The sequence below is a fragment of the Sus scrofa genome, chromosome 5 (assembly GCF_000003025.6).
Source record: "Sus scrofa isolate TJ Tabasco breed Duroc chromosome 5, Sscrofa11.1, whole genome shotgun sequence".
Taxonomy (NCBI): Eukaryota; Metazoa; Chordata; class Mammalia; order Artiodactyla; family Suidae; genus Sus; species Sus scrofa.
The window spans coordinates 1-204,715 of NC_010447.5; the positions used below are offsets into that span (position 1 = coordinate 1).

The window sequence follows — 204,715 nt, forward strand, 5'->3', positions numbered from 1 at the left end:
ACACGGCTCGGGGATGGGTGCGGCGGCTCCGCGTCTGGCTGCTTTGCCTGCCTGATGGTTGGTGGCTCGTTTTTGGGCTCTGGGTCGCAGTTCTATGTCCGAAGAGCGAGGCTTACCAAGGCCACACAGCCCACCAGCCAAACTCCAGGGGACTCCTCTTCCGACTTTTTTTTAACCCCTCCAGTTGTCCCTGTCCAAGAGCACTGTCCACTTATTGCGACCCTCCATCGCAAGAAGCGGTGCAACTCCGCGTAATTGGTGTGGTTTGCAGCCGTGCTAGGCCCCTAAAAAGACGACAAAAGATCCCACCACACCCCTTTAAAAAAAAAAATAAAAATCCACAGCTTTTCTCAAACCCCACATTCTGCCTAGTGGCGAGCCAAGGATGCCTAGGGGATCAAGTTCATTTATACCAGCTAATTCGCACTCAACCGTATGGATCTAGAACAGTACAAATTACAGTAGATCTTGTGTGGGTTGGAGGATAGCTTAAACTCCCACGGAGGCACAGACATGGACCGCTGGTGTAATCGGCCAGCACAAGAGGAAACTGCATTGATCCACTCCCTACTTCCCCATAACAGTTTCTTAAATCACACTGCGAAATTTCTCGTAAAAAAGACGCCTGTCTGTGTGATGGACTGGCCATGATGGAGGATGAATGTGAGAAAAAGAATGTCTTTGATATGGTCCCGTAATGATGTTCTTGCTGCCCAGAGTAAGCTGTGCCCTATCACTCTGGACCAGCTCTAAGTGGTGTCTGTCCATCTTGTTTCAGCCAGAGCTTTGTTGGTTTTTTGCTTTAAGCGGGAAAAGACAAGTTTCTGTACTAGGCTAGGTCTCTTTGCTGTTAAAGCAGGAGTGATTGACCCACAGAGAAACGTGGTTCTCCAACTCCACAGAAAGGATAATATATTTGGTTTATGTCTTTAACCAGCCTATAACACTTATCCGAATAGAAACAGCTGGTCACAGGCTATAGCCAGAAAGAGAAGGATAGAGTGTGAAGTAACAGCGATGTACGCGCTATGTATTGACAAAGCAGACAGATGGAGCCTCCAGAACAGAGATATGGGCCAACTAAAAGTGTCGCGCAAAGTTCGGGCCAATAGAAGTCACCGGTTAACCCTGATGCGGCTGGAACTCTGGCTTCACTTTTTGCCTGCACCACTAATAATCATTTTATTGAGCCATGCCCCAGCCTGCAAAACTCTCCCATTCAGCCACTAGACAGGAGTTAACCATGAGGCAGGTTAACTTTGAGGCCACCCTGGGCCTAATTCCCCACTCTCGTCACTCTAGGGCACCAAATGAGGCAGAAAGGATGGCACAATTGTCAGCTGCTCTGGACATGGGTTTTCAAGTATTTTCCCTCTAATAATCTCCAAGTCATTTCTTTCTTTTCTTTTTTTTTTTTTTAGGGCCACACCTGTGGCACAGCTGTGAGCTGTGTTGTAGTTTTCAGACGTGGCTTCGATCTGGCATTGCTGTGGCTGGGGTGTAGGCCGGCAGCTATAGCTCCGATGTGACCCCTAGCCTGGGAACCTCCATATGCTGCAGGTGTATGGAAAAGGAAAAACAAAAAAATTTGCTATTTCAACTACCTTACAAATTTAGGTAAGAAGTGAATTATTGTTATTATTATTTTTTGTCTTTTCTATGGCTGCACTCACGGCATATGGAGGTTCCCAGGCTAGGGGTCTAATTGGAGCTGTAGACACTGGCCTATGCCACAGCCACAGCAACGCAGGATCCGAGCTGTGTATGCGACCTACACCACAGCTCACGGCAACACTAGATCCTTAATCCACTGAGCAAGGCCAGGGAGCGAACCCGCAACCTTATGGTTCCTAGTCGGATTTGTTAACCACTAGAGAACTCCAGAAGTGAATTATTTTTAAATCAAGTTTTCTATGGGAAAATGTTTCTAAATCTAAATATTTGATTACCTTATTGCCCTAGTCAATTTGAGTAGTTAAAATTCCATAGACTAGATGGCTTAAGCAACAGACATTTATTTTTCATGGTTCTAGAGGCTGGGAAGGTCACAATCAAGGTACTGGCATATTGGGTATCTGGACAGGTCTCTCTTCCTGATTTTCAGATGGTTGCCTGCTTGCTGTATTCTCATAGGGGGAGGCTAGGAGCTCTCTGGTCTCTTCTTGTTGGGGCACCAATCCCACTCTGAGAACCCCACGTCATGACCTCATCTGAACCTGGTTACCTCCCAAAGGCCCTATCTCCAACACCATCACACCGGGGATTAACGCCTCAACATGCATTTTGGAGGGAACACAAACATTCAATCAATAGCATTTATAACTTTTTTTAGGGCCACACCCACGGCATATGGACATTCCCAGGCAAAGGGTCATATTGGAGCTACAGATGCCAACCTAAACCACAGCCACATCAACACCAGATCCAAGCCACATCTGTGACCTACCCCGAAGCTCACAGCAACGCTGGATCCTTAACCCACTGAGCAAGGCCAGGGATCCAAGCCAAGTACTAGTCAGGCTCATTAACACTGAGCCACAATGGGAACTCCAACAGCACTTGGAAATAGCAATGTAACACCTTGTAAAGATTTAAAAACACTAGTTGAATACTGTAAAGTCCTTGAGTGGAAAAGTGGAAACAAAGCAATTCCAGGCCTTCTCTGGAGGGATAGTACATGCACAACAGGTGAGGAGGGTCAGGTGACCAGGTAGGCTGGAAGAAAATCCCTCCACCATCAGCCCCCAGTTTTAGGTCAGTGTTCAGAGTCATAGTCTCAGTCACTCAAATTACTTATCTCCTTAATATACTCTTTTAATTATGCTCTCCTTATTCCTGCTTTACTATAGTACCTACCTTCTGTCAGGAGTGGCATTTAAGTTACAAATAAACTATTGTCAGATGATTTAAGAGCATTAACTTATATGAATGCTAAGCAATAATGATAAGAACAAATGTTCGCAACCTGGGAAACATTCCCCCATGATCTGCTGCGGAGGTGGGGGGCTTCCATGCAGCTAATAAACTGAACAGCTACCAGTGACTGAGCACTTCCTCTGTGGCGGCCTCTGCCTTGAGACTACCTGAAGAGGGAAGAGGGGGCGCCTCCAGCCCCAGCGGATTCATACACCTGCTCTCTGCTGAATCTGCTGTTACAGCTGCAGTCACTGTCTGATGTCACTGGCAGGAGAGTCCCTGAGCCTGACTCACAGAAACCGTAAGAAATAATAAGATGGTTGTTGTTTGGCTCCTCTGAGCTGGAGGTGGTCTGCTACAGAGCAACTGTTTCTGAAACGGGTACGTAAGTATTACTGGAGGAAACAAGCAAGAACTGGTAAAACCGGTGGAGTTCCCGTCGTGGCGCAGTGGTTAAGAAATCCGACTAGGAACCATGAGGTTACGGGTTCGGTGCCTGCCCTTGCTCAGTGGGTTAACGATCCGGCGTTGCCGTGAGCTGCGGTGTAGGTTGCAGATGCGGCTCGGATCCCGAGTTGCTGTGGCTCTGGTGTAGGCCGGCAGCTACAGCTCCGATTCAACCCCTAGCCTGGGAACTTCCATATGCCGCTGGAGCGGCCCAAGAAATAGCAAAAAGAAAAAAAAAGAACTGGGAAAACCGGTGAGGGAAGGAAAGAGCTGACAATGAGAGGTGTCTGTCCTTTGGAAGTTTGTAAAGAGCTAATTACAGCATCTACCACATAGAGAATAGATGTGTGTGTGCGAATGCACATACTCACGGGTGTGTGCGCCAGGCTGGGGAGTGCTGCCACTCTGCATGCCCTACTTTGGGATCTTTGGGAAAATGGGTTTCCTACAAGATCTGTTGTCATGAGGACGCAAAGTGTACACGAAGGAAGTGTGAAGATGTGGAACTGCTGTGACCTGGTTCCCCAGCCGCTCCACGGGGAGGCTCGGACTGGTGTTTGGACCAAGGGGACGGAACCGCTCTCCCATCCTCAGTTCTATGCCTCATGCCCATGCATGTCAATCTGTTAGTAAATACACCACACCGACTCAGATTCCAGGCTCAAGAAAGAAACCGCCCTTTCCGTGTCGACAGCGCTCGCGCCAATACGGTGCATGTTTCTAATACCTGCCAGACTTTCTCTAAGAAGCGGGGCAAGCACCAACCCCGCAAAGTGACACAGTACCAGAGGGCAGGGATTCTCTGTACGCCCCGGGAAAGCGGCGTGATGACAGGAAGCAGAATGGCTGTGGTGGGCAGACTAAGCCGATTTTCCGGAAAAAGGCTAAAACGACAAAGAAGTTTGCGCTGAGGCTTGAATGCCCTAAGCCCAGCTTCAGATCTAAGAGAATGCTGTCTATTAAGAGATGCAAGCATTTTGAGCTGGGAGGAGCTAAAAAGATAAAGGGTTAAGTGATCTAGCTCTGAGTTTCAACCTTTTATTACGAATTTAATAAAATTTTAAGATTAAAAAAAAAAAAGTAAAGAAAGAGACTACCTGGTTTTGAATTCCAGCTTTCTCATCTACTAGCAATGTGGCTCTGAGAATCCAACAACTGGAAATTTATTTTTTTAAAAAAGGAATTGTCCAGAGCCTCCAGGCCCAGGGAAATGAGGGACTGGTTAAGAAAAGCTTAAGTTCTAGAGAGGGAGAAAGGGAGCAGGGGTTATGAGTGAGGAAGACAAAGGGGGAAGGAAGACCTTGAAAGACAGAAATAAGTTCCACAATTTCCCTCAGTACTCGAATCAAGATTCCTTAACTGCCCAGGGTTGTACAAAATGCACGGCTTGCTCAGAGTTCTCTCGTTCAGAAAGGCCTCGCCTGTGGAAAATAGTTCACAGGAATGCGATGTATGCACAAGAAGAGGTGTTTTCAAAGTTCTCCAGAAATAACCAATAATGGAAAAAAATCCAAAAAAAGGAAAGAAGCAAATAAACCCACAGGTATATATAGATATTTGTTGTGCTGAAGCCAGGGGAAGAGACAATTCGACAGCCGTTCCTATTCTAAATCCCAAGTTGTGTCAACTGAAATCATGAAAACAATTTAAGTAGGACAGAAAGGTTGGCCAGCAAAAACAGGTCGTATATTCTCTGAGAAATCCTGTTAGGACTTCTGGTCAGGTGACTCGATACGTGCCTGGCAACCCTTGGACGAGACAACATCAATTTCCAGCCCAGAGAAGCAATACTGGGGTCAAGGGGAGAGAGTGTTACTGAGGCGAGTCTCTTTCTTCAGGCAGAATGACGGCTGGCAAAAGGCCGAGCCAATCTCAGAACATGCCATCTTGAAGGGCATTTCTTTGTCTGTCCAGGCTGCACACACATGGAGACATCCAGGCATTTGGGTGATGCAACCCCCAGCCCAGAGGCGGAGGTCAACATACCGCTGGATGTGCTGGAGAAATCCGTGGTGGGAGAAGCATCCGAATGGCAGGGAGACTGCTGGCCTACTGTGCGCTCCCTGGAGACAGGGGTCTTGCAAATGCTGAGGAGGCTCCACCCCGATTTATGGAAATCAGAGGGGCTGCTGGATCTTCCACAGCCCCAGAAACACAGGGCTCTCATCCACAAGGTGGAGAGCCCGCCCACATGTTTTTCAAAGAGCTGCACAGCTGTGCGGTCACTGGAAACCAAAGGCTTATCAAGACCAAGGACACCATGACAAGACTTTGAGCAAAAGCTGAGAACTCATGGTCATTTAAAATTCCCTTCAAATTTGAGGCCCTGGAAGCAATGCGAGGACCATAAAAGCCCTTTAAAATGACAGGCCAGCTCTGAGTTTCCCAGGCCTTTTGAATGCAGCCACTATGGTCTTCACGGTGAGACAAGTAGACTGACTCTCTAGTTCCGCCCTTGCCATATTCCAGACCTACTGTGCTCTGCTCTGCAGGATTCACACATTTCCACATTCCAAACAGGTGTTCTCACATCGTTCCACACGTTTCCCCTTTCCAAACCTTCCCATGCTCTGCTAGAACTTTCTTTTAGGACTGTGGGTTTTTCAAGTTCTTTTGGCCCCTGATTTTTTTTTTTTTTTTTTTTTTTGGAAACCGTCATAGTCAGCTTTCCTTTCTTGGACCCTAACATTCCTCAGGCCCTCCAGGTCCACTGTGCAAGCCTGTCAAAATATTTTTCCATAGTGCAAATAAAATTATTTTGACATCAGTGGGGGCAGCTCTGTTGGACGGAACAGCCTCAATTTCCAGCCCAGAGGGGAAATACTATGGTTATGGAGAAACAGTGTTATTATGAATCGACTCTCTTTCATATGGGCAAAATAACTGATGGCAAATGCCAAGCCAATCTCTGCACATGTCTCTAGAAGGGTATTTCTATGTCTATCCAGGCTGCACACTCAGGGAGGCACAGGCATTTGTGCGATGCAGATGCAGATGTCAGCGCTGCGCTGGATGTGCAGGGCGTGCTGGAGAAATCATGGTGCGAGCACCAGCTGGACAGCAGGGAGACATCTGACCACCTCTGCTCTCCCCGGAGGCAGGGGTCTTGTAAATACTGCGGACAATCTGCCCCGATTTGTGGAAAACATCTGGGCTGTGGCTCTTCCCCTTCACTGGAAACACAGGTTCTCATCAGGAAAGCCGAGAGCCTGCCCACATGTTTGTAAAACAGCTGCCCAGCAGCACGTGTCGCTGGATTCAGAGGACTTATCTAAGTCAAGGACACCACCGACACCACTTCCTGTGTAATTCAGCGACCGAACCATACTCATTAAACATCCCTTCCGATGTGTAGACCTGGAAACAAATAGAGGAAACCAGGGGCCTCTGCAATGAAAGGCCAGCTCAGCGGCCCCCAGGCCCTTTGGATGGTGCCACAGCGGTCTTCCCGACGGCCAAGGAATGCCGACTCTCTGGTTCACACCCTGCCATATGCCAGACATACCCTGCTGGGCTCTGTCGATTCCACACCTTTCCACATTCCACACATACGTACCCTTTTGCACCTTTCCCCACTGCACACATACTTCAGCTCTGCTCTCCTTTCCTTGCAAGAATGTGGGTTTTCCAAAATCTTTGAGGCCCTTGTTTATTTTCTGAAACGGACAAAATCCCCGCTCTCCCCTCTTTGGCTTGCCAATTCCCCCAGCATCTCTTGGTCCACTGGGCATTCCATGCCTCAAGAATTTTCCTCCTTGTAAATAAGTACCTTTCAATTCAGATAGGAAATGGGAAGACGGATCTATCACTCCACCTGTTGTATAAAATCCTTCTGCTCTTTCCATAGACACCAGTGTAAATTCAATCTCCAACAACAAACACCTCCACAGTCCAGTGTTTTACTGGCTGTCCACAAGCAGAGTTGATTTTTCCCACCGGGCCACCGACATCAAATAAATTAATAGAGAGAAAATGGTAGACAGATTGATAGATTGGACGATCAATAAATAGATAGAGACATAGGATGGGAGGAGGCAAGATGGTGGAAGAATAAGAGGAAGCACTCACCCTCTCCCACAAACACATCAAAAAACCCATCTACATGTAAAGTGACTTGCACAGGACATCAACTGGAATGCTGGCAGAAGAAGTTCTGCTTCCAAAAAGGGCAAGAAACTCTTGACATAACTGGACAGAACAAAGGAAAAGAGAGAGAGAGAAAAGGGACCATGACAGGACTAGCATTCCCGAGAGGGAGCTCTCAAGGAGAAAGGGAACCCACACCTTGGGAAGTCACCAAACCAACGGAAAGATCAGCAGAATCGGAGGGACCTCCGAGACAGAGGAAATCGCAGCAGCAGGCCTGAGAACCGAAAGGCCGAGTGAGAGAAGCACAGATCATCTGAACCACTGGCCCAGACGCCACAGCTTGAGACGCTTGGGTGGGGGCTGGGTGCTGAGACTCAGGCTCCGGAGGTCCGACCCTGGGAGCGGGCTGGGGCTGGGGGTGTGGAGACAGCCTAAGGGGGTGGGGAGCGGCGCACCAAGGGCCGGGGAGTGGAAAGCCCGGGGAGTGGAAAGCCCAGCGGCAGAGGGAAACCAGGAGAAGGCCTGGACCCGCAGGAGAGATAAGGCGTCATTGTTGGGGACGGGAGAGGAGAAGGGGCGGGCCGCCGCCACAGCCGACTCCTTGGGCCCCAGAGTGCCAGCTTGCCTGCCAGCTCGTAGGGGGCGAAGTGTCCCCGGTGCAGCAACCCCCCACGCCGAATGGCCAGAAGCCACATGCCCGCCCCCCGCACTCTGGGCCGTCCCGCCCGCAGGAAGCCACAAACGCACCGCTCTAGACTGTGCATCTTAGGCGCAGCCTCCTCTTGCGACCAGAAGTCGCTTAGTGGCCCACCGCAGACCTGGTGTCTCCAGCAGCGGGAAGCCGCTTGCTGGCCCGCGGTGGACCGGACCCGCAGGTGGCGGGAGCAAACCACCACAATTATTCCGGACTCCAGAGGTGGGCGTGGGCTGCCGCAGCTGGGACTATCTCGACAAAAATCCCTTGCAGCCCCGGCCACTCCGGAGGGCCTCACAGAGAAGGACACACAATGAAACACCACCTGACGTTGCTCTTGCTCCCTGGGAGCACACACGCCCTGCAGCTGCCACTCCCAAACGTTCTGGGAGGGGCCCAGAGGCTTGGTCACTGTCCCTTCCTAGGAACCTGCAACGAAGAGCACCTTGCTCAGCTCATCCTGCGGGGGCTAAGCAGGACCAGGTGGCAGGGGTAAACCACCACAGTTACCTCTGGCTCTAGAGGTGGCAGTGGCCGGACACCACCAGGGGTCAGTGAACAGGCACCAACTGCAGCCCCATTCACCTCAAGGGCACCACAGAGGACAGCATTGTGACCGAACCAACTATTGGTGGTCCCGTACCCTTGGGAACACACCGGCCCTAGCACTGCCACTGCTGAATGTTCAGGGCAGTGCCCACATGCCAGATCTCTGTCATGTCTCAGGATCCTGCAGCTGGGAAGCGCCCGTGCAGCACCTCCTATGTGGGCTAAGCAAGACGGATCACCTCATGCACGGTCTGCAGGTGGCGGAGGCAAACCACCTCAGCTATCACTGAAGCTAGAGACGGTCACGGCCCACTCCCACTAGAGGTTCCTGAACAGGCACCAGCTGCGGTTCCAATCACCTCAGAGGAGGGCACTTGCAATCAAACACAAGCCGTTTTCGCTCTCACTCCCCGGGGAACTCACGCACCCTGTTGCAGCTACAGCCAAATGCTCTGGTCAACTTGCAGATCCATCTAGAGCTCATTACCTCTTCCCAGGGCCCTGTAAATAAAAGTCAACTGTGCCACCTTCCTGTAGGTCTTTGCTCCTGCTGAGAGCCCAACAACCAGGCACTGAATGCTGGCCCTACCCATTGCCCCCTTCCCCCTGAAAACACACTGAGCATCCTGGGGCTAACAGACTGCTCACACCAAAGAAAGACACAGCAAAGATTCAAACTCCCACACCAAAAATAAATAGTAACTCCCCCCAAAAATTCAAAGAGATACTCTTGCTAGAAATAGACTTACAAGACTACGGTTTGGCTTCCCCAAACTCACAGAGAAAGAAAAACACAAGCAAGATGAGGAAGCTCAGAAACCATTCCCAGTTAAAACAGGAGACTTCACCTAAAGCAGTCAACAATGAAACAGACCCCTGCAGTCTGACAGACATTGAGTTCAAAAGGGAGACAGTGAAAATACTGACGGAATTAAGAGAGGATATGAACGGTAATGCAGATTCCCTCAGAAAGGAACTAGAAAATATAAGGAGGAGCCAAGAAAAACTAGAAAATTCATTTGCAGAGATACAAACTGAGATAAAGGCAATAAAGACCATAATTGTGTTTAGTTTATTGTTTGTACTGTGCTATTTTGAGTCCCTTCCTTCTTTGTATAATTTTTTGTTTTTTATTAATGGTTGCCTTGGAAATTATAATTCATGTCTAATACTTATAACATCCTGTTTGAATACCAACCTAGTTATAATAGCACACAAACACTCAGCTCCTGCAGAACTCTATCCCTCTCCTCTGTGTTGCTTAGTCACAAATTACATCTTTATACATTAAGTGCTCATTAACATAGATTTGAAATTATAGTTTTATGTATTTGTCTTTTACATCATGTAGGAAAAAAGACAAGTTACAAACCAAAAGTACAAGAATACTGGTTTTGAGATCTACCTATGTAGCTACCATTACTGAGGTCTTTATGTCTTCATGCAGCTCCAGGCTACTTTCTAGCATCCTTTCATTTCAACCTAGGCGATTCTCTTTACCGTTTCTTATAAGACAGATCTACTGGTAATGAGCCACATAAGCTTATGTTTATCTGGGAATGTCTTAGTTTCTCCAAAATTCTTTTTTTTTTTTTTTTTTTGTCTTGTTGCCATTTCTTGGGCCACTCCCGCGGCATATGGAGGTTCCCAGGCTAGGGTCCAATCGGAGCTGTACCCACCGGCCTACACCAGAGCCACAGCAACTCGGGATCCGAGCCACGTCTGCAACCTACGCCACAGCTCATGGCAATGCCGGATCATTAACCCACTGAGCAAGGCAGGGACCGAACCCGCAACCTCATGGTTCCTAGTCGGATTCGTTAACCACTGTGCCACGACGGGAACTCCCGTCTCCAAGATTCTTGAAGGATAGTTTGCTGAACATAGAATTCTTCATTGACAAGTTCGTTTGGGTTTTTTCAGGACTTTAAATATGTCATTCAACTGCCTTTTGACCTGAGTTGTGAATGATGAGAAATTGTCTGTTTATCTGATTGAGAATTTTGTCTTTGGGTTTGGACAGTTTGCTTATAATGTCGATCTCCGAGTTTGTCCTGCTTGGAGTTTGTTGAGCTTCCTGGTTGTGTATATTCATGTCTTGCATAGAGTTTGGAAAGTTTTTAGACACTATTTCTTCGCATATTTTGTCAGCCCCCACCCCCTTCAGTTTATGAAACACATGTAGTATGACTTATGCTGTCTCACAGGCTCCTTAGGCACTGGTCACTTTTACTTATGTTTCTCTCTGCTTCTCAGACTGGATCACTTCAGTTACCTCATCTTTAAGTTTGCTGATCCTTTCTTCTGCCTGCTTAAGTATGCTGTTGAAACCCTCTACTGAGTTTCTCATTTAAATTATTGTGCTTTTCAACTCCAGAGTATCTGTTTGGTTCTTATCATAATTTCTATCTCTTTATTAATATTCTCATTCTGTTTACACATTACTTGCTGGTTTCCTTTAGCTTTTTGAGTATATTTAAGATCATTGGTTTAACATCTTCGACTAGTAATTCCAGGGTCTGGATTTCCTCATTGGTTGTTTCTGTGGAATTCTTTTTATCATATGAATGGGCTATACCTTCCTATTTCTTTGTATGCTTTCTGCTTTTCTGATTGAGAATGAGACATTCAGAGTATTTTTTTCTTTTTAAGGCCACACCTATAGCATATGGAAGTTCCCAGGGGTCGAATCAGAGCTGCAGCTGTGGTCTACACCACAGCCACAGTAACACCAGATCTGAGCTGCACCTGTGACCTGTGCTGCAGCTCGCAACTAATGCCGAATCCTTAACCGACTGAGCAAGGCCAGGGATCGAATACACATACTCACGGACGCTATGTCAGGTTCTTAATCCACTGAGCCACAGTGGGAACTCCCATCCTGAGTACTTTAATGTGGTGACTTTGGACTCAGATACTCCCACTCATCAAGGATGGCTCATTTCTGCTTAATTAGGTCTAGAGCATCCATTTTTAACTTTTCTGTACTATTTTTGCTATGTGTATGTTCCTTGTGTGTGGTCACTGATATTTCTGTTCCATTATCTGTGGTCAGATAGTGACCTGACAAAGCTTTTCTCAAATGTTCAGCTCCAAAAAGGGAAAGAAAACCCAAGGTATTCCTATCCTTTTCATTTCTGGTAGGTGCTAGCAGAGGAAGCTTGAACCCTGAGAGAGCTGAGGTCTGATTCCTCAGGGATCTACCAACTTACCAAAACACTCAAGCCCAACTTTTTGAGGACAGAATTTCTACTGCCAGCCAGACCCTTGGAGCACAGGTCACTGCAGAGCCGCAGCAGCCTGAGGGGTGGGTGGTGGTTGCTGGCTTGTGCGTGTCATTCTGTGCCAGACCGCACTCTCCTGACTGTGGTGTCCGGTCAGGTTCCAGAGTTCAGAACTACCTGTTTCTGATCTTTTTTTTTCTAGTTTACTGGTTATTTTAGTCGAGGGAGCGACCCCTAGAACTTCCAGTTCCACCATTTTGTGTAATGTCTCAAGATTCAGTTTTTTATACATGGATAATATCTAATTGTTCCCACACCACTAACTGATAGAACAATCGTTTGCCCCACCGAATTCCAGTAATGCTTTTGTTCCAAATCCAGTAACCATACATGTATATATTTTAAGAGCCTGTCTGTTGTCTGTCTTCACCCACCAGAATGAAAGCTTCATAAAGAAGGGATTTTCATCTGTTTTGTTCAGTGTTACATCATGGCACCTAGAATAGTATCTGGCAAATGGCAAGCACTCAGTTAAAAAAAAAAAAAAAATGGCAGGAATTAAATGTATTTGTCATGTTTATGATATTAGACACAATACTGCAGTGAATTTTATGCCTAACATCTTGGGCACACATCCTATTAGACTTGGGGTAAAATTGCCAAGTTTGAGGATTAGCTCAAACTTTAAGACAATCCAGTTACTCCAAAATAGTGACGTTACATTTGCAGTCCTCCCAGCACAGTGCAAGAGTTTCTGGTGCCCCACGAAAGCTCCAACATTTAGTGTCACACGACTTTTCCAGTTTTGCTAATCTGAAGGGTGTGGGTGCTACTTCATTTTATTTTACTTTGCATTAAAATCAGTAAATTAAAAGATTGATCATCTTTTCATATTTGTTAGCCATTTATCTGTGACTTGCCTGTTCATATTCTTAGGACCCAGGTTGTGCGCGTGTTCTCTCATTCACATATCAGAACCATTTGCTGTTTCTGTACATTAATTCTTTGTCAGTGATTGGCATGGAACCCCGAGGCGGGTTTTTTCCTTTCATTTTGAAATAAGATTTACAGGATGTTGCAGAGTCCAGAGGAGGCCTGTGTGCCCTTCACTCATGTCTTAGCCATAGTATGATACCAAATTCAGGAGATTGGTACTAGTTCAGTGCGTGTGTATAGTTCTGTGTCATTTTGTCCTGTGTGTAGATTCGCAGGAGCATCACTGGAATCAGGATACAAAGGCTCTTCCGTCGCGGCAGAGGCCTTGGTCCCGCTGCTCATTTAGAGCCACACCCACCCCACTTCACCCTGTACCACCCCAGCCCCTGTGCTCACTACTCCACTCCCTCTCTATAATTACGTCATCTTGTGTAAAAGGCATTATACAGCATGTGACCTTTTTCACTCAGCGTAATACCCTTAATAGCCACCCAAATTGTTTTGTGTCTCTGTAGTTTGTTCCGTTTTACTGCTGAGTAGTAGCCCATGGTATAGATGCACCACGGTTTGTTTACTCCCTGAAAGGAGTAAGCCGGGGCCCCTGCCCGCGGGAGAAGCCTATGTGGGTGCTCGTGGGTTGCTGTTATAGCCAAGGGACAGCAGGAACTTCAGAAGAGACAGGAAGAGGATAGATGCTTCTCGGCCATTGTCCTTGAAGGAAAACTGTGTAGCTGTGGAAGGAATGGGAGGGGAAGCTGTCTTCCAGGTTTTCAACCCCTTGGGCAGCACGACAGAATCAGGAGGAGGAGTGTGGAGGGAAGCCCCTGACCTCCTTGCACGTTCTCCTTACAGACTCATGGAGAGATTTCTCATGGACGGATTGTATCCTTCACGGTTGAAATGTTCCCATTCCTGTGGCCCTTCCTACCCTCATGCCAGCTCAGCCCCACTGCCCACCCTGGACTCTCACGGGCTGACCCACATGGCGTCACATGTAATTAATGCTGCGTGTTTTAAGGCCTACTCGCATTTGGATTTGCTTTCTATTAGGAAGGTAGTAGAATGGCTATCAGCACCTAGTCAGATGCCTGGATGCAAACCCCACTCCCTCCTTCTCAGTAGCCCTGTTGCTCTTAGTAACCCTGGTGTTCTTAGTTAGAACTTAGCACTGAGGTCACTTAGCATCTCTGACCTAAGTGCTTGGGCTCTCAGATCTTTTTTTTTTTTTCTTTTGGCCGTGCTCTCTTCGTATAGAAGTTCCCAGGCCAGAGATCGAACCTGTGCCATAGCAGCGACCAAACCCACTGTAGTGACAATGCGAAAATGCCGGACCCTTAACCTGCTTGTGTCACAAGAAAACTCCATGGCTCTCTAATATTTAAAAATTCTCTGGTATGAATCAACTTTCTAAAATAGGAACTGCCAGCCCCAGCCTCCTAACATGAGTTGTTGCTTTGTGCAGGTATGGAATGAGACTGTCCCTGGCAACTAGGATGGTTTCTTTCTTTTCTTTTTCTTTAATGCTTTGGCTGCCCCATGGCATATGGAGCTCCTGGGCCAGGGATCAGATCTAAGCCAAAGTTGTGACCTAGGCTGCAGCTGCAGCAATGCCAGATCCTTAACCCACTGTGCTGGACTAGGATCCAGCTTGTGTCCCAGTGCTCCCAAGACACCACCAATCCCATTACGCCGCAGCGGGAGCTCCTAAGATGGCTTCTTGAAGCTTCCCAAGTGATCCGTTGAGAACTGTGCATGAAAAGAGCCCTGGAGCCTCCTGCTCCCTGCCCTGGGCCCCACCCCCAAGGTAGAGTCTGAGTTTCTCTCTCTTCACATTCTGCCAAGTTCTCTTTGCACCCACCCACTTGCATCATCCTAGCTCTGGTGGTTAAACCACATTGCATCTTGCAGCTTCAGGAAGTATTGTTTTCCCATGGATTAAGATGCTCGGGACCTAATCCCAGCCTCTCCCACGCCTCACCTTTCCTTTGTTTCCTTGGATACTCGAGGCTGATCCTCTGTCTGTAACATTCATTCAATTTAAAATCTAAATAACTTTTTTTTTTTTCTAAGGAGAGAGAAGGCCCATTCCAACAACTACCTCCCCCCGCACCTTTCTTACCTCTCTTTTTATTCATCTTTGCTCCTTGACCTAAGTGCAGTCAGCCGCAGCAGCTGTCCACGTATGCCCTCACCCTGTACAAGCACAGGGCCACAGTCGACGGCAAGACCGTCCTCGTGGGTGAGCTGCACAGGGCCAAGCCACACCGCCTGCAGAGGGAAGAGCAGGGGTGGGAGGGAGGGAGACCCCAGGCACAAATAAGGAGTGGGAGGTGCCCCCAGAGAGCCAGGGAGGCAGGGAGGCTGGGAGGAGGCCCACGGGTTCCGTTCCAGCACACTAGCCTGTGTGAAGAGATGACAGATGTGGTCTGAGTATTGTCTTCTGCACAGGGTTTGGCCTTAAGTGGAGTCACAGCCTTTCCCTTGGCCAGGCCACACATCCAGCCTGACTGTGTCACCCTCTGTGACGAGCGCACATGGGAATTGGCCTAGTTTTGATGACCTTGGAGGGTCCCACATCTTGTGGGTAGGGGAAGGAGGGCTCTGACCCTCTCCCTCTTAGCGCTTCCTGTCTACGTTCCCCTTCCTCCTGGCCCCATGGCTCCCTCTCACCCACCCCATGCATACCCAGTGCCTTATGTCCTAACGACACACCTGGCAGCTGTGTGGTCTCTGTTCCTCCTTGTTCCCCGCGACGCGTGCCTGTGTTTCTGAACAGGGAGACCACACAAAGATGCTTCGAGTATCCAGGGCTCCCTGCCCGCAAGCCCCTATCGGGCCGTCAATGCTGTGTTCGTATTGCAGACTTTTGGGACACAGCAGGCCAGGAGCGGTTCCAAAGCATGCACGCCTCCTACTACCACAAGGCCCACGCCTGCATCATGGTATGAGACCAGCTGGGAGGAAGAGCCTCTGGCCAAGTCTGGCCTGAGAGGCAAAGGGATAAGGGGCCCAGCAAGACTGAGCCCTCCCCACCAGGGCTGGATGCCAGGAGATTGGGAGTGGGAGGGATCTGGGCAGGTTTCAGACTGCACATGCTCCCCAGAGGTTCTGAGTGAGAACATGCCGGGGGGGGCGGGTATGGAGGCAGCTTTCGAGCAGGAGAAGCGAGTTCAGGGCTTTATCATCAAGCAGAGTATCAGTGAGGCCAACACAGCTCCTTCCTCATGAGGCCTCCCTCAACCTCTGCTCTCTAGGGGTGGGCGCTGGGCTGAGTGGGCCCTGTGGTTCCCAGGGAACTTTCCCTTCAAAACTGGCCCCTTCCTCCCTCTCACGTAGCCGCTCGCATTGCTGTCTGGAACACAGTCCCCAGGTGTCCACCCCAGTAGCCAGGGGTGAACCTGACACTCGGCTATAGTCAAGGACAGAGAGAAGGGCCTCCTGCCCTTGACCTCCACTCTCAGGCCCTCCTGTCCCTTAGGTTCAAAATCCTGTGAAATTTTCCAAAATGTGATGCTAGTACCTAGAAGGGGACAAAACCAAAGAGGGTGACAGGGTTAGATGAGAGGCGACAGAGCAGTGCCAGAAGTGACACTGCCCCGACACATCTCTGTTAGCTCCTTTTGGACCCTCTTCTGAGGCTCAGGGGTGTCTGTCCTGCCAGCACCCTGCCTTCCTATATCTGCAGGTGCCCACCACCAGCCCCTGTGTGGCCTTGCAGGTAGAAAGTGCTCGACTTCTTGTGACCACGTGGGGATCTGACGGTCCCAGAGAGAGCTAGGAATTCACCTTCCACTCGAAACCCCGAAGGGTATGCTCCTCAGTTTAACCAGCTACCTCTTAGTTCTCAAAACAAGGAAAGGAAGCTCAGGAAGCCAGACCTGGACAATAGGTGCCTGATGGTGATCATGGGAGATGTGAAGCAGCTTCCAGAAATTTTGTTATAAGAGTATTTTAAAAGAAGTCTTTATTGGGGAAAGCAGTGTGGTCATTTGTTGAAATTGGGCCTGTGGACTCTGCCATAGAAGAGCCTCCCAGGGGGACCTCCTGCTGCCTCAGGTGTGACAGCTGCTGACTGGAGCCCAGCGCCATGCAAGGCAAGCCTCTGGCCCTGGGAATGCTGCCTCCATGAAGGGCTGGCTTGTTTAGCTCTACCATCCAAACAGGTTACAGGTTCTCCTTCTCAGTCCATTGCTGTGCTATGTTTGAGCCTGTGAATCTGTTCGCAGGATGGCTCAGAAACAGGAAGCTGGCCTTTGAGGAGCTCCTATAAGGGGCTAGAAGGATCTCTCTAGTGGCACCTTGAAGCATCTTGGGACTCCTGGCCTCCTTGTCCTTAGAGCTAGTTGCAGTGCTCATGCTTCTTGCTGCTATTTTTAAATAGGTAAAAACTGTAAATTATAAAAAGCTAATAAAATTATGATAAGCTCCAAAATAATAAAAGACAAATTATATTTTAAAAGTTTAAAATACAAAATTAAAAGCTGAAAATTAAAAGCAACTAAAATAATTAAAAGGAAATTCTAGAAACATTTAAAATTATTATAAAGGAGTTTTTAAACAGAGTTTAAGCAGTAGTAAGTTTAGACTAAGAGGGGTTCCCGTCGTGGCGCAGTGGTTAACGAATCCGACTGGGAACCATGAGGTTGCGGTTCAATCCCTGGCCTTGCTCAGTGGGTTAATGATCCGGCGTTGCCGTGAGCTGTGGCGTAGGTTGCAGACGTGGCTCGGATCCCGAGTTGCTGTGGCTCTGGTGTAGGCCGGTGGCTACAGCTCCGATTAGACCCCTAGCCTGGGAAACTCCGTATGCCGCGGGAACAGCCCAGGAAATAGCAAAAAGACCAAAAAAAAGATTAGACTGAGAAAAAAAAGCTTACAATTTGTAATAGACTTATTGATGAGTAAAAGGATACAATTTGGTTAAAGTAGGCAAATAAGATTAGGTGACAAGAGGCAGGGTCTAGAGGGATTCACCGAGAAGGGTGGGCCAGGCACAGCCTTTGTTGTTGGAGAGGCTGCCGCTCAGAGTTGGTGTGTGGTCAGAGTTGCCAAGCATGTGGCCCAGCCCGTGATCACCTGTGTGTGTGTCATCTGGGGGCGTCTTGCAGAGACACTGACACACCTGGGCTGTCTTCCTTCCTCTGGTCATTGCAGGTGTTTGATGTGCAGAGGAAAATCACCTACAAGAACCTGGGCACCTGGTATACAGAGCTTCGGACGTTCAGGCCAGAGATTCCGTGCATCGTGGTGGCTAATAAAATCGATGGTAAGGCCACCCCTGCATCTGGGTGCCAGCAATCGTTGGGGGGGCCACCGTGACACATTTCCTTTCCTCTCCTGGGGCAGCGAACCGTCAGCGATCCATTCTCCTTCCCAACACACGGTCTTTGGTTCTCAGTAAATACCCACCCGAGCCAACCTGCCCTCTGCTCGAGACACAGTTCCCAGTTAAATGAACTCTTTCTAGGACACGTCCCCTGACTGTCCCTGCTCGTCCCACTTCCTACAGTGGGGACCTCCAGTGACCCACCCCGCAAAACTCTCCCTTTCCCTTGGTAGACAGGCCAGTGTCCTGCCTTCTCTCTACAGCAGACATAAAGATGACCCAAAAAAGCTTCAATTTTGCCAGAAAGTTCTCCCTGCCCCTGTACTTTGTCTCAGCTGCTGATGGTACGAACGTCGTGAAGGTAAGGAAACTACAGAGCCAGTCTAGTAAAGCCAAGAAGGGCTGGCTGTGGGGAGGATGGAGAGGATGGGCGTTTTGGGGGGCCATGGTGAGCATGTGATGACAGGAAGGGGGCATTGTGAGGATTAAGGGAAGTGATGGGTTGGACTTGGTGAAGAAAAGGTACATCGACCATGCGTGGGGGCAGGGTAATAGAGCAAAGGTCAACTGAGGAGTGGCCCTGCTGATTTAGGGTGGGGTGTTGGTGGATTTAGGACGGGGATGGGGCCAGTGAGTACTGGGCAGGCAGAGTCCAGGCCGCTGGCACTCAGGGCCCTATTTTCCTTCCCACCACCTCCACCTTACCTGCAGCTCTTCAATGATGCGATTCGATTAGCTGTGTCTTACAAACAGAACTCCCGGGACTTCATGGATGAAGTTTTGCAGGAGCTTGAGGTAGGTCAGGTCCAAATGTCAGGTGGCATAGAGAGAATGGCCTCTCTTCGATGGGGCGCAGAACGTAACCCAGTAGGCTGGCTTTGCAGGCAACTCACACTTGTCATGGGCACTGCCCCCAAGAGGTGTCAGAGCTACAGTTGGGCAAATGCAAGGCCAAGCCTCACCTACAGCCTTGTTCACAGAACTTCGACTTGGAGCAGAAGGAGGAGGATGCACTGGACCAGAAGGAGGAGGATGCGCTGGACCAAGAGCAGCGTGGCACAACCAAGAGCCCGTCTCCCTCCTGAGTCACAGAAGGAGCGCTCTCCATGGCTGACCAGGGGGAGGGAGGGTGTGCAGAACTCCTCTGCCGTCAGCAGTCCTTCACCTCTCAGTCGAGAAAACTCCCAGGCCCTGCTCTGCTTCCTCTAAACCCACCCATCCTGTTCGCCTCCCCACTTCCATGACCCGTCCGCAGTACTTCCCTCCCCTGCAGGCAGAGGCAGGGATGGGGTCAGCACCAGCAGCCCCATCCGCAGGTACAGGAGTCCACACCAGCCCCTGAGCCAGAATTAGGGGTAGAGTAGCATCATAACCCTCCCCCGCGTTCTGTGGGACAGTGAAGAGAATCAGGGAACATTCTGTGTGTGTGGCTCTAAAATAAAGGGAAATTTATGTTGGTTTTTTTTTTTTTTTTACTTTATTTTTTTTTATTTTTATTTTTTTTTTAATTTTCCCACTGTACAGCAAGGGGGTCAGGTTATCCTTAGATGTATACATTGCAGTTACAGTTTTTTCCCCCACCCTTTCTTCTGTTGTGACATGAGTATCTAGACATAGTTCTCAATGCTATTCAGCAGGATCTCCTTGTAAATCTATTCTAGGTTGTGTCTGATAAGCCCAAGCTCCTGATCCCTCCCACTCCCTCCCCCTCCCATCAGGCAACCACAAGTCTCTTCTCCAAGTCCATGATTTTCTTTTCTGAGGAGATGTTCATTTGTTGGGTTTTTTTTTTTTTTACCTTCCCAGAACTGACCTCAGGGCCTCTTCATTGCTTTTCTTTTCCTCTTTAGTCTCTCAACTAAATCAGCCATTTGAAGAAGGGCTCTTGGGGAGCTCTTCTAGGTGTGGCCAGTACCTTGGTGAACAGCAGGGCCAAGATCACAGTCCCAAGTTTGCTGTTAAAATCAAGTGAACACTGGTGACAGGTCTGGCTGTTCTTGGTGATAAACAAACATTGCTGTAGACATCGAGGGTTAGTCCACAAGCCACATCCATTTGCGTTATAAGAAACTGACTTTAAGAAAGCTTCCTTTAAAACCCTTATTTCACTGTATGAGACTTTCCTTTTTTTTTTTTTTTTGAGGACTTAGTGTGGACGTTGTACCTCCTTGGGAGGCAAGGGCAGCCAAGAACTCCTGCTGCCTTTTCCACTTATCTCCAAGACTGGTGGTTCACCAGGATGTTTTATGATCATCTTGTGCATCATTTCCATTGTTTTTATTTATTTTTCTATTTATAGTAAAGCTTGAATTACATCAACATTGAGTAGTTGGCCTGCTTTGTGGGCGGGTATGTCTCTGAGCAAAAGTCACCAAAGACCTTGCAGATCATCAGCCATGTCAACAAAGGAAGCAGGTTCGTGCTTGATGTATTGTGGCAGAGACCGCTTCAGCGGAATTTGGTGCTTTTAAAACACGGCTATTTATTTAGGAGTCCAGAACAAACATTTCTACCCTTTAAATTCCTGATGCCTACAGTGTCAACTGAAGAGATTTAATCTTAGCGGGAAATTTCAGGAATGCGTTGCCCTGGTGAGGTGGGCTTTTTGTTGTTGTTGTTGTTGTTGCCTTTTTTAGGGCTGCACACATGGCACATGGAGGTTCCCAGGCTAGGGGTCGAATCGGAGCTGTAGCCACCAGCCTACACCAGAGCCACAGCAACTCGGGATCCGAGCTGCATCTGCAATCTACACCACAGCTCACGGCAACGCCAGATCCTCAACCCACTGAGCAAGGGCAGGGATCGAACCCGCAACCTCATGGTTCCTAGTTGGATTCGTTAACCACTGAGCCATGACAGGAACTCCCGAGATGGGCTTTTAAAAACAACAACAAGGAGTTCCCATTGTGGTTTAGCGGTAACAAACCCAACTAGTGTCCATGAGGATGCGGGTTTGATCCCTGGTCCCACTCAGTGGGTTAAGGATCCGGCATTGCCATGAGCTGTGGTGTAGGTGGTGGACACGGCTCGGATCCCGTGTTGCTGAGGCTGTGGTGTAGGCCAACACCTACAGCTCCAATTAGACTCCTAGCCTGGGAACTTCCATATGCCGTGGGTGCGGCCCTAAAAAGACAAAACAAAAATAATAAAAACGACAACAAAACCCTTTCATTATTATAAATGATTAATGTGTGTTTTCAAAAACATAATGGCTTTATTGAAATATAATTCAAGAACCATAAATTCACCATCAGTACTGGTTTTACATAGCCATTTTGGATGAGGTCCCCAAGAAGCAGAGCCTGAAAAGGCAGTTCTTATTCAAAGAACTTACTGGGGCAGTTCTCTCTCTCCGCTGGAGACCAGCTTCAGTCTCCCCACCCCTCCCCAGGGAAGCTCTGGGGGGACACACTGCTCCACAGTATTGGCCCCACTGTGAGATCAGGGGGCTTTTTGTGCCATTACCCAAGTATGTGAGGAGGAGGAGGAGGAGAAAGGGATGGCTCATAATATCCAGGGCTGAGTGGCTCCTGTTTTAGCAAAGGCAGTTCTCTGGGGAAAGCGGCAGCAATGAGTTAATCCATCAACACTCAAAGCTGGGGGAGCGGGCTGAGGCAGAGTACAGGCAACATCCGTGGTCACACACCCTTAGCCTGCTCAGACCCACCTTCTTCTTAAATTTCATTGCATCCTGACATACAGGAAAGCAACCCTGGTCTTTTTTTAATAGTTTATTGAGTGAAATGTACATAACAAAATTATTTTTAAAAAAAAACCATTTTAAAGTGCAGGATGGACAATTATCACCTCTCTCTACTTCTAAAACATTTCCATCACTCCAAGGTAAAATCCCTGACTCATTAAGTGGTTTCTCTCTAGTACCCTGTCCCCTAGCCTCCTGTAAATACTAATCTACGTTCTATCTCTGTGGATTTATCTGTTCTGGATATTTCATATAAACAGAATACAACAATATGTGATCTTTTGTGTCTGCCTTCTGTAGGCATGTTCTCAAGATTCATCCATTTATCATGTATTTCCTTCCTTTTATGGCTGAATAATGTTCCATGATGCTATTTCCCACAATTGTTTGTCATTCATCCATTGATGGACATTCGGGGTGTCCACCTTTTAGCTATTGAGAACAGCGCTACGATGAGCATGCTTATACATGTGCTTATATGAGTAATTTTCTTTCCCTTTTTTTGGGGGGGTGCGCTGTACCTGCAGCGTATGGAAGTTCCCAGGCTAGGGGTCAAATCAGAGCTGCAGCTACTGGTCTATACCACAGCCACCGTAACACCAGATCTGAGCCATGTCTGCAAAGTACACCATAGCTTATGGCAACACTGGATCCTTAACCCACTGAGAAAGGTCAGGGATCGAAGTCACATCCTCACGAAGACTATATCAGGTTCATTTCCTCTGAGCCACAATGGGAACTCCCTATATGAGCAGTTTTCAATTCAAGTGCCATGGTCTACACAGCCTGCTGTAACGAAATACCATTGATTGGATGACTTACGACAGGTGTTTATTTCTCACCATTCTGGAAGCTGGGGCGTCTAAGATCACGGTGCTGGCAAGGTAGATTGCATTCTGAAGCCTCTTGGCTTTAGATCGCTGCCATCTTGCCATGTGTTCACTTGACCTCTTTATTGCCTAAGGATGCAGGCAGTACAACACACACTAAAAGGGAAGGAAGAGGCCCAAGTGGGGAGAGAAAATTTTTAAGTTTAAATTTTTCTTATCTTGCCACAAAGTATGAATTTTACTTGATTAGTCTGATGTAAAGTTTTCTTGAGCCCAGTGAGAACGGAAGGACCTGGAGTTCCATTTAGGGGTATACCCCTCACTGGCATATGGAACAGAGCAGCCAAGAAACCTGTGCCTCGACCTCCTGCTGGCATACTTTCTCTAGCTCATCTGGAGGAGTTTCTTTTTTCCTTTCCTCCTTTTCTTTTCTTTAGTTTTGGCCAGCTGACTAAACAAACTATAAATTTGAAGTGAAATGGTCTGGAGGGAAATTATTCAAATGTTTCATAATCCTGGACAGAAAACAGTACGTTAGAAGAATTATAGTAACATGCTGTAATTCCTTTAAGAAAAATATATTACAGGAGTTCCCATCGTGACGCAGTGGTTAACGAATCCGACAAGGAACCATGAGGTTGCGGGTTCGGTCCCTGCCCTTGCTCAGTGGGTTAAGGATCCTGTGTTGCCATGAGCTGTGGTGTAGTTCGCAGACGCGGCTCGGATCCCGCGTTGCTGTGGCTCTGGCGTAGGCTGGCAGCTACAGCTCTGATTAGACCCCTAACCTGGGAACCTCCATATGCCTCAGGAGCACCCTAGAAAGGGCAAAAAGACAAAAAAAAAAGAAAAAAAGAAAAATATATTACAAAAGTGAGTTTTCTATTAAAGTATGATTAAGCTTAGTTCCAGAGGCCTATTATTGTGTATAGCACATTTTTTTTAAAAGGCATGTGTTGAATTGTAGAGTTAGTTAAGGAAATTAATCCATTAAATTTGGGAAGAAATCCATCAAGATGGCAAGAAAATTTTACTCTTCCAAGATCACTGGGGAAATGTATTATTGTTACATCGCAGGTATTTATTTACAAATTAAAATACCTGAAATAGGGCATTTAGCATATCTATCTGTGGTATCAGCATCTCTGTTAAGGTGCTCTCAATGCAGCATACATTCATCACAAGTAGTAAAAACCTGATGTTTACCGGACATAAAACAACAGGCAACACTGCCAGGGACCTTGTTCTTGTCAAATTCCTCAGTACCTTCTCAGGGATGGTGCCAGGTGCTCCCGCATCAAATATGATCTGATCAGTTAATGTTTGGACAGCTAGAGAAAATCTTTCAAACTATATAGATGCTTCCCACCTATATCAAGGATGTGCTGATTTAAGCAAAGAAAAATATCTGAACTGAGAGAGGAACTCTGAGTTAATTTAGAAGTCTAACCTTTGAATTATATTTTTGTAAGTATTTAAGTTAATGTTAGTAAGAAATAAAATGGATTTTAGGTATTATAAACTCTAAAACTCCGGTTGATTCTAACATTTTGCTCACTTCTACAGAATTTCTGATCCCATAAGAACCATTTATCATTTTGTTGTGGAAAAAACTTGGAAGGTCTTTTTTGGTTGATTCTGGGATCTGAAAAAAAGACTTAATAGAGCAGTGTTGTTTAATCTTCTTAAAGCATATTGTCCTAGATAGCTCACTTGTAGAACATTTGAACCCATGTGATACAGTTAGGCATTAACCTTCGCAAGGCTTGGATGTGATCACACTAAACAAATGACCTATAGGAGATGGCAGCAGCATAAGAGAATTTATCCAAAATAGTAACAACAATAACCATGATATAAAATCTGGAATGATTAGAATGCTCATTAAATCATGGCTTGGTTGGTTTCAGCAATCAATCAGCTAACATTTAGTTGAACACATGTAATCCAAATAGAATTTTCAAGTTATTGAATTGCTACTATTAATTTGCTCCTTCCTTACTTTCTGATAGCTGTATCTTGTATGACTTGGATAGCTAGCTTTTAAGAATGTAGATTGTCATTTAGGAAATGACCTACATTTTACAAAATGATGTGGATAATACTCTATATATGAAAAATAGGTTTATTTGTCTTGAGTACCTGTGCTTCAGTGACTGAAAGACAAAGTGGAGCCAAGATGGTGTGACTGCAGTTCATAGTCACTAAGCCATGTCTCGATGGTCATTCTCTATGATGGGAGCAGTTTTGAGTACTTTAATATAATACAACACTTAAGTCATCTTAATTAAGGTGTTAAGGTAGTGAAGTATGGATTCTTGCCACAAAGATTTAAAAATCCAAAATGAAAACTAATAGAATCCAGTAGTTCCCTGGTGGGCCTAGCCGTTGAGGACTCAGCATTGTCACTGCTATGGCTCGGGTTTGATCCCTCGCCCAGGAACTTCCACATGCCACAAGTGTGGCCAAAAAGATTTTTTAAGTTAAATTAACAGCATTTACAAATGTTCCTGAAGGATATAGAGGAGTCATTTGATTCCAGACAAGCTGTGCAGTCTATCTAAGCACATTTGGCATGAGCTTGACTGGGATCATAACTAATAGGACAAATTCAGCCACTGGCCCAGCCAGCCAGGGGAGGCACAAGACACAAGTCCCAGCCTTGGGCTCTATGTTGTTTTCCTCTGGGAGTAACTTCATGGGAAGGAGTGCATTCTCCTTGAGCAGGCAGGTCAAAATTCCACGATGTTCTAGAGCTTGGGGAAAGGAAAAAATAAGTGGGGCAAGATCAAGGCCTCCTTTGGAAAATTAACTGTAAAAACCAACAAAAAGACCAGTAAGTGACGAGCAAACCCACCCACCACCCAAAAGCAGGCAAGATGTTGGCTTGTGCCTATTTGTCATTAAAGGAGCAGAGAGTGAGTCCATCGTTTTCCTTTACTGGCAATCACAAAAAAGAGACCTCGTTACAGGAGGTGAGGAAACGTATGCCTTTTACTACTTCAGTTCCTGCTAGTGTGTTGGATTATGGGAACTCAGGTCAAGCAGAAATAAAAAGGAATTAAAATAAGACGCCTGAGAAAAAGTGCAAAAACTTAAGACCATTTTACTCTGAAAAGGAAAAAGCTGTTGATGTGGTTTAATAAGTCTTATTATTATTTGAGACTTCTAGTAAAGGATTCCAAGTAAGAAGTTATATGAGAAGCTTTTCTCTATCTCCAGTGAGGACAGAACAGGAGAGAATAGGATCTTTCTCATTTAAAAAAAAAGTGTAGGAGTTCCCGTCGTGGCGCAGTGGTTAACGAATCCGACTAGGAACCATGAGGTTGCGGGTTCGGTCCCTGCCCTTGCTTAGTGGGTAACGATCTGGCGTTGCCGTGAGCTGTGGTGTAGGTTGCAGACGCAGCTCGGATCCCGAGTTGCTGAGGCTCTGGTGTAGGCTGGTGGCTACAGCTCCGATTCGACCCCTAGCCTGGGAACCTCCATATGCCGCGGGATCGGCCCAAGAAATAGCAAAAAGACAAAAAATAAAAAAATATAAATAAATAAATAAAGAAAAAGCGTAAAAAGTTTGAGATTTAAGAACTTTTTAGGCAGGGATTGTCATGAAGTCTTCCGTTTGAAATATTTATTTTATTTATTTATTTGTTTATTTATTTGTATTTAGGGCATATAGGAGGTCCCAGGCTAGGAGCTGAATCAGAGCTAGAGCTGCCAGCCTACACCACAGCTATAGCAATGCCAGATCTGAGCCACACATGTGACCTACACCACAGTTTACGGCAACACTAGATCCTTAACCCACTCAGTGAGGCCAGGGATAGAACCCTCATGGATGCTAGTCAGGTTCATTACCACTGAGCCACAATGGGAACTCCCTGAAATACTTTTATTCTTAAAAAAATAAAAAATTTAAAATATAAGGAATATACTAAGGTTCCTTCCAACACCTGTTTTTAAAAATTCAGTTGGGGAGTTCCTGTTGTAGCACAGTGGTTAACGAATCCGACTAGGAACCATGAGGTTGCGGGTTCGATCCCTGCCCTTGCTCAGTGGGTTAACAATCCAGTGTTGCTGTGAGCTGTGGTGTAGGTTGCAGACGCGGCTCGGATCCTGCGTTGCTGTGGCTCTGGCGTAGGCCGGCGGCTACAGCTCCGATTCAACCCCTAGCCTGGGAACCTCCATATGCCACTGGAGCGGCCTAAGAAATGGCAAAAAGACAGAAAAAATAAAAAATAAAAAAATAAAAATTCAGTTGGGGAGTTCCTGTTGTAGCTCAGTGGATTAGAGAACCCGACTAGTGTCCATGGGAGTGTGGGTTTGATCCCTGGTCTGGCTCAGTGGGTTCAGGATCCAGCAAGTCCCCATGATGTGACCTAGGTCGCAGATGCAGCTCAGATCCCGCATTGCTGTGGTTGTGAGGCTGACTGGCAGCTGCAGCTCCAATTTGACCCCTAGCCCAGGAACTTCCATATGCTGCAGGTGCGAGCCTATAAAAAAATAAAAGCAAAAATAAAAACTCATACCGAGACAACGATGATGTCATAAAGAGCACGGAGAGAATTCCCGGGTGACTCAGCAGGCTAAGGATCCAGCATTGTCTCGCTGCTGCGGTGCACGTTCAACCCCTGGCCCTGAACTTCGGCATGCCCGAGGTGCAGCCAAAAAAAAAGCACTGAATGTAAGATTTGCATTTCACTCTGTATCTAGAAGAATTTAGCTCACAAAATACTTTTGGTATATTATGTGTAGTAGATACATGAATGCAGTGAATTAAGACCTGCTTGAATGTTATTTTTAATTTAACCTGGCAAATTGAGACTTGAACACAATTTGGTTCACCTTGAAGAATGTATAGCATTATAGGACATCTGAGGATTTTGTTGTAAATACAGAGTATTATTATTTGGATTTAGTAACATCAGCAGCAGAGAGATTCTGAGAGATTGGACACTTTGGAATATCTTCATATAGGAAATAGACTTCCAGTTTCTTAGGCAGGTTTTTTCTGGAATTGTGCAAAAGGGATATTAGCTGGAATTTAACAGAGAAGCCCTCCTATGAACTGCTGCTGTCGGTATTTCAGTTTTCCACTGATGTTTGAGATGCTTGAAAAATCCAAATTCTGCTTGGACAAGTTTATTTTATGCCTCTTTCCCTCTACCTACTTGTTTCCCTAGGTGTCCTTCCATATTTTATAACTATCAAAAGTTAATTGCCTTGTTACATTACTGACAAGAGACCTTAGCTGTATTCATTCAGAATGCTTTGAACTTATTCCAAAACTACTCTTGTCTGCGGAAAAAGCTCCACAAGTGAAACATGACCATGCACCTGTCAGAATGGCTAAAATTATACTGACCACACCAGGTGCTGGCAAGGAGCTCGAGAACTGGGCTCTCTTACACTGCTGGTGGCATGTGAAATGTTCTATTTTGAAAAACCACTTTGGCAGTTATTTAAAATGCCAAACATACACCTACCATGTGATCCAGCCATTCCACATGTAGCTACTCAGCCAAGAGACAGGAAAGTGTATGTGCGCGCACAGGCTTGTATGTGCCGCCCGAGGCTGCTTTATTTAGCATAACCAAACATTCACCTACAGTGAACAGAGAAACAAATTGCAGTACAGCTATATGATGAAATCCTCGGCAATAAAAAAGAATAAACATGAATCTCAAAATGATTCTGCTGAGTGAAGGAAGCTAAACCAAAAAAAAGTACTTGAGGAGTTTCCACCATGGCGCAGCAGAAACGAATCCGACTAGGAACCATGACGTTGTGGGTTCGGTCAGTGGGTTAAAGATCCAGCGTTGCTGTGAGCTGTGGTGTAGGTCACAGATGAGGCTTGGATCTGGCATTGCTGTGGCTGTGGCGTAGGTCGGCCGCTGTAGCTCCAATAGGACCCCTAGCAGGGAAACCTCCAGGTGGCATGGGTGCGTCCTTAAGAGCAAAAGCAAAAAACAGCTTAATTCCATTTATATAAAATGCAAACCTAATATATAGTCATAGAAAGCAGATCAGTGGTTGCCTGGGGCCCAGGCGGAAAGGTGCTGGGAAATGACAAAGCACTTTGAGGAGTGGTGGGTGTGTTCACTGCTCTGGTTGTGCTGGTGGGTTTGGGAGGTGTATTCATAGGACAGAACTACACCTCCTGTGGGACCCAGCCATTCTGTTTCTGAAAGCCCGTGTCCGTACAAAGACACATCTGTTTTGACCAGAGCAAGTCATTGATGATCCTGTACTAAGAATGTAGTTTCTGCAGAAAATTCCAATAATGTACATCTCTTATTCTTGACATGTCCGGTTTTCTAGTGTCCGAGTTTTCACGTGCCAGTTCAGCTGCTGTTAAATCATTTCGTTATTATTCGGAGCAATAAAATTCGTCATTATGACCTCTGCTTTTTGGAAAACGTCATTTGCCCAGTGACCCCACAAGGAAACAGTGACATATGGCCTGGATGCCCTTCGACGCTGGTTCGGCACATAGCTTTATCCCTGCTCCTCCTGCCCCTCTGGGCGGGAGATCCTGCTCCTGCCTCTGTGAGCCATTTTTAGGGTTCGAGTATCCACAGGGGCACGAAGGCACTTCCCAGAGTCTTACTAACAGTTTCACTCATAATTTCTGAAATGAAGCTTTGAATATCTATCAGAGTGGCAAGGATGGGTGACTTTGTTAGGAACCAGTGTTGGCTTAGATGTGAGGAAATGGGCAGGTGGAAGCCGAGAGAGGACACCTCAGTGGCTCACATCCCTAGTGTGGCGCATAGAGAAGTTGAGGCCATGTGTGCTACCAGGGAAACATCTACATTTGCTGAATGAGCAGGAAAAGACAGAGTAATAAGAACAGTGACAGATAAGGGTTCGATTATGTATAAACATATGACGTGCATGGGAAGTTGGCAGAAGTTGTGCAAGAACCCGCCGCCTGGACCCCGCAGGCTCTACAAGTCTGTGACCTCCCACCAGAGCGTCTCCTGAGCTCAGGCCCCTGTCTCTCCAGGAAGGAAAGCCCAGTGTCAGCTACAGATCATGGGCCCAGGATGAAATGTCCCACATCATGGAGGATAGAAAAAACTAAGGACCGACCCTTCTGGTGAGTCTGTCTCCTCCTGCCACCAGGAGGGCCGTGGGCTCCAGTAGACATCAACGCACACTCATTTGCAGTGGGTTCCTCTCTCAGGAGCTGAGCCCCATTGGCATAACATGCAGAGACACCAAGTATGCCATAAGCACCTGGACCATGGCCCCAGGCCACCTCGCCATAGTATTTCAGGTCAAGATTGAAAAACAATTGACGTCCTTAACACAAGCAATTCCAGTCGTTGGAGGGTGAATGGAGGGAAGGCAGATTTGACGGGGAGAGTTTGGGTTGAGTTGGAGAGGGCAGACAGGAAGAAGTCCAGAAAGCATCTCTTTATGTATATATATTTATATTTGTATTTATAGTCATTTATTTCATCCTTTTTTTCCTCAGGGATGAGGTGTGCAATGGGTCCAAATCAGGTGAAAATGGGGTCAAATCAGGAGGCGGGCAGTTCTTGGAGGTCTGTGGTCTCCGTTTCATAATAGCTCCTTCCACTAGAGAATGCCGTCCCCTTCAGGGCCTCTATGAGCTGCTGCAGTCGCTTGGCAAAGGAAAGTGCTTGGGGAGGTTTAGCGGAAACTTGCTGTGGGGGTGGGGTGGGGGTGGTGGAGGCGGTGGGGGTGGGGGGGCGGGGGGGGCGGGGGAGGGGGGGAGCTGGGGGGCGGGGGCGGGACCCAGGTTGCTGGGAGGGTCCAGGAGGGCGTTGGAAGTACCAAGGTGGGCGAACAGGAGTCTGAACAGAGGGGGGTCTGACAGGGGGTGCTGGAGTAGAAGGACGGGGAGGGGTGCCCAGTTGAACCATCTGCAAGGCATTAGAACCAATCTTGGAAGCAATCCAGTTCAGATAGGGCCAGGTAGACGTGTAGACTCCAGGGCGCTTAGCTCGGGCGCAGCCTACCCCCCAGCTTGTGATGCCCACGACCACAAAGGTGTTTTCCGCTCTGTCTCTGCACATGAGAGGCCCGCCGCTGTCCCCCTGCCCAGAAGGACACAGAAGTCACTCTCTGCCTGAGCACTTCCCCCTGCCCTAGAAAGGCCAGAGACGCTGAGAGGGCGACTTCTGCTGCCATAAACACGGGCGATTGCAGTAAAGTTTGAAGTGGTCCCAACAGCTCCACTTGGGATGCGGGCGAGCATGTGGATGGTAATGGGTTTGCAGCAAGGAGGGCACGAGGAGCAACGCACGCGGTGTCACATGCGTACCTGAGCAGGTGTGTACAAGACTGGTTTGTATTCGCTCAGGAGAGGTAAACACTATCTTCAGGGCAGTGTTTGGCTGAGATGATCTCTGTGTTCGGGTGAGTAAAGTTCTAAATACGGTGATGGATTCTGTGTAGGGGCAGCGGGTGGGTATCGCCTCCCCAGCTCATCGTGGCGATGGATGCAGAAGAGAGACCAGGGAACTTTGCTCAGGGATGCAAAAAAAAGAGGTGTCTGCAAGGGCCTGGGCACCCAAAAGGAAGTTACCTGGCAGGTGTCAATCTTGCCTCTAGGATACCCTGCGCACACATTAGTTGAACGAATTCGCCCATTGTACCAGCGGGTCGAGTTACATAATTCGAGGTCGATGAGGGCCACACGTGCCTCCTGCAGTGTAGGTGACGTCCTGGGGCCTACAGCCAGGCAACTCAGTGGTCAGTGATCACATTAGACATGTCCTGGGAAAGCCCTGCCTTCCTCCCTCCACTGAGCCCTCCTCATCCTACAAGGCCCTGTTTTAAGCCAGCTCTCCTTATCCACTCCTGCAGGGAAGAAAGCACGCAGCTGGAAGAGCTGACGAGAGACAGGAGATGGAGGAGAGAGGAAGAGAGGAAAGACATGGACGGTGGACAGGTGGCAGGGGCAGGATGGATGGATGCAGCTGAAGAGTCCTATTCATCAATGGCAGTGGCTTATGGAGGTTGGCTGTGCGGTTAGCGACTGTACCGAGGACGTGCCAAGCAGTTGCCATGAGCCACACAGGTGTCATCGCCTGTATTCCTCACAGCCACCTCGTGAGGTAGGAACTGCTACTCCCCTTTCCTCTGGTCAGGCCAGAGCACCCCTTGCCCAAGGTCACAGCAGGGACATGCTGTGGCTTGGATTCAGACCCAGGTTTTCCTCTCCAGACTTGAGTCCAGGACACACCGTCCATTCCCCATAGTCCAGCTATAGGTCTCCCTCCCCGCTTTTTATCCTCCACCCAGCTGTGGGCAGGATGCTCTGGACTCGGCTCATGTGCCTGGTGTCTGTTTCGAGAGGAAGTGGAAAGAGCAGTTCTCTCGCAGCTCCTCCACACACAGGCAGACCTGCCAGGGGCACGGGGGTGGGGGTGGGGGTTTGAAATGACCTCACAGGCAAGTCAGAACTTTCTTTCGGCCTCAGATGCTCGGCCGTGACCAGGGGTTAAGAAAGGCCCAGCCTGTGCTGTGGCTGGGGCAGCCAACACGCATCTGGTTTGAAGCCCAGGAGCTGACGCCACCATCCCCTGCATCACACGGTCCCACAGACAGGAGGGTCCCAGCAGCCCCACCATAGCCCAGTGAGTCTGAACATCATCTGCAGTACAAACGGGGAGTTGAGGAATCAGACCTGACAGGGTGAGGGGCAGACCTGGAACGAGGCTCTGGAGGCCCCTCGGAAAGACGGGACCCCCGTGGGGAAGGGAGGCTGGGGCGGGCACAGCCCGTGGTTATTAAGCAGCTGCCAGATGCACGTTTGAATGGCTTTGACTGTGTTTGCAGTCTCCTCAGCCCCTGCCTTTGCTTCCCATCTAAGCGACAGTGAGGGTGTGTACATGCCCTGCCCTCAGGTAAACGTAACTAACACGGAAAGAACAGCCAGCCTCGCGTGTTGGCCACTGAGGTGGGCTTTTCAATCTGTGGCAGAGCCATGGGCTTCATTGTTAAGAACCAGGTGTCCTGAAACGGAAGAGGGTTTTCTCAGTCCCTGCACCATGGCTTTAAATAACCCACGCCTTAAACGCCTGCAGGAACTCAGAATTCAATGGAAAAGGAGGCAGACTACCCTAGAAATGCCCTTAGGTCCCCAAAGTGTATGCGTTCAAGGGAGAAGAAGGAAGAGGAAGGTCAGAAGGAAAGTTCCAGGAGCCTGGGTGTCTCTAAGACTTGGGCTTAGGGGCAGGGGATGTGTTTGCAAACAAACAAACAAAAAATGATAGAAACCCCAACAAATTTAGGGTGACTCGAGAACAAAACAGACTTTGCGTGACGTCCAGAGTATAGGTGGGAGTCTTCCCGAGCAGGAGGATGGTAGAGGGTTAGGGTTCAGCTGGCTGAGAACCCTGAGATCAGTCCCCAGGGTCTGCACCAACTCCCAGAACGTGGGGATAAGGTAGGACTTGTGGGCAGAGCAGGGCAGGCGACGAGTGGGACAAGGAGCACATGTGTGCTTGCTCTACATGCCATGGCAGAGCCGCAGAACCCCAACAGCCAGACCGGGGTTGGAACCCCAGGCCTGGGAGGAGAGGTTGCTGGTCAGCACAGGCCAGTGACAGCAAGGACGGCTGGGAGGACCTGCCTTTCCTGAGATGCGGTACAGATGGCAATCCTGTCGGAAACTCATTTCACACTTTGAGGGGGGAAGACGAGTTAAGGGAAGAATCCTGAAATTACTGGGTTTTGTTGCCAAAAAAAATACTGAGTTTTAAACCCCAAATGACTGAACTGCCTTGAATTAGGAAGCCCAGATTTTCCATTATCAATGAACAAAAGAGATTGAGAACTGAGTTAATCATATCTTCACATTCCTAGTGTGACTGGATAAAAATGCCCGCCTGTAGGGAGCTGAAAGGGTAGCTCACCCGCAGAGGCCTATCCACCTGGGTCTTGCCCTGCAGGCAAAACCCTGCTGCCTAGTGCTGCCCGCAGAAAACCACACCCCCACCCGTTCCTCCCGGGTCTGCAAGGAAACCTCAAAGTTATGAGTCGGGGTGTGGGGGGTGGGATGGATTTTGCTGCCAGAACTGCCAAGGGTGGGGAGCAGGCAGGGCACTGGGAGCAGGACGGCCAGGCTCCGGACCCTCCGAGCCTGGTGACTACATGGTCTTGCCTTCATTTACAGCTGAGGGAACTGAGGCACAGAGAGGGAAACCCCATCTAGGACTCTGCTAGCACTGCTTCAGCCCCGCGCTCCCGGGAACGCAGCGCCGGGGGCCCCATCTAAAGAGGCCCAGGTTCTCCCCGTGCCTGCCGTTCAGCCCTCACACACGTCAGTGTGAGGCCGTGGACAAGGAACTCCACCCAGTTGTTCTGGCTGCAGGGACAGTGACAGGACCCACTCACAGCCCCATGCTGGGGACTGGGAGGGCTCAGCCGGGCATCAGCACACGTTCCCCTTCCCATCAAAGACCGCCAGGGAGGGACCAGCAGGTCCACCCCGGAGCCCCTGCAGTACTCACCTTTCTCTTTTAAGTAGCCCCAGCCAGTCACCCAGCATGTCTGGGGCGCTCTGGGCGGGCCTGCCTTAAACTGGGGCAGGCAGCCTGGTCCGATGAAGGGCCCGCATGGAACAGGAGGGGTGATCTTTATGAGAGCAATGTCATTTATCTCTAACCCTGAAACGTATTTTTCATGAATGATGATCTCCTCAACAAATCTCTCCTGCAGGGGTGGCTTCACCGGCTTATTGCTTCCCCACACAACTTCGTTTGCTCCGAAAATCAGTCTCCAGTCAGTAACTTTTCTGCGGGCACAGAGGTGAGCCAGGTCACTGTCCCTGCGGGCTGGCTGGACAGACGCCTCTGGCAACATGACCCTCAGAGCACCCTCATCCCCAGCAAGGGTCCAGGTCAACCAGAGCCTCAGGGACCTTCCTCACAGAGACTCGGGGAGAACACCCCTTGCGGAAGCCCCCCTCCGTGGGATCCCACACTTACTTTTTGTTCTTGAAGCAGTGAGCAGCAGTGAGCACCCAGTGCGAGTTCAGCAAGATGCCCCCGCACGTGTGGTACCTCCGGTTGTTGTGGTACATAAAGATCTGGAGGCTGACCATCCAGGGCCAGGCGCCCGGTTCTGCACTCATGCCGCCAACCACACGCATGCCTGACTCTAATTTCTGCCTGAACCGTAACCCGCAGGGGCCACTGGGGAGAGAGCACAGGCACAGGTCAAACCAGGAGCAGGCCGTGCGCCCTTGAACCTCCACACCTGGGGAGCAGGGCTGTGGGGTGGGTAAAAGTGGAAGCGCTCTGGGGCCCTGGGGCAACCAGGGCAGCCTGGAGCGTGTGGAATCTTAGAGGGCGGCTGAGCAGTGGTGCCACGGGGGCCATGACGAGGCAGGGGGCCACAGGCGCTGCAAAACAGTTCTCGAGTGGGACATCTTGGGTCTTTGAGTGTGAGCACAAGGTGAGGAGGAGGGGGCATCAGCAGGACAGACAGACCGGAAGGGCCCTTGAAGCTGGGGAGACCCTGGGCCAAGGGCAGGGCTAAAGGTGGGAGACTCGGGGAAGAGCCAAGGGTTCTTGGGGCCACAGGTCTGGGTTGAACAGTAGTAAGAGGAGACAGCAGCTGCAAGCAGATGAAGGGAGTCCTGTGGAGCAGAAGCACTGACCAGGCGGAGGGTGGAGCTGGGGCCGTCCAGAGGCCTGTGTTCTGGGCCTTTTTTTGGTGAGAGTTTGGGAGTCGTTGGCACTGTAGGTTGCCTTGGGGGCTGTGGGAGGCTACACATGGTGTGGAGGTACTAGAGGTACCGCGTACATTCGCTGGGGTCCCTGGGGTCAACCACAGGGTGGGGCACGGGGGTATCTGCAGGGGGACAGGACCTCCTGAGAACCCAGGCTCAATGTTCAAGAGGCAGGGAAGGCGGGCACTGGGCGGGGATGGGGCACAGGTCTATGTGCTGTCGGAGCCCCAGGAGTTTTCTTAGGAGGAAACCACGGACATCCGGGGCGCTGGGGGCCCTGGGCTGAGGATGTTGGCAGCAGGGGAGTCTGAACTGGGGATGTAGTCACGGGCACTGGGACCCTGTGGGGAAGGCGAAGGCCCTGGCTTGGCTTCCTTGTGAACCCTGGGCAGATGGAGTCTGGGTGGGTTCTGTTATTCAGAAGACGCCCTCCCCCCCGCCACCCCACTAAGGAGTCCCTGACACTTACTCACACGTGGCGTTATCTCTGGCCGCCACAGACACTGCCAGGACCAGCAGAACGGCAGTTGGCAGCATCTCTCTACCACGCTCCTGCCCGGCCTGGCCTGGAAGCCCAGTGACCTCACAAAGCTCCCCGGCTTTCTAACCAATCAGCAGGAGAAGCCCCCACCCCCACCCCCCCGTCCACAGTCAGGCCAGGCAGGAGCCCTTCAGCTTAACCACTGCATGAGAAAGTGACTTCCCAACTCCCGGCACAGGTTCCCCCCCCGGGGGGGGGGCGACGGGGGCTCTTAGGCAGCCCCCTCCCTCCGTCCCAAGGCCAAGCGCTTCACTCCCAGTTATCTTTCAAGACCCCCCCCCCCGTCATCCAAGGTTCCCGCAGTCCCACTCCAACTCACAGACTGAGGGGCCATGCAGCCCCTGCGACACGACGGTGCAATATTGGCAGTTTCAGCAAGGCAGGCTCTGCAGAGGGACAGACCCTTAATGCCAAGTGCAGCGAAATGCCTTTCCCTCTCCCAAGTGTGTGCTGTCAGCACACCTTCTGAAGCCCATTCTGTGTCTCCCTGCTCACGACTAGGAAGCCCACCTGCGTGTCCTCTGCTGCGTATCACAGGGTCTCAGACCTTCCCCTAAGTGTCTCCAGGTCTCCTCTCAGGGACCAGCGTGCAGCGGGTCTCCTATATCTGAGTGTCAGGAATACTCGGTACAGCTTCCTGAGTGTCATGGAGTCATGTTCCTTTTGATTGTCAGGAAACAGCAGCCCACGTCCCAGAGCAGACATTGCTCACCTCACCTACCTGGACGTACAAAAGTTATACCTCCCTTGTGAGAGTGTCAAAGGTCACATCTCTACCTATCCTGTTAAAAGGGGCAGAATTAGCTCCTTATACTTGAGTACAAGGTCGCAACGAGCTTCTCGGAGTGCTAAGGAGTTGCACCCCATCTGTGAGTGTCACGAGGTCCCACCTCCCCTACCTGAGTGTCAGGACACCTCGCATCCTCCTCTTGGGTGTTAAGAGTTTTCGGATGGTCAGGCGATCTTGATTCCTCTACCTGAGCATCTTCCTAACTGAATGTCATACTTTCCCATCGTTCGGAACTTTCGGAGGGTCATACCCCCCTCAACTGAGCATCCAGCTGGTCTTGTCTCCTCTACCTGAGAGTCCTGAAATCTCACATTTCCCACCCAAGTGCCAGGACGTCTTGCGTGCCCCGAGGGTCTCAACGCTTTCTCTCCTCCACCTGAGTGACCACTCGGCAGGCCTCATCTCTCTGCTCTGTGTCTGAAGGGTCCACCTTTTCTAAGGGACCGAGGGGTCTCCACGCTCCCACCTCAGTATAAGCAGGTCTCCTCTCCCCTCTGTGCGTGTCAGAAGGGCTCATCGCCCCTCAGTGTCAGGCCTTACGTCTCCTCTTCCTCATTGTCAGGACATCCATTTCCTGTCCGTGTCCAGAGACACCCTCTCACACACCTGATTGTCAGGAAGCCATCATCTTCTCTACATGGCTGTCCCCAAATCCACTTTCCCTGCAGGCCGGGAGGCCCTGCCTTTCGAATTACCAAGCCAGAACATCTCCTTATTTACCAGGGAGCACCTGGCTGACTTCACTTCCTTACTCGAATTTTCCTTCTTGCCAAGCAAGAGGTTTTATGTCTTTATATAAATGCAATCAGGTCTCAAGAATCTCAACTACTGGAGTGTCATGAGATTGTTATCTTCTTTGCTGTTGTTGTTGTTGTTGTTTTAGGGCCGCACCCGCAGCATACGGAGGTTCCCAGGCTAGGGGTCACATTGGAACTATAGCTGCCGACCTAACCACAGCCACAGCAACACCAGATCCAAGCCGAGTCTGTGACCTACACCACAGCGCAAGGCAACGCCAGATCCTTAACCCAATGAGCGAGGCCAGGGATCGAACCTACATCCTCATGGATACTAGTTGGGTTCCTTAACCGCTGAGCCACGACAGGAACACTGAGATTTTTATCTCTGATGAAAGTATCCAGAGGGCTCCCTCCCTTTCTACCTGACGGTAAGGAGGCTTCATCGCCCCTGTGTCCATTTCGAGGGCACTGAGGTACCCTATCTGTCAGGGTCTCTTACTACTTATACCTGAGCGCCGCAGAACGCATTTCTTCTGCTGGAGTTTCAGAGCAGCTTCTCCTGTGCCTGAGTGCCCAAGGCAAGTCTGTCTCTGTCTTTCTCTCTCCCCTTTTCCTTTATCTCAGGTGGTCTCACCTCTTCTATCTGAAGGTCACAAGGTCCTATTTCACCAACCTGAGGCCTTGCCTTATTTTTAACTCAGTGTTTTATCAGTGTTATGCCTGATAAAGTAACCAAAAAAGACTTCAGAAATATAGTTCAAGGAATGGTAACAATTCAATAAGTGATGTAGAGTTTTGACTGCTTTTTTTTTTTTTCTGTTTATGGCCACAATCGCAGCATATGGAAGTTCCTGGACCAAGGGTCAAATCAGAGACACAGGTGCAGCCTATGCCACAGCCATGGCAACACCTGATCCAAGCCACACCTGTGGATGATCTGAGCCTCATGAGACCTACACTGAAGTTTACAGCAGTGCCAGACCCTTAACCCACTGAGGGAGGCCAGGGATCAAAACCGCATCCTCACAGAGACAACGTCAGGTCCTTAACCCACTGAGCCACAATGGGAACTCCAAGTTTCGACGGTTTAAAAAAAGATTATTCAGGTGTTTTTACAGGATTTTGATGGGCATAAAATGGATATGGTATTTAGACCCATGAGAATCATTTAACAGAATGATGTAACCACTTATTTTTTTTTTTTTTTTATTTATTTATTTATTTATTTATTTTAGTCTTTTTGCCTTTTCTGGGGCCGCTCCCAAGGCATATGGAGGTTCCCAGGCTGGGGGTCTAATCGGAGCCATAGCCACCAGCCTACACCAGAGCCACAGCAACACGGGATCCGAGCCGCGTCTGCGACCCACACCACAACTCACGGCAACGACAGATCCTTAACCCACTGAGCAAGGCCAGGGATCGAAACCACAACCTCATGGTTCTGTAACCACTTATTTTAAATGTTAGTATGTACAATTTTCTGGAAATCACAACCTTTGCAAGTTTTTTTAAAACATAGGAAGAAAATGTTAGATTTAAACTTCAGAATGAAAAGTGGTACCCGGTTTTTCAAAGCATGTAGAGGTTATGCAATGACAAAGACTGGAGACCCAATGTCTAGATTCTAGAGGAGAGTTGTTGTCTGACTCTGCAGCGTAGCACCCACCTCTGATTCTAGAAGGGGTTACAGTACCTGCTCCCAGCCAGTCATGGGCTGAGGGGTGATTCGACTTCATTTGCCTTCTCTGTGCTGCTCCCAAACACAAAAGAGGGAGGCAGGAAGGTCCCAGACCTTCAGGCTTCAGGGGCCAGAGGATGGGTTCTCGATGGCTCCTGGTGGTTTTGCTCAGGCCACGGTGGAGCTCCCGGCACAGGGATCCGGATAAGGGGTCTCCATCCCCCTTCACCCGAGTCCTCCACATTCTCTAGTCCCACTCCTTCCCCACCCCACACGCTCCTCTTGCTCACCCCAACCCTCCTCCCAGTCCTGCTCACTCTGCATCCCCAATCTCATTCACCTAAGCACCCCTGCTTTCACCCCACTTTTTCTCACCCTGATCCCTAACCCCTGCCAGCTGCCACCTGTCCCTATCTCACTTCTCTGGCTCCTGCTCATCCCCACCCACCCCCTCTTAGGATCCAGCGGGGCCCTCTGCAGAGCAGAAACCTCATCATCCATCCAGCCCTGGTGTCCAGGCCCCACCCAGAGTTGCCCACAGGGCCTTGAAGGCAGGTGGTGGTGAGGGAGAGTTGGAGCCACAGACTCCACTCTGGGTTCTGGAGAGAGTGTTGGTAACTTGCTTCAGGCCCCCAGAGGTAAAGCTGGAACATTCTGAGGTCATGGGGAAGGCAGTAGAGGGCAGGGAGTCCTTAGCCCAGAGTGAGAAAGCACCCTCTGGTGTTGAGAAGTTTCGAGCTTTCTCTGCCCCACGCCCCTCTGCCACCTTTCCACCTGCTCTTGCAGGAGTCCCTGGGGTCCAGATGTTGAGGGTTCTGACTCATCTTTGGAGGCACGAGGGTGGCTGCTGACCAGTGGGGATATTGGTCTTCTGGCCCAGACCCACAGGGGCAGGGTGGCAATTCCGTTTCCATGGGAGGCAGTTCCCATGGCCCATGCGCTTCCTTTCCTCCTCTGAAAAGCTGGGCGTGCCCCAAGCTCCCGGCCCAGTGCCAGGGAGACCCAGGGTTCCATGTGCAGCTCAGAGGAGACCAACCCCCTGGCTGCCGCAGTGCTTCGGGAGCAGAGGGGGTCAGGGTTCCACCTCTGTCCCCACACTCAGACCCTTCCAGGTTCCCATGCCTTGACTTCCTTCTTGGCCCCTTCTGTGTGATGACCACAGTTTCAAACTTGAAAATGAAGCAAAATATTTAAAAACTTGAAACCCCACTACTTTCTAGACAGATGGCTAGCCTCTCAAGGTCCCAGTGCCAAGTGCTCACCATCCCTGCCTCCCCAGGGCCTCCAGCGCCCCCAGCGGGCCCTCCAGACCTTCTCTGGCCACTCAGAGATTCTCCGCCTCCCCACCCACTCTGGGTAGAGACACCCGAGCCCGCCTCTCTTCTGTCCTCAAGGCTTCACACCACCCACCATTCGGACCCACCCAGGATCTTCACAGTTTCCTAGAGGCATCTCCCAGGCCCCACCCTGGAAAACCTGAACCCAAGTCTGCATTTGTCATGTGTCACACTCACACTCCACCTTGAGCCGGCATGGCCAGGCTCAGGCACCCACTGCCCCTTCTAAAACCCCACCGGGTGACTGGTACCCAACCGGTCTCATGTCACATCTCTGCAGGCCCCTGGTCCTCTCTCAGACATGGGCCCTGCAGTCTCCACCCACTTGCGGCCCCCTCGGTGTTTCCTTTGCCCGCTCACCTCACTGTTCCCTCTCCTTTCACTCCTTGAGCTGCCTCTGCCCTTCCTGTGAGCCAGCACTTGCCACCAGGTGCCACACAGGACCTGCTTCGTCTTGGCTGGTGGCGGCTGGCTCAGAGAGAAGGGCCAAAGCTGCGGGGGAAGGACAGCAGGGATAGACACGAGAGGGTTCAGACAGGAGCAGCAGAATTTAGGACACTCAGGGGAAGGGGAGGGGGACGGGAGCCATGGAGGGCAACTGGACTTCTAGCTCAGGATGGGTGAGCAGAGGGAAGTCTGCAGCTCGAGAGGCATGGGCTCAAGTCCAGCAACCCCAAGAAAGATGCCGGGAGAAGCCAGGCACGTGGGCAGGGAGGTCACCCAAGAGCCCGACTCAGAGACAGGGATCTGAGAGTCCTTGGCGCATGTGGCTGAACACGATCTCAAGGCTGGAGAGGGTTACAGGACCCGCCCAGGTGCGGCAGGGTTCATGCTCCCAATATCCCCTCAAGCAGGCAACTGAGAAATGGTTCCATTTCTTATAAATTTATTACATAATAATATTATAATAATTATTATCAATAATAATATAAGAAACATAGATCTCTGTGGGGTGTATCACAACGTCAGGGTCAGGAGGCCTCAGGACTGGAGCAGGGGTGAAATCCCCCAGATGGAACTCCATACAAAAGGAGGGGTGAAGCAGAACTGACCCTGTAAAGTTAAAAACCCAAATTGAACGGAACCAAAAACCCACAGGTGAGTGTGAGACGAGTGTGTATGTGGCAGTCTGTTACAGTGACTGCTGCTGTGTGTGTGACCTGGTCTGTTGCTGAAAGGGTTACTGGGTGTGACTCTGCCCAGGGAATGGGGCCGGTGGGCCGGGGCGGGGCGGATGGGCACAGACCGGCGTGCCAGGCCCCTGGGCTGTGAAAACTTCTGTTTTCTGGGTTTTTTTAATTTTTATTAAAAAAAGCTAGAAATATAAACAGAAACTTGTGAGTGACGTGGATGGAGCTTTAGTCCAGACTCCAAACCCTAGGTTTAAAAACGTCCCAGGGCCCCCCCGCCCCACAGGTCATTGCTGAGTGTGAGGAGTCACAGTAAGGGGGGCTGGGGTGCCCTCTGGGGTCTTTGCCTCTCCCCAGAGCTCGTAGTGGCCTGACTCTAGGGGTCCCCTGTGATCCCCCCCTAGAAGCCCGATGGGGGGTGCGGGCACTGCCTCCAGGGGCCCTTGGGGGCCTCTCCAAGCAGTGGGGCTTCACCAAGAGGGCCCGCTTGCTCAGGCTCGGCAAAGCTCTGGAAGGACAGGCTGGGCAAGCAGCAAGTCCCAGGTCGACCTCTGACTTTCTTTGGACGTGGAGACGGGGTGCTTCCACAGGCACACACCCATGCACGCACCCTGTGCACGCTTCCGAAGCCCCTACACTAGTCCAGAGTGGCCCCTCGAGACCACTCTCCAGTCAGGCACACGTGGGGCTCCGATGCACTCAGTCACACCCCGAGTTTCACACACTCGCACATGTGCGCACACACACACACAGGGCGGAACGGGAGACTTCGGGTCTGAGGCAGGGAGGCTTCTCTGCTGTAGTTGCCCAACAGCGCGAAGAGGAGGCTAGACCCCTTCTGGGGAGGGACCCTGTGAGGGAGAGAGCTAGGGGCAGGTGCCAGGGCCCTGCCGCCCCACCCCAGGGCACTGGTCTCCCAGGCCATCTGACCTTGCTAGTGCCCAGCAGGACTCGCTGCCTGCCGCCCCTCCTCCACGCAGCACCTGAAGGGTCGGTGGGGCACACTATAGCTCAGCGGGGGGGAGGGGGCCCAGTCGGGGCCCCAGGGCGGGTTCCTAGGACCCTGGCCAACCCCAGACCAGCTGGAGCGTCCCCCGCCCCATGTCGGGTGGCAGTGGCAGTTGAGGGGCCAGAGATGGAAGACTGGGCAGCTGCAGCGGAACCAGTGGGGGGCTGGAGGGGACGGGAAGGGAAGCTATTAAGGACAGAGATATTTGTTCCTTTTCTCGTTCCAAATATAGAGTGGATTAAAATATGCAAAACAGGGGGGGCTCCTTGGCCCCCCCAACCGAGAACCCCAATGTCTCCCCCCTCCCCCCGAGTCACCAAGGTGTGTCCTGACCTCGCATGCTGGACTAAGTTCCCCCCTCCGGGAAAGTAGCCACCAGGAGCTGAGCGGGAGATGGTCAGGCCGGAGCGCCCCGCCCCCAACCCCCTCCCGCTCCAGCCTCCATGGCCCGCGCCCTTCCTGACCGTGTGCTGGGTGGGGCTCGCCGGCCTGGGAGGGCACTAAGCAATGTACAGGGCAAGTCTCCGAGCAACAGCAAACAGGACGATTCATGCAACATTCCTGGCCCGGGTGCCGTTGGCGGGGTGGGGGCGGGCCGAGCCCGCGGCCCGGGGGAGGAGAGGGGGGCCCTGCCCGCAGGGCGCGGCCGGGGCATGGCTGGGGGGAGGGGGGGCGTCAGCTGCCGTCCAGCTGCCTGAGCGCGCGCTCGATGTTCATGCGGTGGCCCACGCGCGTGACGCCCAACTCCACGAAGTCGTCCTTGGTGAGCGCCGGCAGGTGCGCGCCCTCAATCTCATGGTCCTCGAAGCGGTCGCGGTGCTCGCCCAAGTGGATGCTCTCCAGCCAGTCGCCCACGTCGAACTTGCTCCAGAGTTGCAGGGGCTTCTGCTGGAAGGGCCGGCGCGGGCCGGGGGCCCCCGGGCCGGGGCCGGGGCCGGGGCCGGGCGCGGGCGAGGGCAGCGGGGACGGCGAGGGCGAGCGGCTGCGCGCGCTCACGCTGCGCACCACGAAGCGCACCTCCTTCGGCTCATGCGGGATGGAGAGGCTGGACGACTTGAGGATGGTGGGAGGCGTGAGGCCGAAGGGCCGCCCCGCGCCCCCCGCGCCCGCCCCCAGCCCCTCCACCCGCTCCAGCGACGCGGGCTTCACTGGGCTCGGGGCGCGCCGCGCCACGGGGTAGCGGCCGCCGGGCCGGACCGGGTAGGAGGCCCCGCCGCCCGGGCCCCCAGGGCTGCGCTGCGCTGAGATGGAGCTCAGCTCACCGAGGCTGCTGAAGAGCCTGCGGAGGGAGAGGGGGTCAAGGCCAGGTGAGGGGCACCAGGCGAGGCGGGGGGCGGGCGGAGGGGAGTGGGGCCAGCGGCCAGGAGGACGCTGGGGGCTGGGTGGGGTCGTCTTTAGGGCCAGAGGAAGAGAGAAGGGTAGGAGCTTCTGGTTACTCCGGCCTGGCCCCCAGGGTCAGAGCCAAGACGCTGCTGGGGGCGCGCGGGGTGGGAGGGGGGGAGGCTAGACTGAACGGAATAGGAGTAAAACCCGTGGCCCCCTCCACCCCGTGGGGGCTCCGGGAGCAGCGCACCAGAGGAAAGACAGCCTCCGGGGCAGAAGACTTACCGCCCAATTCTGAGAGCCCAGGACACCGGCTCTGGCAGTGCCCCAGCCACCCGCACCCTGGGTTTGGCTGGCAATACCCCTCACCACTCCCCACACACAGCTCTGTTCTCAGGAGACCCAGAGAGACCTGGGCTGGCTGCAGGGCTGCTGAGTGCTGATAAAGGCTGGCGGTAGCACAAGACGGAACAAGTCCATGAGGCCTGAGACAGACATGGGTGGTGCTCACACCCACACAGAGAAGCAGCACGTGCAGGACAGGTGTGAGACAGCCACACACCCGTGAAACTCGGCCTCCCTGCACAGGACAGCACACAGCAGCAGTAGCAACCACACGTGTTACATACATGCAGCAACAGTGGTAGGAGTGGCAGTGGCCTGCTCAAGACAGTGACACAGCAGCATATGTCCCCGCCGCGCGTGCACTCGCGTGTGCGCACGCACACTCACACACACACACACACACACACACACAGATGGTTCCTCGCTTCCCAGCTGATAGGAAGCCAGGCCTTCAGCCCCCGACCCGCCCCCAGCATGGCCATGGTGAGAGGCCCAGCTGGGGGGAGCTCCCCCGGAGAAAGCCTACTCCCCTATCCGGCACGCCCCCACCCCGTTTCCTTCCCCATCCCTCACTGTGGCCAAGGGAAGCCTCGGGGGGCTGTCCGTGGCACCAAAGCCCCATGAAGCCACGCAGAGCAGAGATCCAGGTGGGCAGGTGCAGCGTGTGGACAGTGAGAGGCATGGGATGGGCATGCTCACTTACACAGCCGGTGCTCGGGGCCACCGCGCAGCTAGACAGAGCAGCCACATGCAGATGGGCAGGAGAGAGCAATGAGAGAGAGTGTTAGCGGCCCAGGCCCTCAAGGCAGGCACGTGGCCCACAGTCATGACCACAGGAAGGGCAGCCAGGTGCAGGGACACCCCCCACCCCCGCCACCGCCCCTGGCCAGCTACCCAGTGAGGGAGGAACTCAAGGCACGGGCCCGGGTGCAATGGAACGGAACGAATCTGGGGCTGCTGGGGGAGGGAAGTGCAGGCCAGACTCTGCAGGTCTGAGTGGGCTCCTGGTTTGCCTGCGACCTGTTCTCTGGCTTGTGAAGTGCAGACCACAGCCATGCCCATCCCCAGGCTTTACCTGGAACCCTGTGTGGCAAGTGCTGGGCAGACACCTGGCACTTGGGGATGCTCTGTGCCCCCTTATACTGCGCTGTCTGACAGGCCTCCCTCCGGCTGCCATCTCACCCCCCTCTCCCTGCCCCTGCAGGGACAGGGCTCAAGGACCTCTGCTCTGCTTTCCCACCAACCTCTGCACTGCGCACAGTGCATGGGGCACCTGAGCAGCTTTCCTCCCCTGGAAGCAGGTTTCGTCCTTTCTTCTCTCACCTGTGCAGCCTCTGCACAGGTGCAAGGTCAACCTCCCCCTGGAGGTCCAGCTCTGTCCCTTCTACTTGACCTGGTTTCTGTCGCCTTCCACTGGCTCCCTCCCCTCAGCCTCTGTCCCTACTGCTCCTCCCAAGTGCTCAGATCCAGAGTGGAGCCTCTGGAAGAGGACAGACCGTGTCTCCTCCACGCAGACAGAAAAGAGCTGCAAGGACACCTGGGGTGGTGGGCTCGAGGAACACCAAACACCAGAAGAAGCCCTCCTTGCTCCCACCACTTGGGGCCTCTATGGTACCATCTGGGTTTCAGGACAAAGTAGAGGGTGGCAGTGGAAGGCAGGTGGGGGGAGATGCGGGGGGGGGTGCCCAGGTGGTAATGACTGCTCAGGAGAGGGAGAGGGGCTAGTGCTGGGGGAGATGCTGAGGGAACAGGGCCTGTGGAATTGAGCTCAGTAGGATGCCACCCCACCCCTACCCCCGCCACAGCTGGGGTCCTCATGCAAAGACCCTGGCCTGGGGTCATGCATCTCAGGATGGAGTCCTGCATGGCCCCACCCCCAAAGGGCTCCTGAAGCAGGGTCTGGAGCCCTCCTGCCCAGCAGAGGGTGAGCTGAAGGCCTAGGATGACGGCAGGCTGGCACCCAGGGAGACCTTCCCAGGAGAAGATACTGGGTGTGGGAAGGGGGGCACCTGCCAGAGCTTAGAGATGGTGTCAGGGGTGAGTGCAGGGAGGAGGGCCAGTCACACTCCCAGGGCTGCCCAAAGCCCAGTAGAAATGGTCGGAGACCTGGAAGAACCTTGGGAAGGCTCCAGAGCATGCAGGGCATGGCCAGGGAGCCCATGGGCCAGGTGTCTGTTCCTCCCCTTCCTCTTGGGGAGCAGGGATGTGCCCGCATTGTCCCAGGCCAGGTACCCGGACAGCGTACACGGCCGAGGTCCACACGTTTCCACACCACCTCTGCACACCCATCACTGTCCATAACGGCTCACAGCTGTCTGACCAGTGCCAGGCCCTGACCACAGACGGCATGGTCACATCACAACCGCTGCCATGGGGCTTCTGAGCCACCCACCCTCTGACACACAGTACCTCACGAGGCACCATCACCCCTGAGTGCCTTCAGCAGTTTCTCCAGACAGAGCAACGAGCCTCCACAGTCCGCAACCCCTTTCCCACCAGGGTCTGAATCTTGCCCTCTCTTGCTCCTCGGCTGGTGAGGTCGGGCCTCGACCCTGCCCCTGCAGCTGCCAAGGCTGTCAGCAGACTCTTCTTGCTGACCTGTCCACTTGTTTCCTTCTGAGGCGGCCTTTCCTCTCTCCCCTTCCTTCCTAGATGGGCTCCCCTCTTAGTTCAAACCTTCTCCCAGGCAGGGTCACCCACTCCCACCCTTTGCTGCGACTGATGTGCCCACAAATGCCACATGTGAGGCCCAGCCAGTCTCACCTGAGACCCAGACCTCTACTGGGGTCTCCAAACATGCTCCCTTCCCCCCAGTCCTTCCCACACCAGGGTCCTGGGAGCCACATCGGCTGTTCCAGCTCCCCCTTGCCCCATCCCCCAGGTTGGTCCCAACCCCCAGCATTAACCCAGGCCACTCCCCTCATCGCCCGGCCTCCTCTGGCTCCAGACTTGTTAGGGTCTTACTCAGGACCTGTCCCCTCATTTCCTACTTGTTCTCCTTGACTCTTGGCACCCAGCTCGAAGCCAGGAACACCATTTGTACTGAAAAAAATGTCATAAAATAAAAAGTAATATAACGTGTCATCCTCAGGCCTGACTGCCTATTAGCCCAGGGGTACCAACAGGCCAGAAAAGCCCACTCTGGCCCCGGTCCCTGCCTGGAGGCTTCTGCCGCTGCACTCACACAGGGCAGGTCCAGGCCTGTGGCCCTTTGCAGTCTGAGCGCCTCATGACGGGGAATAATGCTCAAGGGGAGCACAAACTAGCTTTGGGCTCGGAAGCACCCACCCTCTTTGGTCCTGGTGTGTCACTCCAGCCCTTGAACTTCTCACTGCACACACCAGCTCATGGTTCTAACCTTGAAGCACTCCAAATACCCCTATGTCCCCTTCCTGGTGACCCCTTCCTGCTCCCCCAGCAGAGGTCAGGGCTCCTGAAGCCCTGATCTCGCCTCCTGTGAACACACTTCACATCCGCAACGCTGTCTGACCCGCCAGGACACAGCACACCCTGGCCCCATGCCCTGCAGTGGCCGGCACACAGTGTCAGTCCGTTTCAGAAGACCAAACCCTGCTGGCTTGAGGCACCTGCAGGCACGTGGAGCTTCACCCACGTCGCAGTCAGACACGCTGGCAGGACAGGGCTCACAGTAGGTCATGGCAGGGTTTCTCCACCATCACAGGATCATGCATCTTTGGTGGGAAACTAATTAGTGATCTACTAAAGAAGCTGTCTGATACCACACACAAGGATATAGAAGGTTCTGAAAAGTACTGCAAGAAAGAGACCTCTTTGACTTTGTGTCAAAGCTTTCGTTCATTTCATCATGAACCTTTTCCTGTAAAATCCGATATGAGGGTCAAACAAATGTAAAACTGAGAGCCACAGCAAGACTGAGTGGCTCAGACCACGTGTAAGATTCAGAACCGGCCATGGGGTTGTCCAGAACAGACGTGGGGCTCTGAGCAGACAGATGTTCTGTCTACCAGGCAGCTGGACCCAAAGCCAGAAGCATAGAGCAGGTGGATGGTCTGAGATCAAAGTTCCAAAAAGCCAAAGGCCAAGGGCTTTCCAGTTGGCCCTGGTGCATTTCCACAAGTTATCAAGCTTCAAGTTCATGACATAAGTGGCAACGTCCCCTTCCCCTTCTGAGACCTCACTAGAGCTCAGGCTACAGAGTGTGGCTAAAGGACACCAGAACCTAGACCTAGCAGTCAGTGAGCAAGGTGGGCAGAGAGAGGACCTCCTTTCTCGTGGTGTCCGCTGGGTGAGGAGAAGGGCAGGCCTGGGAGGGAACACCTGCAGGGGGGGCAGGGACAAGGCTTGGGGTGTGACCTATCTAGTGGCTGTGGCAGGTACTCTAGCGCTTCTGCTAGGACCAGGCCTGGGAAGGAAACAGCCCTACCTGGACATCAGAACTTCCTATACTTCGTACATTTATCTAAGAGACAGTATCATTAGCAGTTTTATCACCACCCGAAAAATGGGTGCCAGACTCTAGCCAGCGCTGGCTGCAAAACAAGAGCTGTCCAGCAGCCCTGCTGGCCACATGGAAGGCTGACAGGACGTGCCCACAGCATCTCCTGCTCAGCCAGGAGCCACAAGAAAAGGGCCTGGGGTAGTCAATGGGGTCCACTGCAGAGGGTAGGGTTTCACCCAGGCCTGAGGACGTGGAGAGAAGGGAATGCAGAGGGGAGCGGGGAAGGAGAGGCAGCGCGGATGGTGGGTTTAATGTAGCAGAGCCCACCATGCTCACTGACTGCCAGGTCTAGGCTCTGGTGTCCTTTAGCCACAGACCCTCTGCACCCTGAGTCTGGTGGCACTGGCTGGACTCAAGTGCCAGTGATTGCAGGATCCGTGTGCTCGTTGTTACACACCTGACTGATAAATCAGGGTGTTGGTCTACAGGTGAACACATGCGCATCTCCGTGTGGGGAATCACTGCACATAAAGCCACTGTCTGTCAGCAGAAGAGGATTAGCAACAGGGGCTCCGGACTACAGCGGACAGAAAACGGGGCTTGGGGTCAGATGGCACCATTTACTGGCCAGAATGGATCTCTTTAGAATCTTAATTTTATTGTCTGGAAAATGGAGATTATATCACTGTCCATCTAACAGAACGGCTGTGAAGATGAAATAACATGACTTGATGTTCTCTAGTGCACACGGCCCTCTTACTTTCCCACGAGGACGCGACGAGTCAACCCAGGGGCCTGGCCGGGTGCCTGGTGCTCACAGGTGCTGTAGGTCACCCTCACCGTTCAACGGGGGAGGCCCTGAAGTTCACAGAGGTCAAGTGGTTTGTCCAAGACCACAAAGTCAGACGCCATCTGCTGAGGGCTGGCCCCAAGCCAATGTCTAGGAACAAAGTGAGCTGCGAAAGCTGGTGCTCTTGTTTTAGGCTTCCCGGCACCTGGTACCTCTGGTAACAGTACCTGAGCTTTCCTTGGGAAAGGCGCCCTCCCTCTCAGCCCGTGTCCAGTCACTGGGCTGACCCCGGGCCCTGGCTCCTAGGACAGCATATGGCTCAGGCCTGGCCAGTGGCAACCCTACGGCTCCCTGACCCCAGTGACCACTTCAGGGGAAGCAGGGGATCCACATGAAGCCAATCGGAGGCTGGAATGTTGCAGGAACTCCCGAGGGAAAGAGGCTCACTCTTGGGCCTGCAGAACAGATGGAACGTGAAGGCTGGAAATGCTGGCCCTGCCCCTCCTCCACACCGCGTCCAAGAAAAGGAACAAGTACAGGTCCTGGCACAACCCAGAGCCCCTGGACACGGGAGCCTTACCGTGACAACGGGGAAATGCCAGAGACGATTGTGGGGGGCCGTGGTGGAGGTTCTGACGGAAAGACCACCTCCCCCTGCCCCACCACTGCCCGGCTGCCTCGCCTCGCGGGAGCCAGCAGGGCGAGGGTGAGACCTGGGATCCCCTGGGCTCGACAGCCAGCACACCTCAACCTTCCTTCTGTGGCATTCGTCCGAAGCCACCTCCCTAAACTTCAAGTCACAAAAGACAGCACTTGCACTTAGCCTTGTTCTTTCACGCACTTGGCAAATGCTTTATTGAGGGCCTGCATTGTGCCCCTGAGGGGCAGGCTCTGTGCTACCCACTTTAAATGGCTTAAATTTTCATCGGGACCAAGGGGAGCAGGAGAATGGAGGGGCTGGCAGAGGGAGGAGAAGCAGAGAGTGAAGATGGGGGCTGGCCCAGGCTGTCAGGGAGTCCCCACCCTCAGGGGTCCATTCCCCAGAGGCCTAGGACCCAGGCTGCTCGTTGCAACTGGCCATCCCTGGCCACACCCCAGCACCCGCTCTAAGGGCACTTTAAACACAGCCCTGCTGGGAAGAGGGCTTTCACGTTCAACGGGGGGTTCAAAAGGCAAAAGGGGGGGTGGCCCCAGGGCAGGCATGGGCTGACAGGAGCTGGAGAGCAGCCATCCCATGCCACTTAGCAGAGGCGTCACCAGCTTCCAAGCCCCCACTGATATTTCAAGTCCTTAGCTTGAAGAACGTAGATCAGCCAAGCCCTTACAAAACCTGAATCCTCACTGTTTGGGGAACTCTGCCTTCTGAGGCTGACAGGAAAGACTCTCTAGGCTGGTCGTCAGCGTGGCAAGAGCAAGAGTCAGGAGGTGGCAGCCACAAAGCCAGAGGCTAAGAAGGGCCCATGGGGCGCAGAAGCCACAGGCAGACACGAGCCGGCCAGGGCACGGCCAGCTCTGCCTCAGACCAGCACGCGAGGAGCTAGCTCTCCCCGCAGCATCCCCGCAGGCCCAAAGGGGCCCCCCTCTGGAATGAGGTCCTCGAGGAAAGCTCCGAGGGATGCGCGCAGCAGAGCAGAGCCCCAGCCCCTGCTCAGCCCCCCTCCCCGAGACAGTGCGGCCCCCGTTTCCAAGGCACGAGGTGGCCTCTTCAAGTCCCCACCTTGCGTAGGAGGTGGGAGAGGAGGACAGAGGAATGGGCAAGACGTGGAGGAAAGGGAACAGATGGAGGCGCAGAGAAACGGTATGACTTCCGTCTAAGAATGGCTTCTTAATGCACTTTGAAAATCACGCACAGGAGTCTGTTTGAGGGACTTAGGCGGTGCTGAGAGTCAGAAATGTTTCTGGGACAGAAAATAGGAAATTGGTGGTGGGTCCTAAAAGGAAAAGGATCCAGTGCACTCAAAAGGAAGTGAGGCAGCTACAGGAAAGGTGGCACCAGCCGCATGTGACAGCCATGTGACCACAGGGAGGAAGAGGGGGCGGTGTGCAAAGGGCCACAGAGAAGCCAGACAGCTGGAGTTAGGGTTAGGGTCAGAGTGGACCACAGAACCTTTGGTGGTTGAGGCAGCTACGGTCAGGAGTGAGAGCAAGAGTCCGCAGGAACCCCTGGGGCGGGAGCCGCCAGGAGGCTGTTCCGTGGAGGTGCTCAGACTCAGCCTGGGCCTCTGGCGGGAGCCCAGCTCCCACTCTCAGCACCAACAGGAATGGAGAGAACAGCACCCCTGATAGTTCAGATCCCTGAAAGAGCCTTTGGCCTCAGACAAAGCAAGGCCAGGTGAAAGACAGAGGAGTGAACGGGAGGAGCATGGGGGCGGGGGGCACAGACAGGTGACAGGATGGGCTGTGGAGGGGGAACAGAGGGAACCGTGGGTGGACGTGAGGAAGAAGGAGGGGAGCGGGGAGGGCAGGCATGGACACGGGACAGGACCCTCCCCACACTGCCCTGCTCACCGAGCTGCCGCGATGGGCGACTTCTTGGCAGGGTCCAGCAGGCCGCCCAGGCCACCAACCGGCTCCTCCCCCAGGGAGCGGGTGTCTTTGTTCAGCTGCTGCAGGCGGGAGCTGAGCTCACTGATCACAGTTGGTTTGTCGTCTTCAGGCCCGGGGAGCCCCCGGCTCTCCACGGGGTCCCCCCACAGCTTGGACCTTCTCTGGAAGAGGTAGCGAGGGCGAGCAGGCCCGGCAGCAGAGGCCAGCCCGGCGGAGGCGGCATGGTGCTGCTGGGCCATGAGCTCGCTGTCAGAGGACTGCTTCAGCAGCGGGTCCCTGAAGGTCACCGGCCCCTTCCCCAGCGGGGACTTGAGCTTGGGCTTGGGAGGCACTGGTGGCTTCTCGAGTAGAAAAGTATGTCCGTCGGCGAAGGAGGTGTGGGTGTCGGTGAGTTCCCCGCTCTCCGAGCTCAGGGTGGACATGCTGGACACCGTGGAGATGGTGCTCGTTGTCTCCAGGTGGGGGTCGCTGGAGCTGCGCGTGTCGGCCTCCTCCACCCCCGAATCCGCTGCAGACTCGGGGGCAGGGGGCGGCTCGCTGCTCGGCTTCCCTGAGGCCGGGCCTGGCACCGTGGTGGGCGAGGGACCTGGGCCAGGGAGGGGGGTGGCCAGCAGGACCCCGTTGGCAAATTCTTCGGGAGGCGGCACCAGTCCGATGCGGGCCAGCTCCTCTCTGGTCTCCTCGTCGCTGGAGGAAAGCTGGGCGGGCGGCAGGTTCACAGCGAATACCAGCTCTGGCTCCTCCTCTGAGCTGCCCTGGCCTGGCCCGGGGTCTGCTGGGGTACTGCCAGGGGGCTGAACGCGCGGGCTGGGCAGGGGCTCTGCCACCACTGCTGACTGTGTGGGGGCTGGGGTCAGCTCTGGGGTGCCCGGGTGCTCCTCTTCGGCCCCCAGCCCGCTGGGCTCCTGCCCATTGCTGGTAGCGTGCACGACGATGAGGCCGGCCGGCCGCTGCAGGGACGTGTCCAAGACGCTGAGGATCATGGACTTCTTGTCCTCCGGCGACTTCCGCTCTTCCCGGGGAGCTTTCTCAGGCTCCCTGCGAGCAGGCACAGGAACCCAGGCTGGGCTCCTGGGGGAGAAGGCTGGGGAGGCCAGGGGCCCTCGCTCAGAGTCACGGGCCTGCACATCCACAAATAATGGCCCAGGGCGGTCGGCGTCAGGGCTGTGCACAGGAGTGGGGGAGCGGGAGGGTGCCTGGGAGGCCAGAGCCCGCTCGCGGGCAGCCAGGGCAAGGGCCAAGGGTGAGCTGGGGTCCAGGGGTTTGCCGGTGAGCGGGTGGATGAAGGTGGAGCCCGAAGGCCCAAGGCTCGGGCCGCTGACCAATGGCTTGAGAGCAGAGACAGGGGAGGGCAGCAGCAGGTCGCGGCCGGTGGTGGTAGTGCCGGGCCCCAGAAGGCGCTCGTCGATGGAGCGGGAAGGCTGCAGGGAGGGCAGGTCTGCGCTCGGAGAGCTGCCCTCGATGGCTCCCACGGACAGGAACACGGTGGAGCGCCGCCGCTCCTCCAGCCGCCGGTCCTTGGCCGGGGCTGGGCCGCCGAACGCGAGCCCAGGGCTGTCCCCGGGGCCGTAGTCGAGGCCGCTCGGCCGAGGCCCGCGGTGCGTCGGGGAGGGCTCACGGGCGAAGCTGCCGCCGCCCGGGCCAGGGCTGCCCACGGCCAGGGCCGCGCGCTCCTGCGCATCTTCCACCTGCAGCTGCTTCACCAACGGGCTTTTACGGCGCTGAGGTTTGGACGGCGCGAAGAGGCTGGCGCTGAAGGCGCCAAGGTTGGCGTAGGGGCTGTCGGGGCCCGGTGGCCGCGGCCGGCGCTTGGGGCGCTCTGGCGGGGTGGCGGCTGGCGGGGGCCGAGGGACGTCGCCCACCTCGGGCGCCGAGTCCTGAAGGATGATCATGGAGCGCGCGCGCTTCTGCCGTTCTGGGTAGGGCAGCGGACCCAGGGGCGCGCCGGAATCATACAGGCCTGGGGCTCCCGCGCCCAGGCGCGCCTCCAGGCCGGGCTTGAAGCTGGAGCGCACGGTGTCGTAGGCGCGACCCGGCGGCGGAGGCGGCGAGAAGGCGGGGGGCGGCCCGGAGTCGAAGTAGTAGGGAGCGGGCGGCGGTGGCGGCGCGGTCTGCGGCGGCGGGGGGATGCCACGGCCCTCGCGCACGGAATCCTGCATGGACGTACTCCTCGGGAAGCGCCCCTCCAGCAGGGACGCCAGCTTCTCATCCTCTCCTGCGGACAGAGGGGCGCCGGTGAGCCTGGCCCGGGCGCTAGGAGCCAGGGTCTTCGAGGAGGCCCCTCCGGACCCGGCGCCCCCACCCCTCCCCGCAGGGGCCGGCCCTGCTCCCAAGGGCACTCGAGGCTCCCTAGAAATCCGCGGGAGGTGCTGGCTCGCCCGCAAGAGGGCAGGGTCAGGGGGCCGTGGGCGCTGGCGTTGGAGAGCAAGGGGCGACACCAGGAACCAAGAGCAGGGAACTGACCAAGGCCCCCAGTCTGGCTTGTCCCCGAAAGGCTACAGGCTGCACCCCAAGCCCAGTGCTGGGTTTGGAGGGCTCCTGCGGAGACCAAGAGAGGTATCAGTTCAGATGGAGGGCCTGGGTGGGCCCCACCAACAGAGGCTCTGACAAAAGGGCTGAATTCTGACTACTCGGGTTGGGGAAATGAAGAGGGCCCCCAAACATCTGAGCAGAGAAGGGGCGGCCCTCCTCCTGCCAGCTGCAGAGAAGAGCTAGGGGTGGCTGGAGCAGGTCTTCCACACCCAGGACTGCGCAAGGCCTCAATTCAGAACCAGCAGCAGTGGAACAAGCAGGTGTCACTGGGAGGCCCTGGCGGCAGTCAGAGGTGGGAGGTAGGGAGGAGATCCGCAATGAGGGGGAGCTCTCCTGAGCAGCAGTGATACACAGCAGCAGGGCAGCAGGGCTGCGGCAGTGAGGGCTGATGCCCAGGTGAGGGGTGCTTTGTGACAGAAACCCCGAGAGGCTCAACCCCAGAGACGGACAGGCTCTGGACCGGCAGAGGCTGCCAAGAGGTCACCGCCATAATCCTAGGGGCTGGAATTCAGTAAGGATGGGCAGAAGGAGGGAGGGAGGGTTCCCACAGAATTGCAGGCAGAGCACCTGTCACCTGTTTCAGTTTTACTCCTTCTCGGCTGTGTGATCTCAGGCCGGGCCCTGAGCTTCAGGTCCCTTGCGGACAACACAGACTTAAAATGAATGCTACCTGCCTGCCTCACTTAGATATCGTAGGATCCGTGCAAGAGCAGTCCTGTTGCCTAACCTCAGAGCGTCCTTGTTTGTGTACACAGTGCGGACACCTGTGCTGCAGGTGTGCCCAGCTAGGCTGCCAGTGTAAGATGGCCAGATCCAAGGAGAGGATGAGAGGCTCCTCCATGCTGACACCCAGGGCCCTGGCAGAGGACCTTGGGAACCCGCTCCTGGCCCCACTCTGGGCTTGGCCACAGTTCTAGGAACTCCCGACGCTGCAGGCTGCCTCTTCCCAACCACCTCCTCCTTTAGCCGCCACGGCGCTCTCACCAGGCCTCCCACACCGCACTGCCTGCATGTGTCCAGCGTAACAGCTCTTTTATCCGCAGGCACAGCCCTCATTGGGAGGGGCGGCGGGGGTGGGTGTGTGTAAGATCAGGTTTGAATTCTAGCTCTGCCAGCTGCTATCTGATGTTTCTTAACCTCTCGGCTCTTCCGTTTCCTCATCGCTGGAGCCGTGCCCCTCCCCCTGTGGGGCAGTGTGTACTGGTGCCCTTTAGAGCTTACAGCACAGGCCTGAGTACCTAGACGCACCCGCCCCAGGAAGACGGCTGAGGTCTTCCTCCTCCACGTCACTTTTAGGTCTGCCTTCCACCCTGACTGCTGGACACAGAATTTGTGCCAGGTTCATCCCGGGTCTCCTCCCCACTGCATTTCTTTTCGTTTGGTTTTTGTTTTGCTTTTTAGGGCTGCAGCTGCAACACATGGAGGTTCCCGGGCTAGGGGTTGAATTGGAACTACAGCTGCTGGCCTACACCACAGCCACAGCCACACAAGATCTGAGCCACGTCTGTGACCTATGCCACAGCTCACGGCAATGCAGGATCCTTAACCCACTGAGCAAGGCCAGGGATCGCACCTGAGTCCTCATTGCTAGTCAGGTTCGTTACTGATGAGCCACAATGGGAACTCCCCTGCTGCATTTCTTCCTCGGCATATAAACGCAGCTCAGTACCCACAAGCCTGTGCATGAGACGGAGACACACAGGGAAAGCTAGTGCTCCTGCGGGACTGACCTAAGGTGAAGACACGTCACTTGCCTTGGGATGAAAGAGGAATCTGTTCTGCCAGAGTGGGTGGGCATTTCTCCAGCACTGACTGTGCACCAGTCACAATACGCAGGACCTACATCTACTGTCAACATTTGCAGCTGCTCAGGACTCAGCCTGTGAGCACAGCCCCCCTGGATGGGCCTCAGCGTGGCCTGGGAGATGGGTACTAGACGGTTCCCATGTTTATGGATCAGGACCCTGAGGTCCCAAGGACTGAGATGTGTGCCCAGAGCCACAGAGCTGGGACAAGGGGTAGGAGCCCTAGAGTCTGACAGCTCCGCCACCGTTCATGCGGGCAACGGGCAGCAGGCGAGGGCAAAGGTGATTAAAGATGAGCCACTCGTGGACAGAGCATGGGAGGGTCCAGGAGGGACAAGTAGGGAAGGGCTGGCAAACACCACTGAGAAGCTCAGAGCCTACAGTTCGTGCACTTCCGATCCAGACCTGTGGCGGTCAGTACTGGGGCGGAGTGGGCTGAGGGCAGGCAACCCAGGAAGAGTGAGGGCAGGTGGAGAGCAGTGAGTCCTGGGAGAAGAGGGAGGCAGAGACAGATGTGTCGTGATGAAGCAGACGAGGGCTGCGTGAGGTCCTAGGGCCTCAGGGCAACGAGGAGCCCACTGAGTGGCAACTTCAGGGATGTGATGTGCCATCTGCTCTGCAGAAAGCCATCTTTGGCCTGAGGGATGGACTACAGGGTGAAGCTGGGGCAGGAGGTCAAGAGGAGATCAAAGCTGTGGTCCAGCCATGAGGTAATAAGGCCTGGGACAGCAGGGCTGCAGGCATGGTGAGAAGCTGGCTGCCAGGTGTGTAAGGAAGCAGACGGTCCCTAATTTGTCAGGGGAGGCTGAGAATGAGGTGGAAACCAAGGAGGGAACTAGAGTGGATACCCAGGGATTAGGCCAGGGAGGTCAGGCAGGGAAGTGCCTCTCTGCTCCAAAGTAGGTGCAGTCACACCTGCCCTCTTCCCCACTCTCCCAAATACAGAAAAGGCCCACTGCTGTCTCTGAAGGATGACGCTGTATACAATGGCCTGGCAGCAATTCACCCCATTACCTACCAGAAACCCATGCTCCCCTGCATGTCTAAACCCAAACGCACCTCCCCTCAGCCTTCCTTGACCCTCAAGTGCAGCTGGTACTCCCTAGTCAGCTCCACCTATAAATGCCCCTTCGCATCCACCACGTAACTGCCGAGCTGAGCTGTCTGCAGATGTGTCACCTCCCCCAAAGGAGCTCTCAGACCCTGCCCAGCATCGCAGGGGTTACGTGGTGAATGAGGGATTGAATTTTAGGCAGCTGGTTAGCTAGGTGGGTGAAAAGAAGACAGGTGAGGCAGCTGTGTGACCTTGGGCAAGTCATTTTACCTCTTCGCTTATTTCCTCATCTGTAATAGAGAAGGGCCAACAGTGTCACCTCAGCAGGGTTACTCTGAGTGTTACACGAACAGTGTGCATGAAACACAGTGTTACAGGAAGTACTGACTAGGCTCTCACGCTGCTGCTTAACAGATGATGGGTGTGGTGGCGTATGCGGACCAACGGACGGACAAGCGGAAAGGCCAATGGGTGAACTGACAGACGGAAAACTGGAAAAGTGCGTAACTGGATGGATGGACAGGTGGGCAGGCGAGAGGTACCGGGTGCCCAGAGGGATGAGCAGTGGGCAGGGCTTATCAGAAGAGCCAGTCTGGGGTCGAGGGAGGAGAGGGCCAAGTGTGAGGTGTGCAGAAGACCAAGGGGCTAAGGACGTAGCCTTGAGAAGGCCCCGCAACTTGTGAGGGAGGGCTGGGGACCGAACAACTCCCGCCTGAAAACTTAGGGGAACACCAGGGAGTGCTGTCTGAGAGGCCCTGGGGAGGGAAGTAGCACAGAGGAGGCGGCAGGAAAAGCAAATGTGTCCACTGGGAGGAGCGCCCTGGAGACCCCTGGTGACCCTGGTGGGAACAACTTCAGTTTTAGGTATGGACAAAGTCTGCCTGCCCCAGGCCAAGAGGCAGGTGGGGAACGGGAGAGCTCTGGAGAACACTGGCTGTGACGAAGAAGAGAGATGCAGAGCAAAACCTGGGTGCCGGGGTTGCAGGTGCAAGGTGGGGTGGGGAGGGTTAGCATCAGAAACCTGACATGTACTCGGGCTTCTGGGAGCACAGCGGGAAGGACATGGAAAAGCCAGGATGGGGACGCTGGCGTTGGCAGGAGGGACAGAACAGGGGCGCCCAGTGGACAGGGAGGGATGCATGGGGAGAAGGCCCAAGGGTATTTCAGCAAAGTCTCTCTGGGTTGGGGAAGGGTGACCCTATCCATGCCTTCGAACAAAAAGATTTCTGGCCTGGGCCGGGAGAGGCAGGGCTCAGAGAGAAGCTAAGGGTGGCGAGAGACAGAGTCCTCCAGCCCCACACCCACCCCAGCCCCAGCCCTCCAGCCCCATGCAGCCCCCAGCCCAGCCGTACCTACAGACTTGGTCCGTGGAATCCCCTTCCGCAGGGAGCCTGGCAGCTTCTCTGGGCCCGGGAGGCCCTGGCGCTCAAACAATGACTATGAGAGTGGGGGGGGGAGGGTACATGGAGGTGCTAGAGCACTGGGGTCCCCAGTTCCCCACCCATCCTCCTCCTAAGCCTGAGATCAGACACCCCAATGCTAATTCCAACAGTGCTGGTGCCTGTGACACATGACCCAGACCCGGGCCAGGTCCTGTCCCCGGGGAGCAGGGGCACAGCCAGCAGGGGCCCGGGCATAGGCGGCACTGGGCAGAGTGGATGCAGACGGCCAGGGCAGTCCGTGGACCTGGGTCTGGCTCGGGGGGAGCTGAAGGAGCAGCCGAGACGGTGCCAAGTGAGAGGCGCGGGCTGGGCGGCAGGGAACAGAAACACACCATATGGTGGCCTCAGCTTGGCTGGAATGCTTGCTCTGGGTGGTCCTGAGCTGGCACAGAACCTGCCTCAGGCAGGAGGCACCGAGAGCCACAGCCAGAAGCATGAGAACTCTGTGCATGTTGAATCGTGGCCATCCTGGGGGCTGAGATAGCCCCTCATGTCTCTGAGAGAGGCTGTGAGGTCCTTCACCTCCACCCCAAACGAGGGGCCCTCACCCCCCAAATGCATAAACACCCCGTGGGGGACATGGCCCTCTGACCCATGCCCCGCCCACCCCCCAGTGCCCCCGCTGCCAGGCTGGCTTACACTGATCTCAGCAGGGGTGATCCTCCGACTCGTGGGCCGCTGTTTGACGGTGGCAGCTCTTGAGTCAGCATCGGCGATGTCCGGCCTCAGCGTCGGCTCTGTGGCAGCTGCCAGGATCTCATCCAGCTTCTCTGCACAGCCGAGGACGTGGCGGCTGAGCCGCAGGGACCTCTAACCTGCTACAGCCCCTCTGCAGCCCCACTGCCACAGCCTCCCCAGGGCTAGTCGTCCTGATGCTGCCGACAGAGGCCAAGGGCCCTGCCCACCTCAGGCCCCTCGCTCCCCCAGGCATGCGTTCAAGACCCAAGCAGGACAAGAACCTGCATCCCATCCAAGGCCCTCACACACCAGAACCCAGACTCCACTCCAGCCTGGGCTCCCCGCCCTCGGGGAGGCTCCAGGTGACCCCACGAACCCCACTCCAGGAAAATCGCGACTGACCCTTAGGGAGGGGACCAAGGCGGGGGCAGAGCGGTTCAGAGCCCAGAGTTCTGAACGTCCCCGACTCCCTTTCACTCCCCTCCTCAGCGCGTGGCATCACTCGTCTGCTGTGCCCCCCACCCCCGCACCAAACGGTAAGCCTGGGGATGAAGAGAAGTGCCCGCTCACAAAGGAGGTGTCTAAACCGAGAACCACAGGTGGGGACAGGGACCTAAAGAGCGCTCTGCAGGTCAGGAGGCCACAGCACCTGTAGCCCTCGAGTAGCCCCCCAGGCTGGGAGGCGTCGAGAAGAGGGTGTCGGGAGGGGCAGTGTCAGAGGGGCTTCCCCAGCCTCTCAGAAAGCAGCCCCCGAAGCTAGGAGCGGGAGAACAAGGCCGGGCGGAGGCCTGCGCAGGCCCAGGACTGAAGAAAGGCGCCGGGGGCCCTTGGGCAGCATTCTTTTCAAATCCGCTTGTTTGTATTAAAGTCATTCAATGTTTTTGTTTGTTTTGTCTTTTGAGGGCTGCACCCATGGCCTATGGAGGTTCCCAGGCTAGGGGTCCAATCAGAGCTGTAGCTGCTGCCGGCCTACACCACAGCCACAGCCACATCAGACCTGAGCCGCATCTGCAAGCGACACCACAGCTCATGGCAACGCCGAATCCTTAACCCACTGAGTGGGGCCAGGGCTGGAACCTGCGTCCTCAAGGATACTAGTCAGATTCGTTTCCACTGAGCCACGATGGGAACTCCCAGAGCTATCTAATGTTTTTGAAAGCAGTGTTTCTGATTACCAACATGGCTTGGAAATTCTGTTGAACACACACATGTGTCAGAGAACTATTAGCTATGCTGGGAGGACTGGGGTGGACAGAGCAGGAAAGCGGTGGAGGGGGGGAATTGCTCTCCCACCACAGCCCACCCATACTCAGGCCCCTCCAGGCTTCCAGGGGCTGTGCCAACCCTAGAGGACCACGCATCTGTTACACTTCTCCTCATGCGCCCCGAGTGCCCCACACCAGAGAACCGCAGCCTGCATGCCTCATCTCCCCAAACAGCCCGTGGGCTCCTAGAACAAGAGCAAATACCCTTGCCTGCACACCCTGAGTGTCTTAGCCTGCGCCCCAAGTGCCCAAGGGTTCAACAAATGCGACCAGTCACCAGCAAAACACGCTCCACCTGCAGACCAGCTCGCTGGGCCTGTGCGTAGCTCCAGGCACCACCAGGTGCAGCCTGGGGAGGCCCTTCCTGTCTGCTCTTGCAGTGAAGTAACTTCCCTTTGGAAGCCGGAGTCACCATCGCTGCCATTACGTCCTTGGTCATCTCCAGGGTTCGAGGAGATTTACGGGAATCCCACAACCACACGCAGGAGGAGTTCTTACTGCCCCATTTCACCCAAGAAGAATCTGAAACTCTGAGAGATAAAGGGCCCCAGATCGTAGATCTGCTACGTAAGAGATAAGACTTCACAGATTAGCCAGAAACCACAGCCCTAAAGCCGTGAGCAGAGATAAGATGTCCGGGTGGGACTTGGGGGCACCTGCTCGCCCGAGCTGCGGATGTAGAGGCTGCGTCTCCAGGCCCAGAGACCCAAAGCGGTGCACGCAGAAGTCAACAAAGCAGACGGTGGCCATGGGACCACAGTGTGAGGCCAGGCGAGAATTATTTTCCAAGGGAGAGAATCAAGAATTCTGCAAACTACTGCTGGTGAGACTGACACTAATCCCCCCAAATTAGAGAATACATTCTTAAATAAATTAGCTGCTTAAAAAAAGCCCATTAAGAACCAGATCTTGGGCACTGGAAACTGCTGCCTCCCATCAGCCCCATACACGCTGCCGGCTGTTGGGAGGGTCACAGCTGGGTATACAGCTGTTTGAACCAGGACCCAAGCAGGGATGAGGGGCCTGCGGGAGCAATGGATCGCCGTCACTTCCCTACAACGGGAAGAAGCACACAGGCCACAGCAGAGCACCCTAGGAGCCCCGCTAATGAGCTCAGGACAGAACCAAAACATTCCAGAAATAGCTTGTGTGTCTGCCTCAAAGGTGTGAAGAAAAGTGTCCCCAGAGGAGACCTCTTCAACTGGTTTATACCTGAAAAGACCCTGGGGAAAGCATTTCACCTGGGACTGAGGCACAGGCCACAGCAAAGTTGGGAGGGCAAGGCCACAGGTCACACAGCAGAGCCTGGCTGAGACAGACGGGCCAGGTGTCCTTGGCACAGGTAAGGCCCAGCGGATCCTGGAGTGAGGGGCAGTGGGCACGTAGCATGTGTACAAACGCGTGAACACACACGCCCGGGCCACAAAGCCACCTTAGACTCTGTCTGGCACTAACTCCCGTGCACCTGCAGCGGCCAGGCCCTAGATCTTACCAGAAGCTGGACTCAGTGCCCCGCCCAGACTGTGCCCAAGTGGCTGCTGCGGCCCTTGCAGCCTGGCTGGACACGCAGAAAGGAGCCATCGAGGAAACGGGAAGGGGGCGGGGCTGAAGGGTGGAGCAGGGCTGGGGGTGGTGAAGTCAAACCACATGGGTGACTCCGGGCAGGGGAACCCCGAGCTCCCTCCTCAGAGCTGTGGGCCCTGATCGCTGCCCTGAAAGGACATCAGCACTGGGCCTGACCCTATAACAGGTCAGCACAGGAACGGGGCCCACACACCAGGCACAGAAGCCCCCAGAAAACAGGCAGAAAGAAGCCATGAGGTCCGAGGCTGAGCACCTGATACCCCGCCCCCACCGGTCACTTGGTTCCCCAAACAAGCTCCTCCAGGCTGCAGCAGGGGCTCTGAGCCCACCCCTCCCCCACAGGCTGTGGCCTCCACAGGGGGAGGCCCTTCCTGCTCCGCGGCCTTGGGGCTCCCTCCCTGGCTCTCGCACGCCCACCCTCCACTCACCTGAGACCCCCAAGGCCTGCGGCCGACCTCCCCTTCCCACGTCCTTCTACTGCGCCCGCCCCCAGCTCCCCAGGGAGGCCAAAGGGAGGGGACAGCCCAGGCTTCGGGACCCTGACTTGCACAGCAGCATGTCCCCGCCAGGGCTCAGGCAAAACTGGGCCTGGGGCACCGCAGGTGACTCACCCCCTTTCCTTCTCCGAATGGAGGCTTGGAATCAAGAAACAGAGTAAACGGGGTAAGAGGTAGGCTTGTCCCTCGGCCCCTGGGCCCCACTCCCGCACCCTCCTCGCCCATCCTCACCCTCCCGACAAGCAGGACCCCCCAGCCCCCCACCATGTGGCCTGTACTCCCATCAGATCTGCCCAACTGTCCAGTCAGTACACAGAGTTCAGGGCGGGAACCACCACAAGTAGGGACAGTGCTTGTGTGCATGCAAACACACACACTTGTGCGTCCACACACACACACATGCACATGGACGTGCACACACATGTGGACGCACAACAAAATCATAACTTTGTTCAATCTCATGTTTGTTCAGAAAAAAGGCAAAACCCCAGAAAACCCAATTTCAGAGGCCATCCATGGTTGCAGCAGTTGCTCATGAGCGTTCTTGCAGTGTTTCTAGCCAAGGGCAAGCCAGCGTTTGCCAGACCAAGGCCCGTCAAGGACCCTACGCTGGTGTGGCACCTGCCCTGACAGTCTCGTGACCAAAAAAAAAGGACCCAGAAGTTCCAGATGTCTTATGTGAAAGAGGATGGACAGGAGGCCTCGCTGGCCTGGGTCTTCACTGACCTCTACGGCCCCAGCAAATCCTGGGTGCAAGCTCTCGGATGCATATCTCGCAACTAGGAGGAGCCCAGTGCTCAAGGGGCTGGAGGAGTCCCAGCTTCCCTCCTCCCCTCCCTCCTGCCTCAGGAGGAAGGGCCCCTGCTAACTTCTTCCTCTTAATCCTGTTTCTGCCAGCCACCTCAACCCTTCATTTCCTGGGACTCCCCCCCCCTCAGGATACACTTTCCTTCCTCTTCCTCCTGCAGGACCCTACCCACGCCCCAGCAGCAAGCAGCCTGCGGGCATCCCCACCATCCTCACCACAGGCCTTTCCTGTCACCTCCCGTTTTCCTTTCTTTCCAGGTATTCAGGTCATCTTCTCAACAAGCTACAGGATGCTAAATGGCTTTATCAGCCTCAACCATGTGACACAAAACTGACATGTCTGTGCTGGCAGTGAACAAACACGTCTTACTTCTACCTTTTAAAAGCACAAACACTGGGTTGTGGGGATGATCACTTAGGTATCTGGGAAAACCCTGATGCCAGCCTGGCTTCCTCAAACCGGGTGTTTCTAGAGAAGGCGGCAGGTGGGCTCCCCTGTCTTCCAAGGGCAGGAGTGACCTTCCTGTGCCCCTGGCTGCCCAGACTCTCCTCCAAACAGAGCAACATGAAGAGCTGAGATCCAGTTGCACATACCCTGTGACCCCTCACTCAGTAGGGTGGATGGGGGTTCTGTGCTAAGTTACCCCTAAACCCTCCCCCAGACTCTGCTCAGGAAAAGCTGGTGAAAAGGATGCTGGCCTGATGCCGCAAGAGCGAGCCCCTCCGGAAAACAGGGTCTGTGGAGCACGCCTGTCCCAAGGCAGTAGAGAGGAAGGAGGCTCTGCTTCCGTCCATTGGTCTCTGCAGACAGAAGCGGCCCAGGGAGTAGAAGGCAGTCTTCTGTTTCCACAGGGCAAAGTTCCTGGGTCCCACTTCTTGGTGCAGAGCAGGGAGGGCCCCTTTGGAACGTGCAGCTGAACACAGCTACGTGATGGCCTCTGGTAGGGGACTCCGGGGAACTAGCCACCAGAACCTGGAGCGGTGTCTAGCCAGATCCAGCTGCCCACTGGTATTGGTTTACTGATTCGTTTGGATCCTCAACAGTGTGATGGGTGACTCCCCATGACCAGCCTTGGACCCTTGCGACCCTGGGGCCCAAAGTCTGCCAGCTTCTCTGTCTTATTCTTGAATGAATGAGTTTACTAGGTATAGAATTTCAGGTAGAAAGGCGTTTTGACTCAAACAGTAACTTGAAGTTACTGCTCCACTGTCTTCTAGGATCCGCTGTTGCTGATGAGCAGTCTGCTGTCAGTCTGACCCTGTTCCTTTCTAAGTCATTTCTCTCTCTGGTAGTTAAGATTCCTTTTTTTCAAATATGGTACTGTTTAATTTTACTATGACAGGTCGAAGGGTAGATTTGTTTTAACTTCCTTGCTTCAGACTTATATGCTTGCAATCTAGAGTCTCATGTTCTTGTTCAATTTGAGAAAATTCTTAGCCATTTACTCTTCAAATATTTCCTCTTCTTCAACGTGTGTGTGTGTGTGTGTGTGTGTGTGTGTGTGTGTGTGTGTGTGTGTGTTTTGGAAGTACCTGCAACATGTAGAAGTTCCCAGGCTAGGGATTGAACCCATGCCAGAGCAGCAACCTGAGCTGCTGCAGTGACAATGCCAGGTCCTTAATCCACTGAGCCCCTGGGGAACTCTTCTCCAATCTTATCATTCTTTCCCTCTGGGATTCTACTTAGGCTGGGATTTTCCCACTTGTCTCTCATCTGCTCTTTGACATCTTGCATCTCCTTATCTTTCTGTCCTGGATTTTGGGTAATTTCCTCAGATTTATCTTTTAATTCACATCTTCTTCCTTCAGGTGGATCTACTACACTGTTTCCTAGGCATAAATTCTTAAAATCTCAGTCTCTATGCTTTCTGTTTCAATAACATTTCTTTAGGGATCCTTTTTAAATATGCTTACCCTTTATTGGGGCGGGGGGGGGAATAACTGTCCTGTTCTTTTACTCTGAGTTCTGTTAGTTCTCTCAAACTTTATATTTAAACACCTTGTTTTATCTTTCATATAATTCTCTGATTTCCCATTCTTCTGATACCCATTCCAGTTCTTGGGCTTGGTTCTAGGTTTCCCACTTCTCATGGCTCCACAGCCATATTTCCTGGCTTTATGGGGCATGAGAACCCCAACCCTCTGCCCTTAGAATCTCTATCCCATCCCATGCCCTCCTGGACTATGAAAGCATCCTCCTCCTCTGATTCTCCTCGCTGATTCCTCTTGTCACTTCTGACAACCGAGAAATTCCTCTTCCTTTGTTTTGAGTTGGCTGTGTATTTTTAAAGTTTTATTTTACTCAGAATATTTATGGGGAAGAAGAGTCTGACCACGTCAGCCCAATCGATCTTGGCAGCTGTCCTCCACACTAAACTAACTGCAGTCAAGAGTACCTGCATGGAAGGTGATGGCTCAGCAGAGGCCCAGGGTCGAGGTCCATGAAGAAGGTCAGGAATAATTTTAAGGGATCGGTAAGGGTTCTTTCTATGTCTGGGGCAGAGCCAAGCCTGAAGCCAGGGCTGGGGCTCAGTCTAGAACCAGGATCAAGGTCCTTCCTATGGCCTGGACTGGGTCAGAGCTCAGCCTAGGACCAGAGTCAGGGGCCCTTCTATGCCTGGAACCACAGCAAAGTCTGGGACTAGAATTGGGTTCAGAAGAAAGACAGAACATGTTAACAGGCATGTATTTGAGGACACTCACGGTCATACAAGTCAGGGCATTACCATTATCAACTGTCACGTACGTCAGGACACAGTCTTGTATATATGAACATGCCAATGATGAGACTATTAAAAGTCACATATATCGAGACATGCCCACGATGAGGCCGTCACTGGCCATCCTGGGATCGTGCCTGCCACATACCCATCAAAGCCCCAACACACTCTTGTTTGCGTCCTGCAACTCACGAGAGCCTGTCCCATCATCGCACCAGTAAAGTTCACATGGTCCTGTGAGGTCAGCAGCTCACTGCAATACCCCTGCTTAACCCGTGCGTGACCGGGTGCTGAGAGAGTGAAATAAATGCAAGCACCACACAGCGAGTGCCTGGGCAGAGCCGGGAGCAAAGCTTGAGTCCCCCTTCCTCACTTGGATGAAGAGAAGGAGGAAAGCCACACTGGAGATGCGGAGCGCCAGAGGGAGCACGTGCACACGCATGCAAGCACACTGGTGGGCCAGGCTCTGCTCCCCACCGTCAGTCCTGGCTGTCCCACTGCCCATCTCCAGCCCTGTCACCCTGCCCCTCGGCCCTCGATCCATCCACGTGTCATCTACCTCTTCAGCACACAGACACCCGATCCCCGCACCACTCCGGCACCCGCCCATTTACCTTTGACCTGTTTCACGTCCATCTGTCTATCCTTTTTCCCTGCTCTCTGCCTGGCTTTGGCCCAGCTCCCCCTGTCTGGCCCCCTGCCCTGGGCTATCTGTCCACTGCCCCACTGCTCACCAAGCTCCTCGAGCTCCGCCGTCATGGACTTGGAGCGCAGGGTCAGCGTGGTGCTGGGGGCCCTCTTGGGGGGCGGCGGGGCTGCAAAGAAGAGGGAGGCCTTGGACCTCCTGTCCAGCAGCAGGCAGCGCGGTGTGGCCAGGTGCAGGTGCCACCTGCGCTCCACCGCCTGGATCTCCTCGTACTCCCGGGAGGACGAGTCACACTGCGCCAGGATCTTGTTCAGGCTACGGCTGGACGCAAACTTCTTCATGGCGCTGGGAGCTCAGGGGGTGCTGAAGGCTGGGCTGGGCCAGGGCAGTGGGGGCCTCAGGAGACGGCCAAGGGCCCCAGGGGGGTCACGATGCTGGCCAGCCCCAGCCCAAGTGCCCACGTGTAGGCTTCCAAGACGGAGCAAGGCGGCACCAGAGCCATGGGGTGGGGGCTGGGAGGGGTCTCCTGGCAGGCCGGGCTCCTGCTGCTCCAGGGCCCCGCCAGGCCCCAGAGGCCTCTGCCCCTCAGGGACCAGGGTGTGGTCAGCCAAGCCAGGGCCTGGGCCAGGCTAGGCCGGGCCGGCAAAGCCTCCTGGGCCCAGGCTGTGCCGCGACGTCGGCGCGGGGAGAAGACGCTTTTCCTCTTCCCTCAGGTGCCGCCTCCCCCTTCCCTCCGACAATAAGCGGCAGCGGCAGCGTCAACCTCACAGTTGCTATGGCAACCCCGGCCTCCAGGCAGCTGCTGGCAGCCTGGGAAGGAGGGCTCTTCCAGGCCAGAGGCTGGGGGATGCCGGGAAGAAGGGGGCGGGATCTTAGGAGGGGCAGCCTCGGGTCAGGGGTCAGAGGCTGGGACCAGGGTTCGCAGTCTAGTATCAGGGACAGGCACCCAGGCCAAGAGTGGCAGCGTTCGCCTAGGTTCAGGCAGCAGCAGTCGGGGGACATGGGCCTGGGATCAGAGGTCTAAAGTCAGGGGACAGAGGGGGACATCTGGGCACAGAGGCCTGAAGCCTGAGCCCTCACCTCTGCGCCGAGCCCCATCTTCTTCTGGCTTCCTTGTCACCGACACCACCTTCATGACGAGGCGGTTCCCGCCCTGGCGGATCAGAGCCACCACCTGCTTGTGCCCGACCTTCACCACGTTCACCCCGTTCACCTGGGACAGACAGGAGTGGGGGAGGGGGTGCAGTCCAGGTGGGTGTCCTCCTCGGGGCTCTGAGATCAGCACCCCACAGGGCTGCCAGGCCAGGACGAGCCTCACCTCGATGAGGAAGTCTCCCGTCCGCAGCCCAGCCCTCCAGGCCACACCCTCCACATCCACGGACTCGAGATACTGGAGCGCGGGGAAGGCCGGCGTGGGCGTGAACTCCTCGATGGGCGTCTCTGCTGTGGGAGTTGGGGAGAGGGCGATTAGGAAGACACGGCACCTGCACGGATCGGGGGAGGCCGCTGCCACCCAGCAATGTCCTCCGAGTGACCTGGGGCTGGGAGGCAGCAGGCAAGGGCTGCCCAGGCGAGAAGAGCCAGCCTAGGAATCCAGGACACACCTCTCTGAGAAATCCCCACTCACCCCAGCAGAAAGGGCCCCCCACTCCATCAGACACACACGCCAGAGTCCAACAAGGAACAGGCATCACTGCCTCCTATCAACGCTCCCAACTAAGAGTACAGCGTCACAGCAGGGAGGGGGAAGGGTGCGGGGAGAAGCCAAGGGGGATGGGGTGAAGCTGGGGGGCAGGCGCAGGGCAGGAGGAAAGAGGGGGAGGAGCAAAGGCAAGACACAGAAAGAAAACGCCTGGAGTTGTGCGCAGCCCTGCCAGCGGGACACATCCCCTTTCGTTACCTTTGGCCCCCCGGAGCACAAAACCAAAGCCCTCGTGGTCCCGTTTCTGCAGGATAGCCACCTTGTCGTCAATGACATAATCGCTGACGGAGGAAAACAGGGGACGATGAGGAGAACCCTGCCGGCCAGCAGGCACAGCTGGCCAGGTGGACCCCCACACACGACCCCAAGCACAGCACACCCCTGGGAGTGATCCCCGGACTGACCTGGGGGCTGGAAGAGAGGTGGGCCGGGCAGCACCTCTCCCCACCGACCCCTCCACCCCAGGCCTCTACTCCTGAAGTCCCAGCGCATGCGTGCCCACCCTCGTCCACCTGCCCCCCTGTACCTGTGTGCGGAGAGGCTGTCATAGGAGCCCACTGTGTAGTGGCGGAAAAGTCGTTTCGTCCGGTCCTCCCGGGTTTCTGATGGGGGGAGGTCCAGGAATTGACGGAAAGTCTCATCCTCCAACGGGCCCGACCCGCCCCTCAAACACACTGGTCAAGCCTCCGGGGCCCCCCACCCAGCCTGGTTGTGCCCACGTGGAAGCGGGGGTCCAAATCCTAGGCCCTAAGGTAAGAAGGCCGAGGGACCATGCAGGACATTTGAGACTCGGGTCCAGAACAGGGCCAGAGCCGTGGCGCATCCTTCTCCTGGGTGACCGCACACAGCAGAGCACCGAGGCCAGGGCAACCACAGAGACCCAGCAGGCCCCAAAACGAAGGGCAGAGGAGGTGTACACATGGGTGCACACAGGCATGCGTGGCCTGTAGTCACGTGTTTAAGTGCTGTGTTCATACATGTGCTCATACACGTGCGTGTCTGTGTGCATAACCAACAGCTGTGCACAGTGTCAGGCGACACAGCCCATGCGCCGGCATGGAAGCAGCCTTGTGCTTCAGTGAATCCCTTGGCACCACCCACTGATGCCCAGCCTTCCTGTCCTTCACTCCAGACCCTCCCTCTGAGTGGGCAGGGAGGGTCCAGGTGTGGGGCCAGGTCCCTTTCCCCAATGTCAGTCACTGTGTCCCACACAGCTCTGCCCCATCTGCACTCTCGATCTCAAAGCCCCTCGCAGCCACAGCAGAGCTGGCAGCCATCTGCCCACAGCCCCACCATCAGCCTCGCTGACTTCCTGCAAGCCTGCAAGTCCCAATCCACACCTCCAGCCACAACCCTCCCTGCTTCAGGCTCACTGCTCCAGCTGCCTGTACATCAGATCCCGGAGCCTCGCACCCGCTCCGGCCCAGCTTCCCAGCGCCTCAGTCTCCGGCTCCACCACGACCTCAGCCCCTCCCTCATTCCCTACGGCTCAGCATCTCTCGAGACTTATGTATTCAGTCAACACATAGTCATTTGAGCGCCTACTATGTACCAGGCTCTGAGAATACAGCAGAGAACAGAACAAAGCCTACCCTATGGAGTTTACAACCTATTAGAAGAGAGAGAGAAGAGACATGAGAAACAGGTACAAACAGAACGTGTCAAATGCTGGTGAATGTTAAGAAAAGAGCAAGCAGGCAGGGGTACAGGGAAAGCCCACAGCTCTAGGTGGTCACGCGAAAGCCTCACCGGGCAGGACGAGCTGAGCGAAGGCACAAGGGCATGAGGGCGCAGATCACGTGGGTAAAGGGCTTTCTGGGAGTTGGGGCACTCAGGGCAAGTCACATGGCAGGTGCCAGCTTGCGGTATTCAGGGGACAGGGAGCAGCCTGTGCAACCGAAGCAGGGGAGTGGAAGAGAGGGGTAGGAAACGAGATCAGAGAAGGATTTTGATGACCTGTCTCCTCCACGAACTGGGAGCTTCTTGTGGGAACGGACTACATCGTATTTATTTCTGTGATCCCAGCACCAAGCACAGCGTCTAGCACGTAAGAGGCAGGCCAAGTGCTAACGGGCAGGGTGGGCGGAACAAGCGATGGGTAGAGGGATGGATACCAGGGTAAATGGATGTACAACCAGATGAGAGAAAGAGAGTGGGCTGGAGGTCGGGGCTGGATGGTAGATGATGAAAAGGAGCTGCTGGGCGGCCTGGTCGTCCAGGCGCGTTGATGGATGAAGAGATGGATGGCAGGATGGGTGGGTGAGTCCAAGAACAGATGGATCGAAGAGCAGGTCGAGCAGGGGCTGGATGGAAAAAAGAGCACCTGTTAATACCAGGAGACAGAGATGACAGGAGACAGAGATGACCTGGCTCTCAGGGCCACTGACTTGTGTGCCTCTCAGCACGTGGAGAGTTTCTTTGGCCCTTTCCTTGTAGAGCAGGACGATTCACCTTGGAGGGTCCCCCAGGTTCTCACGGCCTGTAATTTCATCTCACTGGCACCCTCCCAAGCACTCACAGGCATCTCTTCCCTCTGCAGCACACCTGTACCCACCACCTGCTGTGCCCAAAGCCAGGGCAGGCTGGGCCTCCTCACTGCTCAGGGAGGGCACAGGCCTCTCCCAGCCTCCACCACACCCTTCTCCACACGGATCCAACTCCAGAAACGTCCACAGTGCCTGCCTGCAGAAGGACCCCTCCCCTGAGAAAAATCCACGGATCACTGGCCTCCTATTTTTATATCTGTCAACCAAACAAAATATATTTATTATGTAACACAAATTCGTTTTCCGGTTTTATTAATCCCACATAGCAGCCAGCTAAGAAGAAAACACAGAGTACGACCCTCCCCCTGCCCCACCCAAGTACTGGAGAAAAGGGAGGAGGAGGAGGGAGGGTGCCAGCCAGAGCCAGAGCCAGAGCTCTGGGGGCCTGACAGCTGCCTCGGGCACACTCGGCACCGGCACCACGCCCTCCCCCGCGGCTCAACTGCCCCCACCCCACCTGCAACTGCTCCTTTCACCCCAGACAGGAACTGCGGGAGCTGGGGCATCAGCCTGGTCCACACGTGTTGGCAGCGTCCCCTCCCTGGCCTCTGAGTCCCTCTGTCCCAGCTCCAGTCTCGCAAACAGATCTCTTTGGATCTGGGCCTATTGGAAGCAGGTTCCTGCTCCTGGGCTGCCCTCTCGCTTCTGGCAGAACTCAGCCCCTGGGTCGCAAACTAGAGACTCTGCCCATAGCGGCTGGCAGCTGGACCTGCAGGTGAGGACAGAGGTCACTCCCACCCCCTCCCGGCAGGTAGCCACCACAGGCCTGTCTCCCTCTGCCCAACCCTGAAATGCTCCCATCCACCCAGGTACCTACTGACACTTTCAGATGACAAATCCCAGAGGACCCCACCGCATCCAGCCCCGCAATTGCCTGGAGGTCTTCAGCTCTTTCCCCAGGAGCCTCGGCATCCTCTCTCTTCTCCGTGACTGCAGCCCAGCCTTGCCCGCCCCTCTCCATCTCCTTGCTCGGTCCTGCCTCAGCAGGAAGCCCAGTCCGAAATGACCAGCACAATCAGGACAACGCCCCCTGGACTCCTCCTGCGACACTGCCACCAACTTTAGCCCCACCATCCTTCCCCTGGTTCACGGGCCTCATGCTTCCTGCTCCAGCCCTGCAGTACCCTCCCCAACAGGCTTACCCAGCCAGAGCCGGGGGACTACGGCGGCTATAGCACAGACCCTGCAGCCCACTGCCTACACCACAAACAAGACTCTGCCCCCTGGGCTATAGGACCCACCCTTCTCAAATGGACTGATAACAACTGTCCCCATCTCCCAGGCCTGCTGGGACAAGCCAGTGAATTCTTAGCTATAACACAGGTCAAACCCAAGCCAGGCATCCTGACATGACACGGAGCTAGCTGGCTGCCAGCATGTGTGGACCTAGAAGGCCATGCCATGCTCTGGCAAGCAGGCTCTGCCTCGCCCCCATCCGCGGACCACCGAGACGACCCTCGCTGTCCTTCAAGGCTCAGCTCAACGACGCCTCTGCTTGAAAGCCCTGACTCCTTCAGACCAACCCAGGAAGCTCCGCTGAGCTCAGCCCCGTCACGGCAATGCAATAACATTTCTACCGTGGCCGTTGTGCACGCCTGCTCCTCGCAAGGCAAAGAGCCAGCCTCCGTGATCCCAGCTTCCAAGCCCGGGTCCAGCACACATCAAACACCTAATAAACATTTGCTGTTCTCACATTCCGACTCCAGCCCAGACCTCGCTTCTTCCTCCCCAGCTTCAGGCTCAGATCCAGCTGCCCCTGGACCCACCCAGTTCTCAAACTGGAACCTTCACTGCCTGCCCTGTTGGGAAGTAAGGGATCCACTCTCTACTCAGGTCCGGGGACCCCCTTCTTTCCCTCCCTTCCCTTGTCCAGTTGGCACCAGGGTCCAAACTTCTGAAACCGTTCCCCACCTGAACACACCACCCCACCTCCCCACCATGGGCAGAGAGCAGAGGGTCTGTCCCAGCCACGCTCCCAGACACAAGGAGAGCTGTTAGGGCCAGGCGGAGACAGCCAGGTCAAAGTGTAAAGGCTCCTGCTCAAGACTGGACCCTCCCTGGGCCTCTGCCATGCCCCACAAGGAGCAGGAGTCCAGGCCACAGAGAGTGGGCCCCCCTGGGGAAACTCTCAACCCATGATAAGGGAGTACAGCAACTCTGGGCCTGAGCCCTTCAGGTGCAGAAGGACAGAGGTGTGCACTCTGGGTCCAGACACACTGCCGGTGACATCCACTAGCCTCCGCTCACTCAGCCAACCAGCTCTCGGGGCCAGAAAAACAACCTGTGGGTCCAGGGGCCTTCTGAGACCCCCCAAGTGCTTGTTGCGAGGGCACACACGCAGTCAGCCCTGGCCTGGGCTCCTGAAAGGACCAGCCTCTCCTTTCCACTGGCAGGAAGGACCACCTCAGATCCCAGCACCCAGAGGGGTCCTTCCTGGAGGCCCAGGTGGTCAGCAGGGAGGGTCGGGCTTAGGCTGGCTCACCAGCCCCAGGAGCTCGGCCTTTGCCCTCACATCCTCGATGCAGGCTAAGGATGCGGCCCCACCCCCCTGCTGCCCTCAGACCACTCGGGCCCCAGGGCACCCGTGACGGCCCCTCCGGGCCCAACTGGCCTCATTTCCTCTTGGCTGGTCCAGGCCTCCCTGCACTGCCCACTTGGACAATCTGTCCACTTTGGAAAGTCGCCTCTTTTTCAAACTGACCTCTTTCCTTGTCTGCCAGCCACGCAGGAATCACGTACTCCAAGCACCCAGCATCTCCGTGAGAACCGTGTTTGGGGGGGTTATGGTCGATGAGAGCCATGTGTGGGATCCGACTGGTGCACATTCACACATGTGCATCCTGTGGGTACACTCATGTGCCTCCACAGCTGTCAAGGGCCCAGACACACACACGTGTGTTGGTAAGTAAGTACAGGGGGTGTGTGTGTCACGGAAATGAGTTTGCATCGACTTTGAACGTGTGTTTGCCTTTGCTCTGGTCTTTCCTCTGTGAACATCAACATGGATTTGCCTCTAAGCAAGACCAATGGGAAGCTGGAAAGGGCAGCATCCTCAGGAGCCGCCCAGGGGACGCAGGGGTCACTCACCATGCCGCGTGTCATACTGTCTCATCTGCACCTCCTCCACGCAGTCGGCCGGGAACCAGCCCGTGCGGCCTTTCACGGTCCCCTCCCAAAAACCGCCCTCCCCAATGCTGAGCACTGGAGGGACAGAAGCCAGACAGGCCATCAGGGCAGAGTAGGGCAGCCACAGCCCACCTCCCCTGCGCACCGCTCCCCCTACCACCACCGCCGCCGCCAGCCCAGGTTTGCTCACCCACCCTTCACCCTTTCTCCTTTGCCTCCCTTCCCTTCCTCATCCTCCTGGCTTTTTCCCTGGGAAAAATTTTGGGATCCACACAGAAGAGAGAAAAGAACAGATGGGCTCAGCACAGGATGGGCATGTGGGGGACAGAAAGACGCACAGATGGACACACTCGAGGGGGGACAGGAGGCAGAGGCAGGGGCCACAATCCTGTTCCTGCCCTCCCAGCTGATCCCTCTCCTCCCACCTCTTGAACCAACCCCCCTACCCTTGCTCTGTCGCCAACCCCAGGGGTCACTGCCAAGAGCTCAGGGTCATTGTGCTGTGGCCAGGGGATCAGGCCACATGATGGACTATAGACGACTGACACTTGCAACTGTTTCTTCCTCAGGCTCCCCTGGACAGAGATCACTCATGATGAGGTCAGAGCCCCATTGATGACAGACCCCCATAAAGGGAGGAGCTGGCCATGGCACAGGATCCCCTCCTTACAGACACCCACATAATCGTCACAAATAACCCCCACGATGGCAGAAAATGCCCACATATCACAAGGGTTTCCAATGAAGAAAGTCCCCGAAGTGACAGAGAAAGCTCATAATTCAAGCAAGCTCTGCCACAGGACAGGGTCCTACAGAGAACCCCAATGACACCAGCCCCCATCGCGACATCAAAACACCCCCATGACAAGAGGAGCCTCTACCGTGACACAGGGAACCCAAAATGACAGAGAATGAGGAGGGACCCACATGACAGGAACCCCATAAAGACAACCCCTCCCTGACGGAGCCCTTCACGGTGACACAAGGAATCCCCAGTGGTAGATGCATCTGATAATGACCACAGCGGCTCAGAGTTCCCAGAGACACCCCTAATGACAGACACCCCAAAATGGCATCAGCCCCTCCACCGATCGCCGAGAGGCCCGCCCTGCACCCCAGAGTGGCGCCCGCGAACCCGGGGAGGCCCGGCGCCCCACGCCGCGCCCCCTCCCCGCGACCCCGCCCCCCGCGCCCCCTCACCCTTCACGGCCTCGCCGCGGTGCAGCGGGATCTCGCCTTCGCCCTGCGGGCTGTGCGCCTTCACGGCGATGAACTTGCGGCCGGGGACGGCGCTGTAAAGTTTCCGCTTCGGGCCCCGTGGCGGCGGCGCGGGGGGCGCGGGGGGCGCCGGGCCGGGGCCGGGCGCGGGGCCCGGGCCGCCGGGGCCGCCGGGCCCGCTCGGGCTGTAGACGAACACGTAGGTGACGGACGCGATGCCGGGGGGCAGCGGGCACGCGAAGCCGGCGCCCGGGGCCTCCATGGCGCGCGGCCCGGCCCCGCCGCCGGCCTCACCGCAGCCGCCGCCGCAGCGCCCGCCGCCCGCCGCCCGCCGCCGCCCGCCCGCCCGCCGGGGGCCCGGCCCGGGGCCGCTCCATGGGCCGCGCCGCCGCGCCCGGCCCGCTCCCGCCAGCGCACGAGCCGCGCCCGCTCAGGGCTCCGGGGCCGCGGGGCTGCGCTCCCGGGCGCGCCGGGCTCGCTCCATGCCGCGGCCGCTCCGCGCGCCCCGCCTCCTCCGCGGCCCGGCTCCTCCCTCTGCGGGCGGCGGGCCGGGCTCCCCCTGCTCCCCCTGCGGCCCGGTCGCCGCGGCCCCGACGCGGAAGAGGCCACGGGGGCGCGGGGGACTCCGGAGCGCGGAGGGCGGAGGAAAGGGGAGGCGGGAACGGCGGTCTGAGCGGCCAGGTGGGAGCCGGGGAAGGAGTGGGGGCTTCAGACACCAGGAAGGCCCCCTCGGGGAGGGCTCCCCTCCCCGCCGCCGCCCGAAGGGGCTCCCCCAGCAGGTCCGCGCCCCCGCCTTGCGGCTCAGGCCTGGGCCTCCCCACGCCCAGAGCGCGGCACGTGTGGGGCGCCCAAATGCCACCCCCGCCCCCTAGACCTGTGTCCCCTCCTCCTGGACAGATGCTCACGGCCTCTCCACGCTGACCTCCTTCCCCGGACCACTCCCCTCCAGACCCAGGCGCTGAGCCTGAGGCCTCCGCCCTCCACCTGTGCCCGGCTCGACAGCCGCCCCGGTTTCCTAGCGCCTGGGCCGACCCGGTCCACATTCTCAGCCAACAGCTAGGCTCTCTGATTTGAGAATTCGCTAGACTTAAGTAAGAGAGCTGCGCACCTTCCTTTCCCTCCCCTGGCCGTTCATGATGCTGTTCCCAACACCTCAACTACTCTAATCCTGCCCACCGGGGCCAACTGACTCTCAGCTGCAGACACCACCCCCCCCCACCCCCCCACCCCCGTCTCTGCCCTGCTCAGGGAAGCAGGTGGGGACCCAGGGAGCACACTAGGTGCCTGGCTCTGCCATCAGAGGGCGCTGGGGAAAACTGCCACCTCCCCACCTCTACCTCCCAACCCCCAACAGCAGCTCAAAAGCCTCCCTCTCTCCTTCCACCAAAGGTGATCGCTCCCTCCAGGGCCACTCCCTGGGAGGCTCCCTTACCTGGATCACTCTCCGCACAACTGCTTCTTAGCCCTGCGCCCCAGCTGTCAACGTCTTTCTGAGACCTTTTAGGGCCCCCTACTATTTGCTCCCACCACATCTGGTACCCTAGGCACCTCCTAAATGTTTGTTGAAAAAATGCAATAATTCTGCTGTCCCCACAGAGCAGTGAGCTGGAGCCCTGCACAGAACAAGTCTTAGTATTTGCTAAAAGGATGAATAAATAGACACAAAACAAATGAAAGCAGGGCTTCCACACAGTTCCAACTCAGGAGCAGTTCAACTGCAAGACTGAAAAACATCCCAAAGTTTGTTCTTTTAGCCACTGGGCCAAGTACAAGTTTGGGGGGAGAACCGAGGTGCTCTGAGGCAGGGCAGACAGCCTTGTAGGCCCGGTAGGGACACAGAGAGACAGAAGACATCACAGCTCAAGGCTGCATGAGCAGGGACAACGGCAGAGGCAAAAATGGCTTTTATAAGCTCTTGCTGTGCCCGAAGCCCTCTGCTGAACCCTCAAGCTTAGAAAGTTTGGGAATCAGGTCTACCCGGGCTTGACTTAAGCCGCTTCCTAGCTCTGTGATGCCAGACAAGTCATTTACCCCACCTGAGTGTTGGGACCGTCATCTGTGAAATAAGGCACAGCCTCATAAATGGTCAAGGTTAAGTGAGAGGATACACACTATGCTGCTCAGCTCAGTCCTCACTGTGAAAACAAAGTGCTATTTATGTAATTCGTTCATTCAACATATCCCTGCACCTTCTACAGGACTGACTCTCAGGAAGCTACAGGAAACATGGCAAACGGCTCCTGCCCTCAAGGTGCAGGGAGGAGAGGTGCCTTAGTCAGCAGCAGCTGGCCTGAGCTGTGGTCCGGGGGTGGGGCGGTAGGGAGCCTTCACTGCCCAGGTCCCAGAAGGCTTGCTGGAGGAAATGTCTTGGGTAGGGTTAGTCTTGCCTCACTGAGGCGAAACGCAGGCACAGAGTGGTTAGCTGATCTGCCCTGGCCACACAGGCAGCAGACGCTGGACTGCACTGGACCCCCTCCCCTCCCCACTGCTCAGGTCAGTGGAGCGCCAGCCCAGGCTTTTGCTCTAAGTTCTAGGAATGCCAAGTCCTCCACAGGTCCTTGGATCTCAGTGTCCCAGGACTCATGGTGAGCAGGAAAGAGGAGAACCATGGAGCCCTGTGGTTATACGGGGCTGGAGCGCTGAGGGAAAAGACCGAGGCTCCCCTGTGGGGACAGGGCTAAGGGTCACCTACAGATTTAGAGCCCTCATGGAGAGGGAGTTCCATTCCCTAACCTCTTACCACATGTCGCACAGCCCTGCCTCGTCCCAGCCCTCCTCCTCCGCCCTGGCACTAAAGCACAGGTCTGACCAGACTCTCTCCTCCCAACATGCTCCCTCAGCTGCCCACCGTCCCAGGGACAAGCCCAGCTCCAAGCAGAGGTCAGCATGGGGAGACTGCCCCGGCTCCAGCACCACTGTCTTCCCTTTCCCACCCAGGGAGGCCCTTCTGGGGGCCGGGAAGTTCCCCCACCCAGAGCCTCAGCTCATCACTGCAGAGGTGCCAAGCACCAAGAGGCCTCTACCTGCCTCCCCATGCTGGCTCCTCCCGGCCCAGGTCCTGGCACTGCCCCCCCGCCCCCGGCCCAACCCAGCCACCTCCTACCTGATCTTGCTCTGGCTGCCCCTGCCTGCTGCGGGGCCGCTGCCGTCATTCTCTTGGTCACCGTCTCGGTCCCGTTCTTTCTCCTCCTGCAGCCGCTGGAGCAGCAGCTGGTGGGGGAGGCTTCGCAGCGAAGGTCCAGGAGAAGCTGCTGGCTGCACCTCACCCTTCAGGTTGATGTCACTGGCTGAGCGCTGCAGGGGCCGAGGAGAGGCCAGGCCGCTGGGGCCAGCCAGCCGCCGCCGCTTCGCATAGCTGGGGGTTTCCCTGAATGGTACTGGGGGGGGAGGGACAGGTGAGACTCTGGGCAGCCAGATAGGGTGACCAACATGTCCTGGTTTGTCCAGTATTTCTAGATTTTAAAAGTAAGATCTTATGTGCCAGGAACTGCCTCAATCCCAGGCAGCCAGGACAGTTGGCCACTCTATGACTGAAGCTATGCTGGGGGGTCACGTGCCAAACTGCCTCTAACTCTAACGTCAGGGGTAAAAATCTGTCCTTCCTTTCAGCCAAATGAGGTCTTGGGAATACTCAGATCTGCTCCTGGAGCTGCCCATTCACACGCTTCCAGAAAGACAGACTAGGCCACATGTGACAAATCTCACCCGACTACTAAGGCATGGGGTCATTTGCAGTTGACCCCTAATCAGAGAAACCGTAAGTGATGCTCTGGAGCGGGGTTGGCAAACACCTGTAAAGAATCGGACAGGAACCATTCCAGGCTTTGCAAACCATACGGTCTCTGTCGTGAGGACTGAGCATTGCCACTGCAGCATGAAAACAGCCTCAAACAATGTACAAGCAAATGGGTGTGCCTGAGTTCCAATAAAGCTTTATTTAAATAGCAGTTGGTGATTTAAAAAAACATGATCCAACTATATGCTATTTACAAAAGAATCGCTTGAGATCCAAAGACACAAATAGGCTTAAAATAAAAGGATAAAGGAATATATTTCATGTAAATAGTAACCAAAAGAGAGCTACGCAGCTACGATAACATCAGACAAAACAGACTTTAAAAAGTGTTACAAGAGACAGAGAAGGACATTATATATCAATAAAAGTGTCAATTTATCAAACAGATTAACAATTATTAACATACATGCATGAAACAACAGAGCATCAAAATACATGAAACAAACATATTTGGAGAAACAGACAGTTCTATAGCAATATTTAAGACTTCAACACCCTCCTTTCGATAATGGATAGAACATCTAAAGAGACGATCAATTAGACACAGGAGACTTGACTGATGAGACCTAGTGGGTATACAGAGAACACTCCACAAAACAAGAACAAAGTGCACATTCTTCCCAAGGCACGTGGAACATCCTCTGGGAGAGACCATTTGTGAGGCCACCAGAAAGTCTCAAGAAGTTTTAAAGACTGGAATCATACAAAGTACCTTCTTCAATCACAATGGAAGAAGCTAGAAATTAAGAACATAAAAAAGCTGGGAAATTCACAAATATGTGAAAAATTAAACACACATTCTTAAACAATGCATTGTGAAGACAGAAATCATAAGGAAAACTGAAGACACTTTGCGAAAATAAAAACAAAAATACAACATACCAAAACAGCAAAAGGGTACTAAGAGGAAAATCTGTAGTGTAAACACCTACATTAAAAAGTGATAAGTTCTCAAATCAATAAGCTAATTGCACATCTTAAGGAACTAGAAAAAGAGAAGTAAACCAATCCCAAAGCTAGCACAGCAAAGAAATAATAAAGATTATATGCGATAAATGAAACAGAGAATAGAAATACAGAGAGAATCAGTAACACCAAAAGTTTGTTTGTTTTTTTTTTAAATATCGACAAAATTGGCAGACCTTTAGCTAGATCAAGGGAAAAAAAGAGAAGAGAGAAACAACTAAAATCAGAAATGGAAACTGGGGTAATACTACTGATCTTATACAATTAAAAAGAAGTATAAATAAATACTATAAATAACTGGATGCCAATAAATTAGATAAGCTAGATGAGAAGGGCAAATTTCTAGCAAAACACAAATGACCAAAACTGACTCAAGAAGAAATAGAAAATCTAAACAGGCCTATAAAAAAGCAAAGAAATTGAATCAGTAATCACAAAACTCCCAACAAAGTCCAGCATCAGATTGCCTCACTAATGAATTCTACCAAACATTTAAAAGAATTAACACCAATCCTTCTCAAGTTCTTCTAGAAAAACAGAAGAGGAAGAAACACTTCCTAACTTATTCTATGAGCAATGTAAAAATGAGCAAAGAAGTGGACATTTCTCCAAAGATACACAAAAGGCCAATAAGCACATAAAAAGATGCATCATTATCCATTACGGAAATGCAAATCAAAACCCCAATGAGATACCACTTCACTTGGACTAGGAAGACTATAATCCAAAAAACAAAAACAAAACCAAAAACACAAAAGTTGCGCAAGTGCTGGTGGGGATTTGAAGATTTTGGAACCCTCGTACACTGCTGGTGGGAAGGTAAAATAGTGAAAAACAACTTGGGAGTTCCTCAAAGAATGAAATATAGAATTATCATAGGACCCAGCATTGCTCCTCCTAAATATACACCCAAATTAATTGAAAACAGGTATTCAAACAAATACAATTCATACATGTTCACAGCAGCAATACTCAAAACAGCCAAAGGATGGAAGCAATCCAAGCGTCCATCAAAGGATGAATGGATAAACAAAATGTCACATATACAACGGACTATTAATTCAGCCATAAGAAGGAATGAAACAGTATGGATGAAGCGTGAAAACATGCTTTGGCTTGTTGAAAGAAGCCAAACACCAAGGTCATTCCACTTACACGCAATAGGTAACTCCATATACATTCGCAATAGGTAACTCCATATAGACAGAGAGTATGTTAATGGCAGACAGCGGTTCAGGGAGAGGAGAACGAGGGGAACAATTGCTTAACACGCAGAGTCTCCATTTGCTGTGATAACAAATGTTTCCGAATTCAATAGGGCTGGTTGTGAAAGGAGTAAATACCACTGAATTATTCAATTTAAAATTATTAATTTTATGTTATATGAATTTAATTTTAACTGAAATTTAAATCCTCAAGCTTAAAGCCTCAATTAAGACAAAAACAAAAATAGACCGGACTAGATTTGGCCTGAGGGCGTTGTTTGCCAGACCCTATTCTAGACTCCAGTTACGCAAAGCACGGACTAGCAGCCTCACCTGCAGCTCTTTAGAAATGCACAGTCTCAGGCTCCACCTAGACCCTCCTAGTCAGAATCTACCTTTAACCAGATCCCCAGGAGACTCAAAATATACATGACAAAGGGAGAAGCACTTCCCTGGGCACTCTTCAAAAGCACTCAGAGACAGCAAGTCAATGAGAGATAGCAGTATAGCGTGCACAGGAGAAGGTGGGAGAGCCTGTGGACCCAGAGGTAACTCAAGGCAACAGGTGAGGAAGCAGAGGTGGCTGCTCCCAGGTAGGGTTCCTGCTTCCAGCTGGCCAGTCTAGAGGGAGCAGGTGGGGCTGCCAAGAGGCTTTGGGGGAACTGCCCCCTGAAGACCGACAGGTCTCAGCCGACCAGATCCCTCCAGGGGGACTTCCTCCTTGCAGAAAATGAAGGCTGGTGGGGCAGTGCCTCCCTGCTGTTCCTCCTGGGGTGCAGGTCCCACCTGGGGTCCCAAGCTTGGGTAGGATGTAACAGACGACTCACGGAAGGTGTGTGCAGAGGGAGTAGGGGAACAAGGGGGGACCCCTGGATTGCCCAGGTCTGAAGACAGGCTCTGCCATTAACCTCTGTGCCTCAGTTTTCCCCTCTGTAAAAATGGACTGATAATAATCATTCACTGAGGGGGTTGCTGAGAGGGTGAATTAAGAGAACAGAGTTTATCATGAATATGAATACAGTAGCCTGTAGCTCAGGGACAGCTGGCTGTGCCATCTGAGTATACGGGTGACACCTGAGCAGGTAGGGATGCACGGCCAGCAGAGCTGATGTCCACAATGGCACTAACTGATATGGACCCTCAGCTCAACAACAAAATGCCTAACCCCAGCCAAGTGAGTGCACTCGGGATAAGCCCCGACCGAAAGCTGCAATAATGCCGACCCGGGAGCCCTAGCATCTCTGTCCAAAGACGAGGGGCAGCTAAGGCCTTCCTTAGTCTCAGCCTGGATCATGGACAGGCCCCCACCCTCCAACCAGCTGGATTGAGACCACTTGCCAGAGTCCAGACCCACAGAACAGAATCCCACATGAGGTCAGAGGGGGAAGGGTTGCAAATAACCGTAAAACACCATATTTTACTTAAAGAAACTGAGGCACAGAGGTCCCAAGCAGCTTTCCAAGGTGACATCATAAGCAAAAGAGAGGACCCCACATATCCACAAAGCAGCCTTCTCCCAGGCCAGCAACCACCGCCAAGACACTTACCAGCCCTCACCAGACCATAACTGGAGCCTTGCTCCATCTCTCACCCCAAATTCAAACCTCAAACTTCATCACAGTTCTGAACAAAGCAGAACCTGGACCCCAAGCCTATACCACTTCATCAGCTGAGTACTTATTTTTTTCCTTTTTTTTTTTTCTTCTTCTTTTTGCTGTCTTTTTAGGGCTGCACCTGAGGCACATGGAAATTCCGAGGCTAAGGAAGGAATCAGAGCAAAGCTGCCAGCCTAGACCACAGCCATGCAGGATCCACGCCACATCTGCGACCTATACCACAGCTCACAGCAACACCGGATCCTTAACTCACTGAGGGAGGTCAGGGATTGAACCCAAGTCCTCATGGATACTAGTCGGTTCTTAATCCGCTGAGCCGCAACGGGAACCCCTTTCAGCTCAGTTCTTTATTCAGCATGCACCTGCTGGTGCTGCCGTCTGAGGGTCTGCCCGCACCCTTGGATGGTCTCTCCACTATCCTGGCTCCCTGACCCTGCCTGGGGAACAGAGGGCTCATAGCCAAGCCCCACTGCAGGGAGGTTTGTTCAGGAGAAACTCTCTACAGGAAGACTCCTCAAACTCCTTAAACATGAACTTGACCTTAGTCTTAACCCGACCGTAACCTCACATCAGAACCAACAAGGACTGGAACCCTGAGAGCAGCCCTAGCCCTTTGCTGTTCATGATCACTTGAAGTTTTTTAAAAACGGGGTTACCGCACCTCATGAAAGAAAGGGGAGCCTGGGAGTCTGTGCTCCAGAGAAAGCCACGTGCAGAAAAGCCTGGTCCACCCAGGACAGAGGGAGCTGAGGGGCAAGCCCTTCTGTGGCCAGGTGACTGGAAGGAGTGGCCTCTGGCCGGAAAATATTCTTCCCAGGAGAAGAGACCCACCCCCAGCCACCCCAAACCAGGAGGAAGGGCAGGATTCCAGGCCCGAGCACAGGTTCCAGACCAACCACACACTCACGGGTGACATGGGAGTGGGTGAGGCCCTCCTTGAGGCCTGAGGCAAGCCCTCTGGACCTGAGGTTCAGACCGGATGGCACCCCCTGCTTTCTTTCTGGGGCACATACACACTAGACTTCTCTTGGGCACTGGCTGCCAAGAGCTGAGAGCCCCTCAACCTGAGGCAGCTGCCACCCTCTCTCAGCTGCACTGTGTTCCACCTTTTCCATGCGTGCGTACACATGATCTTGTCACACTGAGGCTTGCTAAGGGCCACTTTAACTGTTCACATTACAGGCTGAAACGGAACACCGAGGGCCAGTGGTTGCGATCCACTGCCACATGGTCCCTGCTGGCCCTTCACATGACCTAGCAGAAAATAAGCCCTGACCCCAGCTTCAACCCTACTCTCAACCCAAGTTGATCCCTAAATCCAGCACTGGCCCCAACCCACAGCCCTAACCATTATAACCATACCCTTGACACTGACCTGACCCTAAACCCCACCCACAGCCCTAAACTGACCATGCCCTTGACCCTGAACCCTCTGTCCATGCCACACAGGCCCTTCCCTCAGCATAGTCCCCATACCTGCAGGGGCCACGAATGGACCCCTGGGACTACTCCCAGCTGTACTGGGAGAGCTGGAGGAAGAGGCTCAGGGGAAGGGGGCTCCCTTGTAACATCCCCACAGACCCCTGCACTGTTGGGCCCCAACAACCCCCACAAATCCACATTCAATGGGACCTGGGTGGGCAGAACTCACCAACATCCGAATCTTTGTGGGTCTTGATGACCTCCGCAAGCTCAAAGTTCCCTGCTATGATGGCCACCTGAGGGAGGGGAGGGGCAGGAGGGAGGCTCAGCAGCACCACACTCGCCACGCCTCGGCCCTGGGGGTGCCTTCCTAGACTCCGTGCAGGGTCTTCCTCAGTGGAGCACCCCAGGCTCAGTCCCTGGCCCCTGTCAAACTCACCGTCCCAGTCTGCGCGACTTGCAGAGCTGAAGCTGGGGCCCAACGGTGGTCCTGCCTGCGCTCCTAATGGCCATTCCACATGCCATCTTTCCTGCCCCAGACACAGCCCACCCCTGCCTCACTCCTGTCACCCCCTTCTTTCCCTCACCCTGCATCTCATCGCCCGGCAGGCCCTTCCCTGCTGCCTCTGCCCTCCTGACTGGACCCCGCGGCAGCCAGACCCGATCTTCCCACACCTCCTCAGAGAACTAGGAAGACCCTGTGCCCACTGAGAGCAGAGTGCCAGCTCCTTCCATGGTCCAACGTCCCCAAGACAGGGTCCCCACTCCCCCACAAACTCCAGACCACACGCAGACCCATCCATCTGGTCATCCCGGTGCCAAGAACCAAACCTGCCAGAGAAAGGACTCAGAAACATCACATGAGTCCAGAGTCTAGGACCCTCCTTCTCGCCCCTGGCATAGCTCTGCCATGTGTCTCTGGCATGTCAAGCCCACACCTGTGCTCTCCTGGCCCCAGAGCCCCTAACCTGTCTCTCTTCTCCCTGGAAGGGGAACCAAGGGAACCATCCACGGTGAACAAGCCCCATGAGCCAGGCACTGCACTGGCCCACCCTCTTCCTCTGCTTGACCTAGGGGCGATCCTGGGGTCAGAGGCCCCCCACATTGCCTTCCAGGTCCAGAGAGGCCACGCCACACAGAGATGGACAGACATGCCCTGGGGCAGCCTCGCACTCCTGTAAACACTCACGTACCTGGAAGGCTGTCTGGCTGTTGTAGTTGCGGACATCCTTGTTGGCTCCACGGAAAAGCAGGACACGGGCACAGCTCTCCTGTGGGAGGGTCAGAGGAGGGGTCAAAACTGGGCAATAGCGGGTGCACACACAGGGGTGCAGGGCACACACACCCACACCCGAGTGTTCAATGCACACGTGAGTAGTGTAGAGACCATCAGGTCAGGTGGACACGTGCAGGTCCCGCCTGGCCCAGCAGCCCAGATGCACACGATCCACAACTGGTTGTTGGGAACACACACGTATGACATGCATGTTCGGGGGACAGATATACACACACAGGCCTGTGAGGTCACAGCTCATGGCAGGACACAGAACACGCACTTGTGGAGTGACACACAGGATCAGACGTGCACACACCTAGTCAATGTACAACGTCACCTGTGTGTACACACGCGTGGGCACACGCGCAGGCACACCTGGTTGTAGAGGGCGCAGATGTGCAGGGCTGTGTTCCCCGAGGCGTTCTGGGCCCCCATGTCGGCTCCATAGAACAGCAGGTGCTCCAGGTGCTGCACGTGCCCAAAGCGGCAGGCCTGGGGGAGGACAGAGGTGCCTCTGGGTCTCCAGACAGAGCCCAGACCCCAAACCCCACAGACAGAGCATGGGACCCCGCCTTCGCGCTCCCCACCCACCTGGTGGACCTCCTGCCAGCCGTTCTCATCCGTGGTCCCCAGCTGAGCATGGTCGTGCAGAAGCAGCTCACAGCAGAGGGCGTCCCCCCCACCCAGGGCGCTGTGGTACAGGGGCGTCAGGCCGCGGCTGTCCTTGTAGTCAGGTGAGGCACCCAGGTCCAGCAGGGTCTGCGGGCGAGCAGCCTCAGGATCCACGCCAGGCCTGCCTCCGCCCCCCCTCCCCGCTACAGGGCCACGTGCCCCTCCAGGCTGCGGCCCCGCCTGCACTGACCGTCAAAGCCGCCGCATTCCGCTGGCGGGTGGCGCAGTGCACCGCGGTGAGGCCGTCGCGAGTGCGGAAGTCCAGGTGAGCACCACCGTTCCGCAGCACCTTCAGCAGGTCCGCGGCATCGTCCAGCTGGGCCGCGAGACTCAGGGGACACTCTGGGTTCAAGGGACACACGAAGGTTACTATCCTGGCCACACCAAGGCCATGCCCCTTCCTGTGCTGCTTCTCACCTCCTGAGTCAGGATCGTGGAAATTGGGGTCCAGCCCCTTGTCCAGCAGGCGGGCCACCTTGTCCGTGCTGTGCAGCTGCACATATTCCATGAACTTCTTCAGGTTCGCCTGGAACACCCAGCCATCCCGATCAGCCCTCACCACAGCCACCAGCATCGGACCGTTACCCACCTTCCACCAGGGAGCCTCAGGCCACCTGTGGGGCACCCACTGCTCTACCATCTCACGTGGGGACCTTGTCACTCCGCTCATGTCACCCTAAGCCCAGCACTCTCACTGTGGCCCCAATCCTAGCTCAGCTGGACCCCTGTGCTGCTTGAAATGCTTCCTTGCATCCCAAGCCCAACACAGTGGTCAGCCTGAGCCCAGCCAGCCCCTCGACAAGGCCCAGGTTGTCCTGGTCACGGCCCCGGAGTGACTTCCCTACCCCAGCCTCAGCCACTGCCCTGGCTTCTCTCCCTGGCCCTGGTGCCCCAACCTGTCCAGCCTGGAAGAGCCCAAGGCCACCTGGGCAGGAGCCAGCCCAGGGCAGCCCACATCCCCATCACTCCTGAGGTGGCCTGTCCCTTCTCTAGCCCTTCTTCCGCAAGAGCTCACCCTATGGCCGACTCCCACCTCGGGGTCCCTACTTGACCACCAGGTGTCCCCTCCTCTGACACGACTGTGCCTGCATTTCATTCATTCACCCAGTCAGGCAGTGGCATCCATTCACTCAGCAAAGCCTCAATGAGCTCCTGCTGGTGCTACCCTGCTGTGTGCACAAGGCAAGGTGCCCTGGCCAGAGGTCCCAAGCCCCCTAGAAACAAAGTGCGTCAGAAACAAGAAAGCGTGCCATGGAGACTGTTCCAGCTCCCTCAGGTCGGGATGATGAAACAGGAGGAAGGGAGCTCACAGCCGAAACAGAAGACCTTGGCTGTACCCAGGAGGCGCACGGTGACGGTGGGGACCAGCTGGAGCCCAGGCGGGCAGAAACACAGCACTGAGGTTAAGAGTTGAAACTCGGAGTTCCCGTCGTGGCGCAGTGGTTAACGAATCCGACTAGGAACCATGAGGTTGAGGGTTCAGTCCCTGCCCTTGCTCAGTGGGTTAACGATCCGGCGTTGCCGTGAGCTGTGGTGTAGGCTGCAGACACGGCTCGGATCCCATGTTGCTGTGGCTCTGGTGTAGGCCGGTGGCTACAGCTCCGATTCGACCCCTAGCCTGGGAACCTCCATATGCCATGGGAGCGGCCCAAGAAATAGCAAAAAGACAAAAAAAAAAAAAAGAGTTGAAACTCATCCTAAAAGCAAGTGGGACTCACTGAAAGGCAAGAGTCACTGGTGTCCTGTGGATCACTGGAGACGACTTCGGAAGAGTGGTGACTACGGGAGGAGCCCAGGATGACAGGGTCACGCCAGGGCCAGTAAAGGAGGCTCTGCCCAGCCAGAGTCATAGCTATTGACCACCACATGCCCCAGGGCAGCAGAGAAGTCTGGCGTGGAGGCTGCGAACTCACAGCAGGGTCACTGGGGTCACTGGGTGAGTGCTCAGATCCCTTTCTTAGGCTCCAGAGATTGTCAGTGAAGTTTCCAGCAAACACATGTCCGCTGGCCCTTGGGAGCTTCAGGTGGGAGTTTAGAGTCTGCCTGTGGGAAGGGCCGTAGCACCTGCCGTACCCCTCCTGAGGGGCAGGGAGATACCCCTCAAAGAGTATTTGGGGTCAGGCCCTCCTAGCAACGGTGCCCAGAAGTAAAGACCCCACAGGTATGTTTAGATACGGGACCCCAGAGTCAGAGAGATCATCTGGCTCTAACCCCACTACCACTGGATGAAGAGCTGTGAACGAGTCACCTAACTTCCCAGGAATTCACCATCTTCATCTGTGAAATGGACCAGTAATAGTCCCTCCCCGGAGAAAACGAACGAGATGCCTAATTACAAGTGCTCACCACTGGATGACCACTGAGCGCTGGCCTCTGTTTTCCCCACCCCTGCTCAGCTCCCCTCAACAACCACGCCAGCTGCTTGCCCACTTCTCCCCCACCAGGTGTTCACCAAGACACTGTACCCCATCGCACTCCAGCCCTTGGCCAGAGTCCCACCAGAGGGGCCAGCAAGATCTGATGGGAAACCATCCCCAGACCTACCACCCCAAAGACACAGAGCTCCCAGTCTGCACCCAGCCCTCTTGCCGCCCCCCACACCCACTCTGGGCCTCTGATGACAGGAGAAAGCAGGCTGAGCCAAAGCTGGAGGGATGGACCGGTCAGCCCCAACCAAGCTGGGGTGGGGGTTCTGGGAGCAGGGAAGGGACCCAAGAAGGGAATTCTGAAAGGATGATTTTGACTTCACAAAACCCAGTTAAGGCTGGGGTGGGGGAACACGGGCCAGGGCGGGAGGTTGGGGGGAGATGAGAAGGTAAGCTGAGTCCCTTCTCTACGGCTGCCCCCTTACCTTTGTGTGAAGCTTTGCAAACTGCTTATCATCAATGAGGTTCTGGGCATAAACTCTCCTCTTGTATCGAAACTGCTCAGGTAAAAACAAGGTGGAGAAAAGCGCCCACCTGGGCTGAGTGAGTGAAAGCACGCACGGAACCCAGGCCTGCCCACTGGTGTGCAGCTAAGGCCCCACACTGCTCACCCTCTCCCGCAACAGAGCCCCTGCCTGCCAGCCACACAAACCCATACACACTGCCACGGACGCCACGGACACGCAGGTCAGCTGTGCTGCATGCCCAGCTCTGCCTCCGCCTCATCCCCGAGATTCCCTGGAAACCTCCGTCCTCTTCCAAGGCCAGGTTCCAGGCTTACCTTCCTAGACTCCACCTGTCTGGGTAAATCTGTCCCTACTCGCCTGTGCCACCACGGAGGCCAAGCCAGCTTTGAGCTCAGCCACCGTGGTGCTGGTTCGTTCCAGGGCTCTTTGGGCTTGACACCACCCACCTCCCAAACTCTGGGTCTGGGGCCCCTGCTCGCAGGGCAGTGAACAACCTTTACATCATGAATCGGGGAGCAAATGAGGACGACTTAGGTTGCCTTTCAGACAACTTCACGCGGGGCGGGGAGGGGGCAGACAAGGGCGACACGGATGTGCACACAGACGACCGCTGGCTTACTCCAGACAGCGCTCCGGCACTCACGCCTGCTCACACCCGACCGCACGCGCCGCTGGCCGCGCGCACCGCACGCGGCTCACACCTCGCACACGACACACCGCACCGGGCGCTCGGCACCCCCCGCCCCGCTCGCACACTAACTCCCCTGCCCCCACCCTCCGCGCCCCTCGCTGCCGCGCCCTCCACCGCTCCGGTCCCCGGGCTCGGCGGGGCGTCCCGCGCGCGCTCCGCCGCCCCCGGCCGCCGCTCACCTCCAGGTAGGGCAGGGGCGTGTCCAGGTTGGGCGGGTATTCCTGCAGGAGCCGCTCCTCGTCCAGGAACTTGCCGGCGCGGCCCCGGGAGGGCGGTTGAAAGAGCCCGTAGTTGAGCGCGTCCTGGAGGCTGTGGTTGAGGGCGCAGAGCACGCGCTGCTTGGCGGCCCACACCGGCGCGGCCGGGTCCAGGCGCAGGCACTTCTGCGGCGGAGCGGACTCGTGAGCAGGGGCCGGTCCCCCCGCCCCGCGCGGAGCTCCGAACCCCCCGGCCCCGCCCGACTCTCGGGCCCGGCGGCGGGGGCCGCGGCCCCTGCGCCTCCGAGTCCAGCCGGCGAGGCCTCGCCCCAAGGGCGGTGCTTCCCCGGCCCCGCCCCCGCCCGGGGGGAGGGGGAGGGTCCCGGCGGAGGCGGCGGGGGAGGGGTGAGTAGCCGCAGGCCTGGGGTCTCCCGCGCCGGGCTCCCAGCGCGCGGGTGGGGGGCTGGCAGAGGAGGGCAGGGGTGCTGCCGGGACCCGGGCGGCAAAGCTCACCGTCTGCTGCAGGTCCGGGATGCCGACGCGCACAACCACGGCGCTGGCCCCGGGGCCATCCATCCCCGCGCCCGGGCTGGGGCCGCTCGCGGCCGCGAGCTGGGCGCACTGGGGCTCCTCGCGGCGACCCGGCCCCCCCTGACCCCCCGCCGGAGCCCCGTCGGCCGCGCTGTGCGGGAGGGGGCCGGGGGGGGCCGGGGCCGGGGCCGGCGCGGGGGACAGCGGCGCCGAGGGCTCCGCAGGGGCGACAGCGGCGGCGGTGGCGGCGCGGCTCAGCTGCATCGGCCCCGGCTCCGCTCGGCGCCTGCCTTCCCCGGGGGCGGGGGCGGCGGGGGGAGGGGGCCTGAGCCGGGAGGGAAGCGGGGGTGGCAAGGGGGCTGCGCCGGAGGCGAGGGCCGGGAGGGCTCAGGGCCAGCCGAGGGTGAGGGGGACTGTGCGGGGTCGCGGGTTGAGGAGTGGGGTTCGTGCGAGGGGCTAGGGCCGCGCAGCAGGGCGGGGGCCCTAGGGGCTGCGCTGGGGGTGTGGGGAGTCCTAGGCCTCAGTGTGGGGGGAGTGGCCGAGCAGCAAGGGCCGCGCCGCCCTTCGGCTGCGGAAGAGCATCCGTGGACCACTCGGGAAGATGCGGCGAGGAGGGGTCCTGGAGCTGGGGTGGGGGCCGCGTTGGGCACAGGGACCAGAGGTAGAGCAGGAAGGGGAGAGAAAAACAGGAGAATTAATTTCCGGGGGTGGCAGCTTCTCCCCACTCTACCGACATCCCCTCCCCACCCGACTCAAGGCCCCAGAGAGATGACAGGGACCAACCCTGCCCCAGTCCTGGGGCCAGGAAGTTGGGGAGCTCGGAGCCTGGGAGGGGCCAGGAGGTCTCCCACAGCCAGAACCAATTAACCCTCCGACTTAACCCTTAGGACAATGGCCGAACAGTATTCAGCGCGGCTCCCCCACCGTAACCGAGTTTGGGGAGTTCGCTCCGGACTCTGAGGCTGGCCTCTCCTCCTCCCCCCTCCTCAGGTCCCGGGTCTGCCTAGATCCAAAGCCTGTCACCCCCCTCCAGTCACCTTAGCGACGACAGGATGGGGGCGCAACCTACAAGGAAGGGCTTAGGGGAGGGGGCGCTACTAGTCTCCACCTGTGACGGGGAAGTGAATTTTAGTTTTACGCGTTGTCGTGGCAACGCGGGAGGGGGTGATGAGTGGGCGGAAAAGAGGGGAGCGCGCAGTAAAGAAACTAGCTCTGGCACCACCGCCCCATTGGAGCATGCCATCCTCTCCCCCCCACCCCACCCCCCGCCGCCACCCTAAAGCACATCAGCCTCACAGAACTACCCCCAGAGCTGGGAAACCCTGTGCCCCCAAGGTGCCTGAAAGCAAAGAACAGTCCCTAAACGTTGAAATATCCCTGATTTTCCGAGAAATAGCTTCTGACTCCCACAGAACTCCCCCAGTATGCCTGACTCCTCGCCAAAGAACAGGCCCTGACCCCCACAGCCGCTCACCCTCTCACATGACACACAGTAACCTTCACAGAACAACCCAGCCTGCGGACCCCTGGACCCTGGTAGAAAACAGCCCAGCCGCACCTACCTCCTCCAAGAGCAGCCCTGGATCCCCTGAGCCTCCCAGAAATAAACTTGAATGAGCCCCCCCTCCCCACACACACACACACTGAAAACCACCCTACTCCTCCCGGTAAGGAAGGAAGCACCCTGACCCGCATGGAACAGTGCCTGACACCTCTCCAAGAACAGCCCCCACCCCGCAGAACCGCCTTGACTACCACAAACCCCCAATGCCCACCCCTCTGCCCCCAGAACAGCCTCTGATCACCCCAGAGCAAGGAGGAGGAGAGGGGTAGGACCAGCCCAGACCCCTGAGGGAACCCAGGCTCTCTCCTCCACATCCACCACCCCTTCAGGAAGCATCTCTGCCTCCCAGGATTCCACTGACCCTGCAGAGCCGAATCTCCAGCGCTGTCTGTGATCTGGTCCCGCTTTCTCCCCAAGCCTGAGCGGACCCTCCCTGCCTAGAAGTGTGGCCCCAGGATGTCCAGGCTCTTCCTAAGGCCACTGGTGTGGCCTGAGTGGGGGAGCTGAGGGTCCCCAGGGGCTGGAGCAGGATGGGAGGGGTAGGGGAAGGGGGGGAGCAGGAAGGGGCCATCGGAAGCCCACTTATCTGCAGGAAACACCTTGGGAAGCATGTGGCCCAGCCCTGGAGAGAGGAAACCAGTGCTTCCCGGCCCCCATCCTGTCTCCACCATCTTCCTGCCCCTGTTCTCCCCTCCCTGAGTCACCCAGGGCTTCCCCTCCCTGCCCTGCCTCATCCCTCCCACTGGCGGCTGCAAGGCCGTGGACCAGCTCAACAGAGTCCTCCATTAGCAAAAGGACCGAAAAAGGAGGCTGCACTTCTCACCACATCAGACTCAGAGCAGCCCCAGGCCCCCGAGTTCTCCCTGCAAACCTGCCTTTGGCCTGGATGGCCAGGTGCCCACCTGTCCACCCACCCTGGACCTCAGGAGGGCCCCTTCAGCCTTCCCAGGCCTCCCACCACCCCCCTGTCTTTGGTGAGTCCAGCACTGTGATTGCCAAGCTTTCGGGAATTCACATCTTTGCTGATCAGCAACCAACACACCCCTGGTCTCCGGCTCAGCTGAGCCTGCACTGCCCGTGCTGGTTCCACAGAGTGCCTGGCACAAAGCATGGGTTCATCACGAACACATTCCAAGCGTGCACCACTCCCTTGAACCCACCACCACCCTGGCAAAGGGCAAAAATTCCAATACCCAGAAGCATCTTACCCGCACGAGGGCCCCCTGTCCCTGCAACATGGGTTTACCGTGGAGAAGCCCAGGGACATACTTTTGGTGAGATTAAAAGACCCCCTGCTCCTCACCACCTCCCAGCCTAGCCCCGCCGCTCTGCTCCCCTGTCTCTGTCCTTGAAGGTGAGGCTCCTCCGAACCCCACGGCCTTTCTGTGTCCCCACTGCTTCCATCAGGGCTAAGATTCCAGAAAGACCCACAGTTCTCTCATCCCCGGTTCTCCCCACTGCAGACCTTCAGACCCATGATGTCTGTGGGAGCTCATGTGGGCAAAGCATCCAGAACCATGCCTGGCACAGGGTCAAACCTGACTGTGGATGGACCCCGCGGCTGCCCCCAGGCCCATCAGCTACAAAAAAGGCCATCTGACATCCCTGGTGCCCAAACCCTCGAGGTCTGCGGCACCAAGAGCATGGGCGCCCTGCCCACGCATCCTGGCCCTTCTTCTGGCTCTTTCTGGTGAGGATGTCTGTGTCCCCCTCCCACGCCAGCTTTGCCTCTCCTGGGGCCCACTCCTCACCCAGATCCCAACCCTTCTCTCCCTCTCATACTTTAGCCTACGTGGCCTGGCCCCACAGTCCCTCTCTTGCTGAAAACCCCACAGGCTTGCTTTCTCCCATGTCCAACTGCACTCTCCCTGAACTCTCACCCCCTTGGGTTCCATGGGGACAGAGTGGGTGTCCTGCTGTCAGGCCCTCCCCTGGCTGCCCCTGGTTTTCTTTCCCAGTAAATGCTCTTCCCCAAGTGGACCCACCTTCCCCATGCTCCCCTCCCCACTCCGATCTTTCTTCCACAGCACCCTATTGTCTACACAGCCTGTAATTCACTTACTGTGGCTTATTGTTTAGGCTCCCCCCACACCCCGCCCCCGCCAGAATGAAGGCTCCTGTGAAGAGAGAGCTTCGCGTGTCTGGTTCACAGACGTGCCCTAGTGTGGTGGTGCCTGGTAGTGGATGCTCAGCAGGCATTTGCTGCCCTTCCTCTGCAAGGTAGTCACGCCCCAGTGTCCCTCCTCAGACCAGGCCCTCTGCAAACTCCAGAGCAGCGCACGGGGCAGAGTGCTGGATGTCCAGGTGGCTGTCTGGACCTGGTGTAAATTTTGTGGGTAGTTTTTTTTTCCTTTTTTAAAATGATTTTTATTTTTTCCATTATAGTTGGTTTACAGTGTTCTTTGTGGATAGTTTTTAATTGCTTCTAGCTATTTAACGTCAATCACATATTTAGATTTTATTCATCCCGAGTCCGAACTGTTAAGTTCTATATTTCTCGTAATACAAATCTGTTTCTAAAGAATCCATTTTTCATTTGGTTAATCATCTCTATTTCTGTTTTTGTTTTCTTCTGTTTATTTCTTTTACTGTTCCAATTATTGTTAAGATTCTTTTTCAAATTTCATTAGCTAGGTGCTTAACTCAATTTTTAGTCTTTCTCTTTTTTGATAATGAGCATTTAAGGTTGCACATTTCCAAGTGCCACTTTAGTTGTGCTTATTAAGTCCTAATAAGTACTATTTTTAATTTCATCTTGTTGATTTTCTAATATCAGTTATATTGTTTGCTTCAGGAACTGCTGAAAAGTATACTTTTTTTTTTTTTTTTTTGGTTTTTAGGGTTGCACCTGTGGCATATAGAGGTTCCCAGGCTAGGAGTCGGATCAGAGCTGCAGCTGTCGCCCTATGCCACAGCCACAGCCATGCCAGATCTGAGCCACGTCTGTGACCTAAGCCACAGCTTGCGGCAGTGCAGGATCCTTAACCCACTGAACAAGGCCAGGGATTGAACCCGTATCCTCATGGATACTGGTCAGATTCTTAAGCAGCTGAGCTACAACAGGAATTCCAAAAGTATGCTTATTTAAATTTTCAGGAGTTCCCGTCATTGCTCAGTGGTTGATGAATCCGACTAGGAACCATGAGGTTTCGGGTTCGATCCCTGGCCTTGCTCAGTGGGTTAAGGATCCGGCGTTGCTGTGGGCTGTGGTGTAGGTCGCAGACATGGCTCTGATCTTACATTGCTGTGGCTGTGGTGTAGGCTGGCAGCTGTAACTCCAATTAGGCCCCTAGCCTGGGAACCTCCATATGCTGCGGGTACAGCCCTAAAAAGACAAAAAAAAAAAAAAAAAAAAAAAAAAGACCAAAATAAATAAGTAAATAAATTTTCAAAGGGATACTAGCTTTTTTGGAGAGAGGACTAACCCTTAGCTACCGATTTCTTATTTTATTGCATTATAGTCAGAGAAGGCGAGCAGCATGATTTTGATTTTTGAGATTTTGTGAGAACTTTCTTTGTAGCCAATTCAACAGGAATTGTTGGATGTTGTATAGATTATTCACGTATATTATTCGTAACATGAATTATCTCCATTATATCAAACTTGTGAATTGTATTATTCAAATCTTCTATGCCCTTTCTAACGTTCCATTTGCTCGATTTAAAAGTGACTAAGGTGGGAGTTCCTGTCATGGCGCAGTGGTTAACGAATCTGACTAGGAACCATAAGGTTGCGGGTTCCATCCCTGGCCTCGCTCAGTGGGTTAAGGATCCAGCGTTGCTGAGAGCTGTGGTGTAGGTCGCAGACACAGCTCAGATCTGGCATTGCTGTGGCTGCAGTGTAGGCCGGTGGCTACGGCTCTGATTGGACCCCTAGCCTGGGAGCCTCCATATGCCGTGGGTGCAGCCCTAAAAAGACAAAAATAAAAAATAAAAAAAATGAAAGTTACTAAGAGAAGTGGGATGAAATCCCGCATTAGCAGTCTCTCCATGAAATTTTGCCAACTTAGGATTTATATGTCTTTTCAGACTTTATTTTTAATGCTAACAGGTTTAGGATTCCTGGTAAATTATTCCTTTTTATCATTACATTGTGCCCTTCGTCATCCCTAATGGTGCTTTTTGCCTCAATTTTATTTTTTCAGTGATTAACATAGCCACAGCAGTTTTTTTGTGAGTATTGACCTCAGCTATCTTTTCCCTCCTTTTTCTTTTGTCCTTTCTATGCCTTATATTCTTAGATATGCTTCTGGTAAGCAGTGTGTGTCGCCAGATGTTTATAAAAACCAATCTTACAGTCCTTAACCTTTAATGGTGTTTCATTGTGATTATTGATATGTTTTCATTGATTTTTACCACCTCATCTGTGTTGCTGATTGGTTTGGTTTTTCTCTGGTGCTTTTTTTTCCCTTTGGGCCTCTGTTTGATCACATCTTCATTCCTCTTTCCCTCAATCCCCTTTACTTTGGAAGTTAAACATTCTCTATCATTTTCATACATATGCTTACATTTTCAACATGCATGAGTAACAAAGTCCAAAGCTAATTAACAGCGCTGCCTTCCTTCCCTGCACTAGTAAGAATTCAAGATGCTTAAGCTGCAGGTCTCTTGTTGAGGCTCCTCGTGGAGTCACGTGTCAACCCAGCTGTTCATTCACTTTCCTTCTGTCTTGAATTTTCTTTTCTGAGAGTAGTGACAAATTCTTTCAGTCTTTTTCTTTAAAATATCTTATTTCTTTTCTTTTTTTTTTTTTTTTTTTTTTGCTTTTTAGGGCCACACCCATGACATATGGAAGTTCCCAGGCTAGGGGTCGGATCGGAGCTACAGCTGCTGGCCTATACCACAGCCACAGCAATGCCGGATCAGAGCCACGACTGCAACTACACCACAGCTCATGGCGATGCCACATCCTTAACCCACTGATTGAGGCCAGGGATCAAACCCACAACCTCATGGTTCCTAATCAGATTTGCTTCCACTGAGCCATGACAGGAACGCCATCCTGAGTATAATACTGTAGTGTTAAAAAGAACAATGTGTATTTTAAAATAACAAATCCAGTCGTTCCTGTTGTGGCTCAGTAGAAACAAACCCAGCTAGTATCCATGAGGATGCAGGTTCAATCCCTTGCCTCTCTCAGTGCGTTAATGATCCGGCGTTGCCATGAGCTACAGCATAGGTCGAAGACAAGGTTCGGATCCAGCATTGCTGTGGATATGGCGCCGGCCGTCAGCTGTAGCTCTGATTGGACCTGCAGCCTGGGAACTTCCATATACCACACTTGCAGCCCTAAAAACCAAAATAATAATACTGCTACTAATAAAAAACCCATCCTTGTGTTAGAAGACAAGACACACTCACACATGTGAGTGGAATCTCCGAAGACATGATGCAGATTGGATCAGAAAATGGAAAAGCCAACAAAAACTGAAGAGTTGGCCACACAGCCTGAGTCTCATGAAGACTTCTGGGGAAGGGGGCCAGCTGGGCACAGTGGGGCCCTGCGGGAGTGGGGTGGGGTCAGCTGACTTCAACTGCAGGGCGCAGAGCTGCTCCCTAAGCATGGGGTGGGGGGTGGGGGGACTGGAGAGACCCCCGAGCCAAAGAAGAAGTGGGACTATCACTGCAGGGAGGAGCTTAGTTTTTTGTTTTATTTTGTTCAGGTAATTCCTAGCCCCTCCTTCTGAGCTGTGTCAATAGCAGGAGCTCCTCGGACCCCCTGGACTGCCAGAGTCCCCTTGCACCCTTACTACTCTGCCCATCGTCCTGAAAGGATGGATGCCCACTTGGTCCATTCTTTTGGTTCTGAGTAGTGTTCCATTTCATGAAACTATGATGTTTTGCTTATCAATTCTTCTGTTGATATGCATGTTTGGTTGTTTCTAGTTGGGGACAATTATGAATAAAACCGCTGTGAATATTTTTGCTAACTTTTGCATTCTATTTTTTTTTTCATTCTATTTTTTTTTTTTTTTTTTTTTGTCTTTTTGCCATTTCTTGGGCCGTTCCTGCGGCGGCATATGGAGGTTCCCAGGCTAGGGGTCCAATCTGAGCTGTAGCTGCCAGCCTACGCCAGAGCCACGGAAACGCAGGATCCGAGTCGCATCTTCGACCTACACCACAGTTCATGGCAACAGCAACGCCAGATCCTTAGAGGCCAGGGATCGAACTCTCAACCTCATGTTTCCTAGTCGGATTCATTAACCACTGCACCACGACGGGAACTCTTTTTTTAGCCATTTTAATGGATGTATAGTGGTATCTCCTTGTGTGTTTGTTTTTTGTTTGTTTGGTTTTGGATTTTTTCGTCTTTTTAGGGCCAAACCTGTGGCATATGGAGGTTCCCTGGCTAGGGGTCCATTCAGAGCGGTTGCTGCCGGCCTACACCAGAGCCACGGCAACACCAGATCCTCAACCCACTGAGCAAGGCCAGGAATCAAACCTGCAACTTCCTGGTTCCTAGCCGGATTCCTTTACACTGCGCCACGACGGGAACTCCTCCTTGTGTGTTTAAATATGCATTTCTCTACTGACTAATGATACTGAGCCTCTTTTCAGATGCTTATCAGCCATTCATATGTCTTTTGTGAGGTGTCTGTTGCCTTTTTTTTTTTAAATCAGTAGTTTCCTAATGGAAATCTAGGGCTCTGTATATTCCAGGAACAATTTTTTTAAAGATATCTGCATTGCAAAAATTCTCTAATTTTGTAGCTTGCTTTTCACTTTTGTAGTAGTTTCTTTCAAAGAGCAAAAGGTTTTCATTATTATAGAGTCAGTTTATCTTTTTTCTTTTATCAGTTTATCATTTACATCCTGTGTCCTATCTAAGAAATCTCTGCCTTTTACAAGATCATATAAACGTTCTCCCGTGTTTTTCAATAAGGCTATGTGAACTTTCCTTCCTTTTCCTTTGATCTGTATTTATATACTGTCTCTAATACCGCACTGTCTTAATTTCTGTACCCCTATATTAAGTCTTGAAATCAGAAAGTATAAGTCCTATAAAGTTTTTCTTTTTCTTTTTCTTTTTTTCTTTTTTTTTTTTTTTTTTTTTTTTTGTCTTTTTGCCATTTCTTGGGCCGCTCCCGCGGCATATGGAGGTTCCCAGGGTAGGAGTCTAATCGGAGCTGTAGCTGCCAGCCTACGCCAAAGCCACAGCAACTCAGGATCCGAGCTGTGTCTGCGATCCACAGCTCACAGCAACGTCGGATCCTTAACCCCCTGAGCAAGGCCAGGGATCGAACCCGCAGCCTCATGATTCCTAGTCCGATTCATTAACCACTGTGCCATGACGGGAACTCCCTACAACGTTTTTCTTTTAAAAATTTTGTGAGCTATTCTAGGTTATTTTCATTTCTATAGAAGTTTTTTGTGCACATGGTTTTTTTTGTTTGTTTGTTTGTTTGTTTTGCCACACCTTTGGCATATGGAAGTTCCCAGGCTAGGGGTAGAATAGGAGCTGTAGCCATTGGCCTACACCACAGCCACAGCAACATGGGATCCAAGCCACGTCTGTAACCTACACCACAATTCACAGTGATGCCAGATCCCTGACCCACTGAGCAAGGCTACGGATCAAAATCACATCCTCAGGGATTCTAGTCGGATTCATTTCCCGCCGCGCCACGAAGGGAACTGCCCTGTAGAAGTTTTAGAATCAGTTTTTCAATTTCTACAAAAGTTAGAAACCCACTGGGAGTTCGATTGGAATTGCATTGAGTCTAGAAATGCACTTGGAGAGAAGGGACCTTGTAAGACTTTTCTAAGGTTTGGACGTGATGTGCCCTCACTTATCTTCCCGTTATCTCAGCAAGACTGAGTGACTTTCAGTGTTGCATTCTTCCACATTATCGTTAAATTTGCTCCTAAGAATTTTGCTATTTCACATTATTACAAATGAAATGTTTAAATTTCATGTTACTGGGAGTTCCCGTCGTGGCGCAGTGGTTAACGAATCCGACTAGGAACCATGAGGTTGCGGGTTCGGTCCCTGACCTTGCTCAGTGGGTTAACGATCCGGCGTTGCCGTGAGCTGTGGTGTAGGTCGCAGACGCGGCTCGGATCCCGCGTTGCTGTGGCTCTAGCGTAGGCCGGTGGCTACAGCTCCGATTCGACCCTTAGCCTGGGAACCTCCATATGCCGCAGGAGCGGCCCAAAGAAATAGCAAAAAGACAAAATAAATAAATAAATAAATAAATTTCATGTTACAATTGTTGCTAGTATATAAAAACACAATTGATTTTTGCATATAAACTTTGAAGCCTATGACCTTGTTCAATTCACTTAGTTTTATAGTATTTTTGTGGGTCGCTGCGTATTTTCTACACAAATAATCATCAAATAACAAAATATTTCCTTGATTTGAATTTTTATGCCTTTTATTTCTCTTTCTGGCCTTGTTGTAATGGCTGGGACCACAGCACAGAGTCATAGAGCTCTGCCCTATACGCTTCGCTTTGCTGTCAGTCATGCGCAGAAAATGTTTGGTGTTTCACCGGTAAGTATGATGCTGTCTGAAGGTCTTTTGTAGACACTTTTTATCCGATTTAGACAATTACCTTCTAGTCCTTCTCTGTAGAGAGGTTTTCATTGTGAACAGATGCCTGACCCTCTTAAGGAATATTTATTTATTTATTTATTTTTGCTTCTTAGGGCCACACCTGTGGCATATGGAAGTTCCCAGGCTAGGAGTCGAGTCAGAGATACAGCTGCCGGCCTACACCACAGCCACAGCCACACAGGATCCGAGCCACATCTTCAACCTGCACCACAGCTCATGGCACTGCTGGATCGTTAACCCACTGAGCCAGGGTGGGGATTGAACCCACATCCTCATAGTTACTAGTCAGATTCATTTCCGCTGTGCCACAACAGGGACTCCCTTAAACATTTAGATACCTTACACAAGAGTTGCTTACATCCCATTGGCCAGAACTGGGTCTGGCTGCAATTGAGGCTAGAAAATGTTCTTTCTTACATGAGCACATTACTGCCCCCCCCCCCCGCCCCGGAAAATCAGGACTCTGTTAATAAGGAAGAAGACATGGTGAATATCACAATCAACACCGTGCAAACACGCGTATACAATTCCAGACTGACAGTTATTGACACTTCCCCTTTTTTTTTCTTTCCTAGGGCCGCCCCCAGGGCATATGGAGATTCCCAGGGTAGGGGTCTAATCAGAGCTGTAGCCACCAGCCTACGCTAGAGCCACAGCAACGCGGGATCCGAGCCACATCGGGGAACTGCACCACAGCTCATGGTAACGCCGGATCCTTAACCCACTGAGCAAAGGCAGGGATCGAACCCGCAACCTCATGGTTCCTAGTCGGATTCGTTAACCACTGAGCCACAGTGGGAACGCCGACACTTCACCTTTTAAACTTGCTACTCTACTGTCTTCTGAGTTCTATAGCTGCCATTTTAATAAATGTTGTTATTCTTTCTGTAGGTAATTTGTTCTTTCTGGCTACTTTTAAGACTCTGTTATCTTCAATATTGTTAAATTTCAATATGATGTGCCTAGGTGTTCTATTAGTTTTAGTTATCTTGTCAGGATTTGTTGTGATTCCTGAATCTGAGGAGTTGTCTTTCAACAAATCTGAAATTTCTCTGCTATTATCTTTTTTAACACTGTATTTCTTCAGTATCTTCTATTACAACTATGCCAGACCTCATGGATAAATGTTGAAAACATTAGATGAGAAGTAAGCCATTCACCAAAGGACAAACATAAGACTCTAACTCGTGTGCTGTACCTAGAACTGGCAAATTCACAGAGACAGACACAGAATCGAGGTTACCAGGGTCTGGGGGACAGAGAGGCTCGGCAGTTAGTGTTCACGGGTACAGAGTTCTTATTTGGGAGAATGAAAAAAATTTCTGAAGTTATATTTTGTTCCTTTTAAAATATATCAGATTCTTTTTTTTTTCTTTTCTTTTTTTCTGATGCTTCCTAGTCATCTCTCATTCCTTGTTCAGGTTTTCAATTGCACCTTTTATCTCTGTGGCCATTTTTAACATACTTTCGTGTTTCGTGATTTTTAGATTGTGATCACGGGTTTTGTGAATCCAATCTGTGGGAACCTGGAGAGACTGAATGGCAGTTGGTTTCCTCCAGAGGTGATCTGCATTTGCTCCTGCGAGGCTCCAGTGCTGCCAACCTATAAGCACTTCAACTCAATTCTAAACCCCCCGGGTAGTATATATTTAAAACCTACACCCATTTGAAAATAAGTCTGTACTTATGAATTCTGAAGGGATACTTGATTTCTGTCTTGTGGTTAGGCTGTTACAAAATCTCTCATTTCTCTTTCCTGGAAAGCAGACTTTTTTTCCTAATCTTTATAGACTTACGAGTCTTTAAACATCCTGACTTTATTTAGGAATCTACATTCCAAATTCTTACATGGCATGGGCCCGTGTCCCTTTCTCTTGCCCTCTATGCGCCATTAAAACCCAAAGCTTTAATTAAGCTCCTGGTATTGAGACTGTCCCCGATATCACACTTGCTTACCCTGGTGCTTTTAGTTTCCACTTATTAGTCAGCATTTCCAAGTGTTTTGCAATAGAAGCGTTTTAGATTATATTGTTGGAAATCTGTTTTTCTTATTCAGCCACAGCAGTCAGCACATAGAGGAATTTAATGATTCTTTTCTAGGCAGATATTAAATGAAGGAATAAATGAACAGAAGGACGTCCTGCATTTTTAAATGCTATTACACACACACACACACACACAGGAGCATGACGGCAGGACACGAGGAATATAGCAGTGCTCAAATGTGCCCACCTGGTCAACCATACCCTCTCCTTCAGCAACCTGATCACAGGCTGTCTGCTCACCCCAAGTTCTGACCTCATGCGTGTATCTCCACGTGATCTCTCACACCATGGCCTCCCATTTCCTTGACCTCTCAACTCACTGACTGTAAAACCTAAGTTTTGCGTGTATAGAGTAGAGACCAGGTATGGCTAGTTTGGGCAGAAAGGAATTTAGCACATGGAATTAGTAGCTACAACGTCATTGGGAGTAGTAAAAGAAGCATCAAGCCTGAACTCCTAGAAACACACTCTCCCCCAGCAACACCTTAGAACTGGGACCCTGGGGATTTACTCTTTTTGCTGCACTCAGCAAACTGAGGTTTCAGAAAGCTGATACCTCAACTGCTGGCTCCAAGAGACCACACCTCTCGGTCAAGGCCTGTATTTCACAGCCCCTTTTGCATTTAGGTAAGCCATGTCACGGAGTTCTGGAATTGGTTTGGGTAGAAATGATGTGTGCCACTCCTAGACTTAACTCAAATACTTCCTCTTAATTCTGCATGCTCTCTCTGCACCCATCTGCGGCTGGATGTAGGCATGTAGGATGACATGAAAACCACATGTCAAAAGTGGCAGCACTTCCTTTGGCATGGGTCCCTAATATGGAGCAGAGACCACCCCCAACCCCGCCCCAGCCCGGTCCTGCCTATGTGGCCAACTGGACTTTCTAGGAGCGAAAAATGAATGTCTGTTGTATTAAGTCACTGAGATTTGGGGGTTTATCCATTCAAGTAGCTGGTACTTCCTCAGCTGATATAGGAGAGGAACTCCAAGAGCCTTCATTGGGCTTCCCACCTTCAGAGTCCTTGTCTAGATCAACAGGTAGTGTTGCATTGGCCAGCTGCTCAATATATCTACTCAAATAATTTTCTTGAAAACCAGGAAAATTAATACAAAATAATTTACGTAACCACTGTGTCCGTCGTGAGATGGACTGTGGCTCAAAACACATCTCCTCTGACTTCCAACACCCCCTCTGATCAGTGGACTCTGGGGGCATCCGAATGTCTGGGTTTTGGCTCATAGCCAGTGCCCAGAAACCCCCGAGGGCATGAGGTGTCCCCTCCCCTAGTGCATGCCCATCCTGGCCAAAGGCCATATCTCCTGCCGAGGGCGGGGAGGTGGGTACAGAGAGAAGATGTGCTACACCCCTGGCTGTTTCCTCCAGGTCCTTCTCTCTGGCAGAAGACTCTGGGTCTCTGAGTGACTCATGTCCAGGAATTGGAAGAGAAGCTGCATAGTGAGTCAAGTCTGGGCACGTTCCTGAGACCCAGGGTCTTTCTACCACGGCCCCCACCTCCACTACTGCTGCCCTCTGGGTCTGTCATGGAGGGGGCTTCACGGCCGATGAGCCAAAATTCTTTGAGGCCACCCCGTTCTGCTTGACTGTGATGGTGACAACAGCTGTCTGGCCATGTGGCCTCCGCCACCCAGTATCTTTTCATCCTGTTTCATTTCCACCCCACAAAGTCAGGTCCCCAGAGCCTTTCAAGGCTGTCGCAGCTTCCGGGCCCACTCCAGAGCACACCTTTTCAGGTCTTAGCGAGGGTGTCCTCCAGGCCTCACAGAGGTCAGTTAGAGGACAGCGGAGCAGATGGAGCACAGAACTCTCCTGTCGCTCCCTGTCTTTAGATGCCTTTTCCTCCATTAAGCCAAAGAGCTTCCAGCGTCTTGGCTTCCTTCAAGTGGGCTGTCATGAGCCCTGGTTTTCATTACCAGAGCAAAAACAGTCAACACCATCCTGGCCCCTCAGATCCAGAACCTATGCTCATTGTCAGTTTTGCCTGATTTAGGATCATTTTCCTCAAATATCCAGGGGACAGGAATGACGGTTGCTGAGGGCAAGGAGGATGGAGCAGACCCGAGGCGGGTGGTGGAGGCATGCACAGATGGCCTCCGGTGTTCTGGGTCCCCCACATCGGCCAGTCGCAGGAGCCACTGCAGAATCCCTTCAAGTGGGCCGAGTGTTCTCCATGAAGCAGCTGGCCCAGCCCACCCACCCCAGGCAGGCCCAGGAAACCAGGAAACGGAGGCCACTCCCTTGTCCTGGGTGCAGAAACACAAGACCCACAGGCTCACTTGCAAGGCCCTTCTCCTGACTGTGGGTCTTAGTTCCAAATTAGTAACATCCAGAGTCACTTCCCGCACCCTGGCAGGCTGCCTCCTGCCGGGGCTCTGTCCCAAGCTGACCCTCCTGTCGGCTCCAGCAGCAAAGCCAAGAAAGACTCACATCTCTGAAAGACTCAGCCGCCTGCTTTGAACAAACATAGCTGGCAGCACATGGCCCTCCCCCACCCGGAGGTCAGGGCTGGGCTGGCTCTGGGGTCCCAAGCACACACACCTGAGCAGCCTCCAGAGACAGCGGGGGAAAGCGCCAGCCATTTGCATGACATTACAACGCTGGCAGGCTCTTCCAGAGAATAAGGGCAGGTCCTCTGCTGCCTGGGGTAATTCCCAGCTTGCAGTATAAAGGGAAGAAAGTGCTTTTGGACGATTCCTTTTAAACTCCAGTTCACAGCGCCGACCAGCTGTGATAGTTCCAATTACAGGTTCAAAGATTTCTGGGCCATGGAAAAGCTCTGCCCTGGCCGCCCCATGCACAGACCCAGAAACCACACTGGAATGTGATACTATCTGGATGCAGCTTACAGAGCCCCTTCCACTGCCTACCAAGTCAGCAGCAGCCTGGAGCCCAGCCCTGTCTCCGGGAGTCCCTCCCCTTCAAATTTTGCTCCTCAACACTGCTTCTCATCCTGAGCTTTCCTCTTTCATCAGGAAAATGCCAGCTCCACAGCCAGGGCTGGGCCTCAGTGGACACTCTCTTGGCCCCCACCCAATAACCAGAGGCCTTTCAAGGGCCCTACCCACTCTCTCGCTGGCCCAGGGTCAGTAACCGTGGAATACCCTCCCCGACCAGTGCCCAAAGCCTGCTCTTCCTGAGGTCAGAACTTGTGGGGGAGCATGAGACCAGAAAGCTGTCTTGGGAGGGTTATGGGGGTGTGACCTTGGGGAGCTGCTGGGAACAGATGCTCTGGGGGAGTTACTGCATGGATCTTGGGGCATTCAGCTGACCTCCCTCTTACTCTGACACAGTTAAACTGTAGACCACGAAGGTGAAGAAATTCATCGAAGCCTGTCTACCGGTGGAGCCAGGACCAAACATCTCCTCTTTCTATGCGTTTTTCTCATTGCTGTAACCTGGAGGCAGACCAGACCCCAGATGCCCCCTCCAATACCCTAACACACAGACACACATGTACACGGAGGGGAAAGTGCTGGAAATAACTCTCTTTTCCTTTATGGCCTCGCCCATGGCGTGTAGAAGTTTCTGGGCCAGGGATTGAACCCGTGCCACAGCTGTGACCCAAGCCGCTACAGTGACAACACCAGGTCCTTAACACGCTCCGCCACAAGAGAACTCCAAGAATGTTCGATCTTGTATTTCAAGAAATACACCAAAGGTAGTGTGGAAGGAAACGCCAGCAGTCGGCGGACTCCAAGCTTTTCGTTTCGATTTGCTCATTCCGCACTCTGCCGGCTCACGCCCCTTAAGAAACAGTCCACACGCCGAGCGCGAACACGAGGAGCTCGCCCCCGAGCCGGGCGCCAACAGCCTCGGGACGCAGAGCGTGGCGGAGCTCGCGCACAACCGTGCCGGCGCCCTCGCCAGCCCCGCGCCACACCCACTCCGCCCTTCGCTGCCCAGGCGCGACCCGGCTCCGCCCCCTCCGCCCCGCCCCCCGGCCAGCTCCGCCCCGCGTCCCGCCCCACCCCTGGGCGGGCCGCGTCGGGTCACGGGTTAGGGGGCGGGCCGCGGGGCGGGGCTGAGGCGGAAGTGCCGGTGAGGGGCTGTGCCTGTCGCTGTTCCGCCGCACCAGCCTTCCTCGGACCCGAACTGCCCTCGTCCCGCCTCTCGGGCCCCCGCGGGTCAGTGTGCGGGGACTTCTGCCCCTGCCCACGAGCCTGGGCCGGGACCAGTAGGTGAAGAGGGTCAGATCTCCGCCGGAGAATGTGAAAGTGTCCTGGTCCTTGGGAGTCTCCAGAGAGTTGGATCCAAGGCTCCGGGCTCCTGGGTTCTGTTGGAGTCGAGGGTCTCGGTGCCGAGTTCCCTGGGACTTCAGGAAAGGAGTTGTCTCAGTCGGGGGAGGATTCGGGTCTGGGGTCTCAGGGGAGGGTAGTGGCTGAGCCTGGGTTGCTGGGGGAGGTTAGGGTCTAGGTCTGGGTCTGGGGCGTCAGAGCTAGAGCTGGCTGGAACCCTGTGTGCCTTCCCTCTCAAGGGTCTCCTGCTGCAGGCCGGTCTGTGCTGTGGGCCATGGTGGCTCTGTGGGCCCTCACTCTGGCCTTGGCCTCAGGCCTGGCTGCTACCAGCCCACCTAACATCGTGCTGATCTTTGCTGATGACCTGGGCTACGGAGACCTGGGCTCCTACGGGCACCCCAGTTCCACCACCCCCAATCTGGACCAGCTGGCCGCAGGGGGTCTGCGGTTCACCGACTTCTATGTGCCGGTGTCTCTGTGCACACCCTCCCGGTGAGCAAGGAGACGGAATGTGCACCCCAGGCGCCCACCCCTGCCCACCGGTTCCTCTGGCTTCACTCTGGATTGCAGCGGGGAGACATTCACCTCCCTCGTCTTCCGCCGCTCTCACCTCATCTCCTCTGTTCATCTCAGTCAGTTTTGCTCTGTTTCACGGACCCTGTGACTTGTCCTGCAGGGCTGCCCTCCTGACCGGCCGACTCCCAGTTCGGATGGGCCTGTACCCTGGCGTTCTGGAACCCAGCTCCCGAGGGGGTCTTCCCCTGGAGGAGGTGACCCTGGCTGAGGTCCTTGCTGCCCGAGGCTACCTCACAGGGATGGCTGGCAAGTGGCACCTTGGGGTGGGGCCTGAGGGGGCCTTTCTGCCCCCCCACCAGGGCTTCCATCGATTCCTGGGCATCCCATACTCCCATGACCAGGTAGGAACTACCAGCGTCCTTCCCTTGACCCGACAGCCCCACCCTATAGCCCAGACCTCTGAAGGAGCTGCTCCCCCAGGGCCCCTGCCAGAACCTGACCTGCTTCCCGCCGTCCACCCCCTGCGACGGCAGCTGTGACCAGGGCCTAGTCCCTGTCCCGCTATTGGCCAACCTGTCGGTGGAGGCGCAGCCCCCTTGGCTGCCTGGACTTGAGGCCCGCTACGTGGCCTTCGCCCGTGACCTCATGGCTGATGCCCAGCGCCAGGGCCGCCCATTCTTCCTGTACTACGCCTCCCACGTAAGTGCCCCTGCCCCTGCCCTGAGCTGCCTGTGACCCAACCCCACGCTAACTCGAGTCTCTACCCCCAGCACACCCACTACCCCCAGTTCAGTGGGCAGAGCTTTTCGGGGCACTCAGGCCGAGGGCCATTTGGGGACTCCCTGATGGAGCTGGATGCAGCTGTGGGGGCCCTGATGACAGCTGTGGGGGACCTGGGGCTGCTCGGAGAGACACTGGTCATCTTCACTGCAGATAACGGGTACTGTGGCTGCGGCACAGGAGGGCGCTGGGGTCTTCCCACCTTGACCGCTGGCCAAGGACATAGTGCGATAAGGGTCTCAGGAGATGCTGGCCACATACAGTGATGTCCACATGCATGTGTGTGGGAGGCCAGGGGCCACAGGTACATAGATGTGCTGGCCTTGGTAGGACAGGGAGGGGACAGACACGTGCTGGCCATTGCTGGGCAAAGTGGGTAACTCAGGAGTCTGGGGATGGGGTCACCAGGTGGACCCCTCATCACTGATGACCGCCTTGTATGTCCCAGACCCGAGACGATGCGGATGTCCCATGGCGGCTGCTCCGGCCTCCTACGATGCGGAAAGGGAACCACTTTTGAGGGAGGTGTCCGAGAGCCTGCCTTGGCTTTCTGGCCAGGCCACATTGCTCCTGGTCAGTCTTCAGGCCTCCTCCTCCTGGACTCTTGGTCCCATCTCCCCACCCCTGATCCGCACATGGAGTGACTCCAGCTGTCTACCCCCAGGTGTGACCCACGAGCTGGCCAGCTCCCTAGACCTACTGCCCACCCTGGCGGCCCTGGCCGGGGCCCCGCTCCCCAATGTCACCCTGGATGGCGTTGACCTCAGCCCCTTGCTGTTGGGTACAGGCAAGGTAGGGCCAGTGACCACAATCCCCGCCCACTTACCCTCCCGGAAATGAGTTTGGGCAGCACTTGAAGTCCCTGGGGCCAGGTGGATGCTCTGTTGCTTAACATCCACTGGTGCCACCCCTGGGGTTCCTTGGTGGGCAGGAAGCCACTGTACATCCAGGGCCCAGCGCAGAGCTCATGGCTCTGGGGATGCGGAGACCCCTGACTTTGCCTGCAGAGTCCCCGGCGGACGCTCTTCTTCTACCCGGCCTACCCAGATGAGGTCCGAGGGGTCTTTGCTGTGCGCAGCGGGAAGTACAAGGCGCATTTCTTCACCCAGGGTAACCTCCTCTGCCCCAGCCATGCCAACCCCTTGGAGCCTCAGAACCCAGCACTCCCCTCCCTCTTGCCCTGTGCACAGACATGTCCCCCTCCCCAGGCTCTATCCACAGCGACACCACTGCGGACCCTGCATGCCACGCCTCTAGTCCTCTGACTGCCCATGAGCCCCCGCTGCTCTTTGACCTGTCTGAGGACCCGGGTGAGAACTACAACCTTCTGGGGGGTGTGGCTGAGGTTGCCCCAGAGGTGCTGCAGGTGCTGAAGCAACTTCAGCTGCTCAAGGCTCAGTTTGATGCTGCCGTGACCTTCAGCCCCAGCCAGATAGCCCGGGGTGAGGACCCTGCCCTGCAGATCTGCTGTCAACCCAGCTGCACCCCGAGGCCATCCTGCTGCCACTGTCCTGAGCTCCAGCCCTGAGAGCACAGGCAGAGGCCAGCCCAGGGCCCTTTGTCCTCCCCCTCTCCCCAGCATGTGATGGTTTATCGCTGTGCTGTGAGTGGATGAAGGTGGCTCGAGAATGCCAATAACACCAGCTGACACCTGTAGGTGTGATCATTCGTGTGATCCTTGTGATAGCCCTGGGATAGGTGCTCTTCTGCTGGTACAAATTAGGGACGAGAGGCATGGAGAGGTCCAGCCAGCCTGCGGTCACTCAGCCAGTGAGAAGTTGGGCTGGGATCTGAACCCAGGCCTCTTGGCTCGGGAAGCTGTCCCCCTCCCCCAGGTGATTGCTTGTGTCAGGCAGACAAGTGTGGTGACAGGGCAGTACCAGGCGCTTTTAGGTGCCAGGACGGGCGGGGGCAGGGCATGACAAGCTGCAGACCCCAAAGACACAGAATGCCCGCAAGAGCCAGGTCTTCCCCAGGAGGAAGCACAAGGACCGCAGCACCCTGGCTCTTACCAGAAACCTGTCTGAAGGTGGGTGAGAAGTTGCACATTCTACAAGGTGAAGTGGGCTGAGGGCCCTGCCAGCTCCAAGGATGGCACATCCGCAGCTCCTGAGGCTACCCTTCAGTCTCACACACCCCTTCCAGAGCTCTGCATTTCCCACCTGCTCCTGTGTTCCCAGTTTCCTGGCTTTGCCTCCACCCCCATAGGAACCATTCTCCACCCAGCGTAGTGATCTTCTTAAAACATATCAGGTCTGGCTCCATCCCTGCACAAAACTGCAGGCTTCCGACCGTCTCACTCAGAATTGAACCCAGACTCCTTGGAATGGCCCCACACCCCACACCCTTGGCAGCTGGCCTCTCTGTAGAGAGGGTGTCCAGACTGCCCCCGCCCCGCACCTGCATGGTGGCAATGTCACCCTCATGGGGTCACCGTGTGTGGCGCTGCCAGGTCCACATGCTCCCCCAGCATTGATTGGATGCAGGGTGCTGTCAGGTGGGGGTCCTGTCCTCGTGGTAGAGACACAACAGCCACCCCTTCCTATCAGTGGACCCCCTTGACCTCTGAGGTACAAGCTCTCCTGGTCCCAGGAAGGTAGTCTGAGCCAGTCACATCCAGAGATTGGTCCAGGAGAGGCATGTGACCAACAGTCCTGGTCAGTGAAAAGTCGGGGGCAGTCAGCTGGAATCCCTGGGTCCTCTTCAGCTTTCATCTCCCCGAAGTGGTGATTTGTGGCATCACTGGCCCTGACCAGACATCGTGCGGCTGCTAAACCAGTGTCCCCAGCCACATGCCTCCAGAGCTCACAGTGTAAGACAATAAACCAGCCTGTTGAAGCCACGACTGTTGGGTCATCTATTGCTTGCAGCTATAAGCAGTCTTGCTGGAATGATGTGTGTGCAGGGTGTGTGTGCATGTGCAGGGGGTTTCCTAAGGGAGCTTGAGGTGTCAGATACCATGTGCTGAGCCCTCTTCTGTGTCCATGTGACTGTCCCATCTTTTCTGGTCTGTTTTGGGGGCTGCGCTAACCATGCCCCAAATCCTGCTATGTCTTGGAGCTGACTGCATAGGGCAGTGGTTTCCTTGGGGGCCGCCTGAGACACTGATGCTGGCTCGCGGGCCCATGTGCACTGTGGTCTGGGCGTACCTACCCACTGCAGCCTGCAGCCTCTCTTCCGGTGAGATCTGCAGTCACCTCAAGGTGCCTTGGTTTCACAATGAGGACAGAGGGGAGTGGAAGTGATCTCCGTATCACATCCAAAGCTCAAACGCTCCAGCAAGAATGAAATGAATGCAGGCACCTTGTCCAGGTCTGTTGTCCACCTGAGTGAGAGCATCACGTATTAGTTCCACAAATGTTTACATACCATGAGAGGCTGGTGTATAGTGCTGGGTCACAGATCAGCAGAGGGGACCACCCCTGCACCTGTGGTGCTTAATGTCTAGCAAAGGAAATGAGCATCAACCCTGAGTGCTCAGGCCACCTGGAGTTCAGTTATATGGAGGTTCCCAGGCTAGGAGTCGAATCGGAGCTGTAGCTGCCGACCTACACCACAACCACAGCAATGTGGGATCCAAGCCTCATTTGCAACCTACACCACAGCTCACAGCAGCAGCAGATCCTTAACCCACTGAGCGAGGCCAGGGATGGAACCTGTGTCCTCATGGATGCTGGTCAGATTTGTTTCCACTGAGCCACGACAGGAACTCCAGATTGTACCTTTCTAAGAATTTGTCCATTTCTTCTAGGTTGTCCATTTTATTGGCATATCGTTGCTTGTAGTGGTCTCTTAGGATCCCTTGTATTTCTATGATGGCCATTGTTAATTTCTTTTTTACTTCTAATTTTGTTGATTTGAGCCCTCTCTTTTTTCTTTTTTTTTTCTCTCTCTCTTTTTTTTTTTTTTTTTTTTTTTTTTTGGTCTTTTTTGTCTTTTTTGTTGTTGTTGATATTGTTGCTATTTCTTGGGCCACTCCCGTGGCATATGGAGGTTCCCAGGCTAGGGGTCCAATCGGAGCTGTAGCCACCGGCCTACGCCAGAGCCACAGCAACGCGGGATCCGAGCCGCGTCTGCGACCTACACCACAGCTCACGGCAACGCCGGATCGTTAACCCACTGAGCAAGGTCAGGGACCGAACCCGCAACCTCATGGTTCCTAGTCGGATTCGTTAACCACTGCGCCACGACGGGAACTCCTCTCTTTTTTCTTAATGAGGCTGGTGAAGGGTATATCAATTTCGTTGACTTTTTAAAGAACCAGCTTTTAGTTTCATTGATCTTTTCTATTGTTTTCCTCACTTCTCTTTCATTTATTTCTGCTCTGTTCTTTATGATTTCTTTCCTTCTACTAACTTTGGATTTTGTTTGTTCTTCTTTCTCTAGTTGCTTTAGTGTAAGGTTAGGTCGTTTGAGATTTTCCTTGTTTCCTGTTTGTATTGCTATTATAAACTTCCCTCTTAGAACTGCTTTTGCTGCATCACATAGGTTTTTGGATCATTGTGCTTTCACTTTCATTTGTCTCTAGATATTCTTTGATTTCCTCTTTGATTTCTTTGGTGATCCATTGGTTGTTTAATAGCAATTGTTTAGTATCCCCGTGTTTGTGTTTTTTGCAGTTGTTTTTACTTGTAGTTGATTTCTAGGCTTATCACATTGTTATTTCAATTTAAAAAGATTTCAGTTTTCTTAAATTTACCAAGGCTTGATTTGTGGCCCAGAATGTGATCCATCCTAGAAAACGTTTCATGTACACTTGAGAAGAATGTGTATTCTGCTCCTTTTGGATGGAATGTTCTATAAATATCTGTTAAGTCCATCTGGTCTAATGCATCCTTTAAGGCCTGTGTTTCCCTGTTCATTTTCTGTCCGGATGACCTGTCCATTGCTGTTAAGTGGAATGTCAAAGTCCCCCAGTATTGCTGGGTTATTGTTGGTTTCTCCTTTTATGGCCATTAGCAGTTGCCTTATACACTGAGGTGCTCCTACGTTGGGTGCAGATATATTCACAATTGTTTTATCTGCTTCTTGGATTGATCGCATGATCATTATGTACTGTCTTTTGTCTCTTATAACAGTCTTTATTTTATTTTTATTTATTTATGTATTTATTTATTTTTGTCTTTTTGTCTTTTCCAGGGCCTCACCCATGGCATATGGAGGTTCCCAGGCTAGGGGTCTAATCAGAGCTGCAGCCACCAGCCTACACCAGAGCCACAACAACACAGGATCCGAGCCGCATCTGCAACCTACACCACAGCTCACAGCAACGCCAGATCCTTAACCCACTGAGCGAGGCCAGGGATCAAACCTGCAGCCTCGTGGGTCCTAGTCGGATTTGTTAACCACTGAGCCATGACAGGAACTCCTCCGTAACAGTCTTTATTTTAAAGTCTGTTTTGTCTAATATGAATATTGCTACTCCAGCTTTCTTCCGATTTCTCTTTGCATGGAATATCTTCTTCCATCCTCTCGCTTTCAGTTTCTGTGTGTCTCTAGAACTGAAGTGGGTCTCTTTAGATGTCATATATGTGGGTCTTGTTCTTGTATCACTTCAGCCAGTCTATGGCTTTTTGTTGGAGTATTTAGTCCATTTACATTTAAGGTAATTATTGATATGTGTATTCTTATTGCCATTTTGTTGTTTTAGATTTGTTTTATTGGTCTTTTTTCTTCCCTTCTTCTCTTGTTCTCCTATCTTATGGTTTGATAACTATCTTTAGTGTTGTATTTGGATCGCATTTTCTTATTTGTGTGTGTGTCTATTGTAGATTTTTGGTTTGTGGTTAAAATGAGGTTTTGATACAGAAGTCTAAATATACTCATGATTGTTTTTAGTTTCTAGTCTCTTAATTGCAAAGGCATCTTCGGTATTCTGCATTTGTGCCCTCCTCTTCTCACGGTTGCTGGTTTCATTATCATGTTCATGTGGATGATTTTCTACCTTTACTATGTGATAGTTGCCTTTACCAGTGAGCCTTCTCATTTGCAATTTCTTTGTTTCTAGTTGTAGCCTTTTCTTTTTCACCTAGAGAAGTTCTTTTAGTGTATGTTGTAAAGTTTGGTGATACGGAATTCTCTTAGGCTTTGCTTGTCTGTAAATCTTTTGATTTTCTCCTTCAAATCTGAAGGAAATTTGCTGGGTAGAGTATTCTTGATTGTAGGTTTTTTCCTTTCATCACTTAAAAAATATCATGCCAATACCTTCTGGCCTGCAGAGTTTCTGCTGAAAAATCAGCTGATAGCCTTATCATGGTTCCCTTATATATTATTTGTTGCTTTTCCCTAGCTGCTTTCAACATTTTCTCTTTTTCTTTAATTTTGGTCAATTTGATTAATTTATTTCTTGGGGTGTTCCTCCTTGGGACTATTCTATGTGGTATTGTGCTTCCTGGATTTGAGCAAATGTTTCCTTTCCCAAGGTAGGGAAGTTTTCAGCTATTATCTCTTCAAACATTTTCTTTGGCCTTTTCTCTCTTCTCCTTCTGGCACCCCTATAATGTGACTGTTGGTACACTTAATGTTGTCCTAGAGTTCTCTTAGACTGACCTTGTTTCTTTTCAATCTTTTTTCTATATTCTGTTCTGCATCACTGATTTCCACCAGTCTGTCTTCCAGCTCACTTATTCATTCCTCTGCCTCCTGTGTTCTGCTGTTTGTTCCATCTAGTGAATTTTCCATTTTGGTTATTGTGTTGTTCACCTTGCTTGTTTATTCTCTAAATAGTCTATATCTTTAGTAAATGTTTCTGTAATTTAGCAATCTCTGCCTCCAGTTTTCTTCCAAGGTTTTGGATCATCCTTACTATCATTATGCTAAAGTTTTTTTCATGTAGCTTGCTTATCTCCACTTCACATAACTGTTCTTTTATGGGCCAGATGAAGGATTTTGTCTTTTTCCTTCATCTGGCCCATATTTCTCTGCCTTTTCATTTTATATAGATTTTTGTGTGGTTTCCTTTTTGCAGTCTACAGTGTTATAGCCTCTCTTGCTCTGGTGTCTTCCCCCTTGTGGGAAAAGTTGACACAGAGGCTTATTATAGGCTTCCTGATGGGAGGGGCTTGTGCCTGCCCGCTGGCAGATGAAGTGGAGTCTTGTCCCTCTGGTGGGTGGGGCTTTGTCTCTGAGTGTGATTAGAGGCAGCTGTGTGCCTGGGAGGACTTCATGCAGCCTGTTTGCTGATGGGTGGCATTGTGTACCCACCCTGTTTGTTGTTTGCCCTGTAGCTTCTCAGCCCTGGTGGATGGGGCTAGATTTTTTCAAAATGGCAGCCTCCAGGTTTCCAGCCTCCAGCCTCTAGCCTCCTCACACTGATGATTATTCCCTGGGAACTTGACCTCCAATGTTCTGCCCCCACAGTGAGCCACAGCTGCCTCCTGCTTTCCCAGGAGACCCTCCCCACAGGTAGGTCTGACCCAGATTCTTATGGAGTCCCTGCTTTGCCCTGGAACCCAGAGCACATGAAAACCTATGTGAGCCTTCCAAGAGTAGGGTCTCTGTTTCCCCCAGTTCATGGAGCTCCTGTGCACAAGCCCCACTGGCCTTCAACGCCAAATGATCTGGAAGCTCCTCCTCCCAATGCCAGACCCCTGGGCTGGGGAACCTGACGTAGGACTTGGAACACTCGCTCCTGTGGGAGAGCCTCTGCAATATAGTTACTTTCCAGTCTGTGGGTTGCCACCAGGCAGGTGTGGGATTGCTTATATCACAAAAGTGCCCCTCCTACAATCTCAAGGTGGCTCCTTCTTTGTCTTTGGTTCTTCTTTGTCTTTGGGTATAGCATATCTTTTTTTTTTTTTTTTTTTTTTTTTTTTTTTTGTAGCTTCCAGTCTATTTTGTTGCTGGTTGTTCAGCAGTTTGTTGTAATTTTGGTGTTTTTGTGAGAGGAGATGTTGAATTCTTCTCCACCATTTTGTCTCTGAATCCAAGACCACCATTCTTTTTTTTTTGCTTTTTTTTTTTTTTTTTTTTTTTTTAGGGCTGCACCCATGGCATATGGAGGTTCCCAGGCTAGGGGTCAAATCAGAGTTGTAGTTGCCAGCCTACACCACAGCCACAGCAATGTAGGATCTGAGCCAAGTCTGCCACCTATACCACAGCTCACGGCAACACCAGATCTTTGACCCACTGAACAAGGCCAGGGAATTGAATTCCCAACGTCATGGTTCCTAGTCAGATTTGTTTCCACTGCGCCGCTACAGGAACTCCGTGAGACCACCATTCTTTATAATGATCTTGCCTAATTTGCCGTAATTCCTTCCTTGATTCTTCCAAACTCTTTCTGGCTCCAAGCAATGGTATTTATAAAAGTAATGAGTGCTAGGAATTCCTGTTGTGGCTCAGCAGGTATCTATGAGGATTCAGGTTCGATCTCTGGCCTCGCTCATTGGGTTAAGGATCCAGTGTTGACGCAAAGCCACGGTGTAGGTCGCAGACACGGCTCAGATCTGGTGTTGCCGTGGCTCTGGTGTAGGCTGGTGGCTGCAGCTCTGATTCAACCCCCAGCCTGGGAACTTCCATATGCCGTGGGTGCAGCCCTAAAAAAAAGAAAAAAAAATTGTAAAAAGGTAACGAGTGCTAACTCCCAGGAGTGCTGTTCTTGGCCTGACAGGTGAGCTCACTCGAGTCTCATAATGACCCGATTAGATGGGTACTTTCGTTGTGGCCAAAATAACTTTTTATGTTTGAGTTTAATTAACATATCTTTACATTTTAATTTTTAGTGGTTTTTTTTTTGTGAGTGTTTCTATTTTCATTTGAGGGTGCCTAAGAGCAACCTATAATGCTTAAAACAGTTGACATGCTTGTTGCAGAGAAAAAAGGAAGTGAAACTGTCAGTCCTACCTTCACTGAATGACTGTTGCCTTAATGTTTCCTTTCAGCCTTTTTCTTATGCCACACCCACAGTGTGCAGACGTTTCCAGGCCAGGGGTCGAACCCAAGCCACAGCAGGGAAAACGCTGGATCCTTAACTTTCTAGGCCACCAGGGAACACGCCCTTTCAGACTTTTTCAATGTAGCATAGATTTTGCGTATTTATTTTTCCTTAATAACATAACAAATATTTTCTGTGTTATTACTGAATGTTTGTAAGCACACTTTTTTCATAATCTGCCTAATGTTGCAGTTAGGTAAATGTACTTTAATTCAGTTAACCCTACTGGTTAATATTTAGATGATTTTGTGCTTTCAACATTGTATTTTACTTTTTACTTTTTGGTCATTCCCAAGGCACTTATAAGTTCCCAGGCCAAGGACTGAACCCACACCACAGCAGTGACAACACTGGGTCCTTAACCTGCTGAGGCACCAGGGAACTCCCAAAGCTTTTCATTTAGGATGCTATCCTTGGCTGCACTACGAGAAGTCAGAGTCCTGGCATGGGAGGCCTCCTCACTTACCACTCTGGCCCTGCAGGCCCAGCAGGTATGTCAGGTGCTGCACCAAGTTCTGGGTGGACATTAGCCACGTCCTACTCTCAGACTCACAGTTGGCAGCCTCTGCCAGGGGAGCAGGTAGGACCCAGCACACTCCAACATGCAGAAGGAGCATCGCCCAGCAACATGCAGAGAGGGACAGTGAATACTCTCGGGACGCTCAGTTTCCGGGGCAGAAATGGGGTGAAGAGAAGAGAAGGCAGGAGAGGGGTGGGGATGAGGTAGGAGAGGTTCAACAGGGAGCCCACAGTAGCGTTTAAGATGGTGAATGGCCTGCTCAAGTTTCTGTTTAAAAACTCTTGTCTGGTTGCAGGTCCTGGTGGATTTGTAGATGCAGGTGGAGGAAGGGAGCCTGGAGGAGGCTGCCTGATGCACAGAGATCTAGGCAGAGGAGTTCCCACTGTGATGCAGTGGGCTGAGGATCCCGTGTTGCCCCAGCTGTGGTGTTGGTCGTAGCTGCAGCTTAGATTTGACCCCTGGCCCAGGAATTTCCATATGCTACAGATGTGGCCCCCCAAAAAATCCAGGCAGAAACTCAGGCTGGTTTCTTTTTTAGGGCTGCACATAAGACATATGGAGGTTCCCAGGCTAGGGGTCAAATCAGAGCTGTAGCCACTGGCCTATGCCCCAGCCACAGCAGTGCCAGATCCGAGCCGTGTCTGCAACCTACACCACACTTCACGGCAATGCCGGATCCTTGACCCATTAAGTGAGGCCGGGGATCGAACCTGCGTCCTCATGTATACTAGTCAGATTTGTTTCCGCTGAGCCACAATGGAAACTCCCTCAAGGTGGTCTGATCCAGGCAGAGGTGGGGAGGCGGAGGGGCAGACCTAGGGGTGATGTGCTGGAGGTGAGGTGATAACAGGGGAGCAGTCTAGAGTGACTCCAGGACTCCAGCACAGGCAACTGGAAAAAAATAGAAAGCACAGAACATAGAACAGAGGCCCATGAGGAAAAGGTGTAATTTGGACGTGTCCCTGGCCCCACCAGGAACTTCCTTCTTCTGCACCTCGGTGCCCTTGTTAGGGTTGCTGTGTATACAGAATTCCACAAGGCCCCTGGCCAGTGGCTGGCAGAGAGAGTGCTCCCAGGTGTCAGCTGCGGTTGGTGAGTTAATGGGCAGCACAGAACTGAACCAAGCCATCTGTTCAGAGGCAGGACGCTGGGGCCCTCAGCACAGGGAAGGCATCAAATCTGAGGGAAGAAGGAACCGGGTTGGGGTCTGGGGTGCAGCCGAGCTGAAGGAGACCATGAGAGCTGAGAAGGAGCAGCTGGGGAGGTGAGGGAAAGTGCCTGGGCAGGTGCGGGAAAGGAAGCCAGAGAGGGTGGACAGGCGGGGAAAGGGCCCCACTGACAGCTGGTGCGGGATGCCCGAGATGTCTGGCAACTGACCTGAAGGGCCAGCAGGAAGAGAAAGGCTAAAGATCCCGAGAAGCAGAGAAGTGGGCTGGAAGGAGACCGAGCCCAACAGGGCCAGGGGTCGCTGGGCAAAATGGAGTCTTCCCTGAGATGTGCGAGGGCGAGAATGCCCACCTGACTGAGCGAAGGGGAGCAGAAGCTGGTGCAGCCACAGCGGTCTGAGAGCCATGCCCCTGCCCAGGTGCAGAGGTGTGCATTTCAAACACGCCCATGGGCTCTCTGCCTCTTTCCACGGAGTGTTCCAGTGTGCGGGCATGCCACTGGTCAGGGGCCCTTGCCTGTGCTGGGGCTGCCCGAATGCTGAAGGCTGGGTTATTTACTAACTCCTGACTATATTCTCTTTTGGTGGGTTGCCTTTAATTTGAATAGGAGTGTGTGATTTTATTTATTCATTTATTTAGCCGCACACTCAGCATGTGGAAGTTCCAGGACCAAGGACCAAACCTACGCCACAGCTGCAACCTGAACCACGGTAGTGACACCGGATCTTTAACCTGCTGTGCCACCGCAGAAACCCAGGGGCATATGATTTCTCTCTCTCAGATCTGAGCTGTAGTAGAGACCTAAGCCACAACTGTGGCAACGCTGGATCCTTAACCCGCTCTGCCAGGCCAGGGATCGAACCTGCGTCCCAAAGCTCCCAAGATGCTGCCGCTGATCCTGTTGGGTCACAGCAGGAACTCCCAGAAGGGCGTGATTTTTATAGACAGTACTTTTCAGTCTTCATGTGTGAATTTGTCTGTGCTGCCTTTGCTCGCTCTCTGCCTTTGCACACACTCTCGAGCACGCACGGCATGTGCACTCCCCAGCCAGCACTCCAGGGCATGAGAAAGAACACACGTCGAGGGACTCTCCCTTTGGCCTCAGATTCCTCGCTGGCCAATCACATGTTTTTGGGGAGATGGAATCCCCGGCATGAGCTCGGAGAGCACCGAAAAGGTAAGCGTCTCACGACTCCATTACCTTGGGGTCTTCGCGCACACTGCCACAGGCAGCACCTGTATCTGCACCCCCACCACCCCAGAAACACACGAGGTCACACCAAGCAGAGAGTTTATTGAGGTGCTGGACTGTGGGAAGTGTTTGCAGCGGCAAAGCAGATGCTGGTGTGGCCGGGGCCCCGGCAGGGCACCCTCCTCCTAGCAGTCTGGGGGCTTGGGGTGAGCATCAACTACTCCTCGTCTCCCCCAGGCCCTTCTGGGGAGCCCCTCCCTGCATCCCGAGCTCCAAGTGAGGCAGTATGGGGGGCTCTCTTTGTCCCTAAGCTCGAAGATGGGATGATCCCTTGATAGTCACTATAAAAATTAAAATTCCTTTATAAATCCCAGGGGGAAGAGCAAGTGGGGGTCACGTGGGAGCTTCCCAATTCTGACCCCAAAGTAAAGAGCAGAGGACGAGAGTTTGCAGGCACAGAGGAGCAGAGACAGACAGGAGGAGAGAGGAGGGCGGCCGGGGTGACACAGAGAGAGAATGGATCGGGGGAAGCGGAGGTGCAGGCTCCACTCTTCAGCAGCCTCTGGGGAGCAAGGAGGAGGCTTCCCAGCACAGCCCGGAGACCCCCTGGATGTCAGGTCCCATGTGCCCCCGGTCCAGTCCTTGCCAAAGCTGAGGGGGCCTCCTGAGACACTCCCAGCCCAGCTGCTCCTGGAGCAGGGGAGTGGCGGGCAGCTACTCCAGGTAGATGTCCTCTGTGGGGCAGGCGTACTCCAGGTGCTCCTGGTAGTACTCCAGGAAGGCGCGGCTGCAGAGGAGAGGGGTCCTCAGCCCCGCCCCCCCCCCAACATCCTGCCTCAGTCCTCCTGGCCTGGCAACCGTGTCCACAGCACAGACCTTTTTCCTTACTGTCTGGCCTCAGTACCCACAAGGGCACCCTGCCTGTGCCATTTCCATGCCCAGGACCACCCCACCCCCCGCCAGAGCTCCTGACCCAAGTGTCCCACCCATTATCTCCCCAACCCTCCACCCCCACCACTCTCATCTGACCTTCCCTCTCGCCCTCCTCCCCGTTCCTGTCTCCCCAGACCTCATCCCCATCCAACTCCAGCCCACTCCCCCCAGAGGCACCCGGCCCTAGTTCTGCATCCCCACTGCAGTCCCAGCCATCACTGCCCACCAGTCCACCCCTCATCCTGCACCTCCCTCCAGACCCACTCACCCCACGCTCTGGGCCACAGGCCTCATGGACTCCTGGGAGACAAAGACGTGGCAGGCAAAGCGGCTCAGCAGAGGGTGTTTGGTGATGAAGCCAAAATAACTGGGGGGGGGTCAGCACACAGAAACGTCAAGGGATGTGGCCCCACGCCTCAGCCCCCAGGGACTGGAGAGAAGAGGCAGGAACGAAGGGCTTGGGGCGGGGTGCTGGTCATTTGATTTCAAGATGTGAGGCCCCTTTGTGGGTCCCTGTCCAAGAACAGTGCTGGGGTCTGTGAGGAGTTACTGCTCTAAGTTCATTTCTTCACCGCAGAGTGTCCACCTGCCTCTGTGCCCCCCACCCCCAGCCCCGACCACAGAGGAAGGCCTCTCCCCTGTCTTCTGGACGCCACATCTCCACCAACTTCCTCATCATTATCACCTGGCACCCTGAGCCTGCCCAGCACCACCTCTGGTCCTGCAAACCCACAGCTACTTTCCAGGCTCTGCTGTGGGGCTCGACGTGGGCACCAATGTGTACAGCTGTCTCCCCGGAGAAGAGGCAGCACCCTGGCTCTGCCACTCATGCAGCAGCTGCCCCAGCTCTGTTCCATGTATGCCTTTCCTGAATCTGCCCTTCTTTTTCTCATCAAGACATTAATAAAAATTATTGTCCAGAGGGAAGAAACGTCCGAATCCTACAGGAGCACAGTGCAGATCCTCCAACTTCGGCTAATCCAGTACACACAGGGTGGGATTAGGGGTTGCGGGTCCACCAGATGGGAACCCATGTGACAGCATCGTTGCCGGGACAGCGTGCTCACGTTGACCGTGAACCTGTCAAATGCCGTGTTTGGATGAGTGCATTCATGGCCACTGCACTTAGATGCTGCCTACCACGTGCCAGGTACCATCCTAAGCAAGGTCTTTGTATGATTAATGCCAAAAACCTCACAACAGCCCTGGAAGAAAGCCTCTAAAGGAGGCCACTAAGGCACAGAGGAGGTTGGAAACCTGCCCACAGACACACAGCCAGTCTGTGGTGCACGGGGAGTGTTCGAGGCTGCCGTGATCTCAGACACCACACATGCCCAACTTGTCCAGACACAGTGCACCTGGCCCACTCCTGATCACCTCGGCACCTGCTTTGCAGTGAGACACCTGACACTGTCCCGCTGTGCCTCCTCACTGTGGGGACTACTGGGCTGGCTCTAGAGCAACAAATACCAGGAAGGTCTGCGCCAGGTCAGCAGCTTTCAGTACGTTCCTAGCCTTTGAGCCACTCATCTTTCTCTCATGGAACCACATCTGGGTCAGTGTCCAGCCTGGAGGCTTGAGCCTGGGGCATCTACAGTTTCCCTCTGTTGTCCTTCCTTCCTTAGCCATGCCCCCCCTCGGCCCACCATCCCTGTGGGCTGTGGGCTGCTGTGCAGCTCGGTCCTTATGGTGCCAGCTCCGCCCACCGCCTGGTCTGAGCCCTGCCCTCTACCCCAGCTCTCCAGGCCTCAAAGCAGCATCTAAACCATCTCCCTCCTCAGTGGAGAAGCAGCCACACAGCTCTGCCCCTGTGGCGTGTCAGCCAGCCAGCAGACAGTGGCTCACTCTTACTGCAAATGTCCAACAACACACGTGCCAGCCTCAGCATCTGTCACAAGCCTCAGGCCCAGGGCAGTGTGGCCTTCCCGCATCCTGCCTCCCTTAAGGACCTGCTTCCTCACAACCAGGGGGTCCGTTTGAGACTCTGCTTGGCTCTGTCTGCCTCAGTGGTGAGCGCCTCCCCTCTCCTTCATCTAGGGCCCTGGCATCCTGGGCAGGAGCCTGGCGGGCAGGGGGCTGTGGCCCACCCCACACTCATGCTCATGCCTCCCCGCTCACTCCCGCCTCGTCTCACTCCACCTGGCTATCCTGCCTGCCTCATGACCAAAGCTGTCTACCTGCTCGCAAACAGACCTCCTCCCCCCGCCCCCATCTCCTTTCCACATTCTAGTAGCCGCTGGGGTCTCACTGCATCTGGTCAGGGCCCAAATACTGCATCGCCAGCCTGCAGCCCCATTCACGCTGTGCCTCTTCTCTTGGTGTGTGGGTTTCCAACCGCCCAACACCCAGGTGTTATGCCCTCCAGGTCAGCCTCTACGTCCAATCTACTCAGGTCCTGCCTGCCCCACCTCCTAAACGCCTTAGGACATAAGGGACACGGCAGGTGGATAACCTCAGCAGCCGTCTGGCCTTCAGCCAGCAGCACTCAGGTCCCTCTACTCTGCCCAGCAGCCAGAGCCGGCTGGTCAACCTGTGTCACACCATGACCCCCAAACCAGTGAGGTTTAAGTACAAGCCCCTAGGCATCGTCAGAAGGTACCCCTCCAGCCTCATCCGAGCCACCCCCAAAGTGCCCCTCACCCACAGCCTCAGCTCAGCTGGCTGCCACCCTGTCACCTACCTGTCTTTCAAGCTCTGCAGCGTGCTCTTCAGTCGACCCCTAAGTCCCTTGCCTCTCTGCAGGTCTGCTCGGGGAGCCCCAAACAGACGTCCACCAGAACCCCCACAGATATTTCTAGCATATGCTTGTCTGTATGTCTGTCTGCCCACCGAGACCAGATGGGAGCCTGCCTAAAACGTGGCTCCTCAGCCCAAATGTGTCTCTGTGGGCACCTTACGGGGGCTCAATGCTGGAGCCAAACGGCTGTTCGTGGTGGAGGGTGGGATTGCGTAGGGCCGCCCTCAGGGTTTGCGGAGCCCGTGCGGTGGGTCGGGGTCTTACCAGCTGTTGCGGGGGTGGCAGCCACAGAACGAGATGTTCTTCATCTGGAAGAAGTGGCTGCAGTGCTGGAACTGGAACAGAGGTGGAAGAAGTCAGCAGAGTTAGACGCAGCGGCTCGGGGCCCCTGCCACCCCTGCCGTACACGCCTTGGTCGCACCCTCTGGCCTTACCCCACCCCCAGCCTCCCCTGTGCCTCAGGCCCCCACGCCCCCACCTCGGGTCCTCCACTTAGACTCAGCTTGACCCCCCGAAGAGAAATCTCAAGGTCACAGGAGGCAGGAGGACGCAGGTGGACAGTCAGTTTTCGGGCAGTGGCAATCTGGAGAAGAAGTCAGAGGAGAGGGGTCTCAAGGGCCGACAAGGGTGTCTATCCCTCCTGGTAGAACATTCTAGATTTGGCCTGAAGTCTCCTGGCACTGATTCTGGAAGATGTGAGCGTGGTCTTGGCCACTCTTCAGTCTCAGGACATCCTGCCTCTTCTTCTCTCCATTCCTCCCCAGGACCGTGGCCCTACTGATCCCGGCCTCCTCATGCCTGGCCCATGAGCTGGATGCGTGCAGGACTGTCTTGCTCCCCCACTGCTCTCCTATCCAGTCACAGGACAGCAGATGGCCAGGCACTCAGTCAACATCCACTGCGGAATGAATGAGTGAGTACGTGACACCTAGGGAAGAGTCTGAGAGTCAATCAAGACTCTCAGACAAGGATAGGATGGGCTAGAGTTCCCGTTGTGGCTCAGTGGTAATGAATCCAACTAGGACCCATGAGGTTGCGGGTTCAATCCCTGGCCTTGCTCAGTGGGTTAAGGACCTGGCATTGCAGTGAGCTGTGGTGTAGGTCACAGATGCAGCTTGGATCCTGCGTTGCCATGGCTGTGGCGTAGGCTGGTGGCTACAGCTCCCTACTTGACCCCTAGCCTGGGAACCTCCATATGCTGCGGGTGCGGCCCTAAGAAAAGAAAAAGAATAGGACAGGCTGAAGAGGAAGAGGGGTGAGCACGAAAGTGATGGCGGACAGCTGCTGAGCGCTGCCTTAGGCCTGTCTACCCAGGCCTCTGAATCAGGGGTGGGGGCCCAGGCCCCTGAGCATCCTCTAGAACCCTCTGTGGAAGCAGGCAGAGGCCTGGGGCCTCCAAGGGCTGTGCTGGCCTGTGGGGCTGGGGGCGCCCACCTCCAGACTGACCTTCTGCATGGCTGCACAGAGGATACCGTTGCCCTGGTGACAGGGTACCTCCACGGAGCCCAGGAACTGGACGTCGAAGCGCTCCACCCAGCAGGGACCCCGCTTGCTCCCTGGGGGGATGACAAGGGGCGTAGGTCAGGCAAGCAAGAGGGGTCTGGGATGACAAGACACCCCTTGGGAATGGGGCCTCACCCAGCAGGTCCTTGGCCGGGCCGGGCACCGCGTGGGCGTAGAAGGCAGGGAAGACACCCCGCTCCCCTGTGCGCATGTTGAAGCCTCGGAACCAGAAGTCATCCTCCTCAGCCTCCACCAGCACCGGGTCATCCACATCCAGCTCCAGCTCGTCCGGATGGCGGGGAATGAACCTGAATCAGGTCGGGGGCGGGGGGTCACTGCGGCCGGGGCTGGACTGGCTGAGTTGTGTCTACTAGTGTCCTGGGGTGGCTAGAGACTCTGGTGAAGGGTCCCCAGCGGCAGGAGGAGAGGCTGTACCTGAAGACGGCCCGATGGGTTTGCTCTCTCTCCTCGCCGTTGACCAGGCAGGAAAAAAGGCCGAAAGACTCGGTGCCTGAGAGACAGAAACAGGGAGACACAGACTCAGGGGCGGGGGAGGGGCGTCCTCGAAGGCCCCGCCCAGCGCCCCGCCCCTCAACCGCCCCTCAACCCTCAACAGGGGCTGGGGGCAGAGCAGCCCCTCCAGATTGCCCACCGCATGAGGATCTGCGGACAGGCCCAGTCCCACCACCCTCTGGGGACCTGCATAGGCTCGGGAGGAGCCAGCCGGGGGCGCCCCCCTGCCCCTCCCACTCACTGGAAGATCGAGAGGTGCTGTTGACAAAGACATTGAGGAACTTCTTGGAGAAGGTGAGGTCCGGGCTGTCTGGGGAGGTGTCCTCGGCTCTCTGTCCACCACCCAGGAGTGCCGCGCCCGCCTCCTCCTCGCTGGCCTCGCCGCCGCTGTCTTCCTCGCTGTCGTCGCCCAGGCCGGCGCAGCGCCGCAGGCTCACCAGCTCCAGCTGCGTGTGCTCGTCCACCACGAGCGTGTACTTGACCGCGTCGTACACCAGCGAGGCGTCCAGCGCCGCAGGGCCTGTGCCCCTGCCCCCGGGAGGCCCGGCCTTGTCCTCAGCTTCCTCCTCCTCGTCGTCCTCCTCGTCGTCGTCCTCCTCCTCCGAGCAGGCCGCCGAGCAGGGGCGGCCGGGGCGGGCCGCGCGGCCCGGAGCAGCCCACAGCGGGGTGATGGTGTCCCGCGTCGGGTTGCTGAGGAAGAGGCAGGGCCCCGGCTGCGCAGCGCCGGGCCGAGGCGCCGGGGGCGCGGGGGCGGCGGCCCACACAGCGTCTCCATGTCCACCAGCTCCACGTCGCCGCCGCCGCTGCCGCCGCCGCCGCCGCCGGGCCCGGGGGCCAGCTCGGGCGCGCCGGGGGCTCCGCTGGCCGTTGCCTCGGGCTCCCCCGCAGGGCGCGCGGCGGGAGATAGGCACTGGCCGGGGCAGAGGATGGGCGAGGAGCCCTCGGAGATCATGCGGCTCACGAGGTTGCTGAGCAGCCAGGGCGAGTCAGCGTCCTCGCTGAGGTCTGGCTCCGATTCGGACCCGGACTCGTACTCGCTGTTGGTGTCGTCGGGCCCCACGGGCAGGAAGGCGGGGCGGCGCGGGGGCTCGCACGGAGGCTCCGGCTCCGGCTCGGAAGCCGGCGACGAGGCCTCCTCGATGGAGTTGGTGAGGTGTGAGGAGCGGCCGCTGCTGCTGCTGCCGTCGTCGCTACTCCGCTCCAGCTCCGTCTCGGAGATGGACGAGATCATGCGGCCCAGGCGCGCGCCCGCCACGTCCTCGGAGTCGGAGCCGGGCGAGGACAGCTCCTGGCTGCTTCGCCGGCCCCCACGGCCTGTGCTGGAGCCGCTCCCCAGGTCGGCCTCAATGCCTGGATCCGAGGAGGGCGAGGCCCCGCCTTGGGCCGGGGAGCCCGCGGGCCGGTTTCCTTCCAGGTCGCAATCTGGGCGCACAGGAGGCTGTGCCCCACAGGGGCTCATGTCCGTGGGCGGGATGGGGACGGGCGGGTCTGCGGAGCCATGGGAGGCATCAGCCAGCCCACCCCGCTTCCTCCTCCCGCACCTCCCGGGCCCCTCCCACCTGCTGCCTGGCTCACCTCTGAGGGGCTCCTGGGGGGGTGGGCACAGCACTGTCTCCTGCCAGGAGTCTGGAGGCGCTGGGGCGAACCCTCCGTTGTTGTTCAGGGAGTCCTGGAGGGGGGGGAGAGAGAGCAGCGCTGAGGAGAGGCCCCAGCTCTCGGGGGTGGTGGCACAGGCTGCCCTGGGGACCAGAGTCCCAGATGCTGGCAATTGGGATTTAGCTGAGTCTGGGTGCTCACCTGGGCTCCCAGGGTTGTCAGGTGGAGCGTGGTGGGCCGGTGCTTGTGGGGCTCCTCCAGGGAGGGAGAGGGGATCAGGGGCTCCAGAGCAGCGGTCTCTGAGCCGGGCCCTCCTCCCTCCATGCCCTCCCCTTCTCCTTCCTCCTCTTCCTCCTCCTCCTCCTCCTCTTCCTCCTCCTCTTCATTGTCATCAATCATCTCAAACTCCTGAAAGTCATCCTGGAAGGAGCAGATGGGGTGCGGCTGCTCCGAACGCCCCAGGGAAAGGCTGTCCTGGAGGAAAGAAGGACAGGGCAGAGCTAGGCCAGAGGGGGACAGTGACCCAGGTCCCAGGTCCCAGGTCCCAGGACAGGGGGAGGCAGGAAGCTGTCAGTCAAGGGAGGGAAGCCTCCCTCCAGTTCATTCTGAGCTCCAAGAGCACAGCTTTGTAAAAACTCTGCTTGCGACACATAAGGATCACTCCAGTTCTTGGTAAGTAAGAGTCCAAACTCTTAAGCCTGGGTGACAGGGATTCTCAGAGTGGCCCCAACCCACATGCCAGCCTCATTTCGCCCCTAAATTGTCACACCAGCACTTTTTCCTCCATAGCATTTTAACACAACTCATTCCCTGTAGGGTTTGGAGACTGTGTTCCCCAGCAAGCTGCAACCCCACCAGAACAGGCCCCATCAGGGCCATTGTACACTGATGGACCCTGCCCCCCACCGAAAACAGGGCCTGGCCCACAGTGGAAGCTCCGTAAATATCAAGTGAATGCATGAAGCCAAGACAGCCAGCACCCAGGGTTCACCAAGTTTGCACCAATCTCGGGGGCTTTGACCCACTAATCCCTTCCAGCAATACCTCTCCTCATCCCCTCCTATCTCCCTCATCTACCAGCTCCTGCTAGTCTTCCCTAAGGGCATGGCTGTGCACCCTTTCCACCAGAAAATCTCTCCCGTGGCCTCAGTCTCGAGTGGGTTCCCCTCATTGCACCCCATGACACCCCTCCCGTTGGAATCCAGTAGTGGAGATTCAGGTGGCTATTGCCTCTCGCATGTCTTTCTCCTTCACCAGGTTACAAGCTCCTAAAGGCAAGAGCCACACCTGTCCTGCTCTCCTCCCAGGCACCTGGAAGCCCCTATCACTTGCCACACAGGAGATTCTCAGAAATGTTCTTGAATGAAATAAACACCATGGAGAGATAGGAGCGCTCTTGTGATGTAGTGGGTTAGGGATCCGGTGTTGTCACTGCAGCAGTTTGGGTCACTGCTGTGGCACAGGTTCGATCCCTGGCCTGGGAACTTCCATATGCCACAATTGCGAGGGGGGGGGCGACGGGGGAGGGGGATGTGGAGAGATAGGGAGGAGGAAGAGAAGCAAAAGATGGAGAGAAAAAAGATTCAGGGATGTTGGCATGAGGCAGATAGAAGGTGGCTTGAGAGGTGGGGAAAGGGCTGAGGAGGAGATGAAGTGAGACAGCAGCTGGAAGGGGACAGATCTTTCTGGGACGTGCTCTGAGAGACAGAGGGCCGCACAGGGGAGGCACATCTCCCCTCTCCCAACCTAGCCCAGTGGTGCGGGCCAGGTGAAGACTGCCGGGGAAGGTCCCGAGTGGAGGGCCTACGGTCTGTTAGGAAAAGAGAGGTTTGAGATCAAGGAAGACCCTGGTCGAGAGGCCAGCGGGGAGCGGGAGGTCAGAGGACCCCTTGTTTCAAGGCTGAGCTTGGACCCACCCTCAAACCCCAGGGGAACGCTAAGCAGAGCTGAAGCAAGACTCTGCCTTGAGTCTGCCCCCAGCCCCTGGCCCACCTTCTCGCAGTGGTCCGAGTCATAGCTGAGGCCCAGACCACAGTCATCGGTGATCTCGGACAGATCCTCATCGTCAAATTCTTCCAGGCTTATGTCCTGAGGAGGCCTGGAGAGGGGACCGGGGTGAGAGAGCAAGCACAGGGCTCCTGAGAGAGCCACCCGCCCTGGACCCTTGTCTGGGAGCCGGTCCTAAGCAGGGGCCAAGGGAGACCCTCCCAGCTCCTAGGCTCCATAGTCTCCAGAGCCCCCAACTCCCAGACCCACATCCTGCCATGAACCTCAGGCTCTGCTCTGCAATGGATTTCCCCCACAATCTGAGCCATGACCAGCTCAGAGGAGCCACCAGCCCTCCAGCCCTCCTCCCTCACAGAGCCAGCAGCCTCTCCTCCCTCTGCACTCCGCTCAGGCCCCTCTGGGTCGCAGCCTCAGCCTCAGGGGAGTCAGGCTGAGCAGAGGAGGGGGAGGGGGAGCTGAAGCTGCAGCAGCAGGAGGGGGAGGGGGTCGAGCCTGTTCTAGGCGCACAGTCTGGCCACTTTGTCCCTCAATCCTTCTCAAGGCAGGCCTACACCCAGAGGTCCAGGCTAGCCCCTCTTCCCACCCTAGCCCCTTCCCCCAGGCTCCAGGCTTGATTTCAACTCTCTTCCTCCCTGAGCCCTGCAGACCTGGCCAGGCTTCCACCGAAGAGGCCCAGCAAGGCCAAAAGGACACTGCCAAGCACAGAGGGTGTACCCAGCATCCTGCGGCCTCTCGGAGGCTCAGCCACCACCTCCACCCTTAAGGGGTCGGCGGCTCGGGCTGGGTGCGGCCCTGGAACCCCACAGGAATTGGGGGTGGGAGGGTCATTGGGGCTGGAGGAGGGGCTAAGGGGAGGACACACAGGGGGAGAGCCAGAACCCGTGGGTGGGGGATGGGGAGCAGGAGTCACGAGCCTCAGGACCAACGAGGGGTCCGGGGCTTGGGTCCCCAAAGGCGATGGGGGTGGGGTGGCAGGGTCGGGTCGGAGGAGTCTGGAGACTGGGTCGGAGAAAGGGCTGTAGGAAGGGAGGGACCTGCCGAGGCCCGGGGCGCCCAAGTGCGTACCTGCAGCCTGGCGGCGACAGCGAGTGAAAGGTGGAAAGAGAAAACATCTCCGCCCGATCCGCCATCTTCTCCCGGGAAAGGCCTGCCGACCGCGGCGGGGGAGGGGTGCCTGGAGCCACAGCCCCGCACGCCCTTCGTCGCGCCCTCCCGCCCGCCCTCGGCCCGCCCCGAGTCACCTCGTGACACGCCCTGCGACACCCCGCTGCCGGCACACCTCGCCACCGGGACACCGCGGCAGCGCGAGCCGGCGGGGGGGGCGGGGGGAGGAGGGAGGATCCGGGGGGAGGGGAGGAGGGCGGACCCGGGGGAGGGCGAAGGGGCCGGCGGGGAAGCTGGTTGGTGGAGACGAGATGGTTTGACTGAGAGACTCGGTTGGGGAAGGATCGGGTGTGCGGTTTGGTCTCCTCGGGGCGGGGGAAGGTGAGAAGCGGATTGGTGGGGATGAGGGATCCGTTCGTGCGCTAAGAGCTTAAACGAGGAAACTGCGATGGAGACGTCGGCCCGCAGACCTCTGGTTAACTGGTCTGGGGAGGTGGGACAAGGAGACAGGGGCTCGTGGAGGGGTGGCTACGGCCCCAGGAGCAGCACTGGCGTCCCGGGTAATCAGAAGCGTTGAGGTCTCCAGCCGAGGGCTGCGGGATTCCTACGGAAGCTGGGCTGGAGGAGCTGTCCACATCGGGGTGCTGATCAGGACTGGTCGGAGCTGTCCCACAAAGGGTGCTGATTGGGCCCACGGAGATTTCTCCCTAAAACTTGCTGACTCGGGCTGGAGGAACTGTTTCCCCGACGGGTCCTGATCAGAGCTGGAGGAAGTGTTGCCCAACTGCTGAGCAGCGTTGAGCAGAAGCCGGAGCCCAAGGGAGGCTGATCCAGGCTGGACCCAGATGTGACTGTATAGAGGATGCTGATTGGGCTAAAACTGAACTTGCAGTACACAGTACAGATTGCACAGGCTGGAGGGAGGTGTTGATGGATATTGCGTGAAGTGATAACCCTGAAGCTCTGTCCATTAATTGGAAACACTGTTTCTTGAGTGCCAGCTATGTAATTGACTCTTTAGGGTACCAACATTTTCTGGCCTTTGTGGAGCTGTGTGGGAAGAGAAATGGCTGAAATCAGCTCAAGGAATCACATGAGGTGAGGGTTGGCTGGTGTTGGCAGTTGGGGAAGGACAGATCGGAGTTGTGGCATGGGTATTACAGACAGGTTGGAAGGACAGCTTAGGGAGACTTTGTGGAGAAGACTTGGCTAAAGAAGGAGGCTGGCATTTCAACGAGGCTGCAATGAAATGACCCTTTTCCCCCTTGATGGAAATTACGTGCCATAACATTTCTTTTCTTTCTTTCTTTCTTTTTTTTTTTTTTTTTTTTTTTTTTTTGTCTTTTTAGGCCTGCACCTGAGGCACATGGAGGAGTTCCCAGGCTAGGGGTCGAATCAGAGCTGCAGCTGCCAGCCTACACCAGAGCCACAGCAACACCAGATCCGAGCCGTGCCTGCCACCTACACCTCAGCTCACCACAAGACGGGATCCTTAACCCACTGAGCGAGGCCAGGGATCGAACTTTCAACCTCATGGTTCCTAGTCAGATTCGTTTCCCCTGCGCCACAACAGGAACTCCCCAGCATTTCTTTGTCTAAGTTATTTTTGTGGAAAATTATCTCTGAGGAAAGGATTAGGCACTTGAGTGACTGATGCCTGGAAGCCACAGGGCAGAAGGAGCTCATGAAAGTTGGGAAAGGTGACATCATTCTTTGGGTGGCAATGATTCCGGCCCAGAGAGAAGGCCTATGCTCAGAGACAGATGGTGCCCTCATTTGTGGCCCGACTACAGTTTATATTTTATCTCCAATTACAGTGTTTTTTCTAAGAATGGCATTTATAAGGGCATGTTTCCCTCCGCAGTGGCTGAGAGTTACAGGAAAGCAGAGACACTGATTTATATCTCTTTGAACCTCCAAGCTCCAAGCACAGTGCCTGGCACATGGTAGGGGCTAAGCAAATATATGTATGAATAAATACATGAATGAGTCAGGGCTTACAGGCCCTACCGGGTCTGGGGCATTAAATCCTTGTCATCATGTTGTCTTTTCAATTTTTTTTTTTTTTTTTGGTCTTTTTGTCTTTTGTCTTTTGTTGTTGTTTGTTGTTGTTGTTGTTGCTATCTCTTGGGCCGCTTCCGCGGCATATGGAGGTTCCCAGGCTAGGGGTTGAATCGGAGCTGTAGCCACTGGCCTACGCCAGAGCCACAGCAATGCGGGATCCGAGCCGCGTCTGCAACCTACACCACAGCTCACGGCAACGCCAGATCGTTAACCCACTGAGCAAGGGCAGGGACCGAACCCGCGACCTCATGGTTCCTAGTCGGATTCGTTAACCACTGCGCCACGATGGGAACTCCGTCTTTTCAATTTTTGAAGAATTAAGAACATTCCTTATTTATGAGGTTCAAGGAGTCTGGATGTAATAACCTCTTTGACTTTCCCCCAAAATCTCTGGATCTCATTCTAGAATTCACAGAGGGTTTTGACCCAAACTTCCCAGATTTCCTTTTGATCCTGAGTCTTGTCACCAAACTGGTTAACTTAGACATCCACATAAGTGACCCATCAAACACTCTTGACTTCTGATGGTCTATGGTGCACGAATGGTGCAGCCAGTACAAGACACAAACTCGACTGGACCTATGTGGTATAATTGCAATAACAACGCAGTCTCAGCGAGCCTGACCACCCACCATCCTAAAAGGCCAGAGGACACCGACAATTCTCTCATAGATTAGAAAATAAGTAAATGCAAACCAGAGTCCCTGCTGTGGCACAACGGGATTGACAGATCTCTGGGGCACTGGGACGCAGATTCAATCCCCAGCCCGGCACAGTGGGGTAAGGATCCAGCACTGCCACAGCTGCAGTGTATGTTGCGAGTGTGGCTGGGATCTGATCCCTGGCCCAGGAACTCTGTACGCCGTGGGATGGCCAAAAAAAACAAAAGCAAAATGAATGCAAACTGTGAGTCTTTTTTTTTTTCTTTTTTCTTTTTACAGCCACATTCACTGCATATGGAATTTCCTGGGCCAGGGATTGAATACGAGCTGCAGCCGCAGCCCATGCCAGATCGTTTGGCCCACTTCACCACACCAGGGATCAAACCCACACCACTGCAGTTGGGTTCTTAACCCACGGCGACACTATGGGAAATTCAAACCATCTCTCTTTTATTCTACTCTTACAGCATAGAAGTCACAAGCATAAAATTAAAATGTCAATAGCTAAAACAAAAAAGTAAAAAGCTTAAGAGCCATACATTGTTGAGAATACTGTCATAAGCAGTAACATCTCCACCTCTTACATCTTGATTTTAAGTCCTCAAGTCTCTGACCGTTGTCTCCTGTTTTTCTTGCTTTCTTAGTATATTACCACGGCACCCACAATTCTTTAATTGCATAAGAAACTTCTTCCATATACTATTGCTGTGTTGCAAATTACCACCACATTTAGAGGACTAAAACAACCACTTTACTCTGCTTACAATTTGGGGGTCATCAGTCCAGGAACGGCTCCAATCTCATGCAGTTTGAATACAGTCAGAGTTAAGGGTGGCAGTTGGCACTGTTGACTGGGAGCTCAGCTCAGGCTGTCAACCAGCACCTACACCCGGCCTCACCAGCAGGGTAGTCTCAGGGTAGTTGGACTTCTTATATAAGTGCTGACTTCCCCCAGAGTGACTGTCCAGGGAGGTCCAGAGGGCAGCTGCATGGCCTTTTCTGATCTAGCCAAAGAAGTCATATAACTTTCAATCGGCTAAAGCAGTCACAATCCCACCCAGATTCAAAAGAGCAGTCACAGATCCCACTTCTCAATGGGAGGCGTGTCAGAGAATTCGGGAGTCATGTTATAAAACCACCACAGGTCTCCAGTCCTTTGATCTCTCACTTTTCCCATTGTCAACTCAAGTGCCTTGCTTGAAATTAGCCCCCTCTCTGGTATCATCAATTTTTTTTTCCTTTGGATCATTTCCATAGGCAAACAAGCATATTCTACTCTTAAAATAAATAGTATATTCTCATTTCTATTTGTATAGTTGATCTAAAGCCATGGGGTTTTCAGTACTGCTATGTTTTAAAGGAAAGGACAGTAGAAGTTGTCCTTCTTTTGGTTTAAGAAAGACTTCTCACAAATAGTTACACCTTTCAAAAATAGATTTCTACCAATGGGGAAAACTCTCATGGCAATAAATACAAGTCAAAGCTTTTTTTTTTTTTTTAGAAGATCGTTTTTATAAATAAGAATAATCTCTGTAATCTAAATGTCTTAAAAGATTCCTTTTGTCTGAAGGACAGTCTCCAAAATGTTCTTTATTGAGAGCTTTGGGAGATAAACTCACAGTTTGTCTCAAAATGTCTTTATTTTGCCCAGACTGCTGAAAGATATTTTTATACCGGCTATAGAATTCTAGGTCAGGTAGTTTATTTCCTTCATCATCCACCGTCTTCCTCCAAATTCCCTTGTTGCTATGAGAAGCCACCTCTCAGTTTGCCACTCCCTTGAAGGTAATTTCCCTTTCCTTTCCAGCTGCACTTAAGACTTCTCTATCTGGGAGTTCCTGTCATGGCTCGGCTGTTAACGAACCCGGCTAATATCCATGAGGACGCAGCTTTGATCCCTGGCCCTGCTCAGTGAGTTAAGATCCAACGTTGCCCTGAGCTGCGGTGTAGTTCGCAGATGCTCCTTGGATCCTGAGTTGCTGTGGCTGTGGTGTTGGCTGGCAGCTACAGCTCCAATTTGACCCCTAGCCTGGGAACTTTTATATGCCACGGGTGCAGCCCTAAAAAGACAAAAAAAGGGAGGGGGAGACTTCTTTATCCTACTTTCATGTTCTGAAGCTTCAAGATGGGTATCAAAGTGTGGTGTGTTTGCTTTTTCCCCCTGAGTTTCACTGAGGTTTTTTTTTGTCTCTCTCTCTCTTCCTTTCTTTCTTCCTTCCTTCCTTCCTTTTTTGATGGCAGCCCCCATGGTGTATGGAAGTTCCCAGGCCAGGAATTGAACCTGAGCCGCAGCATGTGCAATGCCAGATTCTCTAACCCACTTTACTGGGTCAGGATTGAATGCACACCTCCACACCGACCCGAGTGGCTGCAGTTGGGTTCTTAACCCACTGTGCCATGGAGGCAAGTCCTCACCGAGTTTCTTAACGACAGGATTTCTCTTCCCTTCACTTAGAAATGGCACAGCTGCTACCTCTTCAAGTATTGCCTCTGCCCCTTTCCACCTCTCCTCCTTCTGGGCCTCTAGTAAAATCCAGGCTGGACCTCCTCATCCTAGCCTCCCATAGCCTAACCTTTCTTTCACGTTTTCCATCTCTGTATCTTTCCAAGCAATATTCAGGATAATTTATTGACCTTTATCTTTATTTCATTCGTTCCATCTTTAACTGCTTATACTTTTCTCTTACAGCTATGTACTGGTTTTAAATTTAGTTGAAATTAAATTTGACTAAAATTTTTACTAAATTAAAACTTTCGTTTTAGTACTTGCGTTTGGAACTTCTTTTTGAACTGCTTGATAGTTCATTACACTTTTAAGTTTCTGCATGTATTTTCAACCTTGACTTTTAATACTTTAATTATATTGAAAATAGGCATTTTATAATCCATTCGATAATTTCATTATCTTAAAGAAGATGTCTGTGGTTACTGCTGGCTTGTTCCCATGATTCCCCATTGTTTTTCTGTTTAATTACCTTTTGTAACTTACAGGTGTTTATTAGCCTTCAGATTGTATTTACGAGAAAGCCTGAGGCCTAGGAAGAAGGCGAGTACCTGTGTTTGCTTCTACCAGGCATCTATAGAATTTCCAACCTGAGATCACTCAATATGTAGTTTCTTGGAATGTGAGCTGCCAATCCATGTGAGGGCCAGCTTCTTTTAAATTTTCAGAATCTCTGTCTCTGTTTCTCCTTCTCTCTCTCTCTCTCTCTCTCTCACACACACACACACACACACACACAACTTGACTTTGCCCCCAAGTTTGAAACTGTCACTTTTGTTTGCAGTCCACGAAAGACAGAGTATGTTTCTATTTTGCCCTTACCCATGGGCTTTAATCCTTTGATGCCTAGGCTTTGTAGACAGCTGGTCTCTTATTAGGAGTCTCCTCCTGAGCAGGCTTTATCTCTGTCCTCTATATCTCAAAGGTTACACATTAGTTTCCCAGGGCTGTCATAAAAAGTGCCATAAAAAGTGGCAGCCTAAAACAACATACGTTTATTCTCTCACAGTTCTGGAGGTTAGAAGCTCAAAATCAAGCAGGCTGTTCTCTGCAAAGTCAGTAGGCTGCGCTGTCTCCAAAATTTTGAGGAAAGTGTCTTTTTTTTTTTTTTTTTTTTTTTGCCTCTTCCTAGCGGCTGGTGGTTGCTGGCATTCCTTGGCTTGTGGATACATCACTTTAATCTCTGACTCCGTTGTTGCATGACCGTCCCTCCCAGTGTCTGTGTCGGTGCCCAAATTCCCCTCTTTTTACAAGGACACCAGTAATTGGATTAGGACACAACCTAATCCATTATGACCTTATCTTAACTAATCGGATCTGCAAAGATCTTATTTATAAGTAAGATCACATCCTGAGGTTCTGAGTGTCTATGAATTGGCCTTGGGGTGGGGGGGGGACATTATTCAACAAGGCATAGGCCATAAAATCCCAAATACAGCCTTCTTGGTTCATCAGACACCTATTATCAAAATCAGTGTGCAGTGATCCACTTGTCCCTCTGGGCTCCTGTATTATTTAGCACCTATTTTCTTACTAGATCATCAATGATCTTAGAAAACACTTTTTTAGAAAATAGTTTATCCTGGATTTTTAACCATTTTCAGCAGAAAGTTCTATTTAGGAATCTAGCTTATATTACATCTCCGTTCATTTTATGAAGCCACAACATGATAAGAATAACTCAAGAATATTAATGAATCATATGTCTATTTCACTTACGAGCCTATCAAAAGTCACTACAAAATATTAGCTAATGAAATTTGAGAGTTTATTTTTGTAAATGCATTTCTGATCACATGGGTTAACCCAGAAATCCAAGGATGGCTCAACATCCCATTTCATTTTCAATAATCCAACACAGTCATGGACAAAGAGAGAAAAATTGCATGATCATCTCAATAGATGTGAATTTTATTATACTCAACCATTAATTATGATTTTTTTTAATGGTTTAGGAGTTCTTGCTGTGGCACAGCAGATTAAGGATCCAGGGTTGTGGCAGCTGTGGGGTATGTTGCAGCTGTGACTCAGATTCAGTCCCTGGTCTGGGAACTTCCATATGCCATGGGTGTGGCAGGAAAAAAAAAAGGCTTATAGCCATTATGGAATAATAGTGAATAATAGCTATTGGACTTGACCACTTTCCAAAGGGGAAAAATCTAGAAAAGTGAACAAAATACTTCACACATTGGATAAAAGACAGCACAGGACTGGGCTTCCTGAGAGAAAGGAAGCAAGGGACATAGAGCCTATGATGGCCCTAGTTTTCCATCTGGAGGCATTTCCAGACTGCAGTGCAGGGAAGAGGATCCCACTGGAAGGTGGTGGTCTTGATGAGTTTTTTTTTTTTTTTTTTTTTTTTTTTGGTTTTTTTTTTTTTTGTCTTTTTGCTATTTCTTGGGCCGCTCCCGCGGCATATGGAGTTTCCCAGGCTAGGGGTCTAATCAGAGCTGTAGCTGCCAGCCTATGCCAGAGCCAACTCGGGATCCGAGCCGCGTCTGCAACCTACACCACAGCTCACGGTAACGCCGGATCGTTAACCCACTGAGCAAGGGCAGGGATCGAACCCGCAACCTCATGGTTCCTAGTCGGATTCGTTAACCACTGCGCCACGACGGGAACTCCGGTCTTGATGAGTTTAGAAAACAGAAGCCAGAGTTTGGGGAAGCCAAGGTATTTGGCATTTTCAGATAAGAGTACTAAAGAAAAGGGGTCAACTCAAAGAAAGTTCCAGAAATCTACAATAGGGTCCCCTAAGTTTTAGTAAACACTCATGTTTGCGTAGAATAAAGTTCTACAAGTCTGGGGGAAGAAAAACTATTGGGAAATCGTACGCTGGTAATTCCCGCAGCTCGTGTAGGACAGGAAGAGAGTGAGGATCCAAGAGCTGAGTGGTGAGACGTGTGGAACACGACTTCAGTAGAGCTGACTAGCCTCAGAGCAAAGGCCGCTTTAGAATGATGCCAACAAAGCTTTCAGACAAACCTGGCAAGAATCAAGCTGATCCACAGGCAACTTAAACGACTGCCAAAACCAAATTCAATACTCTTTAGAGGAGGTTAATGAAAACCAGGCACTTGGAGTTCCCGTCGTGGCACAGTGGAAATGAATCCAACTAGGAACCATGAGGTTTCGGGTTCGATCCCTGGCCTTGCTCAGTGGGTTAAGGATCCGGCATTGCTGTGGCTCTGGCGTAGGCCGGCAGCAACAGCTCCGATTTGACCCCTAGCCTGGGAACCTCCATATGGCGTGGGTGTGGCCCTAAAAAGACAAAAAAAGAGAAAAAAGAAAAGAAAAGAAAACCAGGCATTCATGATCTGCATCAAACAAGAAAAAAAGACAAAAAAAGAAATTCCTAGATGATGTGCTGTGAAGCAGCAGAAATCTGGAGGGAAAAAAATCAGTCAAAACAGACTCAGAAAGGACATAAATGATTGAATTAACAGACATGGACTTTAGGGTTTGTTATATTACAAATATATTCACAGACATAAAGAAAACATGAACATGCTGAACAGAAAAATGGAAGACATAAAAAAGAGCCAAATGGAACTTCGAGAGATGAAAGTGCATATATAAAACGAAAATTTTATTGGGTGAGATTAAGAGTGGGTTAGACACTGAGGAAGAAAAGGCAAATGAACATGACTACAGAGTAATAGAAACTATTCAAATTCAAAGAGAGAAAAGAATGACCAGAAAATTAAGAAAGCCTCATTGACCTCTGGGAAAATATCAGTCAGTCTAACATCTGTAGTAACTGGAGACATGAAGGGTTGGCACACACACAAAATTATTCGAAGAAATAATGGCTAAAATTTTTCAAATGTTTTGAAAACTATAAACCCACAGGCCCAAATACTCAACAAATCCCAGGCAGGATAAACACAAAATATACCACTTCAAAGCATATAATAATCTAGTTGTTGGAATTAGGGATAACACGAAAATATCCAAAACAGCTGGAAAAAATACATATGCATATCAGAAAACAAGTATAAGAATTTTGCTGATTTCTCATCAGAAACAATGTAAACCACTACAAATGGAATGGCATCCTTACTTGCCGAAAGAAAAGCTTTTTTTCAAACTAGTATTCTACATGCAGTGAAAACATCCTCCAAAAGGCGAAGGTGGAATAAAGGCAACTACAGACAAACAAATTTTGAGATAATTTTTCACTAGCATATCTACAATATATTAAATATTAAAATATCAAAATAAGTTCCTTAGGAGTTCCCCTTGTGGCTCAGTGGGTTAAGAGCCCAGTATAGTGTCCATAAGGATTCGGGTTCGATCTCTGACCTCGCTCAGAGGGTTAAGGATCTGGCATTGCCATAAGCTGCAGCATAGGTCACAGATGTGGCTCAAATCTGGTGTGGCCATGGCTGTGGTGTAGGCTGGCAGGTACAGATCCAACTTGACCCCTCGCCCAGGAACTTCCATATGCCTCAGGTGTGGCAATAAAAAGAAAAAAAAATAATAAAATAAAATAAGTGCTTTAGAATGAATTAAACATACCTGAGGAAAACGTGCATCTGTACAAAAGAATAAGGAGAACCGAGCATGACCCTAAAAGACTTTTTCATGCTTGAATTTCCTTAAAATATAATTGACCAGGGAGTTCCTGTCGTGGTGCAGCAGAAACGAATACAACAAGGAACCATGAGGTTGTAGATTTGATCCCTGGCCTTGCTCAGTGGGTTAAGGATCCAGTGTTGCCGTGAGTTGTGGTGTAGGTCACAGACATGGCTCGGATCTGATGTTGCTGTGACTGTGGTGTCGGCCAGCAGCTATAGCTCCAATTTGACCCCAAGCCTGGGAACATCCATATGCTGTGGGTGCGGGCCTAAAAAGCAATAAATATAAAATAAAATAAAATAAAATAAAATAAAATAAAATAAAATAAAATAAAATAAAATAAATAAAATAAAGTAAAATTGACTGTATACATTTTTGGAGTTCCTGCTGTGGCTCAGTGGTAATGAACCTGACTAGTATTTATGAGGACTTGGATTTGATCCCTGGCCTCGCTCACTGGGTTGCAGACCCAGCATTGCTGTAAGCTGTGGTATAGGTCACAGACCAGCTTGGATCTGGCATTGCTGTGGCTGTGGTGTAGGCTGACAGCTGCAGCTCTGATCCCACCCCTAGCCTGGGAACTTCCATGTGCCGCCGGTGTAGCCCTAAAAAGACAAAAGGAAAAAAAATGACTGTATACATTTTTTAAATCGACAATGTATTATAGAGTTCCCACTGTGGTGCAGTGAGTTAATAATCCAGTTTGTCTCTGTGGAGGTGCCGGTTTGATCCCCTGCCCAGCCCAGTGGGTTAAGGATCCAGCATTGCCGCAGTTGTGGCACAGGTCACAGCTCTGGATCAGATTCAATCCCTGACCCAGGAATTTCCACATGCCATGGGTGTGGCTGAAAAAGAAAAAAATATATATGTGTAAGTAAAATAGGAGTTCCCTAGTGTCCTAGCAGTTAAGGATCAAGCATTGTCACTGCTGTGGCTTTGATCACCCGCTGTGGCTCAGGTTCAGTCCTAGCCCAGGAACTTCCTTGTGCCATGGGAACTGCCGAAAGAAAGGAAAAAAAAAAGAATCAGAGAAAGAAAGAAAGGAAGAAAGGGAGGGAGGGAGGAAGGAGGGAAAGAAAGAATATGAGACCCAAATATAGGCTGTCTCAAGAAATAAACTTTAATATAAATCAAAAATACACTAAAGGTAAAAGCCTGGAAGGGTGGATAAGAACCACTGAATTAGAAAGAAATAACAGAAATCAGTGAAGTAGAAAACATACAAACAATTAAGGGTAATCAAAAAAACCCCAAAACTCAAAATGGCTTAAAGACTTAAGACAAGACACCATCAAGCTCCTAGAAGAAAACACAGGCAAAACATTCTCTGACGTCAACCATAAAAATGTTTTCCTAGGTCAGACTTCCAAGGGAACATAAATAAAAGCAAAAATAAACCAACGGGACCTAATAAAACTGACAAGCTTTTGCACGGCAAAGGAAACCATAAACAAAACCAAACCAAAGGCAACGTACGAAATGCGAGAAAGTAGTTTCAAACGGTGCAGCTGACAAGGGCTGCATCTCTAAAATATACAGACGGCTTACACAATAGCCAAAACACCCAAAAACCGAAAACCCGATTGAAAAATGGGCAAAAACCCGAATAGACATTTCTCCAAAGAAGATATGCCGATGGCCAACAAGCACATGGAAAAATGCTCAACATCACGCATTATTAGGGAAATGCAAATCAAAACTGCACTGAGGTGCCACCTCACGCCGGTCAGAATGGCCGTCATTAACAAGTCAACAAACAACAAATGCTGGAGAGGGTGTGGAGAAAAGGGAACCCTCCTACATGCTTGGTGGGAATGTAAATTGGTACAACCACTATGGAGAACAGCATGGAGGTTCCTCAGAAAACTAAATACAGAACTACCATATGATCCAGCAATTCCACTGCTGGGCATATATCCGGACAAAACTTTCCTTGAAAAAATACTTACATTATTCACAATAGCCAAGACATGGGAACAGCCTAAATGTTCATCGACAGATGACAAGCATCCATGAGAGCGCAGGTTTGATCCCTGGCATCGCTCAGTGGGTGAAGGATCCAGCATGGCCGTGAGCTGTGGTGTAGTTTGCAAACACAGCTCAGATCTGGTGTGGCTGTGGCTGTGGTGTAGGCCAGTGGCTACAGCTCCGATGCAACCCCTAGCCTGGGAAACTCCGTATGCAGCAAGTACGGACCTACATCTGGATTTTGGAACAAACTGCCTAACTCAGAGAACCAGATCCTTGAGTTAATTGAAACTTTTGTAAATGGTCTCCCATAGGAATAAATCGAGGGGGGACCATACACCGAAAACAGACTGCGTGGATGTATGAACGACCGAAGGCGTGGATTGCAGCAGAAACTGCCAACTGGTCTCTTCTCTCATCTCCCCAGAATTTCAGGATTCCTGATTTTCAATCAGCCGTTTAACCCTCTAAAATACATTCTCCGTCTCTCTTGCAGCTAGTGGCATGTGGCTGCTTCCAGGCACTCCCTTCGAGAGCCCGCAGGCAAGAAGTATTTGGTCTTCCCTTTGAGCTTGTCCTCACCCTTGCTGGCTAAAAGTCGGAACAGTCACCTTGAGTCATAAAGGGATCTCGCAGACAGAGGGCATAAAGGCAGAACAAGATACAAGAAACCTTGGAGTTCCCGTCGCGGCGCAGTGGTTACAAATCCGACAAGGAACCATGAGGTTGCGGGTTCCATCCCTGGCCTCGCTCAGCCGGTTAAGGATCTGGCGTTGCTGTGAGCTGTGGTGTAGGCTGCAGACACGTCTCAGATCTCGCGTTGCTGTGGCTCTGGCATAGGCCGGTCTAGCTCTGATTTGACCCCCTAGCCTGGGAACCTCCATATGCTGCGGGAGCAGCTCAAGAAAAGGCAAAAAGACAAAAACAAAAAAAGACAAAAAAAAAAAAAAAAAAAAAGAAAAGAAAAGAAAAGAAACCTGGAGCCCTAAGGACTTCAAGGAATAGAGCCACTATTCAAGCCCAAGCCTGGTTTCCTCTAAACTTCCTTCCTTTGCTCTTTAGGGCCATACCCATGGCATACGGAAGTTCCCAGGCTAGGGGTCGAATCAGAGCTACAGCTGCCGGCCTACACCACAGCCACAACAAAGCGGAATCTGAGCTGCGTCTGCGACCCACGCTGCAGCTCACAGCAACACCAGATCCTTAACCCACTGAGCGAGGCCAGGGATTGAACCCACATTCTCATGGATACTGGTTGGGCTTGCTACCACTGAGCCACAGTGGGAATTCACCTCTACACCTTCATATGTGAACTGTGTAGGGTTGTACAGTTTGTGCCTGTGTGATCCCAGGGACCCCACTTAGTGTATTCTATGTGTTCAACCACACACAACATCACTAAAAGTTCCCTTTTACTTAACACTGTTATTCTGGGACTTCATGACTCATGGTCAAATATTATCCTAGTTGTTACAGTGCATAAGTTGAGGTAACTAGGTTGGAGAGAAATTTAGCAATATTTAGTAAAACTGAAAATATCTTATTTATTTATTTATTTATTTTTTGTCTTTTGTCTTTTTTGTTGTTGTTGTTGTTGCTATTTCTTGGGCCGCTCCTGCAGCATATGGAGGTTCCCAGGCTAGGGGTCGAATCGGAGCTGTAGCCACCGGCCTACGCCAGAGCCACAGCAACGCGGGATCCGAGCCGCGTCTGCAACCTACACCACAGCTCACGGCAACGCCGGACCCTCAACCCACTGAGCAAGGGCAGGGACCGAACCCGCAACCTCATGGTTCCTAGTCGGATTCGTTAACCACTGCGCCACGACGGGAACTCCCTGAAAATATCTTATATTCCATATGATATACTACAGCAATGTTTCTCAAAATGTGGTTTGTGGATTTCTGGGAGTCTCCAAAAGTTAACAAGATCAAAATTATTTGTCTAATACTAAGATGTTGTTCGCTTTTCCACAGGGTTGACATTTGCATCAGTGATGCAGAAGAATAGTTGGTAAAAATGCTGGTTCCTTAGCACAAATAAAGGCAGTGGTACCAAACTGTAATCAAAATCACTGCTACATGCTCCAGGCAGGGTGCAATGGAGGGGCAGTTTCACTTAAGAATTTCCAAGAGGAAGCAATAAAAAATGATTAAAATTCATTGTCTTGACACTTAGCAATTCTAATATTCAGGGTGATGACATAAAGCATTGAAGTCCAGTAGTTGTTACAAGTACTTATATAATTGCCTAAGCTGGCAGCTGAACTAGCTCCCCCCCCTTTTTTTTGTCTTTTTTTTGCCTTTTCTAGGGCCTCTTCTCATGGCATATGGAGGTTCTCAGGCTAGGGGTCTAATCGGAGCTGCAGCCACCGGCCTACGCCAGAGCCACAGCAACGTGGGATCCGAGCCACGTCTGCAACCTACACCACAGCTCATGGCAAAGCCGGATCGTTAACCCACTGAGCAAGGGCAGGGATCGAACCCGCAACCTCATGGTTCCTGGTCGGATTCGTTAACCACTGTGTCACGATGGGAACTCCCAGGTATTTTTTTTTTTATTTCTCCTTTTTTTCATTGACCCAATTGTTGTTCAGTAGCATATTGTTCAGTTATCTACATACTTGTGGTTTTTCCAGCTTTTTTCTCATAGTTGATTTCTAGTTTCATATCATTGGATTGGTAAATTGCTTGATTTGATTTCAATCTTCTTAAATTTATTGAGACTGTTTTCTGTCTCAACATAAGGTCTATCTTTGAGAAGGTCCGTGTGCACTTGAGAGGAATGCGTGTCCTGCTGCATTTTGATGGAATGTCCTGTGCAAATCTATCCAGTCCATCTGGTCGGTTTCATTTACGGCCACTGTCTCCTTGTTGACCCCCTATATGGTGATCTAGGCATTGATGTAAGTGGGTATTAAAATCTCCTGTAACTCCTACCACAATTGCGTCACTGTCAATTTCTCCCTTTAAAAGGCTGTTAATATTATTGTCTATATTTTGGTGTTCCTGTGTTAGCTGCATATATATTAATAATCCTATGTCTTCTGGGTGATGATGAGTTGTCTTATCATTATATACTATTTAGTTTTGTCTCATTATCTTTTTTGGCTCAAAGACTTTTTTCTGATAAGAATATGGCTACACCCACTTTATTTTGGCTGCGAACTGCTTAGAGTACCTTCTTTCAGCTGTTCACTTTGAGCCTCTATTTGTATTTAGAGCTGAGGTGAGCCTCCTGAAGGCAACATATAATTAGGTCTTTTTTTTTTTTTTTTTTTTTTTTGTCTTTGTGTCTTTTTTAGGACTGCACCCGAGGTATATGGAGATTCCCAGGCTAGAGGTCAAATCAGAGCTGCTGCCGCTGGCCTACACCTGAGCCACGATGGGAACTCTGAAAGTTATTTTTATATTATTTTGGTTAACATGTGAGGGCTTTTTATCATTTTAAATTAATAAATAAATCATTCCCTCATGCATATATCATGCTTCTTCAAATATTGTCAGAAAAATCAACTCCTGTCCAAGGGAGAAAAATTAGGCTGGATTCAGAACTTTTCAACTGCAATACTCAAAGCCTAGGACACAACAGAGTGATGAGCCAAAAGCTGTTAGGGAAAGAATTGGTGACTATGGCAGAATAAAAAAGAGTTCCTTAAGAGGTATCCACGTACTAATGCTTGGAACCTATAAATGTTACCTTATTTGGAAAAAAATCATCTTTGCAGATTTGATTAAGGATTTTGAGATGAGATTATCCTGGATTATCCAGCTTGGCCCTAAATATGGTCAGAGTGTCTTTACAAGAGAGGTAGGGGGAGTTTCCGTCGTGGCGTGGCACAGTGGTTAATGAATCCAACTAGGAACCATGAGGTTGCGGGTTTGATCCCTGCCCTTGCTCAGTGGGTTAAGGATCCGGCGTTGCCGTGAGCTGTGGTGTGGGTCGCTCAGATCCCACGTTGCTGTGGCTCTGGTGTAGGCCGGCAGCTGCAGCTCCGATTAGACCCCTAGCCTGGGACCTCCATACGCCGCGAGAAGAGGCCCTAGAAAAGTCAAAAAGAAAAATAAATAAGTAAATAAATAAATAAATAAAAAATAAGAGAGGTGAGGGGTGATTACACAGACAGAAGAGGTGGGAGTGAAGCTGGCCGTGGTGGCAGAGACTGGAGCGATGCAGCTACATGCTCAGGAATGCTTGCAGCCACCAGAAGAGCAAGGAATGGATTCTCCCATAGAGGCTCCACAGGGAGTCCAGCCCTGCTGGCACCATTGCTTCGGCCCAGTGACAGTGATTTCAAACCCAAAGACTTGACTATAAGTGGTTGGTTGGGGAAGTGATTCTATGAAACAGAAATGAAGGAGGGAGGAGAGTGAGACAGAAAAGGAGGAATCAAACCATAGGAGTGTGTCCCTGAGGTCACTGCTCTGGGAAACGGCGCCTTCACTGCTTCACCAGGACCACCTGGAGAAGTACAGAAGGCCTCCTAGGATTGTCCAACTCTTCCTCCACTGACTCCTGCCTCCAGTCCCTGAGGCTGCCCCCAGAGACCTAGACTTGCACTGGTGAGCAGGCCAAGGGGGCTCCTGCGATGTCAGAAAAGGCCTGGGGCGGAAAGCGCAAGGATGCCCAGGAGGTGCCAGAGACGGGTCTCTAGCCCACTGCAGTTAAAGGTGTGCTGAGAGGATCTGCCAAGACTCTAGCTCTTACACCCACAGACCTACTCGGGCACAGCGTTAAGTCTACGCTGTCATGATTCCTGCTTTTTTTTTTTTCGGCCGCACCCACGGCATGTGGAAGTTCCCAAGCCAGGGATCACACCTGCACCATAGCAGTGACCCAAGCCGCTGCAGTGACAATGCCAGATCCTTAACCTGCTGTGCCACAGAGGAGTCCCTTGCCATGATTCTTTGAGGTGAAGTCTAGAAGGTCACAACCTTTACAAGGGCTTTAATGTAAGAGGGTTAGTAGAGCAAACACAGGCCCCACTGCTGCACCTGCTGCCAAGGCTGCAGTTGACATCAGTCACCTCCCTTCTCCTCTGTCTATTCTAGGTTCCCCTCACCATGAGCCAGCACTTCAGCCAGCCTGCGTGGCACTCCTGTCAGGGTTACCCAGACCTTCATCCTTGAGGGGTCTGAAGGTTGGCTTGCCCTTGGCAGGCCATGGCTGCTGTTATTACTTGCATGGAAGCAACCATACAGAACCAGGCAAATCCTCCATGCCAGACCAATGCATAATTGCCCCATTAAGTGGCAGCAACCATATCTGCTCATAATAATCACGATCAATCATCCCCTCTTTCTTGGCCTTCTGGTTGACCAGCACGAGGAGCTCTGGCAGAATCTGCAGCGTCTGGTTCACTGAAGGCGTTCTTCCCTGGAATCAGTAGGTGTTCCCTTGAGGAATTGTTCCCTACCTGGGAACCAGGGGCCTAATTTAGCAGAGCTTAAAGGTGTAGAGAAAGAACATGAAAATTCTGCAAGTGGGTCCCTAGGGAAGATGGTGAGAGACAGCATGTCTCAACCCCTGGGTTCTGGGACCTTGTCTTTGTTCCTGGATCCACATAGTATATCTACTGGGGCACCATATACTAGGCTTTGACTCAGCGTATAGACCCCCATTCCTCAGAATACTGCCCTAGAGCTTCCTTCTCTCCATCAAATTGGCTGCTTGTAGATAATACAGGATATTACAGAAGCGGTGGATCCCAAGGCAATCCACACATTGTTGAAACTCTTTCACTGTAAAATGAGTTTCTTAGCCCAAGGCAATGTTATACATGGTCGTGGGCTGGAAAATCAAGCATTCTCCAAGCTGCTAGACAGCGGTGCTACTCTGAGGCCTTGTGGACAGGGAAGGCAAACCCATATCCCGAACAAGTGCCAATTCCAGGAAGGACGAATCATTCCCTCTCCCAAGCGGAAAGGATCTGCTGTAGCCACCCTGTTACGGATCTAGGGATGGTGCTTTATCAGGAGCTCAGCACTACTCTTGGCAGTGAGAATTAGATAAGCCTTGATGGGAGAGGGCCTTTGTTGGTGGGCACAGCTTGCCATCATGGCAACTCCATGGCGATGGGCTTACCTTACAAGCACAAAGGTAGACAAGGACAGAAGCGGGCTGACATCTACGCATGCGATTTGTTTCTCAGTGACCCCTTTGCCGTGGGTGTTACCACGAGGCAGGAAGATATACACACTTGTGACCACTCCTCTGGGGCCGTCTTCTCTTACAGTCCTCCTTGTCTCCAACACCCCTCCTTCTCTTTCTAGGTCCCCTGGAAGACATCCGTCTCCACCCGGAAGTCCATGTGCACATCTTCCCCAGGCCGCTCTTCTGTCTACTCCCCTCCTTCCCTACAAAGTGGATATCCAAGTGTACTTGCTTGAAGCTCTGCTCTTTGCAGGAATTCTCCTCATTACTGTCCTTCAGAGCCACTCTGAATGGGATGGAAGTGCAGCAGTAGTTCATCTTCAGCTCACATAGACACATCAAGTTGACTCATCTGTGAACCAGACCTAAATTTTTCTTCCCATCTGCTAAGATAGAAGCATTGGTACAACAAGGTAGGAATGTGGGGGCCACAGCCCTCTCTTCCTGTTAATGACCAGTACTCTCTAGAAAGGCCTGGGTCCAATCCTTTTTCACTGAGTTGTCAATTGGGACTGAGCCTGGTGGACCTGCCAATACCTAGCTCAGGACAGGCATATTTGGCGACATGGTCATTTGGTGCCCCATAATTAGGCACGCAGACTCTATCTGGGTCCAGTAGTGTGCTAGAAGCTGCTTTCAATTGGTGAGCAGTTCTTCACTATAGCCACCATGGTCTTGCCTCTGAACCATAGGGGTGTGCATGCGAAATCTCCTGTTGGAACCTTCCAAATGTGCCACACAGGGTCCCTAGCTACCACAAATAAGCCCATCATAACCCACTGGTTCTGCTAAGTGGTAAGGGAACACATCCCCCACCAGGGATCTTCGCCAGAGCCCTCCTTTGCTCTTGGCCCCATTTAAAAGCCTGATAAATGGGTCAGAACAGTATTTCCAAGAGCAGTAAATGCTGACTCCAAAATCCAAAGATGAATCAAGCAGTGGGCCCGTTCTTCATCATAGGGTGCCAGATGCAACAACTCGCCCTTATCTTAGAGGTGGTGCTCTGGTTTGACCTTCGAACTCTACACCCCTGGAAACTTCACTGAGGATAGGCTCCAGGACGTCTGAGGACTTCCCTCTCACTCTCTGACATGCATTGTCTTACCGTGGGCAGAACACTCGTCACTTCCTTCCCAACCACGTCCGGTTAGCATGATGTCATCAGTGTTATGTAGGACGTCCAGACGGTCAAGGTCCCAATGGATCACATTGTGACAGAAAGCACAGGAGTTAAAACAGCCTTGAAGCAAGACAATGAATATGTTTGGCTGTCTTTCCCATATAAAAGTGAACTGCTTTTACAAATTTACTCTTACTACTGGAAACTGAGTGGTGGGGAAGAATAGTCACCACATCAACTGCATCATCAGGTGCCAGAGGTGCATTAATCAGCTCCAGGATGGCGATATCTCCCGACACAGCTGCTGCGAATGAAGGCTTACTTTGTGGGAGCCCGCCACCACTTACTTGAACCCACCTGGATTTTGCAGGGGCCATTCAGGTGAATTGACAGGGGTATAATGAGATTTATGTCTTTGAGAGTGACATGGAATGCAGCATGGGAGGGGGTGGGGTTTCAGAGGCTTCCCCGTGGCTCTTCATACCATGTGAGGTCAGGGGTCAAAGTACAAGCTCTGCCCATTACTAGATATAATATAACCCCAAGTATGCACCAGGACCAAGGAAGTGACCTCAAGACTTGGGTCAGGATCCTGTTCACCATGGGACTTCCACAGCCTCTACTCAGACGGGTGGTCCATGAGGCTTCATGTGCCCTGCACATGTGTCAGCTCAGATCCTGTATCTAACAGCTCTTGAAAGGTCTGGATAGTCCCTTTTCCAAAGTAAGGGACTTTTGTTAAGAGGTGCTAGGTCCCTTTGGGAAAGGATTAGAGGAGTATTTTTTAATGTACATTTGGTGGCATTGTAGGATCCTTTCTGTAAGGGACTGAGCCTCCCTTTCCACCAGTGGGTTCCAGGTCTCAGAACCGGCTCAGATTAAAATACAGAGTGAGGAATCATGATTTTCTACTGCAGCAATTGACATTCGCCTTCTGATCACTAATTCTTGATTTCTTTCTCGTTATTCAAATCAAACACCACACCATTCTAGTCAGCTATCCATCTATTTCACCCCAAAGAACACCGTGGTCCAACAGTGCCACGGATTCCCAGGGGTCAAGTCTTCCCCTGTCGACGCTCCAGCAAGGGATGGAAGAAATGCAAGGAAGCACTCCAAACTGCCGCAGCTGGACAAGGAGATGTGATGAAGCGTCCAGTATCTGCTCCAAGATGTGAGCCTCTCCTCCCGGGTTTGATTTTGTAATTGATTTTAGGTGTGGGGGCAAGGGGGCTGGCGGAACGGGGTTAGGCTGGTTTCAAGAAGGGCAGCAGGAGCCCCTTTTCAGCGGTGCCCTTCAAAAGGGCAAGGGAGTCCCAGCGATGATGAGGGATTTCAGGCTATTTGTTAACTAAAGTTTATTTGACACTTGCCATATGCACCCCCTCCCCAACTCTCTCCTCTCCTCGTGTGACCCACACTCAGGACTCGCCACCCTCATCCAGTGGCTCTCTTCCTTGGCCGACTGACTGCCCCAGGAACCAACTTTGTCCGCTGAGGTACGGACGCTGCCCTGTCAGCGCCCTGACCCTGGAGAAGGCCCTCCCGGTCTCAGAGGCACTTTCCCCGGGCCACCGCCCTTATGGGTCCCGCCTGCCACTCAGCGGAGGACTCACCGGCCCGCCCGTGTGGTTCGCCCACGTGACAGACAGCTGCGCCCCGGGCCCGACGGCTCGCGACTCTTCTGATTGGTCCGCGCCATTTCCTGCTTCCGGGTTACGGTCCAAACAGTGGCCTGTCTCTCGAGCAGCCCTGCCCAGAGAGAGAGGCCATTGGCCTTTGCTCTGGACAGGGGCGGGGCCCAGCCTTCCGCACTGGCCCCCGAAACAGGTCTTCTAGCGAGCTGAGTGGCGCCGCCAAGAGCGGAACGGAGCCGGGGAGACCCGAAGACGACCAGAGCCGCGCAGGCTGGCCGGAAGCGGAACCGAGCGGAGCCGAGCGCAGCCGGAAGGAGCCGAGGTTGCCCGAAGGGCCTGAGAGCTGCCGGGCGTTGGGCCGGGTGGAACCCGCGCCATGGCGGCCGAGGGGACAGCTGTGGCCGGAGGCGGGGCTGTCGGAGGCCTCCTGGCCAAGGACAGCTTGCTGCAGTCTAAATGCCCCGACGCGGCCCCAAGCCGGCGGCGCGGCTCCGCGCGGTCGCGAGACGCCGAGCGCCGAGCCTACCAGTGGTGCCGGGAGTACTTGGGCGGGGCCTGGCGCCGAGTGCGGCCGGAGGAGCTGAGGGTTGACCCCGTGAGGTAGGAGGTCAGGGGTCAGCCCCTCCGGTGCGCAGGTGGGGGTCAGGCTCAGCTCAGGCTCAGGCCCTTGGGAAGCTCAGCGTTTCTGCCGACCGGGAGCGGGATGGCGCCCGCTGCGACGAGGGGGCCCGGGGGCGGGGCGCGGGGGCTGCACCCCGGGCCTGGGGAGCGGAGCGGACGGCGGGCTGAGCGCGCACCCTGTTATGGGTCTGCAGCGGAGGCCTCAGTAACCTGCTCTTCCGCTGCTCGCTGCCGGACCACCTGCCCAGTGTTGGCGAGGAGCCCCGGGAGGTGCTGCTGCGGCTGTATGGGGCCATCCTGCAGGTGAGGAGGGAGTGAGGGCCGCGGTGGCCGGTGGCCTAGGACCTCTCACCTAAGAGTGGCAGGTGGTACTGTCTCCGTTGCACAGTTGGGGATCCTCAGGCTCAGGGCCTAAGTACTTTGTTTTTATGGTAGAAATGCCCGCGCTCCGGAGCCTCTAGGCAATAGAACCCGAAGTCCCAGCTGTGATGGGAGGAGCAAGCTGAAGGTCCCGGGGGTGACAGCGCCGCTTTGCTGCTGACCTTGTGACTGTGAACCCTTCGCTGTACATCTTCTTTCAGGGCGTGGACTCCTTGGTCCTTGAAAGTGTGATGTTCGCCATTCTTGCAGAGCGGGCGCTGGGCCCCCAGCTCTACGGAGTCTTTCCGGAGGGCCGGCTGGAACAGTACATCCCAGTATGAGCCCAGCCCGGCCCTGACTTCCCCAGCCCCTATCCCCCTTCCCAATGTCTGCCTCCACGTCCCTTACTCCCAGGTAGGGAATCTTCCCCCAGCCCCTGACTCCCTCCCCCCATTCCCCTACCCTTCCCCTCCTGCCCCAGCCCCTTCACCACCCTGATAGGTTCCTGGGTGCAGAGCCGGCCACTGAAGACCCACGAGCTTCGAGAGCCAGTGTTGTCTGCAGCCATTGCCACGAAGATGGCCCGTTTCCACGGCATGGAGATGCCTTTCACTAAGGAGCCTCACTGGCTATTTGGGACTATGGAGCGGTGAGTCAGGGGCCTCCTCGGGGCTCCTGCATTCAGGCTGGACCCTCATGCTGGCAGTTACTACACTGGACTGTAGCCGAATGCGTCCAGTGGTCGATCCATCCCTCCAGTTGAGTGGATCAGGCGTCCCACTGTCTAGCGTGGTCTCTCACAGAACAGGCTTCCCATTGATCCCTAGACGCGTCAGTGACAGAACGGGCAGGACAGCTTGGCCTGGGGTAGAGGAAAAGGACAGCAGGGTGAATGTATCTTGTTTTGGGGCTTTAGGTATTTAAAGCAGATCCAGGACCTGCCCCCCACTGGCCTTCCCCAGATGAACCTGCTGGAGATGTACAGCTTGAAGGAAGAAATGGGCAGCCTCAGGTGAGGGCAGGCAGGATGGGGTGGGACAGCAGGGACCGAAGCTCATAGGAGGTGTGCCAGGAACCTCGTGGTGCCTCTGCAGGATTTGCTGAGGGCTGGGGTCAAGGCCTAGCCCACGAGGGTGGGTCAGACCCTCCTTTCATCACTCCTGCTCAGGACCTGTGCCCCTGTTCCCCTCCAGGAAGTTGCTAGACACTACCCCATCACCAGTGGTCTTCTGCCACAACGACATCCAGGAAGGTAGGAGAAAGCATCTGAGTCTCCCAGCCTAAGGTGGGGGGACCAGAGGGCCCCGGAGTGACCAGAACCTTACCCACTCTCCTCCAGGGAACATCTTATTGCTCTCAGAGCCGGAAAATGCCGACAGCCTCATGCTGGTTGATTTCGAGTATAGCAGTTATAACTACAGGTGAGGCTAAGAGGACGGCTTCATGGGGGTCTGTTCCCAGCGCCCTGGAAAAGCAGACCAGGCTTTTCTCTGCATCCTAGCTGCCCACTATCTGCCTTATTCCCCCAGGGGCTTTGACATTGGGAACCACTTTTGTGAGTGGGTTTACGATTATACGCACGAGGAGTGGCCTTTCTACAAAGCGCAGCCTGCAGACTACCCCACCCGGGGACAGCAGGTATGTGAGCCAGAAGTTGGGGAGCAGGATCTGGCCTCTGAGGGAGAAGGAAAGTGAAGTCTGGAAGGAACGGTGGGGAAGGGTGTTACCTGGGAAATGCCCCCAGTCTCCCCATTTCCTGACTCTTATCTTTTGATTTCAGCTCCATTTTATTCGCCACTACCTGGCGGAGGTAAAGAAAGGTGAAACCATCTCCCAGGAGGAGCAGAGGAAACTAGAAGCGGATTTGCTGGTAGAGGCTAATCGGTGAGGAAAGAGGGTGGGGCACAGGGCAGAGGAAAGGGGGCCTGAGGAAGCCGCAGGTCAGGTGGAAGCACTGAGGGGGCTGGCAGCCAGGGGGGAGGCCGAGGCTGACGGGACGCCGTGAGAGTGGGAAGAATCCGGACAGGGCAGCGGTTAGGATGATGCAGGAGACGTTAGTTTCCAGTCTAGGGCTGGGGCTCAGGCAATGCCAAACATGCTCTGAAGCCCTCTTTTCCTGCCCCTCAGGTACGCTCTGGCATCTCATTTCTTTTGGGGTCTCTGGTCCATTCTCCAGGCATCCATGTCCACTATAGAATTTGGCTACTTGGTAAGTAACCCAGGAGAGTGAATTAGGTGCGCGAAGGGGGAGCGGCAGGGGCCTGTGGGGGAGACTGAGGGAGGCGTGGGGAGGCGTGGGGAGCCGAGTGTTCTCACCAGTCTGTGGGTGGGTTTCCTTTCCTAGGAGTATGCCCAGTCTCGGTTCCAGTCCTACTTCCAGCAGAAGGCACAGCTGACCAGCCTCCAGCCCTCATCCTGATGCTCCACCTCCCAGCTCCTGGGATCTCTCCCGGAGCCTCCAGGGCAGGACCCTGGGGACTGGGCTGAGCCCCCGCGTGAGACCGGGGTTGAGGAAGCTGGCCTCTCCAGCCCCAAGTGTGAGCAGGTCCCCACCGTGGGCAAGTGGGCAGAAGCCCTGGGATGTGTGCTTTAAGACAATAAACCAGCTTCTTCCTTCACACCCTGTCCTGCCCTGCTTGGGTGCGGCAGAAGGTCCCACAAAGGACTGCACGCAGATGACACAGTGACCACTGTGCAGAGCCTCAACTTCCCTCCTGAAAAGCACGGCCGTTGGACGATCTGGGCTTGAAAGTGTCTAGGGATCTATCCTGCCAGTTGGAGCCCCTGCCTGCTCTCCCTGGTCCCTGCTGCAGCTTAGAAGTCGTTCTGAGGACTTGGGTGGGGGGCTCTGGGGAGTAATGGGGTACAGAGAGGGCCCCGGGGTGGCGCTGCCCAGCCGGGGCGCTGGAGATCAGGGAACAGGAGGCACAGCTGACACACTGACGACCTTTTCCCTACATTAGGCTATTTTTAGCTCTAATGCCACCATCCTCACGTGAGACCCACTGCCCCCCCCACCCCCAGCTCCCAGACCTCTGAACAGTCTTCGGCTTGGAGGAACTGCCCCCCGCCACGCCTGATTCTCGCCACAGAGAGGCGGGTAGATTCTGGCTGCCGCCCCCCATCTGTTCTCTCACCCCAAATTTGGGAGTGTGTGTCGGGTTCCCGGCGAGGGCGGGACTTAGGTGGCCGGGCTTGAAGGACGTGGGGACACGGCCAGAGCAACTGGCCCCACAAGCGGACGGGAGCAAAGCCCTTCTGTGAGTGAAGCTGGAGGGTGGCAAAGACCTGGGCCGGCAAGGCGGTGGGGTGGGGGTGTCGCGGAAGGTGCCGGGGTGCCAGGGCCCCAGGCGGCAGGGCCGGGGTTGCTGAGATCCCGCCTCCCCACCAGACCGACTTCGGCAGCCTTTCCCTGTGGTTGGAGCGCCTGACGTTTTCAAGCCCCCCGACCTCTGCGCCTTCGCGCGACGATCTGAGGCGGTTGCGGGGCCGGGAAGGCCCCCGGACCCGCAGGCGGCGGGGGGGGGGGGGGCAATGGCGGGGGGCGGAGCCTCGGCGCGGGCGGCTGAGCCTCTGCCCGTGCGCGGTCCTGCCGCCTCCCAGGTGCTGACCAACCCCCAGGATGGCGGAAGCGCACCAGGCTGTGGCCTTCCAATTCACAGTGACCCCAGAAGGGGTCGACTTCAGGCTCAGCCGGGAGGCCCTGAAACATATCTACCTGTCCGGGATCAATTCCTGGAAGAAACGTCTGATTCGCATCAAGGTGGGTGCAGGTGGTTCTGATCGCCTCCTCCCAGCAGGTGCAGAATAGAGCCTTTCAGGGAGGAAGAGGCCAGGTGTCAGCTGCTGCCCATTGTCAAGGTCCTCCACTCCCACCTGGGTTGGTAGATCTGAAACCACGCTCCAGCAGTGCAGACACCAGAGGGGTGCTCAACGTGTGGAGAGGAGAGGCGTATGCAGGGAGGGGCCTGGGGCACAGTGATCAGGTGCTGCAGGTGTGGGGGGGACACCAGACATGAAAGAGGAGTAAAAACAAAGACCACATAGGCACTGCTTACCCCAGTGCTTCTCGCTCTGGGAGCATGCCCGTTTTTGCCCCACAGAATGGCATCCTCAGGGGGGTGTACCCTGGCAGCCCCACCAGCTGGCTGGTTGTTGCCTCGGCAACAGCGGGTTCCTCCTACTACAACGTGGACATCTCCATGGGGCTGGTCAATCACATCCAGAGATGTCTTCCTGAGAGGTAAAAAGTGGGGCGGTGAGAGAGGGCTGGGCGGGCTCCCAGGCTGAGTTCCTGAGCTGGGCAGATAGAGGACAGTAGCCACTGGAGATCATGGGGCTGGGGCAGCCATCTCGGCCCTCACTTCTGTAACGTCGTGAGTGACGCACTCTCAGATGCTCAGATGTAAGCATGTCCGGGGAGGAGGTCCACCTTTGGTGCCTCTGCCCCAGGCTGGCTCACATGCATCAGGACCGGACAGTCAGAGTTTTCCTGAGGCTGGCCTCGAAGGGCCCCCTGCAATCCTCCCCCCTTCTCTGACAGATATGGCCCCTACTGGACCCCACAGACCCGGGCACTTCTCAGCATGGCTGTCGTCTCCACGGGGGTCTGGATGATAGGCATCTTCTTCTTCCGCCAAACCTTGAAACTGCTGCTTTCCTACCACGGTTGGATGTTTGAGATGCACGGCCAGAGCAGCCGCGTCACCAAAGTCTGGGCTGTGAGCAGAAGCTGGTGAAAGGGGTTCAGGCATCTGGTTGGAGACCCTGGGGCCTCGCTTTGGGTTCTGAGCTGGAGGGGACAGCCAAGCGGGGCACTGGTGTTGGTTCCAAAACACCAACAAATACAGTGCATTTGGAAAAGCAAGTCACGTTGACGCTGGAGCCGGGGTGATCCTGGTTCCAAGGGGCTGGGACAGCTCCTCCTTTGCTAGTTTCCATTCTTTCCCCCGGCTTCTGCCTCAACATCCCCTGCTGTGTACCCCCAGATCTGTGTCCGCCTTCTGTCCAGCCGGCGGCCCATGCTCTACAGTTTCCAGACATCTCTGCCCAAGCTTCCTGTGCCCAGCGTGCCAGCCACGATTCATCGGGTGAGGGCCTGGGTCAGGCCTCCCAGTGGGCAGGGCAGGCTGGACTCAGAGGGCTTGTCCGAACATAAGGAAAGAGTGGGCTTGGGAGGCAGCAACGGGGCTGGGGCTGGAAGAAGGCGAGGTCAGCGGCAACTGCTGCTGACGGGCCTTCGCACTGACAATGACTTGGTTGGATAGTACCTAGAATCTGTGCAGCACTTACTGGATGACGAGGAATACAGCCGGAAGGAAATGCTGGCCAAGGAGTTCCAGGAGAAGACTGCCCCCAGGCTGCAGAAGTACCTGGTACTCAAGTCATGGTGGGCGACTAACTATGTGAGTTCCACCTGCCCTGTGTCCTGGCTGCCCACACCCCATCTTGCACCCCAGCTCTAACCTCCCACCTGCCCGCAGGTGAGTGACTGGTGGGAAGAGTACGTCTACCTTCGAGGCAGGACCCCCCTCATGGTGAACAGCAACTATTACGTCATGGTAAGAGCCAGAGCCACACGGGCTCCTGTGGGCTCAGCTCTGTCCCCAGCTCTGGTCTCCAGGCAAAGGACCCGAAGGACAACCCAGAGCCCTCGTGGTTTCCTTGGGCTAGTGGAGGTTCTGGAGGGCAGCCGGGAGGAAAGGGAAGATGGGGGTGGGGGCATGTCCTGGAAGAATAGTCAGGAAGCAGCTCACAGGCCCAAGGAGGTCTGGGGAGCCCAGGAGACCCCATAGCTGACACTGTCACTCCCAGAGGTTCACTGCCCTGCCCAGCCCAGGCTCTGTCACTTCTTTCCTTGGTTCCCTCACCAGCTTTCCAGCCACAGCTCCCCAGCTGTCCTGACGCCATCCCCAGGGAACTTCCTTCACCGTGTCTTCCTTTGTGTCCCTCTACAGAGCCAGAACTGTTTTTCTTAGCACTCAGGAGGTCACTGTTGGTCCCACCCCATGTGACTGGCCCTTCTGCTCCCAGGGCAAGGCTGTGCACAGCCAGCTGGGCCTCCCTGCCGCCCTCTCCCACTTCTGACGCACAGAGGAAGCAGCATGCTCATCTTTGCCTCCTCCAAAAACCTGCACACAACTAGTCCAGACCAGAGGTTTTAGGCTGTTTTGTAGTGGTGGAAAAATAAACAAAACACCAACAAATACAGTGCGTTTGGAAAAGCAGGTCAGGTTGAAGCTGGAGCGGGGATGATGTGATCGGTTACGCATTTCATCTCTGGCTCTTCGCCCTCATGGGGCGTGCAGGACAGACTGGGGGGAGGAGACGCCGTGCGCCCCTGTTGCAGCCTCCTGCAGGCTCTGCCCCCTCCTGGCAGGACCTGGTGCTCATGAGGAGCACAGACGTGCAGGCGGCCCGCCTGGGGAACGCTGTCCACGCCATGATCATGTATCGCCGTAAACTGGACCGCGAGGACATCAAGCCTGTGAGTCAGGTCGGGCCGAGGGCGGGACCGGGAGGGGAGGCCCGAGTCTGAGCCGAGCTGGCCCTTCCTCCCAGGTGATGGCTCTAGGCATCGTGCCCATGTGCTCCTACCAGATGGAGCGGATGTTCAACACCACGCGGATCCCGGGGAAGGACACAGGTACTGGCCGCGGGACGGAGCCCTCCTCCCAGCCGTGGGCCGCCACAGCCGGGTGCCTGTGCTCGCTCCCGGTCTCCACGGTCCTCAGGGCCCTGTGACGTTGAAAGAGGGTCAGGGTGTGACGGAGACAGACCCCTGCTGTTTCTAGGCACGGTTCTGGGACTGGGACCCTGCGAGGCCCAGGGCGGGGCCCCTCCCCCGCAGGGCACCCTGGGCAGGGGAGCTGCCCTTCCGGGGGCCTGTGGCAGAGGAGGGGCCGCCAGAGCAGCAGCCTGCATTCCCGATGCCAGACAGTCTGTGTGATTTCCGGCAATTTTGGTTTCCCTCTGCGACATGTTCCGAGGGACTCTTGTTGGCCTTAAATGAGAGATGCAGAAGCTCCCTGCATGGGGCCTGGCTTCGTGCCGCAGACCCACCCCAGGGGAAGGAAGGCGAGGCAGACGCCTGACAGAGCGGGGGTCCACCTAGCCACCCAGACCGAGGCTGGAGGGGGCAGGAGGTGCTCCCTGCCTCCCGGCCTCAGCCCAGCCCCTGGCCTCTGTCCCAGACACACTGCAGCACCTCACAGACAGCAGGCACGTGGCCGTCTACCACAAGGGCCGCTTCTTCAAGGTGTGGCTCTACGAGGGCTCCCGACTGCTCAAGCCTTGCGAGCTGGAGCTGCAGTTCCAGAGGATTCTGGACGACCCCTCCCCACCTCAGCCTGGGGAGGAAAAGCTGGCAGCCCTCACTGCAGGGGGAAGGTAGTGGGCCCACCACAGGGACCATCCAGGCCCATGTCCCAGGTGCCTTGAGGAGAGGCGTTGGGGCCCACCCGGCACCCTGGAGCTCAAGGCCAGAGGCGTGGCCGAGGGAGGGTCGTGCCGGCCCGGCGTCCTCTGGGTCAGCCGGGACCTGCAGGTGTGAGGGGTGCTGGAACTAACGGCAGCAGGTTAGCTGCTGTGACCTCTGACAGGTGGTGAGGGTGTGCGGAGGGTGGGGACAGCCCATCACACCCCAGCTCCAGACCCCATCCGATGCTGGGAGGCACCCTCGTGCCCACGGCGGCCCCACTGCTCACACTGCCCTCGTGCCCCCAGAGTGGAGTGGGCGCAGGCACGCCAGGCCTTCTTCAGCTCTGGCAAGAACAAGTTTGCCCTGGATGCCATCGAGCGCGCTGCTTTCTTTGTGGCTCTGGACGAGGAGTCTCACCACTATGACCCGGAAGACGAGGCCAGCCTCAGCCTCTACGGCAAGGCCCTGCTGCACGGCAACTGCTACAACAGGTACCCGCTGCCCCGGGCCTGCTGCCGCACGGCCCCTCCGGGCCCCTCCGCCGCCTCTGCGCCACCGCCCACCTCCTCCCTGCAGGTGGTTTGACAAGTCCTTCACCCTCATCGCGTTCAAGAATGGCCAGCTGGGCCTCAACACCGAGCATGCGTGGGCAGACGCCCCTATCATTGGGCACCTCTGGGAGGTAAGAGGCCCGGGGAGGGTCCTGCGGGGCACTGGTGGGGGGGGGGCGCGGATGGCCTCTCAGCTGGACCTTCCCCCCCCCGCAGTTCGTCCTGGGCACGGATACCTTCCACCTGGGCTACACAGAGACGGGGCACTGTCTGGGCAAACCAAACCCTATGCTGGCACCCCCTCAGCGGCTGCAGTGGGACATTCCTGAGCAGGTGTGTGAGTCAAGAAGGGGTGAGGGTGGGCGTGTGGGAGTGACAAGCCCACTGTGCCTTCCTCTCTGTCCCAGCCCCACTCGGGAAGGGTCACCGGTATCTCGCGGTCCAGACAGGCCCCAGGGAAAACAGAGATCCCAGGGTCATCTGAGGGTTCGAGAGAGACATGAGGTGTGAGCTCGTGTCCATGAGCATCTCTCGGCGCCCCCTCCCGCACGCAGCCCAGCCTGGCCCTGCGCCCTGGCCCCCGGCCTGTCCTCGGTCTCCTCCCCTGAGGGCGTTGAACACCCGGCCCGCCCAGCCTCGCCCTCATCCGTTGCTCACCTTCAGGCCTCACAGATGTGACCCTGGGCTCTTGCTGGAGAGCTGTGCCCCCAGCTGACCTCTCCATGTCTCGGCAGTGCCAGGCGGTCATTGAGAGTTCCTACCAGGTGGCCAAGGCGCTGGCGGACGACGTGGAGCTGTACTGCTTCCAGTTCTTGCCCTTTGGCAAAGGCCTCATCAAGAAGTGCCGCACCAGCCCCGACGCCTTCGTGCAGATCGCCCTGCAGCTGGCCTACTTCCGGGTAGGAGCCGGCCGCTGAGCAGTGGGGTGGCCCCAGAGCCGCCTGGGAGATTCACCCCTCTGTGTTCCCCAGGACAGGGGCAAGTTCTGCCTGACCTATGAAGCCTCGATGACTCGAATGTTCCGGGAGGGACGGACAGAGACCGTGCGGTCCTGCACCCGCGAGTCCACAGCCTTCGTTCAGGCCATGGTGGAGGGGCGCCGCGTGGTGAGCGCCCCCCGGCCTTGTGGTGAGGGCACCCCTCGGCCTTTTGCTGGCGTGGGGGTCAGGGCTGCTCTTCACTGCTCCATTTCTGCCCCCAGAAAGCAGACCTGCAAGATCTGTTCCGGAAAGCTGCCCAGAAGCACCAGAATATGTACCGCCTGGCCATGACCGGGGCTGGGATCGACAGGCACCTCTTCTGCCTTTACGTGGTCTCCAAGTACCTGGGGGTCAGCTCCCCTTTCCTGGCTGAGGTCAGTGTCGATGGGCGTGTCCTCACGCCGGCTCCCCGCGGGTCTCCGCCTGTTCCCGCACTTGCCCTGGACGGCTGGGCCCAGCCTTCCCGCTGCACACCCCACCCAGGCCTGCGGACCTGGCATGAAGCAGGAGCCTCCCCCCATGGACTTGGTGTCCTCGTGAGAGCAGCTGGACAGACAGACGTGTCAGGTGGCGACAGTGCTCGTGAGAGAGGTGCAGAGGCTAAAGGGAATCCGTGTTCGGCACCTCCAGGACCTGGACACTGACACTGAAGCAGGGGTGTGGGTGTTTGAGGAACAGCAGGAAGGGAGGGGGCTGGCAGGCCACGTGATTGAGGGCTTTGTGCCGATGCCGCAGAGACAGTGAGAACAGACCTTGGGGACCAGGGGCAGCAGTCGGGGAGGTCCTGCATTCCATCCCTTCCATATCCGCAGCCAGGACGGTGCCTGGCTCACACAGGTGCTCGGGCCTCACCTGTCCGCAGGTGTGGGCAGAGCGCATGGCATCTGACTGCTGGGGCCTCCCTGTTGCAGGTGCTCTCAGAACCCTGGCGCCTCTCCACCAGCCAGATTGCCCAATTCCAGATCCGCATGTTTGACCCAAACAAGTACCCCAATCACCTGGGTGCCGGCGGCGGCTTTGGCCCTGTAAGTGCCCTGGACAGCAGACAAGCGGGCAGGGCCAGGGGCCGGAGGGTTCAGTAGAGAGCGCAGGGCCTCAAGCTTAGACCAGAGGCAGGAGCACAACTGGACCTGCCCTGCATGGAAACACACGGTCCTGTTGACCCCAGCATGAAAGGCAGCTGGAACCCCACCTCTGCTGGAGCGGCCTTGCCTAGGACCTTGTGCTCCCTCTCAAGTGGGCTGGTTTGTCAGGGAGCCAGAGACCCTGGAGAGAGGCAGTGATCCTGCACACCCCGAGGGAACTCGAGGTCGTGGCTCCGGGGGCGGGGGGTTGGTCTGCAGCCTGGGGCGGAGCTGTTCCATTTCGGCACCGTTTCCTGGGGGAGGCCCCTTCCTGTGAATCCTGCGGGCGGAGCAGGGATGACAGCAGCTTGGCCGTCAGATCCGCAAGGGCTGGTTTACCTCTTTTCTTCACCGCTCGTGCTGCCCCCAGGTGGCCGATGACGGCTACGGGGTCTCCTACATGATCGCGGGCGAGAACACCATCTTCTTCCACGTCTCCAGCAAGTTCTCAAGCTCAGAGACGGTGAGTCTCCCCTGCTCCCCCAGGGTCCTGTCTGGCTGGGGAAGAGCGCTTGCTTGTGGGGACAGAGGGGCAAGGCTCGCCTGGAGTTGCTCTGAGCTCTTGACTTGCGCAGAACGCCCAGCGCTTCGGGAACCACATCCGCCAGGCTCTGCTGGACCTCGCCGATCTCTTCCAAGTTCCCAAAGCTGACAGCTGAGGGCTGGAGAAACACCAGATGCCCTTTTGGCCCCGCATCGTGGAGGAAGGGGCCTGTGGTCAGCTCGCAGGCACAGGGGTGGCCGTGCGCAGGTGCCCAGGCTCCAAGGACACCTCTGGTAGCAGCTGCTGCCTGGGCAGGGCTGCTCCCAAGGGCTCAGTGGTGGAAGTCGGGCTGCAGCAGGGAGGGAATCTTGATTTTTTTTTTTTCTTGCTAGATGCTAATAAAAATAAGTTTGTATAATTCTATTTTAGCCCTTAAGTACGTGTGTTTTGTTTGGGAACTAGGAGGGCCTCCCCCTGCTCCAGCTCAGGCCAGGAAAGTGGCAAGGGCAGGGCTGTGGCTGGGAGACTATTTGCGGAGGCTTCTGGCCTGCTTGGAAAGGTGGGTCTCTGCTGTCCACACCCACATGTGCATTTGGAATCAGTTCTTACTTCGGAACCTTCACCTGCTCCCTGGGGCCACTTCTGTGTGTCTGCTGGAGGGGGGTGCCCAGCTGCCTCTGTGCCTGCGCATGCCCTCTGCACCCCCCACCCTGGCTGGAGCACAGCTCCGAGGAAGCCCTCAGCATCGGGAGAATCTGCAGTCCCAGGCCTGAGGTCTGGGTGCCAGGTGGTTGTGTCTGTGAGAAGGTGCACAGGATAATCTGGAGCAACAGACATGCCTTCCCTTGGGTCAGCTTTTTAACTAATATTAAAAGTAAACGAAAAAAGTGGGAGTTCCCGTCATGGCGCAGTGGTTAACGAATCCGACTACGAACCATGAGGTTGCGGGTTCGGTCCCTGCCATTGCTCAGTGGATTAACGATCCGGCGTTGCCGTGAGCTGTGGTGTAGGTTGCAGACGTGTCTCGGATCCCGAGTTGCTGTGGCTCTGGTGTAGGCCAGTGGCTACAGCTCCGATTTGACCCCTAGCCTGGGAACCTCCATATGCCATGGGAGCGGCCCAAGAAATAGCAAAAAGACAAAAAAAAAAAAAAAAAAAAAAAAGTAAACGAAAAAAGGACGATGTAAAGTGTAAGCAGGCACTCGCTCACTGTCTTTGCGTGCGTGAGAGAATCCCGGTCTCCGTATTCCACCGGGTGCTGAGAACCAGACATGAATTAGACACGCTTCTGTTTCTCTTTTCTTACCAACCCGTGTTTATGGGGCACCCACCATCCGCTTGGCTCTGTGTCGGGGACTCAGCGGTGAGCAGAGCACTACCTGCCCCTGCCCACGTGGAATTCACCACTAGGTGCCTCAGGCATGGATGGGGAGGGTGCGGCTGCCAGGGAAACCTGGAGGCTTTCGATTAATCCACTCAGCAAGAACTTCCCGAGTGCTACAATGTGCTAAATCCTGGGATACTGCAGTGAACAAAACTGGCATAAATGATCCCTCCTGTGGGGCTTAGAGTCTAGTAACGAAGCAATCAGCAGGAAGAACGAGTAAAAATTACTGGTAGGTCAGGAGGTAGTAAGTGCTGCAAAGAGTGAGTAAGGGGAGGGGCTGTGGAGGGCAAGTGCCAACTTCAGACAGGTCGGCGAAGGCAGGCCTCCCTGAGTGGGGCCATTTGACTGAGACCTACAGGGGCTGAGGGCACAGTCCGAGTAGGTGACCAACAGCAGTCACCCTTGTGTATTCCTGGCTAAGACGACAGCAAGAACCTTGGGGCATGGTGAGTTAGGAATCCGGCATTGTCACTGCAGCAGCTCAGGTCGCTGCTGTGGCGGGGATTCGATCCCTGACCTGGGACTTCCACATGCCGTGTGTGCAGCCAAAAAAAAAAAAAGAACCATTGCTTCATGGTGCCAGGATCCTGCTGTGGTGGAGAAACAGAACCAGAACCAGAGGGCCTGCGCCTGGCGTGAAGGCAGAGGAGGAGCAGGAGGGGACAGACAGGTGGAGCGGGGCAGCATGGGCCTCAGAGGCCAGGCTCTGGCTTCTCCGAATGATGGGGAAAGCCACCGGGGTTTGAGCAGAGGGTGACATAATCTGCTCTAAATTTTAACGGGATCACTCTGGCTAACCAGAATGACGTGGGGTGCAGTAAGGATAGAAGCAAGACGACCCAGCAGAGGGTACTGCCAGTGGTGGTGAGGCGGAGCTGGGAGGAATGGTGGGATTAAACTAAGGAATGGAGAATCAGGAAGCTAGGGGGATCAAAGATAATAATTCACATTTTATATTCTGATGACTGTGTGATTAAGATTTTTAAATACTGAGTTTGACACACTCTAAGAAGTATGTGTGAAAATGCCTCATAGACTCTTGAAAATATAAATTGAAAGAAAGATCTAGGCTCCTAATAATAGCTTTGAAGGTTGTTAGAACACTGAGAGCATGAGAAGATTCCCAGGACAGAGGCTCCTAACCTTTCTGAGTCTGTGAGAAGCTTATAAAAGTACATCTGTGCTCACAAAATGTTACCCTCCATAGTAGAGCTTGCCCAGGCTCTCAAAAGTAGCCTCACAGACCTCTGCCTCTCAGGCACCTGTGTAATCTACCCTGGGAAAGGGTCTGGGGTTTGGTAGGGTTCCGGGGGACATCAGAGCTCACCCAACCCTGGGAGAACAGTGAGCAAAGATTCCAACGAGCTGGCTTTTAATTAATGATAAAATTCAAAGTTATTTTATCTGATTTGTTCTTGGTTGAAATAAGAGAGGAAACCTCACTGCTAAACCAGGGTATAAACCTCTGGTGACCACCCACCAAGCCCGAATAAGATCCTTGTACCCCACACGTGTGCAGATATGCGTTAGTTAAGACTAGCCGCCATGGGAGTTCCCGTTGGGGCTCGGCGGAAACGAATCCGACTGGTATCCATGGGGATGCAGGTTCAGTCCCTGGCCTCACTCAGTGGGTTAAGAATCTGGCACTGCTGTGAGCTATGGTGTAGGTCACAGAAACAGCTCAGATCTGGTGTTGCTGTGGCTGTGGCATAGGCCAGCAGCTGCAGCTCCAATTCCGCCACATGTCATGGGTGTGGCCCTAAAAAGTGGTGGTGGGGGGGACAGAAAAAAAAAAGGATTTCCCATCATGGTGCAGTGGAAATGAATCCAACTAGGAACCATGAGGTTGTGGGTTCGATCCCTGGCCTTGCTCAGCAGGTTAAGGATCCAGTGTTGCTGTGGCTGTGGCGTAGGCTGGCAGCTATAGCTCCAACAAGACCCCTAGCCTGGGAACCTCCATTTGCTGCGGGTGTGGCCCTAAAAAGCAAAAAACACAAAGAAACACTAGCAGCCATAACAGATAAAGCCTGAAATCTCTGGCTGAACCCAAGAGAGGTTTAACTTGTTCAGTTGGCTGAGATGAAGAGTTTGCTCCAGACCATGATTCAAAGCCTTGGGCTGTCAGAGGTCCTGCCTTCCTCAGGGAGCTCCCACTTTGTATTGGACAGCAACATCCCGTAGGTACATGGAGGAGAAAGAGAGAGGGTCCATGCATGAGAGGCTTTTATGAACCTGGCCTGGTAACGATACGGGGCATTTCCTCCTACATCCCACTGGCCAAGATGTAAACTGCAAGGGAGGCTGGGAAACGTAGTCTAGCCATGTGCCCAGGATGTAAGGGAAACGTGTGATAAACAGCCAGTTTCGGATGCACAAGGGCACAGCCAGACCAGACAGATGTCTCCAGACTTTCTGAGACCAGATCCTCCTCAGCCTGGGCTCTGCAGGGTGTTTCAGACAGCCCACCTACAGCTGCTGGGCACATTCCAGACCAACTGATCTTTTCTGAGTTTCTTCTGCTCCTCTCCAAGAACCTGGGCCCCAACTTCACTCTTCATTCTTAAAGGAGGCAGGCTCATCCACACCCTTGCCTCTGCCTTTTCTGAAGCTCCCACCTGGAATCCTGTGCCATTTCTCAGCCTGGTAAACTCCTACTCCTCCCTGAAGCTGCCTTCATGACCTATCAGAGTTATTCATAATTCATGTTTTTCTGAGGTGCTTCAACAGAAATCCTTTCTAGAAAGTCTAAGCAAATGGTGGAATGATTAGAAGTATGCAGGCTGGCTCACAGGTGAGAAGGAAGAGCCAAAGAATCAGATTCAGGAGTTTGGGTTGTGGCTCAGTGGTTAACGAATCCAACTAGGAACCATGAGGTTTCGGGTTCAATCCCTGGCCTCGCTCAGTGGGTTAAGGATCCGGCGTTGCCATGAGCTGTGGCGTATGTCACAGATGCAGCTCGGATCCGGCGATGCTTTGGCTGTGGTGTAGGCTGGCAGCTATAGCTCTGATTCGACCCCTAGCCTGGGAAGCTCCATATGCTACGGGTGCGGCCCAAAAAGACAAAATACAAAAAAAAAAAAAAAAAAAAAAAAAAGGAATCAGATTCAGAAGGAGCAGGAACCTGACAGCTTAGAGAGAGGATGTGGTCCAGACAGCAGACTCAATAGATAGGTGAGTGCTCCCTCTGTGCCCAGAACTGTCTGGTGCAACTCTCACTGTTTTTCTACTCTACAATCAGTCTGCTAAGGATTGGAATCCCTGAAAAAATTCCGTAGGTCCCAGGTTTGTTAGGATCTTCAAGTGTTTGTCGTATTCAAAGCCAAAGTTGACCTTCCAAACTGGCTTCTCTGCCCCTCTTCCCCGTATCAGCCAGTGGTATCACCCTCTTAGCCACTAATCCGATCCTTCTTTCTCCCTTACTTCCCACAGGACAAAGCCCTGTCCAGCCCACCCTCTAAACGGCTTTTGATTCTGTGAACTTCCCTGCGCCATGACCACCGTCTCCCCTGTCCCCACCTCCATCATCATTCACCCAGACAACACCAGCCTTTCTAGATAATAGAAATTATCCTCCCTCCAGCAGCCAGAGAGACCTCTTCACCATGTCATGCCGCTGCTTATCACCCTTCCAAGGTGCCCATCACCCTCTAAATAAAGACTGAATGACTGAGCTTCTGGCACTAACCTATAGAGCCCAGAGTGATTTCTTCAGCCTCCTCTTGACCAGAGGCTTTCCGTGCAGCCCCTCTAAGGACTGAGCCACACTCTCACCTGGTCTTGCTTGGTGATTTGTGCCTTACTGCGCAGAGGCCAGAGTGCCTGGCAGACTTCAGCTGGAACCAGAGGCATGTACCTTGGCCCTGCCTCATCTCCTTGAGCTTCAGCAACCTCTTCACCTCAGCATCTCCTTGAGCCTCAGCATCATCCTCTTCTCTGAGACAGCTGTTGGCCATGCATGGTAGTTGTGACACCAAATATCTGGGTGTTCAGCTGCTCACTCAACAAATAGTTGCTAGCACTTGCTGTGCCAAATGCTGTCCTGTCCCCTGGGACACAGTGGTCAAACACTTAGGGCTCTGCGTGCACAGACTTCCGCTCAGGGAGCAAGGGGGAAAACAGTACCAGCAGGAGAGGGGTGTCCCCCCTCCTCTCGGCTCTGTCCTCCCTCAACCTCAGCCACTCCTCAATCCAGGCATTTGGCTCATCCGAGGTGGGGAGAGCCACATGCTGGACCAGCCAGATGAGGGCGGCAGCCCCGCCCCTTCCGCTTGGGGAGATCAGCCAATGAAACCTCGATGCGGATGCGGGACCAGCCTGAGGGGGCGCAGTCACGCGCTCGTGGCCCCACCCCTTCCGCTCCAGGAAACCAGCCAATGAGCGCCAGAGGCCATCTCCAGGGGCGGGTCCCCTAACGGAAAGGGGAGGGGCGCCACCCCCAGGAGCCGCCTCATGCCTCAGGCGCTTAAGGGGGCAGCTGAGCCGGACCTGGACCCGAGCCCGGGGAAGCCGGAGGTGAGCAAGGCCGTCTGAGGGTCCCAGACCCTCCCTTGGTGACCTGACCCATGAGCCACGACGCCCCCGTGCTGTGCCCACTGCCTCATGCCAGACCGAAGGTGTGGCTACTGTTGACCCACCCCAGTCTCCTCCCTGGGTATCCTCCCCAGGGTCTCCTCCCCCACCTCCTCGCCACTCCCCCACCTCCTCGCCCCTCCCCCGAGTCTCCTCCCCGGGTCTCCTCCCCCACCTCCTCGCCCCTCCCCCACCTCCTCGCCCCTCCCCGAGTCTCCTCCCCGGGTCTCCTCCCCCACCCCCTCGCCCCTCCCCCACCTCCTCGCCCCTCCCCACCCCTCGCCCCTCCCCCACCTCCTCGCCCCTCCCCACCCTCTCGCCCCTCCCCCACCTCCTCGCCCCTCCCCCGAGTCTCCTCCCAGGGTCTCCTCCCCCACCTCCTCGCCCCTCCCCCACCTCCTCGCCCCTCCCCCGAGTCTCCTCCCCGGGTCTCCTCCCCCACCTCCTCGCCCCTCCCCCACCTCCTCGCCCCTCCCCGAGTCTCCTCCCCGGGTCTCCTCCCCCACCCCCTCGCCCTCCCCCACCTCCTCGCCCCTCCCCGAGTCTCCTCCCCGGGTCTCCTCCCCCACCCCCTCGCCCCTCCCCCACCTCCTCGCCCCTCCCCGAGTCTCCTCCCCGGGTCTCCTCCCCCACCCCCTCGCCCCTCCCCCACCTCCTCGCCCCTCCCCCGAGTCTCCTCCCAGGGTCTCCTCCCCCACCTCCTCGCCCCTCCCCCACCTCCTCGCCCCTCCCCCGAGTCTCCTCCCCAGGGTCTCCTCCCCATCTCCTGACCCTGTACCCCGAGCCCCTTACCCAGACTCCTCCAGACCTTCACACTGCACGTCCTAAACTCTCTACACCTGCACCTCTCACCCCCAACCTGGGCTCACACCTCACACACCTGGAATTCCCTCACGTCTGCACACCTGTGTGGTCCCCGACATGCACAGCCCTCTAGCGCCAGGTCCCTTCTACCGCCAGGTCTTGCACCCCATGCTTCACACACACATTCTGTTCCCATGCTGTTCACACCACACACACGCAGAACCTTCACAGAGACTGATCCAAGGGCCCCGCTCGTCCTCTCTGATTTCTCATTCCAGGAAGGATCCCAGACTCCGTTAAAACTCTTCATATTGCAAAGTTCCCGTCATGGCTCAGTGGTTAACAAATCCGACTAGGACCCGTGAGGTTGAGGGTTCGATCCCTGGCCTCGCTCAGTGGGTTAAGGATCCAGCGTTACAATAAGCTGAGTGTGGGTCGCAGACACAGCTGGCATCCCGAGTTGCTGTGGCTGTGGTGTAGACCAGCAGCTACAGCTCCAATTGGACACCTAGCTAGGAACTTCCACATGCTGCATGTGCAGCCCTAGAAAAGGCAGAAAGACAATAATAATAATAATAATAATAATCTCTTCATATTGGGCAAGATCCTCAGACCACAGAAGAGCCCTGGGCCCTTGCGTCCCTCATGCTCTGGGCTCCTCAGTCCTGGGGAACGCACAATCCCTCAAACCTTCACACCCTAAAGTGATCCCCGCCCAGTCCCCTCCCACTCCCACTCTCCCTCTGCCCACCTGATCCCCATAGATGGCTATTACCCTCCTTCCCTTGGGCTTTGGCACTGGCCCAGGCCTCCACTCCATCCCAGTCCTGACATCCTGGCTCCCTCATCAGGAAGAACTGCCGTGGACCTAAATCCCATGGTCTTCTTCCTGCACTTCAGATCACACCCTTTCCCTGGATCTGCTTTCCAGACCCATCCCTCCTCTGAGATCCTTCTAGCTGTGTCCTGCGCTGTCTCCCCATCTACCTGCCCCTCAACTACATGGCCCGTGTGTCTCTGCTTTGTACCCACCTGTCATCTTACACACCCCGTATTTGTGCTTCTACTGTATACATGTTTAACTCCCAAGCCAGTTGCATTCCATCCATTTTCTCTGCACTACCCTAGGGTCCTGAGGATTCTATGCAGCCTTGTGGCCTCAGCCATACTACCACTGCATCTCTGCTGCATGTCTGAGTGTTTCTAGGGAGGCACACAGCTCTGCCAAACCACCTTTATCACTCTCCTCAAACCAGAAACATCTATTCTTATTGGGGGGGGCACCTTTTCATTATCAATCATAGACGAGCTAGAGACCTCACACTTGAACATGGACTACCTGGACCTTTACCTAACTTAATCCACCCCACCTCTTTACCTTCCCTTCCCTTCGTAGGGTAAGATGCCCATTTCCTTTCTTTTCTTTCTCTCTTTCTTTTTTAAAGGACCACACCGGCGACATATGGAGGTATCCAGGCTGGGGTTCAGATTGGAGCTACACCCGCCGGCCTACACCACAGCCACAGCAGCACAGGATCCAAGTTGCATCTGTGACCTACACCACAGCTCACGGCAACACCAGATCCTTAACCCACTGAGCAAGGCCAGGGATTGACCCGCCTCCTCATGGATCCTAGTGAGGTTTGTTACCACTGTGCCACAATAGGAACTCCATGGTGCCCATTTTCCTGAGACCATCCCTGCACAATCAGCTCCTCTTCCTCCTGACTCTTCAGATCTTTCTGCTCCACTGGCCCTTTCTACAAAGACTAAAGACGGGCAAGTGTCTGCCTTTGAAAATTAAAAAAGCGAAAAACGTTTACTCTGTACCACCTTCTCACTATCCCCTGGGTTTTCTCCTCCCTTCCTCCTGTAATTCTGCATGCTCTGCCTATTTGTCTAATGGTCCGTGATTCTTTACTCGTGGAAATCTTGTTGCTGCTTCTACTGCTCCACTAGAACAAGTCTCACCACGGCACCAAATTAAAGGTCCCGAATTCACTGGGCCCTTTTGTATTTGACACTAATGTAACGTCTCCGAACTTAAAAGGCGTCTGTGCCTCCACGTTACAGTCCAGCTGCTGGCCCGTCTCTCTCGGAAGCAAAACTCAGACGTTTCTGCTTCTCTTCCTCCCTCTCTGTAAACACGTTTCAATCAGGCTTTTGTCCCTGGCATCCCCTGTGAAACCAGTTCCCGTCAAGATCACCAGTGACCTTCAAACTGTTAAATCCACAGTGGTCGCTTTTTATTCCCTATGCTGCTTAGTATGAGGCACAGTTGACTGCTCTCTGTTTACTTTCCTCACTTCCAAGACGGCAGTCTTTCCCGGTTCTCCGTCTGCCTTGCTGACTGCTGCTTTTCGGTGTCCTCCAGCCAGGCTTTTCACCACACTCCAGATTCATATTTTCCGTTGGATGTCAGCAAATACTGGTGGCTTCTTTTTCACAGTATGTACAGAATCCAGCCACTTGTGCTGTTTTCACTTCTCACACTCTGGTCCTAGGCCCATCATCCCTTAGATGGAATTTTTCAGCAGCCTCCTCTCCACTCCAGCCTACTCTCAGCACTGCAGGCAGAGTGATCCTTCTAAATCATGATTCAAATCCTATCAAATGATTCCTCGAATATCTAACTTGTCTAATATCTTCTCATCTCACTTGGAATAAAAGCCAAAGTCCTGCATAAGCCGCAGGATCCTCCCCAGCCTCTCCGCCTCGTCTCTGACATCTTGTCCTTCATGCCAGCATTGCTAGCCTCCTTGCTCGTCCTCGGCCGCGCCCAACACACTAACCCTCAAGGCCTCTTTTTGTCCTGTTCCTTCCCCACAGGTATCTATAAGACTCACATGCCCACTCTCTTTGATTTAAAGAGTTACGTGTCAAAGGGACTTTCATCCTTCACCGTAGGTGGCATGGGTCCTCCTGCTCCGTTACTCTGTAGCATCCTTACCTTGCTTTATTTTCTGCAGAGCACTTGTAACCACCTGACATTTTATATATTTACATGTTTATTGCCTGTCTCTCTTGACTAGAATATAAACGCCACAAAGGCATGTTTTTGCTGAAATATTCCTAAGCACCTAAAACAGTACCTGATGGTCAGTAAATATTTGGTGACTAAATGAGTTAAGCGGCCTGTTCCTCCTCTCTTCTGTTGGCTTTAACTACAAACTCCCCAGTTCCCTATGTTTCTGACTACTTATCAGTGCCTTTCCTGGTCTTGTTTCCTTCTTCTTTTAAGTGCTGATGTTTTTAAGGACTTCTTCCTAGTCCACTTTCTCTGCTCTCTTTATACATTCACTGTGAATGAGTTCATCTTTTCCCATGATTTAAACTACCATTAGCTCTTTATTTTCAGCTTAGCCTCTCTCCAGGGCTCTAATTCTGATTTTCATTTGTTTGTCGAATAGCTCTGCCTGGATACCCAACAGGCACCACATGCTTGAGCTGCCCCAAATTGAATTCAGTAGCTTCCGCATCCCATCCCTCCACTCCATTCTTTTTCCTCCTTTGCTCCATCCATCCTGCATTCATTCTCAAAATTACCCACTGTGTCGTATGAGGCAGTTGTAAGAAAATGTGGTGCTGTGACCCTCCATCTCTAGAATCAGACAGGACTTGGTTTGAATCCAACTCTGCTACTGCTTAGTTGTGTGGCTTTGCTTAAACTCTTCCGTGATCCTCAGTTTCTCATTTATACAATGGAGAAAGTAATAGCACTTTCTTCATAGCATGGGTGTGAGAATGAAATCAGTCAATGCATATTGAAATGTTACACCATTCATGGCATATATTAAGCATGGAGTATATATTAATTGGTTTTGTTCGGGTTTTTGGTCACTCTCGTGGCATCCAGGCCAGGGCTGGAACTTGCACCACAGCAGTGACCCAAGCCACAGGAGTAACAATGCCAGATCCGTAACCGCTAAGCCACCAGGGAACTCCTATGTTAGTCTTTTTATTATTGCATTCATCCTTCTTTCTCAACTAATTATAGTAAAATTTTCTGAGTAATTACTCTGTACCTGGTGTTTCACATACAGTCATGCCAAGTATTTAATTTGGTAGATTTGGCATGTCTACCTTTTGTGTCACTATGTACCTAGTCACAATAATCTGCAAAGGAACAATCGTTCCACTTTACAGAAAAAGAAACTGAGACTTGAAGAGCCTGGATAATTTTCCAGCGTTAAGCTTAGGCCAAAAAATAGCAGAGCCTGGATTCTAGCCCAGACTTTCAAGGTACATAGAACCTTTTTTCCAGTCGCTAACTACATTTTGTCAGTTCTGTTCACTCTCATATTTATCAAGAATGTGTTGACTGGCACAAACCGGAGACATACTGCCAGGGCCCAATTCTCAGATCTGTGTACGTTTGCTTTCTGACCAGGAGCAATTTAGTTCTCCGAGCCTTGTTTGTCTCATTCATAAATTGGCATAATCATAGTACTTACCTTATAAGATTCTTGTAAAGGTTTACGTGCTTCAGATAGTGTCTGTTTGGAAATAGGTAGAGAATCCTTGGGCACGTAAAGGATATACACCTGGAGTTCCCGCCGTGGCTCAGCGGAAATGAATCTCCCTAGCATCCGTGAGAACGCCGTTTCGAACCCTGGCCTCGCTTGGTGGGTTAAGGATCTGGCTTTGCCCTGAGCTGTGGTGTAGTTTGCAGGTGCAGCTCGGATCCTGAGTCACTGTGGCTGTGGTGTAGGCCAGCAGCTACAGCTCCAATTCGACCCCTAGCCTGAGAACCTCCAAATGCCTTGGGTGCGGCCCTTAAAAAAAAAAAAAAAAAGGATACAGACCTACTTTCAGAGTTGGCTGCTGGGAAGTGTAAGGAATGAAAGACTTCTAGAATAAAATGAGCTTTAAGCTGTGTCTTAAAAAACAAGAACTAGCGAGGCAAGGCCATTGCACGCAGCACAGTGGCAGATGTAAAGGTGTGGAGGCCGGAGAGAGCATGGTGTTTCAGAGCTCCCGGTGGCACGGGCGCTACCGGCCATCGTCTGTGAGAAGGCTTTGCTGAGAAACTGAGCAAGGACACGCGGCTGAATGGCTATTGCAACTCAAAGAATCTTGCTTTTACAGGTTTCTTTTTCCAGACAGATTTCCTTGATGACAGAACTGTGTGCTTATTTTTTTAACCCCCATTTCTCGTAGTACTGCTTGGCATATGGTCGACACCCACATTTATCCAATTAAATATTTAATTTTTATATGAAGCTTAGGATGTGTGTGAGGACATGGTTAGATACTGATAAATGTGAGCTTTGCTGCCTTTAAAGCCATTATTTAAACAGTGAAAAGACTATTTGAATATTACTTTGGTTTCAAAAACTAATGTTGATGTTATTAAAATTCCTAATCTAAAATTCTAGTCTTCCTTGAGCATTTAAGTTTAGTCTATAAATTTTATCGTAAATGAGATTATTTATTAGAATTTTTTTCCTCTTTTGACCACCCCACAACATATGGAGTTCCTGTGCCAGGAATCAGATCCCAGCTGCAGTTGCCCGGAATCAGATTCCAGCCACAGTTGCAGGCTATGCTGCAGCTGCAGCAATGTTGCGTCTTTTAACCCATTGTACCAAGCAGGGGATCGAACCTGCATCCTGGTGCTGCAGAGATGGCTGCTGATCCCATTGTGCCACAGCAACTCCAATTAGATTATTTATTCTAAATAGGATTATCTCATTCTAAACTTTTAATCTTATTCTAGGTCTAGCAAATTTTTATTAGTAACTGATGTTTTTGTCCCATTTACAAACTGAAACTCTTAAACTAAATTACTCCATTTCTTTAAGTATCTCGATTGTCTTAAAAACAAACCCTCCCACCTTATTTAATTCTTATAAATACCATAAGCCATAAGTGTGATAAACCTCAGTTTCTCTTAAATGTCCTAGAACTCCATAAACTTACTAAGACTTTGACTTAAAATTACAACCCAGGAGTTCCTGTTGTGGTTCAGTAGTGACGAACCCAAGTGGTATCCACAAGGATGTGAGTTCCATCCTCGGCCTTGCTCCGTGGGTTAAGGATCCAGCGTTGCCATGAGCTGTGGTCACAGATGCAGCTTGGATCCAGCATTGCTGTGGCTGTGGCACAGACCGGCAGCTGCAGCGCCAATTGGATTCCTAGCCTGGGAACTTCATATGCCGTGGGTGTGGTCTTAAAAAGAAAAAAGAAAATTACAACCCATAATCAGTTTCACATTTTAATCTGCAATGGCAAAGCTGCCCTGCTACTTTAATATACCAAATTCTCTTAAACCATCCAATGCATATACTACCAAATATTGTAGTACACTTGTCTTCTGCTTTTTGAAAGTTCATTTTACACCACTTTGCTTTTTATGAAAGACCTACATTAGTACCTGTTTTCACTAACCAAGAGAAATTTGGGAGTTCGCCAGTGGCCTAGTGGTTGAGGATCTGACATTGTCATTGCTGTGGCTCTGGTCACTGCCTTGGGGCGGGTTCGATCTCTAGCCTAGGGACTTATGCATGCCGAGGGTGTGCCTCCCGCCCCCAAAAAATGAAAATCTGAAGAGGATTTTTGTGTTTATGTAAAATTGTGAATGATGAAAATAGCATACAGGAATTTCCTGGTGGCTCAGAGGGTTAAGGATCCTGCACTGTCACTGCTACAACTCAGGTGTCAGCTGTGGCATGGGTTTGATCAATCCCTGGAACTAACGCATGCACAGGAGTGACCAAAAACAAAACAAAAAATCAATAGCATCCAGCTTTTGCTTTGCAGCAAGCCACGTAGAGGCAGTAAGAGCTCCTTCCCCAGGAACTGCACTCAGCATCTCAGCATTAAGCTACCATAGCTTTGAATTATGTCTATGAGCATCTGTGCTTTATCTTGATTTATTTTGTGCATTAGTTAACAAGATGTGTCCTAAGGTAATTGCTTCTTTGACTTATGCCATTTTGGCTTATAAAAGGTTTTCGAGGAAGACTGTTTTTGGATGGTGGGAGAAACCTGTGATTCTAGTTTTTATGCTGTTATTATTTCCTTCCTTATTTTCTTACCTCCCCAGCATCGTAAATAATCCACCCAAGTGATTATTAGATTTTCCTTCTCTTGCACTTTTTAGAGTTATCTTTGCAGCTTGCTGAGATTTCATGACGACCAAAGAGCATTGGCTGGGTTGTGACTCTCCGGCGGTCCGCTCTTGACTTCCAGAACATGACTCTCCTACCTCTCTGGCTGTTTCCTTTGCATCTCCCCAGTCTTGATGTTAGGCCTTTTCTCCATCTGTTTTCTCCCTTGATCTCACCCATTCTCATGCCTTTAAATATCATCTGCATGCTGATGACTCCCAAATTACTGTCTCTAGCCTACCTTCTCCTCTGAATTCATTTATTCCGCTGCCTACTCAACATCCCCACTTGGATGCCTCATAAGCATCTTAAACTTAATGTGTTCAAAACTGAGCTCATTCTTCTCCATGTAAACCAGCTTCTTCCAGTCTTCCGCGTCTCGGTGAATGGTATCACCATTTCTGATGACCTCTCAGATACCCTGGTGGTGTCCTGACTTCGCAAAAACTCATCAGCAGATTTGTCAGCCCTGCCCTCAAAACACACCTGAGCTGGTTCTCCTTCCCACGACTTTCATCACTCCTCTGCCATCGGAGCTGTTATTCTCTCTCACCTGTATTATTCCGACGGCTTCTTCCTAACTCGTCTCCCTGTCTCTCCCCATGTCCGTATGAGCTGTTCTCCACGAGTGATTTGGTAACTGGTAAACCAGGTGATCGCCCTCCAGGCGTCCATCTCACTCAAAGAAGCCGCCGGAGCCAGTCCTTCCGTTGTCTCGCAGGCCCACCTCCGTCTCCACCCACCTTGTCCCTAACGAACGTCTCTGCCACTCCTCCCTCCTCGCTCTCCTTCCCAGCTCCGTCACATCACGCTCAGCTCTTCCTCCAGCTCCATCCAGCCGGCTCTGGCTCAGGGCCTTTGCTCTCACCATCTTCTCTGCCTGGGAAGCGCTTTCCTCACACACCAGTATGGCTCATTCGCTGGCTTCCACCAGGCCTCTAGTTAAAATTGCTTCAGCAAGGCCTTCCCTGCCCACATCTAAAGTACATCCACTCCTCTCACACTCGCTCTCTCCCACTCTTCATCTCTGGTTGACTTTTTTTTTTTAGCGCCTATCCCCTCCTTGTATTTGTTTCACTTATTAATCTTGTTTATTGTCTCCTGTCCCCACTGAAACTTAAATTCCATGAAAACAAGGATTTTAATCTGTCTCGTTCACTGCTGTATCTCTAGAATCTAAAATAGTACTCAATAGGGAATCGCCATTGTGGCTCAGTGGGTTAAGGACCCGACATAGTGTCCATGAGGATGCAGGTTTGATCCCTGGCCTCGCTCAGTGGGTTAAGGATCTGGCACTGCTGTGAGCTGCATTGTAGGTCACAGACACCGCTCAGATCTGGCATTGCTGTGGCTGTGGCGTAGGCAGGCAGCTGCAGCTCCTCTTCAACCCCCAGCCTGGGAACTTCCATATGTCTTGGGTTCGACTCCCCCCCAAAAAAGACTCTTTTCTATTTTGTACTTCTTTCTCTCTTTTGTAAGAAAACTGTACAAATTTTTTAACTTTACAGAGTTTTGTGTTATTTTCATGAATATCTTTTCATTATATCTCTTAGACATACATAGCTCTTACAGATTTTAAATAACATCATTAAATAATATCATTAAATCAAAGCCTTACATCATTAAGGATTTCAATTATTTCATCACTGCTTGGATCTGGATAACAATAGGGACAGTCAGGAGCAAGACTGTGGGATCTCCTATCTATAGTAGAGAGGTTGTATTTTATCTGAAAGAAATAGGAGCTATTGAAGGGTTTCAGGGAGTGTGACATGGCTAGAGTTGCATTTTAGGGACTGGAAAATAGATGGGGCAAGAGGAAGCTATAAGCAGGAAGATCAGTTAGGCATCTACGACGGTAGTTCAAGTGAAAGATGAGAGCCTGTACCATTAGTTCCAAACTTTATATTTTCAGCTCCAACCTAGCTCCTAAACTCCAGGCCCATGTATTCAGCTCTCTGCTTGTATATCCAGTTGGAGGCCTGGCGGGCACCTCATATTGACACATTCAAAGCAGAGCACCTAGTTTGCCCTCCAGCCTGCGCCTCTCCTGGCCTTCCCCCTTTCAGTTAGGGACACCGCCATCCATCAAGTCGTTCTCCCCAAATACAGGAGTCGTTTCGATGTCTCTCTCCCCTCACTTGCCCTTGCGTGCCTCGGTACATCAGATCCTCTGCCCGGTTCTTTTGGTTCATTTTCCAAAATATAGCCAGAACATGTCCACCTCTTAGTTTGGATATTATCACCTAAGTGCAAACCACCGCCATCCCTAGTCCACTTTAGTGCGCTCCTGACCAGTTGGTCTTCCCAGAGTTCCCACTGTGGCACAGTAGAAATAAGTCCGACTAATAAACATGAGGATGCGGGTTCAATCCCTGGCCCCGCTCAGTGGGTCAGGGATCCAGTGTTGCCATGAGCTGTGACGTAGGTCGCAGACGCAGCTCGGATCCCAAGTTGCTGTGGCTGTGGTGCAGGCCGGCAGCTGTCCTCCAATTCCACCCCTAGCCCGAGAATTTCTATATGCCACGGGTTCAGCGCTAAAAAGCAAAAAACAAACAAACAAACAAAACCTAATTGGTCTTCCCATTCTTTTCTCCTCTCCACTTTCTGCAACAGTCCGTTTTCTTTCTTTTTTCTTTTTCTTTCTTTTTTTTTGGCCATGCCATGGCATGTGAAATTTCCTGGGCCAGGGATTGAACCCGAGCCACAGCAACAACTGGAGCTGCTGTCAGAGTGACATCACCAAACCTTTAACCCACTGCACCACAAGGGAACTCCCAACAGTCCATTTTCCAAACAGCAGATGACGTCATTATCTTAACGCATAGTCACATAATCCCCTGCTTTCTCAACCCCAATGGCTTTCCTGTATACTCAGAATAAAACCAAGGTTCTTGCCCACTTAGCTGATCTCGTGTCAAACCACTCTTCTCAACCCCATTCTGCACTTTTTTTCAATTCCTTAAAACGCACCAGGGCCACTCCCACCTTTTCTTGAGCCACTCCCTCTGTCTAGAACTCTTTCCCTAGATCTTCGCACGCCAATTCCTTTTTTGTCATTCAAGTGGCAGTTCAAATGTTACTTCATAAGGAAGGACATCTCTGACTTTACAAGCTAAAGCTTCCCTCCCCATGAAAAATCCTCTGTATTGGAGTTACTACTGTGGCACAGTGGGTTAAGGATCCAGCATTGCCACAGCTGTGGTGTAGGTTGCAGTTGGGCTCAGATTTGATCCCTGGTCTGGGAACTTCCAAATGCCACATGTACAGCCAAAAGAAGGGGGGAAAGGGGGGGAGTCCTCTTTATGACACCACACTCTTTATTTTTATTTTTGTAGCAGTGACCACGCACTTAAGGTCTCTTTATGAATCTGTTAACTTGGCTATGATCAGTCTCTCCCTCTGGAATGGAAGCTCCAAGACAGCATCTGGTCTGTCTGGATCCGCAGAGCCGTAGTGCACGTCTGGCACATAGTAAATGCCCAGTAAATCTGTACTCAGTGGCGGGTAATGGGATAGACCTCAGTTAAAGCAGCGACCTTGGAGAGAGGGAGGAAGGCACTGAGAGGAGAGACCCTAAGAAGCTGACCTCCACAAGGGGGGCTCTCATCACTGGGCCTTCCTGACTCATAGATGATTGAATGTTTATTCCATGAACAAAGAAAACTGAGTTCCAGTAACCCCTTAGGTCAGGAAGATAAGAGGAGTTAAAAGATGACCAAGGAGTTCCCGTCGTGGCTCGGTGGTTAACGAATCCGACCAGGAACCATGAGGTTGCAGGTTCAATCCCTGACCTTGCTCAGTGGGTTAGGGATCTGGCGTTGCCGTGAGCTGTGGTGTAGGTTGCAGACATGGCTCGGATGCTGAGTTGCTGTGTCTCTGGTGTAGGCCGGTGACTGGGGCTCCAATTAGACCCCTAGCCTGGGAACCTCCATGTGCTGCGGGAGCGGCCCTAGAAAAGGCAAAAAGACAAAAAAAAAAAAAAAAAAAAAAAAAAGACCAAAAGTTTCTGGCTTGAGCTAGCCCACTGTGCATAGTGGAGCTGGAATTGAAACACTGGTTTGTCTCAATGCATCTTTCTGTGCACTGCTTAGATGGCCGAGTCTGACCCTGGGGAAAGGAACTACGACAACATGCTGAAAATGCTGTCGGACCTGAATAAAGACTTGGAAAAGCTACTGGAAGAGATGGAAAAAATCTCAGGTAGGATGTTTTCCCAGGCAGGGTGCCTTCTCCCTTCTTCCAGCAGCTCAAATCCTCCCTACACTCCTGAGCTTAAATCAAGTGCCTTCTTAACAAGTCCTTCCCTCACCATTTTGTTTCACCTTCTGCACCATGTAACTACTGAACCACAAGATTTTACACTCACCATTAAACATTGCCTTAAATTGTTTTCTGATTTTTTTTCTTTTCCTTTTTAGGGCTGCACCTGTGGTATATGGAGGTTCCCAGGTTAGGGGTCCAATCGGAGCCTCAGCCGCCAGCCTGCACCACAGCCACAGCAACTCAGGATCCAAGCACATCTTCAACCTACACCACAGTTCGCGGCGACGCCAAATCCTTAGCCCACTGAGCACAGCCAGGGATCGAACCCGAAACCTCATGGTTCCTAGTCAGATTCGTTTCCGCTGCGCCACGACGGGAACTCCTATTTTCTGATTCTTTTATGTGCGTTTGCGTCTTATTTCTGCAAATGGACTGTTACCTTTCGAGGGTAGAAATAGTGACTTCTTCTTTTGTAACTGGGCATACAATGCCATACCCAAGGCTCAAGTACTCAGCAAATGGCAAATGATGCTAATATATCACCTATGTATGACCATTCTTTCTGCGAATCATTTAAATAAAAATAGCTCAGAGTGATAGTACCAAGACTGGTGACATGCTGAAATGGGAAATACAGCTCAGTACAATGAAGCAGCCATACAGTTGGACAAATTTCTCTGTTTGTGGAAAAGAACGTTATATTATTTTATTCACCATTTCCACTAAATGGTGACCAGCAGAGGTAGTGATACCATTGTAATTTTTTTAGTTTGTTCTTTACTAGTTTCGAATACATATAATTCTTATAGTTTGTAAGCCTAGGAGTTCCCGTCCTGGCTCAGAGGTAATGAACCCGACTAGGATCCATGAGGATGCTAGTTCGATCCCTGGCCTCTCTCCATGGGTTAAGGATCCAGTGTTGCCGTGAGCTGTGGCGTAGGTCACAGTTTCGGCTCGGATCCTGCATTGCTGTGGCTGTGGTCTAGGCCAGCAGCTGTAGCTCTGATTCAACCCCTGACCCGGGAACTTCCATATGCTATAGCTGTGGACCTAAAAAGCAAAAAAAAAAAAAAAAAAAAAAAAAAAAAAGAGTCTGTTTTGCTAGAGAAAGTCATACCGTAAAACACATTTTAGAAAAGCCTGTATATTCTCCTCAAATGAAAACAAACTTTTTAAGAAGATTATCAGTTTGTAAATAATCTCCACTTATTACAACAGTCCTCAGAATATTTCTACTTAGAAATGTCTGCAATGTTTGTGCCTATGGACTTGAAAGTTTATACACATATATATTTTTAACTACCTTTTTAAAAAGTTCTGGAGTTCCCACTGTGGCTCAGCCAGTTAAGGTCCCGACATAGTCTTCATGACGATGTGGGTTCAATCCCTGGCCTCACTCAGTGGGTTAAGGATCTGGCATTGCCACGAGCTGTGGCGTAGGTCACAGATGCGGCTCGGATCTGGCCTTGCTGTGGCTGTGGTGTAGGCTTCAGCTGCAGGGCTGATTCAACCCCTAGCCTGAGAACCTCCATATGCCACAGGTGTGGCTGCAAAAAGAAGAAAATTAAATAAATAAATAGTTCTATAATTCATTTTCTACTATAAGTTATTTAATTCCTTCAATATAATTAAATATTCTTTTATTTAATACCATTTACTATGAACCTACTATGTGCTCTTCTAAGAATACAAAGTTGAATAGGGAGTCTCCTTCATTAGAAGAAGTGAGAGGGGGCCAGAAACAGACATCAAAATGACTAACTTAATTTAAATATATAAACTAAAACTAAAGCATGGTTTAATTTTATATGAAAATTATAAGCTGGCAAATGCTAATAACGGCGTACTCCAAATACTGGGGAGCGAGCAGAGAAGGAGGAGAGGCTGATTACTTGGGGAGGCACGTCAGGATTTGAAGAGAGCAGAGCCTTAGGGAAGGAGTAGGAATTGGACAGGCGAGGGTTAGGGACCTGTGGGTACAGAGGAGGGGCCGTCTCGGAGAAGAGAGAGCCAGGGCTGTGTGCCTGTGAGGGAAAGGCCGGTGTGGTCAAGAAGCCAGATTAAACATGACGTAATATCATATGAGGAAAAGAGTGTAGATAACACGTATGACTGGGTCACGTGTCACTTTGCTACATGGCAAAAATTGACAGAACGTTGCAAATCAACTAAAAAAATTTTTTTGTTTGAAAAAAGGAAGCCAGATTAGTGCATAATGTTCACAAGGTGGCAGCCCAAAGAAAGAGAGGCTGAAAAGGGTAGACGTGTCTTCAGGGCCAATCTAAGGAAGTTTACCTGTCTTGTCTAGGTGATAGGGACCCATTTGGGATTTCAAGGAAGACCCTTGCCTTTTAGAAAGATACCTCTGGTAACAAGGCAAGAGATGGTTTGGAGAAGAAAGACTGGAGGCCGGAAGACCAATTAGGAAGTTTATGCAGAAATAAAGGTTAAAAAGGAGTTAGTATTAACTCAGGCTTGGCACTGAGAACAAGAAGAGAGAGAATGGCAGGTTTCTGTGATAGACTCCTATTGATTTGTAAGAACTCTTTTTTTTTTTGGTCTTTTTGCCATTTCTTGAGCCGCTCCCCCGCGGCATATGGAGGTTCCCAGGCTGGGTCTAATCAGAGCTGCAGCCGCCGGCCTACGCCAGAGCCACAGCAACTCAGGATCCGAGCTGCATCTGCAACCTACACCACAGCTCACGGCAACACTGGATCCTTAACCCACTGAGCAAGGCCAGGGATTGAACCTGCAACCTCATGGTTCCTGGTCGGGTTCATTAACCACTGAACCACGACGGGAACTCCAGAACTCTTTATTAAGATTATTAAGGTCCTTGTTCAAAATTGCAGTATATATTTTTCCCAATTTGTTATTTTCCTTTAATTTTGTATATGAAGCTTTGGTAGACAGAAGTCTTATGTAGTAAAATGTATCAATATTTTCCTTTTCTGATTTATTTCCATTTCTCTGATGCCTAGAAAATCATTCCCTAATCCAAGATCAGTGAGATATTTATGTTTTCTTCTGCTCTGTTGTTGTTGTTTTAACATTTAATTCTAAACTATTACAGAAGTGATTTTTAAAATTAAATTAAATTAAATTTTTATTTTATTTATTTATTTTGCTTTTTAGGGCCACACCTGTGGCATGTGGAAGTTCTCAGATTAGAGTTGAATCAGAGATGCAGCTGCTGGCCTATACTATAGCCACTGCAACACAGAATCCAAGCCATGTATGCAACCTACAGCATAGCTCATGGCAACACTGGATCCTTAATTTGTTCAGCAAGGCCAGGGATCGAACCCACATCCTCATGATATTAGTCATATTCGTTACCACTGAGCCACAGCAGGAACTCCAAAGTGATTTCTTTATTATACGTGGCATTTTTATATATAGTAGAGCGGAGATAGCTAACTTGGGTTTTTTTGGTTTGGGGGGGATTTTTTGGCCATGCCCATGGCATGCAGAAGTTCTCAGGCCAGTTACAAAGCCAGATCCTTAAACCCCTGAGCCACCAGGGAACTCCAGCTAAACCGTTTTATAATATGTTAGGTTTCATGGCTTATCACACTAGTTTCATTACTATTAATCAGTAAGTTCCCCTGCATTATTCTTTTTTTCTTTTAGCTTTTCTCACACATTTATTATTCCAGGTGAATAATAGATTCATTTAACTTTTATTTGGAATTGTGTTAAACCTATATTAACATGGAAAGAATAATATATTTTTAACCTTAAGTATTCTTATGCAGGAATGTGTTGTTTCCAGTTATTCAGATGTTCTTCAACATGTCTCAGAGAGTTTTGCAATATTTTTCTCCAGATGTTTTTTTTTTTTTTTGTCTTTTTGCTGTTTCTTGGGCCGCTCCCGCGGCATATGGAGGTTCCCAGGCTAGCGGTCCAATCGGAGCCGTAGCCACTGGCCTACACCAGAGCCACAGCAACGCGGGATCCGAGCCGCGTCTGCAACCTACACCACAGCTCACGGTAACGCCGGATCCTTAACCCACTGAGCAAGGGCAGGGACCGAACCCTCGACCTCATGGTTCCTAGTTGGATTCGTTAACCACTGCGCCACGATGGGAACTCCTTCTCCAGATTTTTTTTTTGCCTTCAGTTTTATACTTTTTCCAGTTTTACTGAGATATAGTTGACATAAAATATTGTATGAGTTGGGTTGTATAACGTAATGATTGGATATATCCATGGACGGTGAAATGATGGCCACCGACACCCGTCACCTCCCGTGGCCACACGTTATTTTTCTCCTTATCATGAGAATGTTTAAGACACTCCTCCCTTAGCAACTCACATATTCAGTGTAGTTTATTACCTAAGAATGCGAAACTCTTCCCAGATGTGCGTGTCGTCCGTGTGTGGGATATGTACTATGCACAGTGTTTGGAAACAACTGAAGATTGGTGAAACTGCAAGAAATAATTTCTAATAACTTTTTCAGTTTCTTCTTTGGTTATTGCTTTAAAAGCGTGTCAATTGGGGCATTTCATTTTCCTCCCACATTGTCCATTTTATCAATATTTCCTCATTTATCAGATTACTAATATATACAGCAGAATTTTCCAGGTGGGATTATTAGCATTTTAAAATAAATTATTATTACTAAATAATTATAACACATAATTATGTTTATAGTTAATAAATATTATTAAATAATTGTTAAGTTGAATAATTATTAAATAAATAATGATTTTTAAACAAAATGTTGCATGTGCCTTGTTTTTAAAACTCAATTAAAATAGAAGATTACAAAGAATGTTTAAAATCAACAAAATCTAGCCACTCAGGATTAACTGTTTTTAAAATTGGTGAACATGGAGTTCCCGTCGTGGCGCAGTGGTTAACGAATCCGAGGAGGAACCATGAGGTTGCGGGTTCGGTCCCTGCCCTTGCTCAGTGGGTTAACGATCCGGCGTTGCTGTGAGCTGTGGTGTAGGTCGCAGACGCGGCTCGGATCCCGCGTTGCTGTGGCTCTGGCATAGGCCGGCAGCTACAGCTCCAATTCAACCCCTAGCCTGGGAACCTCCATATGCCGCGGGAGCAGCCCAAAGAAATAGCAAAAAGACAAAAAAAAATAAAAAATAAAAAAATAAAATAAAATTGGTGAACATTATCCTAGGTCTCTCCCTATGCAGTAATAGAATGATGGACCAATGCATGGGTGCCATTTTTTGGAAGGATACACTTTAATGAAAATGGAATCATACTGTACAAGCTACATTTAAAATAAAGAGTGCGGAGTTCCCGTCGTGGTGCAGTGGTTAACGAATCCAACGAGGAACCATGAGGTTGTGGGTTCGGTCCCTGCCCTTGCTCAGTGGGTTAACGATCCGGCGTTGCCGTGAGCTGTGGTGTAGGTCGCAGACGCGGCTCGGATCCCGTGTTGCTGTGGCTCTGGCATAGGCTGGTGGCTACAGCTCCGATTGGACCGCTAGACTGGGAACCTCCATATGCCGCGGGAGCGGCCCAAAGAAATAGCAAAAAGAAAAAAAAAAATAAATAAATAAATAAAATAATAAAAATAAAATAAAATAAAGAGTGCTACCTTTAATTTTACTTAAGAATTTAAATTGAAATGAAACTGCAGAAAGTCTTCCCTTAAGATACATACTTCTTGGCGTTCCCACTGTGGGGCCACAGGATCTGTGGCATCCTTGGAGTGCTGGGACACAGGTTCCATTCCTGGCCCAGCACAGTGAGTTGAGTATCTGCCATTGCTGCAGCTGCATCGTAGGTTGCAACTGCCACTAAGATCTGATAGCTGGCGAGGGAACTCCATATGCCGAAGCACGGCCAAATAAATAAATAAACGTTTCCTCAGCATAAAAAAATCTATCAGCTCCTATAATACTGTTCTAAGATTAAGAATGTTTATAGGAGAACTTTAAGAAAACTAGCGTTATTTCTTCAGTTATATCTTTTATCTTTATTCGGGATCTAATAATACTAATCAGTAATATTTATGCACTGCTTATTAATTGCTAGATGCTATTCTAAGCAGTATGTTAATTAGTTCACTTAATCCTCGCAACAATTTTATAAGATATAAAGACTGTTAGTACCCCTATTTTACAAACAAAGAGACTGAGGCAAAACTGTCCTTCGTTGTACTCTTATCAGTATATTATCCATACATCATTCCTGTGGTTGTCAAGACTCACACATTCTGTATTTAAATGATTCAGAGTTAAACCTGGGAACTATCGTTATGCACATCATGTTCCTTGAATTTATAAATGCTTAAGAATATGTCTGTGTTTATAACTGGATGGTAACTGGGCTAGGTATATAATTATTTTCTTTATAACTTAGATGTTGTTAGCACTTAGTGGAATTGCGGAGAAGTGTAAGGTCTGCCTCTGTTTCCTCTTGAAAGTGACTTTCTTTTTCTGCCTGTAAAACTCTTTCTTTATCCCTGGAGTTCTGTCCTTCACCAGCATTAGGTTGGTATTAATATTCTCTAACACTTTTCCTGAACATGTTAGATCCTTAGAGCTATAGATTTGAGCATTTTTTATAAAAACCTTTTCATTTATCATACCTTTGGATGCTGTTTGTTCTTTCTTTGGTTTATTCTTCAGAAATTCCAGTTACCCATATTGTGCATCTCTTTCTATCTTGTCTTTATCATCATCGTTATAATCTGTTTTATTTCTTTGTTATTTTTCTTTTTATTTTGTGTCGGTTCCTCAGTACTGCTCCCCATTCCCTGATCATGCTGTTACGTAACAGTGTTCCTGTCTCTTCGCTTAGTTTTAACCTCAGATGTAGAGAACTGATTTATCACACCCAAAGTTTATGGTACATTATGATCACTGGTCCATGCAGGACATCGCGAGTTTAATTTTTATTTATCACCTTAAACCCCTGGTCCATTCCCTTTCCTCTCTCCACCATAGACAGCAATTCTAATGTGTACTTTTTGCGTATGTATGTTCTTCTGAAAGAAGAAATTTATAAATTTACTTTAAATTTCTATAAATGACATTGTGTTATATGTCTCCTGCTATTTCTCTTTTATTTTCATTCAGAATCATGTGTATCAGCTCTTTCCAGGATGCTATATGACATCTAATCTATTGCTTTTAAATGCTGTATGTAACAGGGGGCTGGGTGGGCTAGGCTACATGCATGATAATATGGAAATTTAAGCTCAGCCCATCTATAGAACCAGTGAATTAAAACAAACTCTCAGATGGAGTTTCCATAGTGGCTCGGTGGTTAACGAACCCAGCTAGTATACATGAGGACTCGGGTTTGATCCCTGGCCTTGCTCATCGTGTTAAGATCCAGCGTTGCCATGAGCTGTTGTGTAGGCCAGCAGCTAGAGCTCACATTCGACCCCTACCCTGGGAACCTCCATTTGCTGTAGTTGTGCCCTAAAAAAAGACAAAAGACCAAAAAAAAACCGAAACACCTCTCAGTGAAGGGCATATGGACCAGGAAGGCGTTTTTAATACGCGTTTTTCCCCACATGCTAAATTAATTGGATTTCTGGGCTTTTTTCATTTTGCCTTCCCTAAAATTGAGTTGAATGCTTTATTCATTTATTTTCATTCCTTTTTAAGTTGTGAAAACATTTGGACCTGTGAATTTTTCTTAAGATATATTATTGCAACCCATAAGTATTGATAGTATTCTTGCCTCCTTTTTTTTTTTTTTTTGGTTTTCTTCTCTTTTTTTGGTCTTTTTTCTTTTTGCTATGCCAGGGATTGAACCCTGGGCCAGAGATTGAACCCATGCCACAGAAATGGCCCAAGACAATGCAGCGACAATTCCAGATCCTTAACTCACTGAGTCACCCAGGAACTCCAATAGTGTTCTTATCTTTTATTGCTTTTTTTAAGTCATCTTTATTTAGGTATAATTTATAAACAGTAAAATAAACACTTTTTTTTTGCCTTTTCTGGGGCTGCTCCCTCGGCATACGGAGGTTCCCAGGCTAGGGGTCGAATCAGAGCTGTAGCCACCGGCCTACGCCACAGCCATAGCAACGCAGGATCCGAGCCACATCTGCGACCTACAGACAGCTCATGGCAACGCTGGATCCTTAACCCACTGGGCAAGGCCAGGGATCGAACCCAAAACCTCATGGTTCCTAGTCAGATTTGTTAACCACTGCGCCACGACGGGAACTCCCTAAAATAAACACATTTTAAGTGTACAGTTCACTGAGTTTTGCAAAATGTATACACCAGTATAACAAATATTGTTATCAAAATGCAAATTATTTATATCACTCCAAAATGTCTGTTTTTGCACCTCCCCAGTCAATTCCACTCTTCCCTTCACAGCACCTGGCAACAACTGATATACTTGCCTAGAATTTCATACAAATGTAATCGCAGAGCATAATCCTGTGTCTGGCTTCTTTTGCTCACCAGGTCCAATCAGCGCACTATCACTCCAATGGGACAGCTTGATGTCCTGTGGAAGGGAAGGCAGCTCGGAAGCTGGAGAGTTGATATTCCTGAATTAGGATAGTGAAGATGAATCGTTAGCTTTGCCAGCTGAAAGCAAACTGCTGATGGTGGTGTTTACGAACAGACACAGAGAAAAAAGCATTTGTCAGATCTATGGCTGCATACCGGGTATCAGGGGATATAGGAATTTGTTCAAGCAACAAACCCACTTCTGAAGCAGTCGCTACAATTGGAGTTACCACCTGATTGAGTCTCTAAAACCGCCTGCTGCACAGGCCAGATAGGCAAACTGAGTGGGAATGCGGTGGGAATTAGGGAACTACCCCGCATCCTTCAAGCCTTAACGGTGGTGATAACCTCTGCAGTCCCTCCAGAAATGCACTGTTGCTTTTCGTTTGCTGCTTTCATAGGCAGAGGCAGTTCTCATGGTTTCCACTTGGTCTTTCCTACCAAACAGCCCTCACTCCGTGGATTAGGGAACAAAAGTGGGGATTCTCCCGTTGCTGAGAATATCCGTCTCAGTTATGCTGGAACTGGGAAAACCACAGAGTTCAGAGACCCTCAGAGTTCCTGTTGTGGACCAGCGGAAATGAATCCAACTAGGAACCATGAGGGTTCGGGTTCGTTCCCTGGCCTTGCTCAGTGGGTTAAGGATCCGGCACTGCTGTGAGCTGTGGTGTAGGCCACAGATGGGGCTCAGATTCTGCGTGGCTGTGGCTGTGGCCTGGGCCGGCAGCTGTAGTTCTGATTCGACCCCTAGCCTGGGAACCTCCACATGCCACGGGTGTGACCCCCCCCAAAAAAAAACCTACTAAACCCTCTGTGAGCTGAATGGGTTCCTGAGCTAGAACTCCATTGTTAACCTGCCCTCCAGAAAGCCCTTCCTCTGACTGCTAGGTCACTCCACTGGCTAGTAGTGCTGTTTGGGGTGTAGAGAAATTAGTGTCTGTTCAGAGCCAGTGTCTAGTAGTCCCCAAAAGGTCTGGTTATTTCCCTTGCCCCACAGTACAGTCCTACAGAGATACTATTGGGAAGCTCCAGTCCCGAAGCTGATGATCGTGTGAAGAGGAAAAATAACTAAACAAAATTGCAACAAATTTTGATGAATGTTAAGACTGAATAATCTATATGGTAGCCAAAAGTGGAACCTAATTTGGTATAAGGAGCAAAAAAAGAGAAAAAAAAAAAGACTTACATGCTGGGAACTAAAAAACATAAATCAAGGAAATTAAAGAGGATTCAAAGAAATGGAAAGATATCCCATACTCCCGAATTGGAATAATTAATATCATAAAAATGGCCATACTATCCAAAGAAATCTACAGATTTCATGCAATCCCTATCAAATTACCCATGATGTTTTTCACAGAACTAGAACAAACAACCCAAAAATGTAGATGGAACCATAAAAGACCCAGAATCCAAAAAAAAAAAAGAGTTCCCGTCGTGGCACAGTGGTTAACGAATCCGACTAGGAACCATGAGGTTGCGGGTTCAGTCCCTGCCCTTGCTCAGTGGGTTAACGATCCGGCGTTGCCGTGAGCTGTGGTGTAGGTTGCAGATGCGGCTCGGATCCCCCGTTGCTGTGGCTCTGGCGTAGGCCAGTAGCTACAGCTCCGATTCAACCCCTAGCCTGGGAACCTCCATATGCCGCGGGAGCAGCCCAAAGAAATGGCAAAAAGACCAAAAAAAAAAAAAGACCCAGAATTGCCAAAGCAATCCTGAGCAAAAAAGACCAAGCAGGAGGCATAACTCTCCCAGACCTCAGACAATATTACAAAGCTACAGTCATCAAGACAGTGCGGTGCTGGTACAAAAAACTGATATACAGACCAGTGGAACAGAATAGAGAGCCCAGAAATAAACCCAGATACCTACAGTCAGTTAGTCTTTAACAAAGAAGGCAAGAGTATACAATGGGAAAAAAAACTAGTCTCTTCAGCAAGTGGAACTAGAAAAGCTGGACAGCTGCATGTAAATCAATGAAACTAGAACACACCCTCACATCACGCACAAAAATAAACTCAAAGTGGCTTAAAGACAAATATAAGACAAGACATCATGATATTCCTAAAAGAGAACAAAGGCAAAACATTCTCATGGAGTTCCTATCATGGTGCAGCAGAAATGAATCCAACTAGGAACCATGAGGTGGCAGGTTTGATCCCTGGCCTCGCTCAGTGGGTTAAGGATCCAGCATTGCCATGAGCTGTGGCATAGGCCAGCAGCTGTAGCTCCGATTAGACCCCCTAGCCTTGGAACCTCCATATGCCACAGGTGCGGCCCCAAAAAGCCAAAAAAAAAATTTTTTTTTCTGACATCAAGCATGTAAATGTTTTCTTAGGTCAATCTCCCGAGGCAGTAGAAATAAAAACAAAAATAAACCAACAGGACCTAACCAAACTTACAGGCTTTTGCACTACAAAGGAAACCATTAAAAAAAAAAAAACTGAAACCTATGGAACAGGAGAAAATAATTGCAGATGATGCAACTGGCAAGGGCTTAATCTCCAAAATATACAAACAACTCATAAAACTCAACAACAACAATGAAAAACAACCCAATCAAAAAATGGGCAGAAAGACCTAAACAGACATTTCTCCAAAGAAGACATGTGGATGGCCAATGGGCATATGAAAAAAATGTTCAACATCACTGATTATTAGAGGAATGCAAATCAAAGCTACAATGAGGTACCACCTCACGCGGGTCAGAATGGCCATCATTAATAAGTCCACAAATAACAAATGCTAGAGAGGGTGTGGAGAAAAGGGAACCCTCCTACACTGTCAGTGGGAATGTAAATTGGTACAACCACTATGGAAAACAGTATGGAGGTTCCTCAGAAAACTAAATATAAAACTACCATATGATCCAGCAATCCCAACCCTGGGCATATATCCAGAGAAAGCTTACATTCAAAAAGATACATGCACACCTATAATCACTTGCAGCACTGTTCACAATAGCCAAGACATGGAAACAACCTAAATGTCCATCAACAAATAAATGGATTAAGAAGACATGGTACATATACACAATGGAATACTACTCAGCCATAAAAAATAATAATGCCATTTGCAGCAACATGGATGGAACTAGAGATTCTCATACTAAGTGAAGTAAGTCAGAGAGAGAAAGACAACACCATATGATATCACTTATATCTAGAATCTAAAATATGGCGCAGATGAACCTATTTGTAGTAAAGAAACAAACTCACAGACATGGAGAGCAAACTTGTGGTTGTCGAGGGGGAGAGAGTGGGATGGACTGGGAGTCTGGGGTTAGTGGATGCAAACTATTACATTGAGAATGATGAGCAGCGAGATCCTTCCGTGTAGGCAGGGAATTCTATCCAATCACTTGTGATAGAACATGATAGAGAAAAAGAATGTATGTATATATATGTATAACTGGGTTGCTTTGCCATACAGCAGAAATTGACAGAACGTTGTAAATCAACTATAATTTTTTTTAACTGTTAGGAGTTCCCATTATGGCTCAGTGGTAATGAACCTGACTAGTATCCATGAGGATTCAGGTTCCATGCATTGCCGTGAGCTGTGGTGTAGGTTGCAGACACAGCTTGGATCTGGCAGCTGCAGCTTTGATCTGACCCCAAGCCTGGGAACTTCCATATGCCACGGGTATGGCCCTAAAAAGAAAAAAAAAAGTTTTAAATATATAATTACAGGAGTTCCCATCATGGCTCAATAGGTTAAGAACCCAACATAATTTCTGTGAGGATGCAGGTTCGATCTTCAATCCCTAGCCTCACTCTGTGGGTTAAGGATCCCGCTTTGCCAAAAGCTACGGCGTAAGTCGCAGATGTGGCTTGGATCTGGCATTGCTGTGACTGTGGCGTAGGCCGGCTACTGCAGCTCAGATTTAACCCCCTAGCTCGGGAACTTCCATGTGCTGCAGGTGAGGCCATAAAAAGAAAGAAAAAAAATATATATATATGTGTGTGTGTGTGTGTATAAAATTACAGAGCCAGTGTAAATGGTACTGGTGCAGTCATTATGGAAAAGACTATGGAGATTCCTCAAAACATTAAAAGTAGAACTGCTGTATGACCAACAACTCCTTTCGGGGTGTATGTCGAGGAAATGAAGGAAATGAAATGAGTGTCTCAGAGGCCTGCGTTCCCACATTCTCTACAGACTTATTCATGATACCCATGGTGGGAAAAGCCCATGTGTCTGCCGACAAATGAACACAGAAAATGTGATGCACGCACCTACCACACCTCAGCAGAATGTTCTTCAATCTTAAGAAAGAAAGAAATCCTGTCATTTGTGACAGCATAGATGCTGAATCTGGAGGACATCTTGCTAAGTGAAATAAGCCAGGCCCAGAAAGACAGACATCGCATGATATCACTCGTGTGTGGGATCTAAGAAAAGTCAAACTCATAGAAGCAGAGTAAGGAGTTCCTGCTGTGGTGCAACAGGATCGGTGGCATCTCTGCATCGCCGGGAGGAAGGTTTGATGCAGGCCCAGCACAGTGGGTTGAAGATCCTGGCCCAGGGACTCCATATGCTATGGGGTGACCAAAAAGAAAAAGAGAGAGAGAAAAGAAAGAACGAGAGAAAAGAAGCAGAGAGTAAAGTGGTGGTTGCCAGGGCTGAGGAGCAGGGGAAAAATGGGAAGGTGTTGGTCGAAAAATGCAAATGCATGCATTCTGGAGACGTACTGTACAGCTAATACTGTGCTGTAGACTTGCAGTGTACTGTGAATGTAAATCTTAAGTGCTCTCACCAAACCAAAAGTAATCGTGAAGTGATGAAAATGTTAATTAGCTTAATTATCGTAATCATTTCATAATTCAAGAGTTAGTGGAGTGATATCTAAATGTCACTATAAAAGGCTGTTGACCCAGAATTCTGCGTCCAGCAAAGTCATCTTTCAATAATGAGAGCAAAAGCCATTTGCAAATGAATGAAAATTGACAATACTTGTCACAAATAGACGTGCTCTAAAGGAACTACTAAAAGTTATGCTTCAGGAATTCCCTGGTGATGCAGCAGGTTAAGATCCAGTGTTGTCGCAGCTGTGACTTGGGTTGCTGCTGTGGCACAGGTTCAATCCCTAGCCCAGAAACTTTCACATGCCGCAGGGAACAGGAAAAAGAAGGCGGCGGGCGGGGGGGGTGGGGAAGGCGGCAGTATAATCAATGTGTTCATTCTCTCCAAATTCCACCCAAGCCTTCCAAGTAGTTCTAATGATGAGTTCCCTGGTGGCCTAGTGGGTTAAGAATCCAGTGTTGTCACTGCTGTGGCATGGGTTTGATCCCTGTCCCAGGAAATTCTGCAGGCCATGGGCACAGCCAAAAAAAAAAAAAAAAAAAAAAAAAATTAGGTCCAATGAAAATCCTAATAGGGTTTTTCATGGAACTTCACAGGTCAATTCTAAAACATTTGCTGGAGACTTAAGAGCCCAAATAGCTAAGATACTTCTGAGGAAGACAAGAACAGGGGATTCGCCCTACAATTAGCAAAGTTTATTATGAAATTATATGATTAAGGCAGTGGCATACTGGATTAGACGTAGACATGCTGAGCAGCAGATTACAGCAGAGCCCAGAAACTGCGCACAGACACAGACGCCAAGTCTTATACATAACACACATGACGTGGCAGGTCAGGGAAGGAAAGAAGGGACTATTTAATAAGTAAGCTGGGAAAATTGATTATGCAGAAGAATAAAAATTATATTCATTTATTTATTTTTGCTTTTTAGGGCTGCACCTGAGGCATGTGGAGGTTCCCAGGCCAGGGGTCATATCGGAGATGTAGCTGCCAGCCTATGACGGGAACGCCTATAAATGTTATTTCATCTTTCATATTTATGTCTTCAATCTATCCAGAGTATACTGTCCTTTTTTCGTTGACTTTTGGTGTTACTTTTATCACACACTAAATTCCACACACACTCAGGTCTGTCTCTGAGCTTGCTATCTTCTTCCATTGGTCTGTGTGTCTGTGGTACACTGTTTTTAAAAATAGGGCTTGGAGTTCCTGTCGTGGCGCAGGGGAAACGAATCCGACTAGGAACCATGAGGTTGTGGGTTTGATCCCTGGTCTTGCTCAGTGGGTTAAGGATCCGGCGTTGCCCTGAGCTGTGGTGTAGGTCGCAGAGGCGGCTCGGATCCCGCATTGCTGTGGCTGTGGTATAGGCCAGCAGAAATGGCTCCAATTGGATCCATAGCCTGGGAACCTCCATATGCCACAGGTGTGGCCCTAAAAAGACAAAGGGCAAAAAAAAAAAAAAAAAATAGGGCTTTATATAATGTCTTGAGATCTAATAGGGCATATTCACCCCCCTTTAGCTTTTACTTTTTTCAGATTGACTTGACTATTGGATTTTGTTCTTTCATATACACTTTTCTGATTTATAACTACTGATAGTTTTATCTCTTACTTTACATATCTTATTTATTTTTAATTTTCAATTTCCATTTACCAGCATCTTCAATACCGGTAACATTATTAGAGGCATCCTTGTTTGATTCCTAAAGGAATTTATCCATAGTTTCTCCACTAAGCGTCATGTTTGCTCTAAGTTTTGGTGTGTCACTTTGACTAGATTGAAATGTCTCCTATTCCCAGTTTGTTAGGGTTTCGATTTTCTAAAATCACAAATAGGTATTAAAATTCATTAACTGCTTTTTTTTTACATTAACTGAGATATTCCTGTGTCCCCCCTTTTATTAACGTGTTAAATTATGCTGATTAATTTTCTGATACTCAACTATCCTTGAATTTCTTTTTACAAACTCTACTTGATCATAACATATCATTTTAACTCATTGTTAGATTTGGTTAGATCATATTATATTTAAGATTTTACATTTATTTTCATGTGAGACAGACCTATAATTTTTCATGTAATCTTTGGTTTTAAAATAAGCCAGCTTAGGGAAATTTATGTTTTCATTTTTTGCTTATCTCTATTCAAATTTTCTGCGGTATAAATGGGATGCTTCTCTGAAACGCTTTTCTTTAAAAAGTTGCCCCAGTGGATACAGTCAAGTTTATCAGCCTTCCTTTTTTCTAATTTCTGAAATCATTTATATTAGATAAGAATTAACTCTTCTTTCAAAGTTTGGTGGAACCCATCTGTAAAACCATCTGGAGCCTGAGATTTAAAGATTTAAACTTCACCATTTACCTCTTTAAATGTTGGTTCTTCTATTTTACCAATCATGTGAATTAGCCTGGGGGCTGTAAACTCCGAGCCTGTCTTCATCCCTTTAGTTCCTGGCTCAACTGGCCTTATTATCATTCCTTGTTCTCTGCTTCTGCCTCTTACTCTGTCAAAATAAATCCACTTACTGCATCCCTAGGTAGTCCTCCCTGGTCCTACACAGATTTTTGGAAACCCTTGTCCTCATTCTTTACTGACCCTGCATCTAGCTGCACATCTTGACCGTTTCTGCGTGAGGACCCGGCCCTGCCCAGTGTGTGGAGCAAGTCCCAGTCAGCCTCTCAGAGCATCTGCTGTTCAGGCCCCTCCAGAGATTATGCTACTGAGCAGGCCTTTCCAACAGCCCACGAGAGCGCTGCCCCCAGCACCTGGTCCAAAATAGACTCCTCCTACCCCATGTCTCTGTCTCCACGCGTACTGCTCGTTTCCTTCCCGGCACCCCTCCCAATCTGTAACCGTCTTGTGTATTTGTTCTCTCTTTCCCCACTGCAGGAGCATGGGCACTCGTGAGGGCAGGGGTGCATCTGCCCTGTAGCAGACTGCTGAATACTCGGGGTGCCCTAGCAAAATGCTAGCACAGAGCAGGGGCTGAATAAGTACGGAAGGAATGAAAAACTCAGGAGACATGTTTCTGAAGGATTTTCTGATGATTCTGAGTCCTTTCTATTCAATGTATTCTATTTTGTCTCCCCTTGGGTCACATCACAGGAGAGCTACACACTTGGCATAGTGTTTTGGCGTCTCATTGAATTGCCTTTTCTGAAGTGGGCTTTGGTGCTGTGCTGCCAGCTTTACCAGCGATTACAACTATGGACGTAGAAGAATGTCCTTGTATTTAAAGCAGGGATGTTGGAGTTCCAGTGGTGGCTCAGTGGTTAACGAATTCGACTAGGAACCATGAGGTTGCAGGATCGATCCCTGGCCTTGCTCGTTGAGTTAAGGATCTGGCATTGCCGTGAGCTGTGGTGTAGGTTGCAGACGCAGCTCGGATCCCGCGTTGCTGTGGCTCTGGCGTAGGCCAGCAGCTACAGCTCCGATTCAGCCCCTAGCCTGGGAACCTCCATATGCCGCGGGAGCAGCCCTGGAAAAGGCAAAAAGACAAAATAAATAAATAAAATAAATAAAGTAGGAATGTTATCAAGGACATTTCAACTATATTACACACCTCTCATAAAACATACCTGTAGGAAAATTCTTCCTTAGGATAAGTGTCTGAAACAATGGGTTTGTATTTATTTTATGGCCACCAAGTTTTAAAACCGAGCCCTCTTCCTTCTCCATTTTGGCTTCAGGAAACTCACTCAGGGCTAGAATTCCGGGGCTACGTAGACCTCTATGAGATTCATTGCCGTGAGCTGCTCTTGTTTGTTTGTTTACCCACCCTAGTTCTTTGCCCTGAATACCTCCATTATTTATTTTATTATTTTTTTAAATTTTTAAATTTTTTTATTTTTATTTTTTTGTCTTTTTAGAGCTGCACCCTTGGCATATGGAGGTTCCCAGGCTAGGGGTTGAATCGGAGCTGTAGCCGCCAGCCTACGCCAGAGCCACAGCAACGCGGGATCCGAGCTGCGTCTGTGACCTACACCACAGCTCACGGCAATGCCAGATCCTTAACCCAATGAGCAAGGCCAGGGATCGAACCTTCAACCTCATGGTTCCTAGTCGGATTCGTTTCTGCTGAGCCATGCTGGGAACCCCCACTCTTTTTTGTCTTTTTAGCATTATTTATGTTATAGTAACATTTTCTCCTTCCTTGAGCACCTAATATGTGCGAGGCAGTTTACATAGATCATCCACGTCATTTTCAGAGCAAGCCGAGAGATCGGCACGCTGCCTTTCCTTCACATGAGGGGACACTGAGGTTGGTCAGTCTAAGTCACCGACTCCAGGTCACCGGCTGCTAATTGGAGAGCTGGGAAGCAAACCCAGGTCCACGCCCCGCCTGCTGTCCAGGGGGTCTAGAGTGGTGGTCTGCTGCTTTCCTGCACCAGAATTACCCAGATGCTTATTAAGATACAGGATCTGGGAGTTGCCATCATGGCACAGCAGAAACGAATTCAACTAGGAACCATGAGGTTGCAGGTTCGATCCCTGGCTTCGCTCAGTGGGTTAAGGATCCGGCATTGCCATGAGCTGTGGTGTAGGTCACAGACTCGGCTCGGATCTGGCGTTGCTGTGGCTCTGTCATAGGCTGGCAACTACAGCTCCAATTAGACCCCTAGTCAGGGAACCTCCATATGCCACAGGTGTGGCCCTAAAAAAGTCAAAAGACAAAAAAAAAAAAAAAAAAAAGATGCAGGATCCTGAGCACCTTTCCCAGCTACACAAGAACTTCTTTGAGTTCTGAGAGGGACCAGCAGTCTACCTTTTAACAAGTGTCCCAAGTAACTCTCATGCTTCCAAAAGTTGGAGAGTCCCCGTGCTGGCCACATGTGTCCTCTGACTGCTCAGGTGTGCTGCAGGTATCTTTTCTAACAATTTTCCCCGAACCAAACAGATGCCACTTTCTTGCCTTTTTTTTTTTTTTTTTTTTTTGTCTTTTTAGAGCTGCACCCGAGGCTTACGGAGGTCCCCAGGCTAGGGGTTGAACTGGAGCTGCAGCTGCCGGCCTGCTCCACAGCCACAGCAATGTGGGATCCAAGCCACATCTTCAGCTACACCACAGCCCACAGCAATGCTGATTCTTAAGCGAGGCCAGGGATAGAACCCGCATCCTTATGGATGCTGGTCGGGTTTGTTAACCACAAAGCCATGATGGGAACTCCCCAGATGCCACTTTGTTCAAAACTTCGTGTCTGCCCGTCTGCTGACGTCGGTTGTGTGTGGACATATGTGTGCACTTGTTGTTAGTCCATCTGTGTATCTCTCCTTTGGCTCATTTCCTTAAGGACATAGTTTTCCCAAGTATCCAGTATTTTTTTAGCCCAGCCAGAGGGTCTAAGGGAATGCATTTACCGCACAGAGAGGCAACCCCGTTCTTCCTAGTTCTGAAGGGAAGAACCACACCAGTGGGGGCAGGTGCTGCAGAGGGAGTGGGGTGGAGATGGCGTCTCTGCACGGGCGCTGGATTTGTGCAGGAAGCACCTGTTCCCCTACAGGCCCAGGGGACGCTGCCCTCAAGTTGTTCTCAAAGCCAGAAGGGTGGTCAGTACAGCGGTGAGCGCCGAAGGACCCCTAAAGGGGAACGCGGCAAACCTTCCAGAAGGAGGAACCCTGGACTGGCCTGAGTGAAAGCCAAGAGGTGCCCAGGTAGAGGGGGGCAGGCAGCCCAGGCCAGGTAGCCTGAGGTAACCTGAGGCTCAGGCCTTCGGGAAGGGCCAGCCCTACCTGCATGTGTGAGCTCGGGTGGGCATTGTGGCTTCTTGGGGGTCACCCCACACCCACGAGCTGTGAACTGCAGACAGGTAAGGACTTTGGTCTACTCTCATTTTTCCTAAGATCCCACGTCAGACTGGCCTCCAAGCTTTTGGTGTCACAGGCTGATGCATCCAGAAATTGAGACTTGTGTGAAATTCGGGAAGTTTCATTACTGCTCTGTGTAGAGAGGAGTTTCAATGGGGATTTTTATGAGCCCTTGACACACGGCCCACCAGCTTTCTCTCCTTAGAGTACCTGGGCCACTCAGCGGGTCCGTCCCCAGCATGCTGGCCGTGGCAGGAGGAGGCGCCCAGCCCACCCCCTGCCCCTGGGTCGAGGCCCCAGAGCCGCCGCCCGCTGGCCTGAGCGGGGCCTCTCTGGCTGTTGCAGTGCAGGCCACGTGGCTGGCCTACGACATGGTGGTGACCCGCACCAACCCCACGCTGGCGGAGTCCATGCGGCGCCTGGAGGATGCCTTCCTCAACTGCAAGGAGGAGATGGAGAAGAACTGGCAGGAGCTGCTCAGCGAGACCAAGCGCACGCAGTAGGCGCCACCCCGCCGCCCACACGCACCCGCGCGGCAGCGTCACAGCAACTCCAGCACGTGGCCCGGGCCCACAGCTTGTTTCTCAATAAATGTATTTTCATGCACAACCTGAGGGCCCCTTCTGCCCCGCTCAGCTGCGCATCACACCTGTGAACGGCACACGACAAGGGCGCGACGCAGAGGCTCTTGATGAAGGAAAGGTACTTGGGGCCGAAGGAGCCAAACTTAGAAGCAGCAGCCAGCAAGAAGCTACATGGGGGCAAACCAGGTCGGGTGGCGGGGGGACAAGGAGCCGTATTCGGGCAGATTTGCTGGCCTTCCCACAGTCACTTACAGAGTGGGTGAGGAGAACATTGTTCCCTGTGCACCTGGGCCTTGCTGGGTGCTCAGGCGTGTGCCCTGACGTTCTCAAGAAAAGCGATGTAAGGTCTCTCATCCAGGCACAAGGGGCAGAGCGAAGGCAAAGCCCAGGCCACCCCCAGGGAAGGGGGCGGGCTTCTGGAGGGGCTGAGCAGGTGGGAGACCCCGCAAGGCTGGAGAGGGGTATGAGCTGAGTGGTCCTGGCCGGCCTGGGCTGGGGTCTGGGCAGGGGCCACCGCCAGCAGGGCGCTCTCACAGACAAGGGTTCTAGGCCCTTGAGGCAGGTCAGACAAAAGAGGGCTTCGGAGCTCTTCCTTGGGAGAGCCCGGCCAGGCCTCTCTGCCCTGTCCGGAGGCCTCCGGACAGGCAGAAAGTCCCAGAGGAAGGATGATTTTCCTGGGGCCTCCTTTGCTCCCTGTCTCCCCCCACCACTTCCGACCCCCTTGAAGCTTCCTCGCCTGGCCAGTAGCCTCAGGGTTGGACCAAGGAAGCACGAATGTGCCCCCAGCTGTCTCCCTCCTCCACTTGGCCGTGGCCGAGCTCCTCCGTGAGCCAAGTCCTGGTCCCCGAGGACGTCACAGGCTCTGAGAACCCAGGGACACCCCCACCCCGGGCAGAGACCTCCCAGGCCATGGGGTGGTGCTGGGAGGGAGGTCTCTGCCTGGAGGGGTGTGTGAGCCAGCTGAGCTGTTGGGTGACCAGGAACGGAATTAAGTCCTGAAGGCAAGACGCAGCTTGGGTTTGGCGGGAGTAAGAAACCGGGCAGGGACATCCAGCAACCAAGTGCCACGTGCAGGAGAGGGCTCGGGGGTGGGGCGGCGGGGGAGTCAGAGGCTCATTAGAACAGAAAAAGGAAAGACAGTGGAAAGGTCCTCTCGCTGTGCCCCGCCTGCCCTCAGACGCCACCCAGGGTCGCCCTGGGGAGCAGCGCTGAAGCCCCTGCTGCTCTAGAGGCCGCTCAGAGGGCAGTCTGCAGTGGGTCCGCAGCGGGCAGGGTCAGGGTGAACGGGCAGAGGACCCCTTTGGCCCCCAGGGGGAAAGGCTGTAGTTCCTTGGCCTGGAACTGGGCAGTCCCCTCGGAGACCGTGAAGGTGGCCGTGACCCGGTGGTTGAGGCAGTAAATGGTGTTGCCCAGCACGGCGCAGCGGAGCGGGGCAGGGTCCGGCAGGGGCAGGGAGGCAGCGCGGCTCCAGGAGCCGGTGACCGTGTTGTAGCGCATGACTGCAGCGCCCACACCCCGCAGTAGGTCGAAGCGGTACAGGAAGCCCCCCAGGGCCACCATGTCGCTGGACCGCCGATGGCTGGCACTGTAGGGGCACTCGTCCCACACGTCCTTCTCGGGGCTGTACCGGAGCAGGCGGTAGAAGAGGTGGCCCCCAGTGACATAGATGTCCCCCTGGCAGGCCACAGCCTCGTGAGCCACAGGGAAGCTGCCTGCAGGGAGGGGCGCGCGGGAGGTCCAGGCGTCTGTGCGTGGGTCGTAGCGCTCCATGCTGTACAGGCACTCGCCCCCGATGGCATAGAGCAGCCCGTCCAGCGCCACCAGTTTGAGCTGGGCGCGGGCCTGCAGCATAGGCCGCACCTGGCTCCAGATGTTGGTCAGAGGGTTGTAACAGAAGACCTCGTTGGAGCAGACGGCCTTGGCGCCAGATCCACGGATGCCGCCCGCCAGGAACAGGTAGTTGTGCAGGGTGCAGAGGCCACAGCCCCGAAGCGGGACCTCCTGAGGCACCTGGGTCAGGGGCTGCCATGTGTTCTCCCCGGGGTGGAGCACATGCAGGGAGGGGCAGGGAGGCAGGGGCCCTGGCCCCACCCCGGGAGCCCCCGCCCCACCAGGGTCCCTCGTGAGCCCCGAGCGGCTCACCTGGTAGAGGCTGGGCAGCACGAGGACCCCCAGCACCGCCTGGCCCCGGCCAGTCCGAAGGCTCAGGATGCGCTCCCGATCAGCCCCACTCAGCTGCCGGTAGAGGCTCGGGTCTCCCAGCACGTGGAGCAGGTTGTCGCTCATCAGGGCATAGATCTCCTGGGCCAGCCTGGGCTCCCCGTGCTGCTGGGCGAAGGCCAGTACATCCAGACAGCTGCCCAGGTCCAGCCCCCATGGCGGCAGGGCCACTGCTGAGGCCAGCTCCCGTGCAGGGGACCTGAGCTTCCGGGGCCCCTCCACGCCCCCCCAGGCCCCCGGCCTCTGCAGAAACACCATGAGTTTTCGGGCCTCCTTCTGCTTCTCTGTGAGGGCAGCCCCACTGCCTGCAGGGCTGGGCCTCTCCCCAGGCGCCTGTCCTTGGTGCTGCCCTGGGGCCACCCGGCTGACCTCCCGCTCAGCGCTCTGGGCTATTTCACACATGCTGCGTTTCCGTGGCCGGGGGACCGGCAGTGAGCCCCGCCTGGCTGGGGAGGAGGATGCAGACCGGGTCTGCTCGGGAGGCCGAGAGAGGGCCCCGGGCACTGCAGCTGCAGGTGGCAGTGAGGCTGGATGTTCTTCCTCAGTTCTGACCCCTTTGGGGCCTGATGGAGGGCCTGTGACGGGAGCCTCACTGGCCTCAGTGCTGCTCTGCTGTGAGTGACCTCCGGCCTCAGCCAGGGCCCCTGCGTCTGCCCCTGTGAACAGTCTGGCTGAGCCGCGCCTGTCCTCACAGTTGGGGACAGCCTCTTCAGGGGGAGAGCCAGCCCTTCTGTCCTCAGAGGCCCTGGAAGTGCTGCTTCCCAGAGCTGCCCTTGGGGCTCTCCCTTGGGGCCTCTCTTGCCTGGGGAAGGGGTGACTCCTAAGAACCATTGAAATAAGGTTTCCCCAACTAGTGGGGAGCGGCCCCTCCTGATCGTCCTTGCCGAGAACCACACTAGGCTCCTGAGATGCAAGCCTTGACCCACTAGCAGGCACTGGGGCCGTGGCTGTGGCTGCAGCTAGGGTAAGGTCTAGCGCTGGGGCTGGAGCTGGGGCTGGGGCTGGGGCAGGGGCTGGGGCTGGGGCTGGGGCAGGGGCAGGGGCAGGGGCTGGGGCTGGGGCTGGGGCTGGGGCTGGGGCAGGGGCGGGGGCTGGGGCTGGGGCAGGGGCTGGGGCTGGGGCTGGGGCTGGGGCAGGGGCTGGGGCTGGGGCTGGGGCAGGGGCAGGGGCTGGGGCAGGGGCTGGGGCTGGGGCTGGGGCTGGGGCAGGGGCTGGGGCAGGGGCAGGGGCTGGGGCAGGGGCTGGGGCAGGGGCAGGGGCTGGGGCTGGGGCTGGGGCAGGGGCTGGGGCAGGGGCTGGGGCTGGGGCAGGGGCTGGGGCTGGGGCTGGGGCTGGGGCTGCTTTGAGACTCTCATCCTCAGCAGGACCCTGGCTAACTCTAAGGGGAAAAGAGCCTGAAGCAGAGGAGGTAGGAAGGGTTGAGGCTACAGATAAGAGATCTCGGTGGGTACGTGTTGTGGGTGGGGAACCTGAGGGTGTGGGGGGTTGGGGGTGCAGGGGGGGTGTGTGACTGAGGGGCTCGGGGCGGGGGTGCCGCTGCAGGTGTCCGCCGCTAGCTTCCCGCTGGCCGTCTGGCCTTGCAGGGGTCCTCTCCC

General features: G+C 52.7%; 9 protein-coding genes, 2 long non-coding RNA genes and 1 pseudogene across 27 annotated transcripts; 7 read left to right on the forward strand and 5 right to left on the reverse strand.

Moving 5' to 3' along the window:
* LOC110260600 lies at positions 3,738-4,384 on the forward strand (annotated as a pseudogene).
* On the forward strand, positions 10,346-20,499 carry RABL2B (RAB, member of RAS oncogene family like 2B). 3 transcript variants are annotated; one of them, XM_021091266.1, is made up of 7 exons: positions 10,346-13,737; positions 15,015-15,094; positions 15,718-15,797; positions 18,007-18,118; positions 18,442-18,539; positions 18,890-18,973; positions 19,159-20,499. In XM_021091266.1, the coding sequence occupies exons 1-7, from the start codon at positions 13,598-13,600 to the stop codon at positions 19,261-19,263; spliced, it is 699 nt and encodes a 232-aa protein (XP_020946925.1). In that variant the 5' UTR covers positions 10,346-13,597; the 3' UTR covers positions 19,264-20,499. The 3 variants fall into 3 exon arrangements, with proteins under 3 accessions (XP_020946925.1, XP_020946923.1, XP_020946924.1); XM_021091264.1 differs by having other exon boundaries at positions 10,480-13,737; positions 18,412-18,539; XM_021091265.1 differs by having other exon boundaries at positions 10,480-13,737; positions 18,445-18,539.
* On the reverse strand, positions 30,127-36,005 carry ACR (acrosin). The gene is given in 9 exon segments (NM_214033.1): positions 30,127-30,287; positions 30,290-30,391; positions 30,394-30,420; positions 30,423-30,443; positions 30,446-30,774; positions 31,266-31,411; positions 34,198-34,481; positions 34,675-34,881; positions 35,890-36,005. Coding segments are annotated over 9 exon segments (1,197 nt in total). The 5' UTR covers positions 35,958-36,005; the 3' UTR covers positions 30,127-30,274.
* LOC110260601 lies at positions 30,767-34,750 on the forward strand. The gene is made up of 3 exons (XR_002343831.1): positions 30,767-31,432; positions 31,547-31,797; positions 34,406-34,750. It is a non-coding gene; the product is annotated as an uncharacterized LOC110260601 (long non-coding RNA).
* SHANK3 (SH3 and multiple ankyrin repeat domains 3) lies at positions 41,376-93,033 on the reverse strand. 9 transcript variants are annotated; one of them, XM_021091267.1, is made up of 24 exons: positions 92,883-93,033; positions 90,940-91,582; positions 90,409-90,612; positions 89,497-89,568; positions 87,063-87,171; positions 86,836-86,987; positions 86,565-86,732; positions 86,349-86,465; positions 85,891-85,968; positions 84,927-84,993; positions 78,796-79,069; positions 75,675-75,877; positions 74,436-74,549; positions 70,917-71,105; positions 69,329-69,404; positions 69,001-69,083; positions 68,419-68,543; positions 68,181-68,313; positions 67,189-67,269; positions 63,042-63,065; positions 59,543-59,673; positions 58,814-58,898; positions 52,032-54,285; positions 41,376-43,924 (listed from the first exon to the last, which is right to left on the reverse strand). In XM_021091267.1, the coding sequence occupies exons 2-24, from the start codon at positions 91,219-91,221 to the stop codon at positions 43,321-43,323; spliced, it is 5,625 nt and encodes a 1,874-aa protein (XP_020946926.1). In that variant the 5' UTR covers positions 91,222-91,582; positions 92,883-93,033; the 3' UTR covers positions 41,376-43,320. The 9 variants fall into 9 exon arrangements, with proteins under 9 accessions (XP_020946926.1, XP_020946927.1, XP_020946930.1 ...); XM_021091268.1 differs by lacking the exon at positions 92,883-93,033 and adding an exon at positions 92,520-92,876; XM_021091271.1 differs by lacking the exon at positions 92,883-93,033 and adding an exon at positions 88,364-88,424 and having other exon boundaries at positions 90,940-91,097.
* Positions 107,103-110,330, forward strand: ARSA (arylsulfatase A; the record flags this gene model as incomplete). The annotated part of the gene is given in 9 exon segments (NM_213933.1): positions 107,103-107,326; positions 107,623-107,875; positions 108,060-108,300; positions 108,380-108,598; positions 108,670-108,839; positions 109,128-109,252; positions 109,344-109,471; positions 109,687-109,789; positions 109,888-110,330. Coding segments are annotated over 8 exon segments (1,524 nt in total). The 5' UTR covers positions 107,103-107,326; positions 107,623-107,657.
* Positions 120,575-131,060, reverse strand: MAPK8IP2 (mitogen-activated protein kinase 8 interacting protein 2). The gene is given in 13 exon segments (XM_021091276.1): positions 120,575-121,279; positions 121,694-121,792; positions 124,427-124,497; positions 124,641-124,745; positions 125,609-125,718; positions 125,801-125,973; positions 126,101-126,176; positions 126,420-126,923; positions 126,926-127,666; positions 127,754-127,847; positions 127,976-128,248; positions 129,767-129,872; positions 130,847-131,060. Coding segments are annotated over 13 exon segments (2,490 nt in total). The 5' UTR covers positions 130,912-131,060; the 3' UTR covers positions 120,575-121,206.
* LOC102161600 lies at positions 131,173-151,642 on the reverse strand. Of its 4 annotated transcripts, none has more exons than XR_002343833.1 (3): positions 149,922-151,529; positions 148,748-149,202; positions 131,173-131,935 (listed from the first exon to the last, which is right to left on the reverse strand). It is a non-coding gene; the product is annotated as an uncharacterized LOC102161600 (long non-coding RNA). The 4 variants fall into 4 exon arrangements; XR_002343832.1 differs by lacking the exon at positions 131,173-131,935 and adding an exon at positions 151,553-151,642 and having other exon boundaries at positions 148,435-149,202; positions 149,922-150,056; XR_300123.3 differs by lacking the exon at positions 131,173-131,935 and having other exon boundaries at positions 148,435-149,199.
* Positions 151,638-155,176, forward strand: CHKB (choline kinase beta). Its single transcript, NM_001206360.1, has 11 exons — positions 151,638-152,173; positions 152,389-152,497; positions 152,776-152,889; positions 153,070-153,203; positions 153,471-153,566; positions 153,748-153,806; positions 153,894-153,975; positions 154,084-154,192; positions 154,335-154,438; positions 154,682-154,763; positions 154,899-155,176. The coding sequence occupies exons 1-11, from the start codon at positions 151,950-151,952 to the stop codon at positions 154,971-154,973; spliced, it is 1,188 nt and encodes a 395-aa protein (NP_001193289.1). The 5' UTR covers positions 151,638-151,949; the 3' UTR covers positions 154,974-155,176.
* CPT1B (carnitine palmitoyltransferase 1B) lies at positions 155,552-163,536 on the forward strand. Of its 2 annotated transcripts, XM_021091195.1 has the most exons (19): positions 155,552-155,814; positions 156,158-156,317; positions 156,658-156,797; positions 157,098-157,275; positions 157,543-157,644; positions 157,822-157,959; positions 158,038-158,115; positions 158,934-159,041; positions 159,116-159,200; positions 159,748-159,943; positions 160,280-160,465; positions 160,551-160,656; positions 160,742-160,858; positions 161,260-161,424; positions 161,497-161,631; positions 161,727-161,879; positions 162,417-162,530; positions 163,000-163,092; positions 163,205-163,536. In XM_021091195.1, the coding sequence occupies exons 2-19, from the start codon at positions 156,177-156,179 to the stop codon at positions 163,286-163,288; spliced, it is 2,319 nt and encodes a 772-aa protein (XP_020946854.1). In that variant the 5' UTR covers positions 155,552-155,814; positions 156,158-156,176; the 3' UTR covers positions 163,289-163,536.
* On the forward strand, positions 168,908-201,037 carry SYCE3 (synaptonemal complex central element protein 3). 3 transcript variants are annotated; one of them, XM_021091052.1, is made up of 3 exons: positions 168,908-169,012; positions 181,080-181,188; positions 200,662-201,037. In XM_021091052.1, the coding sequence occupies exons 1-3, from the start codon at positions 168,950-168,952 to the stop codon at positions 200,817-200,819; spliced, it is 330 nt and encodes a 109-aa protein (XP_020946711.1). In that variant the 5' UTR covers positions 168,908-168,949; the 3' UTR covers positions 200,820-201,037. The 3 variants fall into 3 exon arrangements, with proteins under 3 accessions (XP_020946711.1, XP_020946712.1, NP_001193291.1); XM_021091053.1 differs by lacking the exon at positions 200,662-201,037 and adding an exon at positions 189,660-190,041; NM_001206362.1 differs by lacking the exon at positions 168,908-169,012 and having other exon boundaries at positions 181,056-181,188; positions 200,662-200,832.
* KLHDC7B (kelch domain containing 7B) lies at positions 202,137-203,951 on the reverse strand. Its single transcript, NM_001206381.1, has one exon. The coding sequence runs from the start codon at positions 203,949-203,951 to the stop codon at positions 202,137-202,139; it is 1,815 nt and encodes a 604-aa protein (NP_001193310.1).

Coding starts and splice junctions, on each gene's coding strand:
- SHANK3 (XM_021091267.1), bottom strand. CDS start 91,221: ATGCAGCTGAGCCGCGCCGCCACCGCCGCCGCTGTCGCCCCTGCGGAG. Junction 69,405..70,916: donor TTGTACATCCATTTACCCTG/GTATCCATCCCT, acceptor TCCCCCCATCAG/AAACCCGGGAGGACCGGACG. Junction 43,925..52,031: donor TCGCCCATCGCGGCAGCTCG/GTGAGCAGGGCA, acceptor CTCCCTCCGCAG/GCTCTTCAGCAGCCTCGGTG.
- KLHDC7B (NM_001206381.1), bottom strand. CDS start 203,951: ATGGTTCTTAGGAGTCACCCCTTCCCCAGGCAAGAGAGGCCCCAAGGG.
- RABL2B (XM_021091264.1), top strand. CDS start 13,598: ATGGGAGGGGAAGCTGTCTTCCAGGTTTTCAACCCCTTGGGCAGCACG. Junction 13,738..15,014: donor AGATTTCTCATGGACGGATT/GTATCCTTCACG, acceptor ACCTAAGTGCAG/TCAGCCGCAGCAGCTGTCCA. Junction 15,798..18,006: donor AGGCCCACGCCTGCATCATG/GTATGAGACCAG, acceptor TGGTCATTGCAG/GTGTTTGATGTGCAGAGGAA.
- SYCE3 (XM_021091052.1), top strand. CDS start 168,950: ATGCCTCAGGCGCTTAAGGGGGCAGCTGAGCCGGACCTGGACCCGAGC. Junction 169,013..181,079: donor CGAGCCCGGGGAAGCCGGAG/GTGAGCAAGGCC, acceptor TGCACTGCTTAG/ATGGCCGAGTCTGACCCTGG. Junction 181,189..200,661: donor AGAGATGGAAAAAATCTCAG/GTAGGATGTTTT, acceptor TGGCTGTTGCAG/TGCAGGCCACGTGGCTGGCC.
- CHKB (NM_001206360.1), top strand. CDS start 151,950: ATGGCGGCCGAGGGGACAGCTGTGGCCGGAGGCGGGGCTGTCGGAGGC. Junction 152,498..152,775: donor TGTATGGGGCCATCCTGCAG/GTGAGGAGGGAG, acceptor ATCTTCTTTCAG/GGCGTGGACTCCTTGGTCCT. Junction 154,193..154,334: donor ACCCCACCCGGGGACAGCAG/GTATGTGAGCCA, acceptor TTTTGATTTCAG/CTCCATTTTATTCGCCACTA.
- CPT1B (XM_021091195.1), top strand. CDS start 156,177: ATGGCGGAAGCGCACCAGGCTGTGGCCTTCCAATTCACAGTGACCCCA. Junction 159,944..160,279: donor GCCCTCACTGCAGGGGGAAG/GTAGTGGGCCCA, acceptor TCGTGCCCCCAG/AGTGGAGTGGGCGCAGGCAC. Junction 162,531..162,999: donor CCGGCGGCGGCTTTGGCCCT/GTAAGTGCCCTG, acceptor TGCTGCCCCCAG/GTGGCCGATGACGGCTACGG.